At 49.1% G+C, this 283,098-nt stretch overlaps 9 protein-coding genes, 1 long non-coding RNA gene and 1 other non-coding gene across 29 annotated transcripts; 4 read left to right on the forward strand and 7 right to left on the reverse strand.

The window, feature by feature from the left end:
- The first annotated feature begins 3,270 nt into the window (after positions 1–3,270).
- Positions 3,271–5,808, forward strand: KLF2 (Kruppel like factor 2). Its single transcript, XM_045853144.1, has 3 exons — positions 3,271–3,453; positions 3,706–4,519; positions 5,138–5,808. Exons 1-3 carry the CDS (start codon positions 3,379–3,381, stop codon positions 5,311–5,313), a joined length of 1,065 nt encoding a protein of 354 aa, XP_045709100.1. The 5' UTR covers positions 3,271–3,378; the 3' UTR covers positions 5,314–5,808.
- Positions 5,809–25,890: 20,082 nt separating this feature from the next.
- Positions 25,891–119,205, reverse strand: EPS15L1 (epidermal growth factor receptor pathway substrate 15 like 1). Of its 10 annotated transcripts, none has more exons than XM_045853003.1 (26): positions 119,140–119,201; positions 114,001–114,136; positions 91,823–91,864; positions 91,537–91,626; positions 90,998–91,045; positions 89,239–89,334; positions 88,110–88,172; positions 85,360–85,485; positions 82,284–82,343; positions 78,553–78,786; positions 74,188–74,345; positions 72,097–72,253; positions 71,745–71,830; positions 68,726–68,798; positions 65,049–65,210; positions 64,316–64,513; positions 62,687–62,851; positions 57,788–57,911; positions 56,793–56,843; positions 55,556–55,692; positions 51,502–51,562; positions 50,627–50,709; positions 43,706–43,838; positions 41,325–41,372; positions 31,601–31,806; positions 25,891–26,524 (listed from the first exon to the last, which is right to left on the reverse strand). In XM_045853003.1, exons 2-26 carry the CDS (start codon positions 114,067–114,069, stop codon positions 26,378–26,380), a joined length of 2,817 nt encoding a protein of 938 aa, XP_045708959.1. In that variant the 5' UTR covers positions 114,070–114,136; positions 119,140–119,201; the 3' UTR covers positions 25,891–26,377. The 10 variants fall into 10 exon arrangements, with proteins under 10 accessions (XP_045708959.1, XP_045708965.1, XP_045708964.1 ...); XM_045853009.1 differs by lacking the exon at positions 114,001–114,136 and adding an exon at positions 108,466–108,500 and having other exon boundaries at positions 91,021–91,045; positions 119,140–119,173; XM_045853008.1 differs by lacking the exon at positions 114,001–114,136 and adding an exon at positions 108,466–108,500 and having other exon boundaries at positions 119,140–119,173.
- On the reverse strand, positions 84,738–84,887 carry LOC123828638. The gene has a single exon (XR_006787484.1). It is a non-coding gene; the product is annotated as a small nucleolar RNA SNORA62/SNORA6 family (small nucleolar RNA).
- A 4,741-nt stretch (positions 119,206–123,946) lies between the features above and the next one.
- Positions 123,947–143,648, reverse strand: CALR3 (calreticulin 3). The gene is made up of 9 exons (XM_045853335.1): positions 143,508–143,648; positions 143,267–143,368; positions 140,647–140,850; positions 133,094–133,188; positions 130,042–130,218; positions 127,119–127,226; positions 126,899–127,030; positions 125,656–125,748; positions 123,947–124,233 (listed from the first exon to the last, which is right to left on the reverse strand). The coding sequence occupies exons 1-9, from the start codon at positions 143,596–143,598 to the stop codon at positions 124,090–124,092; spliced, it is 1,146 nt and encodes a 381-aa protein (XP_045709291.1). The 5' UTR covers positions 143,599–143,648; the 3' UTR covers positions 123,947–124,089.
- Positions 143,649–143,847: 199 nt separating this feature from the next.
- Positions 143,848–161,310, forward strand: CUNH19orf44 (chromosome unknown C19orf44 homolog). 5 transcript variants are annotated; one of them, XM_045853042.1, is made up of 10 exons: positions 143,849–143,975; positions 144,232–144,296; positions 146,908–147,673; positions 149,481–149,817; positions 151,236–151,309; positions 152,000–152,393; positions 153,191–153,286; positions 154,500–154,666; positions 158,406–158,493; positions 161,179–161,310. In XM_045853042.1, exons 2-9 carry the CDS (start codon positions 144,292–144,294, stop codon positions 158,484–158,486), a joined length of 1,920 nt encoding a protein of 639 aa, XP_045708998.1. In that variant the 5' UTR covers positions 143,849–143,975; positions 144,232–144,291; the 3' UTR covers positions 158,487–158,493; positions 161,179–161,310. The 5 variants fall into 5 exon arrangements, with proteins under 5 accessions (XP_045708999.1, XP_045708998.1, XP_045709002.1 ...); XM_045853044.1 differs by lacking the exon at positions 143,849–143,975 and adding an exon at positions 146,114–146,205 and having other exon boundaries at positions 144,252–144,296; XM_045853043.1 differs by lacking the exon at positions 144,232–144,296 and having other exon boundaries at positions 143,848–143,975.
- Positions 159,012–178,356, reverse strand: LOC123828249 (calcium homeostasis endoplasmic reticulum protein). 3 transcript variants are annotated; one of them, XM_045853040.1, is made up of 17 exons: positions 178,213–178,356; positions 177,729–177,902; positions 173,690–173,874; positions 172,444–172,581; positions 172,025–172,176; positions 170,343–170,454; positions 170,167–170,256; positions 168,687–168,954; positions 167,719–167,894; positions 166,077–166,512; positions 164,393–164,631; positions 163,292–163,425; positions 162,070–162,156; positions 161,450–161,599; positions 161,241–161,357; positions 160,663–160,757; positions 159,012–160,416 (listed from the first exon to the last, which is right to left on the reverse strand). In XM_045853040.1, the coding sequence occupies exons 1-17, from the start codon at positions 178,235–178,237 to the stop codon at positions 160,223–160,225; spliced, it is 2,772 nt and encodes a 923-aa protein (XP_045708996.1). In that variant the 5' UTR covers positions 178,238–178,356; the 3' UTR covers positions 159,012–160,222. The 3 variants fall into 3 exon arrangements, with proteins under 3 accessions (XP_045708996.1, XP_045708997.1, XP_045708995.1); XM_045853041.1 differs by having other exon boundaries at positions 160,663–160,706; positions 170,343–170,487; XM_045853039.1 differs by having other exon boundaries at positions 170,343–170,487.
- Positions 178,357–178,371: 15 nt separating this feature from the next.
- Positions 178,372–191,456, forward strand: LOC123828253. Its single transcript, XR_006787453.1, has 3 exons — positions 178,372–179,184; positions 188,476–188,683; positions 190,969–191,456. It is a non-coding gene; the product is annotated as an uncharacterized LOC123828253 (long non-coding RNA).
- On the reverse strand, positions 183,943–196,191 carry SLC35E1 (solute carrier family 35 member E1). The gene is made up of 6 exons (XM_045853047.1): positions 195,737–196,191; positions 195,358–195,428; positions 193,080–193,217; positions 191,471–191,596; positions 187,320–187,565; positions 183,943–186,845 (listed from the first exon to the last, which is right to left on the reverse strand). The coding sequence occupies exons 1-6, from the start codon at positions 196,143–196,145 to the stop codon at positions 186,615–186,617; spliced, it is 1,221 nt and encodes a 406-aa protein (XP_045709003.1). The 5' UTR covers positions 196,146–196,191; the 3' UTR covers positions 183,943–186,614.
- Positions 196,192–197,962: 1,771 nt separating this feature from the next.
- On the reverse strand, positions 197,963–242,888 carry MED26 (mediator complex subunit 26). 3 transcript variants are annotated; one of them, XM_045853561.1, is made up of 4 exons: positions 242,550–242,888; positions 241,435–241,571; positions 201,252–201,326; positions 197,964–200,845 (listed from the first exon to the last, which is right to left on the reverse strand). In XM_045853561.1, the coding sequence occupies exons 3-4, from the start codon at positions 201,315–201,317 to the stop codon at positions 199,190–199,192; spliced, it is 1,722 nt and encodes a 573-aa protein (XP_045709517.1). In that variant the 5' UTR covers positions 201,318–201,326; positions 241,435–241,571; positions 242,550–242,888; the 3' UTR covers positions 197,964–199,189. The 3 variants fall into 3 exon arrangements, with proteins under 3 accessions (XP_045709515.1, XP_045709517.1, XP_045709516.1); XM_045853560.1 differs by having other exon boundaries at positions 241,435–241,609; positions 242,550–242,604; XM_045853559.1 differs by lacking the exon at positions 241,435–241,571 and having other exon boundaries at positions 197,963–200,845.
- Positions 242,889–253,945: 11,057 nt separating this feature from the next.
- On the reverse strand, positions 253,946–264,564 carry SMIM7 (small integral membrane protein 7). Of its 2 annotated transcripts, XR_006787451.1 has the most exons (6): positions 264,422–264,564; positions 264,299–264,340; positions 263,821–263,873; positions 261,811–261,901; positions 256,884–257,020; positions 253,946–254,707 (listed from the first exon to the last, which is right to left on the reverse strand). XR_006787451.1 is itself a non-coding variant. In XM_045853025.1 (5 exons), the coding sequence occupies exons 1-5, from the start codon at positions 264,445–264,447 to the stop codon at positions 257,005–257,007; spliced, it is 228 nt and encodes a 75-aa protein (XP_045708981.1). In that variant the 5' UTR covers positions 264,448–264,564; the 3' UTR covers positions 253,946–257,004. The 2 variants fall into 2 exon arrangements, 1 of the variants encoding a protein (XP_045708981.1); XM_045853025.1 differs by having other exon boundaries at positions 253,946–257,020.
- An 896-nt stretch (positions 264,565–265,460) lies between these two features.
- On the forward strand, positions 265,461–280,254 carry TMEM38A (transmembrane protein 38A). The gene is made up of 6 exons (XM_045853024.1): positions 265,461–265,658; positions 274,430–274,586; positions 274,838–275,022; positions 276,021–276,108; positions 277,782–277,899; positions 278,642–280,254. The coding sequence occupies exons 1-6, from the start codon at positions 265,535–265,537 to the stop codon at positions 278,879–278,881; spliced, it is 912 nt and encodes a 303-aa protein (XP_045708980.1). The 5' UTR covers positions 265,461–265,534; the 3' UTR covers positions 278,882–280,254.
- Positions 280,255–283,098: the final 2,844 nt, after the last annotated feature.

The following is a 283,098-nucleotide window of genomic DNA, read 5'->3' on the forward strand; positions in this document are numbered from 1 at the left end:
TAACATGAAAGACTTCTGCTCCGCCAAAGAAAAGCCACAGACTGGGAGGAAATCTTTGCAAAACACCTATCAGGCAAAGGACTGGCGTCCAGAGTATACAGAGAACTCTTCAAACTCTATAATAAAACAAACCCAATTAAAAACTAGGCCAAAGACCTGAACAGACATCTCACCAAAGATACGCAGATGGCAAATAAGCACGTGAAAGATGCTCCACATCACGTCACAGGAGGGCTGCCAATTCCAACAGCAACGAGAGACCAACACACGTCCACGAGAACGGGTCAAACACGACAACCTGACGTCGCTTGCTGCCGGGGCCCTGGCACAGCAGGAGCTCTCACTCACTCATCCTGGACAGGAATGCAAATGGTGCGGCTGCTTCGGAAGACTTTTTGGCGGTTTCTTAAAAAACCTAAACATAACCTTATCTTACGATCCAACCATTGCATTCTGAGGTATTTACCGAATAATTTGAAAACTTACGTCCTGGCAAAAATCACAAGCATTTGTAGCAGCCATATTCAATATATATTCAATACAGCAACTATTGCCCCAGACTGGAAGCAACCAAGATGTGCTTCGGTAGGTGAATGGGTAAACTGTTATATCCAGGCCACAGAGCCGTCCTCAGTGATAAAAAGAAATGAGCTATCAAGCCACAAGGAGACATGGAGAAACATTAAATGCACATTGCTAAGGGCACGACGCCAGTCTGAAAATGCTGCATCCTGTGTGAGTCAACTGTGGAGCCCGACCAGGGGAGAGGGAGGAGGGAGGGACGGAGAGGTGGAGCAGAAGACTTTGAGGACAGTGAAATGATTCTGTGTGAGGGTATAATAGTAGATACACAAACGCAGCGCATTCCTCAAAACCTGTAGAGAGTACAATGCAAAAAGCGAACCCTAAAGTCAACTGTGGACTTTAGTAAATAATAATTAACCAATAGTGGCTCTTCAGTTGTGACAAACGTGCAACATTAATGCAAGATGTTACCAATAGGGGGTACTGTGCATGTAAGGGGTATATGAGAACTCTCTGTACTATCTGCTCATTTTTTTTCTATAAACCTAACACTGCTCTTAAAAAAAATAAAGTTCATTAGTTAAGGGATGGGAGGAGGTGAGCCTTGTCTCCCATCCCTTAACCAGCGCCAAGCAGGTGGAAAGTGAGAGCAAGGAACACGTGATGGAAGGCACAGCAAGCACAAAGGCCTGGAGAGGGGCAGGTTCTCAGTGTGTCCCTGGTTCTGCAAGGACAGTGCAGGTGGGGACAGGGATGGGCTGGGCTGAGCTTGGGAGCTGTTGGAGGTGGAGGAGAAGACCAAGGCCTACAACTGTCTGAGAATCAAACTCTTGGGGACCAGATTCCATTCCCTAAATCTTTCCCTCATTAGCATGTGGGGAAACTGAGGCTTGGAAAAAGTCAATAAGAAAAGCACTTGAGAGCTGGTGGAATGTTGCCAGCACTTCCACAAACACAAAAAGAGCCTACACGACCCTCACATAGCCCTTTGGGGTGAGGTACTATTATTGCTTGCATTTCACAGACGAGAAAGCAAGGCCAGAGAGGCAAAGCCACTTGCTCCAGGTCACACAGCGAGGGGTCAGCAATCAAGCTGACTCTCAACCATCACCGTGGCAGCCGCAGAAGACGTGTCTGAGCTCAGCAGCTGTGCCTGGCACTGAAGCACATCTGGGTCCCTCCTGCCTGACAAATAGGGCCTATCAGCAAGTATTTGTCTAAGCTACAGTCAGGGAATCCCAGTGAGGTGGCACACCTCTGAGGCTCCTTCCAGCTGGGAGGGTCCAGCATTGTGGGCTCAAAAGGGGTTCCTTGGCACCTGTGTGGCACCGAGACCACCTCCCCCTCCCCGGTGGCCCTGGTCTGCGGCACTCCAGTTGCTCAGTGGCAAAGCCCTTCTGGCTCCCAAGGAGGGCTCCCAGGGCAGGAGCAGCCTGTGCTGCTCGCCACCTGGCCTTGGGACTACTGCTGGCCCTGGCTGCTGACCCAGGCCTGGATGTGGGTTCTGGAGTCAAAAGCTCATGAGATGCTATCCCTCCAATGCCCACATGGCTCCCCTTTTCTCAGGTCTTAACTCATACAACCCCTCCTGGGTGAGATTCAAAATTTCACCTCCCTCTCCATCACATACTCACTTCCTCTCTCCCTCCCCTGCTTTGTTTTTCCAAAACACACCTGTCTCCAATATCCTTGTTTATTTTACAGCCCCCTCCCCACTAGAGTGGAAGACTCCAAGGGCAGGGGGCTGTATCTGCCTGTTGGCTGCTGTGTTCCCAGGGCCCATACAGTGACAGAGGGGGTGACAGCCCCTTACTGGCAGGACCGTGGTGTGGGGGACCCAGGTGGTGTATTTAAGATGCCCACCTGGCAGGCTCGCTTCCTGTGCCCCCACCGACACTTCATCTGTGTCAGAGCAGAGATTGTCATCTTGTCCTGAGCCTCTCCACTCGCACAAGTCAGTGAAGCCACCAGACCTGCCTGCAACAGCAGGACCTGCAGCCTCTCCCAAGGCCCCCTGGGCCGCAGTTTCCCTGCTCTGAAGGGCTTCCTTGAGGGACAGTGTCTCCAAGACAACATTTCTTGATGTCATTATACAAGATTTTGCCGCGGGTTGATGGATGTTAACAGTGGGGCAGGCTAAATGGGCCCCCAGAAAATAAGGGACTCAATCTCTCCATCTGTCATGAATCCTGACAACCTCAATCTCCCCTTCCATCAGGGTTTCCGGGTAACCCCACCCTGAGGTAGTTGGGCCTAGTCACCTCACCCATCTAGAATTCTGGGGGCCCCCCTAAGGCTGTGGGGCCAAGTGTGCTACCCATCAGGAATTCTGGGGAGCCCTGTGAGACGTTGGGACCCATTCACCCCATCCATCAGGGATTCCAGGAGGCCACGGGGCCCAGCTCGGAGTCCCGGTCGCGGATGCCACCCCCGCTCCAGGTCCTCCCCATCCGCGCGCAGGCGGGAGCCCAAGGGGTGCCCCGGGGATCCCGTCCCGCCGCTGTTGTGCAGTGCGTGTTGACGCCGTTGCCCGGGAGACGCGGGGGCGGGCCCGGGCGGGAGGCGCGGCCTGCAGACTCGCGAGGTACCGGCCGAGCGCAAGGCCCTGGCGGCCGTAGTGGCCAGAGCTGCCGCCGCCCGCCGGCTTATATACTGCGGCTAAATTTAGGCTGCGCCCGGAGCTCGTCCCCATCCGGGACGCGTTTCCGCCGCCGCCGCCTTGGCCCGGCCCCCGCGCACCGCGGCTATAAGGCTTGGGCGGGACGGCTGCGGCCCGCAGAGCCGTCCCCGCCCGCCTGTGCCCCACTAGTTGCTCACCGGTGTCCGAAATCGCGTCAGCCCCGGGTCCCGGCCATGGCGCTGAGCGAGCCCATCCTGCCGTCCTTCTCCACTTTCGCCAGCCCGTGTCGCGAGCGCGGCCTGCAGGAGGTGAGGGCGGCAGGGACGGCGGGGGCGGTCAGCTCAGGGTAGTAGAACGCGGGCTGCGGGGTAGAACTCAGGCAGCGGGGATGGCGGGCTCAGGGTAGGAGAATCTAGTAGGCGAAAACGGCGAGCTCAGGGTAGTCCAGCTCTCCGGCGGTGGGGACAGCAGGCTCAGGTCCTAGAGAGAAGGAGGGGGGGCGGTGGCACCGGGCCCCACCGCGCGCTCACACTCGCGCTCCATCGCCCTGTCACCCGCAGCGCTGGCCGCGCGCAGAGCCCGAGACAGGCGGCACCGACGAGGACCTCAACAGTGTCCTGGACTTCATCCTGTCCATGGGGCTAGACGGCCTCGGCTCGGAGGCCACCCCGGAGCCCCCGCCTCCGCCCCCGCCCCCAGCGTTCTACTACCCTGAGCCTGGTGCACCTCCTCCTTACGGCGCCTCCGCGGGCGGCCTCGTGTCGGAGCTGCTGCCGCCAGAGCTAGATGTGCCGCCGGGGCCGGCGCTGCACGGCCGCTTCCTGCTGGCGCCACCTGGCCGCTTGGTGAAGGCCGAGCCCCCCGAGGCGGACGGCGGCGGCTACGGCTGCGCGCCCGGCCTGGCCCGCGGGCCTAGAGGCCTCAAGCGCGAGGGCGCCCAGGGCCAGGCTGTCGCGTGCCTGCGAGGCCCAGGAGGCCGCCCTCCGCCGCCGCCCGACACCCCGCCGCTCAGCCCCGACGGCCCGGCGCGCCTACCTGCTCCTGGCCCGCGCGCCCCCTTCCCGCCGCCCTTCGGCGGCCCGGGCTTCGGAGCTCCGGGCCAGGGTCTGCACTACGCACCGCCCGCGCCCGCCGCCTTCGGCCTCTTTGATGACGCGGCTGCCGCGGCCGCAGCTCTGGGGTTGGCGCCGCCCGCCGCCCGAGGTCTCCTCACGCCGCCCGCGTCTCCGCTCGAGCTGCTGGAGGCCAAGCCCAAGCGCGGCCGCCGCTCCTGGCCCCGCAAGCGCACCGCCACGCACACCTGCAGCTACGCGGGCTGCGGCAAGACCTACACCAAGAGCTCGCACCTCAAGGCGCACCTGCGCACGCACACAGGTGAGAGGCGAGAGTGGGCCGGGGCCGCGGCTCCGGGTGTGGGAGGAGGGGAGCGATCAGGGACCCGACCCCCCCCCCCCCCGCAGAAGGCGTGATCCAGGAGTCTGGGTAGGGGGCGCGCACATTTAGGACTCCCCTGGGGGCGTGGCTCAGGAGGTTGGGGAGGGGACGGCTTTTAGGAACCTTAGGGGAAACTCTGTCGCAGAATATTGGCGGGGGGGGCGCACGTTTAGAATCCTCCTGAGAGTGTGACTCAGGACTTTGAGAAGGGGTTGAGCACTTAGGGACCCTAGGGAGACTGTCTCAGAATGCTGGGGAGAACACGCAAACTTAGAATCTCTCTGGGGGGCGTGGCTCCAAACACTGGAGAGTGGACAGTGCGCGTTTCGGACCCCTGAGGGCAAGAATCAGGAGCGGGGAGACAAGTTCCTAGGATCCTTAAATGCTCAAAACGTAGGCGTGGCGGCGGGGGGGGTCGTCGCCTCAGGGACCTGGTTTGGGGTAAGTTGTATGCTCAGAAGTGGCCACTATATATGGTGACTGTGTGCACAGGGTCCACAGGTGGGCAGCCCGGTCACTGGGAGGGAAACTGAGGCTCGCTCTCGCCCCTCCCTGCAGGTGAAAAGCCCTACCACTGCAACTGGGACGGCTGCGGCTGGAAGTTCGCGCGCTCCGATGAACTCACGCGCCACTACCGCAAGCACACGGGCCACCGGCCTTTCCAGTGCCACCTTTGCGACCGCGCCTTCTCGCGCTCTGACCACCTGGCGCTGCATATGAAGCGGCACATGTAGCCTGGACGCCCTCACTCACTCGCGCGCGGCCGTGGCGGGTCCCACGCGCCGGGCACGGTCCCCTCCCAAACTGTGACTGGTATTTATTGGCCCTAAAGGACCCAGCCGGGCACTGTGTGGCCACCGAGGAGGCTCCGACGACGACGACGACGGTGCCGTCACCCTGGCCCCCGTCAGAGACTGAAGGCCCGGCTGGAGAAGACCACGATCCTCCTTGACGAGTTTTGTTTTCAAAATGGTGCAATAATTAAGTGTGGTCTTCCACCCACCGGGTCTACACTAGAGGATCGAGGCTTGATGCCTTGTGAAAAAAGTACAGCCGTAATTTGTACTGTCTGCAACATTTTTTATAATATTGTACATAGTGAGTGACTGTGACAGATATTGTATTATTGTAAATAAGGAGACAGGCGGGCATTCGCTGACTGGTTCATTTTTTTTTTATAAGACTTTGCTGTTTTTTTAATTAAAAAAGTTTTGCATCTTTTTAAAAAATCACAGCACTGGTCTGTCTGCTTGGAAGCTGGGGGTGTGGGGCACTCGGAAAAGGCTAGGGAAACAGGCAGCTTTGATGGGAGGGCAGTGCGGGGGGTGAAAGTGGGTTCTGCCCCCGCCAGCACTCAGCTTGCCAGCTGCAGCACCCAGCTGCCAGGAACCTGTGGGTTTTTCTATAAATTTAAACACTGCATTTTAGGACCGAGAGAGAGCTATTTTAAGGTTGTTCCCTGAGCCATAAATTGCCTCCTTTTCCCCAGAGCCGGGGAAAGTGCTGGTCCCAGTGACGTGGCCTCTCTGGGCTGAAAAAAGCCTTACCGGCTTCTGAAGCTTCTGAGGTTTCAGTCAAACTTCTAGCGTGTGCAGGCTTTTTTCCTCCTCCGGTGGTTGGTGGGGGGGTGGCGGTTGGCAAACGACAAAATGGTAAGTTTCTGACACGCTTTGCCTTTTACTAATCATGCCTTTATGCAGGATTGGGGGTTTTTTTGTTTTGTTTTTTTCTTTTGTTTTTAAGGAATGAGTTTCCCATCTTGTTAGGAAAAGATGAAATCCACACTGGGGGGCCAAGTGGGGTGGGCGCTCTTCTTCCACATGGGGAAACTGAGGTCCAGAGAGGTAGCTGTGGAGTGGTGGCATTCTGGTTCTTCCCGAGGGTCCCCAGACCCTCCTAGAGGGGTCTGGGGGCTTTCTGAAGTAACGCACCTGTTGCTGTCATTGGAGGGACACGAGCTGCCGCCCCCTTGCAGGTGCCTTTGTGTGAAGGAATCCCGTTCAGAGCCCCAGTGAACGGAGGTGGCCACTCCAGAAACCCACCTTCTGTGCAAGGGGTGACCCTGCCTTCCAGTCCTCATGCCTCAGTCAGCAAGGAGGTGCCCCTCCCTGACAGATCACCCTGACACCCCTCGTCTTCCCCCTTCTCAGGGCCCTGGGTGGGTTACCATGGCCACCAACAGTTGCACAAGTGTTTTCCAGAAAGTGAAAATAGCTCATAAGCAGTGCCCGTTTTAAAACACTCTCACCCATTGCGACAGAGGCTGGGATTTCCTCCCTCCCTCTATCCTTCCTCCCCCGGCCCCCAGGGCAGCCCTGGAAACAGCTGAAAGTGTTTGGTAATCCAAAAAAGCAGAAATGGGAGATGACAATCTGGTTCAGCCTTCTCGAGTAAATAACCCGGCCTCCCTTCCACTGGTGGCGGAGGGCGAGTGCGTGTTTGTGTGTGAGCCTCTTGTTCCCTCTTGCTCTGCAGCTTTTGCAAAAACTTCCGGAGCAGGATAATGGCCCCCTGACCTATAGAAATGCCCCTCTTTGCTCAGAGCTGGTTTTGGAAGAACTGGGGCAGAAGAAAGACAAGGAATTTTCTGTCATTTTCTGTAGGGTTCTCTAGTCTTTCCTGTTGAGTTGAAACTTACAAGGAGAGACATTTTTCTGCTTCAAAAACAGCTCCCAGGTGTCCCCAGCCCCCCTCCCCCAGGCTTCTAAGTCCAATGAGAGGCCAGTTGCAAGGGGACTGAGGCTGTCGAGTTTCTGTTTCCTGAGTGCCTCCCACTGATAGAATAAAGTGTCACTCTGGCACAGCTGTCTGTTTCAGCGAAACGCGTGCCGGCAGGCGAAGGGCCCGCTAACACTGACTGGGACAGAGACAGCCCTCCTCGTCTGGTCACCCCTTTTTCAGACCCGAGTGTCAACTTCCACCTAAGAGCTTCTTGATGGCTGGTTCTCAACCAGGGGCAACCCAGTCTGGAGAGATTTTTGGTTGTCACAACGAGGTGGGGGGCAGGCTGCTGGCATCTAGTGGGTGGGGGCCAAGATGCTGCCCAATGTTCTAGAAATCATCGGCAAGTCCCCAACCCAGAAAATGCCAGGGTCCCTATCAGCAAAAACACCAACAGTGCCAAGGCTGAGAAATCTGCTCTGGTTCCCGAAAGACCATCATCATTTATTGCTGCTGTGAGCAAGGAGACGGCCCTGTCCCAGAAGCGAGCTTCCATAGCAGATGCCACTCGGAGAAAAGGATGGATGAAGTCCCACTCCTGGGCCCAGTCCCAGGTCCCTGTGCAAGACACAGAACCCGAAGGCTTTTTCTCCCCATGAATGAAGTCCTGGAGTCCATTAGACAACATGTTAAGTATCAAAAAAGAAAAATATTCACCCTGCATTCTACAACCCAATTCCAATCTTTTTTTTGGGGGGGGGAGGGGGGGGGAGAGATTGCCAGTCAGGGATTGAATTGCTTTCACATGGCTGTGATTATTAACATTCCTTATTTTTTACAGGCAAGGTTATAACCATTTTTCCATGTTTTTCCCCTCCACAATATGTTTTTATTATCCTTTTAAATGGCTGCATAATATTCCATTTAGAGGTGCCAGGAATTGCTTGTGCAAACAAGCACTGAGCACACAGATACATACTTGGCCATATTTCAGATTGTCCTGGGGGAGGGGGAGGGGAGGGCTGGAAGGGATAAAGGCTGGGGCCTTTGGGCAGCACCAAAACAACGTCCCCGAGTGGCTCCAGTGACGGGGGTAGGACATGAGCTGTGTTTTCTGCTGGAGTTCACTGTACATCAGGGGCCCAGCATCCTGCAGGATGCTGTAGTGTGAAGTGCGGGAGGGAGAGCCGTTAGGGGTATGTTGAGCCCAGCACACGTCTGACTCAGCACCCTGCCCCATCAGCAAAGCTGAGTGAGCACCCAGGCCTGTTAGCACCCTGGGGAGTCAGAAGGCACCAGAGCCAGGCAGCTCCCTCTGATGGCTGGTGTGTGCCATTTGGGGGCAGATCATTCTCTGGGGCGGGGACTGTCCTGTGCATTGTAGGATGTTGAGCAGCAACTGTAGCCGCCTCCCGCTTGATGCTAGCCGCACCCATCCTCCAAGCTGTAACACCCAAAAACGTCTCCAGATATCACCAACTGTCCCCTGGAGGCAGAGTCACCCCAGATTGATAGTCACTGGGGGGAGGCTTCTGTGGACACCTAGGGATTTTGCATCTGTAAAATGCAAACCCACCGAGCTGACACACGGAGGGCCTAGCACGCTGCACACATGTAAATACATAGACTGAGTGAAAGGGAGAGGGTGATTCACAGACACTGGGGAATCTCCCTGGCCTGCACCATCCAGCCCCTCAAGAATTTATTCTGGTGTGTATTCTGAGCTGGGGACCTAAATCGAGTTTTTCCCCAAACAATTAGCACAGCGTTTTCCACCCTCAGCACCGTGGACACCTGGGGCCGGTCCGTCTCTGGGGCGGGGGCTGTTCTGGGTGTTCCAGGCCGTCGTGCAGCATCTCTGGTCTTGACCCACTGGATGCCAGTAGCTTCCCCTCGCCCTCTTGGTACAACCGGGATGTCTGCAGACATCGCCATATTCTCCGGAGAACGAGGGGGCAGAGCCGCCTGCAGCGGGGACCAGCGCTTAGGCAAAACCGTTCTCCCCACGGAAGCCCTCAGGGCTGCTCCGTGGAGCCTGTTCCGTTGCCCGAAGGGGAGGGTGCTGCAGACAGGATTCAGTGACAGGATGGGACCAGCGCCCAGCGGTGGGGTGTGGTCGGCCTTGTGGGTCTCCCCTGATGAGGTCGGCATGCTGGCATTCAAGTCTCCCTGCCCCCCACCATCAGTCTCTAGGTCTCTGCCTCTGCCTTTGTCTAGATAGATAGATAGATACACAGATAATCTCTCAGTCTTCTCTTTTCTCTCTTTTTCGTTTCTCAATCTCTTGGGTCCTCCCCTTCTTTCTCTGTCTGTCTCTATCTCTTCCCCCCTCCCTTTCTCTCCCCTCCCATCTCACTGTGTCACCATCTTTCCCTGCCCTCTTTCCTCTCTCTCTGCCCCCCACCCCTCCCTCCCTCCCATTCATTCACGACCTGCATGCCTTAGCCCCAAGTGGAGCAGAAGTGACTCAGAGGGGACTTAGCCTCAGCCCTTCACCCAGAGCCCGCTCACTGGTGTTTGTCGAGTGACTGGCCTGGTGCTGACTGGAACTGAGCTCCGGGGTTGGGCCGGCGCCTTTATCCCAGGCATTTGTACACCTCGTGGCTTCCGACCCTCCCAACAACAAGCTGGGTGAGTGGCAGGACAGCCGCGCCTGTTCTCCAGAGGCGGAGGAGAGTGGGGTCCACAGGGGGGAAGGCCACTCTGGCCCTGGAGTGGTGCAGGCGGTGGGGCCAGGGCTGGCACCCAGGTTGCCCGTCCTGACCTCGCAGCTGCTACCCAAGCCTGGAAATGTCGACGCCGAACCGCATCAAGCTGCCCTGTTTTTCCCTTGAACATGATTAGAGGGTTCTCGGAAGCCCAGTGAGTCCCCCTGAGTCCTTTGTCTGAACACACTAGAAAGCTCCTTTTCCAATGAAATGCGGGCAGGAGGAACAGCGTCAGGTATCACAGGCGTTTGGGGAGGCCTGGCTGGGCGAACAAAGTCCCCCGAGAGCTGCGATAGGAAGCCGAGGGAAGCCTGGGGTGGCGGTTCCCCAAAAAGCTAAATAGAGAGTTATCGTGTGACCCGGCCGTCCCCCTCCTTGGTGAAGAACCGAGCACACGGGCCCAACAGGTGCCTGTGCGCTGTGCTCTCAGCGGCCACGCTGGACACGACCCCAGTGTCCACCAGCAGACGAGCAGAGGACAGGATGTGGCCCGTCCACAGAGCGGAACCTCACTCAGCCACGAGAGGGACTGAGCACCGACACGCGGCAGCGTGGATGAACCGCAAAAACACGGTGCGGAGGGAGAGAAGCCAGACACAAAAGTCACGCAGTGTGTCGTCCCGGTGATACGACGTGTCCAGAACAGGCACGTCCACGGAGGCAGCACGTGGGTGGGGGGTGGGTGCCGGGTGGCGGGAAGGCGAAGGGCAGTCGGTGTTTGACGGAGACAGAGTTTCTGCTGGAGGCGAGGGCAGAGCTTTGGAAACAGGTGGTGGGGATGCTTGCCCAACGGCGTGAATGTAGTTAATAGAACTGAACTGAATACTTAAAAATGGTAAATTTTATGTTATGTCTGTCTCACCACAGTTTTTTGAAAAAGGCTTGGGAGTCTCCATAGGTGGAAACAGGGAGTGAGATTCCTGCGAGTCTGGCCCTGGGCTGAGTGCACTCCAGGTGTCTGTGCCGGGTTTCCAGGTGGGAAAATGGGGACGGTGTGGGGGCGAGGCCACCGTCCACATGACAGAGCTGAGCTTCGAACCTGAATCTGCCTGAAAGGAAGGTTTTCCCCAGAGAGGCAACTCAGCAATGGGCAGTCCCTGGGTCTCTCCAGGCCTCGGCTTCCCCTTCCGAAAAGAACAAGAACATTGGACCTGATAGCCCCTCCACACAGACCCCAGTAAGGACAAAATTAAGGACAATTTTGTCTTCCCAGTAAAATCAGATGGCGTCCCCACTGTTCTAGGATAAAGCTAAAGACCTCACTGCAGTGCCTCTCCTCTCGCCCTTCTGGGTTCACGCAGTGGCACCAGCCCCCTCGCTGCCCACCGAGCACTCGGCCCTGAGTCCTGCCTCAGGCAGGGCCGCTCCACTCGCTCTTCCCTGGGCCGGGAACGCGGTTCCCTGCGACTTTCCCACGGCCACTGGTCGCAGCCAACCCGCGCCGTACGGCACATCTCTGCGTCATGGAAGCCAGAAACCAGATCCCAGGTGAGAGCAGGAGGCTGCTGGACAGAGGGCCGAGGCCCCAGTGGCCCTTGTCAAGCAGGGGCTGGAAGAAGCTGGTCCTGGAGTCTCCGCTGCCTGGTCCGTGCCTGCGGGCAAGTGGCCCCTCGCTGGCCCACACCACACCATCCCCTCTGCAGGCTGCACCCTGGGGGAAGCCCCTCAGAGGTGCCATCTCCTGTCCTTGCAGAAGAAGACGCCGAGGCCCTGCAGGGTTTCCCAGAGCACTGGTGCACGGACTCCCGTGCTGAAGGCAGGGCCTCCACTAGCCGTCCGGCTGGAAGGCCAGCTTCTCTCCTACTCCCTGAGGGAGGCGGAAGCCAGAGGCCAAGGCCCCGGCTCCCAGCCCAAGTGCTGTCTTCGGCCTCTAGGTCCCCCATGAGCCTGTTTTCTTCCCTTCCGTTCTGTGTTTTCTTTCTTTTCCATTGTTGTAAAATACACATAACATAAAACTACCGGCAACCATTTTAGCTATTTTTAAGTGGACAGTTCAGTGGCATGAAGCACACTCATACTGTTGTGCAAACATCGCCACCATCCATCACCAGGACTTGTTCATCCTCCCAGACTGAACCTCTGTCCCACTGGGCACTGACTCCCTAGCCCCTGGCCCCCTCTATCTACTCCCCATCTCTGTGGACCTGACCCGCCAGGGACCTCTTGTGAGTGGGACTACACGCTGTCTGTGTTGTTGTGACCACCATATGCACCATGTCCTCAAGGTTCATGCATGCTGTAGCAGGTGTCAGAACGCCCTTCCTTTTCAAGGCTGAGTAATATTCCACTGTGTGGTTGGACCACATTTTGTTTATCCATTTGTCCTTTAATGGACACTCTGGGCTGCTCCCACCTTTTGGCCATAGTGACTAATGCTGCTACGAACAGGGTGTGCAAATATCTCTTCGGGTCCCTACATTCAGTCCTCTTGGGGGGCTACCCAGAAGTGGAATGGCTGGATCCTGTTTTTCTCTTTAAAGGACCACTTCCTGCCACCCAGAAGCTCAGAAGTGTTCTCCTTCCCCGAGCAGCTCACCCAGGAGCCTCTGGCCAAGACCAGACCCTACAACTGTCTCAGCACGTTTGGTTAACCGGCTCGCCTCTGTGTCAGCTCCAGTCAGCCACTTTGTGGGCCTCAGTTTCCTCCTCGGTGCAATGGGAGCAACGGCAGGAAGGGGGGTGAGTGCTGCCAGCGACCCGGCTCGGGGGGACCCGGAAACCTAGGTTTTGCAGCAGCCGGGGCTGTGCAGAGAAGTAGAGCATCAGCGGGAGCTGGACAGGCCTGCGGTCGAGGTGCCACTCACACCCGGCACACCCACTGCCTGCTCAGCCTGCAGGATGCTGTGTGAGCAGTGAGCCCCCCCGGGGCCCAGGCATCTCAGGACAGCCTCAGTAAGAGGGGACACGGATGCCTGACCCCAGGCGTGGAGACCCTCCACTAGGCAGGGCCTGAGCTGGGCCGAGGCCCAGAAATCCAGGTCCCTGCTCAAGCTGATGCCATCGTCCCTCATTCCAGAGGCCACCATGGAGGCAGACTGCCCGGCCTCTAGGTCCCTCAGCCTTCCTGAGCCACAGTGCTGGTCCTGCGGGACCTGGGCACCCCTGCTGAGCTCCTGCCAAGGACACGCTGCTTGCCAAGACTCAACTCCAATTTAGCCTCGAACAATGTGATCAGAATATTTTCTGTCCTTTTTTGTTCGGTTGCCTCTCACAAGCCCCCTCCTGGGGACCTGGCCTGCAACCCAGGCACATGCCCCGACTGGGAATCGACCCAGTGACCATTAGGTTCGCAGGCTGTCATTCAATCCTCTGAACCACACCAGCCAGGGCTGAACAGAATATCTATTGACAAGCCTTTCTCCACTCTCTCCTCTCTGCCATATTTTCTTTCTCTCTTTTTAAAAATTTTAATTTAATTATTTTTAAAATCCCCCCACCCCCCAGGATATATTGATTCCAGAAAGAGAAGAAGAGAGAGAGAGAAAACATCAGTCGGTTGCCCTGACTGGAGGTCTAACCCGCAACCTAGGTACGTGCCCCGACGGGACGCCGAGCCTGCGACCTTTCCGTCTATAGGACAACACTCCAATCGGCTGAGCCACACAGGCCAAGGCCCTTGCTCCCTTCCTTCCCAACACGGGGAGTCTACAAACCAACTAGATTTAACAGGCCAGCAGGAGACGCATGCCTCTCATGGGCAGGAGGAGCATCCCCTGGGCTAGGCCACAGCACCAACCTCAATCCATGGAAAAGGACTGAGATAATGCAAAGTATGTTCTCCCGACCACATGGAGCGGAGTTAGAAATCCACAACAGAGAAGTCTGGCCAACGAGGAAACCCGTGGAAATGAAATAACAACAGTGCAGGGGAACCTGCCCCGGGACGTGACCCGCACACCCTGGCACGCGGGGCCTGAGCTGCAGAGCTCGGTGTGGGGTGAAGGCAGGTCTGGCTTCAGACAGGGGTGGTGGTGGGGAGCAGGGGTGTGGGTGCACCCAGGGTTCATCTGTAGATTTGGGGTGCCTGTGAGGTCTCCGGCGTCCCCGGATATTCCCCAGGGACAAAAATCATATGATTTCACTCATATGTGGAATATAAAACAAACAAAAAAGAAGCAAACAAATGAAAACAAACTCATAGATACGACAACAGACTGGTGGTTACCAAGGGGGAGGGTGGGGCGGGGGGCGGAGGCTGACGCGGGTAAAGGAGGTCAGATACACGAGGACAGATGGAAACTGGATGTGTGAGGGTGAGCACGCCGCAGCACATACAGGTGCCTAGTTATGACGGTGGACACCTGGGACTCACATACTGTGATAACCAGTGTTGCCTCCTTTGAAAAGAAAAGTAAATCCAAGAGTCACATTTCAACACTGTGGGTGCTCATCCTCGGCTGCCTCCACCCCTCTGCCCTCCAGTGGAAGTAGAATCCCAGATGGGGCTCTCAGGGAGGACCCCAAAGCTGGCACACGTGCGGTGACCCAGGGACGTGGCTCAGCCCTCTGTGAGCCTCACTTAGGGATGCTTGGCTCTGAATCGTGGCAGTCATTCAGGAAACAGTTCTGCCCCCAGATCATCAGACACGGCTCTGGAGGCCGCCGTCCTGCCTTCTTTGGTACATCTTCATTCTTCTCCACCTCAGTCGCCCGTGATTTCAACCTTGACCCCAAGTTGGCCTTCTGGGGACTGTCCCAAGACCAAAAGACACACTCCTGGGCCAAATGCCTTGTCTGTGGTTTCGGGGTTCTGTGATGCTCTGAAACAGGAGAAAAGCAGGAATCGGGCATCCAGCCAGCCCCACCTTCCCGCTGGGCTTCAAAACCCACCAGAGGCGCCAGTCCTGATGCTCCAAGCAGGATTCTCCACATTCCCGGTGTGTTTCCGTTGAACCCCAAACCTCAGACACATCCTGACGTCTCACTTCCTCAGCGTGGCCGGGTGACTTAGGCCAGCACTCGGGGTTCATCTGCTCGTTTTGAGTCATAGGGAGGTTTGTTGAAGGAAGGGTTTCTCATCTCAGAAGTAGGTGGCTGTTTCATCTAGCACGGTCGGTTCCCACCAGCCCTCTGCCTGCTTCTGTGGGGCTTGCTGGCGGGAGTCCACGGCTGACTCTGTCCTGCCTACCAGGACCTGGTGACAGTGGGGCAGCCCTGGCGGCAAGGCAGGGGCTGGGGGCACTGACAGGTCTGGACTGAGCTCCTGAGTTCACCACGGTCAACCTGAGGTCTCAGCCCCCATTTCGTCCTCTGTGAAAAGGGGTTGCTAGCAGCTGCCTTGGTGGGGCACACCCCGATGGGCACGTGCACACTGAGCCTGGCACACAGTAGGTGCTCAGTGGACGGGCGGCAGCTGTTATTGAGAGAGATGGTGGAACGCTAAAGGAGTCAGCCCACTCATTCTACTTAATGCTACCGGTCACTAGGGGGTGGGGCTGGGGTGGGGGCACTGGAGTGGCAACCCCAATGTCACCAGCAACTGTCTGCCCCTGAGCTGACTTCTGTTTAGGGAAAGTGTCACTGTAGGACCTGACCTTGTACCGGGCCTTTCTCAAGTGTAAATGGGCATCTCTTGGGTGCCTTTTTAAGTGGGAGGGGCCCTGCAAGAGTTTGGCCTGGAGGAGAAGTTTTCAGTTTTTATCTTGTTGTTGCTGTTGTTGATCAGTTTGGTTAAGAAACAGTTGGGATGTTGGTTGCAGCACTATTCATAACAGTCAAAATGGAGAGAGAACCCAAGTGTCTATCAGAGAAAGAACAAGCAAACACAACGTGGTCCATCCCCACAAGGGAGCATCGCTCGGCCACAAGGACCGAAGCACTGGCGCAGGCTACAGTGCGGATGAGCCTGACAGCGTGATGCTGAGGGAGAGGAGCCAGACACAGAAGGACACATGTCGTCCGATCCCGTCTGTGTAGAAGGGGCAGAGCAGGCAAATCCAGAGACAGAAAGCAGGCTGGTGGTTGCCAGGGGCTGGGGGAGAGGAAGAGGGAGAGAGTGTGACTGCTCATGGGGATCTATTCTCTTTTGGGGTGATGGAATGTTCTAGAATTAGATAGAAGTGATGGTTGTGCAACATTGTGAATGCACTGAATGCCATGGAGTTGTACACTTTAAATGGTTTGTTTCATGGGCTGTGAACTTCACCTCAAACATCAAAATGGTTTTTGAAAAAGAAGCAATTGGGAATAGGAGTTTCAATCATAAAACTTTACTTTTTTATATGAAATTCTCTTTTGTGGATGTGATTATACAATAAAATTCATCGAGGGAGGCACAGGTAAGAAAATATGGTATAACACTGTGTACAACATACATACGCATGTAATGGAATATTATTCGGTCTTAAAAACGAAGGAGATTCTGACTCACGCGACGGCATGGGTGAGCCTTGAAGACCTGACAAGTGAAACCAGCCCGGCGCAAAAGGACAGACACCACGGGGCTCCACTGAGACGAGGCCCCCGCGGGAGTCACATTCATCGACAGAGGAGAGTGGCGGGCGTAGGGCTGGGGCGGGGAAACGGGGGCAGGGTTTCGGTTTTGCAAGATGAAAGCAGTTCTGGAGACGGATGGGGTTGGTGGCTGCACAAGCTGTCACTGTCCTTCATGCCACAGACCAGGACCCTCGGCAATGGCTACGGTGGTGAATTTTATCTTATGTGTATTTTACCACAATTTTGTAAGTTAAAAGAAAGAAAGGAAGGAAGAAAAGACAATTTGGAACATCAGACACAAAGACAAAGAGCTGACTGGCAGCCCCTCAGGCTCCCAGACAGCGACTGCACGCCTGCTGGACTGTGGGCAGCGCTCCCCCGTAGCGCTGGCACCAGGCGCCAGCTCAAACCCTTCTGTTCTCGTGGGGTGAGACTGCAGAGAGCGCTAGGAGCATGTACAACTGGATACATGAGCGATCTTCAGAAAAACAGTGGACTTCCCACTCTGTGGTTAAGTTTTTTTGTCAGCCTTGATTCAAGATGGGGAAGACAGGCCCTAATGCAAACAGTGGAGGATCAAAACAAAATAAAAGTGCCCTAGCTGGTGCAGCTCAGTGGACTGAGCACCAGCCTGCGAACCGAAGGGTCGCAGGTTCAGTTCCCAGTCAGCGCACATGCCTGGGTTGTGGGCCAATGTTTCTCTCCCTCTCTTTCTCCCTCACTTCCCTTCTCTCTAAAAGTAAATAAATAAAATCTTTTTAAAAATGCAATGGTGGTAGCATTGTCCTTAGATTCACAGAAGGAACTGCCCCTGTTTCACATCATTTCCTCTTAAACACACTGACTAAAATTCAGGGAAACAGGAAGGGAATCTCTGGTTTAATGTTATTGACAACTATGTAGTGAACAATTTTTATGCTTCCAAGTAATCTTACCTGCATCCTAGAGAAAGAGAGAAATCAAATTACATAGAAATCAGAAATGGTTCAGGAAAACAATCAGCTCAGCTAGAGCTCCCCAGGGACAGAGAGCATGTGGCTCAGCAGCACCCCAAGCACCCGGCTCAGGACCTTGACCTGGGGTGGCGAACTGTGGCCTGCGTCCCAAGCCTGGGCCCCCAAATGTGTTTGTAAATAAAGTTTTATTGGGCAAGCCTCGTGCATTCATTGACGTATCTTCTATTGCTGCTTTTGAGCTACAGAGGCAGACTTGAATACTTGCTACAGAGACTGTATGGCCCTGAAAGCCGATAACATCTACTCTCTGGCCCTGACACAAAGTTTGTTGTCCCTGGTCTAGAACAAAGTGAGTGTCACTAAAAGTTTGCTGAATTAACTCTGATACAAAGTGGATTGGCTGCTGGCAGCATCCCCTGTGTCTGGAAACACAGCTGCACTTGTGGGCCTCCGGTTCTTGAAGAAACACAGCGGACCCACCTTGCACGCTTCCCTGAGCTCCTGGGAGAAACAGCAGGGGCGAGTGCCCCGCGGCCCCGGCTTGGACAGCGCAACCCCAGCCTCTCGGGAAACTGGAGGGAGGAGACTTGGCAAGAATGGCTCTGCTGTTTGACCAACTGAGAGTGGGAAGAATTTTCTAGGTTAAGTTTCATGCCCACCACAGGCCCTTTCTGAAGGCCAAACAGGACAGCTTCCCCAGTCTCAGTGCCTGACATACACTCATAGATGCCTTGCCAAAAAGTCTCCCATCTGTCTGGGGTCCCCCAGGAAAGAGCACAGCAGCCCCAGGGGGACCCTCAGTCTGCTTCAGAGGGAGGTGCCCAGTGCATGACAGATGGACAACCCCTGCTCACCTGGTCAGCCACACTCCCAAAGAAATTTAGCTCGGGGGTACCTGCGGCACCGGCGCAGGAATGGGGTGAGCCGTCAGCAACACAACATGCAAAAGCAGGTTCGAAGAGGCTGGTGCCGATGTGAGGGAGGCCACCGAAGACTGAGATACAGAGTTGGAGAAATGTGGCCAGTGTCCTAAGGACAAAACATCCAAAAATGCCACACCCAGGGGTCCCCCGGCCCGAGCTGGGACACGGACTTGGGGGCAGGGTGATGTCCGCAGTGAGAGCGCTGAGCTCTGGGTCTGAAAGGAGCCCCACAGCTGAAGAGTAGGGTCCTGTCACCTCCTCCATCGACTGAACCTTCTTCCTGAGAGCAGTGGAGGCTGGAGAGAGAGAATGCAACTGGGAAGCTGATACCACTCAAGTGGAGCAGAAAACGGAAAAATGAGAGAATTCCTCCCACCCCACCCCTGGCCTTCCCTGGGAGGGCCAGACAGGGGTGGCAACCAGACTGGCCAGGGTGAGCCACGAGGGCCAGAGGACAGCACTACGAGAAAGAAGAGGGTGACTCTGGCCTCGAACAGCCGTCCTGAGAGAACAGGCCCTCAGGGGCCTGAGGGCCCCTGGGGTTTTCCTAGCTGGAAGGGCTCGGTCCGGCCCTTTCCCCAGGGTTCACACACTCCAGCCCCTCCAGTTTAAATGCAGGTCTCTCTGTGCATGAATGCCAAACCGTTTCCAACAAGTCTCATTGTCAACTACAAAAATAACCACAGTGGAAGCAGTGACAGGCCCGTGACACAGTCCAACCGTGTCACTGAAGGGCAATGGCATCTGCCCCCTCAAGTGGAAAGTCCCTGGCCAGACCTCTGAATTAGAGGTAACATCTTGGTTTTGGGCATGACCGCCATTTTCCAGTGGTGGCCAATCACACGGACTTGGTCCGCTGAGCCCCGCTCTCCCCAAGACCTGTACACGTGCACACGGAAAGTTAGCATCAGGGTGTGGCCTCCTGCCTCCCCTGGAGAAGGAAGTTCCCATAGTGAGGAATCACGTGGCCGCTTATGTAATACAGACAGAGCCACCGCTCAGCTCTCTCCCGGCAGCAGAACCAGAACGTGCCAGTCTTGCTGTCCAAGTGCAAGGTGCTCACTATCAGAGCAGCCTTCGCTGTGACAGCGACCGCCTGAATCAGTAACAACAAAAACCACTACTACTGGCTGGGGAAGGGAAATGAGGAGCTGTCAGGTATAGAGTTTCGGTTTTGCAAGGCAAAAAATTTAGAGAGTTATTGCACAACAATGTGAATACACTTAATATGACTGAACTGCACACATAATCATTCAGATCGTAAATTTTGTTTTGTTTTTTTAAACCAAAACTAGTTCGTTTACTAAACTAGTATTTCGTATAATATACAAGTTTTGAAAGTTTATAGAAATAGATAATCATATTGATGTTATATATGATTGATTTTGGTATAATTTATGTGAAAAGTACTGCTGTTCTTGGGACCTGACTGCCGTGTGCAGGAGATGCCCAGAACACTGCTGTGGCCCACGCTGCGGCCCCAGAGACGGTGCGACTGTCTCCACCTAGAGATGCGGGAGAAGGGCTCCGAGTGAGGAAGTGAGCTCCCCAAAGACACCCACCATCAAAGGGGCAGCTGCATTTACACCCAGTCAGTCTGCTTCCAGGGCTCTGTCCTTCCCCGTACCCCATAGCCTCCTCATTGCTCTGTGACTTCTCCGGGGAACCCTCAGGAGAGGAGTCTTATCCCAGGATGTAGAACCAGAGAGGAATCATAGGGTTCTGGTCTCCCACGTTATTCTCTCACACCCAGGATCCCCATTTCCTTTAAAACGTGTGTTTACACCCTGGCCAGGTGGCTCAGTTGTTTAGAGCATCGTCCCGCACACCAAAAGGTTGCCGGGCACATTCCTAGGTTGCGGGTTCAGTCCCCAGTCATGGTGCATACGGGAAGCAACAGATTGATGCTTCCTTCTCACATGGATGTTTCTCTCTCTCTCAAAGCCAGTAAATATACCCTCAGGTGAGGGTTTTTTGAAGAACTGTATTTATGGTTCAACAATTGCTGCACCTTCTCTTGGGCCTTTTTTTGACCCTTGGTGTGGAGACTCTGCCCTTTGTCTGGAGCACAAAGAAACACTATCCATTGCGGACCACTGAAGGCCTTCTGCTGCCGGTCCTCGGAGAGGGCGCTCTCTTTAGTTGAAGGTTAGTGCAGGAAAACACTGGGGAGTCACGTTTGGTTCTTTCACTAAACTAGTATTTGAATAATATACAAGTTTTTTAAGTTTATAGAAATATAAAGTTATATTGATGTATTACATATGGTTGACTTTGATATAATTTATATTATTGATATATTATTATATTATATATTCATTTAAACTAGCATTTCTCCCTTAACTATCCAATGGTTATCAAGAGTGACAAAACATGTTATAAATGAGATGTATTTGACATATAACACTGCATAAATGGAGGGTGCGCGTGTTAATTCAGGGCACGTGTTCAGTGGACACCTGTATATATAATCGCCACTGGAGCACCATCAGTGCCTCCACCGCGTCACAGGACTCTCCTTGTTCTCAGTGGTCAGCATCCTCAGGTTCCAGTCTCTGAGCGAGTCTAGTGATTGTCATTGTGTCGTCTGTCTGTGGACAAAAGAGGTGAGATAAAGATCCGGCTAGCAGCAGGACACCCATTCCATTTTCTTCTTTTATGTGACCTGAAATCCTAGAATATGTGCCTTTCTAGAAACTTGAATAACAACCTTAATTAAGTACTTTAAGAGCTTCACTGGTGGTCAGTCCAACCTCCTTGGCCAAAGGAGTAAACATGCCCCGAGGTGGTGTGCCCCAGGTCCTGAAGCAGAGCATGCACACAGCACAGCCACCAGGACGCAAATCAAAGAGATATTTAAAGACCCACTAAACATAAACAAAGCAGGAGCCAGGCAAGCCCACATCACGTAATTTCTTTGGAATAAGCTTGTGATAAGGATCGCATTTCCATTTCCCCTTACATTTTTCCAGCAACAGCTCATGATACAATTTGTACAGCTCCTGGTAACTTGGACTGGGGAAAATTTTAGGAAGAAAAAAAAGGACCATGTTTCAAAGGAACCAGATCTGATAAGAGGGCAGAAATATTTACTCCATTATTTCAAGAGGCAGGTTCTTTGTTTCTCAGACGCTTCCTGTTTTAAAAATAGCTTTCCACAACTGTTCCAGAACTTGAGTGCACTTTTAAGTGAGAATGACTTTGAAGATGTGATTTCATTTACTTGGAGCAGGGTGCAGATAATCAGTCATTGTTTCCAAAATGACGCTAAGAACAGGTATCCCGAGCCCTGGGGTTCTGGTCCGACCGCAGCCAGAGCTGCAGCATCACTGGGCCTCGGGGGAGACAGCTTCCACAGTGGGGGCCGGGTCTGTCCCTTCCTAAGGGGACACAGGCTTCTGACCACTGGAGCAGCAAGTCAGCGATATTACAAAATCAAAAACTGCCTGTGACTGACAGCAGGAGGGTGTTACTTTTCATTTTGTTAAGTGTGATCATGGCGTGGCAGTTGTGGGGGAAGGTGCCACATTTCTTAGTGACACGGACTTGAACTTGGAGGGGTCAATGATGTCACAACCAAATTGCTTTAAGGTGCTTCTGCCGAGAGGAGGAAAGGGAGAAAGGCGCTGGTGAAACGAAAGTGGCAAAATCAAAAGAAGAGTCGATGCTGGGCGATGAGTTTGGGGGTTTCTTGTGTGCATCTGGCTGCTGTTATGTTTGGATGGTTTCACAGCACAGCTTTCAGACTGGATGCTCTGCTTTTCCGGAAAGGGCGTGAGCGATCTTCGCCAAGGAAGGGGCAACACAGAGCCTGTGGGGTGGGGATGCACCGGTGGGCTTGGCGCCCTAGGTGCACAGCAGATGTGTGTGCGCACGTCTGTATGTGTGGCGGGGGAAGAAGGAAACAAGCTTTAAAACAGGCTCATAGCCTTTTGGGGGGTATCTGGGAATCTCTAAGTCAAATGAAAAATTCACAGACAAAAACAAATACAACAACACACAAGCACGCATTCCGGGGTTGGTGGGTTCCCTGAAGCCCATCCCACTTCCCTGGGTAAGACCTTTCAATTCACTGTGTAGTCTTCAATTTGCGGTACCGTCTCCCGTTTCTAAGATGTGAAGAGCCTCTTTCTGTGTCTCTTCTGGGTACATGGTAAACGCTGAGCCACTACCCCCGGCTGGCTTTGAGGCTCTGGGCAAATGACTGCCAGCCCCATGCCTTGGTTTCCCCATCAGGAAAATGGGCTAACACCCCATCCTCTTCACCTACAAGGCTGCTCTGCGGTTAGAACAAAATGATAGGAGTTGACTCGCTCTGAGAAGTGTAAGGTTGGCACCAAATAGACAGCGTGGGTCTCATGTTCAAGGAGGGAGCTACACCCGCCTGCAAGGGGGATGACGTGGTGCCTTCCCTAAAGGGCTGACTGCGGGGGCACGTGGCACACAGTGTTGTGATTTATTCTGGTGGCTGCACCACAGGAGGTGGAAGCCTTAAGAACCAGCTCCAAAACAGGCTAACAGTGACCAGAGGGAAGAGGAGAGGGAATTTCAGGGAAAAAAGGGAAGGGTTTACAGGAACAAGTATAAAGGACACATGGGCAAAGACAAGGGGGCGGGGTGGAAACAGGAGGGAGGTGGGGAGGGCTAGGAGAATGATCTGGGATGGGAGTAAAAGGCAGAAAACTGTACTTGAACAACAGTTAAAATTTTTAAAAAGAGAGAAATAACCATCTTACACTATCTGTCAAGAAAGAAAGAAAGAAAGAAAGAAAGAAAGAGAGAAAGAAAGAATCAGCTCCAGCTACGTTCTGGAAGCTGCTCACTCTTCCAGGAGGATCTGGGGCACCTCACAGGTTAGGAGGCCTGTGAGCCTCAAGAGGAGCCCCAGACCCTCGTCACTGCACTGGGCCTCAGGCCCCAGGGAGCCCCACCCCTTCCAGAACCTCGGGAGCCCCTCACCCATAACCGTAACCAGGAAACAGGATTACCCCGGGCTCGGGCTGCCCCACTGATCTCCACATCCTCCAGACCTGTCATAGACCTCCACTTATAGTTTCCTTTCTTTTCTTCTCTTTATAAAAATATATTTTATTGATTATGCTATTACAGTTGTCCCATTTCCCCCCTTCACTCCCCTCCACCCTGCACACCCCCTCCCACCTACATTCCCCCCCTTTAGTTCATGTCCATGTGTCATAAGTTCTTTAGTTTCTACATTTCCCATACTGTTCTTGCCTCCCCATCTGTTTTCTACCTACCATCTATGCTACTTATTCTCTACACCTTTCCCCCCTCTCCTCCTCCCACTCCCTTGTTGCTAACCCTCCATGTGATCTCCATTTCTGTGGTTCTGTTCCTGTTTTACTTGTTTGCTTAGTTTGTTTTTGTTTCAGGTGTGGTTGTTAATAATTGTGAGTTTGCTGTCCTTTTACTATACATGTTTTTTATCTTCTTTTTCTTAGATAAGTCCTTTAACATTTCATGCAATAAGGGCTTGGTGTTGATGAACTCTTTTAACTTGACCTTATCTGAGAAGCACTTTATCTGCCCTTCTATTCTAAATGAAATCTTTGCTGGATAGAATAATCTGGGATCTAGGTCCTTCTCTTTCATGACTTGGAATATTTCTTTCCAGCCCCTTCTTGCCTGCAAAGTCTCTTTTGAGAAATCAGCTGACAGTCTGATGGGAACTCCTTAGTAGGTAACTGTCTCCTAATCTCTTGTTGCTTCTAGGATTCTCTCCTTCGTTTTTACCTTGGCTAATGTAATTATGATGTGAACTTTCAATCTCCTGAGTCATCACCTGGAGACAATGCAGGTAACAAAACTCCTGGGGCAGAAAAGCTGTCTTTCAAAATCTCTCTCCAGGGGACAAAGGCCACATCAGCACTGACCCACCATGCTGAAGACATGGACCCTCGGATGATGGAGCGAGAAGAGACCTCCCCACAGCCAGCCCCAGAGTAACCACGAGAAAAACACCAGGCAGACTCCAGCTGGGACAAGCTACACGACATGTGGCCAGGGCTCCTCAGCACTGTCACGGCCATCAGGGCCAAGCAAGTCCCAGAAACTGTCTCAGCCCGAGGTGCCTAAGGAGACAGGGTGACTAAATGTAATGTGGGACTAGGGACAGGAAAAGGACATTAGGAAAAAACTGAAGAGTCTGAGTACCATGTGGACTTTGGTCAATAATAACATCTCAGTCCTGGTTCCCTAATTGTAACAAATGTAGCGCATAGAGCAGTATGTGAAAAACAGGAGGAACTGGAGGGCCCTATGGGAACTCTCTGCAGTACCTCTGTGATTTTTCTGCACATCTCAAACTGGGTCTGAACAGTAAAATTAAAATGCAAAAAGGAGCAAATAAATAAACAATCGTCCCTTGTTACCCACAGGGGGACTGGTTCCAGGCCCTCCACAGAAACCCAAACCCCTGGATGCTCGAGTTCCTCGAGTACACGGTGCAGGCAGCCTACGCACACCCTCCCACACGCTTTAAGTCAGCCCTAGGCTGTTTCTAACACCCTGCACGATGTGAATGGCATGTAAACAGTTGTCATACTATTGTTTACAGCATGACGAGAAAAGTCCGCACACGTTCAGCACGGCGTGAGGGCCGAGCTATGCAGTACACACACATCAGCAACAGCGTCACCCCCCCAGTATTTTCTATCCACTACTGATCGAACCCCAGGGTGCAGAATGCATGGTCATGGGGTGGGCGGGGGGGGGGGGGCGGCGGGCAATGGTGCCTCTCGGAATGACTTCCTGCTGGGATCGAGCCCTTGGAATCAGACAGCTGGGAGCCGGCACGCAGGGGCTCAGGGTCATCGCCAGCCCTGCCCCAGCTGGGGAAGGAAGGGGACGAGGCAGGGACTGGGCCCCAACACAGAGCACAGAGAAGGCACGTCACAAAAGGGCTTCTGGAGTCTACCTGGGCCAGATGGGGCTGCGTCTGTGTGCGCCCCCATTTCCAGTCAAGGCTGATTCTGGAACATTCTGGGCCAGTTTGGTCCTGGGTTGGCATGTTGCCCTCTTTTTGCACAGTTTTGGAGTCTCTGGATAAAGGCTATTCCAAGGCCGTGCTTGGGTCACTGAGATTCAAATCTTTATCGTCTTCACCTGAGAGAAGCCGGCTTGTCTGCCTGGGGACAGGGAAAAGCAGAGCAGGGACAAATCCGAAATGTCCACAGCATGTCCTCAGGTCATCCCAACAGTTCTGTCCAAGCTTCTGGAATGTTCTAGGAGAATGCTGCTGTGTCCTGGTGGGAACACACCAGGCTGGGACCTCTCCCAGTCTCCAGATTCCTGAGCGCAGGGCGTGAAGACTGCCCCACAGCCCCCACACCCCCACCCCCGCCCATGTCAATCAGGCCTCAGTGAACTAAGGGAACCTCTTCCAACAGCAGCAGGGTGACCAAGGGCTGCATCCTGGGGGGACAGGGCACCCATGAGAACGTCCCAAGTTGGCTTTCTCTGTGGTGTCAGAACCCACTCAAACGTGACTTAAAGAAACACCCAGCCTGGTTTTCCAAGTCACTGTGGGGCTGGCCTGCCTCTGTGACATCACGTGCGAACATTACTGCAAGGATAACACTTGAATAAAAAGGAAAGAGACTCTTCTGTTTTGTATTAAAATATTTTATATTAATCATTCAAACTTAATTTTTATACAATGAATGCATACATCGCAGGTGTCTGTCTCGGGTCGGGGAGGCGGCAGGGTGGGTGCGCCCTGGCACTGGTACCGAAGCAGCTGTGAGCAGAGGACGGAAGGCTGGGAGACGCCACACGCTCCCTCTGCTCCTTCCAGGTGGGGGCGCTGTCACCAGACAGGGATGTCACAGTGGAGAGGTGGAGGTGGCAGCGGCCTGTGCCTTTCCAGGCCTCTCTGCAAGGTGAGTCACATTTCCTCACCTGGGGTGAGCCACCCAGAGCCTGAGGCCCTCTGACCAGCGAGTCCTTGACCTCAGAGTGGCTGTGGCATGTCACAATGTGAAACGGGGACCACTGAGTGTGTATGTGTGTATATACAGACTTCGGTGTTTTCTCCTTTTGAAAACCCACCCCCACGGCGGTCCTGCCCCTGCACACGTGCTCGGCAGCCCTTGCCTAGGTGGCGGGCATGTCAGCCTTGCTGAGAGCAATGGCCAACTCCAGGTCCTCCTGCTCCTGCCGCCGCAGCCGCGCCAGCCTCTCCTGCTCCGCCTTCTCGCTTTCCCGCTTGGCCCATGCCAGCTGCTGCTCCTCATTGCCAAACTGCAAAAGGAAAAAGGAAGGTTGTGTTACACAGGCTGGGAGCTGCAGCCACCCACTGAGGGGGAGGTGCGTGGGTCAGGGGCAGGGGCCCAGACAAATCCTGTCAAAGTTGGGCAGGGTGCAGGGAACCGCACGTAATGCTGGGATGCATGGCAGCTGGGGTGAAAAACCAGAAATAGCCAGAAGCCTGTATCTTGGTTGGGGGTAGGGTGGGGACATGCATGCCCCAGCCCTGACACCCAGTCTGGGAGCGGTCACATGCATGGAAAAGCAGGGCTGAGTCTGACCTTAACCACCGCCTTGGACCTCAGAGAACCTAGCCACCTGTCCCCTGCAGGGAACTGAAGAAGGTGACGTGACACAACAGCGTGGGACACTGAGAGAACTCCAGTGACCCCTAGAACTGAGTCTATGTGGCAGCATGAGAGTGGCAGAGCCCCAGCTCGGCCTCCTCTCAGGATTGGCAGGGCATCTGAAAGCAGCTGGGGGGCAGAGGTCAGCTGAACCCTAAGGGGCTAGGATGGCACCCCCATAAGGCCTGGGCCTTGATGGTAGGCTGCTGACACTGGTGGGTGACAGGTGCTGGGACTGCAGAGCCAGGCTTGAACAGAGCTTCGATCCCAAATGTGTAAAGGGGTCTGAGGCCAAAACTGTGGAGACGAGTCTTAAGATGCAGCTTCTCCTCCCGCCCAGCCTCGCTGACTCGCCCTGGCATTTATGCTGCCATTCACTCCACTCAGTATTCATTGTCGGGGTTCTTCTCCAAAAGGTTCAATTTTTTAAAAAAATTATTTTTCCAAACAAGGGAGAAAATGGTTTTGATCCTCAGATAGGTGATTTCAAACCACCTTTGTGTGAGGTCCCTTTGCTTTAAAGAAGGAAGAGCCAGATCTCACACGCTCTTCTTTCGGTGTGGTTCCCCGCAGGGTCCTCAGTCACTCCGCAGCGCCTCCCGGTGGGCCAACTCTGGCCCTGTGGACCCAGACACCGAGCAAAGACGAGTCCTGTTCGGGGCCCTGGCCTCCCTCAGCCAGCACCCTCCGGTCTCGGCACCAAGCACTGGGTGACACCAGAGACAAAGAGGCAGGCTGGCCCTCTGACAGGTGCGTGCGGTGCAGAGACAATCCCAGTCCAACGCAGGCTCCTGTGGAGGCGCTTGCTGGTCCCGCCTGGGCACTAGGAGAAGGAAGTGTGACGGGAATTCACAGCTATTTCTTCTCACACGGAGTCTGCACAGTGAGTCCCAGTGACAGCCCAGGAGGTGGGGTCCTGAGACAGGTGGGAACACCAAGGCGTGTGAAGGCAGAGCCCAAGTCCTCAACATCCTGAACTCTCCCCGGTTCAAGGTGGAGCTGCTAGCTGTCACTGCAGGAAGATCTGGGGTATAGGATGGTGCCCAGGCCTCCAGGGTCTATCTGCGGCTCTGGGTATGGAGGGACCAAGCGCCCAACCTTGGTGCTGCCAGAACTGAGGGTGGGGTGGAAGGGGCTGGACTGAAATGAGCTTGTAGGCCCCAGAAAGGAGCTGAGAGTTCCCCTTGGAAGCTCCCTGAGCCGGCGAGTGGGGCGACTGAGTTGGCAGTTTTGAACATTTCATGGTTCTATGGCTGGTGTGGGAGTGAGACAGCACCAGATGCTGGGGCAGCCAGGCAGGGAATCGGGGTGGGTTGGGTGGGGGGAGCCTAGTCTGGAGCAGAGGTGGCCTGGAGGCAGAGGTGGGGCAGCCCAGGGGGCCTCTCCCCATCTGGCCTCAGGAGTCAGCATGAAGCACTGTTCTGGGAGGAAAGGCTGTCTTTGTTTCTTAGAGAAACTGCCGAGAAAAATGCTCAGAGGTTTAATGGGCCTCCCTGAAAACTGGTCCCCACCCCTTGTGTTCCCACCACTGGTGGCAGATAAGCCCCATCACCTCCTGCACTCTGGGGAATTTTCCAACACCTCCGCAGGAGAAAAACAAGGAAAAAACAACAAGCGCTGGTGGAAATGACTCCAGGGTGCTGCTGGCAGCTGAGAGAGGGCACCAGTTTGATGACAGGGCCCCTGGCCTCTGCCTGCCCAAAGCAGGGGTGGGCGGGGCCTGAAGAGCAATGACATGGGTTAGATAGGTCAAAGCCTGGAACCAGGGCCCAGGGGGGTCAAGTGATAGGCTGAGGGCACACCACGGTCCCTGCTCAGCCCAAGTCTCAGAACAGCCACCTGCTCAAGGGTCTACCTTTTCAAATGGAACATGCTGGTAGGAACATTCCAGAAGCCTTCAGAGTGAATGGGCTCGAGGCCAGTGTAGGCCCCCATGTGGAGACCTGCAGAAGAGTGTGGTTTACACACACTGGAGAAGCACCGGGGGCTGTGACATCTGACAGAAAGCTGGAGGAAGGGGGTGTCTGTCTCAAACCAGCTGACAACCCTTTCCGGGCCCTGCTGGAGACACCTGGACGAGGCCATCTGCTAGTCCTCTGACCTGGAGGGGTCTGTCGCATGAAGGGCCAGACTCTGGGAGGCCCATGGGCAGCTCTGATCTCTTCGTTGCTCCTGTGCCATCACGCGGCTGAGACGAGGCGGGGCACGATGGTGCTGCCCTGCCAAGATTCCTGCCCAAGGGTGCCCGCTCAGGGTGCTTATTAATTGGCGATTCAGAGGACGGACTCCTCACATGAAGCCTGGATGCCCTTCCTCACTGGGGACAGCACCTGCACCCTGAGACATCTGATGGCACTGCCACCACATCACCTGAGGGGACACTTCTGGCTTCCTCCCATCAACTCACTTATTCTGATGCTGAAAGTGCATCCACCTCACTCCACAACACAAAGCTTATCCCATCTGACATTTGCTCTGCTCTCAATGCAGACTTCCAGAAAAAAGGACCATTTTGCTAACCTATAAATACTACTTGCTAATAAACACATTTGCCTGAGACAGAAAGGGTGGTTTTTAAAGAAATCCCAGAGAGGTTTCCCATGAACAAGCACAAGTGACCCATTGAAGGAAACTTGGGGCTCGTAAATTAAGAGGGTTCCAAGGCAGCAGAGCCAGGGTGCCAAAGGGGGACTGTGTGCATGTGTGACACTGGCGTCTGAACTCCAACACACGCCAAGCTGCCTCTGCACGGGTGACCATGTCTTGGTGGCACTCAGAACACCCGACCTGAAAGTCACGCTGCCAGTCTGCTGGGCGGTTCGAGACCCCTCGGTATTACTGGCGGAGCTAAAATATACAAACCAGAGAAACCGACTTTGGCCTTTTTTGAGTTAGCACAAATCAAAGTCCAGTGAACCCTGAAACCACTGGCTGATGGGCTGAACCCCCAGATGCCATGAAAATGCAAGTGTTGACCATGTTTTTGGACTATGGTATGACAGAGGGGGACAAACCAAACCAGGGAGGTGTCCTGCCTCTCCTCCACCCCATCCCATCAGAAGGGGCCGAATCTCACTGATTTCCAGATTCCCTCTGGAAAAACTGGGGCACCTGAAGCAGGAAAGGTGATTTGAAACAGAAAACAGGGCTGCAAACTCAACTGGGCAGAACCAGAATCTCTGCCTGGAAATGAGGGTGATTAAATAAATACCCAGAGTGTTTTAAAATCAAAGTTACCAGCTATTCTAGAGTAATCAGGAGTGTTGAGCCAAATGACAGCTTGAAACATTGGGTGTGTGTGTTTTTCAAATGTTTTCCAAAAACCAGCCGCCAGGAGGGGAACAGAGGGGCCACAGGAAATAGATCTATGCATTTCAGAAAGAGAACAGTCATTTCTTCAAATTGCCGTTCAAATCCACTCACCTCTCTGCCCTGCCCCAAACAAAGTAACTGAGTCATGCGTGAATAGCTCCATTTTTTTCATCAGCATTTAATATTTTTTTCCACTGAAAAAACAAACGTGGTGCTATTCAAGAAACTATAGATAAAGCAGGTTTTGTTCCTGGCTTTCATTAACAATGTCTCCATTTGTACACACCCACAGCGTGCACAGCCTGTCAACAAAACCTAGCTAACTGCAGCTGTAAAATATTCACAGGTCACCAAGAGCCAGGGACAGAACAGCATCTTGGGCGGCTTCAATAAGCCACAGAATAGCTGGGTGCGAGGTGGGACTGAAATGAATCAAGTGTTCACGGGGCACGGATATGGACGGCAGAGCTTGTTTTAAGAAGGATATTCTAGGAGTCAGAGCATCTATAAATAATGCATGTCACACCTAACCAGGAAACAAGGTACTTGGCAAATGTGAACGAAGAAAACTTTTTTTTTTTTTTTTAAACACGGGTGCACAACAGACAGTGAAACCAATTCTGGGAAGACAAACTCTGAAACTCTGAGAACAAGATGCTGGGCACTGATGAGGGTGCTGAAAATACCCCAAAGTGACAGCATTTCAGAATCTGGGATTTTTTTCACACCAAGAAACAGAGTCAGACTTACAAAATACCAGGATGAGCTTCTGAAAAAGCACCTGAATTTGCTAAATGGCTTTTTGAGGATTTGGGTGTGTGTTTGTGTTTTTTTTGCAAAAGGACAGAGTTTCAGAGTGGTTGTATTTCTCTTTTTGTCAGAGCTGGCAACTAAAATAAAAGTTTGTAAAAAACCAAACTGCTCTTCTTTCTGCACCCCACCTGCGTCCTTCATTTTGCACTTGCTACACCACATGCACTAAGGCAGGACAGTTGGAACTCCTGTACAGAGACATTCTGGGGACAGCAAGACCCCAGTATAGTAACTTTAGCAATTTTGTTTTCATACTTTAGAAGTGTCTGACATCTCGGCTTCTGAAAATCAATGAACACAAGCACCTCTGGGCGAGATAATCCAGAACTGACCAGGAAAGGGAAAGACAGGGACAGACAGATGCAGCCACCAGATTTGGCCACCATACCAGAAGGACATGTGCCCTCGTCACAGAATATCCAAACCACAGCGCCTTTTTATTTGAGAAACACTTTTTTCTTACAGAAAGCAGCAGTACAGAATAAATAACATGAGCAATGGCATGAGGAACCAGGAGACATAAGCCAAAAAAAACAGCCCCAAAGAAACTGCAAGCGGAGGGGGAGGAGGTGGCATGGAGGTGGAGAACTCAACTTACAGAGGTGAAGTCTGCAAAGCCCAGGGAAGAGGCTTTAGAAGGCTTAGCTGAAGAGGAGGGAGCAAATGGATCTTTTCCACTAAATGGGTCCCCAAACCCCCTTTTGTTTTGGAACGGGTCGCTGTTGTCAGCCCCGAGTGGCTGGAATGGATCGGGGGAGTCGGGAAAGTCTGCAGAGCCGAGCTGGCTTACAGGTGTACTTTTACCTGGAAAGTTTAGGAGAAAGAAAACAAAGGAGAAAAAAAAAAAAAAAGAAATGCAAGTTACTGACCACAGACAGAACAGAGTCCTGACTGAAGAGGCTGGGGGGTAAGCGCCCACTGGGACATCTTTTCCCCTTTTTGGAAAGATCTAGAATGCCACTTGTGGGATGAGCCCAAGGGGTGGGGAAATGGCTGGTCTCTTGCTTTATCCAGGGTTAACAGTTTGTGGGTGATACCGGAAAACCACTTCAGATGACCCCCTCCCCTCCCCTCCCCACCCACAGCAGTTAAAATGTATAGTCGTCCTTGAAAAGTTTGCACAGGGGAATGTTCCAAAGTGATTCATTTCAGTGTGGCAACATTTACTATCATGCTGAGTGAAAACAAAAACAATCATGGCTGAGCACAAAAATATATGGCAGGCTTCCAACAACAAAAAGGTGGGGGTGTTTACAATGAAAGGGGGACTCACTCCACACTTTGGTGTAGCTGTGAGGGTCTGGAGGCAGCTCACCCTTACCAGGCAGACACTGCCCCCAGCCCCCCAGCTGTGTTGCCCTGGGGTGTAAATTCTTTTTCAGCTCCTGTCCCTTTGGTACTGGTGATACAAAGGACAGGGTTTGGACCTTTCTGGGATCTTGCCAAGAAAATGGTTCTAGGATACCTGGGTCCCAGCAAGGGTGAACCCAACAGGGCCGAGAGAGGTGTTTAACACTAGAGGGAAATGGGGTTGTGAGACAGTGGCTGGGGGTGTGTGGCTTAAGGACAGGTGGCTTCTGCCAATAAGCCCTGACATCCTACCAGAAAGTTCAATGAGGAATTGGATACCTCTCCAGGCCTGTTTGGCAACGGGAGACTCCAGGATCTGCCGGATCTGTGGGCCAGGTTATTGCAAATAGTGGGAACACAATGAACGAAGCTTCATTCAACAGCGGGGCACATGCACCCCGACTCTGCACCACGACAAAGGCCCCTACAGCTCACACTGGACTCTGCCCGATCTCACCCTGACAGCTCTCCAGGGCCCAGGCAGCACCTCCTTCTCCCTGAACCCGCCAATGTGCTGTGCCAATGTGCTCACGGTCCCCTGTGCTGCCGTCATCTACAACAGAGCTGGGCACTTGGGATGGAGAACGTAAGGCCTGAAAGGCTGAAAATATTATCTGGCCTTTTAAAAAAAAAAAACCGTGTATCCCCTCAGGCATGGAGAAGGTGGTTAGCTCTGATGCCTGACAGGCAGTAAGCAAGCCTCATGTGATCAGACTGTTCTGAGAGACTGAGGGATGCTCCAGGCCCCTGGGTTGTAGCCAGGCCAGTGCAGCTCTGCCACCCAGAAGCCAGACCTGCTGGGCACCCTGCTACCCGCCAAAGGAAACTAAGGACCCCAACAGCAGCTTTGCTCTGCCATAGGTGCTCAGGTACACGTAGGCATCCTCCCCTCAGGCCACTCCCCAGGACCCCCACCCAGCGTCTGCAGAGTTCCCTGTCCCCGCCCCCATCTAGGCTCCTTCCCACCCTCTGCACCCTTTCCTCACTGCAGAACAGTGCCACGTGTGAGGATGGCAGGTGTCACCCCTAGGAGAGGACACACAGCAGGTCCTCTTGTGGGGTGGCTGGCTCAGAGGTCCTGAAGCCCCGAAAAACTGCCTTGGGGAGAGTGCCAAACCCCAAGTGGTGGCACCATCCAAGGCTTGATGACGGCTAGACGAAAGCGTTCTCGTGCAAAGCACACCGGGAGGTTGTGTATGTGCGTGCATATGTGGCCTGGAGCACCTGCAGCCACTACTGGGCCCAGGGAGACCAGTGCTCAACTGTACACTGTGCCAGTGTGAGCAAGAACCCCCAAGCCCACAGGCAGGGGTGCCCTGGGAGACAGTGTACAGAAGGATGGGGATGCAGGCTTGGGTGCCAGAGGAGACAAATGCTGTTCTCATGGCCTGGCCACCCCCGATCTCCCTTCCATAACCATTTCTACTGTCCCGACTGCCCTGTGCTGCCCAGCCTCTCTCACACCTCTCCCTTCCCCAACACCTTCTCCATGGCTCAGTCCTCCCCTGCACACTCCCCCACTTCTCTGGCCACCTTCCATGACACTGACTTCTGTCCTGGTCCAGCCTCCAGCACACCCAAGGGTCCCAAAGGGTCGGTTCCATGTGGGTGGTGGAGCTCAGCAAACTGCAGGTCCCAGTAAATCCTGCTCCATCCCTGGGGCCAGCCAGCCAGCCTCCGGGGTATACATGGGCCAGACTCTGCCACACGGGCTCCATGGGACCCTCCAAGGAACTTAAGGGCCTTTGGGGCAACAGCTCTGAGGATCAAGGAGGATATAAAGGGGATCCGGCTTCCCTCCTTTGCAAGAAACAGCAACAGTCACTGCTGCACTCTCAGGCTAATTTTTTACCCAAAGCTAAAATGATCATGGGCCAAACAGTAGAATTCTAACAGAGGAAAAAGTAGGAGATTGCTGGAGAGCCCCAGGGCAGGGCACAGCCCCTGGTCCCAGCAGTAAGTCCCGGGGGGCAGCTGATCACAAAGGCCAGATATCTGCGTGGACTGAAGAGGTCAGCCGACTCAGCCAGGGGTCTGAGTGGCCAAGTCCATCACCCACTTCTGTGTTTTCCTTCTTTGCAATTAAGGACTTTCTCCCTGGTTTGGTTTTTGTTTTTGTTGTTTTTCTTTTTTCAAATTGCTTTGGCGGGGGGTGGGGGGGGTGGGCGGGGGGATGGCATTAAAGAATCCAGCCTGCTGGGATTTGAAGCTGAGGTTTCTGACAAGCAAAGAGATCATGGGGAGATGAGAAGCATCATTCACATCAAGAATTGCCCGGTTTTGCTGCTGCTGAAACCGTTGTTATTTAGAAATCATGACTGTGTTAACATGAAACCAGGGCACACCAACTGCTCTTGTTTTCAGAGGGGAAAAAAAAACAACGGTTTTTTTCTCAGTTGTGTTTTTGTGCTTCAGCATGAGGATGAATTATTATTGTGCAGGACTCGTGCAAAATTGCGGGTGTTTGCAGTTTGGTTGACACTCTGCTTGGGACCAGAGGCTTTCTGCGGCGCACGCACGGCAGGACAGCCCAGAGCCCAAACTTCCCTCTCTGCATCCCCACTATTTTTAGCCGCTGCACTTTTAAAAACAATTCTGGGTCTAGTTCCTGCTTTTATGTAACCACTTGTGCTAGCTCCTTAATGGTTTTTCCGATTTTCTGAGGTGTAGCTTATCTCAAACGTGAAAGAGTAACTTTAAGTTGCTTCCATGTCCCTGAGCAAACTCACTACATAGTTTTGATGCCTTTTTACGGTTCCAGGTATCATGAGGAAGGAAGGGTCATGACTGAGGCATGTTTCAGAGAACAAAAGTCTTTTGAAAATTGGTATAAAAGCTACCCAGGACGATGCCCGGCATGCATGGTTTGGTGTCACATTCCTAGATTTCTGCCCAGGGAACCACCGATCCCTCAGGGTAACAGAAGGTGGTGCCCAAAGTCAAACGGAAGAGAGACCCCCTGGGGGCTGCAAGCTGCTGACCTGGCACCCACTGGGGTTCTCCAACACTCACTGTAGTTTTCATGAACAAGAGGAGAGGGACGCAAGATTGAAGAGAAGGCAAAATAGGGCTTATTTCAAACCGCAGCAGTTTCAACAGTTACCCAAGCGGTGCACCGAAACCGCACATAGGACTGCCTTCAGCAAAAACAATACGAGCCCGATGGTTTACCACAGCGTGTGTGCTGTTAAAAAAAACTTGGTGGCCGGCTCCACCCTGATAGAAATGTCTTTAATTCTTCTATTTCTTAACTTCTCGAGGCCAGAGAGCCCCCAGAGCCAGGATCGGCCAAGTGGCCAGGATCAGCGCAGTGACTTCAGAATGAGCTATAGGCAGCGAAACTCGTGGTTCTGCTTTTCCCAACATGCTTTTCAGGAAACCCTGGCCAGGAAGAGTCCCTGAGAGCCGGTGCATGGAAAAACAACGGAACACAAATGCACACGCCCCCACCAAGCTTCAAAAAAATGTGAGCTCTGAGAACTCTGAAGGCAGACTCTCTTTTTCGAAATTTTTAACTGAGGAGCAGAGTGAGAGGTTTTGGATAATTCAGGGTCTCAACAAATCTGACTAATAAAAATATCACAAATATACACGTGAGAGTGAACGAGTATATTCATTCCAACCAGACACTTGCTGGGTTCTATGTATAAAATTCAGGACGGGAATTGAAATATGCAGTTCTGTAGATGAGAGATAAATACAAAAACAACAAAACGAAATAAAAAAATAAAAAACAAAGGTCTGTGGTCAGGACAGCTGCCCCACCTCAGCTATCACGCACACAACAAAGCACGTTCTCACCGCTGCCGTGTGCCCCTGCCTGAGGTGTCCACTCCACCACCACTCACCCTACACAACACGGGACACCACACCAACTGCCACGCATCCTACACAAGCCGGGAGTCCCACACAACTGTCACCCATCCTACAGGGGATCCTCACAGAACTGTCATGCATCCTATACAACAAGGGACGCCCACACAGCCACCAGGCTTCTTAGAGTCACCCTACACAGTGAGCTGTGACTGGGGAGGGGGCGCTCCTTATCCCCTCAGCCCCTCCCTGCCCACCCCCACTTCCCCAGCAAAACAGGTGAACTGGAGGGGGCGGGCAGAGAAAGAGAGGAGCGGGCTGTCCACAGCACCCTTTGAATTCATGGTCACTTAGAGAACTTTTCACTGGCAAAGACTGCTTTTCACCCACACGCAGGCATGTCCCCCCCATCGGTTCCCATGACGGGGGGCCGTGGAAGGCAAGGACACACAGGACCGTCCCACCGGGCTGAGGGTGGGGAGTCCTGCAGAAACAGCCCTGTGCTCACTGCTGCACATTCGAGGAGAAGGCGAGCGGCAGATCAAAGCCGTGCCAAGTAGCACAGCCCTGCAGATAAAATCTGAGGTCCCACCATCAGAGCATTGAGATTTTCCACTAAAAATATTTACCAAATTTTAAGAAAATCTGCTTAATGCATTGAAGGGAACAGGATGAGGTTTGGTTCTGAATTGTTGAGAAAAGCTGAATAAATATTTACTATTATCCACCAGGCTCCCCTACAACTGGTGTTTCCCATCCTCTGGGAGGCATCTGGGGTACTCAGAGGTCATGGAAATCTCACTGAGTGAGAAGCATGGTGGGTGTGGGAAGTGTCAGAGGAAAAAGGGAAAAATGGGGCAAAATAGCTACGCGGTCCTGGTCCTCCAAAGACAAATACCCTTTGGAGTGAGAAATACGATTTTCAAGGTTTCCAGGAAAGGCTATCATGACATTTATTTGTAAGAAACCTGGCACACGCTACATTAGTTCTGTAGCAACAACAGGGAGGGGGCTGCGTGACTCACAAATGAATTGACAAACCCCAACTCAGTCCTCACAACAAAAAGACGACGAACTGCAGGTGTCACAGTTCTGCTTTTTGAAATAGCATATTTGTTCTTTGATATGCACCTTCGACACACTCTACCAGCCTGCCTGCACCCTCTGGGGCCTCAGGTGCCTTGGGGACATGGGGAGACACTAGCTGCACCAGGTGGCAGGGCCCTAGGTCTGCACAAGGGCCACTGCCTTTGTTCCTGCCTACAGAGGCACGCTGATGCTGCCAGAACACCGCTTCTGCTTGGGCAGAGGCGCTGTGCCCCCATTTAAGAAAATCACCAGAGTGCCATGCAGCAGGTCTGGAAGTAATAAGAAGGCATGTGTGCATCACAGAGCAAAGTTAAGAGCCCGTCAGGAACTTCCTCCTGCTGTGGGGGAAGCTCAGGAGTCAGGATAGCCTGTAGCAGAACAGGGGACCCCCAACTGCCACTCTCTTTATGACAATCTCCCTCCCAATCAATCACACATGTGCTGTTTTTCAGTTGACAATGGTGGAAGGAGGAGGGGTTTACTCAGTGCTTCCAATGTAAAAAAAACAAGAAAAAATGAGCAATAATGCTCACTCCATCAATAAAAGTGGGAGCAGCACAGGGAGCAGCTTCCTGGCCCCTCACCTCACTGTAGCGGGAACCAAGGAACTGGGGGAAGGATGGCCGCAGGTACACAAGGTGCCACAATGTTTGGGGAGAGGCCCAGGGCAGGGCAGTGGCTCCTGTCTGTTCATCCCCTGGCTCAGATACAGGATGAGAGTTCAGGCTCTCTGCTCCCCACCCTAAGATTGCCCCCCAGGATCCTGGTGGGCTAAGCCAGCTGTACCCTAACTTCCATGCTCCAGGACCCCAAGCCTGGGCATTTGCACCACACTGAACAACAGGTGACTACTGTGTCACTCGACTCCCACTCAATTCGCCCTTCTGGGTGCAGGAGGGTGGGTGTGTGCTAAGATAGGCAAATGCTTCTATTTTCAAACTCAGCCGACTTTGCAGAACAGAAATTCACCCAAAGAACAGCCCATCTCCAGGCACTTTACTTGTAAGAGGCTGAGAGTAAAATGACATTTCTCCCTCTGCTGTAGGCAGGGTCCCGCCAGCTCTCCAGCACTCATTCTCAGGAGTCACGCCCAGCCTGACACAGACCCCGAAAGTGGGCGGGAAAGGCGGCTCCAGAGGCTGGCCAACAGTGCCGAAATCCTCCAGGCTCCTCGAGCTGGCAGTGAACCACTTGTCCCATTCTAGAACTTCATATGTACCCACTGATTATCTCTTTGAAATCATCGTGGGAACGGAATTAAAGTAGTTAACTTCAAGGCTGAGGTGCTAACCGCACGGCTCAACTGGAGAAGCCATTTTAAAAGTGGATCTTGTATGATAAACATGAGGTCGGGACCCATGTGGGTGAAGGACGACCACCCTGGTTTTGCCTCGTCCTGGCCTCTCAGAACACGGGGAGAGAGCCGAGCACACACCCGGCTGGCGACTCGGGGCTTCCTGCGTGACCACGTCCTGCCGTGGCAGCTCCCCTGGGATTGCTGAGGTGACCACTGAGCAGGCAGGCTGACCCAAGGGTGGGTGGCAACCAGAAAACTACCCCAAAAAACTCTCCCAGCCAGTCACCCTGTGTGGACTGATGTTCTCAGGAAAAAATGATTTCTTTCTTTTTTTTGAGAATTATCTGAATCACACAGGACGCAGGTTAAATAGTATCTTGTTTGCCTACGTTCATCACAAGGATTATGGGATGTGGGAAAGGAGCAAAAGGACCTCGTTAAGTGTGTGCATGGTTTTATTCTGGGGGTGAAAAGGCCATTAGCAGTAATAAAAGGACAATTAAATTGTGGAGAGGTTAAAGGTGACTGGCTGGTTAGCGGTGAAGGCGTGCTAGCTGGTGTCACCGGTGCTGCAGGAACCGCAAAGCAGGGCTGCACTTGCAGGAAGTGGCAAGGGTGGGGCCGGGCACAGGGTCCCACTATCTGTCGCTGTGCGGCAGGAGGCCCAATCACTGACACCCACACAGCCATTTCCTGCACTTGAAAAAAAATCTGTTTCTCCCTTTGCAAATCAACAACTTTTACCTAGAAACTCTTCAGCAGTGAGTTCTGACTGATCTCGATCGCTGCCCGTTGCAGAAAATACACACTGTTTACCTGGGGAGGTGTGTGCAGAGACTCCAACTGACAGGTTTCGGAGCTGTCTGATTTGCATCTGCCTGGAAGAAACCAATTCTCTCAACCCCAAACAGACACCTGCTGGTTACTCAATAGCTTGACAGACCTTTCTAGAAAAGACCTTCAGGCACAGCGAATTCGGTGCCAAAGCCCTGTGAGAGCCCCAAAGGGTGACACGACAGTCCCCAAGGGTGTACTTTCTGGCTGGGGTCAGGAGAGAACTGAGGATTTCAGGGTGACAGTACGACACCAGATCTCTCTCCTGGGAACTTCGGCAAGGCTCCCAGGGAGAGGGTCCCCCTGCTGTGACTGCACAGGCTGACACCTAAATATGTGTTTTTATCGCATGTCAAACTTCAATCAGGCTAAAAAGAACAAATTAAAAACAGTTGCCCCAGAATGTGAACACTGCAGCCTTTAGTGCATGCGAAACACCATGCATGACTCAGGCTCAAACATGAGTTTGGTCCTGTACAAGCGGCAACGCTTAGCTTTGCCAGAGGGGCCCCTGGAGCCCTCTTTGTAGTTCATACCACACTCTGCCTTTATTCAATGGCAAAAAGGTCTTGCTAACCTGCAGCCTGGTGGGGAGAAAGGATCCCCAATAACCCCTGTGCACACACAGCCTACTCCCGGTCTCTCTTGGTTAAAGAAGCCTACAGAAGGGGGTTCCCAGTCATGATCCTGTGCCCAGGGTGATGTGCATCACACACGTCACACTGTGGGTGATCACTGTGCTGGTACTCTATCCGCACAGGCACTTGCCCAGCCAGAGGTGGTCCTGTGCTCAGGCAGGAAAACTGAGGCTCAGCAAGGCTAAGACGCTTGCCCCAAACCCGAGGGAGATGAGCAGCAGGGCCAGAACTCGAACCCAGGGCTTCCCTCTAACACCTGTCCAGAAACACCTGCCTGGTCCAGCCGGCTCCCTGGGACCTAGCGACACAGGCAGCTCAGCAGCCAAGGGGAACAGCATCAGATTCGCCTGTCCTGGCTTCACACATGGCACCAACTTCAGGTGCAGAGACCCAGCAGGTGGTAGGGACCTGTGTGCCTCCTGGATGAGCCAGCCCTAGGTGGGAAAGCGGCGACCTCAGACCCGTGTCCTGTGCAGGGCAGCGAGGTTTTGGAAGAGCAGGCCCTGTCACCTTGGCTTCTGTGAGTGCAGGTATGAAGGTGTGTTTGGTTTGGAAGAAAAACCATCATCACTGGGCAGTCTGGACTATCCACTCTGCCTGCATCCACAGGGCCACAGAGCCCCTGGATCAGGGTGCCCACCCCACCTCCTCCCCACAGAGCCATGCTGGGATCACCCCCCTACCCCACCCCACGTAGGAAGGCCCTTGAGTGCAATCACACCCACATCGTATTCCCAGGTGAAGGTGGCCACCCCTCATGTTGGTCACGTGGCCTCGCAAAGCAAGAAAGGGTCCGGTCAGTGAGAAGGGCAGAAAAGCACATTCTCTTCTCTTACTTTCAGCCTGCTGGATTCTATCTACTTTTCTTTAAAAACAAAAACCAAAACCCCCCCCAACACTCGGACATACCCTTGGCTGCCTCCCATCCTAAGCAACTAAGAGAATAAGAGGGATGCCCCATGTTTCCATAATGAACACTTCAAGCAGGACTTCCCCCGCCACTTATCTGCTGACCTGTCCTGCAAAACCCAGGTAACCACCAGGCTGTGCCCGGTTTAAGCAGCCTTGCTCCATGCGGTGGGCAGTTGGGACTTAAGTCCCTCAACCAGAAAAGCAGCAAGGGGCAGACACCTTCCTCTGCATCTCCAAACTGTCTGACATTTGCCCTGAAATGCAGCTCATAAGAAAGTCAACTACTGGGCTGATGTCGAGTTCTGCAGCTAGTGTTAGAGGTTAGTATGCAATCACAGCAAAACGCCAGCGGAAGCACTCAAACACAACCACCACAGGAATGTACCTACCACCAAGTAGCGTATACAGTGCGGAGCTTTTCTGTTCTGCCATTGCTTCTAGGTAAAGGAATCAGACAAGGCATTTAGGCCTCTAAGCAGACACATCATGGCTGGTCACAGAGTAAACACTGCACGTGAGCTGACGGTTTTCCAGAGCACCTTGAACCTCACAGTGTGATTCTCATCACAGCTGTCTATGGGGGTGGGAGGCCTGGTGGGCAGTGGCGGGGGAGAGGAGGTAGGTCAGCAGGTCTGGGGCTGCCCTTGCTGCCACCTCGATGCATGATTTTGGGTGGTCCATGTGGTGTCTCTCACTTCCCTTTCCATTCATGGTAAGTAAAGGGCATCACAATGCCTGCCCTGACTTACTTCCAGGTCCTGGTAGGGTCCGGAGAGGTAACAGTAGAGTGAAAGCTCCCTACAGGTCTGTTGATGTGAACAGGCTATCTGGGGCACCTTACAGGCCAAGGCAGAGTGCGGGTGTGGCAGCCCAAAGCCACGAACAAAGGCAGCCTAAGACCTGGGGATACCGGCCCAGACGTCCCAAGGCATGGAGAGCTCTCTAAAAAGCCCACTCTGAAATCAGCTCCAGGGGGCTCACCATGCCCTGGTTTCTAAGTTCATGGCACACGGGGAAAAAAGCCAAGATGGGGGAGGGGGGCAGACTCGCAGATGGAGACCTGAGGGAAGGAACAGTGAGGGCAAGTTCAATGCAGAGCCAGCACTGATTCAGGGAAAGGCAGGAGGTGGGATGAGAGTCTCCAAGGAACCCTGAGAATGAAGCTCGCACTTGCCAGCAGGTAAGGGCAGCAGCTCCTCCCCAAGGTCCCATAACTGCTGCAATGCTCTGCAGGTGTGCACCTATGCAGTACACACACCAGGGTGGATGGATGTGAATATGCGCCCATGTGTACAAGCAGTATGTGAACACATGCACACATGTATAAGTGTGTGCCTGCATGTATGTGAGAACTTATGCATGTATGTGCACTGGCTCCTATCTTTGAGGCGAGTGAGGAGGCTCGAGGCCATTCCATCAGGTTGTCGTCGAGGGTCCCGAGAGCTGCTCCCTCTGTCTAAGGCACATGCAGCCTCTCAGAGATGGGAGGGAATTCCTCTGTTGTTTTTGCTTTTCTCCTCTGTGTTATGGTAAATGCCTTTGATGTGTGGCTGACGGAAGTGATCTCTTTATGCATCTGTTTCTGCTCACAGCTCACAGAAAATTGGTTATAAATCCACCAGGCCCATGGACAAACTTTCTCTGACACCTCATCCGCAAGCAGGGCAAACTGGGCTGTGCGAACAGGGTGCCCGTCCTTCTGAGAGAACGCCTTGGCCCCGATGACAGGGGAGTAAGGCAGTAAGTTATTAAGAATAACTTGTCCTCTGTTTGTCTCTACTGCCAAGTGCATTTCACGTAGGAAGTACAGGCAGCCTGGGAACGGGGACCACTCGTAACTACAGACTCAGGAAGCTGCAATGATGACACAAAGCGGAGCCCCGGGGCAGACTGAAGGGAAGGAGCAGGCTCAGGAGGGAAGGAGGAGGAGCAAGAGGCAGGACCAAGGGAGCGCCACAGTCTATAGTGTGGGTGAGGCTTTGCCTGAAGACCCGGGAATGAAAGACGCATGCTGGCCAGGGGGCTGAGGACCTTGGGGTGGGATGGGTAAAGGGGCTAGGCAACTGCAGTGAGTCCCTCCTCGGCTTTCCAGTTGGTGCCTGGTCTGTGGGCCTATGATTAGCACATAGAGGACTCGCACATGACTTAAAAGTATCCAGAATCATCAGAGGGAACCAGGGCCAAGGCTGAGTAAGACGGCAGAACCAGCCACAGTCAGGCAAGGTGGGGCCTGCAGGAAACCCCTTGCTGGGAGCCACCTGCTGAGATGCCGGGTGGGAGTGGAGGAGATCGGCCTCCTCTGTCAGGCACAGCCAAGGAAGACCCCCTCGCCCTGATGCCCCATCCTGAATCCTTAAGCAGTCTGGAGATAATAGATTGAGGGGGCAGGCTCAGCTGCTGTCTGTGCCTCTGGACCACCCTAAGCCAACTTGGGAAAAGCTCACTGAGGTGGGAGGCCAGAGGGACCACAGAGCCCCGACCACATGCTCAGCCAGGGGCTGTGTGGCATGTCTGCTGGCATCAAGGAGAGCCCTGAGCCCTGGGTCTTTGGGAGACCATCCTGAGCCCTGGACAGAACCTGGCCCACAGGATGCCGTGAGAGGCGTGCTCTAAGCACACACCACGAGCAGACCAAGGCAAATGGGCAGAGGGGAGACCCTCTTGTTCCGTGTGCAAACCTCACAGCAAAGCTCTACTCTGGGCCCTCAGTCCCCCACTGTCCTATGACGGTGGGTGGGTGGGTGGCGGCGAGAGAAGAAAGTGTACTGACCGCTGGGCGGTTTAGGCCGTGGAGGAGCAGGTTTCTTCGGAGGCAGAGCGGGAGTGTCCTGTTTACTTTTAAAGGGGTCCTCGGAGAATCCTGCCCCTCCAAAGGAGGAGGTGAAAGGACCAGAAGGTGGGGGCTGTAAGAAAGGACACGAAAGAGAGGCAAAAATAACTGTTAACATGGAGCAGCGGACGTTCACCGAGCCAGCACAAGTACCGAGCACCTGATGAGGCCCCCACCCTTGGGGTTGTGCAGCTCAGCCCCCACTAGGGCCTGGGGTCTCTTACAAGCCCTCACTTTGCTCCATCCTCAATAGCCGGGGTCCCCTGGCCTGTGAGGGGAATGCCAGCAAGAACACAGAGCAGGTGAGAGCAGCCTTGTCCCATGATGGGCTCGTTATGAGAAGGTGCTCCCTGCCACACACACCATTATGCCTGCACAGGGACATCTTTCCTGACTCCACGGTCCCCTGAGCCTCCTGCTCAAGCCTCAGAAATATGCCCCACTTTCACATCCTTCATTAACTGACAGGCAGCTCTGGGCAAGGGTCAGAAGCACACCAGACCCTCTCTGTGCCCCCCAGGGCCAGTGCCCACCTAGTGACTCAGGTCAGAGCCCACACTTAAACACCTGGCCCACCTCCACCCCCATCAGCAGGGACAAGACTGCCTCTATGGGGCTCTTATCACCTCTGGCCTGGACCCTCCCCAGCCTCTGCCAAGTCTGCTCTCACCAGCAAACTGTTCCACTGTCTCAAACCCAAATTAGACCTTGTCTCCTCAGCAAAAGACCTGTGCATGGAAGATGGGCAGGTGGGTGAATGGGAAGATGATAGGTAGAGATGACAGGTAGGTAGGTGTATTTAAATGAAGATGACAGGTAGACAGAAATGACAGGTAGGCAGGTAGATGGCAGTTAGGGTGACAGGTAATTGGGTAGGTAGGTAGGTGGGAGAAATGACCGGTAGGTGAGTAGGCAGGTAGATAAGCAGAGATAACAGGTACATGGGTAGGCAGGTAGCACTGCATTGCCCCAGCCCACAGGTAACCTCCAAGCACTCTTCATCCCATCCCCACTGCCTAATTCTCTGGTTTCATCTCTGCTGACTCCTTTTTTCCATTCCTCCTGAGACTCCCTGGTCCCTGGAACTCCTTGGGCCCCATCACTGGGCCCCTGTGCACACAGGGAGCTTAGCTCACCCAGTCTGACACCGGAACGCCTCTGCTTCATTGGAGACTGGCTGGACATCAGTGCCACCCCCAGAACTCCCCCGACACTCCTTCCTGCCAGCTGTGTCTGTAGACAGCCACCATGCTGAAAGGCTTCCAGCCCCATCCCACCTGACTGGGTGGCCTGGAGGGCAAGCTTGAGTTCCCCCTTTCTCTGAATCTGCTGTGAGTGAGTGCAGGTGATGGGGACAATGCCAGCTGGCCGAGCCCACCACAGCAGTGACCATTGAGTGCACCCCCACCTCTAGCACCAGCACAGCACACCTCCACCGATGGATGGGTGGGTGGCCGCTGACAGGCCGGCTTGTGTCTCGTGACGGGCCCCCCAAAGGAGAAGATCACTTTCTATGGGTGTGGGCACCACTTTCACTAAAATAGAAAATAACTAGAAAAAAGTAGAGCACGGAGATCTATAGCTATCGTTTCACTTTCCAGTTTGTTACCCATGGTCAACTGCAGCCTAAAAATATTAAATACAAAATTCCAGAAATAAGCCATGTTTAAGTTTTAAATCATACACCCTTCTGAGTAGTGTAAATCATCCCTCCGTCGGGCATCTCCACGCTCTAGATGCTCCCTGCAGGAAACCCTAGCTAGCCAACCCTAGTGGCTGCCAACCCTAGTGGCTGTCTCGGTGGCCAGACCGACTGTCACTGCATCATAGCACTTGTGCTCAGGTCAACTTTATTTTACTTGACAATGGCCACAAAGCACAAGAGTAGTGATACAGGCAATTTGGATGTGACCAGAGAAGCTGTAAAGTGCTCCCTTTATGTGAAAAGGTGTGTATTTATAGGAACAAACACACAATCTACAGGGTCCAGTGCTGTGACGGTTTCAGACATCCACCTGAAAGCATGCCCTGTGGTAAGGACGCATTACTGTAGTAGAAACAAAAGGAATTAGTGGAAACAGGGGAAGTCACTAACATGTTCCTCAAAGCAAATGCAAGGAGTGGTGGGGCAGAACAGGGTGGGCTACACACAGCAGGAGATGGAGGCAAAAAGGGCACTTTTAATTCTCTCCCCAGGAGGGCAGGCCCAGGGGCAGAAAACAAAGCACACTGGTGGAACTGTCTTGGATGAGCTGGACCCAGCAAACCAATGGAGGAGCAGAGAGAGGGCCTGCCTCCAGCCACCATGTGTTGTGCGGCTGCCCCTCCCCCGGGGCCATCACAGGGACAAGGGCTCAGCCTCCTCTCTCTCTGGTATCTAGTCACAGCCATTAGTCCCAGGCAGGGGAGAGGCTTCTGCACACTCAGCGGACCCCACTGGACACCCTGTTCCTACCCCCAACATTCTGATGCTGCCTGTGTAGGAGACGCTGATTCTATGTTGATCTTCTCACACCATCTTCCCAACGACCTGGGGAGGGAATCCTACTATCAACACTTCTGTTTTATACACAGGGAAACTGAGGCACAGAGAGAAGATGCAGACTGCCAGTCCACGGCACCTCACTGGTGGAGTCAGGGTGGGAACCCACGACATCTGCTTCCCAGGACTGGACTCCTGGGCCCTGCCCTAGGCTGCTGGCAGTCTGCCCCCCCCCCCCCCACCGCCCCCATGGTAGGTCTTGGACCACATTCTGGGCAGAGTGTCCCTGTCCTCAGGCTTGTGAAGGAGACACACGTGGATACAGGCAAGAGGTAGAGCAGGCCAAGCGGTCAGTGGGTAGAAGGCCCCAAGGAAGATGGGGATCTGCAACTCCCCCAGGTTCATTTCTCTCCCAAAACCACCCTAGTTCCAGGTGTGCGGGGCTGCCAGGGCTGAGGCAGGGCACACTCCCTCCTCCACAGCTGCTGCTCTCCTCTCTCAGGCTCTATGGTCACTTGTTCTTTTAGATAAGAAAGTCAGGGAGTTTGCTGCCAAAATCTGCTGCTCGAGTTTCTGGAACGTGTACTTGGACAGGCTACAAAACACAGTGTCGGGATGGAGTCTGGAAGCCCAGCCCTGCCACCTACTAACAGCCTCAGGGCCTCAGTCACCTCATCTGTGAAAATGACAATAATGACGGGCCTCAGCTCACAGGGCTGTGGCCAGAACACGACAAGGTCATGCATCTATCTCTTCAGCTGGCTCTCAGACAAAATCGGCATAAAGACAGCATGGCTATTAACATGCCAAAGATGGGGATGTGATTAGAATTCTTTCTCATGCCACAGAATCTGCAAACAGCCCATCAGCTCCTGACACTTGGCCGTTCCCTATTATCCACACGGTCTTTCCTGGAGGCGGCAGCATGAGAGAACTAGGGCGCAGTGGTGACCTGGAGCTTAGCTTTAGAACAGGTGGTTTAGGGTCTATTGTCTGGGAAAGAACACTGGGGTAGGGGCAGAGGAGACGGAGAGGGAACACTGGTGCTTCTGCCTGTCAGTCACAGAACACGCCCCAGCCTGTGGCTCCCACACTCCCACCGGACCTGAGACAGTCCGGGCAGGGATCGAGACTGTTTCCCGAGCAGAGAAGCAGCATGATGGGCCCTGAGGCCCCCAAGCAGACCCCACTTCTGGTCCCAAGTACTGGCAATGTCTCAGCTCTGGGGAAAGGGCGCAAAGGGACACCTGGAGCTCTCTGGACAGAAACCCCATCTCTGCGTGCAGAGCCCCCTGGTCCACTTGGCCCGTGTGCCGGGATGACTCTCACAGCTGGAGCTGCCACTGGCCAGACAGACTCTCCACCCCTCTGCTTCAGAGAGCCCGGCGGCCTGCTCCCACGTGAAAGGGTTCCAACCGTAAATGCCTGGGACGCCCACAGCAGCGAACTGTATCACTTCTGACACCGAAAAGCCTGTGTCATTTCCGAATCCCAATTTTCACAACTTCAAGTTTCCCAAGAAGCTTCTTCTGGAACCTGACCTTTCCATCTCAGGCTTCAACTTCAGGGAAAGTCACTATCTTTAGAAGGTTTCAGTAAGCCGGCAGGGGCTCTCGGAGCTGACCCACAGTGAAGTTGCTCAAAAAAAGACAGGAAAACTACTATGAGAAAAGCAGCTCTAAAAAAAATGTATTTGGAAAAGGGGTGAAAAAAAGCCCTACATAGAAATACCTAGTAAGAAAAGAAAGAAAAACTGGAAACAGGCTGACAACCAGCCAGGTATTTCACAGATGGCCTTTCTGCAGGAGAGCCGGGTGAAATAATTAACCTAGGGTTTGTTTTTATTCTCAGATGTTCCCTGAAATCTATTTGGGGAATTTGTTTTGAAAGCAAGGCAACATAAGCTTGGTACTGTCTAGAAAACTCTCCTTGGGTCTGGGGGCACTCAGCTAGGAAAGCAGCCCAGAGGGACCCCCACAGGGATCGCCTGGAGGCACACCCCCCGCTACCACCTTCCTGCAGCCACGCAGAGGGTGAGCAACCCTGCTCACATGGGGAAAAGTTGGCAATGTAAAAAAAACAAGAAGAAAAAAAAAAAAACCCACCACCTCTTGTCACTTTACTTTCGTTTCCCTCAGCATTTTATTTATATACATGATGTTCTTGAAAAACAGAAAGAGAACCAAAAGGGAAACACAGACCTACAAGGTTAGGGCTTGGTATTTGGAAGGACCAGTGGCACGAGATCAGGAGCGGACGGGACCGTGGAAACAAAACAATGGGGCACTGCAGACAGATTTTCCATGACCCCATCCAACTCCGTCCCACACAGCGCTGCCAACAGGAAGGGGCGCTGGCTGTGGAGTCGTCAGTGCACGTGTGTGTGCAGCCTGATAGGGACAAGGGAACAGGGAGCGGGGAACAGGGCTATTAAAAGGGAAAGTGCAACTGCAGGTAGAATGGGAAGAAAGACTGAAGGGCTCAGGCTCGGGACTGCCTGGCTCTCGGGTCTTTGCAGAGTCTGCCTGGAGGAGGGCAGGGTGGCAGTGCCTGCCATTGGGACCCCCAGGCTGGCCGTCCTGCCTTGGCCCTCAGAGTCCACATAGCCTCTACTCAGACACTTCTTGAAATAGCGGCGCCCCTTGTGCACTCATCCTTGCCCTAATCAGACCGCTGCTAGCTCTCACTCCCTCTGCCTCTGGGGCACGCCTCCTATAGGGAGATGACCCACCAGACAGCTAGAGAATCCAATGCAAACCCATCCTTGGGAATGGCTGCCACCATGTGGTAGGTTTTCTGATTTCAGGAGATGCTTTCCCATCCCCTAAGCCCGGACAGACGCTGAAGGCACTTAGCTCCGCTCAAGGAGTGCAGGCACATGTCACAGCTGCTAAGCAACAGGCAAATGTGAGGAATAAGCACCTGGTGCCTTTCGGCCAATCCCAGACAACACCCCAACTGTCAGGGTCACAGTGTTTCCATATGAGGAATGGAGGGACACTCCCTCCAGTCACTGGGAGAAAAAAGGCTACAACACCAGCACCTCTGGACTCCCTCCGGGAGTGGCCAATGGGCACATAGCTCTGCCTCTTCCAGAAGCTGGATTTGCTACGTTGACAGTTAGGCTTGCGCGCTTCTTTGAAAACCTAAACAGAATTTCAAATGCTTCTCGGAAGCTACATACCACAATCACACATCGCTAACCACAAGCGCTCAGTGCCCAGACAATGTGTGCCCCTAGGGCTGAATGAACATGGAGCAAGCAAGCAGGATGCCCCAAGGAGCTGGCGTGGTGGGGGTACCTGTGGGGATGAGTAGGGTGCTCCTTGCTGTGGCTGCATGGCTCCCACATCCCCCAGGGGCTCCCTCCCCAGCCCCTTTGCACCACCTAGCTGTGAGCCTTCCCCAACTACGAAGTAAGATCCACTGAGAACGTATTCTGCTTGTGGCCATCTCCCAACCCAGGGATCAATGGTACCTGGGAGGAGGAGGAGGAATGAATGCAGAAAGCAGGGTTCTACTGCTCTGTGGCCATAGTCTATATTGCATGAGGCTCTTTCTCTTTGAGAGACCCACTCCCCTACCTGCCTGGGGGACTGCCAAGGAGAATACACATGGGTGACTGAAACAGGGTATTCAAGGCCACATGCCCATAATTAAAACGAAGGGACTTTCCAAGTGTTATAAAAATAACAGAAGACCCTCAGCCTGTTGCCTTTCCCATTTGCCAAGGCCCATGTTTTTGACTTCCTAGAGGTTTCTTCTGGAATTTACTTCATTAATCATGGGCTTCTACTGCTAGTTCTGAATCTGTCCATTCTGAACATAATCTACTGATTGCTTGCTCTGGTAAAAGATGCCGCTCTAACCACACCTCTCCCCCATGCCCCTTTCAGCAGCACCCTGACGCTGTCTAGGTATGGCCATAGTCAGTTAACATACCCAGAACCGCACAGATACAACTGCCCAGCCTGACAATGGCACAAATGTCATCTTTCTTGAACAGTTTACTTTTTACACGTGGATTTATTCACTGAGCTCTCACTTCCCAAACCCTCTGGGGTTCTGTCCAAAAGCAACTCCAAACACTCAGCCCACTTTTTCCAGACACCTCCCGACTGCCAGCCTGAAGCCCCCGGTTGAGGGCTCGGGCAGTTTAGCTCCGAGGAAGGGAAATGGGTCTGACCACAGTCACAGGCACTTTCTAGACCCTGTCCGCTGACTCACAGCCTCGCGTGAGGGCACATTTCAGAGTTTGACAGGTACAAAGGAAATACACATGTGGCATCAACAACTCCGCCTGGCAGCCATGACAAGACCACAACAAGAGGCACAAGGACCTTGGCAGAGGCACGGGTACTCCACGAGAGGGGCTTTACCTTGGACATCTGGCTGAAGTCGGCAAAGCCCTCAGCACTATTGAAGGACCCACTTCCGAAGGGGTCTAAAGTTCCAAAGGGACCTGCAAGCATCACCAACATAGGCAGAGTTACCAGACATCCCAGAACACGCCTCCTGGGGTCAAGGGGAAGTGTTGACTCTCGCTACTCAACAGCTCAGGAAGCAGGAGATTCAGGAGGTCACATTTGTTTGCTGGGGTCATGCATCTGGACGGGATGGTGCCTGCGGTCCCACTGGTTCAGGAGGGGAGAAGGAGGGAGAAGAGGGCCACTCGACAGTAACCCACCACCCACAGGACTGATATGGGGCAGTCACCTGTGGGTAGAGCTTTTTGCTGAGCTTTCTCTTTGGTGGGGAGATTTGCCTGGAATAAACCCCATGTCCACCTATGATACCAAATTCTGCAACCAACAAGCAAGCTGCCAGGCCAGGCACCAGGACCAGGTGGGGCCTATTCCCAAAAGCAAGGTGGAGTCTGCAAATGCTCCCGTCCCTCAAGGTACAAGCCAGTACCCTTGATCAAACTTTGGATACTTTTACAAAAAAATTCCAAAGTACAAACCAAAGATTTATACAGAGGAATGAGTAAAGAGGAACTCATAATATTGGTGTTATTACTGAATTAATTCCTACTGCTAAGCTTCCTTTTCAGAGAGATGCCAGCACTTACTTGGGAAGATGAGCACCTGGGGGGATTCTGGTTGAACTACCTCAGGCAAGGGTCTGGGTATCACTGACTAATGACATAAACGCTGAGGACACACCAATTTTGGAAATGAAATAAGTAACAACTGGGTGGGCTCCTTCCACTGCCTGAGGAAGAGTCAGAAGGACAATAAGCCATCAGTCTCACCTGATCCTTTTGAGGAGACACTGGAGGATGAAAAGGGGTCACTGGATTCAAAGGGGTCGAGCTGAGTGAAAGGAGAAAGGAAAGAGTGAAAAGCAGTTTGTTTGTTGCACTGCCCATTCATTCAAATTTTCCTGATGTCTACACGCACTGTATCTGGTACTGGGTCTTGAGGAAGATAAAACCATTAAAACTAAACCCTGAACAAAATAAATGACAACCTGAAGGCTCAGGACGTGAACCAAAGCAGTAAGGCTTTGGAGGAAAATTCAAATGTGGCAGAAAAAAATAGTACAGCTGACCCTTGCACAACGTGTTAGGGGCAATGACCCCCCCCCACACACACACACAGTTGAAAATCAGCATATGAATACAGTCTACTTTCCACATATGCCAATCCCGACCATAGTTGACCCACAAACAATTTATAAATGAAATAGGTGGACCCACATACTGTACAAGGTTGAGTTTTGCATTTTGACAGCTATAGTGTGAAGGTATAGGAAGGCTAAGACTTCAATAAAAACAAAGTCATCTTTCTGGCCTGAAGACCAGGGGGATGAAGGCCTAGGGACAACCACACCCATGGAGAAGGGGCAGGGATCCAGGAAGGAAAGAAAGAGCACGGAAGCCCCAGATTCCACGATCAGCTCTGCCCAAGTCTCAGGCTTAACCCTGCAGTCAGAGCAATCTACAGCTAAGGCCAGAGGGAAGGAACCACCGGTAAGAGACGGGGAATTTGAAGCGTGAGTCTCACTGAGTTAATGGCCTAGTGAAACAAAACCACTCAGGCTCTTTGGAGGAATGTAACAGAACCCAGTGTCCACAACAAAGCACCCATGATGCACAGGGAAAAGTTTCCAAATGATTCAATATACAAGAACCAGAAAAATGTAGCCAGTTCTCAAGGGAAAAAACAATCAATAGAGCCAATCTCAGATGATCCAGAGGTTGGAATTCTCAGATGACGACAACTTTAAAGCAGTGATAACTGTGCTCAATGAGATAAAAATATGCTCAAATAAAAAGATAGGGAGATCTTGGCAGAGACACAGAAGCTCTACAAAAAGAAACAAATGAAAAATCTAAAACTGAAAAGTGTAACATCTGAAATAACTTCACTAGGTTGGCTGAACAACAAATAGCAGAAAAAAAAGTGAATGAAGTTGAAGACAGATCAGTAGAAATTCCCAATCTGAAAGAAAAAGAAAAAAATGACAAGAAAGCAGGGCTTCGAGACCTTGTGGGAACGTTAGCAAAAGGTCTTAATGTGTAACCATAAGCCTGCAAAGAAAGGAGAGAGAGACAACAAGTATAAAAAGAAAATATTCAAAGAAATAATGGCTGAAAACTTGCTAAATTTGGTGAAAGACATAATTTACAGACATAAAAACCTCAGCAAATCGCAGACAGCATACATACAAAGAAAACCACATCCAGAGACTTCATGGTCAAACTAACGAAAAGCAAAGATAAAGAGAGGCTCTTCAAAGCAGCCAGAGAAAACAACACATTGCATCAAGGGGGACAACTGCCAGAACACTGACAATGCAACGCCAGAGACAGTGAATGCCAGAAGGCCAAGAACAACGTCCAAAGAGTGCCAAAAGGAAAAACTACTACCAGGCCGGACACAGAGGCCCTTACAGAATGTCAACAAAGCAGACCAGTATTACCAGAAATGCCAAGGGAAGTTCTTCCAGCTAAAGGAAAATGAAAATGGAGGAAAAATCAGATTTTGAGAAAAGAATGAAGAGTGTTAAAGATGGTAAATCTATAGGTAAAAAAAAAAGCACTTTCCTTCTCTTTAATGAACTTTAAAGTTTCTTTAAAAAATACAATGGGTTACAAGAAAAATTGTAATACTGTCTTACAGAGTTTATAATACACATAGATGCTTTACACTCACAGGACAGCTATAACGTAAGAGGTGGTGCTTGTTGAGGGGAGCTGGATAAATGAACCTATGTGATTGAAAGTTTTCAACATTTTACATTAATTATAATATTAACTTCAAGTAGCCTATGAAAAAATTAAGAGCGTATATTGTTAATTCCTAAAAAATAATGAAAAGAGGTGTAATTAAAAGGCCAATAAGTATAAGAAAATTAAATTTTAGAAGATACTCAAATAATCCAAAAGAAGGTAGGAAAGGGAGAACAGAAGTACAAAACAAAGAGGATTCAAAGCAAGCAAATAATAAAATACTAAATTTAAATCCAACCATACCAATAATTACATCAAATGTTAAGGGATTACACATTCCATTTAGAAGGCGGAGATTTTCGGGCTGGAGAGAAAAGCAAGTCCCAACTACATATTGAACTCAAAAGGCACCCTTCATATATAAACAAACATCAAATAAGTTGAAGGTAAATGAGTGCAAAAACATACATGATGCAAAGAGTAAGCTAAAGGAGGACAAAGTGGCTACTTTAAATGTGTGACAAAATAGATTTCAAGACAAAGATATAACCAGAGGAAAAAAAGAAACCCTTTATAATGATAAAAAGATCACTGCATCAGACAACAATCATGCATGTATAGGCACTTGACAAAGTCTCAAAATATATGAAGAAAAAATACACACACACACACACACACACCCTGAACAACACTATCAACCGCTTTGACCTAACTGGCTTTTATACCATGACACCCAATACCTGTGGACATTCTCCCCAACTGCATGCAATATGTTCACCAAGACCAGAAAACAAGTCTCATTAAATTTAAAAGAACTGAAAACATTCAAGTATGTTCTCTAATAACAAACAGGTATTAATTAGAAATTAACGTTATAAGATACCTAATGAAAACAAGCCAAGTATCTGGAAACAAAACAATGTACTTAAAATAATCCATGGCTCAACAGAGAAATCACAAGGGAAACTAGAAAATATCTCAAACTGAAAAACAATGAAGATACAACCTATCATAATATGTGGAATGCAAGCTAAAGCAGTGCTGAGAGATGTGCAGCTTTAAATACATTAGAAAAGTTCTAAAATCAATGGCCTAAAGATGGATTAGAAATAGAAAAGCACAGTAGGAAGAGAGTAATAAAGAGCAAAAATCAGTGAAACAGAAAAACAGAACATTAACAAAGCCAAAAGTTAGTTTGTGGAAAAGGTAACAAACTGAGTAAAAAGGAGATGCCGTGAGAGGTCCTACAGATAGAAATGTTACAGATGAACCCGGCCTTCAGGGGACGAGGGGTCTGGCGCTGCAGACAGACAGGTCCATGAAGAAGACAGCCAGGGGATGTACGAGGTGGGCGCAGAGAGGCGGCCTAGCGGCCTAGAACACTAAGGGAGGCTACAAACCACCCTCACATAGTCACAAAAATTCTCTCCTCAATAACAAAATGTCACTTTTGCTTTTTAAGTCCAGGTTGCCATCAATTTAACACAGTCTGTTGGATCTAATGTTGTGCAACACATGGGTTATTAGATGCTAGGGGTGGGTACACGATGCCACACACATAAATGTAGTCAGGCCGCAGGTCTGGACGTTCCTCCTGCCGTGACTGGGACCCACTGGGGCAGACTGACCCCAGTGTCACTACCAGTGCTGTGCACTAGGAAGACAGCAGAGGTGGTCATGTACAGACTGGGGTGGTGTGTGGAAGTATGGCACTTCAGTCTGCTCTTTGGTGGGGGGCAGAGCAGCAGTGGGGGCAGGGGCAGAGCAGAGATCCCTGCAGGCACCTGAGCCCAAAGGGGCATGGAAAGGGACAAACAAATGCATGCTGTTGGAGACCCAGCTGCCTCCTGACTAGGACTCCCTCAACCAGTGGCTGTGACAGCCTGCTTCACAGGACGATCCTGGCAGGGACCCACAGGAACAGCCACTCGGCCTCCCAGTAATGAGAGCTGGCCCATGACAGAACTCCTAAAGAACCACCCAGCCTCACACAGCCCGCAGTCATCAGGCTGAGCAAGCACAGTTCAAATGATGGAGTCCTGACTCAACCCGAGGGAGGACAAGGATGGGCTGCCTTCACACATGCACAGGGCACACACAGGTTGCGCCTCTGCCTTCCTGCATCACTCACCTTTGAAGATAAGGAAGGGTTTTTCGTGAATGGGTCTGAGGTAAATGGGTCATTCTTTGTCTGTTTCTTAAAGAAGTCATCGGGGGCAGAGCCACTGAACGGGTCGCTTTCTTTGAAAGGATCTCCTCCAAATGGATCTAGAAAGTGTTTTTGGAAAGTGAGGAAAAGAATGTGCCGTGAATAAAATGTTTAGTGAAAGAAGCTAAACATGAAAGAACACATAACTGACTGATGCCATTCAGGTGAAATTCTAGAAAAGCTACAAACCACAGCGACAGAGAGCAGGTCAGTGGCTGACAGGGACCTGGGGGCTGGAGGAGGGCCCCAGCAGGGAGCCTTTCGGGGCGACAAAAACATCCGTCCTCCCACGTGACTGTGCTCTCTCGTCCAAACTCATCTCGTGACACGCTTACAACTGCTGAATTTTGTTGTGTATAAGTTACACCTCTCAATAAAGCCGACTTTTGAAGGAATAAAAATAAACCATGTGGGCAAATCCACAGAAACAGAAAAGGAGATCAGTGGTTGCCAGGGCCTAGTGGGGAGAACATGGGGAGTGGCTGCCAGTGGGGAAAAGGCCTTCACCCTTGTGGGGTGATCACAATATTCGGAAACTAGACAACTGTGGTAGTTGTAGAATGTTGGGAATGTACTAAATGCTAGTGAATTGTTCACTTCAAAACTGTTAATTTTGTGGTATGTGAATTTTACCTCAGTAAAAAAATAAAGAAAAAAATAGGCAGCATGATCCCAACAGCACAGCCACCATGTGTTCATTCCCCTCAAATGTGGGAAGTGGGCACAGTGACTGGAGGAGGAGGAAAGCCACCAGCACCAGGAGGGAACCGGACACGAGGCTTCCCAACACATGTTGCGGCCACTCCTGGGGTGTGTGGACAGAAGTCCCACCGTGTGCGGGTACTACACAGGACCCCTTGAAGCGGCCACAGGTGACACAAGCAGCAACAAGTGACCAAGTTGCTGTGTGTGTCACCTGGCTAGTGGGAGCTCCTTTCCTATTTCTGTTGGGAGACTGGCAACAGGGGCACCCAACTGCGAAAGAGAGGGACACAGTCACTGACAGTTTCCTTCAGAAAGGAAGCTCCCTGCTGTCATGTGGCGGGGGTCCTGGTGGAGGAGACTGGAAGGGGTCTTCTATTGCCCTCAACTTACACTAGGAACAGGACTATTCTGAGGACGGGTCCACGAAACATGTCCTTTGACGAAGGGCTTTTACCTGTGGAAGCTGTCTGCTGCTCTGCAAAAGGGTCGCTCTGGAAAGGGTCACCTATATTAGAGGAGAAAGGAACACTTAGCTCTATGGTAAAAATGACCCTGGGGTATCAAATTGGGAGAGCAGGGAAGGCCACTGGCTGAGGCAGTCTTCCGTAGCAAGGGTGTTTAGCATGGAAAGAAACGTATTGTTGGCTGCTCAAAATGGGCCCAAGTCAGAGAAAACGTACAAGGCAGGGTTCACTCTTCTCCTTCCATGCCTCATGTCACTCCTGTATCTCACGCCCCCTCCCCAAATCTTCCTGGCTACAGGAACAGGGGGCTGGGCTGCCCCAGCCCTCAACTAAGTGGTCTGCCCCGCAGCTGTGGTGAACTTGGTGCAGCTAAGCCTGAGGAGCTGCCTGGTTCACCCTGGGACCTAAGGTGCTCCCCTCCAAATCTGCAACTGGAAAGGCTCCTGTTGCCACTCCCTGCCTCGGCATTTTTCTCAGAAATGTACAGATAGCCTTCCTGGAAATACTGTTTTGCTCTAAGAAAAAAAAATAAAGGAAGAAACTCAGAAAATCTTGTTTCTAGAAATTCTTTGTTATTTTTTGACTCATATGTGGCCCTGGGTAAAGCCGCCAGTCAAGACTGTAGGTTCTGTGGCGATCTTTGTCATTCAGTAGGTCACCTCATAACCATTACTGCATCTGATGATCTCACCGGCCCTTCCTTCCAGCAGGCGAGGAAGAGTATGCCACCCACTGTTGGAGGGGCCTGAAGTGCAGAGGGAGGCCCTAGGGGCTGAGCAGGCAGAGCTCCTCTGGCCACACCCCAGTGCCTCAGCTCTTTGGTCAGCTGGGGGAGGGGCAAACTCAAAAGGCCCATGAGGCTCAGAAAATTCCTTTCCTCCTCCATTTCAGAGGGTGATACCTCCCAATTATTCTAGCCCCTGAACAACCCTAAATGGCACAAACTCAACAGCCTACCAGTGAGAGTGGGAGCCAAGTGAGATACCTTTGAAGGGATCAGCTCCTTTAAATGGGTCGGATTTGAAGGGGTCTTCTGCCTGGAAAGGATCCGGATGCAATTCTTGGGTGTTGTTGCTAAATAACAAGGCTTTATTTTTGAAAGGATCATCCTAAAATTTTGTGAAGAGATAGGACAGGGATTTTATTATTTCAGATTTAAAGTGAAGTACAGAACTCCATACTTAACTCATAATTTTTCTCTAAGTGCTATGACCCCAAAGAGAATTCCTTAAAAAATCATTGAAGAAGGACTTTAGTTAATAATATTGTGTTGACAGTGATTTATTCATTGTGACGGAGGTACCACGTAAGATGTTAACAGGGAAAGCTGAGGGTGGGGTATATGGGAACTCTCTGTATCACCTTGGCAATTATTCTGTAAGTCTAACACTCTTCTAAAATAAGTTTATTTAAAAATCATTGAGTGGAAGCAACCCAAGCATCCACGGATGGATGGATGAATGAATAAACAAAATGTGGTATATGCATGCAATGGAATATTATTCAACCATAAAAAGGAAAAAAATTCTGACACCTGCTACAACATGGATGAACCTTGAGTTTATTATGCTGAGTGAAATAAACCAGTCACAAAAGGACATACATTGTGTGATTCCACTTACATGAGGTCCCTACATTAGCCAGATACAGCGACAGAAAGGAGATGATGGGTGCCAGGGGCTGGGGAGGGGAGAATGGAGAGTGAGTGAGTGATGGGGACAGAGTTTCAGTGTGGGAAGATGAGGAAGCTCTGGAGACAGATGGTGGCGATGGCTGTGCAACACTGTGAATGTGCTGAATGCCCTGAACTGTGCGCTTAAAAATGGTTAAATGGTAAATTTTGTTATGTGAATTTTACCACAATTAGAATTTTTAAAAAAAACCACTGAGACATAAAAAAATCATATTTTTTGAAATCTCAAAAAGAAAATACAGTAGGCCACCCAACTGCAGCATGGGACTCTTCAAAGGTGTGACCTCCCTCAGTCATCTTGACCTCAGAAAGTGTGCGGGCATTTTAAAACATGCTATTTCCACACCAAGAAACATGCTGGCTATTTGCATGCTGGGAGGAAGTGAGTGCTTATGCAGTTAGAACTACTAGAGCATATACACCACTTTGCATTTTTTTTAAAGTGCTTATTTCTAGAAACAACAAGCATATTTAAATCAGAAGAAAAAATTTGCTTTTGAAGAGTACATGTTTATAGTGGAAATGGCCTGAAAGGGGGGGGGGGGTGTTTGCAATGTACATGGGAACAATGCACTTGGTTTAGAAACGCTGAGTGTATTTTGGCTAATAAAGCCACATTCGTGGTGAAAACACGAAGGTTTCATTGTGACATTAAAAAGTACATCCTCCTTGACTCCGGTGAATGTGTGGGCATCCATGGAGCTGGCACATGAATCCACTATTCCAACCAACCAAAACCAAATAAAGGAGCTGGAGCTTGGGTCAAAATACACACAGCAGTTACAGGGAAATGACATCAAAGCTACCAAAGAAAGATTCCTAACAAGGCTTCCCACCACGTGGGACAGTCCACCTGTGGCCAGAGGGCAGAGGGTGGGGTGTGTGATGCGTGGCCTCAGTGGGCGATGGGTCTCAGAGGCAGCGGGCTAACAGGAGAGGAAGTCATGGGCTTTGGAAAAACAAACCAACACCCCTGGCCTCTGAAGAATATGAAGCAATTTTTCTTACCTGGGAAAGATTATCTGGAGCATCCTGCCAGAAGTGGGGAAACCTTCCCAAGGTGGGGAAGCCACGCCAGATTCTTAGATAAATACAGAGGTCTGCAAGCACCGCGTCTGGTGGCAGAGCGCGATTCTGTGAGGCCATTGTGATGCCAATGACCACAAGGTGGGTGCCCAATGAGCACCCAGTGGAGCTCTCAGACACAGAAAACATGATGGAATCTCAATCTAAGGAAGCCAGGCACCCAGGAACAAAATAAGCCTCTTGAACTGCACTGTGGGGCAAAGTACCTGCTCCAGAAGGATCAAGAAGGACAACAACATGGAGGAAGTAGGGTGTTAAGAGTGACAGCTTAGCCTCAGAACAGAAGCATCTGTTTTTAATTGGCACTGGTTTACAAGTTGGTTGGATTTCTTTGTTTTGGTTTGGTTTTTTTAAATGTTCCCCCTCATCACTTAGAAGACTGCCAAATAGCAGTGGACAATAGCAGAGAAAAAACTGATTATAGGGGCGTGGGCCGTGAGCACCCTGAACTGAAAGTCCAGTCTGCACTCTCTGTCTTGGGAGCGATGATTTCCCTGAGGCAGCCACTGCTCTCTCCCCTTCAAAGGAGAAGCCTCAGAAGACACCAGCAGGATTTATGCGCTTAGGGTAACCACAGGGGTTTGGAGTCCATTTCACAGATTCACAGCAAAAAACTAGACTAGAAAACTAGACTGCTACAGAGATGCTATAACCTCCCCCATCCACAAGAACTGAGCCATCTGCCACCTCGCGAGATGTGAGTGCAGCAGAACAGCACAGGGTGAGTAACAGATCCCTTGGCGGAAGTAAAACACCTTCAGTCATAAGTTCAGTGACCAGTCTCAAGTTTTGTACTTTGTAGGAAACAGACATGACAACTGTGAACAGGCATAGAAGGGCTTTCTGTGACAGTACTTCCCTTTACAAGGGGCTGGGCAGCAGGGTGCTGTAGCGAATGAGCTCTCTGAAAAAAGTCCTTATGGGCAGCACCTGCCAAATTCCCATGGTGTAAATACTCACACTGTGGCCACTCACACAATTTCAAGTTACCAAAAGCTGAACAACTAGCTTACAAAGTTCCTACCTATAATCAGTTCTGGAATGTCAGTAACACTGGCTCCTGTGTGCTGCTGGGGCTAGATGTGACAGACAAACCAGTCTTTTGGGATTAATTCTCATCGGCAAGGCTGAAATCTAGGATGACATATAACCTACTCCCTACTTGATGGGTTAGTTGGGTATTGGCATCAAGGGCAAGAGACCAGTATACTCATCATCTGATGAGAGAAAAGACATAATTATGGCTTTAAGAATCCTGTGTCTCTTGGACAACGTAACATGGTGTGAACTTAACACTAAATTTAGTAATTTCAGTATAAGTGCCCAGGCTCAGAAAGTCATCGATGCAGCCCTGTGGTCACACTCATCCCAGGACTCAGCCCTCCCCTGCACCCTCCTGAAAGAGAATGAAGAGCCCTGTCTCCTCTGGAGCAGTCTTGAAATGTTCAGGAGTAAATAAAAAGCCTTCTTCAAAGTGTTTATTAAGAAATGGAAACAAACAAAAAAAATGCTTTAAAATCTGTATTTGTACAAGATAAATACAGTTTTTCTTTCAGACACCAGTTGCAAGTTTCTACGTAACATATCTGACCTCCACATGCCCAGATGAATTGACTACCACATAAACACTGCTCCGCTTAGTAGGACACCAATAAAGGAAAACAAAAAAACCTTGGGGAGGGGGGAGAAATCACTGGCCACTTGCAAAAACTGCCACTTCACTGCCAACTTTTATCCAAGGAAACCGATTTTATCAAAACCTGCCAGAGGGTTTAAGGGCAAGGTGTCCCCTGAACTAGGACAGACCAGACAAGCTGAAAGCCTTGAGGGGACCAGTGACAAGGGGGTAAGTTGGAGCAGGGCCTTGAAAGAGGGAGCCAGACACCACCCAGACAGCACCGGGAAATTCTGCCTCAGGCAGTTCATGAAGAAGGATGTTCGGAGTCCACGGAAAAGCTGACGTGGGCCCAAGAGCGAACAGGGAAGTGTCACCCATTTACAATTCCACAAGAATGAGGAATCTGAATGGCTGAGGGAGGAGTGATGGCAGGAGACAGATGAGAACACCACCAGCACATTCTAAGCAATGTGGGGAAGGAGGCTAAGCTTCCCCCAAAATTCTTGGGAATGAGTACTTAGCTACTGAGAAAAGAAACATGTCAAGGAATGAACATAAAAAGCGAGCCCTGAGAGAGAGAAAGGCTGTATTATTACAAGGAGGAAAGGAATCCAGGAAGCAAACAGGGCCGGAAGCAGAAGGAGGGCTCGGAGGGGGAACCCAGGAAGAGAGAGGTGCAGGGTGTAGGGCGAGCTGCTAAAGGCTTTGGGAGCAAAGCACACCAAATCCATCAAGACCAACCACATCCCACCGGCGCCCTCAAGAGCACAGAGACGCTTTCCTCAGCCAGACTACGTTGGAAACAACACACACCAGGGCTCAGGGCTACAAAGACAGATTCTGGGAACAGGGAGATGTGACAATCTGAAGAAAAAGTAACACCTGCTGGATGCCAGCAGCCTGAGAGCCCACAGCAACCTAAGAGGTCAACAGCCCCTCAGGCCTTGATCAGGGCCCCCAGGGTCATGAGGTTTGGACTCAAGTGCCAAGGTTTCAAACGTAACTAAAATTTCCAGACAAAGGCCAATTCCTAGGTGAGACGGTCATGTCCCAGGAGGGCTGTCATTTTCTTGATCTTTATCAATACACTTGATTTTCAAGGTGCTCCTTGGGGAAACACGCACACACAGATTCCCTCGGCCCCTCCATCAGTAGGATGTGGGTTTCACAATTGGGAGACTAGTCCAAGTTTGGTTAGGTTTGGGAAGCCTTCCACACTTGGGTGGTTGGCCCATGGAGATGGAAGTCTTTAAAAAGTGGTTTTACAAAGGATTCGGACCTATCCCAGGCTTTGTCCTGGATGGAGTAGGGCCACGAATGTTGGGCTCCAGGGCTGGTGGGGACTCTCAAAGCAGCAGTGAAAATGAGAAACACCCTGCACTTGGATAGAACGAGGCTGGCAAGTGCAGGACCGAGTGGGAGGGGCATTCTCAGAGCCCAGGATGGGACCTAATCCCAGGACTAGAATACATTTATTCAACCTTTACCATGGTTCCAAAACCGCCCCTCTCTGTCAAGGAGATGCCCTCACTCAGGTCAGCTAAGTTGGTCAGGCTGGCGCCGTGGGCCCCATCGAGTGCCTCTTCGTACTGCTCCAGGCTCCTGTGGGCTTCCTGCTGGCTCTCGTGCAGCTGGGCAAGCTTGCTTCTTGCCTGCACAACACACACATCACTCACATCAAACGGGGGTTAAGAAAAAGTCCCAAGCAAGACATTTTTTTCTCCCACCACCCAACCCTGGGCACTTGGGTAACCCACCTAAGTTACCCATCTAAGGAGCAGATGACCCATGTCATCATGTTGATGATACAAGTCCCTTCTCAGGACCCCAGGAGACCTCTCTGTGTCCCACAGCCCGAGAGAGGCATGAGTTCAAACAAACATTTGTTGACTCTGAACAAAATAAAACTGGACAAAACCCAGACTCACATATGTTCAGAGTAATATCTGACAGTCATTCTCTTTCACGGGGTTTTAATTACCCCGTTTGCTTTTCCTCGTCCTGGAGAAAGCATGTGAGGCCCAAGAAAGGAAGACAATCTATGAGGGCAGACAGACCCAGGCATGTACTTTAAATGTCTCATACACACGGAGTGACCTCAGGGTGGTGACCTAACCTCTCTGTTCCCTCTTCTCCAAAGTGGACAATTGGAAATGATGGGTAAGACAGAGTCCGATAGGGTGGGCATTACTGTTATCATCATCACCACCATCATTACTATTAACGACACACACTTAAGTCTTAGTTCCTACCTGGATTTACAAATTCTAAAAAGATTTAAGAAATCCTATAGATGTTAACAACAAAGCACAATTTGGATATTAAATCCCCCCAGTACCTGTTTATGATCAACTTTTGTCTGTAAACTAGCAAAGAGAACAAAGAGCTCTATTTAATCAAGAAAAAAAGCACTAATAGCTGTTTGGATATTGCCAAGGGCACGAGTTACCCCCACTCTGCAGGTGGGGCACCCAAGGACTAGCAGGGAGTCCTAAGGCTGTCACAAATAGGGGAGTAGGAAAAGAGTTCTCCTGCTGGTATGCTGTACGGCAGGTCAATGACCTTCGCACCAGTGCAGGATGGGGAGGGGCCGCCCAGGCAGCTTGAAGAACTGGACGAGGGCCCTGCATTTGGCAATGCTTATTACCAGGTGGGGCCTCCTTGATCAAACAGTCTTCCAATTGCATGGGGACAGAAAGGCTCTGGCCCTCACCCTTGCTTGTGTGAGGACCAGGTTGGCGAGATCATTTCCTGAACCCAAGGCTTTCTCCTGGTGAGACACTCATTTAACTTAATGCCCTGCACCCTGGCCCTGCCCACTCCCTGAAAATGAGGTACGCTCAGGCAGGGAAAAGAAAAAACAGTGAGGCCAAAAATCAGCATGACGCAGGAACACGTACTGGGGGGCCTCGGAGCTTAACTTCCAGGTCAGCAGGACAGTGTCCAAGAATACCTCGCTCAAGTGAGAAGAGTAAGAGCAAAGGGAACAAGAGGCCTCAGGACAGCTCCTTCACTCCGTCTGTCCCACATCAACAGGAGAGCTCGCAGCAGCTGCTCCCCTTGGCAGGAGACCCCAGGCCAGCCGGCAGTGGCTGGGCCCACTCCCGGGGAGATACCTGGTTAATTTCGTCTTGTGTGGCCTTCAGAGACTTGATAATGGTTTCCAGTTGAACCTTCCCAGCCTGTATGCTCTGCTCCAGCTGGGTCTCTTCCTGCTGCAGCCGGTTCAGCTCTGATTTGGCCCGGTTCAGGTCATCCTCCTGGGACTTCAGGTCCGATTCCTGCGACTGGATCTGGGTCTTCAAGGAGGAAATCTGAAACATGATGAACCATGGCTCCAAGGGAGAATTCTTAGTTCCTGGAATGCGCTAACCCAGGGAGGCCAGATGCCTGACTTTCTGATGGGCCCTCTTTCCACACCCAAAACAAAGGCAGAAACAACAAGGCAGACACACTCACCCCATGTGACAGAAAGTCACTGTGGGATCAAGACAAGCTCAAGGTCAAGCTGGAACACGCAAGGCAACCTGTCCATCCCTATGGGCTGAACTTCCCCACACAAGGCCTCAGAGGGTTTTACAATCTACTGAGGCAACAGCCTCCCTGGTTTGTAACAGGTAGTGAGGACAACAGAGGAGGGAGAGAGGCATGCTGGCCCCCCGTGCTGTCAGGTACAATTTGGCAGGTGAGACTGAGGTCAGGCCCCAAATGCATGACACTTTCCCAAATGACAGGTCCAACTACTCTATTAAACCAGCAAGATTCTCCATGTCGTGTTTCAAGGTCACCATGAGCTCTGTGAGGTCCTCAGGAAGCTCCCACCCAGTGCTGGGCACAGACATGACTCACCATCTGAGTCTCGTCCTGGCATTTCTGCCTGACGTCACTCAGCATGTCTCGAAGCTTGGCCTTCTGCTGGTCCATTTCGTCCAGGCGGTCCTGGGCATCTTGTTTCTGAGCTTCCAACTCTTGTAAACTGCTTGTTTCCCGGTCTAAGTCATTTTGTAACTCCTAGGGAAGGGTTGTGTGAATGTAGTTGAGACTGGGGAAAGTGGGCCGTGCTGATACAACAGGTCACAGCCTGAGCTGCAGCCCCTGCGCATCTGCATTTGAGGCAGCACCCTGCACACACCCTCTGCTAACATGTGCATCTCAGCTGGCGACCTGGCTCAATCTTTCATTAAGTCCCTCTGCAAATATTTACCAATGGCCTAAGAGAAGCCAGGTGCCAGGAGAGGGGCTGGGTCCCTGGACAGAAGAGCTCTCCAGTGACCTGTGGCTGGTGGTGGTCAGGGGGGGACGCATCACATGAGCATAGATGAACTGAGACGAATAAAAGGCACAAGAGACAGTGTGGGTACCATCAGAGTCATGGGGGGCATGGGGAGACCAGACTGATGCTACATGGGTGGAGAAGACCCCAGTGGAAGCACCACTTAGAATGGACCCAAAGAACAAGCAGGTGACAGCCAGAAAAAGCGGCAGGAATGTGACAGTGTTATCTCAGATGTGCCCCATGTTCACCAGTCTCAAGTAAATTCAAAGATCCACTAGAAAGACCTGGTGGAAGGGGCTCTGAGTGGGGCGGGGGTGCCCACTCCAGCTAGAGAAAAGGGAAACAGGTTAAGGGCAGCAGAGGCCACACTCGCTTCTGCAATGGGAAGTCCCTGCAGGTCGTTCGGCGTGGGAGGGGACCTGCTGATTCTCCATCGCTCAAGACCTTCCAAGTCAGTCGTATCTACACAGATGGTCAGTGCAGGGAGCCTTGGCCCCAACAACTATGCTCTTAGGAAAAAAATCCTAGAGGTATATGGGGCATGTGAAAACATCAACATCTGAAACAGCAAAATCACCAACAGTGCAAATTCAGCCAGGCAGGGCTAGTGATGACTCACGGGACCAGGGTATGGCCCACTCAAGGGACCAGGGACAGTGCACCTCAAGCTCCAAGTTACAGTAAGAAATGAACAAGAGTGCAACAAAGCACATGTGTGCTGCACGCTGGCATTCGTGCAAACAGGAAGGGGAGAATATGCATAGACGTCTCTTCTTAAACATGAACAAGGAAAGCCTCCTGGCAGCGAATCAACTGTATCTCTGGGGGCCAAGGGCAGGATGGGAGGCTCCTCATCTCTGGTTTTCAACCAGACAAATATAACACGGACTGTCTTCTTTATCTGAAATAGGATGACAAAAGAGAATGTAGCCTGAGGGGCAGACACAGGGAGCCAGGATGGTAGGGAGGGGATTCAGGCTGGGCCCAGGGAGAGGTGATGGTGGCCTGGGCAAGGTGGTAGCTGTGGAATCAAAGGCAAGTGTGAATTTGAGGAACCCTAGGAAGATGAGGGAGTACAGGTAGTAAGGCCAATCCCCAGGGCTGGCCTGAGCTGTGAGTGCTGGTGCCTTTCCAGGACAAAACCCTCAGAAGGCGCAGGGTTTCCCTCCCCCTGCTTTGGAGACAGGAACGTCATGGCTCTCTCTTCTCTCAATAGGCAAGCTGCATCTCTGAGTTATTTTGGGGAGCTGGGTTCTCTGCTCCCCAGTCTCCCTGCCCCTGACTTTCAAATCACAGAGTACATCTGCAGTCTGCCAAGTTTAGGAGATGACACAGAATGTCTGAAAGAGGGTGCGGGGTGGAGAGTAGGAGGCGTGGGTTTACCGCATCTGAGAAGAGGACAGGTGATGAGGGAGCAGTCGACGAAGTTGGGAAGAGGGTCTGGCCCAGTGTGGCAGCTTGGGACAGCAGGTGGCCAACCGCCTGGGCCTGTCAGGGAGTCTGGGACTTGTTCTGTAGTGGATAAGGAGCCACTGAAACGCACCGGGGACAAAGGCCCCCCAGCTCATGTTTAAGAAGGGCTCCGGGGTCAGAGCTGGAAAGGTGTCTGAGCGAAGGGAGGGCCGGAATGACCTACACAGCCACAGACTCAATGCAATACCCACCAGGACCCCAGGCAACTTCTGTGTACAGACTGACAAGCAGATTCCAAAATTCATAAGGAATTTCAAGGAATCCAGACTAACTAACACAATCTTCAAAAATAACAAAGTTGAGAGATTCATACTTTTTGATTTCAAAACTTGCCACAAAGCTACAGCCATCAGGACAGTGTGGCACTGGCACAGGACAGACATACAGATCAACGCAACTGACGCAGAGAGTGCAGAACCCGCAAAGAAGGGTCTGGGCCGCATGGCTTGAGCCGACCAGAGTCCCAACCACCTGTTCTGCAGACTGCAGCCATGACAGAGGACACTTCCCACAGGGCTGGCGGGCATGCACCAAGTGCCATTGACCCCATGTCCCATAAAGTCCTCCAGCCCCTTGTGGGTAAATGCAGGGAACAAGTACGAGGGTTTCCCAGCAACCCATGAGCCTAAATTGGCTTTCCCTAGCCCAGCTCAAACCAGCCACTCATGTGGCACACACTGTGATCAGACACTGCTCTTGGCTCTGTGCAGAGCAGCCCGCACTCGGATTCTCACTGCCACCCCAGAGAGAGATGAAGGCTGAGAAGCCACGCCACCCACCCCCAGTCACCCAGGCGAGGTGTGGTGGGCTGGCGTCCTAACCTCTCAGTTGTGCTCCTCTTCCCCCAGCTCCAAGTTCAGAGCACTCAGGGCCCCAAGCAGAGCCAGCCCCAGCTCAGTCTCACTCTCAGGGCCCCACAGCCGACCCCAGTCCTCTCCCAATCACAGCACCTTCTCTATCCACTCACACCTGAGACATTGCAGGATATTCTGTCTCTTCAAGAGTGTAGCTCCCAGGTGCTGACCATTTTGCTCCTGGTAGAGCCTTCCCTCTGCTCACTAACTAGCTGGTCTGACTCCAAGTGAGTGCTAAGCATGTGCCAGGCCACATGCTCCAGCCCCACAACGAAAAACTAGAACATTCATTACCAATGTCACATGAGGCTGGGGGCAGTTAAGTAATTTTCCCGAACTCACACAGCTACTCAGGAGAGTTTGAATCTCTGCCATCACCACCACCCACCAGGAAACACTCTGAGCAGGAATGTCCTGAAGACAGGTAAGAGGCCACTGTCTGAACCTCACAAACTCAGGCTGTGTGAGAGAAGCTAGACACATCAAACCACATGTTGTATGATCCAATTTATATAAAATGTCCAGAACAGACAAATCCAGAGAGACAGGAAGATCAGTGCCTCCTGCAGGAGGGGAATGGGGATGACTGCTAATGGTCATGATGTGTCTTTCTGGTGTGACAACCATGTCCTGGGATTAGAGACAATGGTTAGGCAACTTAACATGCTGAAAACCACTGATTATTGTATATTCCAACACAGTGAATTTTACACTATGTGAATTATATATCTCAAGAAAGAAAAAAAGCCCATGCTGATGATTATAGGGACTTAAGAGAATTCACTTGGAAGCCTCCACAGAGCTCCCGTTTCCAGTGAGGGCAAGAGCCACTCGCCCCTTGCCCCGTCCCGCCACCACTGAGGGGAGCTCCCTGCGCTGAGGGTGACACAGGTCACCCTGACCAGAAGGAGCACCGTGCTTACCTGCACCTCATTCGTTTTCTGTCTGATGGCCTCTTCTTTTTCCCTAATGTCTTGCTCCAGCGAGTATTTCTCCCTGCGTGTTTAAAGATAGTTCATGAAAGCACAGCGTCGACAGGGCAACCGTCACCACAGTGCAGACCTTCTGCCCGACTTCTTAAGACCCAGCTCTCTCCGTCCGATGGAAATGTGCCCTGACTGACCCTCTTAGTGGGAGCGGATGTCTAGAATGACCCCAGGGGCCATTTGCCCTATGCAATCCCCTTCCCTGAAAGCACACGTGACACTTGTGGGTGCAATGAGACATTACTCCTGCTGTGACCCCAAGAGCCTTTTAAAGCAAAGGATTTTCAAAGAAGGCATCATAGTAGTGCACATGGTGAGAAGGGCCTTAAATACTGAGGTTTCACGGGGGAAGAAGCAGAACAAGTGAGCCCCTTGCCATACCCGGTGGGAAAGGAAACTTCATGAACTGCATTCGGCTTTCTCCCACCCTCCTCCCATCCCTCTCGCTCCCCTCCCGTCTGTCTCCACCTCGTCCCCCGTACTCTTCTCTCCCTCTCTCTCTCCCTCAGATGACACCCTGACCTTGGCTCTACAAAACCCTGACTAGGGAGCCCTGTCAAGCCTGCTGGGACTTCTGGTCCACAGAGCTGTGCACTAATAAATGTATGATATTTCAAACTGTTACAGTTGTGGCAATTTGTTATATAACAAAAGAAAAGTAACACTCTCCAAATCTTACATTCGCTTGCCCACTCAGTAGTGAGCACCTACTGCTCAGACACACCAAGTGCTGAGGTCACAGGGACACACCACGAGTGGCCCCTACCCTCATGGAGCTCGCAGTCCAGTGAGACAGACAGGTGACAAGTCAGTGCACAAATGAATACAACCTAAGGACCACGAAGGGAAATCTAACAGGATAAGAAAAGGGGAGGATTCTCAGGAGGTGGCCTATGAATGGGAGACATAGTGGAAAAACATTCTAGAAAACAGGATAGGAAGGCAAAGCTTGGCTGGGAAAGCCACGATGAGAAGCTTGGAGATGCAAGTGGCGACGCAGGGGCAGTGTCCAGAGGGCTGGCAGCAAAGAGTAACAGTGAGGCTCTCTGGTCCCCCGGACTGCCCCCAACTAACCCCTCGCAGGAAGCTGAGGTTGGCCACTGTGCACACACCAGGTGCTCAGTGGGGCTGTGCCTGTCTCCTCAACTCCACACAGCTCCCCTGAGCCCTGGTGGCAGAAACCAGCTTTGCTCTCCTCCTTATGGATGAATGTGCCCCTCCCCCAAATTCAGATGCTGAAACCCTAAGTGATGGTATTAGGGGGTGGGGCCTTTGTGAGGCATCCTCGTCCATGAGGATGGACGAGCCGTCATAAATAGGGTTAGTGCCTCGTGAAAAAGACCCCAGAGAACTCCCTCACCTCATTGTCATGTGAGGGCACAGCACGAAGACAGCCATCTACGAACCAGGAGGTGGCCTCACCAGACAGACACTAGATCTGCTGCAACCTTGGACTGCCAGTCTCCAGAACCTCAAGAAGTAAATGCCTGTTGTTTAAGCCACCACCCTCTTGCCCGTCTAGGGCAGTATGCAAACCCAAACACTCTGAGACACTCCCTTGTGTCCAAAGAGGCTGCCTCAGTGGCAGGAACATCACTGGCCAATACACCCTGCCACCTCCACCAGAACCCAACACTTGCACAAGAAGACTTTCTTTAGGACATTTTGCCAGAGGTGAAACAACTGTGACCACCTAAATATTCATTTCCACAAGCCTGAGAACTACCTAACAATGTAGTTCTCTTTGTAGACCCAAGCCATTATGATTAGACCACACTGCGAAAGGAGACGCATGTGTTGCCACACCCCCACCAGCAACAGCTTGCTGAGTCCCTCTCAAAGCCGCCAGCTAGGGGGCTGCTCCAGGCCCAGCCTCCTGTAGATAGATGCTCTGTACGCACCGACCTCTCACCTTCACAGAGGAAACAACCCCAGCTCTTGGAGGCTGCACAGCTGTAGATGCTCCCCTGGCCAGATTCAGACATTGGTGCCCCTCTCAAGACCCCAACCCTTATATTATAGAGCCCCTACCCTCCTCTGCCTGCAGTCCTGATTAAGAGCCCACTGGGGCTCTAGGACACTGGCCTCTGTCTCCACAGACTCTCTTAGCCTTGCCAGGCTGCCCATGTTGATTTCTGGTTTGGAAGACACAGCCCTTGGAGATGGCAAAAGAACAGGAGCAGTCCTCTGGACTGAGCACGCAGGGGGCAGTCTGGCTTCTGCAGGCAGCCCAGGTTGAGGCTTTTAACTCACATAGCTGGTCCTACCTGATACCTGACCTGCCTTTGCTTCTCATGGCTCTGCTACACTGAGGGCCCCCAGCTGTGAGTGGGATCCAGCTCACTCTGGCAAAGTACTACCATTTTCATTTTGGGGCAAAGTGCTCTTTCCCATGGAGAGTGAAGTGCCCTTTCACAGAATTAACTAAAAAGAGGATGCAGTTCTGAAGAAGATCACAGGGGCATACAAGAAGTGGGCATATTTCTTTATGCCACATTCGGAGAGTACAAACATGCTGTCCAAAGCCCTTATTCACATGTGGGGAAACCAAGGCAGTGAGCACAGAGAAGGGAGCTGGAGACCTGGATGTGAGGCCCCTTTAACAGTTTAGCTGTTGATCCTAAGCCATGAATTTGCCACCTGAGACTCAGATGCTTTATGTGTCAGAGATAACAAGGCCTTTGGCGAAGGCGGAGGGAGGTGCTGGTACTGCCTGGTGACCACCTGCTTGAGACCCCAGAGCCCACACTGGCTCCAACTGAACACTTATCAATTCGAGCTTGTTCAGCCACTGCCAAAACTCAGGAAAATTTGTGTCCCTTTGCATTTGGTAAACAAACTAGTGATGGTCAACTTTCTAGGAGTCTCTGAAGCCTCTCTCTAATACTCCTGATAGCAATCGGGGTGGGGTGTGTGTGAGAATAGGATCTGAGAGGAAGGAGCCACAGTCACATACCTTTGTAGCTGGGCAATCTCTTGGCTGATATCATCGAGTTCCTTAACACCAGTGAACTCCCCCGATGCGAGAGAACTTGAGCTATCCTGGAACCAAATTCAGCGATGGGATTATGTATTACCACACTGACCTCACCACACAGCACGGACTAATAGGTCTTAGAACGAGGGATAAAATCATCACCCCCCCACCCACAGCCACCCCCACATGCGCCCCCACCCCCAGCCGCCTGGGAGCTATCTGGACATCTAGACACACCAGAGGACCCTGGGGAAGGCTCACACAGGCCGCCAGCGCCACCTGGTGGCAGGCTGTGGAAGAGATTCAAACAAGACAAGAGTGGGCTACTCACCGGGATAGGGGTGCCTCTCTCCGAAGGTGGAATCATGTCTGGTGAGAGGACCTGAGGGGGGTCGATGCCTTTACTGACCTTCTGCTGAATGAAATACATAGCTAATGCGAACTGGTCTTTGCTTAACTTCCCCGTTTGCCTCGTATCGGCCAGGGCCCTGGGAGAAATGTGGGGACGGCTAATTACACATCACAGACTTCAGATTGAGGATTCACCCAGAGCAATCAGTACGTCATGGAACCCATGCTTCTAAAAAGTGGGTAACAACGATAAAAACAGACCATAGAGCAACACCTTTTATACTAAACATCCCACTCTGGGGACTAGTCCTGGCATCCCACGCAAGGCAACACACAAGCTCTATGCCACGCTCAGGAACCATAGCGGGCTGCTATGGGAAGGGAGGCCTCACATGGTAAGGATACAGGTTCCACATCTTCCAGAAATGTCTTCCCTTCGCCTAGTCACTACTCACTCAACACACAGCCTCTTTCCTACCTCAGCCACTGCAGAAAGGAGACCATTTTCTAACACACAGCAAGGAGAGCTAGAAATGCTGAATGTAGTCAGGCCCAAACACTGTCAGTGAACAAGGCCACAGGGAGCAGGGAGACCTGCTGAAAGTCGCTAATCAGGGCTGGTTTTAAAGTCTTCATTCTTGTCACAGTCCAAGGGCACCACTTCACAATGCAATTACTTTTCAGTCTACCTGAGAGGGCCAGTCCTGCTGCACGCCCAGCCTACAGTGCAAGCGCTGGCTCAGCTTCTTCTCTCCAGCACCTCCCCTGCCTGCCATCCCTCCAGGATCATGCTCCAAGGACATGTGTGGGTGATCGGTCAGGGTCCATGCTGGTCCTGACAGGTGCTGCTGGGCGTTGTTTGGGGAAAGGCCTATTCCGTTTCCCCCCACAATTCGTCTTGTCCCGCTCTGTCCTTTTTAGTTGTGTCCCCTTCCCTGGGCCACCTTCAGGCTAGACTATCCTTTCTTTCACTTTCCTAGCAGTAACTAGAGCTCACACATTGTCTTTTCCCTCCATTCATTGTATGCAATCCTCTGCATTCCTTCTTTAATACAAGAGGATTTATGACTTCACTGCGTCATTTACATGTTGTTACACCACTTCCAGGTTGGGGGATAAATTTATTCTCTTGCACTGTCCCTTTTAGTAATGGTCAGGGCATGCTACCTCTGAATTCTGTGTACATCCTTTCCAAGTGATAAAGGGGACAATGGATCTGAAGGAGCTACAGCTGGCCCTCCCCAGATGTTTTGTGACTGACTTGAGACGGCATGTGTTCCTTAGGATGACAAGGCCCACTTCCTGGGGCAGGGCCCTCACTTTACAACATGGAATCATTGCTCCACTTAGTGGGCTCACCTCTCCTTGTCACTCCCAAGTGAAGCTGCCTGAGGCCCTGGGCTCTGAAGACAAAGCCAGAAGTGACTCACCACTGGCCAGTTACAAAAGGAGCTTCCCTCCCACCCCCAGTGGTATGAATATCACTCTGCCTGGCCCCAGAGGAAAGCTGGAGTGAGGAGTGCTCCTCAGCCCAGCCCTGAGGTGCAGAATGACAGCCTGCACCGGTCACTGACCTGCATAGGGCACAGCCGTGCTGGCACCTTCGAGGTCCTTAATGCACACTCCCCCAGAGGTGGCAGGGCCAAGCACCTCCACCCCAACTGGCTGTGACAAAGGCTGGACCTCCTGCTAAAACCAGCATAAAGACCACCAAGAACTGGTCGCAGCTGTTCAAGCAGATCATCCCAGAGCTCTCTAGGGGGATGAGAGGAGACTCTCCTGCTAGAGGAAAGTAAAATAGAGGGTATAGGCCTTTACAACTGAATCTCACTCAGCCCCCATCGGACCAGCGAGAATAAAGGGACAGACACAGAGGCCTGTGCAGGGCTGAGGAGGCACCCTGACCACCCAGGCCCCTGACTGCCACACCCTCCTGTCCCGCTCAGCCCTCTGGTCCTTCACACAGCATTAGTCTCATTCCCATGGGGCCCCTTTGAGCCACTCACAACCATTGCCCCCTCACAGAGAGGCTCAAATAGTGAAGAGCAGATGTTCATCTACCTGTCCTTACCATATGTGTGCTAGAAGGTTCTGGTTGAGGCCAGAATGCATGAAGATCTCCTTCACCTCCTGACCACTCACATAGCCATCCAGGTCCAGGTCGGTCTTCAGGAATATCTCATCAAAGCGCATCTTGTCTGCCACTGGCACCACCCAGTTCACTGCTGGCTGAAATGGTTTTTTAAAAATGGTTAATCCTCAAGCTTTTCATCACCTACAAATATACACTAGTAAAGTGCTTCCACAGCCCTAGCCAGGTAGCTCAGTTGGTTAGAGCACTGTCCCAATATGCCAAGGTTGCAGGTTCGATCCCCAGTCAGGGCACATACAAGCAGCAAGTAATGAATGCATAAACAAGTAGAACAACGAATTGATGTTTCCCTTTCTCTTGCTCTACTTTCCCTTCTTTCTCAAAAATAAATAAATAAATAAATAAATAAATAAATAAATAAAGTGCTTTCACATGCATTTTAGCAGAAAAACCTCCTGAGGACTCCATGAGCCTAGTGGGAAGACAGGATCTCTGTTCAATAAGAAGGGAAACTGAGGCTGAGAGAGGTTAATGTCAACTCAGTCAATCCCGCCCAGGGACCAGCCTGTACCTCTTTGCACTCCATCAGAGCACCCCACTCTCCTTGTGCTGAGTGGGAGGTAAAGACCCATCAGGTCTGTCCACCAGCAGCCCTTCCATCCTTACTGCCAGGGATATGCTGGGGATCTTCCAGGAGGGGCTTCAAGTGTGTCGGACAAGACCCTGCTGACTACCCATTTGGGGAGGCCTATCTCCTGAGAACCAGCCCAGCTCTCACATCAGCCTTCCTGCTCTGCAATATTCTGTCTGCAAACATTATCTGCAGCCAACAGTGGTGTCTGGATGCCCAAGGTGCCAGGATTCTGTACTCCATCCTTTGCCCCTGCCCTGACTGTGTGATGCAGTAGTCCCCTGGTGAGGCGTCAGCGCGTGCTTGGCACTGACGGGGACCTCTGATGAGCATGCCCAGCACTCTTGAAGAGGGATGCTGTTCTGGCAGACGGACGTAAGGCAACTTTGGTGTATGTGGAGCGTGGCCTCTCATACCACCTCTTGAAGTTTACTTAAGAAGGGCAAGTGCTACCAAGAGTCCACTGGGGCCTGTGACCTCCTGAGTCTGGGGCTTCAGGGCCCTTTGGACACTTGGAGATAGGCCCCTAGGACTGCTAATTCTGGATGTGTCACCTCTGAACTGGGGCACTCCCATGGCACCAAGTTCCACAGCACCTCTGCCCCTTTTTCTAGAGAAGTTTCTCCTTTATCTGTTTTCATAAACAAGTCTCCCTTGTTGTCCAAATCTAGCAGGATCCTGATGTGAGCACCAGGAATCCTGAAAGTGAGGCTGGGAAGCCAGGGCACTATATATGTCACCCAGATTTTTTCAGTTCGGGTTTTCGGATACGGAGCAGAGTAACTCAGTACACAAGGGAAGCATCAGAAAACTTATCAGAATATATGGACCAAAGGCAAAAAAGCAAGACTCCAGGCAGTGAGACAGACCTGCATTTTATTTGTCACATTATGTGACCTTTGCAAGCTGCTTCCCATCTGCTATGGAACAGGGTCAGATGAGATGCACATATAGGAGCTCTGACAAAAAAAAGACACTTGCTGTTTTAAGTCAAGTGGCTTGAGCTGGCTAAACCTCAGATACTGCAAAACCCAAGAAAGAAGGAAGAGCAGGTCAGACAGGCAGAGCTGAAGGGGAGAGTGGTCTCTGCCTGGGACAAGAGTCCTGATGTTTGCTGTACACACAGAATGACCTTGCTGCTTGATTACTGGGGTATCCAGGTTTGTCAACAGCAAAATCCCGATGCCTACAAACCCACACAGGACAGTCTTCCCCTAGTGCTGGGTTTAAGGTCAGCTCAGTAGCCACAGGCCCCCAGTGAATGGTAACAGACCCTGGTGGCTGGAAGAGGCTCCCCCCAACACCTGGCCATGAAGGCAGGATCAGCTGGCCCTTGGCGGAGCCACAGACAGGGCATCACTAACTTGGAGACGAGCGAAGTAAGGGAGAAAGAGTATGGTGACCGTGGGTCCCCAGAAATGCCCATTCTCATATCTGTAATTCTGCCAGTTGCCCCTATTCCTGAAAGGGACACACCCTGCCACACCCGCCCCTGACCCTAACAGCAGCCACTGGTAAAATCGGTCTAGTTGGTATGGGGTGGGGGTGGGGTTGGGAGCTCACAGGGTGGTGGTGGTACGTTGGCTGCATATTCCTGGGATCTAGGGAGAGCAACCAGATCCCCAAGGAGGGAGTTATGAGGTTGGCTGACCTTATGTCCGACAGCAAATTCAGTCCCACTTGTTTCCTTATCACGATAATACATAATCCACTAACCTGGCCTATAGCACTTAATAAGAACTCTCAGCAAGAACCCCGCAGACTCAAGGAGGTGCTGGGTTATCTTGGAAAATAATAGCCTGTACAGGCTTAAGTGACCAGCCTCACCCGCTCTGTTCCCAAGCTACTGTCCCCTTGCTCACCCTGCCCTGGCCTTCTTCCTGTTTCTAGAACACACCAAGTGCTCCCACTTCAGAGCCTTGGCACAGACCAGTCCTCTGACGGCTTCTTGTCGTGCAGATGTTAACCCAGACATCACTCCATCAGCAGCCGTCCAGCTGGCCCCATCTGCAGGAGCATGCCCCACTACTCGCCCAGAGACTTCGAGGCCAGGCCCTGTTCTGATTTATCATGGCCGCCAGACCTTCCTTAGTTTACTGATTTACTTGTCATCTGCCTGCCTTCCCATAAGGGCAGGGGCCTATCTCACAGTCACTGTGGCACCCCCCCACCCCCAGGACCTCCGAAACATGCTGGGCATAGGTGGAGAGCTGCTAAAGACACCTGGCTGGGCCGTGTAGACACTGGGCTTCTTAGAAGACAGTCATGTAAAGCTCACCAACCAGAGGTTAACAGCTGTGAGCCACAACCTCCGCCTGGCCAGGGCCCTTCCGGGAGCTGTGCCGGGAGCTGTGTTAGCCTTGTGTCCAAGCTGCCTGACCACCTCTGATCTCCTTTTTTTACTCTACGGTGTAATAGTGTGTTCTATCAGCTCATTGAAAATGAGCCTCCTGAGTCAGAGGTTTAACTTTACAAATATGTCATAAGCAAGAGAAATCACTGTCTAATTATGCACTTCTCATTTTCATCATATTCTGAAGTTGCATGGTGGTGTTGGCTGGCCTTCTTGTCACATTCATTGCTTTGCCTTTGAAGCCACAAATAAGGCAGAAAGCAAAACCTGATTACAGATGTAACTTGTTCATGTTCTTGTGTGTCTTAGACAACCTCAAAGGTATGCTTTTATAAAGATGCTGCACTGGCCAGAACAAAAAAGTCTTTTTTATATGAGATGTTACCATGTGTGTGGAGAGTCTGAACCCCATGTCCTCCCATGAAACCTCTCACTCACCCAACCATTCAACATACATTCACTGAGCATCAAAATACCGGAGACTGTTCTTGATAGTGAGGTTATAACAAAGATCTAACACTGCTCTCATAAATCTACAAGGTGTGTGTGTAAACAAACCACACATAATTCACTACAGAATATGCCAGGTGTGGGAATCTAGAAGAATGTGGGGAAGAGGGAGGCAAAGGACAGAGTGGTCAGGACCTGGGGATTGCTGGGTAACAGTGTGGTCACACCAGGTGCCTTGATGAGGGGCCCCCATGAGTGGAGGGCTCACTAAGCAAGGTGCCACAGTGCAGTCTGGGGACACCCCTCCCAGCAGAGGGACTGCCTGAAGCAGGAAGGGCAGAGACCTGAAGAGAGAGCCTGCCCCTAGGTGGGAACTTGCTGAGTGTGTGCGAGGAAGGGTGGTATTCATATGCAAGTGAGACAGTTAATTCTAAGCCCCTGCTGCTATGGTCTGAATGTTTGTGTCCCCTTAGATTCCTATGTTGAAATTCTAACCATCAATGTGATGGTGTTAGAAGGTGGGGACCTCGTGAATGTAATTAGTGCCCTTATAAAGTGCCCTTATAAAGGGACCTCACCCCTTCCACCATGTGAGGACACAGCAAGGAGATGGCTGCCTATGAACTGGCCCTCACTGGTTGCCCAAGTTGCCCATGTCTTGATCTAGAACTTCCATCCTCCAAAACGATGAGATGTAAATGTCTGTTGTTTACAAACCACCTAGTCTATAGTATTCTATTACAGCAGCCCAAATGGACTGAAATAGCTGCCACAAATATTTTTTAATTTAATCATAAGTATTGCCTTTTGGGGGTCACAGAGTACTTGCTCCTAAGAAACATCTTGCTGGAGCTCTGCACATGCAAGCAGCTGTGCTGAGGAAGTGGACACATACCAGAGGGCACCATACCTGTGTCTGCTTGATACTGTGCTTGGGAGACAAGCTTCCCGTGCTGTTCAGGCTGCTGACGCTGCCGTGGGAAGGTGTGGATCGGAGGCTGTCTTTGGGTGGGGGGCTGGCAGGCAGGACAGCCACAGCACCCGGGAACACTGTCTTCTTTCTCTTGGAGGGTGGGATGAGGGACGGGGGTAAAACAGAGGGTACAGGTTCCTTCTCAAGGGCTCGGTACACCAAGTGCATTGCCTGTAAGTGCAGAAGAAAATCACACTCAGGTGGCTAGGCCAAGGGTGGAGAGAGGACAGCTCTGTTAGGGCTGCAGTGACAAGAAAAGATGGTTGTTTTAGAAGTTGCTTCTAAGATAAACATAGTAAAAATTACCCTCTTCTAGTAAGCTGTACTTCCAAGGCAAATTTTTCCAAGACATTTGTTTAATCATGTGAGACTGAGTACAAAAGGAAGTCGATCGATATGCCAGACTCCACACTTGTCCCTTCACTACACAGCAGGGCCACCAGCTCCATAGCTAATGACTTCCCAAGTACTGGAATTTGGAAGTCTAAAGACACACCATGAGAGCTGTGTGTTCTTCAAGATATTCTGAAGACACGGAGAACTACAGGAAAAGACAGGTGGCTCTTCTGTTTGAGACAAGTAGTGAAAGGAAACTTTTGTCTAAAACAAGGATTAAAAGTTTAGTTTAACATGTAACAAAATCAAACCACAATTATAACACTCCTCACTTCAAAATACTCTTTAAGTTGCTATTTGGATAGAGAACAGATCCTCTACAAAATGGTACACCCAGCCAGTGAAGAAAAGAAACAAAATGACACAATTCTAAGACCCATTTGTAAAAGAACATAAATCTTGGCTGACTGATGAGAGATGACAGAAACGAAACAAAAAGTGGTTCACGGATGTGAGAGGAGAGAGGCACACCCCAGGTTCGCTCTGGCCGATCACCCCACCCCTAGAGCCCCACCAAGGGCATGTGAATGATATAAACTCTTTAAGTCAAGCACCGTTAGAAGAAATATTTAAAAAAAATAAATAACGAGGGGGCTAGGAGAGGAGGTTGGGGAGTTCACGTTTAACAGGGACAAGGTTTCAGTTTTTGCAAGAGGTGGAGAGTCCTGGAGACAGACGGTGGTGGAGGTGGCAGCACAACAGTGTGAGTGTGCTCAGTGCCCCTGACTGGATGGACACCTAGCAATGGTCAAGATGGTAAATGTTATGTTGTGTGTACTTCCTACACACACACACAAATAACAAAGGATAAGCAGTGAAAATAACAGGATGATGGAGAAACACCGAACATGCTCAAACTGAAAAGGCTGAACAGAGTTGACATGTGTGAGGAAAGCACAACTGAGTACTGGCCAGGTGTCAGGGACTATGCGGGGATGGAAGGGAAATCTGTAACTCCCTTGTGAAATGGTTTAGAGTTCATCTAGAAGTTTAAAATCTCAAAGGCTTAACATACATAGTAAAGATAATAAGAAGCTTCACTTCATGTGTATATTGTAAAAAAAAAATCACATTTTAAAGATGTTTACAATTCCTCAAACAGAAGATGTATCTTAAGGACATGGTTGGGTATTCCCAGATAATTCACAATTAAAAAAAAAAAAAACTTTGTTCTTGCCCTGGCTGGTGTGGCTCAGTGGATTGAGTGCCAGGCTGAGAACCAAATGGTCCTGGTTCAATTCCCAGTCGGGGCACATGCATGGGTTGCAGGCCAGGTCCCAGGTAGGGGGCATGTGAGAGGCAAACAAACGTTGATGTTTCTCTCCCTCTCTTTCTTCCTCCCTTCCCCCCTGTCTAAAAATACATAAATAAAAAATACTTTTAAAAATTGTTCTTTTCTTTGGTGGGGGTGATTGAACTTAATTACTGTTTATTGAAGCCTTGCCCTTAACTACAAGGGGCAATAACTACTTTATTCTTTGTTTAAGATATAATGGAAGGAGGTGAGTGAATAAATCCTGTGAATGGGAGAGAAAGGTCCAACATGGGAGTGAGGTGGAAGGAAGAGAGGAAGAAGAGGAGGGACAGAATGCCAGATGCACGGGATGAGGAGGTGAGCCCAGCCCACTGGGTAGATGAAGAGGCTGGGGGCTGCTGTAGGGGTGTGGAAGGCGGCCCACAGGACAAGGGAGACCTATGTACACACAGCTTTCCTGCTGTTACTAAAAAGGAGAAGAGGGTGGGAGTGCCTGGGCTTAGGCATGGGCAGAAGCTGGCATGGCGCAGGGTGGAATGCTGGAGCACCTGGTGGGCATGTCTATACGCATACCTACTTCCCAGCTATCTGCTGGGAGGACTAGGGAGCAGGGACACCCCAGGGGCACTGAGTATCCCAGTGCCCAGATCCTGGTTTTCAGCATCTTTCTCCATTACATGGCCTGGGGCTCCCTGGAAACAGGGCTGATACAGAGGAGCCAGGAGTCTTATCGTGTCATTCCCAGAGAATGATGGGATGTCACCAAAGGACAAAGAAGCCAGCTAGAAGGAGCTTCCAGTGGGCAAAAGAAGTCATGCCAGTAAACGATTATAAACTACAGAGCAAAGGACACATCTGTTAGTCCACTCTGATACAAATAAATACCTGACAGTAGGAGGCCAGCTAGAAAATGTGCCAGGAATGATGGAATTACGTGATTACCACCTGCAACCTCCGGCATCCTAACTAATACAGGAAAGACTCCTGGAAGAATGGGAAAACTGGTAGGTGAGACTCAGAGGGGTATCAGGGTGTTTAGTCTCCATGTGTCTCTCACAACAGACTGAGCACAAAGAAAAAGAGTAACTGCAGGGTGAAAAAGAGTAACCGCAGTAACTGCAGTAACTGCAGGGTAAAAAGAGTAACCCCAGCTTCCACCCTGACCTCAGTCAAGAATTGACACCGTTGTAATGACATGTAATAAGATGTCACATGTTGTATGGATGACACGATGTAATAAGACATCACATGTCCTACAGATACCCCAGGAGAACATACACCAATCACCTTGGTGTGGTCCTGCCCCGTGAAAGTGCACAGCCTAGGTCATCAGAGGGAACAGCAGACAAGCCCACAATGAGGGACACTATAAACCGCACTCTCCAAATGTCCACATGGCCGTGAGACACGAAAACAGACGCAGCTGCCCCAGACCAGAGGACACAACAGAGACAGGGCTACAGAACATAACATACCAGGCTGGCATCTCTTCCACTACGAAGGACATTTTGGGGATAAACGGCAAAATCTGAACAATATCCTTAGATTAGATAATATAACAGATAGTTACATATAAGATATAACCTATAATAATAGATACTATAATAAATTAAATAATGTCAAAGTTCATTTCCTGATTTTGAAATGGAAAGTGGTTATAAAAATGAATTCACTGGTTTTTGGAAACATACTCTGAAGTATTTTGGGTTTAAAATGTATCACGCCTGCAACATACTCCAAGATGGCTCCAAAGAAAAATCCATGGGTGTGTGCACATACACACATACATATATATATACTCATAGACAGAGGAAGGGAGGGAGAAATGTGATAAAATAGTAATACTGGGGAATCTGAGTGAAGGGTACTCAGTATTACTGCGACTTTTTAAAAAATCTTAATTATGTCAAAATAAACTTTCAAAAATTAAAAAAAGAAATGAATCTAGAAGCCTTCCCCACCCGGCCCCAAGAAAGGAACAACAGAACGGGGAAAGAGAGCCACAGCAGGGGCCCACCACAGCAAACTCGTCTCTGTCCAGGTGTCCATCCTTGTCAATGTCACTGAGGTCCCAGACCTGCAAGGAAAGAACAGCAAGGCTTACTGAGGGCAGGCACTAAGGCTTACTACTGGGGGGAGGTACCAAGCAAGACTTACTAGGGAGGAAGGGGCTGCTGTGCTGCGGGTGAGTCACCAGAACTCAAATTCTGAGTGCACGCTGGAGTTAAATGCAAACATCAAGAACCAGTCTGCAGGTTCTCTGAAAAACCATCATCCAACAAACCAATTACAAGTTCCAAGAACCATTCCATCATGTTATGTTGATTTCTCTCTTACAAATGATCATGAAATATAATCACATCCTCCCTGATTTTTTCCTCTATCACCTTGTAAAGAAATCTTAGATAGAAAAGAGAGTTTGGTTTTGGCACAGGTGTTGCTCTAAACATAAGACACCCCCACACATACTCTCACACACAATCAGCCCCCACTCGAATTCTCAATGCACAGGGTCATGAGCATGCAGTTGAGCAGGTCTGTGGTGCCTCATCTCCTCTCATCATCATCAGGGGACAGTGAGTCAGGTGCCATGGAATGTGCTAGGCCCACCTAGTACCTGAAGACCAGGCAGACAGGTACGGGTTCCTACAAAAAGGCTGCGTACCAGATTTTCTAAAGCACAATTGAGACACTATCTTCCTGACCCAAGTCAGCTGCTCCGGACCAGCAGGCCTGCCCAGCTTGGACAACACTAGACACAGCCCAGTTCCCTGAGCTAAGGGGACACCCAGGGGTCCATCTGGGATGCCTCACATGCTGGCACACCTTCCCACCCACATCAATCACTAGGGACTTCAGCCCACGGATGTGTCTCACATGTTCTCCTCTCTACCCTGCTGTGTCCTCGGATCTAGCCTCTCAGACATTCCAGAGGCCAGAGTCTCCAGCTGGCCTCCCTGCCTCTAGTTGTACCCCCAGGGTTACCACAGGGACTGCTCTAGAGTAAACTCGGACCCTGCCGTGCCCTGCCCTGCAGACAGCTCCTCAGCCTGGCACACAGACCCCCTGGTACCCTTAACAGGTCCTGCAATCCAGGCCAGCCTGCTGGGACTCCACCTTGATCTCTAGGGACCCCAAAGTATTAACAGTCCCTTCAAGCACGTGAATGCACTTTCAAAGGTGTTCAGGAAAGCGGGTGATAATAAAGCCATGTAACTAGCCTTGAAGACAATGAGGTCATTAAAGTCCATGAAAATAGCTATGTGAAACTTTAATAATGAAACTATTTTCATAAGACATGAGCTAATTTTAAAGCTTCACTACAACTAGTGCTGATGACTTGGTGGAATTTCTAAATGTCAATATAAACTAAAAACAATAAAAAATAAAGGTGTCCAGTATGGGGCTGAGTGCTTCATGCCTTTTCAATTCAGGAAGCAGAGGTACCAGAAGGCACGGTGTCTGTGCAGGGAAACTGGCACAGGAATGGGCCTTCCTGCCTCCGCAGTCCTCCCCACGCCCAGGGCTTCCCCTCTGACGTGGGGCCAGATCATTCTTCGTGGGGCACTCTAGGCACTGCAGGTGTTGTGCGGCATCTCTGGCCTCTACCACCTGATGCCAACAGCACCCAACTCAGGTAGGACAACCAAAACTGTCTCCCAACATTGCTCAATGTTCCCTGGGCAAGAACTGCCATACCCAGCATGCCAGGCTGCCTCTGATTATGCTGTCACGTGTCTGGCTGTCTCAATCTGTAGTCTGCACCCATAGCTTCACTCCAGTGGACACTACCCCTCTGTACCCCTCTGCTCAGGTTAAGTCAGGCACCTCCCTCTACTCCTGTCCTCACTGGACATGACTATAATTAGCAGGGAGGCAGTAGGGGTCGGGGGCACCAGTGAAGTGAAGCAGCTCTGGGGACCACCCAGGACCTCATTCCCTTCTCTGGGCAACCCTGAGCTATTTATCAGTCACTCTGAAGGCCCCCATTTTCTCATCTGGAAAACAGGGGTGACACCATCCAACATAGGTGGCTGCAAGGACTCAATGACTTCATTCGAGCAAAGTACTAGAATAGGGCCTGGCACGTACTGAGCCGTCGATACATAAATATGAGGCTCTTACCCATCATTTATTTTTTTGATCTCCTGGACTATATCTAAATTTCTTCCTCATCTCCAAGTGCCTGGCAAAGGCCTGATCTAGAGGCGACACCTGCATTGGTCCTCCTATTCTGGGCCTGTGCCTGCCAAGTCACAGCAATCCTGTCCAGAGAAACACAACTGTGTCAGGTCCCATGCGGGAAAATCAGCAGAGACAGCTAGGCAGAATGGGGCTTTGTGTGCAGAGCAAACACCAGGGCCAGGACACAAGCCTCAGGAGAGCGAATACACTCTGGGATAGAAAACTCTACCTAAAAAACTTGTGTTTTCACTTGGAACAAAATTGAAGCTTTTTCTTTTTTTTCTTCACTAGTAGCAAGGACTACTATCAAACTCCACTCATAGGGCAGAGACCCTTGTGGTGTTAGCAAAAACCTTGCCCCGTGTAGCACACTACCTACACTTGTGAGTCCATTGGCCACCAGCGGCCTCGATCCCAAGCTCTAACAATGTGTAGAAAATTGAGGCTTTTTTTAAAAAAAGGGAATGCATAATTTTTTTTTCTAAATTTGCAGAATTGAAATTACCTTTACCTTAAGGGGGAAAGAAGTAATTAAAAGCAGAAAAGAAATAAGATATGGATATACACTCCCACACTTCTCCCTTGAAGCACAACTGAGGGGGAAATTCCAGGTCTAGGTTTGAGCACCAGACCTGCCCATCCCTGGGCCCTGGACAGCAGGTCCATTTCTGAGGCTGCCTCGCCACAGGTGCAATGGGCCACACAACAGCATCTCCCACAGGCCACGAAGCACATGAGTCACAGCCGTGAGGCCCTGAGCCAGCCTAGCTGCAGCAAGTGCTTCATCCACACGGGCTCTTACAAAGGACCATGCTGGAAGCATGTGGAAAGCCTCCCAAGCACTCGTGGGGAGCAACATGGGCCCAGCAGAACTCAGTGGCCTTATACGAGGTGAGAGAACCACTTACCCTGCCCAGGACATCAAGAGGCAGCTTTGAGTTCATGAGGACTGGCTTGACTTTGTCTCCAGACAGCAAGCCATTTATGGGTAAGAGGCTTTCAAAAATTCCATCAAATTTTGCCTTTTCTTCCACCTAGTTGGAAAGAAATAGCCTGAGTGAATAAAAATGTGGGCCTGTGGAAGAGTCCAAAGCAAACTGGAAGCTGGAATGAAAATAGGCGAGGACACACCCCCTGGTCTCACCTAAATGCACAGGAGAGTCTTACAGCTGTTCCAGAATAAACTTATACCCCGAAGGAAACCTCTCTCTGGCACTCAAGGATCTAGTAGTCAAGATCAATGGGAGAGAGGATCAGACCACAGGGCCTGCCTGGGAGACAAACATTGCACCTATGTCCTGGGACAAGAGCGTGCATGGATTTTTAGTTCTTTAAGACAAAGAACTAAACCTGGATATCAATGTACAGAACTAACAGAACTAAAGACCCAAGTGTAAGAGTAAGCCAAAGACTTAACTAATTACCCAAATCAGCTTTAAGCTAGGAAGTTCCCCTGTGTCTAACAATAAAAAATTAAATGAGGGTTCCCCATTAACAGAGTGGAGGTCTGGGCCAGGCAGCAGCTACTGTTTTGAAATGTGACACGAGGACAGCGTATAAAGGGGGCTGTTGGCGAGGAAGGTCTGGGCAGGGGACTCCAATCTGCCTCCTGCAGAAAGAGAGCCTATAGCGACTGGAACCATGGGACAGCAGACCTCTCACCATCCACTGTGACAAGAAGCTGAAGCCACTGGGGCCCTAGGAAAACACCCTCAGCAAGTGTTCATTGAAAGAAGAACGGGGAAGCCAAATGTGGGGCACCATTCAGTATCACAGAGGGGGAAATTCTAACACTCTCGATGGCATGGGTGAGCCTGGAGGCCACTATCCTGAGTGAGGTAAACCAGGAGCCAAGGACAAATACTGTGTGACTCCACTTCTATGAGGCACCTAGATGGTCAGACTCACAGAGGCAGAAAGTAGAATGGTGGGTGCTGGGGACTGAGTGGGAATGGGGACTTAGTGTTTCATGGGGACAGAGTCTGAGAAGACGAACAAATGCTAAAGAGGGATGGAGGTAGTGGTTGCAGAACAACGTGAATGTACTTAACACTACTGAACTGCAGGCTTAAAAATCATTAAGATGGTGAACTTTATGCATATTTTACCACAATTTTTTAAAAAAGAAAGAAAAAGAACATAAACAAGATGATGACCAGGCACTGCACACGTGAGTCACTGTGAACAGCAGGAAGCCAAACGCCCCGTGTCTGCCTGCAGCATCTGGGCTCTCCTGCTGGTTCGTCAGGCCTGCTGACCTAGTGCTTCAAGAAGCCCAGAAACTTTCACGACAGAAGAGAACACCTTGTTGCTTCAGGTCTGTCTGTCTCTGTTTCTCTGAACGGCATCTCTGTTGAAAAGTCTACCCCACCCCAGCCCCACTCCACCCTCTGCAAGGCCTCGCAGGCTCCTCAGCTGCCATTCCTCCTCCTAAGGCCTCCATATGGCCCCGACCAGGAAGGTGCTGGAAAATGTTCAAGGAATAGGATCTCACGGGTGCTGTTTTTCATGACAAAACAGCCCTTTTTCAAAGTAGGGGCCATGAAACTGGATGACAAAGAAAAAGTCCTTTGCTACTGTGATCGCCACCAGCAAACTGATCGATGGCCCACAGAGGCACCTTCACAACTCCTCGGTCACGTGAGACCTCCTCCTGCCCTGTCCCTGCACAGACCTCCCTCCATCCAAACCCTTTCCAAGGAGAGAACAGACCACTCACATCAAAACAGGGAAGAGGCACTTGGGAGGGAGGGGACTGGTCTTTATCATATAGCAATCGTTGCAAATGTCAGTTTTGAAGCCAAATAAAAGTGAGGAAAGGTGACAACTTTCTCACAGCACGTGGGAGTAAAGTGGTCTCATTACCCAGGGGACCATCTCTGCACCTCATGTGCATTTCCTTTACAAGTAATTCTGTACCTACTAGAAGATGACACTTCGTTTTTTTCTTACTAGAAATGGTAAGACAGTTTTCCAGCCATAACATCTTTCTTTATGTTCCAAGAACAACTCTTCAAAAAGCAACAAGAGCACTGGCCAGGTGGCTCAGTTGGCTGGAGCAGTCCCGTACACCAAAAGGTTGCCAGTTCAATCCTGGATTGGGGCATGTACAGAAGGCAACCAACTGAGGTTTCTCTTTCACATCAATGTTTCTGTTTCTCTCTTTCTCTCTCCCCCGCCAAACAATAAATATATATTCAGGTGAGGATTTAAAAAAAAAAGCAACAAGACCATCAGAGAAGGAAGAACATTAATGCATAAGCTAGGTGGAGATGAGAGGAAGCGTTGCAAAGACATGCCAGAGGGCTTCGTGCTTATAAATTCTCACCATTTCCCTTCTATCCTGATTAACCAGCCTAAGCAGCAGAAACCACAGAACATGACCTAAAAATGCATGATTTAAACTCTAAAGTTTTCAGAATCCAATGCCTGAATCTGAGCTGACTGCCTTCATAGGTAGCACACAACTATAGTAAAAGGCTTCAGCTATTCCCAAAACTTTCATTTGAAAAAGTATTTCATCCAAATTCTGTAGCATTCTCATTTTGAAACAGAAAAGGTAGTACAACAGTCCTGTAAGATATTTGAATCAACATCATAAATGGCTAAAACAGCTGCATGTGAAGGACAGCCAAGGAGTGCCACCCCTACCACTTACCCTCACAGCCCAATGGGCTTCTACAGAAGGCGGTGTGACCATCAAAGGGCTGCTGGTATCATGCTGGGGAAAAAAACAAAAGAAACATTCTACTGTGGCTGGCACAGAATCAAGTTACAGGAGGGTATGTTTATACAAAGGATACACATTTCAAAGTGCCTTCGAAACAAGGAGGGGGAGGGGAACTGGTGGGCTCCCTCTTCCATGAGTGCACCCTTGCCTATTATACCTCTCAGGCGTACGTGTCCTAAACCCTGAGGGGCCCCACAAGACTTGTGACCAGGGGAGCCATGGGCAATGGCAGCTTATCCCGGCTAACCCCTTGAACCTATCCCCATGGTTCTTTTCCTTTGACTTTCTAGTGAGCTGACAGCAGCCTCGCCTTGGCTCACTTCTTTCCTGTAACGTTTCTAGATAGCCAAAGCAGTCCCGCCTATGCTCTCCCATTGCTTTGTCCATCCTAAGCCCTTCCTTGCTTCCCTGTCCTCAGCTTTAATAAACATATTCTCAAAATAAGAAAAATAATTTTTTAAATGGGTGAAGACCTCAAACAGTTAAGCACAATGACCACAGGACCCAGCAATTCCACTCTTAGGTATGCCCCCAAAGAAGTGCAAACAGATGTGCAAACAAATTCTTGTATATGAATTTTTATGTCCACCGGCAGATGAGCAGATTAAACAAATGGGTGGGCCATACAATGCAATCCTCTTCAGCCTCGAAGAGGAGTGAAGCACTGACACACGCTACGATGTGGATGAACCTTGACAACACTATGCTAAGTGACAGAAGTCAGATGTATGATTCCATAAAATGTCTAGAATGGGCAAATTCAGAAACAGAAGCAGGTTAGTGGCTGCTGGGGGAGAAAGAAATTGGGAGTGGTTCCTTATTGGGTAGAGGGTTTCCTCTTGGGGTGATGAAAGTGTCCTAGAACTACACAGAGGTAATGGTTGCACAACATTATTTATGCACTTAATGTCACAGAATTGTTCAAAATGATTAATTTTAGATTATATGAATTTCACCTCAATTAAAAAAAAAACAGCAGGGGGGAGAAAGCCTGGAGAGAGAGAGACAAATAGATGTGGGATATAACAAGGTGAACTGGAAGCATTTTGACACTTACGAATTTAGGCGGTGGCATGTTTAAATTCAGATTGCTCAAGGTAACTTCATGGCCACTCTGTGCACAGGCCACCAGTCTCAGTGCAACATAGAAACCCTGCAAAAATCCAAAAAAGGATGACGTGTAAATCCTACCCAGCTGGAAATGGCAGCAGAGGAAGAGCCTCCTGTGGCAGCAGGCTCTGGGGAAAGAGAGATTTCAGTTCCCTTTAAAAAGGAAGACTGTGCGTGCAAAAGTCAATTACAGTGTCGAATGGAAGAGGTCTCACTCTGGCAACAATGTCTAAATGCATATGCTAAAACAGACTTAGTCCATTTGCATTTTGAAATGCTGTAAAATTTCAAATAAATGTATTTTTAAAAATAATGAGCTCCCAAAACTTAGGAAATGCTAGATCATACAAGTGGCAAGCTTAACGTGTTTAAGACTATAAATTATGATTCACATATGTGACTTTTTAAAAATGGTTTGAAATAGACACAATGTTGGAGAATTTACATTCAGAATTCACTGTGATCCCTTTGGTGGGCCTCACTGAGTAGGGCATGCCCTGCCCACCCACTTCCACCTGCTGTGGCCCAAGGTGAACTTCACCTCCTACGCAGGGACAAAGGACCTAAACAAGGCCATCAGCAGCCTTGGCTTCTCCCTGTTCTCCTCCTAACCCTGAACCAGTCACACCACAGGTTAGTGGACTCACAAAGCATCACCTAATTTTTTTTGAAGTGATCAACTGGACCAAGACCATGCACTCTTTTAGAGCTACAATTATACTTTTAAAAATGTCTTCAAAGAGATAAGCAATAGATTAGACTTCCTCAGGCTGCTGTCCACAGAATGCCCATGTAGTGTGCAGAGTAAAGGGGACATAAGTTTAGGGGGCTACATTAAGCAAAGGTAACCGGCTTCTTCCCCATGAGGATCCTCAGAACCTTATACAGGCAGATATACAACATGAAACCCAAGAAAGGGAAGAATGGTGGATGGTACTTTCCTGATGGATCAGACTATGGACTGTGGGACACCAGAAACAGCATTCTTTAGAATGTACTTTAGGGCCAAGCTGAACTAAATTAAAATATGACCATTGAAAATCATTTGTAAGTACTACAAATTTCCACTTACAGAACATTCTCAAAGTGATGGAACCGTTATGGACTAGGAACCAGTGATTGCCAGAGGCTGGGGTGTGACTTCCCAGGGCAGCAGGAGGGGGTTGTCTAGGGTGCTGGGGCAGAGCTCTGGGTCCTAACTGTGGTGATGGCTATGCAAATCTACGTGAGTGATAAAATGACACAGAACTACATACACCAAAAAACCACGAAGAAGGGCATGTAAAACCGGTCAGCTCCGAGTAAGGCCTCTGGTGTGGTGCTGCCCTGGGCTGAACATGGTGCAACAGTGACATAAGCAGCTCTCACTGGGGAAGCTGAGGAAGGAGACATGGGAACTCTGGACTATTTCTGCAACTTCCACAAGAGTCTGAAGTTATTTCAAAATAAAATGTTTTGGAAACATTTTAATCGCTTGTAAGCACACAAAATATGAAAAGATACACTAACCATGAAAGATGGCTCCAAGTGTTCAACAAAAGACCTTTATTTAGAAAGAAAACCTTCCAGTTTAAAAAACTCGACAAGCGCACTTTTGTCTAGTGACACAAGTCAGTGGTGCCAACAGGAAGGAAGTGCAGAGGTGGCCGGCCTGGGGATCTGGCCAGGGCCCTCCGCTTGCTCTGAGCATACATGCATGTATATACCTGTTTGTCCAAGAACCCTTTACCTTCTGGGTCGGCCAAGTCCCATATCTGTGGAAACACAAAAATTCTCATGAGTGTGAACCACCAATCACTGCCCATTTATTCACAAAACAGAAGCAACTACCACTGTACGTAGGCCTTAAGGGTAGGCCAATCCCACTGCTGCCACCAGAAAAAGGGGAGGCGTAGGCCGGAACAATCCCCAGCTGTGAGCGGGTGAACGACCTTTGCCCTCCCTCTGCCAGTCCACAGCACAGCCCCAAGAACCCCAGGTCCACTTGGCTCCCAGGCTGACAAAAATCCATGAACTGTCAAGACTCCTAAAACACTCTGGCCTCGTCTGCTACCTAAGCAGCAGGTGGCAACTGCCACCAGAGTGTGTGGACCCACCAAGTACTTATATCCCTGAGAAGTTGGCAGTGGCCCACGCACTCCCCAGGAGGCCTGTCCCCAAGAAGAGGGGTCTGCAAAGGGCGGACTTTTACCTGCCAAGGGAGCCCCAAGGGCAGCCACAGAAATCACCCTCAGTCTTGACGTACCTTCCCAAGGATAATGTCTGAGAGCCCAGACTTCTTTAGAAAAAGTGCAGCTTCACTGGCTCCAACTCTCCCCGTGTATGCTGGGTCTACCTGCAATGGGGGAGCAACACAGATGCCACTTCAGGAAGCAGGGCAGCAGGTAAGGCAACACCCACCACACTAACTGGGGCTGATAATCCAGAGAAAGGAAGGAACCAGAGGTTGCACCAGGCTTCAATACAGGGCCTGTAGCTTTCTGGGTCACTCATTCTCTTGTTCCAGCCAAAAAGATACCAGTGAAACTCACCTGCTTGTAATAAGATTCATATAATGGATTTCCAGTGGGAATCTGTAAACAAAACCAGATATTGGTTAGAAGCTGCCCTGATGAGCATGGCTGAGTTGGTTGAGTGTCATCCCAAAAGTGAAAGGTTGCCAGTTCAACTCCCGGTCAGGGCGCACGCCTGGGCTGTGGGTCCGGTCCCTGGCTGGGGCATGTGTAAAAAGCAACCAACTTATGTTTCTCTTACACAGATTTTTCCCTTCCTCTCATTCTCTCTCCCTACCCCTCTCTGTAAATATAAATAAATAAAGTCTTAAAAAACACACAAAAAACAGATATTGGTTAAAAGTGGACATACCCCTCAACTGTGTCATTACCAAATATACAATAGTAAAAAATAAAACATATGCACTTTAAACATCCACTACACATAGACTACAGTTTATTTCAGACTAAGATACTATACTTCCTCGACTTAGAAAAATGAAATGCTAATGTTCTCTAGTAAGTCCCAATTTCTACGTCAACAACATGGTTGTTCAGGCAGGAGTGACAGCCCAGAGTCAACTTCCACGTGAAGAACAGTGGGAGTTAATGCATCTGGGAATTCAGAGAACCACACCCTTCACCTCTGAGACCATCCTCTGGCTCCAGAATCAGAACAGGAGTCTCTGTACATCATCATGAATCACCAGACACACAAGCTTCAGACCAGTTTCCCAGCCCCAGGTTTCGCCCACACCCGCCACCAAAGAACTACACAGAAGTGCACACTGACTAGCCCCCACTGGAAGAGTGCTGGCTAGTGACCACTCCCACAATGGTAGGCAGGCATTTCAAAGTCCTCAGCTCAGCACCAGACTCTCCACATTCTGTCCATCAGATCTCCAAGACATTGCTATTAACTGCCTTGTCCAGTGTCATGTGGCAAGTCAAGACCACACCTGGATCCAGCTTGGTTGGCAGCTGAGCCTCTGCGCTTCCCACCACATGCAGAACCTCTCTTCCAGTGAGCCATACACCAGTGGGGAGGAGATGGCAAGTGGAGGAGGTGGCAACTGGGAAGGAATTAAGCAACCACTGACATGTGGGCTATAAAGGCTGATATATGTTGGTGTTTTACTGCGTGCAGGGAGGAAAGCAGTATGTGAACCTTCTGTTGATTTAATGAGCAAAGAAACATGAAGACGACCCCATTACATACATGATCACCCAGAAGAAGAGGTGTGAACACAGCTAAAAAGAAGGAAGTAGAAAAGATGAGGACTGCATGAGGGGTGGGATTACAGTATTTATTAAAAAGTCTTTGAGTATTACTGTGTGACTTCTCATAATGAACAAGACTGGGGGAGGTGGGTTCCTTCCAGTTACAATCACTGGATTTGAACCAGCACAATACTTGTATATGTTGTGCCGTAAAGTCACTTCCGGTCAAAAATAATGCCCAGATTATGGTCAGATTCTTGGATGAGGGACAGGGTAAACACCTCTGCAGAAGGAAAACAGAAGGAAAAGAGCATAGAGATCTGAAAAGGGAACAAAGTTAAAACACAAAGAAAAAGGGAAGAGAAAGGGGGAAATCCTAAAAAGACAGAAAACAGTAAGCAAAAACAAGAAAAACTAAGCAAGAAAGGCTGGAAGGTGATGAGTAAGGGCTTGAGAAAGAAAAGGTGATGACTCCAGTGAGGACTAAGAAGTAAGTATGCTGCTGCATCAGCTGCCTGCCCGGAGCCCTTGCCTGACACAGTCTCTGGGGAGGGCTGTCGCCCTTAGTTCCTTATGATCTTAGGGAGCAATGTCCATCATCACACTGTGTGGCCTCCTAGGCTTCAAACTCCACATGCTTTCAGAACACTCCCATCTCCCCAGAGGAGTGAGGCTGACAGAGGAAGCGAAGTCAAGCAGGCAGTTTGTCCTCTCTCACTCAAGGTGACAGTGGTCAGACCAATACAGCACATCACTTGCCACTGACTCCCCCAAGTGGAATGCACAAACCCAGGGGGCCCCATTATGAAAACAAAGGTCTCCTTCCTGCCAAAAATCAGAAAGGCACAGGTCTGAAGTGTATTTCTCATGTTTTGTGGGGATTTTTTTTAAGATTTCATGGTAAGAAAGGTTTCCAAGCTACTGAGTCCAATGAAAGAAGTTACAGTATTTGGGGCAGACAGGGTTAACAGGTGTCTCAAACTTTGAAAATGCTTCTGACCTACATGATTCATGATCTATGAGAAATAAGACCCTGAATAGTTCAGAAAGTATCTGAAGCCACCAGACCCAAAACACCACCCACCTTTGCTGAGGGCTGACCCCATCAACAGTCTAGGGCCAGGTGTCAACTCCAAATCATCTCAACCGACGGAAACCAGAGAGTGTGCCTCTGCCACCCCTAACTATTCCCATAGTTAGGGAATGCCACCCCTAACTATGGGAATTAACTTGGGTAAGCTGGGGCAATGAAGCAAATAGAGGTTTGAATTTAATTACACATATTTCAGCGACTGCAAAAGCAGAAGAGGGGGAAAGAAGGGAAAACACCAGGTCTAACTGGCACTTCCTCTTAGCACACTACTTCCTCACAGGCACAGCGGTCACACCTGCAAGCTACCCAAAATACAGTGGGCTCTTTTGAGTAGAGCATTTAACCCATTTTCATTTAAAGTAATGCTGCTATATATGCAACAAAGCTGAAGACGCATGCTGCCAATGCCATGAACCTCTCAAATGATGGGCAGTCTGTGTGGCCAGTTTCTACAGAGACCTCGGTCACAACCAAGTGACCAATGGGACAGTAGTTCCCAGAGGGTACATAAAAGCTACTGGAAGAAAGCCCTCTGAACTGCCCATGTCTGACCCCAAAGCAAGCCCAGGGCCACCCCCAGGGCAAAGAGAACACATCAAGGGACAAGGCTTTCGGTGAGAGAGCCTACAGAGGGCTTGGTGATGGCTTCAAGAATGGAAGCAAGATGGAGCCAGCCAGGAATGGCATTCTCCTTCACCAGCCTGCTGTACTAAAATGCTGCCTTCAACTCAGCAATTTCTGAATTGCTGATGAGCTTCAATAGGTTTCAATTCAACCTGTTAGTTGCTCTTTTGTTTTTTTTTAATAATTTTTATTTTTAATTACAGTTGACATACAATATATTAGTTTCAGGTGTACACATGATCAGAAATTTGTAATTTATAAAATGATCACCTCAATAAATCCAGTACCCATCTGACACCAATATAGTTATTACAATATTACTGACTATATCCCCTCTTTATATCCCCATGACTATTCTGTAACTATCAATTTGTACTTCTAGATCCCTTCATCTTTTGCACCCATCCCCCTCAACCCCCTCCCATCTGGCAACTGTCAAAGTGTTCTCTGAATCTATGAGTCTGTTTCTGTTCTGCTTGCTCGTTTCTGTTTTTTCAGATACCACACACAAATGAAATCATCTGGCATTTGTTCTTTGACATATTTTGGTCAGTACAGTACCATCTAGAGCAATCCATGTTGTTCTAGATGGCAAGACTTCATTTTTTATGACTGAATCATATTCCATTGTATATATGTTCTACTTCTTTATCCATTCATCTGTTTGATATTTAGCTTGCTTCCATATCTTGGCATTTTAAGTAATGCTGCAATAAACATATGGATATATACGTCTTATTGACTTAGTGTTTTGGATTTCAGATAAATACCCAGAAGTGGAATTGCTTGGTCCTTCTCTGTCTCTTGTTATAGCCTTTGTTTTAAAGTCTATCTTGAGCCCTAGCTGGTGTGGCTCAGGGGATTGAGCACCAACCTGCAAACCAAGAGGTCACAGGTTTGATTCCTTATCAGGCCACGTGACTGACTGGGTTGCAGGCCAGGCCCCCAGTTGGGGGTGTGTGAGAGGCAAGCAACTGATGTTTTTTCCCCCTCCCTTCCCCTCTCTCTGAAAATAAATATTTTTAAAAATAAAATAGTCTATTTTGCCTGCTGTAAGTATTACAATCCCAGATTTTTTGTTTCCATTTCCATGAAATGTCTTTTTCCAACACTTTCAGTCTGTGTGTGTCCTTCAATCTGAAGTGTGTCTCTCACAGACAGCCTGTGTAAGGGTCTTATTTTGTCATTCATTCGGCCTCCATGTCTTTTGAGTGGAGCATTTAACTCATTTTTGTTTGAAGTAATTGTTGATATATATGTATTTATTGTCATTTTATTATTTTTATTTTTATTATTTTTTATTTTATTAAATTATCTATCTATCTATTTATTTATTTATTGCTGCTGCTTCTTCCTTGGTTCACAGGTCAGCACTCAATCCACTAAGCCACACCAACCAGGCTTGCTTATTCTTCTTAAAGAAGACCTTTTAACTTTTCTTATAATACTAATTTGGTGGTGATGAACTCCTCTACCTTTTTCTAGTCTGGTCAGCTCTTCATCTGTATTTCGATTCTAAATGATAGCTGTGCTTGGTAGAGTAATTTTGATTGTAGGTCCTTGCTTTTCATCACTTTGAATATTTCTTGCCAACTGCTTCTGGCCTACAAAGTTTCTGTTGAGAAATCAGCTGACAGTCTTATGGGAGGTCTCTTTGTAAGTAACTGCTTTTTTCTTGCTGCTTGTAAGATTCTTTGTCTCTGAACTTTGGCATTTTAATTATGATGTGTCTTGGTGTGGGTTTCTTTGGGTTCATCTTATTTTGGACTCTCCACACTTTCTGGACTTACATGTCTATTTTCTCACCAGGATAGGGAAGTTTTCCATCTTTTTTTTTTCAAATGTTTTCAATTTCTTGTTCTCGCTCTTTTTCTGGCAACCCCATCATGAAAATATTGGTACACTTCAAGTTGTCCCATTGGTTCCTTACATCACCCTCATTTTTCGGATTCTTTTTTCTTTCTGCTGTTCTCATTGGATGTTCTCTGCTTCCTTCTCTGCCAAATTGCTGATTCAATCCTCTATTTCATCTACTGTATTACTGATTCCCTGTAATATAGTCCTCATTTCAGTTAGTGTATTCTTCATTTCTCACTGGTTATTTTTGTTTTCTATCTCCATTTTTATGTTTCTTATCTCTTCACTGGTGTTCTAAGTTCCTCTACTCTTCCCCTAAGTTCATCAAGCATCCTTATAACCAGTGTTTTGAACTTTGTATCTGGTAGATTGCTTGTCTCCACTTTGTTTAGTTCCTTTTCTGGAGTTTTGTTCTGTTGTTTCATTGGGGGCACGTTTGTTTGTTTCCTCATCTGGCTGCCTCCTTGTGTTTATTTCTGTGTTTTAGGTAGAGCTGCTATGTCTCCTGGTCTTAGTATACCGGCCTTACGTAGTAGGTGTCCCACAGGGCCAGTAGTGCAGCCTCCCCAGTCACCTGAGCTGGGCATCCAGATGTGCCTCCCACTGCATGGTCTGTGTGCACCTTCCTGTTACAGTTGAGCCTTGATTGCTACTGGCACATCAATGGGAGGGATTTATCCCCAGGCCAATAGGCTGTGAGAACTGGCTGCAACCACTGTGGAGATCTGCTGTGCAGGGGCTGACCCCATGGAGCAGAACTCACTTCAGCAGGGCTCAGGTATTCACCAAGTCCACTCCTTAACTTTGTTGCTCATGGAGGCGGTTGGGTGGTGCTTCAGTGTGTCTAAAACTGTCCACCAGGTGCACTGGCTCTGGAGCCTCCTGGGAAGTACAGGCCAAGGTCAGCCATAGTCTGTGCCTTGTCCCAGGCCACCTGTCATGACCTACAAAGCAATCTACAGATGGCTGCTATTTGTGCTGGGCTTGAAGGTACCCAAGAGAGGCCAAGCTGTGAACTAAGGCTGGCTGCCACTAGTGCCAAGCCTCGGGCCACTGAGCATGAGGTACAGGGTTCAGAGTGGCCAGATGCTAACTGTCAAGAGATTTTAGGAAAGTTAGCAGCATAAGCCAAGACAGGCCACCTGGGCCCACAAGTTGGGTGGGGCCAGGTCTCAGGGAATCACCAGGGCTGGACAAACTGTATTAGCTAGGTTGATGGACACTCAGATATGGCGCCCACCTGCCAGCTCTATGTGGGGAGGGCTCAGGAAACGAACAATGGCTTCTGCCAACATCTTTGTCTGGGAGAAAGCTTCCCCTCCAGCTCTTGCCCTGATGCCAGACAATTTAGTTCCTCTCCATATGTCCCTGGTGCCTTTTGAGCTGCTGCCCCAGCACTGGAGCTCAGAGCAAGAGAGTCCAAATAAGTTTTGTGTAGGCCCTTTAACAGGAACTGCCTGGGGCTCCAGGAGCCCTCCATCTCACTCACATTCTCAGCTGATTTTTACGGCCAAAAGTTATGAGGAATTCTCCTCCTAGCACTGAAACCCTAGGCTGGGGGGCCTAGTGTGGGGCTGGGAACCCTGGCCCATCAGGAGGTCTCTGAGGCCGAGATATCCCTCCTGATTTTTAACCACCACATGTGAGTGTGAGACAAGCCCATTCCATATCTCTACTAGTCTTGATGTGGCTGCTTCTTTATATTCTTAGTTATAGCACATCTATGCAGCTAGATTTCAGGCGGTTCTGTATGATGATTGCTCTGTAGTTTAGTTATAATTTTGATGTGGTTGTGGGAGGTTCCAAGAACCACGTTTACTTACGTAATCATCTTGATTAGAAGCTGCCTTCATGTTTTAAAATAATAAGAGAACATGAAAAGTTCCTCTAGCCCAGATGCAATTTACAATTGGGGGGAAAGGAGAGGGCACATCAGAGAACAAGTTCACATCCTTCTGTTGGGAGGGCTTAAAATACCAGTTAGGTGAGTGTATGCAATTTTAATGCTGAAGATGCGGACACAGCAGAATCTTTTTGGAGGAAAAACACTCTCACAATTGGGGTTGTAGCCATTCCTAACCTCCCCAGGATTGAGTCCACCCAGCTCTGATCCTCATTTTCTTCCACAACAGGACTCCTAAATCTCTGTCTGGAACCAGGACAAATCCCAGTCTGCCAGAGGTATGCTATCTCATGCAAAACAAAGCAATGACTGCTGACCTTGCTCGATTCAAAATGACATTTTTAAAGCAAATGAGTTTTCACTGTAAAACTTTTAGAAAAGTATCTGTAATTCATTGTTCTGATAAACAGTGAATCATATTTATTGAGCACTCATGGTTTCCTAACCTGCATCTCATTTAGTCCTCCCAACAATGCTACAGGCAGGTAGCACTGTAGCCCCAAATAACAACTGGGTGGGGGATTGAGGGTCACACAGTCAATGAGTGCCAGAGCCAGAGGAGCACCCAGGCCATGTGGCCTTAAGCTACTGTGTCCCCTTCGAAAACAGCGCTGGCATGAGACAGCCAAGTGCTGGGCCACAGCATGGCCTACTGCACGTGCTCACCTGAGAAAATGCACACATGTAATCATGTGATGGTGCATTTTATTCAACAAATGAGGTCAAAATGCAAGACACAACTTGAGCACATACACAGACTTGAAAACCGACATAGTCTGCTATCTCCCTAGGAAAACTGACAGCCCATAATCAGTGCATTCAATGCTGTTGCCAAGTTTTGCAGGAAGTTAAGCATGAAACACCAAAGACTCTGAGTTCCTATGTGGAAACCCAGACACTGACGCAAAAACAAAGCCTGGAGAAGTGCTTTCTTGGTAATCCTTGCATTTTTGCCTTCCGCTTAGAAAGAGTTCCCCTTGCTGCACCTAGGCGGCATGCCCAGCTATATCCTGCAGGTGGGAAACTGGGACTTAACTCAATACTGTTCAAAAATCATCAGGAAACACTGGGGCATCCAAACCTTCCTGGAACTGACAGCGCTCTCTGATTGCCTGATCAGAGCTTCCCAAACCACAGCTAAGGTAAGCATTACCATGAGAAGGAAAAGAACTTGAATGTGAGAAAGAGCTTTTATAAAGCTCAAGGAATAAGGCAGACTTGCCACTTAAAAGATGAGCAAAGAATAAGAGAAAGGCAATTCAGAAAAAGAGATGCAGAAACTTAGGGGGAAATGCTGAATTTATAGATTGCAAAAATAAAATGAAGTAAAATGCCAGTGTTTGTCATTAGGTTGGCGAGGTTCTCCCCAGGGCTGGCCAAGGTGGAAACACGTCTTGTGTCCTGCTGGTGGGAAGATTAATCGGTCTTTCTGAAGGTCAACGCAACAAAGTGTGCAAAATGTGTACACCCTCATATTCAGGATTAATTCAATTTCCACCAAACTCCAGGAAGATTCTTTGTAGGCAGCAATAAAATTATTCTAAAATGTAAATAGAAAGGCAAAGAAACTAAGATGAATAAAACAATTTGAAAAAGAAAAATAAAGTAGGAGGAATCACTCTACTTGATTCCAAGGCTTGTTATAAAGCTACAGTATTCAAGACAGTGTGGCACTGATGGAGAGCCAGACACAGAGAGCCGTGGGACAGAATAGAGAGCCCCGAGACAGACCCACAAAAATGTGTCCAACTGAGTCCTGACAAAGATGTAAAAGCCGTTCAGGAGGAAAGAGGCCTGTTCAACAAATGGTGCTGGAGCAACCAGACATCTGGCCAAGGAAGAAAATGGGACTCAACAGAACTCTCACTTTACACAAAAATTACTAACTCCAAATGGATAACAGGCTTCAATATCAAACTAGGAAACTTTTAAGAAAAAATATAGGGGAAGATATTCAAGATCAGAAGCCAAGCAGAGAATTCTTATACTTGATACCAAAAGTCAAATTGATAAATTGAATCTCATCAAAATTAAAAATGTTTACTCTGAGAAAGACCCTGATAAGAGGATGAAAAGACAAGCTAAGGACAAGAAGAAAATGCTTTCAGCCCTGGCTGGTGCAGCTCAGTGGATTGAGTGTGGGATGAAAATCAAAGGGTTGCCGGTTCAATACTCAGTACATTAGAGGCAACCACACATTGATGTTTCCCTTTCTCCCTGCGTTCCCCTCTCTCTACAAATATATATTCTTTAAAAAGAAAATGCTTTTAAATCATATCTGACAAAGAACTAGTATCTGGAATACATAAACAACTTGCAAAATTCAAAAGCAAAAAAGCAAACAGTCCCCCCCTCTAAAAATAAATAAATAAAATATTTAAAAATTAAAAAAAAAATTTAAGTTCCAATGTGAGTACTCAAGAAATCTTTTTAAAAAGAGAGAGAAAAAAAGCCCTGGCTGGTGTGGCTCAGTGGGTTGAATGTCAGCCTGTGAACCAAAGGGTTGGATGAAGGTTTGATTTCCAGGTTTGATTTCCAACTGGGGCACTTGCCTGAGTTGCGGCCAGGTCCCCGGTGGGGGGTGGGGGAGGGGGGCATGTAAGATGCAGCAGCACATTGATGTTTCTCTCCCTCTCTTTCTCCTTCCCTTCCTCTCTCTCTCAAAATAAATAAATAAAATCTTTTTTTAAAAAAAGCAAACAGTTCAATAAGAATATGCGTAAAGGACATGAGAAAAAGTTCACCAAAGAGAATACAGAGATGGCAAATAAGCAAAGAAAAGATGGCCACCACATTGTCAGCAATCAGGGAAATGCAAAGTAAAACCACAGTGAGATGCCAGCACACACATATCAGAATGGCTAATAGAGCAACATCGGTGAGCAGGCAGAGAAACTGGGTGGCTCGTACATTGCTACAGAAAATGTAAAAAGGCACAGCTACTCTGGAAAACAACTTTGTAGTTTCTTAAAGCAAAACAAACAAACACTAAAACATGCAACTATCACAGGACCCAGCAACTGTTTTGGGTCTTCATCCAGAGACATGAAGACTTGGTCACCATAACATGCTTTACTCAAATGCTTAGTGCAGTTTTATTCATTATGGCCCCAAAGTGGAAACACCCCCGATGTCCTTCAGTGGGATTGGTTAAATGAACCGTGGTCCCATGGAATATACTGCATGGCATAAAAAGGAACAAACTCCTGTTACATGCAACAATCTCGAAAAAGCTCCAGAGGATTGTGCTGAATGAAAAGGCTAATCTCCCAAGGGCATATACTGTGTACTTACATTATATAACATTATTAAAATACTGAAATGATAGAAATGAACAGCCAGGAGTTAAGGAAGGGGTGGGGTGGGAGGGAAGTGGGAGTGGCTACGAAATGGCAACAGCGGCATTCCTATGGGGATAGAACTGTCCTGCACTTGACTGTGGCAATGTCCATGTTTTGGTTGTGACAGTATACATAGTGTTACCACCTGGCTGTAGTGATGTCCATGTTTTGGTTGTGACGGTGTACTAGAGATCTCCAAGATGTTACCACTGGAGGAAAGTGGGTAAAGAATACACAGATGTCTATGCATCTTGCAACTGTATGTAAATCTATTGTACAATCATCTCAAAATTTCAAAACTAAAAAAAATTACTTAGGAGACCTCACAACCAAATGCAAAATGACATTTTTAGACAGTCAGGGAAATCTGAATGTGGACTGGGTATCGGACAGTACTAAGGAACATTCATTGTGTGAGGTGTCATATAGCAATGTAGTTCGGTAAAGAAACAGTCTTAACTGTTAAGAGATATGTATTGCAATACGAGTTCTAAGACTTAAAAAATCTGGAAATAAAAATTAACATGGGGAGGTCAGGAGACACAGACACAGGTGCAGATTTGCAAAACTTTGGCCTCTTTGGTAAATGGGTGGGGGATACAAGGGAGCTCATTAAACTCTTCCTATAACTTTCATTGTGTTTAAACTTTTACATAATTAAAGACCAACATCTGATGTGTTTCTGCTCTGGCAAGGATCCTAAGGTACCAGCTGCTTCTCAGTCAAACATGATAAACAAAGAGCAGCTTTATCACCACCAAAACCACCTTCTGTCAAACAATAAAAATTAGCCTTTCTTTGAAGCACACTCACTTGTGCACGCACAGATACCTGTATGGACAGCCTCCCAGCACTATAAGGTCTCCTCCTGAAGAAGTGATCAGCTATGCAGGAGCAGGAAGGGCAAGAGGATTTCAGTTTGTCCAGCTTGAGGGTGTGACTGCAGTGACAGTGAATGACTGAAAACCTTTGAGGACTGGTGAAGCCAATAATGAACTGCTGTGTCTCCACTACATGGAAAACCAAACAGCAGTAAAAACAGTACAGGTAGAACGTTTATGAGTGGGGTATGACTGTTAGATATTTGCTAGTGAGCGAGAAGGCCTGAACCAGCTCCCACAGTTATGACCTGGATGGTAAGCATGAGGTGATCAAATCCATGTGGATCTAAATGTGACTGAAGAGACACCTCGTACTACCAGGGCTTCTGACTGGTAAGCTGCTAGCCTCCTCATGGCTTTCTGAGCTCTCCAGGGTTCTACATTAGCACACACTGCTCCTGTAAATAGGACAGAAAAGGAAAGGGGAGAAGCACAAGAAGGATCTGAAAGAAAATACACTATTCTCCCCAGGGACCCCTATGACCCCATGACCAGAGACCAGCTGAAAACATACACCCACCATTCAGCACAGGACTCTATCCAACCCAAGCAGAATTCAGGGCCTACAGTGGGGACTTGACATTGTGTGTGGTGGGGGAGACCTATAGTCCCCCAAGGAGAATCAAGGACTAAGAGAACCACTGATGAAAGTTTAGGTGAGCAATGAAATATTACAATAAACAAGACCACTGGAAGGAGTGGAGTTCAGGGCTAGAGGACATTAGGAGGGACCAGAAAGGCCAAGAAGGATTAGAACACAGAATCGAGGTGTGAAAGCTTCAGTGCTCTGGGGAAACTGACACTCTCAGCCTTGTCTACCAGGAACAGAAGTGAGGGAGAAACAGAGCTCATCCTAACACACTGCCCTGACACAGGATGCAGGATTAGAGGTCATCAGCACCACCAGACAAATGTGGACTCGAGTCCTACCCCACCACTCGAACGCTACAGAAAACAGCAGCCTCTCGGTGCCTTGGTTTCTTCTTGGAAAATGAGGGCGAGCATCTCCGTCACCGGAGACTGACACAGGTAAGCACTGGTCAAATGCTGGCTGTTTCGAGTCCTATTCTCTCCTCTGTCATTCTCCTCCCACAGCTCCATGTGAAAATGTGTGCTAGCACCAGAAATGCCCCCCCATCCCAGTTCCACCTCAGGCTACCGCCTCCCCCTACCCTGCACAGAAAACTTCCTGAAAGGGTAGTCTGCCTTTGGATTCATCAGTTCTCAACTTGTACACTTGTGAATTCATTCATTCTTTCACTCAACACACACTTTCACACTATGAGGAGGTGTGGAGGACACAAAAGTAGGTGAGGCGGTGCTGCGGGGCTCAGGAAAAGGAGACAGGTGGGTAGACTGAACCCAGAGTTACAGAGCACAGTGGGCTATAGCACAGGGTGCCAAGGGGTACAAGAGCGGGAGACACAGCTGGGGCCTCCAGAGCTGGGGCAGCGGGACAGGCAGGGACTCTGGGTCACTCAGCAGTTTCAGCCAGGCAGGAAGGGTAGACAAAGTAAGATGACAAGGTCTATGAATGCCTTGCTGAGAAGCCAGGAATGACATCCTGAAGGTAACCTGAGCAAATGTGCACAGGAGAAGGTGACCTGAACATGCCCTCAGCTGAACAGAAGCAGAGACAGGAAGACAGGGCAAGAAGGAGGAGATCAGGAAGAGATGGCTGCAGTCCTCCTGGTGGACGAGGCCCAAGGAATGCAGTGATTCACTGTGTGGAAACCCACAGAGAAAGGGAGAGGAATGACAGTTCACCTTTAAATGTGTTTCTCTCCAGTGCCCCTATGGGTCACTGAGGTGGAAATCTCATTGCCACTTGAGTGGCATTTACTGAGCCCCTGCCTAGTCCCAGGCACGGGCCTCAGCGAAGATGCAGCAGTGAATAAGGAGACTCCTCCCCCAGCCCTGCCAGGAGAGCATCACTGGCAATGACAATGCACACAGAGGGCTGCCAAGAGCTGTGCGGAAAAGACAGGACAAGGTCAGACACATAGCTGCGAGAGCAGGGAGGTGGCCACTGCCCCAGCTGAGCCTACCCAAGGGGACAGAAGACACCAAGGCTGAGGAGCACTGTGTTGAAGTGCTGGAGAGACACACAGTAGAGATAAAAGGAGATACCACTGGCAGGAAAACACAGGGGATGTGGGGGTCCCAGAGGGACTGGGACAGGTGTAGGGGGGAGTGGCATGGGGTCAAATGCAGTCACGCAGAAGGCCAGTGGATGGCACTGGAAGGGCTGGGTGATCAGGAGCTCCAGGGACCTTGCCCAGGCAACCCAGGCAGAGCAGAAAGCAGATTCCAGTCCTTTCTTCTGAAAGTGCTGCTTAAGATCAAAAGTGGCCATGTCCCACCCACAGCCCTATCTGGACAAGGCTACTCCACATATCTCAGAGAACAGCCTTGATCCATTCTGTCTTTCCTTACTCCACACGATGGACACACCCTGAGCAAAGCCCTGGAGAGACAGGGACAATGGCTCAGTAGTTAGGGCTGCTACACAGCAGTACACCCACTACCCACAGTGCTCCCAACCTTCCCCAAGTATGCTTTGAACCTTCCCAAAATTCCTTTCCTACATCAGCCATCCCAGGGTTCCAAAGTCTCTGTTCTCTTCTGATCCCTAGCCCAACATTATACCATTTCTTAAGAGAGTACACCACCAGGATTCTGGTGCTCCTGGCCACTAGGCAATGTTGTGCCGAAGACTCCCAGGTTCCCCCAGGCCAGGTCAGGTCAACTTGCTACCTCCCCCCACTTCCTTCTGTGGATGGCATCCTCAGCCTCCCAGCACCCAGTGCTCTTCCATAGAGCCTGGGGATCCTCTCCGTCCAGGCACCTAGCTAGGCTCCCAGATTCCCAGGTGAGCAAGCCAGTCCCTGCTGCCACAGAGTGGAGCATCATGGTCTGGTCAGGGAACAAACACACACACAGAAGAGCAACGGCACTGGTAGACAGGGAGAGTAGTGGAGCTTTGTCCTGCTGGGGAGGTGACGGAGGGATTAGACAGAGCAGCAAGGCCCCACCTTCCAACCCTCTCCTCACTCCAGGCACCTTGACCCAGCCCCAGCCTCCCACGTAGACCCCATCTTCCTCCCCCACGTCCCTCTCCGCTCTACTGGCACCCAGTCACTCCCTTGCTCTAAAAGACCCTTCACAATTGCTGAAGGAGCGAGAAATCCTGACCCTCAACCTAGCCCTCAATGTGCCCCACAGCTACCTCCTGCCCTGCCAAGCAAATTCCACTCCTCACACACGTTCACCCATACACTCACACACAGCTGTGGATCCCTACCTTCCTTCCCACTCTACTGAACACACTATGCACTTTTCAGCCCTTGTTTTGGCACAAATTATTCCCTTTGCCTGAGGGTAGGAGGGGTCCTGCCTGCTGAAAGCCAATCACCTTCCAGCCCCCGCCCCCCCAAGCTCTAAGAAGCCTCCTGAATTCCCCCCAGAGGAAACAAGTCTCTCTCCCCCTGAATCCCACAGCCTGGAACTTGCAAAAGGAACTGTAATGATTGCCTCTCCCTATACTTTCAATTCCTGGGGGTGGGGGTTTCACATTTTTTCCACCCTGTGCCCCGCAGGGCCCATACGCAGCCTTTGGTAGGTGTTTGTTCATGGAATGGGTGAGGTTTAGGTGACGCCTCAGGAGGGAGAGGGTGAGAGGAGCGCAGAGCGGTCAGGGCCAGGGGAGACACAACTCCACCACTCAGCAGTAGAGCGAAAACAGTTCACAAAGCCTCACTGGGCCTCAGTTTCTCCATTTGTAAAGTGGGGATACAGTAGTCCCTCTTATCTGCAGTTTCACTTTCCGTGGTTTCAGTTACCTGCCGTCAACCATGATCCAAAAATACTAGGTGGAAAATTCCAGAAATAAGCAATTCATATGTTTTAAATTTTGCGCCATTTTGAGTGTCATGATGGTGTCTCACACTGACCCTTCTCTGTCCCACCCCGGACGTGAATCACCCCTAACCCAGTGCCTCCAAGCTGTACCTGCTACCTCCTATTGGTCACTCAGCCGTCTTGGTTGTCAGACTGACGGTCACAGTACTGCAGTGCCTGAGGTCAAGTCACCCGCATTTTACTTAGTAATGGCCCCAAAGCGCAAGAGTAGTGGTGCCTGCAATTTGGATGTGCCAAAGAGAAGCCACAAAGTGCTTCAGGAGAAGTGCGGGGGCTCTCCCTCCCGGGAGCACACCCACACCTTTCTTCCCTCTCAGGCGTGCATCTCCTAAACTCTAAGGGACCCCACGAGACCTGCAACCAGGGGAGCAATGGGTGGCAGCAGCTCATCCCGTGCTCACCCCTGGAGCCTGTCTCCAAGGCCTCCTTTTCTCTGACTTTTCAGTGAGCTGACACTGCCCGCCCCCTGGCTCTCTCCTACTGCTTCTTCTATCCTAAGCCCTTCCTTGCTTCACTGTTCCCAACTTTAATAAATATACTCTCAAAATTTAAAAAAAAAAAAAAAAAAAAAGCTGCCCTGGCTGGTGTGGCTCAGTAGACTGAGTGCCAGCCTGTGAACCAAAGGGTTGCCAGATCAATTCCCAGTCTGGGCAGCACATACCCAGGTTGAGCCAGGTCCCATGCTGGGGGCATGTGAGAAGCAACCAATTGATTGATGTTTCTCTCAAACTCTGATGTTCCTCTCCCTCTCTTTTTTCCTCCCTCCCCCTCTCTCTAAAAATAAGCAAAATCGTTCAAAAATAAAAATAAAAAAGAAAGAGAGAGAAGAGATGTGTACGTACTGAAAAGAAATGTAGTGTACATAGGATTTGCTACTATGCAGTTTCAGAAATTCACTGAGGGTCTTGGAACGTATCCCTCAGGGATTTGGGGGAACTACTGTAACACTGTGCCACCCTGAGGATTACCGTAAACATCAAATTAGACTACTAAGCAAAGCACGCTCTACAATGGGAAGCCATTGTACATCTATTATTACAGTGCTATACATCTATTATTATAATATTACTACTGAGATAGAGGAGTGGGCTTTATTTACAAAGAACCAAGGGGGTGGAGAAGGAAGTTGGGCAAAGCTATTAATCAAGACTGCACTGCAGGTTTCAAATTATAGTCCTTTCACCTGCTACACAGATGATCTTTGCTGAACAATGAAATATTGCACCAAACAGTGAATACACTACAGTACATGTTGTACTCATTATTTTCTCTCAACTAGCTGGCTGAGCTGTGTTCAACACCCAGGACAGAACAGTCTGTTACCAGTTCTCAGTCGCCAATTTTTTAAAACACACAATTTCACATACAGTAGGTTCAGCACATACCTATAAAAACCCACTTACCAGTATTTTTCGGACCATACGACGCACCTAGGTTTTAGAGGAAAATAGGGAAAAAAATTTTGAAGCAAAAAAATGTGGTAAAATATTTAATAACATAAATAACATAATATTTCACCAATGTAAATGTCAACAGAACTCAACAGCAGCATTAACAACCATTATTCCCCCCAAATGCAGGGGGTGGGGGGGCGGGTGCATCTTATAGTCTGAAAAATATGGTAGGTAGTTGTGAATTAAAGGATATTTTCTAGTCCTGGCTGGGTAGCACAGTCAGAGCATCACCCCATATGCCAAGGTGGCAAGTTCAATTCCCAGTGAATTGAACAAAAAACCAATGAATGCATAAATAACAGAACAACAAATCATTCTCTCTCTCCCCCTTCCTCTGTCTCTCTTTAAAAAGTATCAATTAAAAAATTTCTTTAAGGATATTTTCACCTTGACTGGTGTGGCTCAGTTGGTTGGGCATCATCCTGTAAAGCAAAACGTTGCAGGTTCAAATACTGGTCAGGGCACACGCCTAGGTTGCGGGTTCAGTCTCTGGCTAACGTGTGTATGAAAGGCAGCTGATCGATATTTCTCTCACACATGGATGTCTCTCCCTGTCTTTCTCCTTCCTTCTCCTCTCTCTGAGAACAAATAAATGAAACTTATTTTCAAAAAATGCATATTTTCTAGTGGCTAAAAGTCAACCAAAAAAATTAAATCCACAAAGTCAAATGCCAACACTAAATATATGGCCTGAAAGGAAATACTGATTCCCCAGCCTGGTGTGTGAGGATGTCAGCTGAGCCCCTCTGGCATCTTCTCCGTGGAGAAAGTGTCCAAATAGCGGTAGAGGATGCCACAGCACTGAGGCAGTTCTCATCTTTACCCGGGAAAACACCAATGGGAGGAATGTTCACAGTAACACCTGCCTGGGTCTGTGGGGTTCTGGGACCCCCTCCACAAACTGCGCCCTTTCCAGGGTGGGGGGATGGAGGGGACCAGTCCACCCTCACAACTTTAGTCTTGTTAAGTTCTCAACATGAGGGCCTCATCGTCAACAGTTTTTGTCCTGCTTAATCTTTTCCCTTCACAAAAGCATTTCTTTTCCCACCAGAAAATGTAAAATTGAAAAGCACATCCTATGCAGATTAAGAAAAGCCAGTTTCCTATTGATCCATATAATAATCGACAGGCATGATCATTACTGTCACTAGTAAATCACTAGCAGAAAGAGAACCTCTTTTCTCACCCTCCCAGAGAAGAAGTGAAGAGACAAAGGGAGCCCTGGAGGGAGGAGTTGGGGCTTGGCCCCAGGACGCTGGGTGGTCCTGAGGGGAGTGGGCCTGGGCAAGCAGAACCCTACGCTGTGCCTGTTGCTTCACCAAATAAGTAAGACTTCCCCACAGATCAACTGCCATCAAAGACAGCCAGAGAGACAGACTGGCCCAGCCCAGCCCAGCCCAGCCCAGCCCAGCCCAGCCCAGCCCACCCCACCCCACCCCACACTACTATCACCTGCCTGCTTCAGGGGCTGAGGGACACAGCAGGAACAAAGCTGCCCCTGCCTTCCCCAGGAGCCCATGTGTGGCATCCACCTCCCCAGGAGGCCTGAAACCAGCCATTTCACCTCTCACTTTCTTAGCTGCCTTGTTCAGAAACAGGCACAGGGATGATGACAGCGACACCCAGAGAGGTCAATGATAAAAACACACAAACTGGGTATCCCACCACACTTCCTTACTTCTGTCCAAGACCTGTGCCCCAAATCTCTCCCAACACTGTTCTGGGGGACACTGGGTTACCAAAGTCAGAGAATGGGGTTCTGAATGGGCAGAGGAAGTTGTACAGATTGGTGGGGAGGTCTGAAAGGCTGTGCATGTCTGCCTCCACTGGTCCTGCTGGAACAGAGGAGGAAACAGAAAGGGAGATGCAGGACTCTCTCCCTCCTTTTCTTTATCTCCAGCCCAGAGGAGGGATTCATTCTACCTCTGTGAGCCAAGGGAGTATGCCACGCAGTGTCTGTGCCTAGCAGAGAGGAGCCCATCTGAAGGAAGGGACTCAGTTCTGTTCATCTAGGTTCGGTGGTAGATGCTCAGTAAACCAACTCCTGGGAGGAGGTGATGGCCTCCCCTCAGGAGTTGGGCTGCTTCTCAACTGCACCTGAATGGGGGGATCTCACCTAGCATGGAAGGCCTGCTGCAAGATGGTGGGTTTATTTTTTTTTAAGATTTTATTTAGTTATCTTTAGAAAGAGGGGAAGGGAAAGAGAAAGAAAGAGAAACACTGATGTGTGAGAGATACATTGATAGGTTGCCTCTCACACACCCCCAAGTGGGGACCTGGCCCGAAACCCAGGCTTATGCGCTGACTGTGACCTTTCGGTTCACAGGCCACCATTCAATCCACTGAGCCACACCAGCCAGGGCTTCAAGGTGGTGGGTCTTGTCTTAACTAACACAGTCACCCACCTGGCACCACCCACCTGGAGAGGCTTATCTTATGCTGGCTACACACACACATACACACACACATACATACACACACACACACACACACACACACACACACACCAGCTTCTTTTTCTTGTTTCTTCCCCCCACTTAGAGTACCCCTGGCCAAATAGCCATCCTACATATTTCTTCCATCTCCAGCCCCCACTGCTCCTCCAGAAACCACCTCAGGCCAGGTGGCTCTTTACCACTTCATGCCCATACCACAGCAAACTCCAGGCATTCCCTGCACAAGCTGTCAACTGCAACATGTCACTTCACCCCTCAAGAACCTGCCATAGTTCCTCCCATAATGTGGACCTGCCCTACCATTCAGCCATTCATTAAACAGATGAGTACTAAGTACCTGGGGTAGAAGTACGAATTTAAATAGGCACAGCTCCTGCCTTTGCGGACCCAATCTAGGTGGTGGGGGAGACAGACCATCAATCAAATAACTCCTAAATAAAATGACAAAGTGGTATTTATAAAAGCACAGGGCATCCGCACTGGTAGTGACAGAAAGGCTGGGCCAGTCTGTCAAGGAAGTCTTGACCTGAGGAACTGAAGTGCCAGCTGAGATATGAAGAGGAGTGGGGATTAACCCAGAGATGAAAGGGGAAAGAACACCCTAAAAAGAGGCAATAAATAACATATGCAGAGACCCTGAGGCAAGAGGGAGTGTCAACTATGCAAGCAACTGAAAGAAGGGCCAAGGGGCCACAGCAGAGTGAACAGGGAGGGCAGATCTCAGAGCTGCGAAATACAGGTGGGCCACACGCTGGCCGGGGCACAGGCCTGATCCAGCCCACAGACAGGGTCAGCCAGGTTTCCTGGCACCTCATCTCCTTGCTTTTGAGCAGTGTGTACAAGAGGAGAGTCGACTTTTTATCAACCAATCTGAAATATAATCAGTAAGTCAATTCTGCTAGCAAGACTACAAGAATCCCACCAGGAGGCAGAGCTGAAAGGAAATCAGGAGACAGCTGTTTGCGGTCATCTGTGCCTCTACTTCTCTCCAATGGCTTGTGGCACCAAGAGCTGGCACTACCATGGCAGGCACAGCACTGCCGTACACAGGAGTAGCCTTTGGCAGGTCTCCCTCCCCATGTCTGTCATCAGCCACTCTCTGGGAAAGCAGACACCATCAGTCCCTTTTGTCCCAGACCAATTTGTAGGCCAAGCACAGAGTCCTGTGTCTCATTTGCCAAACACTTTATTCTAAGTCATCCTAATTAAAAGAGGGACGTGGACCCCAGAGTCCCAGCCGTGGGCTTGCCATCTGGCCCTCAGAGCTGGAATTCTGACTTTCTGGCTTCTGCTAATTCTGCTTTGCCTCTGTCTGCCACTCCTCCCTCCCTCCTCAGCATCCCTACAGCTCAGTCTAAATGCTCATTCTCCCCGCAACATCTCCAATACACGCAAGTGGAAGCAAGTTATCCACCCCTCCCCCAGTTCAGACCACCCAGGGCCTGACCCTCCTTGTGCATCAGCCTTGAAGCACTGAGCACCCATTCTGGCAGGGAAACCTCCTGATCCTTCATAAAGTGAATGAAGAAATTTTCCCATTTCCCCCTCCACATTCCAATGAGATGAGATTAAAACAATAAAATAAAAATTTAAACAAGTGACCTTCTCTTCACCAGACTCCACAGTATCTAGCGAATAAGTAGAACAATCAGGGTTTCCATTTTTTCTCTTTTATTGATTCTAGAGAGAGGGGAAGGAAGGGGAAATAGAGGGGGAGAAACATTGATATGAGAAAAACATCAATCAGTTGCCTCTTACACTCACCCCGACTGGGAGCTGAACCCATAACCCAGCATGTGCCCTGACCAGGAATCAAACCGGCAACCCTTCGGTTTGCAGGACAGTGCCCAACCAACTGAGCCACACCAGTCAGAGCAGTATAACCAGTGTTTAAAAACAAATGAGATCTGCCCTGGCTGGTGTGGTTCAGTGGATTGCGTGCCAACTTGTGAACCAAAAGGTCACCAGTTCAATACCCAGTCAGAGCATATACTTGGGTTACAGGCCAGGTCCCCAGTTGAGGGCAGGCATGAGAAAAGCAACCGATTGATGTATCTCTCATATATCAACGTTTCTATCCCTCTCTTTCTCCCTCCTTTCCCTTCTCTCTAGAAATAAACAAACAAAATCTTTATAAAAATGAAAACAAATGAGAGCCTACTCTGTTGTAAGGCTTAGCAGCTGTAAAAAAAAATATTTTTCAAAAACAAGAAACTACAGCCCTGGCCTGGTGGCTAAGTTGGTTGGCGCATCACCCCGATATGCCAGGATTGCAGGTTCAGTCCCCGTCAGGGCACATACAGGAGACAGCCAGTGGATGCACAGATAAGTAGAGCAACAAATTGATACTTCTCTCTCTCTCCCCCCCCCTCTCTTTCACTCTCTCTCTCATCAGTAAATAAAAATTTAAAGCAACAAAACAAAACAGGAAACTACAGTGCAATGCAGAGCCCAGCCCTGGGTCAGAAGAGCCATGTGAGCAGAGCTTGCTGGATGGGACCTTTCGCAAGTGCCATAATGCCTACTGGCCTCAGTTTACCCTTTATAAAGTGAGGATAAGACCAACCAGAGTGACCGGGAAATGAACTGAGTAATCCAAAACACCTTTTCTGCTCAGTCCTTGGCACCTTCACAGTGAGGCCTTCCTGGACCTCACACATGGGGTCTCACTTCACAGTTCTCACAGCACAATCCCATTGCCATGGGACAGACTAGTACACACCTGCTCATCTCCTTTTGTCTGTTCCTTCCTCCTTAGAATCTCAGCTCCACTAGGCAGGGCTGTCTTCAGATTCACTGCTATCTCCCACTGCCCATAAAGCACCCAACAAAGGGGAGATGACCAGTAAATACTTGCTGAAAGAAGGGCATGATACACAAATAAACATATTGACAGCACATCCATCACCCTGCATGATCCTGACACTCTACAGCTGTGAGGCAGATATGTAAAACTGAGTTATTTCCAATTTGCAGGTAAGGAAACTGAGGTGCAGAAAATACTGCACCACTAAGGGCACTGAAAGAATATCTGGGGACCTTAACACTAAAATACAGGCACCCTGCTCTGGCTGGTGTGGCTCAGTGGATTGAGGGCCTACTTGTGAACTGAAAGGTCACTGGTTCCATTCCCAGTAAGGGTATATGCCTGGGTTGCAGACCAGGTCCCTGGTGGGGGCATGCAAAAGGCAGCCAACTCATGTTTCTCTCTCACATTGATGTTTCTCTCCCTCCCTTTCTCCCTCACTTCCCCTCTATCTGAAAATAAATAAATAAAATATTTAACAATAAATAAAATAAAATAAATAAAGTTCAGGCACCCTGAAGAGACCTCAGGTGATAATGGGGCTTAGAGCCTTCTTCAAGGAAGAATATGTACAGCATGGATGCTGGCTACTCAGGTCAGATCAAGGTGGGGAAAACCTAAGGGCACCTCCAGGGGTGGGGCTGATGAGGTGCCTCTCACCTGGGTGGTGGTGGTGGTGATGGTGGTGGTCTGCCTGTCAGCACAGTAATGTGGCACAGCTTGAGGCATTGGAGAGTGGACATTTGGCTCCAGGGCACTCTCTGATCCAAGACAGTCACTCCACTTCCCAGATCAGCTAATTGGGGTTAAGAAGGAGGCATGGGAAAGTTGCTTTAAAGTTCAAAATCGGGGCAGAGGGGGTGAAACTAACATGTTCTTGCTTGATCTTGAGCTACTCAGTTAATAAAAAAAACAAGTGAATGCAGGTCAATCAGACAGAGAAAGCCAAGGAATTCTGTATCTTAAAGGGCGGGGCCAAACTTTACTGTTGAACCTGGCTCTCTGCCCACCAATTTATGCCGTATCACCATTAGCATTCTAGTAAGATAGAAACTAGCAATTATTTTAGAGAAAAAAACAAGGGACAAAAGGACAGACAAGTGTCCCAAGCAATCAGCATTCATTCCAGACACAATGGCTGGGTGCTGTCTGGGCGGGATGCCCAGCAGGCTCCCTGGAAGAGTGGCAAGAACAGGATTCTTCAGGCAGATGGATGTGGGTCAACCCCAGCTCTGCATCCATCAGCTACGGGACTTCAGCAAGTTATTGCAATCTCTGTGGGTCTGTTTCCCATTTGCAAAATGGGAAAGGAAGCAGAGAGAGGGGAGGACCCCAGTGGCCTGGAGAGGGTGGGTAAGGGGAGTGGAACTCCTTGGGCACAGGAAAGATTCTCCTCACCAACGAGCCCAATGCTCCAATTACCATGTGCTTCTTAGTCCAGGGGCCACAGAAGGGACTCACAGAATGGACAGGTGTGAGAGTTCTCATTCAGGTGGGGCTAAAGGAAGACACCACCCAAGAGCCCTTTGAGAACAGCTGAGCAGGTAGGATGTAGCAGGAGGTCACAGCATGAGGTTCCAGTAACAGAGCCACGGAGTTGGGGGAAGCACTGAGAAGAACCAGGGGTTTGCATGGAGATGATGGAAGAGGGGGAGAGCAAGCCCACAGGGTGAGGTGGAGTAGGAGCAGGGAGCATGGGAATGCCAGGCCAGCAGCAATCAAGCTGGACATAACTGGGAGGAGGGGAATGAGAGCTGCTAGAAGTTTCTGAAGCAGGCAGGTGGTTGAGGATCCATTTTAGAAGATGAATCCTGCAGTGATGTGGGATGAACTAGGAAGGAGAGGCTCAGCAGGAAGCAAAAAGCCCCAGCTCATGAACTTGTGGGAGTGGTAAGGAGGTAGCCAGTTCCACAGTCCAGCAGGCTGGCAGGAACAAAGGAGAAATAAGAGGTTAGACCCCAGAAGATGGGGGAAGGCAGGTTTAGAGTGTGGTGCATGAACACACCCAAGACCACACCAAAGACAGAGCACAGAAAGGATGCAGGCAGAGAAGGCTGACATTTGGGGGCAGAAGAGTGTATGTGAAGGCCCACGGGTAGACTACAGTGACAAGTGTTTCAAGGAGGACCAGCCCCAACAACAGCCACTGGAGTTAAGGATGGCAAAGTCGCTGGTAACCTGTGACAACATATGGTACAAAGGGGTAACACAGGTGTGTTTCCAGTGTGGGTAAGGCGAAGGAAGCTGTGCAGAGACAAACACAAATCAATGAGATGCTGATGGAATGGGGGAAAGCCCGCTCCTAGAGAAGAACTACACTCTTCAAACTAACAAGATTAATATTCAGGGTACAGGGAAGGAGATGTCATAAAGATACCAGAAAGTAGGGAACAGACCAGGAAAGCTGCTGATGGGAAAAGCTGCTGATAGGCAATGCTGGGGCCAGTCGAAAACTACCCCTTCCTGCCCCTCTACAAAACCACTAGCTAAGCCACCTTACTCACCTTCAACTGGCCACCCATGGTCCAAGTGAGTCTTATACCTCAATCCAACCAGATCACAGCCTCCTATGTCAAGGGGCTCCCCACTGCCCCAACCAGAAATTATCCTGGAATCACATCCATCCTTCCCCTGTAATTATCTATTAACCACTTGATCCCCTCAGCCAGAATGGAAGTGCCTGAAAGGGCTGTGCCTCACACCTGGGTCAACAGGAACACCTGCCTGGTGCAGTGCTTCTCTTAAGTACAGGTATAGAGCAATGACAACATAATTACCCACAGGAAGAAAACCTAGTCATGTCTTCATTCAACAAACACATAGAGAAAGCAACAGGAAAAAGCACAGAAGTCAGTGACCCGAACTTGTAAGAGGTCAGAGAATCCAGGCTGTCAGTCTCTTACAAATCCTTGTTCAATTCTGCTCCCACCCCCAGCACCCATGCCACACACAGAGAAGAAAAACCATATGTGAATAGCGCTGGGCAGTGCAGGTAGCTGGTCCCAACTTCATGGCACCTGTCATAAGTAGACACCACCCCCCCAGCAGTGTGTCTTCCTCATACCACCCCTCAGCATTGATCACCATCCACGGGTGTCTGTGGGTCCATCTGCTCTCCGTCTCTGCAGTAGAATGGGAGCCCAATAATAGGCACAGGCTTCTTGATCCCATGCCCTTGAACCCATGCCCAGCACCCAGGATCAAGAGATAGGTGACCAGCAGAGACCTCTGGAAGAAATGACATTTGAACTGCCACCTGAAGGAGGGAAAGGAGCCAGGCACTGGAAGATCAAGGGAAAAAGCAGGGAAGAGCACTTCGGGGAGAAGGAACTATCTGTGGAGACATGCTGAGGAAAGAGGAACAGAAAAGCGGCAAGTATGAAGTAAGACTGCAGTGTGGGTGCCAGAGGCAGCAGGCAAGACAGACTAGCAGACACCAGCAGGGCTCCCTGGGGAGGAACTGGGATTTCATTCTAAAAGGTACTAAGCAGGTGAATCACATGATCTTATTGACCTGACTCAGGTTTTCATACCTTACCTCACAGCAGCAAGTCCCTGCCTTCCCCTAAAGCCAATCCTTCGTCAGTAAAATAAGAATCCCCTCTTTGTTGTGCTGATAACCGCCAATGTGTTAGAAAGCCCTTAATAAACTCTAAAGCACTCTGTCCTGACCGCATGGCTTAGTTGGAGCGCTGTCCTGTACACCAAAAAGTTGCCAGTTCGATTCCCGGTCAGAGCACACATGGGGCATGTACTTGAGGAAACCAATCAGTGTTTATCTCTCACATAGATCGATGTTTCTCTCTCTCTCTTTCCCCATTCTTTTCCAAAATCAATGGAAACATTCTCAAGTGAGGACTAAAAAATAAATAAAACACTCAATAAACAGCTATCATCATCAAAGTTCAAATTAAGGCTAGTGGTAAAATTTGATGAGAAATTTTAAAAGATTTCCCCTTAAAAAAATAGAAGTGCTTTTGCCCTGACCAGGGTGGTTCAGTGTGGCTGGTTGAGGGCTGTCCCGAAAAGTGACAGTTCTAGTGATTCCCAGTCAAGGCACATGCCTTGGTTACGGGTTCAGTCCCCTGTCAGGACACATTGCTAGAGGTGACCAACGGATGTTTCTCTCCCTCTCTTTAAAGGTAAATAAAACCTGCCCTGTGTGTCTCAGTGAATTGAGTGCTGGCCCGCAAACCAACGGGGTGCCGGTTAGATTCCCAGTCAGGGCACATGCCTGGGTTGCCAGGCCCCCAGTGGAGGCGTGCAACAAGCAACCACACATTGATGGAAACTCCCTCTCTGTCTCCCTCCCTTTCCTCTCTCTAAAAATAAATAAATTATTTTAAAAATAAATATCTTTTTTTAAAAAAAGAAGAAATGCCTTTTCATTTAATGAGCCTAAGTAAGTTTCAACCCTGACACCCTAAACTGTAGCAACTGGCTATTAATAATACCTAACATCTGTAGGCCACTTAGTTTGCAGAGCACTTTCGTATGTTACAAGAACTTGTTAATTAGCAACAGCTAATAGCCTTTAATGCTTTCAATTTAATGAGTTACAAATTGGCTAGTTCTTGCAAGATTTGGCAGGTATGCATGTCTCTCTCCTTAGTTCAACTGACCACTCCTGTCAACCTGCCTATCAGCTTTCCTGGGGTCTGGCATTCTTACTGCTGTGGTCTCTATTCCCCCATGTCCAAATCTGCCAGAGAATTAAATGTGATAACTATAGTATCCCTGAATGCTTCTGACGTGCCAGGCACTGTTCTAAGGGCTTTACATACTTAATCTTCACATTATCTCAATATATTCTTGCCTATTTTCCAAATGAGGTAACTGAAGCATGGAGAGGCTAAGAGCTTCATCTAAGGATACTCAGAGGAATAAGTGCTGGAGCCAAGATTTGAATACAAGATGATGTGACCCTGTGTCCTCACTCTTAATTCCTAGCTAATTCTTGCAAAATGCTTATAATACGGTGGTATTACAGCAAACAGAACACAGATGTTTAGTAAATAAAGACAGCTGTTATTAGCAGTATACAGGTAGCTTCTAGAGCGTCACCACCTCCGGGACAGCAGCGACCTTGTCTGTCTGGGTGACTGCTGCGCTCCCAGCACCTGGCCCAATGCACATCGGACGTAAGAATAAATGAATGAATGTCCCTCCCAGAAAGCACGGCTGCTTGCGCATGGCTTTTTTTCCACAGTTACTGCCCCTTAGTAAGAGCATCAGGCGGACATGAGGACACAGAAAGACGCCCGGAGACCTGCGATTCCCTTACACGGCTCTGGTGTGGCAGAAGCAGCTCCCAAGGGAGGAAGAAATGAGTCCAGGATCCCGCTACTGGCAAGTCCTGGCTCCAGCGCCGCTCTACCCTCTACCCCGCGGGGGACACTGTCCGCCCTGGAGCTGGGAGTGGGCAGGAGACAAAGACTTGCGGGGCCGCCGCACCGGCACAGATGCTCGTTTACCTCGCCCACCTCCCCGGAAGGGAGTCCAAAGTCACAGTGCCTCGCCTGGCCTGGGAGCTGTGGTGGAGGACTGACAGACCCGGGCGCCAAGCCCTGCAGATACACGCCGTGGCCCCGCCTGGTAGCCCCACGCCGAGGGTCGCTGGGGCGCGGGAGGCCCCGAGCCGGCCTGTCACCTTCACAACAGACCCCCTCGCGCGTTCTCCGCCAGGGTCCCTCAGCGCGTGCCGCCGCTTCTCAGCAAGATGTCCCCACCCCTCGGCCTCCCTGTAGTGTCCACCTCGCGCCCCGGCGCCGCGCCCCCGCCAGTCCGCCCGGCTAGTACCTGCTGAGAAAGCGGGAGGAGCGGCGCCGCCATCTTCCCACGGACTCGGGCTCCGAGCGCCGGGGGACGGGGGTGGGACCGCGCGTGCGTACTGGTGAGAGGGGAGGTGCGCGCGCAGTCAGGCCGGGAGTGGGCGGGGTCGAAGCAGGGCTGCGCACGCGTAGCCCTGCCTCCTGTGGGGCAGAGTCCAGGGCGGGGTCACGCGTTCCTTGCCCAGGTTGGGAGGGGGCGGGGCCTAGGAAGCGCGCAGGATTACCGAACCCAACTGGGTTTACACCCTGTCTCACCAGTCCCCAGATGTCTACCTGAGTTTGCTTGCTTCATTATTCCAGGTCTTTGCCGGTGCCGGGCCCTGTGCAAGGGATTACATTCGCCCCCTCCGTGCGCTTGACAAATGCATTATGGGGGTCCGTTGCCCACCCTGCAGAGGGTCGAGACCCTCGTCCTGCACCACATGTGCCGTGTCCTGAGAGACCTGTTTGTATTTGAATTTCGGTCTGCCGCCTTAGGGCTTTGGCTAAACTGGGTTGCGACACAATCTGTGCTGCAGCAGCACCCACGTCGCATAGCGTCAGTTCCCAGCCTCCACTTTCGAGCTCTGTGACTTTGGCAAGTCACTTAAGTAACCTCTCTGGCCTCCAGGCTCCTCTTCTGAGAGAGGGAATGGCGATACGTGTTTGGTGTCCTTCCATCTTTATGCCTTGCACTGTGCCCAGCACGGAAACAAGCATCTGATGTTTGCTGGAGGACCATTCCTGGAGGGGCATTTATTTATTTAGAAATTTTATTTCTGCGGTAATCTAAATTACAGCAGGATGGAAAAAGAAAAACAAACAAACAGGCTGTTACAGCTGGGGGCCAGCTAACAAGATTGCTTACACGTCTAAGCGTATGTTGGAACTTTGGGGTAGCTATTTCTGCAATTATCTAAAAGAACAGCCAAGGTGACTTCCTACCCCAGGAGCCTCTCCTTGTTCACACATGAACTTTCTCGGCTTGCCCACCACTACCTACCGACTTCACCTGTCCCAAAATGAGCTTGCCTCACCTTCTCCCATCTCCTTTATCTATAGCCAATGTAAATTTTTTCAAAACTTAGATTTTCTCCCACTACTTGATGTGTAAAAAACGCTTACCCAATCCAGGATGGTGGATATGTTGCCTTTTCCACCTGTCACTGCTGCTGGTGGTTTAGACTCCATGCCCTAGGACCTGTTTATTTTCTTGCTAGCGATGGCCCATTAAACCCTTACCCTTGACTTTCATCCTTGGAAATTAAAAGTGTTGTTTAACGACACTTTTTGCCTTCCATTGGCTATAGATATCCACTCATCTGTGGCAGGTTTCCACTAACAGGGTGAGAGGAAGGAAGGGCCAACCAGGCAGCTGACTAAAGTGGCCCAAGCGTTCTTCAGGACAGGTTGCCCTCACCCTCACCTGGTCCTGTGATGGTGCCTGGCCACTGTCTCTCAGGCAGGTAAGCTAGAAAGCCATGTGATCTCAAGGGTGGGGCCCAGCTTCCTGTCCACCTGCTCCATTCTGGAGTCTTAAGAACTGCTGCTCCAGTGTCTTCAGTGATTTGGTGTACCTCATGCCATTCAGATAAGTATAGTGTGCTTTGTGACTCATCCAACAACCATTTACCCATCAAATGCTCCCTACGCCCCTTGAGGACACCTAGGCCCAGGCAGGTGCTCCAATGTTGGACCAGGGAGATACAAGTCCTATCTACCTTAACAGCCTAGACTGGAGGTCTGGCCCAGGATCTGCATCAGAACCACTCAGAAGGCTTGTTAAACACAGACTGGATTTCTGATTCTGATTTACAGATTTGGGTAGAGACTGAGATTTTTTTGCATTTCCAACAAATCTCCAGGAGATGCTGAAGCAGCTGGTCTCACATAAGGAAACAGACCACTGTAAACAGTGATAGGGTAGGTTCCACAGAGCTCTCTAAGGGTGTGACACTTGAAAGTAGAGCATGCATTAAGTGACAGAGGTAGGAGTGGGTTCCATGGCAGGCAGAGGGAGCTGAGGGACTAAGAAGCACAGTGAAACTGAGGCTCTGGAGCTCAGCAAAATAGTCTCAAGACAAGGCCAGATCACATATGGCCTTATGGGACACCCCCGTTTGAAGAGCAATGAATTAAGGCCATATATAATCTGGCCTCCTCTTCAGACTGCCTTGCCCTCTGAACTCCAAGTTCTCTGTCTCACCATGCTCGTTTGTCCCTGTACAAAGAGCAATGGGAGCCTTCCAGAGGGTTTTAAACATGATCAGATCTGTATTCTAGAACAGTGAGTCTGGATGCAGTGGGCAAAGCGGACCGAGAGGAGAGGGATGGAAATGAGTGGGCCGTCTGGAAAGACGTAGCAGTGGTCCAGGTGGGGAAGATGGAGGTTTTTAGCTACCTTGAGTACTTTATTAGATTCATTTTCCATGAGATAAAGATAAGTCATTCTAGATATTTCAAGAGCACATTTCACATAGGAGATCGAGTGCAAAACTATTGGGAAAAAAAGAAGGGGTGTATGAGGTTATCTAAGGTTAGTAACTATAGGAAGCTGCAAGTCCCTTTAGGGCTAAAGGTCAAAAGGTGTTACCCAAAACCAGTAATCACTGGACTCTCACCATTCATGGCTGTTTCTGTCATTTTTGCTAAAGTCACTACTATTGTCACCACTGCCTAAGGTGTTGGTAGAAGCCGGAAAATAATGGCTTCTCTTCACCTGCCTTCTGACTTCCTTTTAACAGAACATGGGAAACTCGTGGGCAAGGGTGTCTGGGAAACGCGTGCGGCTTCCAGCCTGGGTGTCAGAGTTCACCAGGGCAATGACAACAGACTCTCCTGCACCTTCTTGGGTGAAAGTAGACACTTGGTTGTGTGAGTCCCACATGGCTAGCCCGAGTGGCCTGGGGTTCCGCCTACTGCTGTGTCCTCCATGCTTGGCAGTGATCATCCATTCTGAGGACTCCAAAGCTGAGCTGCCCAACATGGCAGCCACTCACCATGTGCAGCTGAGTTTAATTAATTATAATGAAATGAGATTAATAATTCATTTCTCCATAGAATGTACAACACAAGGAGTGAACCCAAATGTAAACTATCAACTCTGGGTGATAATGACATGTCAGTTCACCACCTGTGATGGGTGTACCACTGGGGGGGATGTCGTTGGTGGGGGAAGTTATACAGATTTGGGGACAGGGTATAGAGGAGCTCTCTCTAATTTTCACTCAGTTTTGCTGTGAACCTAAAACTTCCCTAAAAATCTTTATTAATTTTTAAAAAATTCATTCCTCAGTCCTACCGGCTGCATCTCAAGGGTTCTCATGCAGCCAGTGGCTACTGTATTGGCCACCACAGGTGGGATAATCTCCATCTTCACAGAAATTTCTCCAGGACAGTGCTGCTTCAAGAGATCCTCTGCAGGTCTGTGCTGGCCTAAGCCATCTTTGTACAATTGTTTCCAGCATATTCTGCATAGGCCTGGCTCCCCTTCTTCTCTTACTAACTTCTCAAAGATGAAAGAGGTAGGCAGTGTTTGAATTCCACCCCTGCACAGCCAGGGAGTTTTGAGTTTCAGAGACGGATAATCAACCCTTGATGAACCGAGAAGACTGATGCAGCATCCGCTAAAAAAGTCCAAGTTCAAAGGTCTGCAACTTTGGCCAAAGAGAGAACAAAACTCGCCAGAATTTCACTTTCTGAACGGACAGATCATCTACCGATATGCCATATATAATTTCCTACTTTATATAATTGAAATATCACTTATTGGTAATATCATGGATTCCAAATGTCTGCTGCCCTAAAGTTGATTATTTCTAACACAGATCTCTGCAATGAAAATAGCTCTCTTCAAAACAGAAGACTGTGACTTTTTTTTAAAAAAAGCAAATTATTTGTTTTGAAAGAAAAACATTAAACAGAGAAGTAATCACTATTTTCACTTAAGAAAATGAATTTCATTCATCTGCCTTAGAGAGAACAACGGGCACAGAAGTGGGTTGCAGAGCAGGAGGGAAAAGAACACCAGCCTCTTCAAGGCACTTCGAAAGTTTGTGCGTGAGGCTCAGGTTCTCCAAAACAGCCAGGGCACCAGCAGAGCGCACAGCACCTTTTCAGGCTGAGGGCGTTGTGTGAAGATTTCATATTGAAACCCTGGTGGGTAAGGCTCTGTTGGTTTGGCATTGTCCCACAAAGCGAAAGGTCCTGGGTTCAATTCTGGATCAGGGAACATGCCTAGGTTACGGTTCAGTCCCCCTTCAGGATGCCTGCAAGAGGCAGCCTATCTGTGCTTCTATCCCTCTTTCTGCCTTCCTCCCTCTCTCTAAAAAATAAATTTAAAAAATATTTTTTTTAAAAAGATTTCATATTGGAAAATTTTCTCGTGTTATTAGTAATTTACAAACTGAAGAAATAAGGCATCATTTCCCCTTTTTCAAAATAAGTTTTACCAACTTTTATTCATAAAACATTTTGGGGGTTAAGAAAAGAGCATTAGGCCCTGACCCGTGTGGGTCAGTGGGTTGAGTGTCATTCCACAAAGTGAAAGGTCGCCAGTTCCATTTCCAGTCAGGGCACATGCCTGGGTTACTGGTTCAGTCCTTGGACAGGGTGGATACCTACAATGCTTCTCTCCCTTTCTCCCTCCCTTTCCCTCTCTCTCTAAGTAAAAAATTAATAAAATCTTTTTGTAAAAAAAAAAGATAAGAGCATCAGGTTTTTAGACAGCCTCTCCCCTGCCTCTGGCTTCCAGCCCTCAGGTTTGTACAGAGGAAACCTCTTGTGCACAGGGGCAGGGCTTGAGAAAACCACCAAGAAGTGTAGGAATATTTTTCCAAGAAAATTGGACAAATCACCACATTTGTAGACAGTTGAGCTTTTAAATGTATATTAAAGTAGAAAGAAGGTTTACCAGTCACCTTCATCTGGAGGGGGGTGACTAAAGTTCATCCCTCCTGTGAAATCTTCTGAAGTTGTTTGCTTTTCCATCAAACTTGCCCATCAGCAGCTCCTCCTCATCCTCCTCACGGGCCTTCTTCATTTCCTCCTTGGCTTGGATGGCGTCCATCTCCTTTTCTGGGCCCTGCAGAAAGAAACAGAGACCCAGGGGCCCAGGGATTATGCTGCCTGGGGGATGGCCGGGCATCAGTGTGCCACCTGCACCTGCCCTCTGAAAGCCTCCACTCCAGGCCAGGCGGCTAAAGAAGAGCTCCCAGGCTACCAGGTCCTAACCCCTGGAACCTGCCGAAGTGACCTTATGTGGAGAAAAGGTCTTTGTAAATGGGGTTAAATTAATTATGTTGAGATTATCCTTGATTATCAGGTGGGCCCTAAATTCCATCATAACTGTCCTTGAAAGAGAGGTTTGAAACACACACAGAAGAGGAGAAGCCCGCTTCAAGACAGAGGCAGAAGTTAGAGTGATGTGGCCATAAACCAAGGAACACCAGAAGCCACCAGGAGCTGGGTGAGGCAAGGAAAGGAGCTTCCCCTAGATTCTCAAGAGGGAGTGCGGCCCTGCCAATACCTTCATTTCAGCCACTTGATACTGATTTTGGACTTCTGGCTTCCAGAACTGTGAGGGGATAAATTTCTATTGTTGGTGTGTGTGTTTTCCTTTAGATTTTTATTTATTTACTTTTAGAGAGGGGAAAAGAGGGAGAGAAATTACCAATGTGTGGTTGCCTGTTGCGCACCCCCTACTGGGGACCTGGCCCGCAACCCAGGCATGTGCCCTGACTGGGAATGGAACCAGCAACCCTTTGGTTCACAGGTCTGCACTCAATCCACTGAACTACACCAGCCAGGGCAAATTTACGTTGTTTGAAGCCAGCCAGTTTATGGTAATTTGTTATGGCAGTGCCAGGGAATGAATACACCCCCTTCTTTCTGTTCCCAGAGTACATGGGTCCTTGTCCTTTATCCAGCTGACCAGTGAATGGACAATAAAAGGAGGCCTTGGAGCCTAAATGAGAAAATCCAGGGAATGTAAAATTGGATGACACACTGAAAACTGTTTGGCTGGGAGGGATCTTGTTACCCAGCCTGTCCACTCCTGCGCTTGTGTTCACTGAAAGACACGTATGGGAATGACTGTAACAGCCTTATGCATGAGGCCACAAGCCGGGAGCCGCCCAAAGCTGCATTGACAGAGAATGGATACATACCTTCTGCAATATTCTTACTGGAAGAATGAGCTACTGCTGCATGTGATAATACAAATGCATCTCACAACACTGCCTAAATGAGTAAATATTATATAGCTCCATCTATATGACTTTCAAAAGGAGGTCAAATAGATCCATGGTGATAGAATAGTAGTTCCTCTGGGGAAGAGTGTCCACTGGGAGCGGGTGTGAGGAGACTCCCAAAACTCTGCTGGCATTGTGTCTTGATCTGGGTGGAGTGCTCACTAGTAAAAGTTTATCAAGCCCTTTCTTATGTATTAAACTTAAGTGCAGAAATAAAGAAATAACAAAAGAAAAGCTCATTGCATTCATCGTACCTTCGTTTCACCCCAGGTGGCCTTGCCAAATTTCTCAGCATACTCTTCATCATCTGTGATCAGGAAGTTATCAAAGATGGTTCCAGATCTCACCTGTGGATGAAAATAAGGCCTTCTTTACTGATGTGAGAAATGTAACAACTTTCCATCAAGAAACAATTGTATTTGCTCTGTACTGTGGTAGTGATTAGCTCTCCAAGGCAGCACATGCTTAAACCCATTTCTAGAAAGCCCATTCCCTTCCAGGGAACTGGTTCTCATGCCTGGCTGCCTATTGGGATCACCAAGAACATTTTTGAAACTCCTGATGCCTGATCTCAGCCTCAGGGCTACTGGTTTAAATGGTCCGGGAGCTGCCTGGGCATCAAGATTTGAAGAGTGCCCCAATGCCTTGAACACTCAGCGATGTTTGGGAACTAGAGCTTGAGAGCATCACTGTGCAGTGTGTGGGCCATGGACTGGCAGCATCAGCACCACCTGGGCACCTGGTGGGCATGCAGAATCTCAAGCTCCAACTGCTGCATCAGGATCTGCTGCATTGGGATCTGCTATCTTGTGCTAAAGCTGATGGACCCACAGATCAGCTCTGGACAGAGGAGTGACCAATTCCCAGGGGGCAGGGAGGCAGACAGGAAGTTCCCAGAAGATGGGAGGTCATCTGTTTTGACCATAGCTATACATCTCAGGTCCAGGTATGGGTGCCAGGCACACAACAGGAGCTATGGAATGCCAGCTATGTGAATTAAGAAGTTTAGATTGGCCCTGGCAGGTGTGGCTCAGTGGATTGAGTGCTGGCCTGAGAACCAAAGGGTCAACAGTTCATTTCCTAGGCAGGACACAGGCCTGGGTTGCGGGCCAGGTCCCCAGTAGGGGGCATGAGAGAGGCAACCACACACTGATGTTTCTCTCCCTCTCTTCCTCCCTCCCTTCCCCTCTCTCTAAAAATAAATAAATAAAATCTTAAAAAAGAAGAAGTGTAGGCTGAAGTTCAGAGTTATTAAACTAAAGCAAATTTAAAACCCAGTGACCTCCCCTGACCAGGCAGCTCAGTCACTCAGAGCATGGTCCCAGTGCGCCAAGGTTGTGGGTTGACCCCAGTCAGTGCACAAACAAGGATCGACTAGTGAACGCATAAATAAATGGAACAACAAATGGATGTTTCCAACTCTCTCTCTCCCTCTCTCTCTTTCTCCTCCCACCAAAAACAAACAAACAAACAAACAAACAAACAAAAAACAGTGACCTGCCAAAGCTCCAGCCCGATGGCACCAATGTTCTCAAATTCTGAGAGGTCGTATTCCAGCAAATACTTGGTGTTTTTCATCTTTTGGTGGAGCCAAATGTCCTTATCTATACCTTCCGGTTTCAGATCATCCTGCAACAACAAACCATACTCGGTGGTCCCCAGTGATGCAGCAGGGGAGGGGCAGTCTGAAAGCATCCCAGGAAAAAGATGCCCACACCTGGTATGGAGGCTTCTGCAGCATCGATGCCTGCCAGTCCCCATCCAGCTCGTGGTTCCAGTCGCTTGGCTTGCTGGCACTGGCATCCAGAAAACGCTTCTCCCAGTCCTTAAAATATGTGTAAGGAAAAAAAAAATAGATTCTCAGATTTGAGAAAGGCAGTTCTTAGCTACCAGGAGACAGCCAGGCCTGTGAGCTAGGTTGCTATTTTCTCATTTCCTTCTCAGTTCAGTGGTTGGAGGGCTGAGTGCTCGGTGTCCAGATTCCACCGAGGGTCTCAGGGCCAGGCACTGGCAGGGTGTTCTCTCCAAACCCCCAACCCCAGCCCATGGGACTGCAGCCCTCTCCCCATGCTGCTGAGTGAGCTGGCAATATGGAAAACCTGAAACAGCGGCTAAAGGTGAACCGATGGGCGACAAGCAGTGGTGGGAAAGGGGGCTGCACATTCACTGATGGTCAGGTTAAGTCTGTCCTACATCAGTCACACAGGGACTATCCCAGGGAGCAGCTGGACAACTAAGAAAGGTCCCAACATTTACCTGGGTAGCATGAAAAAAGAAATTATTACTGAGTCCTTTTCTAGACATACAAACACTCATGTAACACACATGTATACTACATATACACACATGCATATACACATTCATATGCATACATCTATGAATAATATATAAAAATACATATATACACATGTATGTACTTACGTATACATGCCTATATATACACATGTACATGGCATAGTAGGTATTGAAAGAACAGTTGTTAAATAAATGAATGGATGAGAAATAGTTGTTATGGATTAATATTCAAACATATATAAAAGCGTCAAAGTCATACACAATGGTGTTTTCTCTTTTAGAACTGAGAAATTGTAAATGTTTTTCACTTAACGGTGTTTTCATGATACTCCGTAATCCATACAGAGTGTTACCCACTTCTCAGCAATCCACACCTGGGGGTTAGTCACCTCTCCTGCTTTCCACCCAGACCCCGGATGGCGATGGTGAGCCTCTGCTGTGTTAGGATCCAGAAAATGGTTACAATCCATTCTGAGTAGCAGGCTGCCTGGTAGAATTTTGGGTTACCAGATCCTAATGCCACAATGAACTAATTTGTTCAGGAGCTCACAGGCAACTAAGCACAGGGATAAAACACAGCCAGATCAGAAAGGAGCTTCTGAAAAAATGATTGGTCTCCCGTGGGCACCTGTCTCCACCCAGACAGCTGGGGAAGGGACGAGACTGTAGCGCTTCTCTGCCATTCTGTGCCTTGTCTAGAGTAACTACTCTTTCCAGGTGAAAACTCCGTTTTTTGGTTTGTTTTTAAGGTAAGAAAGGGAGGGGAAAACTGCTTTTTTCCCCTTAAGAAATAATGGGAAGACCTTATGTGACTGGGGATTTACCCTAATCTGAAGTCATTCTTATTGATTGCACACCATGGATTCCAAATTCATGGAACTTAACTTTCAATTATCTGTGGATAAAATGGATTGCCAAATAACAGTCTAAACAGGATGCCATTTTGATTTAATAATTATGTTCAGTCTGCGATGAAGTATTTGATTATTAGATAGCAATGCAACTAATACATTGTAAGTTGTCAGAAACTGTAAACATCAGCCCAGTACTCTAGTTATGACACAGATAACTGTTTTCAGACAAACGGTGCATGTTTTGGTGCAGTGAGTGTATGATGTTCAAAACAAAATGTTACAGCAATAAAGAATCTTAGACTGAAAAAGAAAGGTAGCTATAGTTGGTAGTTCCCAAAAAGATTTGTCTGTGTCCTAAAGCTGGAGATCTGGGATTGCGCTCTGCTTGAAGCAGATCAACTGGATTAGTCAGGTGGACCCTGAATGTCTTTATGAGATAGAAGAGACACAAGAAGAGGAGAAGGCCATATAGAAATGAAGCCAGACACAGGAGTGATGTGTCTACCAGCTAAGGAATGCCTAAAGGCAACAGACAGCTGGAAGAACATAGAGGAAGGATCCTCCCCGAGAGCCTTCAGAGGGAGTGTGGTGGCCCTGCTGACACATTGCTTTCTAACTCTGGCTTCAAGAAGAACTGTAAGAGAATAGCCCTGGCTGGTGTTGCTCAGTGGATTGAGTGCCGACCTTTGAATCAAAGGATAGCTGGTTCGAATCCCAGTCAGGGCACATGCCTGGGTTGCAGGCCAGGTGCCCAGTACAGGGTACCCAAGAGGCAACTACACATTGGTGTTTCTCTCCCTCTATTTCTCCCTCCCTTCTCCTTTTTCTAAAAATAAATAAATATAATCTAAAAACAACAAAAGAGAGAATACATTTTCATCCTTTAAGACATCTACTTCGTGCTGCTTTGTTACAGCAGCCCCAGGACACTCGTACATAACTGCTGTGTTCACTGACGTTGGTCATCAGTCACAGTGTGCAGTTCCAAAAATACTTCATGTGCAAATGCAGAATAACATTTTAAAAGGTTGCTGATGAATTTAACTTTGTTTAAAAAGAATAAACACACCCTGGCTGGTGTGGTTCAGTGGATTGAGCTCTGGCCTGTGAGCCAAAGGGTCGCTGGTTCAATTCTCAGTCAGGGCACATGCCTGGGTTGTGGGCCAGGACCCCAGTAGGGGATGCTAGAGAGGCAACCACACCTTGATGTTTCCCTCTCTCTTTCTGCCTCCCTTCCCCTCTGTCTAAAAATAAGTAAAATCTTTAAATAAAAAATGTTACTTGCTCTGGTCGCAAATATTATAAACCTCCTTCACAACACCTTGAGGCAGGCAGATCCAGGGCTGGTCTCAGCACATGCACGCTGGAGAGAGCATTCTTATCATGAGAACATTGTCATCATGACTGCCAGCCACGCAGCAATTGTGCAGGACCGGGTACTCACAAAGTTCGCTTGCACACTTTCTAGAGTTGTCTGGGCAAAATCCACACCTGGGGTTTGTCCTCCTTCTCCTTGGACCCTGCTGGAGGCTTCTCCAACTTCTTTAGTGAAGTTAAGTTCCAGTCATACTCAACGCTGCCAGATTCAATTGTCTGGCCGTCAATTTTCACTTCGTAGGTGAGATCTGGTCTTAAGATCAGCGTGTAGAGGTGTGTAAAGCCATCAACCTGTATATTTTAGGGGAGAAAAAGGATGACAAAGAGATGTTTCAAGGCAGGTCTAAACATGCAGTTTGTTACCATCAGTCAAAAAGATTTGTTACCAACAGCAAAAAGAGAGGTTCTGGAAATGGGGGTTGCCTGGACTGTAACAGGTGTCCTACAGAAGACTCACCCCCTTGCAGAACACAGCTGCTGGCAGGCTTCTCTTGAGTGGCTGACTCCCTTCTATGCAAAGGTACTGGCTCCCACTATAACCCCACAGGCAGTTATGATGGGCGGTAGGTATTACCATGGGACAATGCAGCTATTTGTGAAAAGTTATGTGTAAAACAACTCCCTGCTCTATACTCTGAAAGGTTCCAAATGAAGTCCACTCTCTTTCTCACACAGGAGAGAACCTCCTGATGTTCTGAGCTGTCCAACACTCGAAGCTCCACGAGGGGCTGGCCCAGTGTCTCTCTGGGTCACAGTTAAAGCCCTGGGCTGGACACAAGGAAAGCATTTAACAAAGATGCAATTAAGGAGTGGTGGGAGGTGGGTGGTGGGGGCCTGGTGAGGCTGAGGGTGCCCAGGACATGACAGCAGCAGAGGGGGCTCCTGCAGCGTGTACGCCAGCAGGAGTTCTCAAACTTCGGCCCCACTGCATCAGCATCGCGTCCCCAGGTGACCCTGACCTGCTGCATCAGAACCTGGACGACCTCCAGTCACTTTCACAGGCCCTCCAGGGACACTGGCCCTGCTCAGGTTTAGGAGCCACTGCCCCAGCACCTCACAGGGTCTGTGTCAGGAGGGTTCTCTACCCGCCAAGAGCCAAAGCTAAAGGCCTCTTCAGTTCCTGTCTGCTCTTCCCTGCTGGGCAGGCCACTGCTGTCCACACAGAAACAAATGGCTCTGTCCAGGACCGACACTACGGTTCGCTTGGTGGGACAGCTGAGCACTCGCTTCACCCAATGTTCTCCCCCTTGCTCTCTGCTGGCCTTTCTCTCAGCTCCCTTTCCTAATTTAGACTTTAGGCTCCCTGGCCCCATTGCTGGGGACCCCCCAGGATTTGGCTACCAGAGCAGAGCCTCCTGGGGATCACATCCACTCCCACATATATGCAAATGGCGTGAAAAGGCATCTTTAATCCCAACCATCAGCCCGAGCTTCAGACCCCAGTGTCCAACAACTGATTGACACCTCTGCCTGGATGTCTGCCAGGATTTCATACCCAACTGTTCAAACACACCTCCCCAGTCTTCCCTGGTTCCCTGCTTGGCCTGTTTTTCATCCCGATTAATAGCAATGCTGCTGAGGGTCATCGTCCACATCCTCAGTATGCCCATTCTGAACATCACAAAGTCCTCTGGACCCCACTTCTGGATTATCTGTCAAAACCCACAACATCAGTAGGTGGGACTCCCATGGTCTTAATTCCACCAGAGCCTTGGGCTGACAATCTCACCCATCTCCCTGCCTGTTGATCACACTGTCCCTCCACCCACCCTCTCCAGAACATCTGGACTATTTTTCTAACATGCAGATCACACCCCTTGAGGGCTGTTCACGGCCTGCAGGAGAGGGGTCTCGCCCTTTCTTTCCAGGATCGCAGAATGAATCAGAACCCCCATGAAAGTAATGGTACTCCTCATCAGGAAGCCCAGAATGCTGACTAGCTGCTGCGAATCAGTGCTCCTTCAGCAGATGTGTCTCACTTTTTAACAGGTTGCAGAAACAGCAGCACACCCCGGAGGGAGTCATCAGCCTGCGGTGTCTCTCAGGGGCTGGAGGTTTGTGCCTCCCAGGCCTGATCTGGGCTGGACCTCACAGCCTCTATAGTGTCCGTGCCACAAACTGACATGCAAAACTGAACAACTTCTCGGGAAGCAATTGTAAAGACCCGCCCATTGGTTCAAACACTAAGTGGGGGGAGGAAGACTTGGATTGTGAGTTTCCCATTGCTCCATGGGAGGGCTGTCAGGCCAAGGTGCGCATGTGGAGAGAGAAGCTCACAATCCCAGTGACCCACAACAGCAGTGGGTGGGACCCCAAGAGGGGCTGTGCTGCCAATGGAGAAGCACGGGGTGGGGTGGTGGTTGTGAAGAGGTCTGTTGCCCCTGCTAGGGTTAGGACTGAACAAGGGGCAGTTACAGGGGCTTCCACTCCACGCTGTCAGTAATCTTGAAATGCACTGGGGCCTCCTGCCCAGATTCATCCAGATTCACAGAGGCCTCTGACGCCAGAGCTCTAGGCCCTGGACCTGCCTCAGGGGAGGGGTCTCTGCTGCCTGGTGCTCACAGTCAAATGAGGGGGGACATTGGGGAACATACCTCCCCTCCACAGGCCCATGTGCCAGGGACTTAACACAAGCTGCCTCTTTGGAGAAGCCCCAGGCCGGGCCATTGCACTATGGAGCAGTCCCCAAGACCTATAGACTCATTTTCACAGATATCCCTGGGTTAAAAGGTAAGAGGTTATGCTTTCATTTTAGAAATATTCCTATTTCTAAATGTTTTGGTATTCTGAAGATTAATTTCTTCAGGTTGGTTTTCAGGAAGAAAGGAATGAAATCAAGAATATTTCATTCCTAGTGATGATGGGAATAGCTAAAATGGACCATCCTGCTGTACCCTGATGGGGCAAATTATAAATGGACATCATGGCTCACAGTAAAAAGTGGGTGTGCCCTCCTGATGGAGAAAAACTCCGGAAACCAGACCACAGTAATGGGCAAGTGTCTCTAATGGGCCTGTTGAACTGGAGAGCGGGGACAGAGACATGTTCGCCAAGACCCATCCCTGGCTCACTTAAATATTTTAAGATCAAAACTATTTTCTCTAAACTTATGTTATGATCTGACAAGAGTTAACACAATCACTGATTTGCATACAGAACCATTTACCTTACACCTGATAGGTTTCTTGTTTGAGTGATACTGATTCTTGAATTGTAAAATAACATGAACTTTCTTGATATCAAATCCGCAAATATCAGGTCCTGTAAAAAAAGGAAACAAAAAACCATTAGCTGCTCTCCATTTCCTTGTGTCGCCACGGGATACCCCACCGGTTGTCCTGAAGTAATATCCAAGGCACAGGAAGCTCACATGTCCAGGAATAATCAGATCTGTGCATGGAGATACTAAATGGGCAGTGATACCGTCTCAGGTCAGGTTACTTCTCTGTTCGCCGCAGCCACTTTGGACTAAACCAACATTGAGTAAGAAAAGGAAGGTGTAAGAGCCTAATAAGCATCTCAGACATGCTGCCTGAGTCTGGGGCCCTTGCTCTGAAGCTCTGACCAGTGTACCTGTGCCCAGGTGAGGCCTTTGGAACTGGGCTGACCAGATCTGACCCCAGCTCTCATTCGCTGTGTTGAAACATAGTTGCAACTATGCAGCCTCCCCTGCCTCAGTGTTAAACTTGACTTCACAAATCTATTTTGCCAATTAAATGGGCCAATGTGTTTAAAATTCAATGCTTGTTGCTGTTAATGTTATGCCCCAAGGCAACACACACGTTTTTAATGATAACCCACCCCAAATTGTTAGCAAAAGAGAGACTGTGATCAGTAGATAGGTTTTAATGAACTGTGAAATCTAGAGAGTCCTATTGAAAAGTTATCGATTTTTCAGTTGGCACAGGGCTCAGTGCACTCCCCTTCCTGGGAGCACTCCTGTGCCTTTCCGTCCCCATCTTCTTCCCGCCACAGGCATGAACCCCCTAAACTGTAGGAACCCCATGAGAGACCTGCAACCAGGGGAGCAATGGGCGACGGCAGCTCGTCCCGGGCTAACCCCCAGAGCCTGTCTCCAAGGCCCCTTTCCTCTGGCTTTCCAGTGAGCTGACAGCAGCCCCACCTAGGATCTCTCCTGCTGCTGCTTCTGTCCTAAGTCCTTTCTTGTTTCCCTGTGACAAATTTTATTAAATGTGCTCTCAAAATCAAATTATAAAATAAAATAAAATAAAATTAAATTAAATTAAATTAAAAATCAAAAACAATTAGCACATGGTTTAGTTTCGCTCACCCAGGAACTGGAATGTTGTGGTACACTACATTCCCTGATGGAGACTAAGGACTTCTGAATCTATAAAACAAGGTTTGCAGAAGGACCCTAGAAAATTCATCAAAACTTTGTTGATTCCCTTACTATGGCTTTACTGACCTTCAGCCTTAGGAAGGTGCTAAAGCACCCAGCTGTCTGTCTCAGATTGCATTCTGCCACTGACCCCGGCCTGCGCCCGCCCTGGGGATTCTGTGAGGCAACCCTGTGTAAACAAGCCAATGTCTGCGATCTTCTCTAGAACTCGCAATATGAACCTCTGGAATAAATGAGAGATCCAGGCTGCATGTAATTAAAGAATGTTATCAGTTTGCCAGAGTAGATGAGACAATGAACTTGGAAGTGGCGTCCTGAGGGACTGACAAAGAACAACACGTCTGTCTCCCAGCTGAGTTCTCAGAGGACGTGTGTTTATGTAATTTCCTCTTTTGTTTTCCCTGGAAAACATTCCAGTTCAATTTTTAAAACAAAAGTGATGTGAATTATGTGCATGAAAGTCTATTGTCTCAGAATTGAAGCATGAAATTTATTTTTCCTTAGAAATTCCCATTCTATTCCTAAACACTTACATGCTTTTAATATTAAATTAAACTTAGGAACACACCCTGAAAATCTGGACATTTTCTGTTAACAGCAATCATAAAATATTTATATACATAATGGATTTGTTTTGAGGAAATAGGGTAGACAGACTTTGAAGACAGGCTGACCTGACTTTGGGCAAGTAGTGTAACGATTCCAAGTGTCAGTTTTCTCATTTGCAAAGTCGGGGCTGTGCTCCCTCATTCCTAGGGCTGCATGCACACTCTGAGGTCACTTGCAGAAGATCCCTGGCCAGGGCCCAGTCAAGTGTGGTTCTCGCCACCCTTCAACACCACAAGCTTCAGCAAGCGGCTCTCATAGCAAAGGCTACAGCTGAGCCACCACAGAGAAGTGTTCCAACAGTGACAGAAAGGGTTGGAGTAAGATGAAACTGATTTTAAGTTAAAAGCAAAAATAATACAGAATTTATTTTATTTTATTTTTATTATTTTTTATGTTTTTATTACACTTTTTCATAAAAATTTCATTTTCTTAACTCCCAAGTATGCTGCTTCACAACTCAGATAGAGCAGACATGCTATTTATATTTTAAAACAGTATTTTGGCAGATATTTCGTTTACCAAGTCTAACTAAATCAATTGTTTGTGAAATCAGCTCTAATTCAACAGGCCATATTTTTTGCCAGCTATGTCTGCCATCCATTTAAAGAGGATAACAAAACCGAAACCAAGACATTTCCATTTCTTTTGACAACAAAATGAAAACTTTTACCACTCCACATTTTAAATTCCAGAGTAAATGCAAGGCACTGCAGAGGAGACAGGACTCTGGGAGGGGCGCCAGGGACTGCAGTCTGCAGAAACAAGACCCATCCCACGCTGTGGCCTTGGAGAAGTCACCTTGCTCTCCCAAAGGACAGAGCAGAGTTCTATCTAAACCTAATAACTAATCTGGTATCTAAGAAAATATAAAGAATATGTAATATTCCTTCTATACCTACAATGACACGATGACCAGCTGTGCATATAAATAGAAGTCCAGAACACCCAGGCATCTACAGCCTTATGCTGACCATGGTAAGTCCCGAGATAAGTATGGTAAAACTAGGAGGAAGAAACATTCTGCAAGATGAATGTGTCAGATGAGGGAAAAGAATTTTAAAGAATGAGTCCCCAAATTTGGATTGTGGGTGGTTATTTAAAAAATTCATTTTCATGTATTTTTTCACTTCATTGTGGTAAAACACATTAGATTTACCATTGTGACCATTTTTAAGTATACAGTTCAGTGGTACCAAATACATTCACACTGTTGTGCAACCGTCACCACTATTCTATCTCCACCACTCTTTTCATTTTGTAAAATAGAAACTCTATACCCATTAAACACTAACTCTACATTTGCCCCTCTTTCTCACGCCCTGGCACCTACCACTCCACGTTTTGTCTCTATCACCTTGACTAATCTAAGTAACTTGTATAAATGGAATAATCAAATATGTGGTCTTTTAAAAAAGATTTTATTTATTTACTTTTAGAAGAGGGGAGGGGAAGGAGAAAGAGAGAAATATCAATGTGCAACAGATACATTGATAGGTTGCCTCTCACACGCCCCCAAATGGGGATCTGGCCTGCAACCCAGGCACATGCCCTGACTGGGAATCGAACTGGCAACTTCTCACTTTGCAGGCCAGCGCTCAATCCACTGGGCCACACCAGCCAGGGAAAAATAGGTGATCTTTTGTGACTTCTTTCTTTCACATAGACTAATGCCTTCAGGATTCACTCTTGTTGTAGCATGCATTAGAATTTCCTTCCTTTTTAAGGCTGAGTGATATTCCAATGTAAGAATGCACCACATTTTGTCTATCCATTCATCTGTCCATGGACATGGGCTGAGTCTTCCAGGTTTTCAAGATTGTTTTGGCTATTGAGTCTCTTGAGATTCCATATGAATTTTAGGATGAGTTTTTCTATTTCTGCAACAAAAAATGCCTGGAATTTTGATAGGGATTGGATTGAATCTGTAGATCATTTTGGGCAGTGTTGACATCTTAACAGTATTAAATCTTCCAATCCATAAACATGGAATGTGTTCCCATTTATTTAATTTCTTTCAGTAATATTCTGTAGTTTTCATTTTACAAGACTTTTGCTTCTGTACTTATACTAATTCTTAAGTATTTTACTCCTTTGGATGCTATGGTAAATGGAACTGTTTTTGTAATTTCTTTTTCAGATCGTTATTCATCATCTATAGAAATGCAACATTTTTTGTATGTTGCCTTTGTATCCTGCTACTTTGCTGAATTTATTCATTAGTTTTAATAGGTTTTTTGGTGCAATCTTTAGGGTTTTCTACATATAGAATTATATCATCTGAATTTTTCTCCTTCCTTCCTAGTTGGGATGCCTTTATTTATTTTTCTTGTCCAAATGCTCAGACCAGAACTTTCAGTACCGTGTTGAATACAAGTGGTGAAAGAGAACATCCTTGTCTTGTTCCTAATCTTAATAGGAAACACTTTCATTCTGTCACCATTGAGTATGATGTTTGCTGTGGGTTTTTCACATGACTTTTATTATGTTGAGGTACTTTCCTAGTTTGTTGAGGGTTTTTATCATAAGAGGGTGTTAAATTTTATCAAATGCTTTTTCTGCATCAGTTGTAAGGATCATGCTTTCCCCCTGCTTCATTCTGTTGATGTGGCAGTATTAACATTTGACCGATGTTAGTGTGTCACACTATCCTTGCAGCATTCATCCTGCCAGCATTCATCCCAAGAATGAATGCTGGCAGGTCATGGTCTACATATAACCCTTTTAATGTGCTGCTGAGTTCCCTTTACTAGTATTTGGTTGAGGATTTTTGCCTCAATATTTATAAAAGCTATTTTTCTTACAGTGTCTTTGTCTGATTTTCATATCAGGGCAATGTTGGCTTCATAGAATGAGTTAGAAAGTCTATCCTCCACTTGAATTTTTTGGAAAAGTTTGAGGATTGGTTACTGTCTGGTGTCCTTTCATTTCACCTTGTAGGACTCCCTTGAGCATTTCTTGCAAGGCAAGTCTAATGGTCGTGAACTCCCTCAGCTTTTGTGTACTTGGGAATGTCTTACTTTCTCTCCCACTTTTGAAGGACAGTTTCGGTAGATATAATTCTTGGCTGACAGTTTCTTTTAGCACTTTGGATATATCAGCCCACTGTTTTCTGGCCTCCAAAGTTCCTGTTCAGAAACCTGCCCATAATCTTATTCAGAATCCCTTGGATGTGATGATTCATGTCTTTATCTTTTGAAAATTTGACTATATTATGTGTCACAGTGTGGGTTTCTTCAGATTCACCTTACTTACAGTTCCTTAAGCTTCTTGGATGTTTACATTTATGTAATTCATCATATTTGGGAAGTTTTCAACCATTATTTTTTCCAAGTATTTTCTCTCTGCCCCCTTTCCTCTCTCTTCTCCTCCTGGGACTCCCACAATACATGTTGGTCTGTTTGATAGTGTCCAGTGGCCCCATAGACTCTGCTCACTTTTCTCCACTATTTTTCTTTCTGCTTCTCAGCCGTGGTCATGTCCATTGTCTCACCTTCAAGTTTGCTGATTCTTTCTTTTGTCAGTTCAATCTGCCTTTGACTCCCCTCTAGTGATTTTTTTTATTTCAGTTATACTTTTCAGCTCCAGAATTTCTTCTTAAGCTTTCTATATCCTTTTGTTATTTCCATTTGCTCACATATTATTTTCTTAACTTTATCCACACCTTTTAGTTTTCTTGTGTTTTTTTTTGTTTGTTTGTTTTTGCAATTTTCAGTTATTTAAGTCTTTGTCTAATAGATCTGCCATCGGGTCTTTTTCTGGAACAGTTGATGTTATTTTTTTCATTTCAATGAACGACATTTTCCTGTTGGTTTGTATGCCATGCGGGTATTTGTTGAGCACGGCACATTTGAATCTAATCATGTGGTAGCTCTGGAAATGATACTCTAATCCTTCCCCGGGGTTTGATGTTCTATTGTGTGTGTGTGTGTTTTTAATTATTATTGATGTTTGGCAGGCTGTCTCTGTGCCAAGGGTGTAAACTTAAGGTTTTCTCAGGTCATTTCTCAGTCTTTCCCTGTGTGATCACTTTGTATTTTTCCCTGCATATTGTTTTTTCTAAAGTAATTTTTAAAAAAAAATTATGCACTGATTTTTAGAGAGACAGGGGAGAGAGAGAGAGAGAGAGAGAGAGAGAGAGAGAGAGACAGACACTGATTTGTTGTTCCACTTATATATGCATCCACTGGTTGATTCTTGTATGTGGCCTGACTGGGGATCAAACCCATAACTTTGATGTATTGGGATGATAATCTAACCAACTGAGCTACCTGGCCATGGCTACAGTTTTGTTTTTGTTTTTAATATCTTAGTCTTTAATGTCTGGCTTCCTAAGGAAAAGAAAGGTAAAAAATGACAGCAGGGGAGAAGGGATCCCCAGTTGGCCCTTTATTTGGCTGGATGGTGAGAGGATTACCACAGTGAGGGGAGGTACAACAACTGCCCATCACTGTGTCTGCACCTTTGTGACCAGAAGCAGCAATCAGTGATCAGAGCTCAGAACCCTGGTATTTGGAGGACGGAGTCCTTTTTGCCCACCCTGGCTCCTGCACACTACGTGTAAGCTGCTCCTGGAACACTTACCCAGCTGTCTGTGGTTCGGGGTGGGAGATGGGTAGATGCTACTGTGCTGAAGGCTGAAGTGGACAGAAATGAATGCTCCCAGCCTCCCCCTGGAAGTTGCAATCCTTCCACAGATTCCATAGTTCCAAAATATTTAAATCTGGCAGACTCTGCCAGTACAATTGTTGTCTAAGTGGGGAGACAGATTCCTGGTGCTTCCTATTCTGCCATCTTCCCAGAATCCTCTTCACTCATAAAGCTTTTTGATCCACACGCTTAAATTCTGTCTAGTTCCCATAGCCCAATGTGGTCTCTTCCCATTCCAGCACAGATTTTATTTCTTTATAGATGTTTCAAATGTTTTATTTACTTGCTTTTAGAGAGAGGGAAAGGGAGGGAGAGAGGGAGAGAAACACGGATGTGTAAGAAATACATCAATCGGTTTACCTGTCATCTGGGGACCTGGCCCACAACCCAGGCACATGCCCTGACTGGGAACAGAACTGGTGACCTTTTGGTTTGCAGGCTGGCACTCAATCCACTGAGCCACACCAGCCAGGGCCCAGCACAAATTTTAATCAAGTTCCCCTGGTGTCAAGAGACATTTAATGGATTCCAAAGTCGGCAAGCTTTTTCTGTAAGGAGCAAGACAGTAAATATCTTTGCCTTTGGGCACCACATGGTCTCTATTACAATGACTCAACTCTGCTGTTGCTGCTTGAAAGCAGCTCTAGACAAATGCAAATCAACTGAGTGAGGCTGCATCCCAATAAAACTTCACTCGGACACTGAAATTTGAGTTTTGCATCATTTTCATGGGTCCAAAATATAATCAATCCTTCTTAAGATTTTTTTCAATAATTCAAAAATGTTAAAACCCACTCTCAGCCCACAGGCCATAGCAGACACAGGCTGTGGGCTGATCTGGTCCCTGGGCAAGGCTTTCTGACTCTTGGTATATTCAGAATACTTTTGTCTATATTAATGTTAAATAAATAACTTTCTCAAAAGCATAACAGAATGGTATGGTTCCCTTTTTATAATATTAAATAGATTTAACTGTACTAAAAGCCTTTGGTCAGGTACACTCAATACTACTATTTTAGCAATCTTAGTCTAAGGATCCTACAAGGTGGAAGGGTTTGCAAAGTCACCAGAAATGGCTGCACTGGACTCCCTGAACTCACCGAACATAATATAGTACGGGGACTTTCCACTCAGGTTCTTCTGATCCACATCCGCAGGGAAGATCTTAATGTAGCCCCCTCCACAGTCCATCTTCTGCTCGTGTTTCACTGTGTACTGAATGACCAGTGTCTTCCCTTTATTGCTAAATGGTTTGAACCGTGCAGAGATGGCATAGAATCGGCTGTTTTGAGTGGTTTGCAGACCTTCAAACAAAAAAACACTCATGAAAGATTAGGAACGACAGTGATGCAGGGAATTAAATGACTGTCTCTCCCCTTCTCCCAATAATAAACCTTCTAACCATTCACATCCATCCAGTGCCCGTAGCTCATTTGTGCGGTAACATACCACGCACACACCACCAACGGGTTCTCTGATGCCACAGAGCTTCTGTTTGATGTACTCAGAGGCTTCTGTACCTGATATACCACTGTTATGTCTTACCTTGTAAAAGCACTTCAGTTCTGAATGACTAACATGCATTCTAATGATAAATAAAAGGTTAATTTTGTTTCCATTCATCTCCCAAGGGGTGGGAATATACAAGGAAGATTGTGCAGCAACTGAATTAAAAAACAAAGCATTCTACTTCTTTTCCTTAATTCTTGTCTTAAAACAGGGACTGAAGAGACACAACAGCAGGTGAAGGACAGAGTGCTGAGGTGGAAAGAAGTGCCTCGTTGCCCTCGGTGAATGGCTTGTGGGTGTCATCTTTTCATGAAGAGACCATCCTTTGTCATGTGAATCATCTCATAATTGTTTTATAAGTTTAGGTATTCACTTTGACACTATAACCCCCTTCTCCGTAGCCACTAGGCTCTGTACCAAATCTGTATCTTACACTGGAATTCATCAAACACACCTGAAAACAGAGCCGGTCTTGTTATAACCTCCCCTCCCTTGCTTCATACGCTGGCCCCGGAGCTGCATATGCTGAGTCATCACAAATGAACTGGGCATTTGTATCATACATCCTAAACTTATGGATGAACTCCCTACGTCCACACCTCTGTTGGTCTTTCATCTTTCCTCACCTTTCCCTTTCTCAGGGGACTTGCAGCCCTTCCTTCTCCCTTGGCCCCTTCCACTGAGGCCATTGCTAAGACCACATGCTTCACCATCTCCCTCCATATCTTAACACCCTCCTCTGCCATCCCTGAGGTCTCTCACCACCTCCCATCTCTGTCTGACTAAATCCTGTTCATTTTTCCAACAGTGGCTTCTACATCATGGGCCCAGGAGACTGCAACAGAAGGGGCCAAATTAACCTGTATCCTCATGCCTTGCCTGTGTCTGCACTGAGTGGATGTGTGCTGGAGTGAACAAAATGCACAGATCTCAGGATTCCAGGTTAAAGGAAAGAAAAACATGGCGGAAAAACCCAGGTGACTCTAAGTGGAAACCCCTATCCTTGCATGAGCTTCACAGAATCACCTGTTTGCTTTCACTGCATTTCTTGTCATATAGCCTGAATTTTGACCAACTCTTTGGGTCCACATGTGACCTATAAAGCAATGCATATACAAAAGAAGACCAGACAGGGAGGGTGACATTGGAGTAACAGGGCCAAGATAAAGGTGGAATGCAAGGTGGGGAAGAGGGAAATTTTTCATCTAAATTAGGAGTCAGCACACTTTCTGTAAGGCCAGAGAGTAAGTATTTCACACTGTGTCAGCCATTTGGTCTCTGTCCCAACTACTCAATTCTGCCTTTGCAGTACGAAAGCAGCTATGAACCGTGTGCAAACAAATGATCATGGCTGTGTCCCATTAAAACTTTATTAGCACTGGCCGGGTAGCTCAGTTGGTTAGAGCGTCCTCCGATATGCCAAGGTTGTAGGTCCATCCACAGCTAGGGCACACAGGAGCATCAACCAATGAATGAATAAATAAGTGGAACAACAAATCAATGTCTGCCTCTCTAAAATAAATTTTAAAAATTTAAAAAACTTTATGGATATTGAAATTTTGTACATTTCATTGACTTTTATATAATTTTTAAGTGTCACAAGATACTATTCCCCTTTTGATTTCCCCCCAGCGATTAAAAAGTGTAAAAACCATTCTCAGGTTGCTGGACGTACAAATAAGCAAACAAAACCACCAGCAGGAGATGAGCTGTATTTTGTCCACCATTGATCATCAGGAACGAGAAGCAGCCAGAATTGAGCTTGTCCTTGGAACCAGGACGCTACTGACTTGGAGGGTGGGGGTATAAGGGGGGCCTCTCGGTGGGGCTGAAAATTTTTCCTAGCTTGACCTGAGTGTACAGATGTAAACATTCATCCTGTGGTACCCCCTAAAATCTGTACGCTTGACAGCATTTAACTTTTACCTCTGTTCTTTCCCTTCTTAAAATGAAAATTAAAGTAAGAAATATCCTTTTTTTTCCTCCTTGGGGCAAGGCCCTGGAGTCTCAGCAGTGCGCACAAAACGGGGTGCTCTGGGCAAGTGAAAAAGGAGAGAGAAAACAAGAAATAATGCCAAACCCTACACAAGCCTTAGTTTCCTAACCCGTGAATGTGAATAGGAGCTGTTAGGGGTGAGTCACACCTACCTTGAATGGTTGCTATGGGGGATTTAACAGTTAGCTTAATTTTCTCAGGTACCCTAAACTAACCTTTGTCTTTCTCTTTATGGCCGTAAAATTTCCCCGAAGAGAGTCTAAAATACCCAATTTGGGTGTCATTAGTGGATTGCACCCATCGGTTCCTCCAGCGTTCTGTTGGGGGGAAACAAAACCGGTTAGGGCTGAAAATTTAATCTGGGTGGTGGGCCAAATGCGACTCGGACCACCCGTTGGGCATCAGAGAATTGGGGAATTTACGTCCCCCCCGCTACCATGGGCGTCGACCCTTCACCTCCGTCTAGAAACTCCTCCTGGAAGTAGATGGTTGCCTGCGCCACACGCAGCAGGCAGATCGCGCAGAGGAGGACCCGAGCCGGGGCCATGGAAAGTGTGCGGAACTTCTGTTAACAGCCCCTTTGCACCCAGCGGTAACTGCGGCGCGCTGGACCTGGCCCTGAACTACGACACCCGTCACACCTCGCGATTGTGATCTGAGGCACCACTGGTCTCGGCTCACATTTTGCCGCTCCCAAGGCACCCCGCGATTGTGACCTGAGGTGCCATTGGTCCTCTGGGCGCGGGGTACGCCGGGAGATGTAGTCTCTTCGGTCCAAGCGCGGTTGCCGGGGGTAACGGTCCTCTCTGGTCTGATTGTCCGGCGGAGAGAAGCGTCGGCCTGGGCGGATGGACATCGTGAAAGGAGGTTGCGGGGCTGGAGGAGCGGCGCCGGGGCTCGGGAGAAGAGTCGTAGGGAAAGGAGGCACGCTCTGGGGCTGAGCTGGCAGGGCTGGGGGAGGGCAACCCCTCTCCGCGCGTCGTGCCCTAGTTTACCTGGCTGGATCCATTTGGGAGCGTGGTCCGACGTGGGTCGCTCCAGCCTTGGGGAAAGACCCTGGTGGTCCGAGGGGCGGCAGTGTTTTCAAAGTTTGATTGCTTATTTTTAACAATTTTATTGAGGATTCACTTACATACCATATAGTTCATGTCTTTTAAGTGTACAACTCCATTATTTTTAGTAAACTTAGGAAGTGTTGCAGCCATCACCACGATCTACTGTGGAACTTCGCACCACTCCAATGAGGTAGATCCCTCTTGTCCCTTTGCAGTCCATCCCCGCACCCACTCCCAGCCCCTGGCTACCACTGGCGCGCTTTCTGAATCTACAGATTTGCCTTTTCTGGCCATTCCATTTAAATGGAATCATACAGTGTTGAGTATTTTGCATTTGGCTACTTGCACTTAGTGTAACGTGTTTGAGGTGTATGCTATTATGTGTATTGGTACTTGCTCTTTCTTACTGCTGAATTGTATTTCATTGTTTGGACTTCAGTACTCATCGATTCTCTAATTAATGGACATCAAGATTGTTTTCATTTTTTGTCCATTATGGATAATAACTTATGAATATGTGCATGCAGCTCATGTATCTTGGGCCAAGTGGAGTGGAATTGCTAGATAATTTGGCAACCGTGGCTAATCTTTTGAGGAACTACCAGATTGCATTGTAATTTAGTGACTGTACCCTCTTGCCTTCCCAACAATGCATAAGGTTTTCAGTTTCTTCACATCTTCACTAACGCTTGTTATTATCTGTATTTTTTGGTTATTAGCCGCCCTAGTGGGTGTGAAGTAGGATCTCATGATTGTTTTGATTTACATTCCCCTAATGGCTAGTGATGTTGAACATTTTTTCTTGGGCTTTTTTTTTTTTTAAGATTTGTGTATACTGTTTGGAGAAATGTCTGTTCATGGCCTTTGCCTATTGATTTATTTTTAACTGTGTGTATTTTATAATTATTTTTTAAAAATTAATTGATTTTTTTAGAGAGAGAGAGGGAAACATCGATTTGTTGTTCCACACATCCATGCATTCACTGATAGATTGATTCTACACCCACCCCAACTGGAGATGGAACCCACATCCTCGGCACATCCAGAGGATGCTCTAACCAACCAAGCCACCCAGCCAGTCCTAATTGTGTGTATTTTAAATATGTCTATTTTAGTTGTGGTAACATATATGTAACATAAGATTTTCGGTTTTAACTATTTTTCCATTGGTTTATTTTTAAACCCAGGGAAAAGAAAACCTGGCCTGGAGGTAGGGCATCCCCTCTGACCAGAGTGGTCTGGGCTGAGCCATGTCCTGAACCCCAGCTACAAAAATATTAATAAAGATAGCTGTTGAGCCCTGGCCAGGTGGCTCGGTTGGTTGGAGCATTGTCCCGTACACCAAAAGGTCGAGGGCTTGATTCCTGGTCAGGGCACATACCTCATTTGCAGGTAGGATCCCCCATTGGGGGTTAGGGTGTGTATGGGAGGCAACTGATTGGTATTTCTCTCTCTGTCTCTCTTTTCCTCTCTCTCTCTAAAAATCAATAAACATATCCTGGGGTGAGGATTAAGAAAAAATGTTGAAAAAAATAACTATTGACGTTGTTTCAGTGCCATATGGAGACAGCGCGCAGTTCTGTGTCGTGTCTCTTCTGCCTCAGGTGTTGTTATGCTGGAGATGTTACTGTGCACAGAGATACGCCTCGTTCCTCTTGGTAGCTGTATAACATCCCCCCATCGGAATGCCATCTTCTGGGCTCCTCCAGGGCTCCATAGATGGGTTTGGGTTTTTGATGAGTACAAACAATGCTGCCGTAACGTTCCTCGGTACGTCTCTGTGCGCATTTGAGTCATAATTACAGGTAGATCCCCAGATGTGGGGATCTACCAGATGCTGGCTCACGAGATCTGTGAAGTTCACATTTTCATTACTGGTGCCGAGTTTCTCACTCAAGAGCTGTAGCAAATACACACCCACCCACGCTATATTTCCCTATCTTTTTACATCTCTAAACTCTTTTGAAGCCTTTGTAAATCATTCAGTGGGTTGTACCTGTTCTTCAGGGATGCACAGGAACTCAGAATATGATGAGAGCCCTGGCCCCTCCTCCCAGAAAAATGTGCACTAGTGCGTGCTCAGCACACGGCTGACCTTGGTGAGCGGTGCTATCTCTGTCCATAGCTTTCCGCTCCTTCCAGGGCAGCGGTTCTCAACCTTTAAGTGAAATAAATTCTTCTGGGAAGCCCAGATACATAGACTGTGTTTTAACAGCTCTTCATTAGAGAGCTGAGGACACTTGAATAAAAGAGGAGCCCCAACTTCAGGGTACCTGGGGATCGGTACTCGCTCAGAGTAGAGGAGAGCAACTTGCGAGGCAGTAGAGCCCAGTTAGGAAGAGTGGGTTTTTTAGAATCGGACCTGAGCTTTGAATTTGCCTCAGGTGCTCACCGGCTAGGTGACCTTGGCTGGTGACCTAACCTGTGGGGGCTTTTATTTCCTCCACTTCCTGTATGAAAAGGGGGCAACAATAATTGACTCACAGGGTTGCCTGAGACTTAACTGAGATGATGCAGCTCTGAGCAGAGGGCCAGGCACACTGTTGGAGTCTGGGAAATGCTGGCTTTTGGGTTTCGTATGTAACGTCTCACGACCTGACATTGGGCAGAAATTCATTAAGTGGTACCAAGTGTCTGACCCTTTTCCTTGTCATCATCAGGCTTGAAGGGAAGGCTCTGTCTGGCCAGACTGCAAAGCGGGGTTTGGTCTCTCCTGGGGTGGTGGGGGACACTGAGAGATTTGAATGAAGTATATGAACACCAGGTATTCTTATTAAAAGTTTTCTTTCTCCCCTTCCTAGGATGACTTCAACAAGAAAATTCAGCCATTCCATGCATGATATCTTTGGTGATTTCAGTGACATTCCCTTAGAAGATTCAAAGATGGAAAAAATCAGAAACTTGAAAGTTGATAGGAATCTTACCAAAAGAGCTCCTGGTCATAGTAGATTTCTAAAAAGAAGCCAGACTGTCGGTGAAAAACACTTATTCCTGAAAGAGGATGCTGGCCTGGCGAGCGGGCTCTCGAGTTCCCCTGGTAGACCCCCGAGCACTGCCTCCAAGCTCAGGACCAGCGCTGCACTCAGGAAGCTGGCCCAGATCGAGTCCAAGATCATGAATCGGAAGGTGCAGATGGACTTGTCTGATGTGGAATCTGACCCAAAGACCTCCGACGACAGCCTTCCCTGGAGAGCAGACAAAATCCCCCCTGGGAGTGCAGCTGAACTGTGTTCGAAGGCCACACACAAAACCTCCCAGGAGCAGGCCTGTGAAGTTCCTGTCACTGAGGGCAGCACGCCAAGTGGGAAGGTCAGTAGGTTTCTAAAGAAGAGAGAGCCACCTGTTGAAAAGCTGTCCCCTGAAGCCCATTTTGGGAAGGAGAGGAGCTTTTCAATACCCAAAGAGAAAGAACCTACGAGAAAATTGGATTCTCCAGACAGTGACGAAGAGGAAATGAAGGAGTTACTGGGAAGCTTGATGGAATCTTTTAGAGAAAAAGGAACACGCACGAATCAGAATTTCGCCCGCACCAGAGATGGTGAAAAAGAACAAACAGAACTATTCTCGGTAAGGGTTGCGTGTGTTTATTTTCAACAAAGCCTTTGCATTTGTACCTTTATGTCATAGTGCTAATGACTTTTTTTTAAGGTGGTTTTTTTTTTGGGTGGTGTTGTTTATTTATTTTTAGACAGAGGGGAAAGGAGGGAACTCAATCCACTGAGCCACACCAGCCCAGCCAGGGCAAGACTTTTTTTGGTAAAGATTTTATTATTTATTTTTAGACGGGGGTGGGGGAGGGAGAAAGGAAGAGAAACATCCATGTGTGGTTGCCTCTCATGCCCCCCCGATCGGGGACCTGGCCCTCAACCCAGGCATGTGCCCTGATGGGGAATCAAACCAGTGACCCCTTGATTCGCAGGCCGGCACTCAATCCACTGAGCCACACCAGCCAGAGCCTTTTGATAGTGGCCATCACCCAGAAGCTACCTTAAAAAACAGTTTGACGAGGAGAGGCTGGGTTTCAGACAGCCACAGCCACATATTGCAGGCCTGCTCTGTAGAGAACGGAATTTGGGACACTTCATGCAGTTTTGCACTATTGTGACTATGTACACCACAGTTATACCACAGGACAGCACTTTGTACAACTGATGGAACACGAGCAGTGATTAATGCCACAAGCGAGCCACACCTCCTTGTCATTTGTACAGGAATGACATCACCGCACAGGAATCATTCATTGGGAAGGCTGTATTTCTATTTTTTTAATGAGGTGTAAAAATTCACCTAATTTAGGTGAATTTAGTAAATTCACCTAAAATTAACTATTTTCAAATGAAGTGCTCATGGGCATTTACTGGTAGTACTTTTAGGATGTTTTGTAACCACCACCTCTGTCTAGTTGCAGAGCATTTTTATCACCCCAAAGCAGTCTCTGTAGCCATTAATCACTCCTCCAGCCTCAGGCCTCCACTAATCTGTTTCTTGTCGATATGGAGTTGCCTGTTCTGGGCATTTTATATAAATGACATCAGACAACATGTAGCCTTTTGTGTTTGGCTTCTCACTCAACATGTTGTTTTCCAGGGTCCTCTACATTGTATCATGTGTTGGTGCTTTGCTCCTTTTCATGGCAGATTAACATTTAACATTCCACCGTGTGGTGGGCCACATTTTACTTATCCATTAGTCCACTGATGGGCATTTTGGTTGTCTCTGCCTTTTGGGCATTGCGAATGCTGCTGCTATGAGCATTTTTGTATACATGTCTAAGTCTCTGTTTTCAGTTCTTTTGGATATATTCCTCAGAGTAGAATTAGTGGGTCCTGTGGTAATTTTATGTGTAACTTACTGAGGACCAAACTGTCTTCCCCAGTGGCTGTACTATTTTGCCTCCCACCAGCAGTATGTGAGGGTTCCAGTCTCTCCACATTCACACCAGCACAGAAAAAAACCAGCACTTGTTTTCTGTGTTTTGATAATAGCCTCCCTAGTGGATGCTGAGTGTTGGGAAGGCTGGGTTTTGCAGGGAAACCCTCTGCACGTTCGTCTTGGTTCTGTCGAAGGTCTAGGCTGTCATAGATCGTGTACTCAGGGGCCTTCATTTAGAAATGTGTAATTAACAACATGTATGTGAAAGTAAAGTGACATTTCTGATTATTTGTGGAGTATTTCTAATCCCAGCATTACCTTGTCTAAGTGTTGTACCTGGACTTCCAGAAATGAGGGGAAAGGAGAGAAAGCGCTGCTGAGGGATGAATATCTGACCCAGGAAGCTGTGGTCTCTTGCGCTCTACTAGACGCTTTGTTGAACGATAAGGACTCATTTATCACACGCTTGCTAATTCTGTTTCTTTAATTTCTGCCAAAGTAGGATCAGATCCCAACTCAACCAAAACTCCTTTCACTACCCAGTGAGGAACTTTCCAGCCCCAAGCCACTCGGGACATCACATCCGCCAACCTTCCACTCCGCAGACAGGACCCTTCGCACTGCGCGCTCCAGAGCTCGCTCCAGAGCTCGCTCCCCACAGACTGCCATTCCAGGGGACGTGGCACTCAGCATGGTGTCATCACTTTCCATCACCAGCGCTGTGTCCAAGGCAGTGTCCCCGAGGACGGCACGTGGCAGGATCTCATCCTCTCGTGTAAGGAGCGAGGCTGAGCCTGGGCAGGAGCCGCTCTCGGAAGCTTCCGACAGCAGCCTAAACGGTAACCCACAGCTGTGCAAGGGTGCCGCCGCAGTGGGGGTGGGGGGAGGAGGGCTGCCAGCAAAGGTCCACCGCTGCCACCTGTCCAGGTTAGAGTCGGAGAGCACAGCGGGACAGGGTTTGGGCTGAGGATGTGAGAACACCTCCTCGTGAAGGAGGTGAGGTGAGTCAAGTCCTACTGCTGGCCTAGAGGGGCCTGTCCTGGTGGCCAGACGCTGCCCTCCCCCACCGAGATGCAACCTCCAGGGCAGGAGGCAGCGAGTGGTGAGTGCAAGTCTGAGTTTGGGGCCTGATATACCTGGGGTGGACATCCTGGCCCTGCTGGTTATTGGCCGTGCAGTCTTGGCCTTTCTGTGCCTCAGTTTCCTCATTTGTAAAATGGGGCTGAGCCAGGTCAGTGAGATGATGCATGTGAAGTGCCGCAGCTGGCCCCACTGTACAGTAAGCACGTGCATTTGAGGGGGAGCTGCTGTGACAGGAATGTTACCCTCAGCCAGTGCCAACACTTCCACGTGCTTGGGTCCATGGCCCAAGGGGGCCGGTTTGGGCCATGAGCACATGTTTGGACCTCCTTGCCGTGTGAATTAAGATGACAGTCAGTGTTGGAGGGGCTTGGAGGAAGGGCAAGCCCTCGGGCTGGAATCTCAGGCTGGAGTGGGTCTGGTCTTGCGCTGGGTGGGTGGCAAAGGGCATAGGGTGCAGCCCCTCAGCTGTCCCTTCCAGAGAGAATGGGAAGGGACATTCCAGAGAAGATTGATCTTCTCTCTCCCACCTCCAGCTCTTGCTTCCTGCCCAGGGTGCCCTGCTGATACTCCTTAGCACCTGCATCATCGGCTGTGGGGATAGGCCAGCTGGCATGCCAAAGTGCTCATTCAGCACCAGCTCCCATATCCTTACCTTGCTTTAAATGAGAATGTGGGATGCTTCAGGCCCAGAGTCACATCTTCCTGAGGGGCCGCTCCCCTCGGCCCTGCAGCCTTCCTCCCATCTCCGCCAGAGGCTGGCGTGTCCTTCTCACCAGTCCTGCTTCGAGCTCACTTATCACTGTGCATCCCTCACCGCACCGCGTTTGTCTGCTCATCAGTCTGAACCAGGGCCCAGGAGGCCCAGCATTTGTTTTTGTAAGTAACTTTGATCAACGCAGCCACAGTCATTTGTTTATGCCCGGTCCACGGTGGCTTTCACACCATAAGGAGAGACCCGACTAGTTGGGACAGAAGCAGTGCAGCCTACAAAGACCAAAATATTTACTTTCTAACTCTGCAGGGAGAAAGCACGCAGGCCCTAGACTCCTTACTGCACCTGGGGCAGCGTGTTTCCCCTGCTCCCCATCCCTAGTGCTTAGCTTGCAGCAGGGCGGCAAACACCTATAAACTAAATGTGCCAGTAAACACTGTCATGTTGCATTCTTAATTACAGATTTTAGAATAAACGTCTTATCCCTGGATGACCTGACTCCAGCTGCCAGTGAGAACTTGGACCTGCAACAGACAGTAAGTGCAGCGATCTGGTTTTTCACCGAGGGCCACTGCATAGCATAGAGAGGCCTGCAACTGTCACACTTCATTCAGGTCGGAAGCTCTTAACCGGGGGTGATGGCGGCCCCAGGGGGCTCTCAGAGACGTTTTGGTCGTCGTGGCTGGGGTGGGGTGTGCTGCTGGCATTGAGTCGGTGGTGGCTAGGCTGGAGGCTGCCCAGTGCCCTGTGAAGAACGTTCAGGTCTCAGATGCCGAGTGCCACCGGGGAGCCCTGCTGCGGTGAGAGCAGGGTGAAGGCACCTCATACAGCAGACCGTTAAAGGGGTCCCACTTAACGTCCCCGCAGCAACAGCTGCCTGGCATGTTCCAGTGTCCCTCCGTGATTCTTGCCGTGTTAGTGACCACACCTCCCCATAAGAGGCAGGCATGTTTTAAAAATCGCAGAAATGACACTTGAACAGATTTTACTTGTGTGCTCACCTCACACACTTAGGCCATCCGTGTTATGTGCAGCAGCCCCTGCTGAAGCATTTCAGGCGCTCTGCATGAACACTCCACCTGCCCCAATCCAGAGAAGGATCTGCATGGGCCTCCGCCTGCTGGGCCCCCCGGGGCACCCTGCACCTCATTCTAAGGCAGTGGTATTTGGAGCATATTCGTCATTCAGAAACACTTCCCAGCCATCTCTGCTGTCTTTTGTTTCAGAAAGGAGGTCAGAGGCAAAAGGCATCCCGCAAAAGCTCCTGGACCTGGGGTCCCCTGACTGGCAGCGAGGTCTCAGAGCACCTGAGTGAGCCATCGGCCTCCTCTGCTGGGTCAACACCTGAGGAGCCTACAGCCAGCATGGGGAGCCTGGCTTATTCAGAAGATTTCGAGGAATCCCCAAGTCTGACAGCATCAGAGCCAATGAGCCATTCTGGGGAATCTTGGGATAGGACGTTGGCTTCTTTGTCTGAACACTCTGTAAGCCTGAGGACAGACCATACCCCACCAACATTAGTGTCTCAGAAAAAGTGGGCCCCGGATGTTACAAGAGTCATGGTGAAGGAGAAGGCTGTGCAGACCCCCGACCCCGCCTTCACCTACCAGTGGACGACAGGTGAGCATGTGTCCTGAGAGCCCAAGGAAGGTGATGCAGGCCATGGCGGCAGTGACGGGCACTCAGGGTGTGCGCTGCAGGTGTCCTTGGAAGTGTGACAAGGAGCTCTAGGGTCTGGAGGCCTGGTTGTTGTCATTAGTGAGCTGGGGGGACCTCGGTGCCTTGGCAGCCACCCTGGGTGTTTCCTTCTGAGCCCTCACACATTATGGAAGAACCCAGAATTGAAGAATAAGGCAGTGGTTCTCAGTGAGTGATTCTGGACCCAGGGGACACTGGCAAGGCCTGGAGCCATTTTTGGCTGACAGCTAGGTGACAGTCCAGTGGGTGGAGGCCAGGAATGCTGCTCTACATAACACAGTGCCCAGGACGGCCCCACCAAATGTCATTGAGCCTAGGGACAGCACTGGGACAGAAGCTACTTCTGGGACAGAGCATCTGCAAGCAGCTCTTGGGGCCCAGTGCAGGGTCCCTGAGGGCTGCCGCGTTGCCAGTCTTGCAGTTGTCTCCGTTAGTGTGTTGGGTGGATTCTCTTCCTCGGTGCAGGGCGCCCACCAGTGTGACTTTCCAGACATTTATCTTGACTCCAGTGTCAGCTCTGGCCCTTCTGAGCAGAAAGTTTCTTTTTCTTTAAACATTGTCTAGCTGCCTTGTCTCATCTAGATGACACCCTGGACTGTGCAAGGGGCTGTAATTCTCCCCATTTGGTTCATTTAGATTGGCAGGGGGGAAGGGCTTCACTCAATAGTCATTGCCCCAGATCCTGCCATTCACCCCCTCTCCATTTGTCCTTGGGACAGTGGCAGGCATGGCGACCACCGGGCCAGCCCTGGGAGGTGCCTACGTGGACCCTGCACCCATCGCCAGTCATGTGGTCAGCGCGGATGCAATAGAAGGTAACAGCCCAACTTGGGGTGCCTTGCAGTGAAGTGGATGCATTTTACCTACAAAGTCACACCCACCCTTGGATGTGCGGCGCCGCCTTTAGCACTGGGTTTGGGGAACATGTTGGCAGGGATTGTCACAGCCACAGGTAGCTGCCAGTTTCTAGGATCCCAGATGGTAGACTGAGTGTCCAAGAACCTTTGGTCTGTCTCGCCAAAGGACACCAATGTTGGACAGAGGAGAAAGGTTATAAGTAACACACCCCTAAGCCCCTCCATACAACAAGGCTATTTTTATTTTGTGTGTTCCCCTTTGAGATTTTTTATCTGGAAGCCGTATCTGTTTATCTTCTGAAGACACTCAACCAGTACTTCGAGGCTGCCAGCCAGGTGGACAGGGAGGGCCACTGATGGCTCTCATGGCACCAGCAAGTACCTGCTGCTTTTTCCCATTTTAGTTTTCGTAACATTTTTAAAAGATGAAGATACTAAAATATACTGATTATAACAAATGAAAAGTTTGTTTCAAAGATTTTTAAAAACTTAACATTACCCTTGAAGATTTTCCCATGTTACTATATAGTTTTAATAATAATTTAAAAAAAGATTTTAACTATTTATTTTTGAAGATAGGGGAAGGGAGGAAGAGAGGGAGAGAAACATTGATTGGTTGCCTCTCACACACCCCCAACTGGCAACCCAGGCACGCGCCCTGACTGGGAATCAAACCAGCAACCTTTCGGAGGCCCACTGAGCCACACCAGTCAGGGCAATAATGATAATTTTTAACACTTGTAGTTTTTATTTCTAATCGTATTTTTATTTAGTTAAATTTTTAATTTTTACTTTAATTATGTGTTTAAAGATGCATGTCAAATTTACCCTCTTTTTCATTTTTAAGTGGATAGTTCAATAGTCTTAGATTCACATTGTACAGTTGCACTTTTTGGGTGTCAATTCACCTTTCTCTGTGTTGAATGTGGAAATGAAAACTTCCATTTCTGCCGAGAGCTGAGCAGTCCAGACATATCAGTAGAAGGTAGTTCATTTAGTAGAGACAGACGTTGAATAAGCGAGGCCTTCACTACTTCCCAAGGTAGCATCACTTCTGGAAAGTATCCAGACACAGTGAAGGGGTGGGGCCCAAAGCAGCTGCTCCCGATGGGATGAAGGCACTGGTGGAGCTCAGGCCCTGGGGCTGCTCAGTGACTCAGTGCCGGGGCAGCCCTGACAGCTTACAGTCCAGCGGTGTTCGCACTCAATGACATGCTGAAGCAGCAGCTGAGCCTGACGCAGCAGTTCCTCGAGGCCAGCCGGCACCTGCATGGGTCCCTTCTGCAGTCCCTGGACCAAGACTCATTCCACTATCACACTCTGGAGGAGACCAAAGAGGTGACTGCAGCACAGCTACCCCTTCCAGGGACAGGGAGGGCAGGCAAGGCTCTGACCATGGGGACAGCACTCAGCCCAGGGCTGCTTGGGACCCGTCACCTTCTGTCCTACCAAAGGGAATCTGTTCTTTCTTTTTCCGAAACAAGAGCCAGTGTGGAGTGGGAGCACTGACAGCCAGCCCACCAAGTGTTGAAGCTGGCGCAGCTCCGAGTGACCTCGGACCAAAAATGACCTTGGTGAAGGGTGCTGTCACTCCTCAGATTCTGCCCCAGCACCACCCAGTCAGGGGCAGTCTTCTCAGGCCCAAGGGGTGAAGCTCAAGGGATGTCACACTCGCCTCTTTTTCCCTCTGAAAACTTAATTTTTGTCTGATTACACAAAATATGTCATTTTATTTTTTAAATACTTTGTTTTTTTAGAGAGGGGAAGGGAGGGAGGGGGGGAGAGAGAGAGAGAGAAACATCAGTGTGTGGTTGCCACTTGTGCACCCCCTACTCGGGACCAGGCCCGCAACCCAGGCGTGTGCCCCGACTGGGAACCAAACCAGTGACCCTTTGATTCACAGGCCAGCATTCAATCCACTGACCCACACCAGCCAGGGCTGGCTGTTATTATTTTTTAAATATATTTTATTGATTATGCTATTACAGTTGTCCCATTACCCCCCCTTCATTCTCCTCCACCCTGCACACCCTCTCCCATCCACATTACCCACCTTTACTTCATGTCCATGTGTCATAAGTTCTTGAGCTTCTACATTTCCCATACTGTTCTTGCCCTCCTCCTATTTTCTACCTACTGTCTATGCCACTTATTCTCTGTACCTTTTCCGCCTCTCCCCTCCTCCTACTCCCCTGTTGCTAACCCTCCATGTGATCTCCATTTCTGTGGTTCTGTTCCCGTTCTAGTTGTTTGCTTAGTTTGTTTTTGGTTTTGTTTTAGGAGTGGTTGTTAATAATTGTGAGTCTGCTATCATTTTACTGTACATGTTTTTTATTTTCTTTTTCTTAGATAAGCCCCTTTAACATTTCATAAAATAAGGGCTTGGTGATGATGAACTCCTTTAACTTGACCTTATCTGAGAAGCACTTTATCTGCCCTTCCATTCTAAATGAAATCTTTGCTGGATAGAGCAATCTGGGATGTAGGTCCTTGCCTTTCATGACTTGGAATACTTCTTTCCAGCCACTTCTTGCCTGTAAGGTCTCTTTTGAAAAATCAGCTGCCAGTATGATGGGAACTCCTTTATAGATTACTGTCTGCTTATCTCTTGCTGCTTCTAGGATTCTCTCCTTCATTTTTACCTTGGCTAATGTAATTATGATGTGCCTTGGTGTGTTCCTTCTTGGGTTCAACTTCTTTGGGAGTCTCTGAGCTTCCTGGACTTCCTGGAAGTCTATTTCCTTTGCCAGATTGGGGAAATTCTCCTTTATTATTTGTTCAAATAAGTTTTCAGTTTCTTGCTCTTCCTCTTCTCCTTCTGGTACCCCTATAATTCAGATGTTGGAACGTTTAAAGATGTCCTGGAGATTCCTAAGTCTCTCATTTTTTTTGAATTCTTATCTCTTCATTCTTTCTGATTGTATGTTTTTTTCTTCCTTCTGGTCCACTCCATTGATATAAGACCCAGCTTTCATTCCATCACTATTGGTTCCCTGTGCATTTTCCTTCATTTCACTTATTGTAGCCTTAATTTTTTTCATCTAATTTGTGACCAAAATCAGTCAGTTCTGTGAGCATCCTGATCACCAGTGCTTTGAACTGTGCATTTGATAGGTTGGCTATCTCTCGGTCGCTTAAAAGTATTGGTTGTGAGGCTTTCAATTCTGTTTGAGCCATCTTTTTCCCCCCTTTGGTCTGGTCACACCTGTTACATATGAGGGGTGGAGCCTTAGGTGTTCACCAGGGTGGGGCACCCCAGTCACTGGGTTGAGACGCTGTATGTGGGGGTGGGGTCCAAGAAGTAACAATGGCATTTGCTCCGCTCTCCGTCGGACCTCAGTCCCTTCCACCGCTTCCTCCAAGCAAACTGGGCCCCTCTGGTGCCAATTCCCGTGTGGGTGGGCTTGTGCATCCCGTGGGACTTCCCAAGGACCTCTCCTGTGAGGCTGGGAGTCTCTCCCTGTGCCTCAACTCCCACAGGTGTTTTCAGTCAGTGCCCCGGGGCTCTATTTTCCAGTGCTGTGATCCTGGGTTGTGCACAGTGCCTTGCTTCACAATCACCACCTCGCTGGGTCTGCCAGTTGCCACCCCTTGGCTGGGGTCTGCCAGCTGCGGTCTTGCGTGCCCTGCATGCCTTACGCACCCGGTCCCCATGCTTTCTGCTCTCCACACTGCACCTGAGCCCGGCTGCCCAATTTCGCCCCTCCTACAGGTCTGGATGAACGGGTCTATTTTAACTTCTTGGTTGTCCGAATTCCATACAGTTCAATTTTCTGTCAATTCTGGTTATTACTCTGTTTCTAAATTGTTGTCCTTATCTTGGTTGTGCGAGGAGGCACAGTGTCTCTCTGCATGCCTCCATGTTGTGCGGAAGTCCAGGGCTGTTATTTTTTAAAAACAGTTTTATTTGCTTTTAGAGAAGGGGAAAGGGAGGGAGATATCAGTTGTCTCTTGCACACCCCCAACTGGGGACCTGGCCCACAACCCACACATGTGCCCTGACTGGGAACCGAACCTGCAACCTTTCGGTTTGCAGGTCGGCGCTCAACTCACTGAGCCATACCAACCGAGGCAAAATATTTTATTTTATAAAAAATGCTGTTACAGGGATATGTTAACTTATAAAATCCTCTGTAATTTCAGAGATAACTATTACCAGCTCAATACATTCTTCATGTTTTTCTTATGTAAAATGTGAACTATATTATGGATAATATATATTACATACTATATCATACAGTATATAAACTATTACAATGTAATAGGTATCTATTTCTTTATAGAAATGGCATCATACTATATGAACTCTTCTGTATTCTTATCAATTACCAGTATTTCAGTACGTTTCTAAAAAATAAGGACTTTTTAAAAAGTCGTAATACCATTATCATACCATACCCAATGAACTTTTTAAAATATGGTTGGACATGCAGGGTTCAGATTTCCTCTTGTCTCATCAGACTTGGACACTGTGTTCCTATTTTTCCATCAGGGCCCAGACACAATCCCTACATCGACTGTCTTCTGTCTTTCCAGCCTCCTAACCCTAGTGGTGGTCTCAGCCCTGAGCAGCATCTGACCCCCAGGGCAGTGACCACTCAGGTGTTGGCAGCAGGGTGGCCCACTGGGGACCCACTCTAAGAACCACTGCTCTACAGGTCTCCCCCTCCCATCTTTTTTGTGTTCTTGCAGCTTATTTGTTGAAGAAAACAGGTTCTCTGACAGTTTCCCACATTCTGGACCTTGCCGATGCACCCCTGTGGGGTCCTGTTTGTGCCTCTGCTGGAACGGGCTGAAGCCCTCTGACCACGTTGCCTGCCTGCAGCCCAGCACGACTCCTCGCTGCCTGCCCTGGGCCCACGTCCCGGCAGTGGCACCAGGCTCTTCCTCCCGAGCGCAGTCGCTCGGCCAGTAAGCCAGGCTCTTCTCTCGTTTCCATGGCATTACTTGGCGTCTTGTCATTTCTCCTTTGCTGGCCTGACCAGGAACTGCTGGGACAGGCACTGTCTTCTGCACCCAAAGCCCCAGGAGGCGGAGGCCCTCGCAGTGACACACCTGTCTGTCCTCTGCCCCACAGTACATCAGGCACCACAGGCCTGCCCGGCTGACCATGCAGGATGCTCTGAAGGAGCTGAAGAAGGAGCTGATGGAGCTGTGAGCACCAGGTGAGGCTAGACTTGGGGGTCTGATCTAATGAGCTGGTCCAGTACGCCAGCTATGACACAGTGGTGTCCAGGGGACATTCAATGTTGGAGGGGGCAGGTGGTACCCAGGATTCAACTGAGTGGAAGGAATCCTAGCTGCAGCCTTTTCTAGCTGAGTAGTTGACAACCCCTAGACCCTACCTCCTTGCTGTGACTGGCACCAAAGGGGATGGATCAGACTGGCAGGAACGGAACCCAGGTGCTCACGGTAACACAGGATGCCAGCCTGTGCAGGGTCGCATGGAAGGGCTCCACCTGGCTAGGTGCTGGCTTCCTAATGAGCTGAGGAAGGTTGGGGGAGGGAATGATAAGTACCATTCGCTGACAAGAACACAGGGCCAGGGGTCCATGCTGGGGACCCTGGTGTGAGGCACCAGACAGAGCTTTTGACCCAAGCCCACAGCGCAGAGTCACACTCTGACACACCACCTCCCTACTGAGCCTGAGCATACTTTGGAAGTCGACACACAGAGAAAAAGGTCTTTATGAAAAAGTCTTTATTTGAAGGCAAAACAGTAAAACCCACAAGAAATTGTTAACAGCAAGTGTTTATGCTTTATCCTGGATCAGATGCGTTTAAACAATACACAGCTACAGGAAACCTAGAACAAAATCAAGTATTTTTATCACATCAGGTTGAAAAGTTGGAGAGGATTTTGCATCTTATTGAAAAGAATTTTTCAAAAATGTTTCTGTACAAATAAACGGCACTGCGCCCCGCTGCCTAAGACGCCACATACAGCCCATCCCGGCGCAGGCACCCCGTGGCTCCCTCCAGGCCTCACCTCCTTGGGGTTGGAGGGGTGGGTAGGAAAAGGAAGTGACAGAGCAGGTGTGTCGGTCTGAGTGGGCTATCGCACAGAAGTGCTGGTGTTGGGGTTCCTTTAAGTGAAAAACACAAGCAGACACTAAGGTCACAGGTCCCCCATGGGTGTTATTCTGTCACCTGAAGATGCCTCAGATCCGTCTCCTTAGATCCTTCTGTTTCTGGAGATAACAGCAAATGGCTAACTTTCAAAAAAAAAAAAAAATCAACTAAACTAAGGGCCAGTATGTTTTGGAGGAATCAAGTTTCAAATTATTTCACTGGGGATCATCTTAGATCAATATTTCTTTTTTAAAAACTAAACCATTTGGAGTAAAAATGAAAACCCTGTTTAACTTTGCAAATCAAGGTTTTGTTTTTCCATTTTTTAAGAGTAGTACTAGCGCCTGGCCTGAGCTTTGTCACGACACATGGGAGGTACGAGCTGTGGAGCTGGCCCACCATGCCCCTCGTCTAGGGGGCTGCTGTGTTCATCCAGGGCGGCCACCACACGTGCCTGCTGAGTTGAGACTCACATCTGATGGTAGAGATGTGAGACATCCATTCCTTCAGGCGTTAAGGATTCTTGTCCGGGGAAGAAGGGCTCATGTATCTCGCTTCACTGTCCAGGGAATGAGTTCGGGGTGTCTTCTCATGTGACTCTTACTTCTACATTAGAGCTGGTTGGCAGGTGGGGCCTGTGCCTCCACGCGGTTGAGCACGGCACTGATCACTAGGCATGCTGTGGTTGTCTTTCTCTTCTGTCGCTCTCCAAAGATGGAGGCTGTGTGAGAATTGAGCTGTCCCTACCATCTTCCATAGCTAATAAGCCAGGAAGGTCCCAATGGCTAAGCTGCCAGCGGCTGGTGTGGCTCCTCACCACTCCTACTTGCACTCGTCCCTGGCTTTCATGCGGGCGATGAAGGAGTAGCTCTTGTTCCTGCGGTAGTTCTCGTAGGGGTCGTCCAGGGCCACGCCCACACCCTTGTACTGGTCCCACTTATCCCGCACGTCCCCCCCCTTGATGGGGTCCTGGATCCCTTGCTCTTTCACGCCGAGGCCGCCAGATCCACTCCAGCCTTAGGAAGAAAGAGGGGCGAGTGGTTACAACCCACAAAAACTGTAATCTAGTGTCTTTCCCTGACACAAAGTTAAACAGGAATGCATTTGGGGAGGTGAGCAACATGCAGTTTGTAAATGCACAGCTGATAAAAGTACAAAAGAACGCCCAGCAGAACCCTGCGGGCTTGCCCTTTTTCAAAGACACAGCAGTGAGTCGGAACTGCCTGACTCCATCATCCCCAACCCTGAGCCCAGAACCTTACCCATTTTCACCAGCATCTGATGTCCTTTGTTCTCTTCCCCAAGCCTGGAGTCGGGTATAGGAGGTGCTGAATTAGAACCCAGACCAGCTGAAGAACTAAAATTAAGACAGGTTACGTCTTTTAAAAAAGAGCTGGTACATTTATTGGAATGAAAACTCTTAAGAGTGTTACAGGGTGTGGCCTGTATGAGCGGCCACAGCGTAGGACAGACACACACACTTGTGTCTCCACCACTCTTCTTCATCCTCTTCGCCAGCCAAGTAAGGGGGCTCCCTAAGATGATGGCTCTTGCCCCATACTGTGCAGCAAGGGTGGGGCACACCAAACCCTAAAACAGTTAGAAACACAGCCCAGCCACTGCCTCAGGCTTTACAGCATGACCACAAAAAGGTAAGACCACAGTGTGAGATGAGGAGGCACCAATGTCACCGCATTAGTGCTTGGGTGTCCCTGAGGTGCTGTCCCAGCACAGGCCACTGCCAGCATGTCTTCTAATGACACGTTTCACATTCACAGCAAAGCCTCAGAGGTTCCAGTGCTACCAGCGGGTCACTGGACAGTTAAGACAGAAATCTTACGGCGGAGTAGGGCTCCTTGACCTCGACCGACGTCTCCTCCCTGGGGAGTATGACTTGGACCGGGAGCGGGAGCGGGACCTCGAGCGGCTTCTTGAGGAGCGGGATCGGCTACGGCTCCTGTTGGGGAAGAGAAGGGAGAGCCCTGCGGGTCAGCCCTGCAGCAACCTGGAAGCCTCAGGCCCAATCCCAGACAGGTGAAACCTGCCTACCTGGAGCGGGAACGGGAGTAGGAGCGGGAACGGGAGCAGGAGCGTGACCGCGACCTCGAGTATGAGCCAGATGACTTGGAGGACCTCGAGTTGGAGCGAGAGGAGGAACGCCCTCGGCTTTTGGATCGGCTCCGAGACCGTGAGGGTCCGCTGCAGGGAGAGGCTGCTGAGCTGGAGCCGGCACCTCCTGGCTCCCACACAAGCTGAGCCTGCCACCTCCATCCGATTTTGGGAGGAACCTACGGGTGCCTGTCAGTGTGAGGCCACATCATTCACACCAGGGTGCTGCGTTCCTAAGCAGCTTAGTGAATACAGACCATAACAACCTTTTTTTGTGCCGGTGTTTTCAGTCTAACCCAGGCCTGTGGGAAGAGCTCCCACTCAGTGCCTCTGTCACAGGGGCCAGACCCCAGACCCAGGCAGGGGTCAGATCTGACCTCTTCTGCCTGTGTTTGGGGGTGTGTGTGACATCACATAACTGGGCAGGATGCGAGGTGTTAGGGCATGCTATGACACATCAGGATGCGACAGAACAGTGTGTCTGGTTCACTCTAAGGCAATTCACAACAAGATCCAGCCAGGGAGGCCATGACTCCACAGGTTAGCAGGCACGCCCTTACCTGTTCCTCTTCTCCTGGCCTTTCCGCCGTCGGGCCCGCATCTTTGCTCGGAAGAACTCATAGAGGCCATTCTGCTCCCAGCCTTCGCTGTAAGACAGGGGTAACCCCCATGTGACCACAACACCTCTCACCTCCCCAACACAGGGCACTGGGGAAAGCTCATCAGGAGTAAGCCTCCTCACACCTGCCACAGGCCTTCAGAGGTGTACAGCCCCCCCCCCCTTCACTCAGGATGTTAAGCACGGGCCCCCCAGACAGCACTCGGGCGGCTGTTTCCGTGGCACCCTTTCTCAAATACAGAAGCAGGCCGAGGCAAGACATCTGCTGGCAAGTGGAGAGACTGGGCTGTAAGCTGGCTCCACCCAGATCCTGGCCTTTCCGAACTGCTGTTTCAAGAAAAAGCCGAGGGGGGTTAGGGTCTGTGGTCATACTTAAGCTGGGGGCCAGGGCCTCTGACTCCTAGGTGGACACACGTGCACCTGGCACAGGATGGGAAGCCATTTCAGCCGGGCTGGCAAACAGGCTGTGGGGGAAGGGTATCCTGAAAGGGACAAAACTTGGATATGCAGCAGTGAGCCACTTCTGAAATGTGCCACGTCTGAGTTCTTGTTGTAATGGATAGATCTTAAGTAGAAAAACCTTTCAATTATTTATTGATTTGAAAGAAACATCTTGTTCTACTTATTTATGCATTTGTTGGTTAATTCTTGTAAGTGCTATAACTGGGGACCAAACCCATAACCTTGGTGTACCAGTATGATGCTCTAACCAAGTGCATTACCCAGCCAGAGCTGTAAAAGCATTTCATCAAGGGTCCCTATGGCCACTATGTAGCCCTGACTGGTGTGACTCGGTTGAGTGTCATTCGACAAAGCAAAAAGGCCGCTGATCCAATCCCTGGTCGGGGTGCACATAAGAGGCAGCTGATCAATGTCTCTCTCACGGATTTTTCCCTCCTTTCTCCCTCCCTTCCCCTCTCTCTAGAAATAAATGGAGTCTTAAAAAAAAAAAAAGGGCCAGAGGAGACAGACGCTCTAACTCAAACCAGTGATTTCTCTTCAAGACATCACACTTCTCACCTGGGCCTCACACCATGCTGGGCAGAAGGCATGGCTGGTACGAGTCTTTCTTACGAGGCTAAATTAGGGAAGACAGGCTAGGAGAAGGGACAGATTCCCCTCCTATCACCCACCCCACTGCTGGGTGTCCCTAAGCCGCGTACCTGTTCCTGGGCCTGTCATGGGAAGGAGGACTGTAAAAGGCCTCCACGGCCGCCAGCAGCCTCTCGCTCGGTGGCATGGGGGGTGGAAGGCGAATGTCTTTAGGGTCCAAAGGCTTGTACTCGTGATCTTCTAGCTGCAGGTGGAAAACACAGTGGTCAATGCTTCTTGCTGGAGCCATCAGGCCCACCCAGAAGGGTGCAGGCACGGGGGCAGGAGACAGGCCCTAGTTTGGTGTACAGGTTGCCCTGGGCACCAGAGTGCTCATCCTGCCCTTCTTGGAAGGCCCACCCTCTTGTAGGGCTTCAGCCACATTCCAAATAGGGTGGCTGAGGGCTCCCCCTTGAGGCTGATAAAAGCCACAGAATTCTTTCTCCAGCCAACGTACACAGATGATGTGGCCTCATGCTAAAGAGACAGAAAAAGCCCCGGGTTCATTCCGACAGGCTGTGAGTCCTGGATGCCCTGTCTGCAGATGCTACCCCGTGCCCCAACTTCCTACCCCACACCCCGTCCTCTCCCTTGCAGGCCCTCCCACAGCCACCACAGCTTCAGCAGGACCCCGGAGCCCCTTCTCAGTAACAGCTCCCCATTCATTTGCCCTTTTGCCTCTACCTCTCCCTGCACCCTGATGGACTCTTCCCTACTTGTATATAGTCTGTGGTGGCTCAGAGGGCATGGGAAGGGGCAGTGACCAGCAGGGCCCCTGGAGCCCCAACCCCTTGCTCAGTTCACCCTTCACATGCCCTACCCCACCTCTGCAGATTCCCGAGTTCCCCGAGGGCACACCTCAGAGGCCACCCCTTTCTTGAAAAACCCTTGTACCATCATGTGCAACCCAGCCGGCTCCAAGTGGCACCAAACTTTCAGCACCAGGAGGGAGGTGCAGAGGGAGCAAAGCAGCATGGGCCTTGCTGGCACAGGTGCATTCTCACCGGCTTGGTCAAAAGTTCACCAGGAAGCGGAAAATGAGAAGGGAAGTAGTCTGGGAAGCACTGTTTTGCAACCTATGGGAAATGGGTTCCACCTGTGGACTTTTCACATGGAGACAGGCACCGGCTTGAGCATGTGCTGCTAAACTTGGCACTTACCACAGACCTTACCTTCACAAGAGGGGCCATCAGCCCGGCGGGGAGGTCAAAGTAGGGAACGTTGGGGACCAGACTGGGGTCATCATGGTTGATGTGGGGAGGGCCCTGTCGCCTCATGTGGGGGGGTTGTCCATTGAAGCCATGGGGAGGAGGGCCAAAGTCGGGGTGCTGGGGGCCCCCCCAAGGTGGGTGCTCATTGATCCCAGGATGTGGCATGCGGTGGCCAGGGTGGTGGTGAGGGGGTCCCATCTCTGCAAAACAAAAACGTCTCAGGCTTACAGAGAAGTTATGAGCTGGGCAGTGCCAAGGGCTCAGGCATAGTCCCCTAGGTGACAAATGTCAGCAGAAAGGGGCTCAGAAAGAGGCAAAGATGCCAATACCTTTCTGGGCAGCCCTGCCTGGCACCTTTTCTACCACTGCTTCACTCACTCCTTAGGCAATACAGCACGGGAGGGAGGAGGCGAGACTCAGCTTGGAGGGGCCTGTCCTGTACCTGCAGCAGCACCTGATGGACCTCACAGGTTAAGGAACCACAGGGAAATCACAGAGCCTTCAAACAGCAAGGTTACAGGCTGAACTGTACCCCCCACCCCCCAATTCACCAGTCCTAACTCTCAGTACCTCAGAATGTGACTGCATTTGGAGACAGAACCTTTAAAGAGGTAATTACCTTAAAGTAAATTCATATGGATGGGTCCTGATCCAGTGTGACTTAAGATTTTGGCAGACAGGCAGATGGGGCAACCACGTGAGGACACGGAGAAGATGGCTATCTACAAACGCAGGAGCAAGGCTCCAGAACTAACCCTATCTCCACCAGGAATCAGTCAGTGCCCGCTGTTGGAGCCACCCAGTCTGTGGGCCTCTGCCATGCCATCCCGGGGTGTTAACCCAACAATGAAAGTGCTAAGTGATCTCTGAGCTTAACTGGTATAACCAAGGATGGATGTAAAAATAAAGGTAGAGGCACCCTGGCCTGTTAACTCAGTTGGTTAGAGCACTGTCCCAATACACCAAGGTTGTGGGTTTGATCCTTGGTCAGGGCACATACAAGAACCAACCAATGAATGCATAAAGTGGGACAACAAATTGATGTCTCTCTCCCTTCCATTCTCTAAAATCAATAAATTAAAAAAATTTAAATAAAAGTAGAAGCAGTAATACATTAGGAATGAAATTATTTTAAAAAGAAAAAATGAACAAAAGTAAAGTTCTTAAAAAAAAAAACAAAAAAAAACCAGTAAGCAGAGAAACTGATAAAAACTCAGACAAGGAACCGGGAAGCAACCCCATGACAGCAGCATGGGCCCGGATTCGGTGCCTGCCGACCGCCTGCTGCTTTGGGCCCTCAGGGGTTATTTTTCCTTCTGGAGTCTGTGCTCCCTTCTCTGCAGGACAGACAGATGGAGTGCTGTTCCGGGAGTGTGGGGAGAGGGACCAGGAGGTTACACCTCCACAGCCCGGTGTGTGGTTGTTGCCGACACCTGAGTTGCCAGGCTGTTCGCCTGTCATCACATGACTCGGATGTGACCTAGACTCATCAGGTACACACCCAGGACAGAGAGCAGTGCCATCAGCATGCTCAGGAGGCAGATCTGTTAAGCACCTCCTTCAGGCAGGCAACTTGGACTTCTCCAGGAACCAGGGGCAAGAGAGGGCTGTGTGCACTGGGCCTCTGAACTGGCAGAGCACTCACCAGCAGGGAAGTCCCCCTGGGGATAGTCAAAGCGGTGAGGATAGGGTGGCCGCTCGAAGGGGTGCCTCGGGGGGAAGTCATCCTGCATGAAGCGGGGTGGGAAGCGGTTGAAGTTGTGGGGGTGTGGCGGCTGGTTGAATTGTGGGTGCTGCTGATGGGGTGGGAAGGGCCCACGGAAGTGTGGCGGCCGCTGCATGCGGAAGGGTGGCTCTCGCTGGCCGCTACCCCAGGGTGGCTGCTCGTGCTGGTTGTTCCAGGGGCCCTCAAACTGGCTATTCCAGTTGGGGTCGGGCTGGCTGTTCCAGGGTGCGTCACGCTGGCCGTTCCAGCCTGGGTCCCCGCGCTGCTCACCCCACATGCCCTCGTGGCTGTTGTTCCAAGGCGGGCAGTGGGGTGGCCCGCCCTGGTGGTGTGGGTAGGGGGGCTGCTCAGGAGGCTGCAAGACAAAGAGCAGAGATAAGCCACTCATGAGGCTCATCCAGCACCCTACAGACATCTGGCCTCCGCACTGCCTGGTGCTGCATGCTGATGGTCCACTGGGCGCTGCCCTGGGCAGACCATGGTGCCTCGCTGACTGACATCTGCAGTGGGTGCTGTGGTACCTGCCCCACCATTGGCCCCTCATGTCCATGCAGATAACCTGACTCCCAAATGCTGCACCCAGATCTTGGCTGAGAACTTCTTTTGGGTCAGTACGTAAGCCCCACGAACAGGGGCTCTGGACCCCGCCTACCCCTCAGCGCACTGTGCAGAGGTGCCTCCTCCACCATACCCAGAGCATGTGGAATGACTGAACTCCAAGGGCCCATGGTGGCCTCCTACCCTGAAGACACCCCCTTTTATAACTTCCCTCTACCCTGTGCTGCCTCCTCTCCTGGGTTATCTCCCACATCAACTGTCACCCTCAAATCCTGCCTCAGGGTGTGCTCTGGAGCACACCCCAGGACACGTTTCTGTAGAATGAAGACAATATAGCTCCAGTCTCACCCAGCTGCTGCTCTGAAGACTTAGAGCTGGACTGCAACCCAAACTCAGAGCCAGGGAAGGATGTGTCCAGATGAGGCTGACCGGAAGGCCCACCTCTAGGGTCATGGTTGGTTAGCTCCACTGACCACCAACATGGAGAGGCCAGCCCAGGCTACCACACCCGCAGGAAGCCAGGAAAACAGATTTTAAATATGGCAACTATCTAAAAATGTGTAAGACACCACACGGGCAGGCTGGCCAAGTGCATTGCTAGGCCATAGCTGACAGTGGACTGCCAAACCAGGGCAGAACCTCGGTGAGGGGACCCTGTTCTTGGGGGCCTCCCAGTCATGCTATGCTGGATAAGATGACCCCTGCCCTGACCTAGAAGTTTCTGACCCCAAGGAAACAGAAGGAAGTGACCAGTATCTCAGCCCCGGAAAATGCTGCCAGCCTGATACTTGTGGTGACCTTCCCTTTCCTTATAAAACCAGAATGTTCTTTCCAGTGTGACAAAATGTGGACACTCTGCTAGTTGAACCAGTCAAAAAAAGGGAAGGAAAGGGAACACCATCTTGTACTTAACTCTGTGGACTTTCCCAGCACTCACAGGAAAACGGGGACCTGTTACTGAGAACCCCAAATGATCAAAGCACCAGAGAAGGAGAAGAAATACCTGCTGTTGACCCCAAGGAGCAACAGGGTGAGGCTGGTCAAACCAGGGGGGTTTGTTGGGCGGGATCTGGTCGTGGGGCCCAGGGCCCCGGGGGCCAGTGGCTGCAGGGTCTTGGACCCCTCCCGAGGCGTCGTAATCAGAGGAGCCGGGCATTTGGATGGGAGGCTTGTTGTCATCTGGAGCGAGGCAAGAAGGCAGTTAGCAGAGGCCCCGGCAGCAAAAGGCCCCACCCCAAACACTCTTCAGCAAACACCCAGGCAGCCCAGGCTGGGTGTTTACTTCCCGATAAATCCAGGCTTCGTGACCCCACTGAGCACTAGTCACCACTGGAAAGGCAGCAGCAGAAGGGAGACTGCCCCACATAGGACACACGTTCCCTTCTGAGAGTTCTACAAGGGCCTCAGGCCTGCTGCGTCAATTTTAGTTTGTTGAGGAATTTTATCGTCGATGAGTTTTACTGACATTTTTGAATTGGGCTGAAAGATCACTTCCTCTCATCTGATCTGTTATTTCATTAGATTTTTAGTGTTAAACCATCCTTGTGCATTCCTGGGGCATGTTCTTTTTGATCATAATATATTTTAAAAATACTTGACTGGATTTTACTCGTTAAGTTTTTGTTTAGTATTTTCACATCTTCATTTAGAGGGGACACTGTATTTTCAAGGGGATTGTATTTCAACTCCTGCCCTGGCCCTGCCCATCCAATGAGAAGTCACCCTGGTCCTGGAGAACGATTTGGGCCCCTTCCCCCTGCTTGTACTCTGGGACAGCTCAGACAGGAGAACTGTCTGAGTTGTAAAAGTTCTGTTACACTTAAATGTGAAGTCCCCCAGCCTGGCACTCTAAACTGATTAGAATCTGGCCTGCGACTATATAATCAGAGCCCTTCTCTTGGGGTGGGGCGGGTGTGGGAGGCTGCTTTCTGGGGCTGGTCCCCAAGGGTGGGTGCAGAGGGGGCCACATACCGGGCTGGGTAGTTGGTGGGATGGCTGGGGTAGGCGTGGGGGCCGGCGGCGGGGCAGGTGGTGGTGGCGTGGCCTTGACTTCGGCTTCCATTTGTGGCATCTGGATCTGCTGCTGTTGTTGCTGTTGCTGCTGCTGCTGCTGCTGCTGCTGCTGCTGGGCCAAGCTGTTGACAAACTCCTCATGCTGCGTCTTGAGGGTCTGTATCTGCTGCTGGAAGGCCAGCTGCACTGGCTGGACGACTGAGGAGTACTCGTTGATGAGCGTGGCCTGGCAGAGAGAAGGGCAGCTAGTACTCAGGGCTCAGGCCCCGGGGCCCACCCCTTCGGCAGCACAATGGGGACAAATGCTGGGAAAGCACTGGGAAGCTGGGGTGCTGCCGTGGGCAGCAAGGCAGGCAGGTGACTTTCATGTAAAACAATCAACTTGGTCTTGACAACCAGAGCATCTGAACCTAGCTAAACCCTTGGTGATACGCAGTGCAGTTTAGAATTCCTTGATAATGGAACCCGGCAGTGACAGCTGTGCTCTGGGTGGCCACACAGACTTTAAACACATGTTGCTGACAAACATTCTGGGACACGCTCATTCGCTGTCTGGCTTTGAACGAGTCACCAAGTCTCTGAGCCACAATTTTTCTCATCTGCAAAATGGTACAACATTGAGATGAACTTTCAAGGACTTCAGGGAGGAGTTGGTGACTAACACATGGAAAGGGACTAATAAGGAGGAGCTCAGTAATCGTGAGCTGCTATTGTAAACTTGGGAGGAAAAAAGGCAGTCGGCATAATTGTTGGGTGGTGGTAACAGTCCATTTTTAGTAGAGAAAGTATGAAGTGCACTTTCCTCGTTTGTTTCTGAGCAAGAGCCTGTGCCCTGTTGGAGGGATGGTGTTCAGGACCACTGCCGAGGAAAGCAGCCTGCACACAGCACCCGATGTTCAACCAGGCCTTCCGGCCCAAGAGAAGTGCTTTTTATTCCAGCAGCTGTGTATGGGGCAGTGATGCTGGCACCATGGCAGAAGGGACCAGGAAGTCCCTCCTCACCCTGCGCCTGTGTTCTGGGCAAAGGCAGACATGTGAACAAGGAGCACCAACTGCACACGGTGATGGCTGCAGCAGCCTAGACTACACTGGGATCTGCTCACGTCCCCGTCAGGTGAGTAGACACCTGGAGGACCGGCACAAATAGGCTAGTGACACCCTGAGAGCAGGGCTGAAACTGGGAACTGGGTCACAAGCACACCCGCAAGTCTCACCTGGGAGGGTCTGCCCCTCACTGCACGTGGGACAGGGGCCCCCAAGGCTGTTGCTCAGACCTCAGCCCCCAATGTTCACCAGAGGCACACGTGGGATCCGAAGCCACCATTCCATCAGCTGCTTCCAGCCCAGGTTGGAGAGATGAGCCCCCTGACTTCTAAAAACTGTTGGGGTGGCGTCTGGCTTGGCCCAGGAGTGTGGTTTGAGAGGTAGCAACACTCACCTGGTACTGGCTGAGCCCCAGGGCTGGGCTCTGCAACTGCTGGATGATGGAGTCGTCAAAGTAGCCGTTCTTCTCCCACAGCTGCAGGAGCTGGATGTGGGGAGGACGAGGGGTCACATTGGGGAAACAACATGACCAGCCCCTGCCCACCTCACCCTCCAGGCTATACCACATACCCGGGCAATCTTTTGCTGCTTGTCTTCCTCCACGGCCAAGAAGCTGGTGCAGTAGATGGGCACCACAACCTTCTGCAGGGCGGCCAGCAGCTCCCTGGCCTGCTTGCGCTGGCTGTGAGGGAGAGACCTTCCGCGCATCAGGGCCCTGGGGCGGGACCCGGCCACGCGCCCGTTACCATCGCGGCTCCAGCCATAGCACCCTCTGCCTTCTCAGGGAACGGGCCCCCAACCCAGCTGGGACAAGGGCTGGGCTTCCCACAAGACCTGTGCTGGCAGTTGGGCCCAACTGACAGATAGAAAGCAGTAGGAAAAGGAAAAAAAATCACAGGCTGGGGACATTCAGAGCAAAGCCTGTCACCCTGGTCTGCTTATCAGTAAGATAATCCTTCCTTCCTGGGGTGGCATGACCATGGATAGATACAGGGTCTATAAGAGCCCCCACTGTCCACAAAGGACCAGCCAGGGCTGCTGTGGGCTCAGGGACTTGTCTATGTGGCCTTGCTGAGCACTGCTATCCCCTGTGCACAAAAGCCCCCCAACCCGGCCCCCACATTTCAGGAAGCAGGAGTGTGCCCTGCGTTGGGGACTCGATGCTGGCCGGGCAAGGCAGCCTACTCCCACATTCTTCCACACTCTGTGCATAAATGGGTGTAGAAGCCCTGGCAGCTATACACTGAGGTGGCACAGGGCCCCCAGTGTGGCGGTGACAGAACCCAGGTGGCATATCTGCTGCTTCCCAGGGAGGACACGAGGCAGATGGCGAGTAGCTGAAACCCCTCCCAACACCGAGCTCACCAGAGGGAGCTCACAGACAGGATGGAGTGCCTGGGGTCAGGGGAGGGAGGGCGGTCCAGGTGGGAGGACAGGCAGGACAGGGCTATCTCTGCAGAGTTTCCCTGAAGTCAGAAGAGCAGTGGGTAAAGCAGGAAGGTGGGGAAGGTTCTGGGCAGCTGCCTATTTCCCCACACCAGAGAACTAAGGGAACAACAAGGTAGGCAGTGACTGAGTGGGGGGTGGGGAGGGAAAGCACCCAGGATGCACATGCAGTGGCAGACAGGACAAGGCAAAGGACCAAGGCAGGCAGGTCGGTTTCTGCTGCCCTCACTGGCACCAAACCCTTCAGCTGACCAAGCTCAAAGCCAAACATGGCAGCCACACACCAGCCTCACTAGCACTGTCTCCTTCTGCCTGTCTCCTCCCGTGGCCTGTGATGGCTCAGGCATCTGGTTCCTTAAGTTAACCTTTGTTGTAAGGCCCCAAGGAGGCGCAGATGTAAACACTGGTCTGGCCTGGGGAGGGCTCTGGGGATGGGAGGCTGGTCTCGGTGGTGTGCGATAGTCAGCAAGGGGAACCTGGCATCAAGAGCCCTGAAGCAGGGCAGTTAGGTGACTGGAGGTGTGTATGCGTATCACTGAGGGGCAGCTGACAGCCAACAGAGAAATGATAAGAGACTGTAGAAGCTGCCGCAAGAGAGCAAGGAGACAAGAAACGGTGGCCCTAGGTAAGGTGAGGGGTCTGGGAATGGGCCGAGGTGTGTGTGGGTGGGTGTGGGGGAGGTGCTTATGACCTGGATTGACCCTCCCCCAGGGTCTCCTGTCCTGGAACAGGCCAAGCTACCAAGTGAAAAACAGTGGCCATGACAGGGCTGGAGGGCGAGGTGAGCTGGACCTGGGGGCCCTTACCAGTGGTGCAGCACATCATTGATCAGGTAGATGAGGTGCAGCCGCAGCTCAAAGTGCGCCCCATCAGCTGTGATGCGGTTCCGGAGGTGGCCCGCCATCAGCTCACAGTGTGGAGGGGACTTAGCATTGCTGAACATCCAGTTCTTCCCGGCCTGCAATGGCCAGAGCGATGGGTGAGCAGGGCTGGGCTCCCCCAGCCAGAGCGTGGGCAAGGTACCCAGGGAGGTCAGAGCACAGCTGAGGTGTGGTACCCAAGGGCTTGGCTGCATGCTATAGCCTCTGCCTGCCTGCCTTCTCCCTCTTGGAGGTACTTAGGAGGGAAGGGCAGTAGCAGACAAGGCACCCCTACAGGAGTCCCAGCCCAGACAGACTTCGGTGGGCTCCCACCTGTCAGCAGCACTGAGCCCACCAGCCCTCACCGAGATGGCGTCTTTGGTGCACGTGTCAATGATGGGCTGCAGCAGGTTATCAAACTCATTCATGTCCAACTGGGTCTCCTCCAGGAGCTTCTGCATCTGCTGCTCCACTGCATGGGCCACCGCCGCTGTCACCTGCTCCTGAGAGGGTCAGGTGGGACCAAGACTGCCCATCAGTGCCCCACCACAGCACTAGGAGGCTCTGTCCCTCACGTCTGCAGTGTCAGACCCGCACCTGGGGCAGCCATGGCCATGGCCAGCAGAGCGGGCAGAGCACAGAATGAGGTAAGACACGGAAAGACAATGTCTGCCCCCCACCCTCCAGGTGACAGATGGAGTGGTTAAAACACAGCAGAACAAGGAATCTCTGCAGCCAATTCAACACAAAAGGAAAGAAAAGTGAGCAACAATGTGGACAGACAGGATGTATAAATGGTCCCTAGTGAGGAGAAAGGAGAACAACCTCACTAGCAACCAGGAAATTGGAAATTAAAACAAGATGCCAGAGTTCCACCCATTAGATCAGGAAACGAAGGGACCACTGGGACCCAGCACCGCTGTGGGGACAGGCAGTCTGCTCAGGACTGGTGGAGGACAGACCCTCCAGCCTATGAGGTGCTCCATCCAGAAACAGGGTATGTGATCTGGCATGTTTTCTAGTCAGCAGTACGACAGTAATCTTAAATCTAATTAATAAAATTGGGGCTGGTGTTTCAGTTGTCTTAGTTTTTATTTATCTCACTTTCCTGGTGATTTATCCTATTGTACTTGGCCAAAGTATCAGAACTGATGGATTGGGACAGAAGGGTCCTTCCCACAACAGCTTGGAATGATCTGGCTAGGAAGAACTGTTGCCAATGGTACTAGAGACCAACCGGCACTCACAATTTCTAATGTGCAGTCCCACTCACAGGTGTCCACCCCAGCAAACAGCTTGAGCAGTCATTTTACTGGAGTGAGAGGCAACCTCTGTCCAGAGTCAGTGGTTGGGCTAAACACACCAGGGGTGGTGGCAGCACTGGAGCATCTCTGAGCACTGGGCAGCACTGTCCTCAGCGTTGATGCTTGATAATGAGTCCTCTTGAGAGCAACTGTGAATCCCAGGGTGCAGATACAAAAACTGAGGCACAGGAGTAAGCCCCAGACACCCAGATGAGGACTAAAGAGAAGGGGAGGGCCCTAGGCTTACTCAGAGCATTGGTCTCAGGGGTGGTGGAGTGGGAGGGAAGAGGAGAAGCAGGCCCCGTACCTGTCTGAGGGCCAGCAGGTGCTGCTCCTGCTGCTGCAGGTTCCACTGGCTCTGCTGGATGAGCTCATCCATGGACGGGGCTCCCTGGGCAGGTGGGATGGGTGCAGCAGGGGCTAGTGGGGGCTGCGTGAGGGGTGGCAGGGCTGTGGCTGGCTCCAGCTCTGGGGCCTGCTGCTTGCAGATGACTGGCAGGAAAGGAGGAAAGGTGGCCTCATGAGAAAGCAGCTGGGGTCTAGCTGATCCCTTGGCTGCCATCTGGGCAGCTCTAGGCCAGAGGGGCTCCCCTCCTTACACTTACCACCCACGAAAGACTTCTGTGCTGTGCTACCACCACAGTCCGCCTCAGCCACCCCTACCAAAGTCTGCCAGGCTCCCCTCACTTGCAGCTGGGCCCTCCCGACCTGCCCCCATTTCCCCAGAGCCCAGACCCAGCCTCCTTCCATGGTCCCATCTACCACCTCTGAACCGGTCCTCTCCCAGGAGACCTCAGAACTATAACCTTGCCACTCCGGCCAACACCATCTATCTTGCCCAGTGTTCTTTGACATAGACCAAGCCCAAGCTCATCCCCCTCCACCCTCTTCACCTCACCTAGGCCTGAACTGATACTAAATCTAGGCCACAGCCGTGCCCCGAAGGGTGTCTCCCCTAGTCCCCCAGCCTCCTCTGCTACTATCCCCTAATCTACTCTTCAATTTCAGGACATCAAAGCCACGTGACCTCTGGCTAGCAAGTCTAAAAACCTGAGGTCCCACAGCAGGAGCAGCCCACTACCCCCAAGCACAGGCTGTGGCCCACCACCCCAGCCCCTAGTTTCTTGATCCTGACTCGGGGGGAACAGACTCCTTGGCAAGAGACTTCCGGAGTCAATCCAGGTTCAGCCAGTGTGGGATACCCATCCTGCTGACAGGAGCCTGAGTCAGGTGGGTATGTGCCCCAAATCTGGCCAGATGAGAAGGGATAGAAATCTGGACGGCAGGGTTTCCGATGTGGAGGGTCGCTGGACAAAATAGTCTCCCCATTGGAACCACTGTCTAGTCTGAACATGACCATGAGCCCTCCTGAGTCCCACCCCAAGGGGGCCTGGCCTCTGGACAAAGACAGGCAAATGGGGTGGAAGGTGTGGGCCGGGCCAATCATGGGGCTCCCAGTCACTTCTTATGCCTGATGAGCCTTCTAGTGTTCGCACCCAAGGACACCCTCTGGGACGACTTCCTCGACTTGCCTCTGGACACCCTCTTCTGTCCTCCCAAAGACACTTCTTTAGCAAACCTGTTCTCGCAGTCTCTCCATTTCCTCCCTCTTTACTGACTACTCCCAGCAGCACCTAAACCTGTCTTATGTCTTAACACCCCCTTAATCCCCTGCTTCCCTTTCAACAATTTTACAGCCAAGATTCTACCTCAATTCATCTATCTCAGCCCAGGGCAAGTCCGGTTGTGCCCCCCCACACCCCCACTATCCCCACAACTCTGGTCTCACTTGGCCTATGTGGCTGCCCCCTTGGCCCCTTTCTCTTCAACCCTTAAATGCTGGGATGCCAGAGCTGTCTTCCCTCTAGAGCCCCCAGGGCAATCGGCTATGTTCCTGTGGCTGCAATTACCATCTGCACACCGTGATTCCGAAATCTATGGTGTCCTTCCTGGATTCCTGAGCTTTGGACCTTACAGCTCAAACAGCCTATGTCTTCCCATGGGCACCTCACACGGGCCCACATTTCCTCTTCCTCCACCCCTACCAGGCCTACTCCTGACCTCTGTGGCTGGTACTGCTATGTCCACATACCCAAGCCAGAAGACTACAAGGCACATACCCTCCTCTTTCCCTTGCACCTCACACTAACAAGTCAACCTGTGCTGTCAAGTCAGCTCCCTAGATCACATGCTGGTCTCTCTGTGTCCCTGCTGTCACTAGCAAACTTTGCTGTCACTCACATTGCCCTTTAAAGTGCGCCCCCTGCATCCAGTCCTGCCCCCCTGCCTCTCCTCCACATGGCAACTACAGCGCTGCTGCTCAAAGTGTGGTCTGAGGACTGGTCAGGCACTACCAAGGCTAAGCCAACACAGAAAGAGTAAGGGAGGATTTGGAGTCTTTACAGTAACTTGACATTTTATAGCTCACGTTTTTACTGTATTTTGCAAAAGTGTAGTTTCTACAATGGGGTGTAGATTTAAAAAAACAAAAACTGGTCTTTCACCAAAGTTTGTAAAATGCCATTCTAGAACAGTCCTGGGCCTCAGTCTGTACAGTGGCTAATGCTGCTCCAGAACACAGACCTGAAACCAACCCTCCAAGAGACTTCCACGGATCCCAGGAAAATCCTGGCAAGCCAGCTCTCCTTACTCTGCATCCCCACTTTGGGACACTCTAAGAAGCCCTCCTTCTCGGAGCGTCAGTTTTTGTCCCCTCCATTCCCCAGCCCCTCCTAAGGCACTTTCCTCTGCTGAACACCCTTCTCCCGTCAGTTCCCATCTGGTTAACTGATACCTTCTTTAATTCCAGCTAGGTATTGTTACCTGCAGAAAGCACTTCATGAGTCCCAACCTTCCCCTGTTAGAAGCACGCTATCCCTCCTGGGTTAATGCACCAAGTCCCAAGCCGTTCTGGATATCTGACCCTGCAGGGTGAAGTGAGTGGGCTCCCCTGGCAAAGGAAGCAGCACTCACCCCCTGGTCACACCAGCCAAAGCACTGTCTCCCCACTGCCTGGTTATGCCAACAAGATCCACCTGGTGCCCCAGTTCACAAATTCAACCCCTTAACCCCACCTGCCCCCCAGTCCCAGTCCCTTAGACTCAACCCACTGACCTAATCCAGTTCTTACCATCAAATGCCCTGTTCACTCCCCTTCTAGCCTCAGTGGTCCTAGCCTCCACTTCTGCTCCCTCCAGCCTTGCCACACTGGCCACAAGAACCTGACTCAGGTCTCCTTTGTTTCAAACTCCCTTGTGGCTTCACTGCCTGTGGAAGGGGTTTTAAATTTGGTGGGCCAAAGCTAAGGAGTGATTGCTCCAGAAACACATAAGCACATACAACATTTGTCTACAATTTCAGGGAGCTGCTCTCCCTCACCACCACCTCAAACATAACTAGGCAGAAGAACCCCTGAAATGAGGGAAAAAACCCAAACATTGTCCTGGCATTTCCACTCCAGACCAAATGCTTACCCCCTCCACACATGTTCTACACTCCAGCCATGCTGGGACTCTTGTGGTTTTTCCCACGGATACTTGAACCAGGCCTGTTCAAATCACTGCACCTTTGCAGTTTCTTACAAGTTCTTTATTGAACCAAATAAAGTACTACATACTACATATTAGGGAACAGCAATGATCCAAAACAAAAGCTGGTGCTTGTAGTACAGGCTACATTTAGCTTTCAATGGCTATTAACTAGACAATCCCCTACTTACTTAAACAACATATTTAGAAGCTAAGGATTCACTACCGTACAAAACAAATGTGGTACCTTACTATCCGGTGGCTATTTATCATCCAAGTGACAGCTGTGATTCCTAACTCCACCTTAAACTCTTTGAGGGCAGGACCAGAGCCCTGATGCCCAACTCAGTGAACACCAATAAACATCAATCAGCCAAGAACCAAAACCTAGAGGGACGGTTCCTTTTGATTTGGACTGCAAGCAACTGAAACGCACAAAAACCTAGCTGTACCCAGGAAGAACCCACAAAGGGGGCTGGGCAGTGCCTGAAAAGAGTCCTCGGCAAGCCTCTATCATGTCCTTCCTGGAAAACACTGAAGCACTCACTCCACTTCTGCTGACCTCAGTCATCACATCTGCACAACAGAAAAATCCCTGATCCTAAGCCCAGAGGAAGATCGATAACCTCGTTCTGTATTACACTCCGACTCAGCAACCGCTCGCTGCAAGCCTAAGAACAGCAGATGGGATCACGAAGGCCGAGAGGCCCCGTTTTCAAAGAGCATGCGACCAAAAGAAGGCGGTTTGTAGCAGAGCCGCACTGGAATCAGAGAAGGGAATCGCTCGAGGGTGCGGCCAGAGAGCTGGAGAGGACTCACGCTGCTGCTGTTCGAGGGCCAGCTTGCACTTGTAGTAACTGTAGAACTCGCCTCCGAACAGAAACGAGAATTTCGGGTTGTCCTTCTGCTTCTCCATCGTCATCTTCTCAAACTCGGGCCCGTTGCGAGCAACAAACTGGGCCAGCTTATCGATGACATTTCGAAGCTCCTGGTCTAGAGAACGGAGAAAAAGGCCACGCGGGGCGTCAGCGAGGACCGCCCAAATCCGGGAGCCCTGCCGTACTAGCCGCTGTCCGCCAGGTCGGGGTCCCTAGGGGTGGGCCCCACAGAGGCCGCCCTTGTACGGATCCTGATAGGGACCACAAGCGCGCCGGGAATGCGAGGACCAGCGGGAGAGGCCGCAGGCAAACCCGAGAGGCCGAGCCCCGCCCCCTCCAAGGCCCGCGGGCCCCGGGAGGCGGGGTACGCAAACAGGGTATTCGGGGGACAGAGAAACGGTCTCTAAACCCCGGCTGGGCCTCACCATCGGGTGGCAGAGGCATCTCCATGGCTCCTGCCGCCAAGAACGACCTCCGGCGCCTCTCGTTCCCCTACCAGCGCCGTCTGCAGAAGCCGGCCGGAAGTGGCGCGAGGGAGCCGTTTACGGCGGGCCTCGTGAGCTGCTTCCTCCCGCCACTTACGGCCGCTGCCGGGAAACCCCGGAAGTGAGGGCAGGAGGCGGGCGGGAAGAAGCCGCGCGTAGCCTGCACGCGGGAGGGGCTGGCGATGCGCAGGCGCAGAGGCCTTCTTGCACATGCGCGGAATGGTCTTCTGTCGCCCACCGCCCCGGAACACCTGGAACTGCCTGGGCGGCCGTTATTTCTTGCCGGGGCTCCTCCCCTCCTCACGTTTGCAGCCCTGGTGGGCCGCGTTCCCCGCGGTGCTTCGTGAGTGCAGAATTGTTGCCTGGGTTAGGACCTGCATTTCTTTCTCAGGGGGAGCTGCAGTGAAGAGACTGTGAGGTGAGGTGAGTCCGGGAGGCTCCGAGGCCAGTCTCGTTGCAGAAGCAGTATCCGGAGGCGCCGGGCTTGGCGAGGATCGAACTGGACTTAGTGAGGTTTCGAAGATCCTCGCGCTCAGTTTCTTTCGCAGGACCCAACCGTGATAGGGGCCACAAGCACTGGAAGACTTTGGGGTGGGGACTTCCCACTCCCGCCGGCCTGAGACGCTCCTGTAGGGCTCTGGTGGCTTCCGGGCAGTCGTTCGAGGTTACCTGGAAGGAGTACCCACGACTCTCGGTGCCTGCGCTGCAAGACTGTCCACCTTCCTGAAAGGAACAATGATATTCCTTCTAAAGCGAGTGTGGACGTAAGAAACGTCCAGAGTTGTAGAGAATTTTTATGAATTTGGACAAAATGGACAGTTGCCGGAAACAAAATCTCAAAAAATTTGAGAAAAATATTCTGGAGAATGGCAGCTTGGCAGCTTATTTTATACGTTGAAAAATGGAGGAGAGGTAAGGAGGGTTACATGTAAACCACTGGTGGTAGATTAAGGGGGCGGGAGAAAGCAAAGTGGAGTCGGAGTAGATATCTGGGATTGGATAAAAAGGCAAACTAGAGAAACACATACTTTTACATTGATAGATACAGGACATTTAACGTTTATAGCACAGCGAGATGGTATGCGGGAACAAGATAACAGGAGTTCTGTGGGCTCATGGTGGTGTAGTCTTGTCCTGTGGGATCTGTAAAAGGTTATTCTGACATTTCAAATGTTTGTTATCTTAGATGCAAAAAGGTAATAGGCTCCCTTAAGCTAAACATTGACCTTTGACAAGGAAGCGACAGGTCTGGGGCATAATTACCTGCCATGACCTGCCTTTACTTAGAAATTTTTACGTTCAGATCATCGTATGAGGTTACTTTTCAGTCTCTTGAGTTTGTAAGGCTGCCATGCTGGCCTCCCCTGAACTTGTCAGCTTTAGTATGTGGCTCGTTTTTCGTCCTCGGAGGATGAAGTCAACCCGTGCTGATTGTGGGGGAAGATAAAGAGCAGCAAACTAAGGCAGACTGTGGATATCCCCTGTCACCTGACCCTCATACAAAATGTCTCCCTTTGACTCTTAGGGATTGCCTCCTGTGTGGCAGATAATGCTTTAGGCCAGGGGTCAACAGACTTCTATAAAGGGCCAGATAGCAAATATTTTAGGCTTTGTGGGCAAGAGGCAAAATAGAGGATACTATGTAGGTACTTTCATAACCCAAGAGAAAAATGTCTATAACTTTTTTACTAAGGGAATTCAAAATGTTATCAAGTATGGCTTTTAAAACACAGGTCTATTAATGAAAAGAATGAAATGTTTTTTTGGATTCCAAGTTAGTCTTTCCTGTCATCAGTTGATTACAAATCTTCACTTGTAAAGCCTGGTTTTGGTTCACAGAAATGGGGGCTGGACATGGCTTGTGGATGAACAAATCAAATCTAAGCTCTGCTCTTAGGAGTCCACAGTCTATGGGGCAGGAAGGGAGGCATCAGAGACCCTTAAATCAGTAAACATACAACAAAAGCGTTGTTAAAGAAAACAACAGAGTGCTGAGACCTTGATAAGGGAGGAGGGCAGGGCCTCACTGGTAAGGTTATCACGTAGTCTGGAGGCATCCAAACGAACACAAACACTCCAGTTGTGATGCTCAGTAATTTGGATAGTGTGGGCATTTTTTCATGCTAGTAAAGGTCTGCATCAAGAAGTTTTAACTTGTGATCAGCCACAGATGAACTTCAGAAACAGCACAGTATCATACATACTTGCATTTTTGTGAATTGAAGATACACAGCATTTTTCAGATTAACAGGTGAACTAAAACAAGTTAATGCATTTGTATTGTCACTTTTTAATGACTGCATGTGACTCTGTGGTGTGGATGTATGGTAACTTATTGAAGCCAGACTATGGAGTCTCTTGGGTTGGCTCCATTTTAAACAACTTTTAAAAATGTTGTAGTATGTAGTAGTATGTATAGCAGTATATAGCATAACATAACTTAGTATACAGCAGAAGCAATGCCTGTTTGTGGTTGGTAGGGCACATGAATGTCTCGTACAAGATGGACAGTGATTTGAACATTTCACCTAAAATATCATATGGTATGCTTGAGCCTAATATTTTTATGTTACAGAATGACATGCTTATGATTTTGTAATAAAAGAGTTTGTAATAAAAAGGGGGTTATTTGTGCCGGACCTGACAAATATTGTGGTTAATGTAAGGGTGTGCACATTTAATACTGGTAATTCCTCAGTTGCTTCCCAGAAAGATTGTACACTCATGACCACTCCATTCATGATTCATTTAGCAGTGTTTAAAATGCATTTATCTGAGACTGAAAATTTAAGCATCACAGGGCCTAACGCAGGCTCATTTCAGTGAGCCAGTCAGAATCCCCTAGTCAAAAGAAAGCAGTAGAGGCTGCTTCAGTGGTGGTCTTCAAGGACTTGGAAACAAGACTTAAACAAGTTACCTGCATACCCCTGGGCCAGATGAACTTGCTGAAGAGACCTACCTAAGGAGCAAAATGGAAAGAAGTTTAAAACCACATGCATGCCTGCTTGGCCCTGCAAATGTGCTGTGAAGAATGAATCCCAGATCAGAAGTGTGTGTTACACTGTGCACTGTGAACTTATCCCAGGGCTTAATGGTAGTGCTTCCTTATAACAGAACACTGCACCACCATGTGCGTGGACGCACAAAATCAAGGAAGAATGTTTAATAACATGGGGAAATGTTTCTGGCATATTTTGTTAAAGCATATTACAAAATAACATGCAGCCCTTTCTGGGTGGGTCAGTTGGTTGAATCATGGTCTCATACACCAAAGGCTGTGGGTTCTATCCCCCGTTAGGGCACATGCCTAGGTCGTAGGTTTGATTCCTGGTCAGGGTGTAGATGAGAGGCAACTGATGGATGTTTCTTTCTCAAACTGATGTGTTTCTCTCCCCCTTCCTTCCTTTCCCTCTCAAATCAAACATGTTCTCAGGTGAGGTTTTAAAATAATATATCTGCTGTAATTCAAGTTTTTTTAAAAAAATGTATATATATCCTGCTCCCTCCCCAGATGCAACTGCTGTGTTGTTTCTTCTGTAACTTCAGAGATAAACTGTATTCACAAACACATTTATGTATCTCAGTGATATATTTTGAAAATTGTTCTCTCTACAGATCTTATTATTTTGACATTGTAGCTTTAATGTTTTTTTCAAACTTAAATGTATATAGACAATAAAAGTTATTTAAAAAGTAGGGAGTTGCTGAAGAAATCCAGGTCCAATGTCCAGGTCTGTAGTCTCAACAAAGCCAGAGCTTGGTGTGGCTATCACCTCATCCTCTGCGGTAACTGAACCCCATGTGGTCAACTAGTCTCAAGCCACAGCAGGAGCAATGATAGGGGAACAAAGGTCCTGTCCTATGCCAGAGCACAGAGCATTCCTTGGACCTGATCACGTCACCAAACAAACCAGAGTTGCCCCGAGACCAGTAGGTATTCCAGTGTCTTGAGTAGTTCACATTCTTGATGTCTGAAAAATAAGGCCATCACTACAGCTGGTCCTTACTCGTATGGCAGTGACCATATCCCACATCAGAGTTGCTTGAGGTCCCACTAGAATTGCAGTGGTAGACCACAAAGCCTCTTGGGTCAGCCAGACAAGGGTTCCCTAAGGATCTCACTGTAGTAATGTGGTCCAGGTAAGTGGACTGACAGGATACACCCTTGATCACACCAGCTCCTCTTCGGGGTGTATGACAAAGGTGAAGAAAAAAGCTCACTATTGAGGCTTCTCTGCTGGGCAGAGGGTCCTGGGCTTGGAGTCAGAACTCCTGGGTTCCAGGCCTGCTCCATGGGCTAAGCTGTTCTATTTCCCTCTATAAAATAAGGCTAATATATCTCACTTGGGTTCTGATGGTTAAATGAGGCATGTATAATACAAAATGTACAAGAATTACCTTGTGATTTATAAATTTAAGTCAAAATATTCCCATATGCCTCTCAAATAACTACCTGGTCCTCTCCTTCACATTTTTTTTCATGCACCTCCAACATAGCAACTGTGTGCCACTCAGTGTGATGCATCTATAAATCAGACCGAGGATTCTGAGGGTCAGCTTGTGTGTCTGTTTCCTGAACGTGGCACAAATTAAATGCTCAGTAAATCACTGAACAGGACAGAAGGTGTATGAATTAAAAAGATGTGGGTAGTTGTTTTAGCAGAAACATACCCTTTGAAGAGTGAAGAAATGAGTCAGTATAGCCAAGCTGCTAAATTACTCAAGTAGGCTGAGGCATGAGGAAACAGTTCTATTCTTGCTTTAAGTAGTTGAGAACTTACACTTTTAGACTTTTCAGTTCTGCATCAATGCCTGGAGATGAATAAATTCCTGCAGATAACCCTTTGAAAGACACAGGAAAGAATGAAGCACATGGGAAAACTTATCCATTGTCCAAACCACATGACTTCTGGAATGTTACCATCACACACCAGACCAGAGGCTTAGAATGCAGGACCAATTCTTTTCAAGAATACTTTTTACTGTAAGAACTTCTTTCTTTGGAACACTCTGGGTAGTGCCTAGTTGTATTTCCCATTTGCAAATCCTAAGACCCTAACAGATTTTAGTCATTTATTTCTAGCCAAAACCTCCTGAGTCTCTTGTGCTCAGTTGACAACCTTAACTGCAACTGAAGGGAACAGTTTCTAAGTCATGTGGAGGAAATGGGCTTTGGAGGCAGACAAGCAGCTGTGTGATCCCAGACAGGTGACTTCACCCCAGCACACAGCTCCTCTGACTTACAGGTCAAAGAGCCAGCCTCTAAGAATTCACCCTCTTGGGCCTCATTTTCATTTATAATAAAACAACACAAAAAGGATAAGAACTGTGTGAAAACCTGCCACATCTGGCATGTAGAAGGCATTACTCCTCAGAAATACATTCTATAAGCACAAGCTGCCACAACATTCTTGGGTTTTCCATGTTATACTGTTCAGTAAAGGCATGTCATTAACTGTTATGTTGTGACTTCTGTAGTTTTATTCTACTGTCTTATGAATTCACAAATCACACAGGTCCTAAATTTGACTTAGGAAAACAGGGTGCAATACTCTGGATAGGAGAACCAAGTCAGCTGCTCTTTCTACCTCTCGTTCGCCTTGTTGCTGGGCACACTGAAGACAGGGTCACTCAGAAAGAGACTCAGTGACAAATTGGGACCAGTCTTAATTCCCTGGACACCATCATTTATTTTTGGTAAATGCCATCAATGAACATACAGTGTCATTCCCACAGAACAGTCTATAGCATTTAAGTTTAAAAAATAGGTGACAATTAAAAAAAGAATTCACAATTTTCAGATCCTTTAATAATTTAACGTTCTCTGCTCTTCAGGCTGTTAGACCCTTAACAATCAGGTATGGATGGTTACGTCCCAGCAGTAATAAAGGGCCTGTTGCATAATGTATGCCAAATACATAGCAAAATTCAGAGATTCTAAGTGCTTCTTCACTGGAACATATTCTGGCTTCTCTCCTTTGTAATAGGGATTTTACTGTCCCTATGATGAATGACTTAAAATATGGTGCTTAAAAATTTGACACCAAGTCAACACAGTGATCAAAACACCATTCAAAAATGCCCTCTGAGCCTCAGGTTCCCCTTCCGTAAAATGAAGGAGTTGGGTTAGAGTTGCAGGCCGGACCACACCACAAATGGGTAAAGGGAACTTGCTGCCACAAAGCCCAGTGGTGAGGAGTGTGAGAACAGCTGTGAATGTGAATGTGGGAGTGCAGGGTGGGGGTGGCAGACCAGGCCATTAGGTGGTCGGAAAACCAGCCTTCATGGTGTCGTTCTCAGCTCTGAACTGTCAATTCTCAAAAGTATGTCTTTTGTCTTTTGATTTGATGATTTGGTCTAATATGATTGTCTCATTTATTCCAGTGTATGTACTTACTGTACATTTATGTACAGAATTAAATATCCCATTTATCAATTTATAAACCATAATAAAACCAGTCATTTCCCCTCACCAGTAGATCTTGTACTGGGAAAAGAAAACAAACTAATATACAAATTTCAACAATATCGGCAACTTCATTAAACCCAAATGGAGGCATAATTCATTTTGGAGTTCAATTATATGTTCAAGGAGTTAGTTACTCTAATCATAAAGACAACCACTGTAATATCGTTGCAGTGCAAAATTATCCCCATTTGTTATTCAACAGAAAAATTCAGCTGTAGACCTGACTGCCTCTGGTGAAGGCACTCAGTGAACTCATCCATCACCAGCGACACCCTTCAGGATTGCCATTTGGATTTCACATAGCAACCATCTTGAAACTTGGGGCCAAAGTAATTAGAAAGCAAGTGAACAGCAGACAATAAACAGGGACTCCTGAGGCTGGTGGTTCGTAAACTCAGGTGAGAATGCATCTGAGACTCCAGGAGTAGCGCAATGTGAGCTGGCAAAATGGAACCTCTTAAATACAAAATTCCAGTGATCGAAAACAAACCAAGAGTCAAGCATAAGCTATGTTACTTCCTCTCTGAGCAGAATGTCTCTCATGAGGAGGTAAAGAATGACCCCTGTCCCATCTGTTGGGGACAGTGCTAAAAGAAGAAAGCAGCCATCACCAAGGACCCCACCAGCCTAGCCAGTGATCCCTGCTGGAAGGGAGGACTCAGTCTTTCACAATGCCAGGAAAGACAGAGACCCCCACCCAACTACGGCACACAGGTCATCTTGACACGAACCTGCCAAAAGCAACTTTTTCTTGACCAAAGCATCTGATCTCACAAACCAGGTCCTAGCTTGGTGCTTGCTTCTTTCCCCTTCACCAGGACATGATTCAGACCCAGTGTAACCATCACAAGAACAGGCCATGGACTCGAAGCACTGTGCTCTTGTCTGTCACACAAACCATCGAGATGATATTCTTGATTCATTCTGTCTTCAGTGATTGTGGTCATCTGAGAGGGGCTTCTCAACACCTCATTGTTTTCTACCAAATGTTGGTATGTGTCAAGATAGGCATCAGCAGTGGGAACTTTTCTTGCTTTTAAACATTTAAAAACAAAAGGGTTTTCAATCTATAAGCCAGTCCCTATGCATCCCCTCCTGGGGACCAAGGCATAAATACACACAACTATAAAACATTCCCTAAAAAATGAGAGATCCTCCTGAAATCAACATCTCCCCAACATCCTGTGAAGTCATCACAGCAGTGAAGACCGACCAGAAAAGACAAAAAAGACAGAAATAGAGCTCGAAACACTGAACATGATTTCCTAACGATCCCTCTCCCAGCCCTGCAGTCTCTTCCTCCTCCCTGCTCCGAGAAGAACAGTGCCCTGCTCTGCTCTTCCCTCTGAATCCCGGCACACAGCTCCTCTGACTTACGGATCAGAGTCAGCCTCTAAGAATTCAGTGCTAACTGCAATAGCTGTTCGCGTAGGAGTGCCTGCCGGTAACTGCAAACAGCCATGGGGCTGACAGGGAAACAATCCACCATGTCCACTCCAGGGTCTGCATCCACAACGATTCTGCCTTCCCAGAGGGTCATCTGGAAATGCTATCTGGGAAGCAGAACAAGAATTCTGAAATACACGACCTGGGGAATAAGTCAACACAGAAAAATAAAACATGGCCAAGACCTACGTAGTGCTGACGCCCTCAGATGACAGACTCCAGGAAGGAAGAGCATGAAGCATGAGTGGTGGTCCTCACTGCAGGGAGGGCATCCTGACGCTCCAGGGGGCCGAGAACCCCAGGGTCCTCTGAGGGTTGTGCACTGTCCCCTCGGCTGGGCTTACATTCACTGGTTGTCAGAAGTTTCTGGTACTGCTTGGGACTGGGATGGGGGGAGTTGCAGAACGGCCCCCCCATCCTCTAGGCTCTACACATCATAACGGTTCAAACTGTATGAGTTTGGGTAGCTCTGTCGGCTGTACTGGAAGTGGTCTGTTAAAATGTTGTTGCGGCCATATTGATAGTCTCCATGCTGGGGGAAGAGGGCGCCATTGTGGGGCTTCTTCAGCGGGCTTCGGTGGTGCTCCTTACTGCTCAGGTCCCCCGTCGTGATGGGGAGGAGGTGCTTCTGCGCTTGCTGATTCGCATCGTACTTGGTCTGTGGGGTCAAGAGAGCAGTGGGACACTTGGCTCTTTCCCCAGGACATGCACACAAGACAAAGGGGAGCTCAAGATTCACAGCCAAGCAGCCCTTCAAGGCCAATGTTAAGTGTTGACCCAAGCAGGGCTAGACATGGCCAGTGAACAGTTAATGGACTGGCCCTCCTTGTTGGCCATTCTCTGTCCTACAGGGGCCTAAAAAGGGCCTACTCAGGAGATAAAGAAATCCCAACAAAACCTCAGTAGACCCAAGAGCCATGGCTGGAACGAGGCAAATGCCAGAGTCATCCATGTAGGAAAAGGCCAGGATGGGAGAGGCTGTGCCAAGACCATAAACCAGTCTGACAAAAGTGGGAGCTAGAACCTGGGCATCTTAGTTTCTGGTGAGGCCCCTTCTTTTCCTACCTCCACCATCTTTTGGTGCCTCCCTGGGTATTGAGGGGGCAGACAGCCTCTTCCACCCCCGACTCACCTTGTTGTACAGGAAGACCCCCAGGATGGCTGTCATCATGCCCAGGACATTGGTGCTGGTGACTGGGTTCCGCAGCATGATCAGGGACACCGTGATGACCATGATTCTCTTGGTGGCATTGGCAACTGAGTAGCTCAAAGGGCTTATGAGGTTGAGGATGCTGAAGGCAATGACATTCTGGGCAAAGTTACAGAAGCCACTGACAGCCAGAAGCAGGAGCGTCCAGGGCCACTGGGACACGTAGGTCTACAGATGGGAGCAAGACAGCACCGTGGTCACATGCCTGTCCTGGCAGAGGTTGGGGGTGCAGAGTGGTGTATCGGGGTCATTCAGTGGGGAGCAGACCCTAGTGGATTCTAGTGTGATACAGTGCTCCTAACCCTCATGACACTGCATGAAACAACAGTTGTCACCATCATCATCACCATCACTGTCTTAAATGTCACCATCATCCTCACAATTACCACCATCCTCATTACTGTCATCAACACTACCATCACCACCTCCCGTCTGCCGAGAAAGCGGAGGCTTGAAGAGAAGTCAGGTGTCCAAAGGACACAGAGCATGGTGTGAACCAAAGCCTTCATCATCCCTGTACAGTGAGGGCCGGGGCTCTGGGGTATGCAGAAGAAGGTCTGCCTACTGGACATGGTCTCAGTCCAATCGGGCTCCTATAACAGACACCACAGGCTGGGGGCTTATAAACAACAGATATTTAATTCTGGAGGCTGGAAGTCTAAGATCAAGGACATTCCATGTCTGGCATGGGCTTCTGGGCTCACAAGTGGTATTTCCTCGAGGTGTTCTCAAGTGGTAGAAGAGGAAAGGGTGCTCTCTGGGGCCCCTTTAGGGCACTGATCCCACTGATAAGGGCTCCACTGTCCCCAAGATCTAGTCACCTCCCAAAGGCCCCACTCCCTAATACCATCCCACTGGAGGTCAGGTTTCAACATGTGGATTCTAGGGGGACACCAACATTCAGACCATAGCAATGACGATACATTCTACAAATGCACCCTGGTCCTGGGAAGGCTGCCTGAGTGTAAAAAGAACCTGGCGGGTGAGGGAAGGCCAGAGGACCTGGGCCTGCCCCATTACTGGAAGCCCCGGGCAGCTGCTTGACCTCTCTGGTTGAGGTTTCTTGTCTCTGCAACAGGGGATGATGCCCGCTGAGCCTGCACAATGCCACCGCTGTGGGGATCAAATGCGGTCACGGCTCCCAAAGTGGTATGAAGCGATTCCAAGCCACATAAACATGAGAAGAAGGTGATGCATTATCAGAACTGCAGTTACTGTCTGACCTTCACTTGAATGACACGCGCAGATTAGGGAGGCCCAGAAGTCAATTAACCCACAACTAACAGGTATGTGTATCACAGAACCCTCTAAAGATCCCAGGCTGACCATCAGACAGAAGAGAGAGGAGAACTAGGTAGGCCCTAGGTAGGCCAGGTGGCGGGAGACATCCAGCACCAAATATTTATGGGTTTGTATCTATTCAGGGCTGGATACCAAAAAGCACACAGCACGGCCTCCACACTTCCCCACCCTCTACAGTCCCTCTTTAGCATCAGTCCTCTGGGTCGAGGAACCACGAGGCTATACAGGCAGTGCTGCCAGGCCAGTGAATGATCTCTGGAGATGGCACGCCGGCCATGGACAGCCCAGGCTGTGGCCCAGACAGTAGTGCTAGGACAGCGCTGTGTCCCAGTGCTCCAAGGACAGAGCAGTTTCCAGACCCAGTGAGACTCCACCAGGTAGCAAAGCCACAGCTGCTTGGTGGCAGCTACTCTTTGCAGGCCAATTCCCCGGCCACACTGTCCTTGGCTGTGGGAGGACACAGCTGGCTCCCCTAGGACAGTGGACCTGCCAGGACAGGAGCTGAAGCAATCTTAGGATGGCTGCTTGATTCCATCTCTACTATCTTCTTGAGAGGGAGGGATCACGTGGTCCTCTCAAAGGTGAGCAAAACACACTCAGGTGACTTGTACAAGGCCACGCAGACATTTGCTCCTAGTTGGGGTGATGCTCCTGTAAGGCCCCATGTGTTCCTAGGGCTGCTGTTAGAACGTACAGGGTGATCACGAGAAGAAAACTGAAAAATGCCCTCAATACAAGAAAAAGCAAGAAAAGAGATCAGAGCAAAGCCTATACATACATGTTTGTGCGTATATATAGAGACAGCAAAGAGCTGTAACACAGGACAGTGTAAGAGAACGGACACTCAACCTGTTGACATGATACAGCCAATGAAAGGAATGAGAGAGGCCTAAATATGTCAAAATGGAGTGGTCTCCGGGACATGCTACTTTTCTAAATATCTAAAAAGTCACTTTTTGTGCAAAGAGGGGGGAAGTTATGAGTATATCTTTGAATAAAGCTTGTCACATCATTTGGCTTTAGAAATACAAAGATTTGACATATTCAGTGGGGGTGGAAGAAAGCAATGCCTAAAAATTGAAAAGAAACACAAGTAAAGGAACCCAATTACATAAGTTACTGACACAGACACATTACAAAGACAGCCCTTAGAACACAGTATCTCAACTGTATAGCAAGGACCGATGTCATCAACAGGTCCAGAGACTTTAAGTGAAAAGACGTATTAACGAGAATTAAGCTGTAACAGCAGCAACGCTGTAACAAAACGACATCATCCAAGGACCTGCTGTACATTTTTCATGGAACACGTTCTAAGGAGAAGCAGAGCTGCACAGAAATCTTAAAACTTTTTTCGTTGCCCCTGGGGATTCTCACTCTGAGATGATTGTATGCGTACAGTAGAATCACATACATGAATAACTGGAGTAGGGTGAGCCAGTAGAAAGTGGTGCAAGGAACCAAGCATTTTAGAAAAGACACAAATAAAAAAGTTCAAAGCAGTAATAAATTCTGTGATATTAAATGAGAATTGGAAAGTTGGTATGAACTCTCCCTTCTGCCCCCAAATGCTTTTTTCCTGAGTGTTCGCTGCAAAGGCTTAAAAGCAATGACAGCCCAACAGCAGGGAGCACACACGGCGCCCAGGTGGTGTTTCTAAGCACCAATCTCCATTAAAAGCAGCCTGGGTCCCCAAGGGATGGCCAATGGCAGGCCTGGGGCAAGGGTGCACAGACAGAGGAGGAAGTTCTGGCGGACCAAAAGCCACAGACTGACGTGTGCTGTCAGGAGGGCAGGGAGCCAACAGGATGGGCTCCATCGGCCAAGACAGGCTAGTTAGAATATGAAAACAATACTACATACAACTAACATGACTTCATAATGACACTAAAACACATAAAAGAACTCTCCGTCACTCCCCACCCAAAAAGGGAAGAAACCCTTAACTTACTGGTTAATATTTGCAGTCAACACGAACTCTTTACTCTGAAAATGGTAACTGAAAGGAAAGGGAAGCATTGAACTGCCTCTCACACACTGAACTTCAAGGTAACAGGCTGGTCCTGGTTAATGATGAAAAGTTACAGAGAAATCACAGCCAATCAATGTGGAAGGGAAGTTAGAACATAGAGCCCCAGTTTCTTATCTGGTAATGGGAGATAAGCTCCACTGCACCCACAGGTGGTGCTAAGGTTTAAAGACCAATGTCAGGAATCCAGTCAGACATCATTAAGCCCTAATAAACAATTACTCCTTCTCCCTAACTCAGGCCTGAAAGAACCATATACACCTCCTCTTCTCACTGTCACCTGCATTAGTTTCTACGGTACTCTCTGGAGGCTGGCCTGGCACAGGTGGTGGGAAGGTGCTATTTCCTGTGCTCAGAGAGCTACAGCTACAACTGGAGTACATGGAAATATGTACAGAAACAACACCAAAAAGAAAATGAGCACAGTTTAAAAAGTCAAAGTGACATCTGAACCAAGTTATCAGGCCCCATCCTGGCAGTTTTTGTCTTTCATGCCACTGATGCAAATGTGACTGCTATCAGCAGCGGGAATCTAGCATGCTAGAGAAGGAAATGCAGAGGAAGCCGACTTGACTTCCTCGACTGCACACAGCCTGAGTCATGACAGAGCTGCGTATTCAAAGATCTGGCCGTTGGAGGCCCTAAGTGCCCCAAAGTCAACACAGAGGTGTAATTCCCTGACAAAGCACCTACTTTGGAACCAGTCAAGAAAAGGGTGTGTTCTTGGTGCTGGCCAACTCACCAGGTCACTGCTGACCAGGAAAGCTGAGAGGTCCACCAGGACCCACGTGGGGATCATAAAGAAGATGGCATGGCAACCCAAGATGTTCAGCAGCCGGAGATGGTGGATCCGTGAGTCTCTCAATACCTGAAAAGAGAAAATCTCTTTTAAGGGCCAATTGACACCGTTAGTGGCAAGAAGGACTCCAGTTACCCAGTTCCAAACACAGTAACTGGACATTAACACCAACGTCCAACCTTGACCGCTAAACCTACAAGTGTGCATATGATGCGATACGCAGCTCATTCCTGAAACAAAGTGTTTTACATACAAAAGACCTAGTAAAGAAAACAGACAAAAACCCAGCAACACTCGATGCTGGTGAAGCTGCAGTGGAATAGGCACTCTGACATCCACTAAATTAGTATATCACTGTTTCTGCATACAACCAGGTAAAGTATAGTAGGAGCCATAAATATCTCCTATCTTCTGACTCAAGAACTATAAGCCAATCATATGGAAGTAACCTGAGAGAAAAACATTGTGAATTATTACATTACTTACAATGAATAGTTGGAAATAACCTGCATTTGCATTAATTGTGGTACCTGACAAGAGTGTGATTGTTACAGAAGAGCCATGATTTTTAATGATGTGGGAGCATGAGATGTTACAACAGTAAATGAACAAAGCAAAATTCTAAAATGTGTGTATAATATCACAACTCGAAAAACTATGCAGAGAATATCCCTAGCATTAATAGTTCTCTTTAGGGGACAGTACTGGGACTTCACTCAACAGGTGGAAACCCCTGGGCAGGTAGGTAGGTCTCTTTCTTCTTCATCTCTAGCACCTACTATAGTACCTGGCACAGAGTAGGTGCTCAATTCTGATTTTTTTCCATTGAGCTTTTCTTTGTTTTTTTCACAATGAGCATTCAATAACTGTATAATAAAAAAAACAACAACAACAATCTCTTATAGTGCTCTTTCTCACACCTGTACCTTTCCCAGGGGCTCTTGCACACACATGTGCTCTCTCTCCCCCCTGCTCTCTCTCTGGGGCACACCCATGACTTTCCCCTCTTCTTCCCTCATGCTCTCTCCCTCTCCCCTAAGCTCCAAGGGCCCTGCTTTTGCCTCTGTAACTTGTTTCCTGAGCCCATGCAGTCCAGCTGGTTCACTTTTCTTAGCTCTGTGACTTCCTAAATAAATTTCACTTGTATTTGAAAATTAATTAATTACTTAAAAAAAAACCCGCCCTAGCTAGTGTGGCTTAGTTGGTTGGGCATTGTCCCTGCAAAACAAAAGGTTGAAGGTTTGGTTCCCAGTCAAGGCACATGTCCGGGTTGTAGATTTAGTCCCCGGTCCAGGCATGTATGAGAGGTCACTCATCGACGTTTCTCTCTCTTTCCTTCTCCCTCCCTTCCCCTCTCGCTAAAAACAAATAAGTAAATTACAAAAAAAACCGTAATCTCTTTTAAAAAATTAAACAACAAATAAAAAACCAGCAGAATGACAATACAATTTTTTTTGCTCCAACGCCAAAGAAATCCCTAATTGGCCACATTTTCAAATGCCACCCACACGCCCCTAAAATATCAAGCATACCATAAACGATGCCAAAATACCTTTTTGGAGAAAATATTCTGGAGTGAGAAGCACAGTGTGGCAGCAAGAGCACTGATGAGCCCCCACATGTCGAACGACAACTCGGTGACAGTGGCCAGCAGAACACCGCTGATGATGGGGATGAGTGACAAGTACACCTGTGGAAGGAGAGCGGGAAGGGCTGATGGTGGGCTAGAGTGGGGCTGGGCAGCCCAAAAAACACGAGGGGAAAGCCCCAGCTGCTCTCTCCTCTCTCACCAAAGAGATATGACCTGTCCCTTCGGACAAGTGTTAGTTGTGACAGCAACACTCTGAGAGTTGGGGGAAGGCAGATGGTTATCAGAGTACCTGGGGTAGGGCTTTGTCACTGTGGGCAGCCCTACTCCTTACACTATCACTCCCATTAACAGCCCCTGCTCAGGGCCGCAAACTGGGGCTGCTCCTCACAGACCTATTCAGCTGCTGCCACCAACACACCAGGGTTTGAAATTCTGATTTTCCACAAGGCTGACAGGGTCCCTTTTCCAACATGCATTTACCACTGGCTGTACCCTCCTCCCTTCCCAGCCCAAATGCCTTCTCTATCTGGAGAACTCCTTCCCCTTCAGGCCTCAGTTCACACACCATTCAAGAGGAGAACTTTCCACACTCACCTTCCTATACCCCTCTACCCTGTCAGGTTCCTCTGAATACCCTTGCTGGGTATTGCTGGGCACAGAGATCTCTGCTATTATAAGTCTATGTTACATTGTCTGTGTCCTGCACTGCTTTAGGGCAGGTTCTTGTTCATTGCTCTACCCTGGTGCCCAGCATACACCAGGCACCTAGTAACTGCTGCCTGAATGGATAGGAGGCCTTCCACAAGGTCCAAGCTTTCCAGGGCCTGGTACATGGAATGGCTCCTGAGTTCTGCTGACTCAATGGCTTCCAATTTCCGGAGAAATGAAATCCATCCCTGATGTTTAGTTCTTCTGACTCCCAGCTCATCTCTCTCCTACAAAGAACACACTTAAAGTACCGTGGAGATTTTAGGACTGGGTGGTGAGGTCCTCCCACCCCTCCCCCTGAGGCAGAGCAAGGCTCTGAATTCCACCTTTCACACTACTGGCTATGGCCCTCAGTCATGCAACTCCCCCTTACAGTCCAATTTCCTCCCCTGAGATCTGGAATGACCTGCTTTATCTTCATCACAGGGTGGATCCATACTTATTCCATCATTATTAGATTCCTGCCCCAGTCATTCCCTAGTGTTTCCTCACTGGGTGAAGTTTCCGGCTCCTTGCCCAAGGTGGGTCCAATGTCCTGTACAGCGGGGAAACCTGATAAGCATGCTGTGATATCGAGTGATGTAGCTGCACACCTCCCGGGCAACTCCAACTCAGGAGACAAGTCACACCTGACATAATTCTGGAAGCAGACAGCAGAGCACACCCAGGTTTTACAGGGGAAAAGGCTGAAATAAAAAAATCAGCCAGAGGTGGCCCAGTTTCTATAAGCTGATCCAGGGCACTGCTGCTCTGAGTTACATAAAATACAGGATGCCAGAAACCAACCACGAAGAAAAGAGGAGCTCTGTCCAGCATGAAATGGATTCCAGCTGGAAAACAGGAGTCCTACTTTCCCTTAAAGACATGGGCAAGGCTGTCTCTGGCTAAAGCCACAGCTTCTCTTGCCCCAAGTCAGGAAATGCCCTGGCTTGGCATATGGAACAGACCCTGGATTGTGCCCAAAGCATCTTCCTTATGCAGTCTTGGATTCTGTGTGTTATTTTAACTTCCATTCTCAATTCTTAGCCGCTCTTATTTCGAAGACATTGATGAATTTTGCCAAAATTAGACTCCTTTGACTAGCATCTCACTTCTGACCCCAGAAACCTCCAAACTAACCACGCTGTTTCTTGCAAAGAAATGAAACGCCATTCCAGCACAAAGTCAGATATTCTATCCTGGGCCCCACTGGAGGAGAATGAATGCCTGGCTAAGATGGGACCAGGTCATCATAAAGCAGATACTCTGGGTAGGGAATCAAAACAAGAAGGAAAATGGGACCAGAGAGAGAGGGCAGCGTCTATGAGACCACACAGGAGAGACAACTCAGGAACACACATCCCATTCACCACTGCCCCCAGTGATTTGAGAAATTTAGCAGCAAAAGGACCACCAGAGGCTTCTAAGCTAATTTCCTTATTTGACAGAAAGCCAGGCAGCCTGCAGGCCAGGAGTGTGGACCACGTCACCAGCCGGGCAACTTCCAGGAAACCCTTGGGGTCCCCACCTGCCCAGAGCCCTCCTGGGTTACCTTTGTGCTCTGCTTCTCTTTCATGATGATCCGGGACAGGAGGACCACCCAGATGGGCATGGTGGCCTTGACTGCAAAGAGAAGCAGGGGGCGCTAAGGTGGCCGCCCTAGGCCCGGGATCCACCCTGGGAGCCTGTACCCACTCCTCCGAGGGTTGGGACAACTTATCAGCCCCTCAAACCTCTTCAGCCCTTTTCTTTCTATAGGGCTCCCCCCTAACCCAACAGTTGTGGTCCGGCCTGCTAGGCTCTCAGTTCCCTTCTCAGCCCCAACCCTCCCTGAGCCACCAGTGCTTGTCTCTTCCCTACTAACAGCCTTGGCGACTCCCAGCCCAGCGTTCCAGGTGGGACACCACCCCAGGCCCGGTCGCGGCACCCACCGGTGTGCGCGTAGGACACTGGCACCTTCCAGATGCTGACGTGAGCCGACACAGACGCGAAGTACTTGCCGAAGGCGAGCGGCAGCACGTAGCGTGGGTAGAAGCGCGGCGGCAGCAGCGGGCCGGGCGACGGCTGTGGGCCGGGCCCGGAGCCCGAGACCGGTGGTGCGGGGGGTACGCGCCAAGCGCGCAGCAGCGGTGGAAGTCCCGCGCACAGCGCCAGGATGTGGCATAGCGACACGGTCACGGGGAACGGAAAGGCGCTCAGGATCACCTTGTTGACTACGTTGCCGCCAGCGCTCAGCGCGTACCACAGCAGGCACAGCGCCGCCACCCGTGCGCCCTCGCGCGCCCCGCCGCCGCCGCCACTCGCCGCGCCGGGACCCCCCGTACCCGGCGCCGCCGCCATCCTACCCCAGTGGCCGCCCCTTCCCGCCCGTCCGACAGCCCGACGCGGAGCTGGGGCGGGGACAAGAGGGGTGGGCACACCAGCCAATGCCGCTCCCCATTGGCCGTCGCCTCGCGTCACCGCCTCTCCACGAGTGGACTTCCGGAGGAGGGCGGGGCCTATCCCGGAAGCGGAAGGAGGAGACAGGGGCCTGGAACACAGCGGGACTGCAGAGCGGTGAGCTGGCCCTAGAATCGAGTGGAATAGGTGGGCGCGCGAAAATCTCGCCACGCCGGAGTGTGTAAGCCGACCATTTAGCTCGGGGGCCGCTCCTCGACATCCGCGCTATACAGGCGTCCTCAACCAGATTCCTGATGGGGGCAAGCGGTGGATAACGAGGGTGAAAGACCAAATTGTGAAAAGCTAAATCCTTTCTGCAAACTAGGGGTGGACTCCCATGGCCGGTCCTCGGGAGCACGTCCTGGGAACTGCCGCGACGTGCTCTGTGCAGTACGTATGACCCTTTCCTTTTCACAGATAGACAAACCGAAGCCCAGATATGGCAGCCTCCTGGGGCACTGTTTCCAGGGCTATGGGAGAGAAGTGCCGTGCCCCGGCTGCTGATTCCCCAGCAGTGGAGGACAAGACAGTGTTTTCAGCAAGATGACCATGCATTACTTAAAGGACTGTCTCATTTGCCCCAAAAGTCATGTACTAACAACTTTGCCGGGGGGGTTGTTAAAATTCTTTTATAATGTCCTTGGCAAACTAGATAGTGGCAATCCATGCATCTCCAAAATGTTGAAGGGAAACCTTAGCTTAAACTTGGGTTCTCAAGTGTAGTCGGTATCTACCCTGGTATTTACTGGATACTCAGACAGGAGAGGTGGTCCCTGCCCAAAACCCAGGTCTAAGGAGAGGAGATACTCATTGGACACCAACCTGAATCTTAACGTCTCCCAGCTGTGCAGACCATCTTTTGTCACAGAGTAATGCCACTTCCTCAGACACCAGCACATCAGGGCTGGCCACATTAAGGGTGAAAAAAGTCACAATGGAACTAAGGAAGTACTTATTCCACAGCACAAATGGTTCCACTGAGATGCTTTAAAAAAACCTGTCTTCACTACTCTGGAATAAGCACTTACGTTTCCCAAATGGGCACATGCACATGGGACTAAAGTGAGCCACACAGCTGGTAGATGGCAGGGCTGGAGTTCAATCTGACTGTCCTCAAAGCCACTTTACCCACTGTCCTTTCTGGGGTGGGTGTGTACTGCATGAAGGCTATGTCAGGTGTCACCGCTGGCTCTGAAACTATTGTTCTGGATGGACTGAATGTGCCTGGACCTCTTGGTTTGTCTTGTGGGGTTGCCCCTCTTAAAGAGTAGCTGCTTCCTTATCTGTGAAATTTAAGTAGCTATGTCCAAGATGACCTATTCTGGAGTGAAAAAAACTAGAAAACAAAGCTTATGGTTCCAGGGACAAGGGCGGAAACTTTATAGTCAAGGTAGAAAGGATTTTTATTAAAGAAGAAAAGGGCAGTACCAGCCAGGTCTAAGCTCCTGGCCTGTGTAAGAAGTTGGCAGCCTGGGGCCAAGGAGGAGAGGAAAGCTGCTAAGGCAGGGCTCTGTGCCGTGCCATGTGAAACTGCAAATATTTTAGGGGATAAAACAGGTTACACAGCCTTCTTGGGAGGGCTTCTCTCTTGGGCAGGTGAGCCTGGATGGGTAGGTTAACATTCCTTGATGTGGACCCTTGGTCTCTGTCACCCAGTTAGTAGGTGACCTGAGTTGGGAGGCAACATGTGGCCTAACATGAATGAAAAGTAGGTAGGTGGTCAGTGTTCATGAGGAATGCTGACAGGCTGGCTCAGCTACTTTGCCTGCCTACCCGCCTACTGTAGAGCCCAAATCGTGGACACAGGGTCCAGATTTCCTTGGCTCAATCTAGAATCCACAAAAAGCTGATCTGGCGGTAAAGGACCAAATTATAGAAATGATTCTCAGACTTGTTTGTGCAAATGTTTTTTTTATTTCCACATTTATATCACAAGGTGTCCACTTACTGGACCATATAGGAAAGTTGCTCCCTTCTGCATCCTGAGAACACAGAAGTCTAGGTACTGTACATTCACTAAGGCTCCTTGTTTTTGCAAATCGCGTTATGACAATAACCATAAGGCAAACGAATCTAAAGGAATGGTCATGAGTGTTTCCAGCGCACAGACAGGTCTCCTTGCCAACAGTACAGCTTTACACACCAGTAGCACCTGTGGGAACTTTGTGTTTTGAGGATGGGACCCTAGAAAGGTGAAGTTTTCTAGATTTGTGCAGGAAAGGGGAAATGAAAAGGAAGAAAGGAAAACTATTATGGCTGGTGGTAAGATGGAAGAGGAAGATAAAATAAACTCTAGAAAACTCAAACTTTTGCAGCATTTCTTTAAAAACTGGGTTTGAACTGAAAACAGGTACTAATGTGTGGATGCCCGTGGAGTGTGGGTCAAACTGACCAGCCAGGAGGTCCACCTGATGCCAGCAGCTCACCACATCTGAGAAGCTTCTGACACCAGGACAGAAACACTGGCTGGGTGAGGTGCAGAGGCCATGGGACTGCCCACTGCCTCAAACACTCAGGGCCAAGTCAGAGAACAAAAAAATGCAGATAGATGAGATGTGTGCCTCTGTTGCTGTTTTAAAGGTAATGTCTCCCACAGGTTTTCTGTGCCTGCCTACAACTGAGGTCCCAGCTAATGGGTGCTGGGACGTGTCCACACCTCTTCTGGGGTGGGGGACTGACGCTTTTTATAGCTGGTTTGCTATAGAGTTCTGAACTCACTTTGCCGGCCTTCCTTCCACGCGGTCCTTCCTTTGTAATATTGTTAGTAAACTGGTAGCAGCATTTCACAAAAGAAGGAAAATTTTGAGGGAAGAGCTCGGAGAAACCTCTAGACCCCTGCCCCTCCCTTCTGCCTCAGCTGGGCTCCAAACCAGTGGAGGCTTCCAGGCCAGGCCACCCTCCTGCTAACTGCAAGGTGGGAATGCACTTAGAGGCTGTGGGGCCAGTCAGTCTAAGCAGACATAAGGCAGAATGTTCAACCGCCCGTCGTCGCCGTGCGGATCAAGCGATATGCACTGCGTCCAGTCATACCAGTTACCCTGTGTGTCCTGACACCCGTTCACCCCTGGCCACTGGTGGGCCTGGATTCTGTCCAGATCGTCCTGTGTGACCTGGCGGCTCAGCCCTGGGAGGTCAGTGGGCGAGCCCGGAGGCAGTAGCACATGTGGCGTCCTGGCCCCACGCCGGGTGCTCTCCTCCTGCTTCAGGTACTCAGACATGAAGTGGTGGGCCCCGGGGGTCTGCGCGCCTGATGAAGAGAGCAGGCTGCTCTGTCGGCTTAGGTAGGACTGAATGATCTCATTGCGTGACAGCTCCTTCCAGTTCGTCTGCTCAAAGGGGCTTTGGAGGCTGGCCTTGGCCTCGGATTTGTCCAGCTCTGTCCTCGGCTGCTCCGTGTGCACAGGGCTGTCAGCTCGCACTGGCTCTTTCTGGGTCAGAGGTCTGATCTGTCTTGTCATGGGATCAAAGGTGAGCTTCCGCTCTTTTAACCGGACAGGCTTGACGCCCGCCTCAGCCACCTGGCCGTCCAAGTTCACGGTATAATCACGAGGCCGGTACCTCTTCTTCTTTTTGCTGTCCGAGCCACCAGGGGAGGCCGCATCACTGTCTGCCCTGGAGGAGTCCGGGGAAAAGCCAGCCCGGGACAGGATGGGCTCAGCTGGCGGCAGCCCTGCCTTACAGCCTGGCCCAGACAGCCGCTGGTGTCCCTCAGGTTGCTCTAGCCAGTGCACCGGGCTCTCAGCAGCACTGGGCAACAGCTCAAGCCGCCGCACAGGGGGTGTGGATGGCTGGGCCAGTGGCAGCGGTGACGGCATCTGCGTGACATCTAGTGACTGGGGCCGAGGCAAGGGGCTGGGCACAGAGCCCTTGGGTGTGTATGGGCTCCGCTGGCGGGCAAAGGAGCCCTCATGCCGTGAGTTCCGGGGACTGAAGGAGCAACGAGGCGGTCCCTTGGGGTGGTGGGGTCCAGGGGTTTCGTCTGCCCTGTCCAGCTGCTGCAGCACTGCAGCCTTGCTCTGTAAGCAGGGCCCAGGGGGTTTGCCCAGTCCTGGGGAGCTGGTATGCGGCCTCACAGCATTGATGGGGATCTTGCCACTGTGCTTGTCATTCTCGCCCTGCTCCAGGCGGCTACTCTCAGGGCCCATGTGCCTGCCGCTGTCCAGGACGCCCAGGAAGCTCTCAGGGCTTCCACCTATCCCATTGGTGGGGAGAGGAGATGAGTTGGGGACCAGGGAGTCATGGCTTGCTTTGGAGACCTTGGGAGGTGGCCCAGGGTGGCCAAGGTCACGCTGATCCCCCCGGCGCTTACGACTGCCCAGCCTGTCCAGCCGCTGCCCAGGTAGTCTCTGGATGTCGTTGCGGTTCTTCAGGTCATGGATGCTCTTGGGTGCGCCAGCCACCCCCACCTCTGGCCGGCAGTTGTGGGCACCCCCATTAGCGGAGCCAGGGGCACCTGCCAGCCCCCGCAGTGCCGCCTCATTCTGGTGCACAGGCTCGATGAGCTTCTGCCAGCTCCGCAGCAGCTTCTTGGCCCGCTTGGCGAGCTCCTCATCCTTGGTCTTTTTGCGGACGTCGTTGATGAGCTTTCCAAGTCGCGTCTCCTACAACCAGAGAGAGACCATGACACCCTGTGATCCCTAAACCACTAGCTTCTCAGACACAAAACCCACGGGAAAAATGGGTCCTTTGTGACATCTAAATTCTCAAATATAGTCCTCAGACGCACCATCCTGTAGGTTGATGGCTCCAAAGCCACTACAAGGCCACTTTGTTATGGAAGTTTTCAGGGTGAGAGCACACTGTGGCAAAGGCAACAGCAAACAAAGAGCCCATGGCCTGTGTTACCCACTGCAGCCTCCCCCCAGAAACCCCTCTCACCTCTGAGAGTGCAGGTCATCCTGCGAGGATGGAGCCCCAGCTCTGGGACTGACTACCCGCCCCAGGTTCTTATAGTGCCCGTGGAAAGATGGTATTCTTGAGCTTGTACTGCAGGTTGGGGACACTCACCTCTAGTGCCTCTTTGGTAATCGGGTATTTCTCCAGGCTGGAGATGACTTCCAGCACCGCCACCATGTTCCGGATCTGTAAAACAAGAGCCATTCATCACATCCCTGCCCTTCTAGCCCGCTCCACCTCTCCCACACCAGGAGCCAGTGGAGCTGGCATCTCTGAAGCCCTGTCCCCACACCTGCTCCCTGGCCAACATGGCACACTCTCTCCCATCCACATACATGCCCACACGCCTGAGTGGCTATTACACAACTGAAACTCATTTATGAAACAAGATCTGCCCTTGACCCAGGAGATGCACTCTACTCTGCCGTCTGATGGGGTGGAAGGATAAAGTGTTTATTAAATAAAATGAACCAAGCTTAAAAGATCTATACATAACAGATTTGGCTAAATTACCAAGATCTTTAGAGTTCATCCAGAGACACCATAAAGAGAGCAGAAAGTCACAAGGTGGGCGAAGACATGCCACAGAGCCCCAGGGATCCAACTCTGGACTGTACAGAGACCCTGGGCAAATGCAGGAGGCTGCAGCACCAGGCCTCAAGTCTCCTAGTGATCAGGAAGTGCAGACCGAACCCTTAAGTGGACACACTGCACATGCCCACCTGGCAGAAACAGTACCCAACTATACCAGGGAATTCTTGGGACACCCAACTGGGGAGCAATGGGCTTTGTCCGGTACAAATATGTGTATATATCTTATGACCAAGCAATTAAGTCCCTTTAAGATGTCTGCTGCAAGCAAGACCCTGCCCTACTAATACATGTTGTCACCTTGTTTAGTGGTCACATCAATCCCAGGGTAAGTACTAGTATTATTCCATTTTACAGATAAGAGATGACACAAAGTTCAAACATTATGTTCAAATGCTGATGATGACACCATTGTCCTTTAGGAAGTGAAGGAACAGAGCGAGAAATTCAAGAGTCATAGAAATAAGCAAACCATAGCCTTTGGGCACCAACAAGATGGAGCTCAAACCACAGGGAGGGAAGCATGACATGAAATGTATATGGCCCATTCCACTCACACCAAGCACTGCAGCATGTTCAAAATGAACCACAGACCTGAATGAAAGAGAAAACTCTTATACTTCTAGAAGAAACGTTGCTACCTTCAGGTAAACAAAGGTTTCTTAGGAGCCCCAAAGCACTAACTAGCCAAGAAGAAACATGGACAAACTGGAAACTGGCTTCATCAAAATTAAGAACTCTGGCTTAATAAAAGACACTGCTGATGAAGAGGTGAGCCTTGGCCTGGGAGTATAGGTTGACAAAATATTCCTTCTGAAGGATTTAGATACAGGATAAGTAAAGAACTCCCCTCCACACTGGTGTGGCTCAGTAGGTTAGGCGTCAGCCCATAAACTGAAAAGGTGCCAGTTCAATTCCTGTTCAGGACACATGTCTGGGTTGCAGGCTAGGTCCTGGTTGGGGGATACGAGAAGCAACCAATCAATGTTTCTCTCTCACAGAGATATTTCTCTCCCTCTCTTTCCCCCTCCCTTCCCCTCACTCTAAAAATAGATAAATAAAACCTCCTGTAGTCCCACAAATCCAGCACCTACAGATTTCCAGTAGGTGGGTTTCCAGTGGGCAGGCTGGCCGGAAGGGGGAGCCCACACCCAGAATAAGTCCCCTACTCCCTCTAAAATCACACAGTGAGCGTATCACCCCCTTGCAAACACACACTATAGAACAGAGTTATGTAGGCACGATACAGTACGGAAACATACGCCTACCACCCAGCCACTGCAGCATCTCCTTGTAGCTTTCCCAGAAATATTCCTCACATCCACAAGTCTTAGCACATATTTTAAAAAACAACACATGGTTTTATGCCTTGTTTTTTTCTAACATTTGAAATGTGCAGCAGGAGAGACCTCACCTTTTGCTCAGCCTTCTAGTGACAGAAAGCCCCACTGAGCAGGGCCTGTTTGGGGGACACTTCGGTGTTTCCACTGGCTGTTACAGACAAAACCACAATCACCACTCTGACCAGACATGATTGTGGGCTAACAAATAAGCAGCCAGTGGGGCTGTGGACTCCAAGGCCATGAACTACTGTAATTGACCCCCAGGAAACCTTGCCAGCACCATGGCATACCAGTTTCCTCTTGCTGCCAAAGTGTTCATACATGATCACAAACTGAGCAGCTTAAACAAAATGCATGGATCATCCTGGGTTCCAGAGGTTAGGAGTGTGCTAGGGTCTCCCTGGGCTGTGACCCAGGTGTTAGTAGGCTGTGCTCCATTTGGTGGGCTCTCAAGGACCTGTTACCTGCTCAAGGTGCTGGCAGAATTCAGTTCCTCAGGGCTGCAGTCCTGAAGTCCCCACTGTCTTTGTGACTGTTATCTGAAGGCCATTCCAGCTTCCTGAAGGCACGGCATTCCCTGGATCACTGTCCCCATCCCACCCACACTCAAAGTCAGCAATGTGTGGAGCCCTCACATCACACCTCCGACCAGTCGGGAAATGGTCTCTGTTTGCAAAGATTCCATCAGGCTGGGTCCGCCAGAACAATCCAGATCTACATCCTTAGTTACAAAAGTCCCTTCTGCCATATAAGGTGCCATGTGCCCAAGTTCTGAGGACTAGGACATGGATGTCCGTGGAGACTGTTACTCTGCTGGCCTTGTGTATTCCCAGGTAAGAAAACTGTATTTTCTTACCTGCCCCATTTCCAGCTGAAGGTAGCACAGTGACCACAGAGCAATGACAGTGGCCCTTACTGTGCCTGAGGAACTCTTGCAACGCTGCCCCTCTGCGAGGGGCCAATTTGTACCCTGGTAACAATGGCATCATCTCATGATGTTTTTGTTTGGGGATGTGGCCGTGAACACATTCAGCTGGCTCTAAAAAGCTACTCCAAGCTGCACTGAGGGAGGGAGTATGAGAGGAGACACAATTGACACCCTACACACCTCTAATGTGCTGTGAGTGGGATGCAGTGCCAGAAGAGACTGCAGTGAGGAGGCTGGTCCCACAGGGAGAGCAAGGCCACCAGCTCCGTTTCTGGCCCTGGGATTCAGCCCCAACAGGGTCCCGGGCTTGCCACATGCCCTGTCTCTACCCTGGTGACCTCACCCTGGTATATTTAGAGCTCTGGGTCCCCACACATTCCTGAACCAACAGTCCCCACAGAGCAGGCCCAGCAGCACAGAGTGTCCTTGTCCTTGGGCAGACGCTGTCCCACTGCCAGGCAGGAGGGGGAGGCAGAACACCTGAGCAGGCCAGGGCTAGCAGTCAGCTGGTGCCACAGACACCCCACAGCCGGGACCCTTTTTGGATGCTGCACAGGAGTTGAGAAGGGACAGGTCTGTGGGCCCTGCCATAACTCAGGTGGTATGCAGGGAGGCCTTCAGCCCTGTGAAAAATGCTGCCCTCTGTCTCCCACCTTCTGCTCCTACTGCATGGAAGTTCAGAAGTCTGGTTCCAAGCCCTGGCCCTTACCACACCAGACAGACAGGAAATCTTCGGGGTCTATATAGTGCCAGACCAGGCTTCTGGCCTCAGAACCAGTAGGCAGCATCTCACCCTGGCCAGCCTGTTGGCAGGCAGTGCCCTTACCCCAGACACAAGTCTCCTCAACCTGTCTTACCAATTTACACACCCATCCACTCAGGAGTGGCAGGCCTCCCACTCTGGATGGAAGAGCCCGTGGGCAGTATAGATGCCAAGGTGACATGGCCAAGGGGAGGCTCCCATCCAGGCTCCATGACTATAAAGCCCAGCACGGGTCCTCACAGCAAGGAGATGAGTATCAGCTACAAGGCAGGCCAGGCATGCCTGCAGCGAGGGCATCACCTGAGTGGGGTCTCCTAGCATGGACAGAAGTCCCAAGGCCCTGGGAGATGGTGAGATGGCAAGAAAGCCTTAGAAAGGGGAGAGGAGACCAGAATGAAGACAGTGGCATGAACGAGGATGCCAGGAGAACACAACCTGCCTTCTACCAAGTCTGGCCCCAATGGGAGCTGACGGCTGCCACCACCCCAATGGACCAACAGACCTGTCTGCATGAAAACACATGTTCCCATCACCACAGCGCACATACTGCTCCATCCTGCAGGCCGGGGTGAGGGCCCCATGCAGCCTCCTGCTGTCAGAAACAGCCGAGCACATCTGTGACCCCCCAGCCCTCTGGCTGTCTCCCTTGGGATTCTTCCCAGTAAAAAACACCTCAAAACCACCTGCCAACCAGCTTTCCCAAAAGAGGCAGAATCCACACACCAGGGAACCTGAGCACCAGCAGCCTTTCATTTCCTCATTAGGGCTCCCTTAACAGATGCAGATTAATTTGTATTTCTTGAACAATTAGTGAGCCTAGTATCACCTGCCCTTACTACCAATGATGACTTCCTGTGTGAACTGCTTACCACTCCAGCCCACTCATCCAACCCATTTGTTTTCAGTATTTGGCTGGCCTCATTATTGGAAATAAATATTGCCCAGCCATGGAGCCCACAGAGTAGCGGCATTTGCCCCACATACATGTATACCTAAATGTCCTCAGGGGAGGTACAAGATGGGGACAGAGCTACTCTGCAATGGTAACAGGCAATGGAGAACACTCAGAGAGGATCCTAAGGTGTCCACTGCAAAGGCAGGGCAAGAAGTCACCTCAGGTGTGATGCAGGTGTCTATGAAGTCGGCCATGACTACTGGTGGGACTGACTCCATAACCACCTTGCTGATGGTTCTTATTCTGAAGGCTCAGGGGGCACAATCAGGTACACTCAGTCAGACAGCTGAAACATGGGAGTTTATTTCGGGCAGCCAGCGTCTCCAACATCACAACTGCAGGCACCCCCTGACACCCCCTGGCAAAAAGGAGAGAAAGAACCCTCACTAAGCACATCCTCATTAGGGGCAGGAAACAGGATGTTCACTTCTGATCCAGTTCCCAGTGCTCTTAAGGGGTCTTCTCACCACGTGAAAACCAAGAGTAGGCATAAAGGAAGTAAAACAGCTCTCGTTCTCAGAAAGCCCATAGTCCCCAAGTCACTAACCCAGCCAGCCTAACTGGGGACAGCTGCTGCGTGACTCTCAGGGAGCAGGAAGAATGGGGTTGGACATACACAGGCAACAGCCCCAGGGAAGGGACGGCACCCCTCAGAAGCAGTCTGGGAAAGAGTATGGACCACAGCAGTGCAGGCTGTCTGTCACCATTCCTGCTCAGGTAATGTCCCTATCCTGTCACATGGGAGCAATGACAGAGCCTGTGCACACTGCCACAGCACAGTACGCTCCGAATGAACGCTCAAGGTGCACTGCTCATTCTAATCTTTAATGGCACATTTTAGGCTCTTCACTGAAGAAATGATGCCGCCTGAAACTTGGTAAAAAAGAACTGGCCCGGGTGCCAGTGGGGGGGGCGGGGTTCAGGATACAGGAAACAATGTTGATCTGGTAAGTAGGATTTTGAGCTGGTATCTACTGATGCCAAGATGGTTACATTATTCTAATTTTGTATAAAATTTACCAGGATCTTAAAAAAACAACAACAAACAAACCCACAGGTTATTAAATACACATATTTCCTGACATTTGGATGGGACACTTCACTAGACCTGGAATGACAGGGCAGCTGTGTGGAGGCGAAGTGAGCGGATATCCATTTTTCCAACTCCTCACGATGGTTCTACACCGCACACTTGGTGCGTGTGTGGGGAGAAGGGCAAGGGCTGGGTGGTTCCACAGTGAGCCTGTCGCCAGTCCCTTTACCCTCCGCACATGGTGCCAAAACAGCCTGCACTCCTGGAATAGAAAAGGCCTTGGGGTCTGGGTCTCCCTGCTGAAGACCACAGAAGGCCAGAAGCTGGCTGTGCAGGAACTTCATGCAAGAGAGGCCCTCCTGCCCACAGCCATCACAGGGAGGGTGTGTTCCAGGGTCCACAAGGGGCTTTTGATGTTACGGCAGAACACAAGACACACCGGAGCTCTTATCCACCTGTGGATGCCATCGCTCTATTTCAAGGGATATGTAGGTAAAGCCTAAGCTCTGAATAATTACCGCCTGGGGGTAATTCCACCCTGATGTGAAATAAGGAACCGAGACACCAAGCTTCAGAGTCTGCGAGCCCCTGGTTCATGGCTCTTTTCTCCACGCATCAAAGAGTCTCACTCCACCAGAAATACCCAACCTCTCAGTAAAGAAGCCAGACATGTGTGACCATGGTGAAAATGGGGAAACCCTGCACTTCCTGAGGTGTGAGCACTGGTGGGTCTGCCTGGACAGACTCTCACAGGACTGCCACTTGGCTTTCTCAGGGGCCAAACTCGAGCTTTTCATCCTTAAAACCCCACTTTACAGGTAAGGAAACTGAGGGTCCAGGGCTCACCATGCAGCTAGAAGGTGGTGGACTATGGCTTTCCATCAGCATCCCACCCACATCCCCTCCTGCCAACCTGCCACAGCAGGAAAACAGATAGGTTACAACGAGCTCCTGGAAGCCACACGGGGGCGGCAGCTTCATGCCCAGCAGCATTTTCAGATGGTCTTCAGGCTGCCTTTGCCTTCCTCTTTTACAACCAGGGAAACCCACACCCTCCCACCAAAGCAGAGGCTTTAGCCCAACCCCCAAGCTTACCCTGAGCCGCAAGCCACTTTAAGTAAACGATGGTGGCCCTGGAGTCTGCTCCCCTCCTGGCTGTAGATGGTGCACACTGAGGGCGGACTCACCCCGCCTCACTGTCTGGCCAGTGCCCTGACCACCCTGTGGGCCTGCATCTGTGCAGGCCAGCCCACACCAACTTGTTCAGAAGGCTCAAGGATGGCTGGTCAGCAGTAAAAACCACTTCAGTTTAAAAATCAACAATGTGGAAGTCATCTTTTTTCTTCTTTTAAAACGCAGAATGGCCTAGACAACAATGACAAAAACCACTTAGCTCAAAAGACTTTGGATGTGTTCATCAGCAAGCAAGCTGTCCTTCCAAACCAAAACATGCCACAGATGGCACCCAGAAGCAACCAGACTTTGAGCTTTTCAATGTGCTGAGCATTCTAATGCCTTCCTCAGCTAAGTCACCATTCCCTGCCAGCCCCACAGCAGGTGCCAGTCGTGTCTGCCGAGGGTGAATGAAATAGGGCTTTGCTAGGTGAGTGTGTCTGTGATTTCTGTCCCAGCAGCAACCATTTTCAGCCATGGCAAGTCTTCCTGCTTCTGAAAACTCTACACATGTTCCCTGGCGGATGCTGTCCTGTGACCCGAACTGCCTCAGTCACAATTTGGTGCAACAGCCCAGCCCATGTCTCATCATGCAGTCTCCCTGAGTGAGGAAAAGAAGTCAGTGCAGCTTGATCCTCCTTCTCGATCCAGGAAGGTACAGCCTCCTTGGCCCTGCTCTGTCTTGCCTGGTCCCACAGCCAGACAGAAAGAGCAAGGGGAACCTCCCTTGGTCAAATGCCATGCCAGTGTTCTGTCTGGCAAAGGCACCATCTTCCACCAGGATTCTGTGGAAGCCTCACAGCTACAGGAACAGAGTCTCTGGCAGAGGAAGAATGACACTGAGGTGCAGGGTAGGGGGTTTTTCTCAGGCGCAGCAGCCAAGCTCACTGCTTGCAAAAGCACAGGAGCACTTCCTCCTCAATGGCACCCATCTGCTCCCTAGGAGCACCCACAGCTGGAGCATGCCCACCACCTGCATGGCCTGCCTGTCTGCAGAGGACAGAGGACCCACAGCCAGAGCATGAAATTGCAGCTGTAACTGGGCCCAGGGGATGGAAACACCCGCCTCGCCCAGGCAGCAGACTGAGCACGGAGGAGTGAGCAGGGAAGGCACTACTCCTCTCTGCAGCCCCAGTCCCCAAGCTGTCCCCCTCTCTCCTTTATATCCCAGCAGCTCTTTCCAACAAAACTGCGAACTTAAACTCTTCTGACCTCTGAATTAGGTCAACAGAAAGTACAACTGACGTAATTCAGCTGTTTTTAAGAGCTCTCAACATGTCATCTGTGAACTGGTTCATTCCTACACTGACACAACTGAAAAGTCTGAAAGCCAAGCAGAGCATTTATGTCTGCCAGATGAGCTCAGAGAGGGGCCCGGCTGGCAGTGTACCCAATGACAGCACACCGGGATGCCAGCTGTGCAAGACAGAATGACGAGGCGCTGATGGAAAGGGCATACAAGTGCTCAGCCCACAAACATATGAAAATGGACTATCCAAAACGAGAATGAGCCAGCCTTTTAGGAACTGATGCGGGCTAACCTCCAAGAGACTGTTAAGTAAAGCAGCAAGGTGAAAACAGTACACTCCAGTGCTCCTAAGTGAAAATGCATGGCCGTGGGGCTAAACTCTCATGTAAGCAAAAGGAGCCACCAACCCAAGCTCCTTCTCCATGTTCTGGGAAGCCCAGGCAGAAAGTTGGGAAAAGCTCAGATCATGTCTGTAGGCTCTGAATGGTGCACTGACTGCTGCCCTTGGCGACTCTGTAACCTCAGAGACCAGGCCAGGCATGCCTGGCACACTCACCATCAAGCTGTTCCATGGCCCTAGGGCAGTGCCAGGAGGCCACCCCTCCCGCCTACCTGCTACCCCACAGTCCTGGCTATGTGTGGGGTTGGAGTAATGGCAGTGGCAGAAGGGCTTTCTCAGTGGTCATTCCTGCAACAGAGGCCACACTAGAGCGAATCAAGGACACCATCACCCATGGAACAGGAGGGTGAGCCTGGGCATTCTATGTCAGACATCACCTAAAGATGGACACACACCCTACAACCCAACAGTTCCACTCCAGGGCATGCACTAACAGAAAAGAGAGTATTAAGAATGGTGGGGCCAGCCATATTCAGAACAGCCCCAAGTGAAAAACACCTGCATGGCCAAAGTGTAGGTGGTAACTTAATCACGGTTTAGCCATTCAACACAGAGTGAAGGAACCACTGCTCAACACTAAGATAAATTTCAAAACTGTCAGACAATGAAAAGCCATAGACCCAAGAATACATTCTATACTGGAGTGCAAGACCTCTCGATGGTGACAAAGTCAGGGAAGTGGGGGGTGGGGAATGACCAGGAGACAGAACAAGAGTGCCTTCTAGAGAAATCCTCTATTTCTTGACCTGACCGGGGTGGGACTTCTTGGGTGTGCTCACTTCATAAACATTCACTGAAATGTGTAACTTATGACTCTAACACTTTTCTGGATGTATACTATACTTTAAGAAACTGATCTTATACAGAGGTCATCCTGTTCTGGAAACAAATGCCAGAGTTGCTGAGGTTGAGAGGAGGAAGAAGCCCTAGCGAACCAGCCCTTAACTCCCCTCCCCCACAGAGGCACAGACCCTCTGAGTCCCATAGAATAAAGCCTGAGACCTGTGGCACTGTAAGCCTAGGCTATCCCTGAGACACAGGGTATGCACTACACTTCACAGCTCACACAGACACATGTCCACATGTTCCTCCTGTGTAGGGGTCAGTCTGGGGAGGACAAGAGCATTCTAAAGGTTCCAAAAAAGAAGCACTCAGTAAGTAGTAGTTACTTACTGCTACTTGCAAGACCAAGTCTACTAAGGTTATGAGAGCAAGGTAGGCCACTGCCTGGGCATCACCTACCAGCACTGTGCTGGGCGTCTGTCGCCTACCACATGGTGGTCTCCTCTGAGACCACAGACCTCCACAGTAAGTATTATGCTGTTCTCCCAACAAGGAAGCCAAGAAACCTGTTACATACCTGGCCACATGTTCATTTCTGACCTAACCTGCTAACCTAACCTGTGCAGTCAGCCCAGGCCTGCCTCTATGCAACAGGCCATTAGCAAGCCATACTGGTGACCTGGGCAGAAATGGGCAGCTGGCTCAAGGGAAAGCAATGGGACAATTAGGATAAGGAGTCTGTCTGCATGCCTACACAGGAAAAAGACAGCAAAGAAAGGGAGACCAGAAATTAAATTGGGGAGGCAGATAACACTTAAAAATTGATGCAATTTGTCAAAATAAAAAGCCTTATGATCATTCCAATCAATACAGAAAAACATTTGACAAAATTGTAAATCTATTCCTAATAAAAACTTCCAGCAAACTAGGAATAGAAGAAAACCTCCTTGGCTGATAAAGTGCTTCTACAATGCCCACAGCTAATGCTATACCTGATGATAAGAAGCTGAATGTTTTGCCCCTAAGAAAAGATACAAGATGCCCTGGGTGGTGTGGCTCAGTGATTGAGCGCCTGAATGCAAACCAAAGGGCGAGTTCTATTCCCAATCAGGGCACATGTCTGCGTTGCATGCCAGGTGCCTAGTAAGGGGCGCTCACGTGGCACCCACACACTGATGTTTCTCTTCCCCTCTCCCTCCCTCCTTCCCCTCTTTAAAAATAAATAAAGTCTTAAAAAAAGAAAAGATACAAGACAAGGATGCGAGCTTACCACTCCTATTCAGTCTTGTCAGGAGTTTCCAGCCAGTACAATAAAGCAAGAAAAAAAAAATGTCATTCAGCTGGGAAAAGAGGAAGTAAAACTGTCTTTACTTACAAATACCAAAATAGTATATATGAAAACTCTTTTGAAATCTACAAGTTCAAAACACGGCTCAGAGAAATTAAAAGAGGCCTCAATTAATGGAGAGATACAGCAAGTTAATGGACTGGAAGAGTCAAAATCTTTAAGATGTCAAGTCTCCCCCAAACTAATCTATAGATTCAATGCAATCCCAACCAAAATTTTATCAGGGTCTTTAGGAGAAATTGACAAGGCGATTCTTAAATTCATATGGAAACACAAAGGCCAACAAACTTTGAAAGAAAGAAAATGGAACACTCATATTATCTGACTTTAAGACTTACATAATCAAGACAGTGTGGTATTATTTGTGCCAAACAGATCAATGAAACAGAATAGAGTCCAGTAGCAGACCCACACATACATAGGCAACTGATTTTTTTAAAAATTTTATTTATTTAATTTTTAAAGAGGGAAGGGAGGGAGAAAGAGAGAGAGAGAAACATCAATATGCGGTTACTGGGGGCTGCGGCCTGCAACCCAGGCAGGTGCCCTGACTGGGAATTGAACCTGAGCAACTGATTTTTAACAAAGGTGTTAAGGCAATTCAACAGGGAACAAATAGTTTTCAACGAATAGTTCTGGAATAACTGGATAGCCACATGCAAAAACCAACAGCAAAATAGCTCTTGACCTCTACCTTGCCAGATAAACACTAATGCAAAATGGATCATAAACCTAAATATAAGAACTGAAACTACAGAACGTCTACAGCAGGAGTGTCAAACTCATTTTTCACCGCGGGCCACATCAACCTTGCAGTTGCCTCCAAAGGGCTGAATGTAATTTTAGGACTGTATAAATGTAACCACTCCTTAACAGTTAAGTGACAGTCTGGCACTGCCGCTGGATAGAAACCAGGTGCCAGGCCGGATGAAACAAGGTGGAGGGCTGGATTCGGCCCGCAGGCCTTGTGTTTGCCCCCTGTGATCTAGAGGAAAACATAGGAGAAAAACCTTAGTGATCTTGGGTTTGGCAAAGACTTGTAAAATATGACAAAAAGCACAAACTATAGAGAAAACATAAATTGGATTTTAACAAAATCTTTGCTCTTCAAAAGATGACATTGTTATGAAAATGAAAAAGCAAGCCAAAGACTGGGAAAAATATATATAAATCGTGTATCTAAGAGAGGACTTGTATCTAAAACATATAAAAATTCTCTCAACTCAATAATAACTAGGCAACGAACTCAAGGTGAGGGGCAGGGCAGGGCGGGGGGTAATGGGCAAATGATCTAAATAGGTATTCAAATCTTTCTCCAAGGCAGAAACATACATGGCAAACACTTGATGAAATGCTCAACCACATTATTAGACACCAGGGATACACAAATTATTGGGTTGGTCAAAAAGTCTGTTTAGTTTAGTTTTTCTGTAAAATAAAAGACACATTTTTAATTTTCACCAATAACCTTATTGATTTGGATACTGAGTGTGTCACTTATCTCCCGCTATTGGGAGATAACTTTGCAAACCAAGAAACTTCACAAACCACTTTTGACATGCTCTATCAGCCATAGCACCTTCTCCATATACTGCACAAGTCTTTTTTTTGCATTTCAGTTGTGTTTTTACCTTTCTTGAAATAATAAAGTATAATATGCTGAAAATGTTACTTATTTTCCTCCACCTTCAATATTAAAATGGCTGCAAAAAAATTCACCAATTTTTAAGTTGTTTTTTTTACAATGCATGCTATAACAGCTGTCACAATACAATCTAACAAAATTGTTTTGAATAAGTTAAAGACTACTAAGAGCTGCTAGAGCCATCATATGGAAAAAACAAACAAACTTTTTGGCCAACCCAATAAAAAAGACTGATGATACCCAGTGATGGCCAAGACATGGAGCAACTAGAATCCTCATGCACTGCTGGGTGGGAGTTTAAGTGGTATAATCACCTCAGAAGATATTTTGGCAGATTCTTAAAGCCCATCAAATTGTGAATAGATGAATTGTAGTATACCCATAAAATAAAACACTACTCAGCAACAAAAACAAAAGTAATGAACTACTGATACATACAAGATGCATAAATCTCAAAACAGATATGCTGAATGAAAGAAAAGCCGAGACCAAAATAAAATTTTAAAAAGAACATATTTTATGATTTCACAGAATTCTAGACTAATCAACAGTGACAGAAAGATCAACAGTTCTCTGGGGACAAGGGTGGGCTGGAAGGAAGAGTACATAGGGCATGACATATATTTATAGGTCAAACCGTAGCAATTTGTACGCTTTAAAAGTACACAGTTTATGTCAATTACACCTCAATAAAGCTGTAAAACTTCTGTGGAGTCAGATGATAGGCGCAAAAAGGTCCTAGAAAAAGTAGGAAGGTGGTTGGCAAAGAGAAGGACAATCTTTCCTGGAGGTAAGGCATCTGACCCTCAAGGAGACTCAGCCCTTCCTGGGGGTGAAGGGTGGGGCAGGAATTTCCTTCTCCCCTCAGCAAAATGAAGACGACTGGCATGGCTGGGCATCCCAAAGACATCATAAGGGTGAACGCCAACTGTAAAGTATGTGTAACGCACTCCTCATAGCAGACGGAGCTCCAGCAGGCAGCAGTAAACATCAGCTTTTCCCTCTGGGACATTCTGCATGCCCCCAAACACGGCTGGAGCTGGGAAACAGTGTCTCATTGGTTGTGAAATATTTATAGAAGGCTCACCAATCATCAAAGGCTGAATTTAAGGACATGAGTTCTTCTGCAGGATTTCATCACATTTCAACTGGAGACTCAGGAGGGAGTGTCAACTTCCCATGCTCACAAAAGAAAGGCCAGCGCCCACGAACATCTGCACAAAGTCTGAGGCAAACGGCCGTCTGAGTGATGGCTACCCATCCTCCTGACACGTAAATAGCTGCAGTGCTTCTTTCCCCTCTGACCTCTGCATGGTTTTCTTCAATGGAAATTAAGCTCCTGTGACTGAATTTGTCTCAAGTCCCAACTTTCCCTTCAGACAGCTGAGCAAGACCATTACTACTCTCAAGTGTGACCTAGGGTTCAGCACACCAGTGTGTCCTCAGGAGCCACTTGGATTCACACAATCTCAGCTCCAGCCCAGACCTCCTGAATCAGAAGCTGTATTTGAACAAGCCCATGAGGAAATTCACACAGAGAGATAGGGGGCAGAACCACTCTTCCCAAAGCCGTGGGTTCTGCTTGGCACTTCGTGCCCAGACAATTCAGATCCTCCCCAGGAGTAATGCCCTGAGCACCACCTTCAGCCTGCTATCCAGAGCACAGGGCTCTTCACAGGTTGATCTCATCCAATCCCAACAACAATCCTAAATCCAGGTGTGTGATGTGCCCAAGCCTGCATGTATGTAGGCCTGATAGGTCACCATACTGCCCTGGTGGAGGTGGGCTGCGGAGCCTACCCCCACTAGCTGTGAGACCCTGCCCATCCTTTGCCATACCAGAAGAGGGCCTCACCCAAAGATGGTGGTGTGACAGGCCTAGATGAACCACCACAGAATGTAAAAAGGACAGTTAATGGCTAGGCTGGTGGATATTGAACAATGGCACCTGGTAAACATAGGCTCCAGGGCTCTTGGCCCTGCACACTTGGCAGTCCCTCCCAGCAGATGTCATTAGCAACCTGTGCCACACGCATCCCTTACAAACAGGGGTCCCACCGCAGCAAGCCTCACTCGCCTGACACTTGGAGCCTGTCAGCACCCCCAACAGCAGCTCTACAACCTAGGCTGCCAGGACCCCGGCCCCATTCTCTCCCAGAGCTACTGCCCAAAAGGTACCTCACCTCTCCTCTTCCAAACCCCAAAGCCAGGGTTTCTAAGGTAATTCTACTTCAGTTCCAACAAGGACCAAACTGATGACTGTTACAACACTGGTGACGTTTTTCTAAGGGGAAACCATGCTTTCTCATTTTCCAGTCAACTACCTATACAAACCACTACCTTGGAACACAACTGTTCAAATGACGGCAGTGGTTGGGACATCACTAAACCCTGTTTTGAAAAAACAAGTCAACTGAAATAAAAACTCACACATACACCCTACACTCACTGCAGAGTGCTCCACAGGACTTGACCAAAGTTGGCCTTGCCTGGGCTGGTGCTGCCTCTGCCAGATTCCTACCCAGCCAGACTCCACCTTGGGGCTCCTGTAAGGCCACCAGCACAGTGCCTGCAACGAGAATGGCACAAGTCCCCAAACAGAAGATTTCAACAGCCCTCAGCAACCCTCACAGATCAAGAACCCAGGGCCAAGCAACCCACCTGGAAGTCATAGCAAATCTCACAGGGACCCCTCCTCTGCTGTGCAGAATGACCAGCCTGCTCCCTTACATTGGCCAAGAGCTACGGAAAGCGAGCCTTTGCACCAGCCCTGCCTTTCCTTGCCTTTCCCACCTCTGACACTCCACTCAGCTCTCTCACTGTTAAATGTCCCACCACCTGCAGGTATGCATCACAAGAGCAGGGACCTTGGTCTTGTTCTCTTTCACCTCACAGGTGCCTGGGACACAGAGCAGGGACTCGATAAATGCCAACTGATGAAAGAATGAACAAATGAATGAACAGACAGATGAATAGATGAATGAGGTCCCACCTTACTGTGCTAGGTTCCACCATGTTTACTCCAAGTCAGAGTCTGCAGCTGCCAAATTAGCATCTGGAGAGCAAACATGTCTTGACTGGTTTGTTACCTGCACTGTTTGCCCCCTCAGGGTCATGGGAACAGCGAGTTGATTCTCAGTGGTCCTAACACAGCCCCACAAAGGACAAGGCAAAGGGTGCCACTTTTGAGTAGCTAGGCAGAGGGAAAGTCGTGGCCAGGATGGCACAGCCTCTGTTATTCATCCAGGCAAGCATGTTTGCTCAGCAGGGCCCAATGGCTTTGGGGAAAGTCTTCCATTTTCAATGCAGTGGTCTTGAAAGTCGCCACAAATACCTTCTCCAACTTACCATCTTGTCAACCCTGAAATTATTCAGGGGGTTCAAGGGAAGAACCACAGGAGGTTTTTGCAAAGCCAGACAGAAAATCAATGTGGAAAAAGCAAACCGCACAATCCACATGGTAACTCGGTGACAAGATTATCTGCAAGGTGACAAGCTGAGCATAGCAGATGAGTGGCAGAATGCTCGATGAATGGAGGATGAGGGCAGAGCAGAGAGTCCCCACAGCTTGAGGCTACTCATCACCAAGAACCAACTTGACCACCTCCTTCCAACTTTCCCTGCTGGGAGCCTACTGTAGGAGAGCTTGCCCAGCTAATGGATTACTCCCTTAGCCCGGATTCCCCAAAATCTGGGTTCTGGGGACACAATGGTGATAGTCTGGCCTGCCTTCCACACATGCCTTATTGTCCTCATTAACCCAGCAGCACCTGTTGGAAGCATGCCCTGTCAAAGGGTCCAGACCTCAAATTTCTTTCTCCCCAACTGAGCAAATAAAATCCACAAAACTTGTTACTGTTAAAAAGTCACATCAAACCCTCACTAGTGTGGTTCAGTGGATTGAGTGCCAGCAAACTAAAAGGTCACTGGTTCAATTCCCAGTCAGGGCACATGCCTTGGGTTGAGGGCCAGGTTCCCAGCTAGGGGAGTGCAAGAGTCAACTGATTGATGGATCTCTCACACATTGATGTTTCTGCCCCTGCCTCCCTCCTTTGCCCTCTCTTTAAAAATAAATAATTTTTTTTAAAGTCGCATGGGCAATTATCCCCCACATACCCTCTAATGGCTGCTAAACTATGCAAACTGCACAGCACTGGCCAATAACCCTGGTCTCCTAGGCTGCGCCAGAGCTGGGCACTTTGCTTGCTGCCTTGCTGCCCTGCCACCCCACAGGTCCACAGCCCCTGGGGCATCCGCAACACTAATGAAGATAACCTCACTTCTGACACTGCTGCATCAGGCCTGCTGAGCCATACCCATCTCTATAGTAAGTGTTAGGACTAACGGGAAGGGAGAAAATGTGCCAAGATGAGAAGTAAATATAAGTTCACCAGTAGATGAAAACTGGAATGATATTACTGAGTATAAATCCAACAGCTACAGTAAGTAAAACAAAAGTAATAAAAAAATACAGCACAATGAGGGGACTTCCAGCCAAGATGGAAGCATAGGTAGACACACTGTTCTTCCTCGCACAACCAAAATAAGGACAACAACAATTTAAAAACAAAAAACAACCAGAACTGACAGAAAATTGAACTGTATAGAAGTTCGACAACCAAGGAGCAAGGAGTTAAAGAAGACAGTCTTCCAGACCAGTAAGAGGGACGGAGTCAGGCAGCTCGCAGCAAAGTGGCTGGCGGACCCAGTGAGGCGGCAGATTGTGGAGCTGGGTGTGGGTGCAAGTCTGCAGCTGGCGGACAAGGCAGCGGCTAATGGACTGGGAAGTCCCACATTCTTGCTCACAGATAAACCAGGCAAAACTGGAGAGCAGGACAGACCTCACAACCCAGGGCCCCAGCGTGGGGAAATAAAGCCTCAAACCACCAACTGAAAACACCTGTGGGGGTTGAGGGGGCAGCGGGAGAAACTCCCGGTCCCATAGGAGAGTTTGTTGGAGAGTCCCACAGGGTCCTAGAACGTACACAAACCCACCCACATGGGAATCAGCACCAGAAGAGCCCAGTTTGCTTGGGGGAAGTGGGGGAAGTGACTGAAATCTGGCAGAGTGAGGAGCAAGTGCCACTGTTCCCTCTTGAACCCCTCCCCACATAGTGTCACAACACTGCCCTGCCCTGGTGAACACCTAAGGCTCCGCCCCTCACTACGTAACAGGCATGTCAAAACAAAAAAAGTGGCCCAAATGAAAGAACAGATCAAAGCTCCAGAAAAAATACAACTAAGTGACAAAGAGGTAGCCAGCCTATCAGATGCACAGTTCAAAGCACTGGTGATCAGGATGCTCACAGAACTGATTGATTTTGGTCACAAATTAGATGAAAAAATGAAGGCTACACTAAGTGAAATAAAGGAAAATGTACAGGGAACCAATAGTGATGGGAAATAAACAGGGACTCGAATCAACGGTGTGGACCAGAAGGAAGAAACATCCAATCAGAAAAGAATGAAGAAACAAATATTCCAAAAAAATGAAGAGAGGCTTAGGAACCTCCAGGACATCTTTAAACGTTCCAACATCCGAATTGTATGGGTACCAGAAGGGGAAGAGGAAGAGTAACAAGTGTAAAACTTATTTGAACAATAAAGGAGAACTTCCCCAATCTGGCAAAGGAAATAGACTTCCAGGAAGACCAGGAAGCTCAGAGAGTCCCAAAGAAGTTGGACTCAAAGAGGAACACACCAAGGAACATCATAATTACATTAGCCAAGATTAAAGATAAGGAGAGAATCCTAGAAGCAGCAAGACAAAAGGAGGCAGTTACCTACAAAGGAATTCCCATCAGACTGGCAGCTGATTTCTCAAAAGAGACCTTATAGGCAAGAAGGGGCTGGAGAGAAGTATTCCAAGTCATGAAAAGCAAGGACCAACACCCAAGACTACTCTATCCAGCAAAGCTATCATTTAGAATGGAAGGGCAGATACAGTGCTTCCCAGATAAGGTCAAGTTAAAGGAGTCCATCATCAGGAAGCCCTTATTATATGAAATGTTAAAGGGATTTATCTAAGAAAAGAAGATTAAAAATATGTATAGTAAAATGACAGCAAACTCACAATTATTAACAACCATACCTAAAACAAAAACAAAAACAAAAACAAAAACAAACTAAGCAAACAACTAGAACAGGAACAGAATCACACGGAGGGTTAGCAACAGGAGAGTGGGAGGAGGAGAGAGGGGGAAAAGGTACAGAGAGTAAGTAGCATAGATGGTAGATAGAAAGTAGACAGGGGTAGGGCAAGAATAGTTATGGGAAATGTAGAAGCCAAAGAACTTACATGTATGACACACGGACATAAACTAAAGGGGGGGAATGTAGGTGGGAGGGGGTGTGCAGGGTGGAGGGGAGTAAAGGGTGGAAAATGGGACAACTGTAATAGCATAATCAATAAAATATTATTTTTAAAAAAGAAAAAATATAGCACAACGACTGGGAGAACAACTGATACCTAATCCTGGGACCCACTCAAACCTTTTGATTTTGCCTCACGCCCAATGAAGAATACACATCCCCAGATTTTTCACTTTACGCTTGTCTTAAGCAATAGTACCTGGGCTTTGGTATAGGTTATATATTTTTTAGTGCCATTAAAATAAATGCATAGCTATCAAAATAAAATGGGATCCCTTCCAAGCTAGTAAAAATCCTTTTGCATGGCAGACAACACTGAGCCTCCAGCCCATGGCCTTCGTGTGATGTGCTGGCGGCCTCTTCAACTCACCGATGAGCTTGAGTCTCTGCCCCTCCAAACAGATGCCACTCTCATCTCACAAAAAGATCAGAAATAGACGCAAGGTGTCTCCAGGCCTCCAGGAAGCAGATGTGTGGGCCGCAGCTGGAGAGGAGAGCAAAACCATGCTTTCCTAAATACTATTTTTCCTGACCCCAAACCCCACATTGGGGGGAGGGGGAGGGCAGAAAAGTACCCCTCAGAGACTGCTGCGTTTCTGCCTCTGCCAAGCTCCTCCCTGACCAGAGAATCTTCTCAGTCTTCCCCAAGTCCTATAGGACTTGGGTTGGGGCCTTCTTGGGGGGTGGCAGGGGGTTTATCCAATCATGTTCAGCACCTACTAGCTCTGATTCTGTGAAAGCCCAGGAGGACAGTGCCATCCAGCCCACAGGTGCTCTCAGGACTAAAGACAGACTAACCAGTGCTTGTCACAGGGGCACTGGCTCTGCTTCTGCCCTCTCCTGGCATAATCCTGAACTCCCACTAGGTTGAGTGGAGGGAGAGCAGGTATCACCCTGTTCTGCACCAGCGTTCCTCCCAGTGATAAGCCTACAGGCACTGCCTTCTGTAGGAGCTTAGCTGAAAGATGCACTAGGAAGAAAGAGTTGGATTTTTTATAGCTTCAAAAAGGCCAACCAGGCATGACTTTATTTGTTAAGAAATTCTTAAAGTGAGCTCTACAAATTATCGGCTCGACATTCCATGCTCTATCACCTCCTTTTACAGGGAGGAAGGTATGGCAGAGCGAAGTCACATAATCTGCCAGGTTATACACTTCTGAGTCTGGGGCCCAGGCAGCCTTGCTCCCAAACACTGGCTCTTCACTACATGCGCAGCTGCCTCACACAAAAATACAGATAAGGCACAGCTGTAACCTTGAAGATGCTCCCAGCTTGGCTGGGTGGGTAGACTGTGATTAAGAAATTTCAAACAGTGTGGGCTAAGGAGGCCATGAGATATTCAGTGTTATGGGGTCTCCAAAGAGGAGGACAGAAGGTGTCTCTGAGGAGGCCTAAAAAGATCAGTCTGCAAGCCAGACTAGGATGGCAAGGGCAAGCCAGGCTTGGAGCACAGCAGGAGATAAGGGCCAGGGGCACACAGCAAGTGCTGAGAATACCAGATGAGAGTGGAAGAGGGCCATGGGCAGGCCATGTAATGAATCCCAGGCCATGATCAGAGTAGGGAGTGACATGACAGATTTCGGTTTTAAATAGCTGGCCCCGGCTGCCTGGTGGAGAACTCACTGCTGAGGTAAGGAGACAATTCTGCAGGTGACGGCCAACTCCAGGGAGCAAGACAGTGAGGAGCAGGATGGGGTGGGTGTGAGATGAAGGGGAACAATGATGCAGGGAGAACCCAGGGGCTCAGGCTGTGGAGCCTGCTATGTGGGGCTGAGAGGTCCTCATCAACAGGACGGAGGGCAGGGTGGTCACACAAGCCTGGGAGAGGTGAGGTCTGCCTGAGGAGAGGAGGCAAGGCAGGAAGCGAGAGCCTGCAACTAGATACCAGAGAGATGTTGTGACATTGTGTTACTGATGTGTGTCCCCTAGCTCATTTACTTTGCAAGGTTCTGAGCAAGGGCTTACCATGGTTCACCATGTCTCACCTGCTCTGAGATGCACCAGCTATCACTGACCACTAAGACAGACAAATGTGCCAACTGGAAGACCAAGCCTGACCCAGAGCTATTGAAGCATGACTGAAAGAGATACCTTGCTCCTCCTCACAGTGACCCTGAGTGCTCAGAGTCACATGGGCTCCCTTACACTCAACACACCATCTGGGAACAGATGTCACCCCTAACTGTCCTCTCCCCTCAACCATGACTGAATGGGCCTCAAGACTGGCAGACCCAGCTTTTCCCCTCCCATCAAGACTGGGGCAGTAGGAGTCACATCTGAATGCCATACCTCCCTGCACAGCCCATCCCCAGCTCCACTGGCAACCTTTCCAAGCTCAATTGAAAGTAGCTCTGGGGTCCTGGTGGAAGAAGCCTCTCTGCACACTAGGGGGTCTGTTTGTGGCCCTACCTCAAGTGGCCCTCAGGTGACCCCCCACTTTTGCCGCTCCACCCAACTCACCCACCAGCACTGCTCTACTCCTTTTCAGAGCCAGTGTACTCTGCCAACCTGTCACCATGCTCGTGCCCACCCAGCACTGTGGCTGGCAGGACTGCATGTGCAAATGGACAGGGCAAAGGAATAAGGGGCTGGACTTGGAACCCGTAACTTCCTGCTATAAGGTCATGAACAAGTCACCGCCCTGCATCCCTTCCATGTCTCCAAGAGAAGGACAGCATTGGTTCCCCTGCGGGACTGTGTGAGAATGTGCCCAGTATGTAGTCAAGTGCTGGCCAGATGGGGTCCCAATCTGTCAGTGGGAATCGCTGGGCTCATCACATCAACTTAGGGCTCCTGCTAAAGCAGATGTGATCCTGTGGGCTCCAGGGTTTTTCTGAATGCTAAGGTGACACTGATGGAAGTTACAGAAGATCCAGCACAATGGACTTTAGCAGTCTCTCCACTCTAAGCAGCAGGGCCCTAACACTGGCTGCCTCTGTATCTGGGAAAGACATCCTCTGGTGTCCCAAAGCTCTGCCCCAGTGCTCAGCCCAACAGGCCCCCTGGAACCAAGACCAGCTCCACTTGCCCTTTCCCTCACACACCTAACCTCAGCCTTCGAGAAAGGGGGTGGGGGTGGCAGTGCTGAGGCTTCAAGGAAAGTCTCAGGCCCAGTGAGGCTCCAGGTAGTACTGACAGAACCCCACAGTAAGCATGTGATGCTGCCTCCCCCTGATCCCCAACCTCCGAGCACCAGCGCTGAGCAGAGCTGTGGAGAAGCAGGAGGCACGCATGGAAGTACCCCTCCATATCTGCCACTGTGGAAATTACCACTCCACAGTGACAGACCTATTCAAAAAGCATCATTTTATTATCAAAATTCTGGAAGCTGGCCGCATGATAACAGAACAGCTCCTATCGCGGAATATGGAGTTGCAGTTAAAGGACTCGGTCTGACGCATATGTAACAAGGACAGAGAGATGCTGAGGGAAATGAACTGGCTGCAGAATAAGACACGTGTGCCAGAATTTATTTAAAATGATGCACAGTGTTCTGCTATGTATCTACATGCACAGGAGATGGACTCCAGACCTATGGTTCCACCTATAGTGGTTCTCTCCAGAAGGACAGAACTGCATCAGTGACAGAGGCCAAAGGGGTCTTAGCTGTAAGTCAAACATGTAAATTTTTAAAGGAGGACGGTGTATTTATTGCTTGTGAGAACAAAAAGAAGGAAGATGTAACATTTTAGGCAGAGAACAAAGCAAAGCGAAGCCCCAGAGTGCGCTATAAATTAAGACACCCACCTAGACGTGCAGACTGGCATGGGCTGCAGGTCTGAGGGAGGTGGGAGACCAGGAGCCGCTGGAGTCAGCTCTGCAGAGAGGACTAAAGATCTAACGGGACCACACACTGGGACGCTGGAGTGTGGAAGGTGACCCTAGGCCTAGTGGGCAGGATCACACATTTCCACCTGTTGTTGGTATAATTTTTAATAGTGTTTGGTTCACTCTAAGTGTCCTGGTCTCTATGATAAGACACATAGTTGCCCTGGCGGCATGGACAGGGAAAGAATCACAGTTACACCTCCAGGCATACCCAATATACTACTCCCATGTGCACTGCACATTGCACACTGTGCCACTGCCATAAGGTCCCACAGAGTCCTAGCACTGCACTGGGGCAGGGTACTTTACAGATTCAGAAGCTGAGACTCAAAAATTAGATTCTGCCCAAGGTGACGCAGCTCACACAGAGTCTGAGACACCAATTTGGGCAGGACTTCGGTGGGGCCTTGAGGTCCTCAGAATGAAGGTCAGAACACCCAGATGAATAAAAAATAGAAAAGGGTATAACACAGAGAGATGTCACGTGGATGTTAACACCTCCATGGTGGGGGGAGTGAGGTGCAGGAAACTCCACTGGCCTTTGCTGCACCCATCTGCTGTTGTCCTCACATATCCCCCGCATGCCAAGAGAAACAGAGAAGGGACTGGCACGAAGGCACCCTGCCAAGAGGTGGCACCTCTACACTGCCAAGGCCAGGAGTAGAGTCTCTAGGCTAATGTTGGTTGGCACAGCGGGAGAAGATGAGAGGCTCAGATGAATGGTGGGCAGAAGACACAGGCATGACAAAGGCAGATGGGAGGAAGGAACAGTGGAAGATGCCCAGAGAGTAAGGCACTGGCACCTGACACACAGTGTGAGGAGGGAAGGCAGCAAGGGCTCATCCTGCAAACGGGAGCCCCTTGGAAAGGAAGGTGTAAAGGCTGCATGGAGCCCTTAAAGGCACAAAGTGCCTTTTCACATCTGTCTTCTTATCCTCTCAGACTCTTGGTGAATCTGTCAGTTAGGCCAGCTTTCCTCCTTGCTTCCTCACCTAACTTGCTCACACACTTCCTCTCTTCTGTCTGCTGCAAAGGGATAGGTGTCAGGTCACTAGCCTACCAGGCAGCTCAGAGCAAAACTGGGGCTCCACCGGTCCTTTATTGGATCACCTGCCACCACGTACCTGATCTGTCTGTCATGAGGCTGCAATATCTGGACTCTCCTGGGCTGCTATTTCCCTGCTGCCTTTGATGGCTTTTGGTCTAGGTCCCCAAAAGTACGAATCCCGTTATCCATTCAGGAATGAAACAAGTCTGCACGCTTAGCTGGTCCTTCCATGTCACTGACTAGCACTGTGACTCTCAGTAATGTGGGAGTTCTGGACACCATCACAAGCAGGGGAGAGGCTAGTGAGACTCTGGACTCTTCAAAGACTGCTAGGCCCCATAAACGAGGCCCATATGGTCAGTACAAAGCAACCTCAAGATGCAAAGGGTATGGATTTCATTCAATTTGAGGAGAAAGTGGCAGAAACAAAAATGGCACTAGCCATGCTGAGATCTAGAACAATTTTATGGCCCAATGGTGAGGTTAGCAACTAGTGACTCCTCAATATGGAAGGAGAATGCAGTCAGAATATGGAGCTGCTCAAGTTTCAGGGAGTGGTGGGAGGCAAGTGAGCACACGATGTGAGCATGTGTATATGTTCACATGCACACACACAAGGGAATGCTGGTCTCTAAACCTTGGACATGGAGTCCAAAGCTATCCGGACTGTACAGTGCAACTACTGCAGCCAGCAGAGAACAGACACAAGAGTTCATTTAGCAGCTATTAACTCACCAGGAAAATAAAAAAGTATTACACATGTACTGAGGAAGAAGACAAGGAGAGAGGCAAAGAGAACAGGCGACTGTCCTGAAAGCTTTGTAGAAAATATTCAGTGTGGCATGTGAGAGAGAGGCTTCCTCTTAACCACTGGCCTAGGAAAAGTGGTCGCCTCTACCCCAGAGAACGGGCAGCAAAGGATCTGTAGCACAGTGGCCTCACCCCACTCTCAGAACAGCTAGCTCATCATGTACTCACAGGGGCTTTGAGCATGCCCCCCAAAATACTCAAACTAAGCGAAAATTTTAGCAGCCAGCTGCAAAGGCACTGATGGCATCTTGGACAAGATGCCTGTCGCCTACAGCCCAATCTCCAACACCAATACTTCTGCTCTCCTGCAGCTGCTGCACCCTACACACTAGGGCCCCTACTTGCCAGAGGTAGGGACTTCACCAAGGACTGCTGGAGCCAGTTCACACCAGCCCATGGGAGCTCAGGGTTAAACTTGAGAAATCTTTCTGTGACATCATGTTAGTGGCTTGAAATTAGCCTCAGTGGAAGCATTTAGACAATGGAAATTGACGAACACTACAAATCAGGGTTTGATTTATTGTCAGATTATTAGGCTTTATATAACCCAATACTTGTTTTTGTAAATAAAGGTCCCCTCTCCATTTTATATGTATTTTTATTGAGGTGAAATTCACATACTATAAAATTAATTATGTACTGGTAAATATATTATTGTTGTAACACAACCACCTCCATTCATATTGTCTCTGTATGCTTCTGTGCTATAAATTTAAGACAGAGTTGTGGCAGACACTGTATGGCTAAAAAATATTTACTATCTAACCCTTTACAGAAATAGTTTGCCAATCACTGGGGCTTAGATTTTAAGAAGGTGATGGAGAAAATGTTAATGCAGATGAAACTAACAGTGTGTCATGCCTGTAGCTGTTACATTAGGAATAGCATAATTGAGGAAATATTCTGTCAGTGTTTGAAAACTATTACCTGATTCAGCAAAGACTTCACTTAATTCACTAACACAAACAAAAGTATCAACTGATCTTCAAGTCAGACCTGCACTTGTAAATTGACTATAGACACAAAAGTTCAGCAACAATCAAGGGAAGCAGTCTGTGAGAAGCAACTGGCTACATGGAATTGACAACAGTGTCGTGTATATCATCTTTCATAAACCATATGCTATCCATCCTTTGTATCAGTAAAATTTATAAATGTATGTGTGTACGTATATGCACAATTTTTTCCTGGAAACATTTACTGAACGTGCACTGCACAAGAAATTAGAGTTCTTCATTATTTCAAAGTACTTAAAATAACATTTGAACGAAACTAGAATCCATTTGCCTTATTGTATTTCAGCATCACATAAAAATAGAAAGAGGGAAGAACCTGGATTGTAAATTAGTAAATGTTTACTAAAAAATGGTTCCAAGTTTTATCATCTCCACATGCAAACAGAATTTCTCCACAGTGATTACCAAAGCCAAGCAAAATCTAATCTAACATATAAAAGTTATGTTCATGGACACAGCACCCCTTTTACAAAGAATAAACAATATTTGGAAAGTCCACTTTATACTTCATTTTTCTTATAACTATACTGAAACATAACACTCCTGTCTTTCCCTCCAGTCCCACTCTACTTTCCCAGGGCACTGTCTAGATGCCATAATCTCCTATATGTGCCAGGACATGAAACAATCTGGAGTTAGGGTGACAGCAGGGAGTGGATGGGGCTCTTTACCATGGGTGGCCAGCAGAAGCCTGAAGGAGTCTGACAATCACAAATGTGAGGAGGGGGTCTGGACAGTCATGAGTGAGGGAAAGTATAAACTGAGATATGAAAGGGAAGAAAAGAAGGGCCCCAGCCACAGAGCATCTGTGGATCGTGACATAAGAAGTGGGGATGTCTACTCTAAGTACATACGGTCTTAAGTAACAGAGAAGTCTGATACTGGCTTGGAAGGGACAAGAGGAAAGTGTTCCAAGAGGAGATGACCAGGCTTAGACTGGAGCTAGAGGAAAGAGGATGAATAGAGAACTTACTTTTTGGCAGCAAACTACTATGACTTATAGAGCTGGTGGGCTGGACCCCAGTCCCCTGAGAGCATGAAGAATACGAGTCCACAACTGGTGGACTTGTCCTGGAGGAAAGCACTGTGCATCCCTGCTCTGAACCTCCCGGAAACACACAAAAGGAAATACTTCTCTCTTCTCCACTGGCTGTAGCACCGACGCCCCCTATCTGATTGCTCTCAATGGTTCTCAAGAGCTCTCAGGCTAAAGCAGCCTTCTTTCTTTCTTTCTTTCTTTCTTTCTTTCTTTCTTTCTTTCTTTCTTTCTTTCTTTTTTTAACTATTTAATTGAAAAGACAATGGACCACAGGAAAAATAAAACCCAAAACTGTTCTTACTGACCCAATATAACTGCTTTCCATTTTACCCATAGTTTTAGTTTTTGTGCCTTCCTAGTATGCTTGGCTGACAATAATGTTCCTTTTCTTTATCACAGCAAGGCTTGTCCATTTCTCTGCAGAGCCTCCAGATCGTTCTTCAAGGCTCTGTGCTGCCCCACTCTGCGGATGCACTGTGCTTCCTAGGTTTCTCTCATGCCTTTTAATTAATTACATTAGCAATGATCATCACATAAATATATCCATTAACATTGTTATTAATTTCTAAGAGTAAAATGAATAGATCAAAGGACATAAACGCGGCTATGCCTCTTTTTACATAAGTAGTTTCCAAAAGTGTTAAGTATGAAGTAGCTCCTGGGTCCTGCAGCAGGGTGGGATGGTGTGGGTTCAGGGGGTGGGGTGGGAGATAGGCCCAACCTTCATTACCTGTCAATGCCATTCTTCCCACGTGTTTAAGTACAAGGTGTATGTTCTGATTATTAATAACACCAACATTTCTCTGTCTGGGGATGTCTAAGATCCTGCAATTGTTAGTTCTGAGCATGTTCTGCATTCAGAAAGGATACTGCTTCCTAACGGCCACTTTGCACAGATTTATTTTGATCACCCTCATCTGCAACTGCAGTACAGAAAGGACTTGGAATAGTGCAGGGGAGTTCCAACCCAAGCCCCTCTCCCAAAGAAATGTGCCTCAATTTTGTTCCACAACTAATTTCTTCCTATTTCCCCCCTAGGGAGCTTTTAGAAATGTGTCAAGTTATGCAATGCTGTCTGGTAACTGCTCATTGTTCACACTCTCTCCAAGACAGGGAAGACTTATCTTTGAGAAAGAATGACATCTGTGAAAACCAAAGTTCAATTATCTATAAACTCCATGGATAAGGCCTTCCTACCCCCACGCCCAAAGAAGTGGGGAGACTGATATGTATTCAGTGCCTACTATGCACCCACAAATTTCCCTTCAGCATTATTTACCCTTTGTTAGGGTGGGGCTTGTCCTCATTTTATGGAAGAAGGCAAATTTGACAGATTGACAGTCAGTAATTGATGTGATCTGTTTAAGAACAAATACTTGAGCTATTTGAACAAATACTTGAGTGATCTGAACCCAGGTCTGAGTCAAACACTTGCATTTTAAATATTTTTCTTTTTTTACTTCCTTTCTGTCTGTCCATCAGTCTGTCTTTAACTGTATTCATCAACCAACAGTGGAGAAATGAGAAGGCTTTCTGCCTTGTAAGACCAGAATTGTGAATGGAGCTGACATGGCTTAGAGGCTCCCATGTCCAGAGACATAGGAGAAAGGGCTTTCTGGTCAGGGAAGAGTTGGGACCAGAGGGAGCTGGGAAGGGACAGGACCCCCATCCAGCATTCCCATGCCAACCCAGGTACAACCTCCTCCCCTACTTCCCATGTGGAAAAGACAACACAATCCAGAGCTCTCACCCAAACAAAGCACAAGTGATCTGAAGCCCTACAAGTGCACTGTCCAACTCAGGTGGACATTACAGTTAAATAGAAATTCAGAAGTCAGTTTCTTGAGTCTTACCAGCCACATGTTAGGTGCTCACTATCCACATGCAGCTCATGGATACCATACAGGACAGCACACACAGAGACCAGCTCCACTAGCATGTGGGGCTCTGGGAGGGAAAGAGCTCTGCAGAATTCTTGCATACCCCTCTCCTGTCTGCAGTGGGTATCATGTTGCCTCATGATAAAAACAAAGGATCTAAAGTCAGCTAACAAGCTATTTAACCTTGCTAGGCCCCAGACTTACTTTTCTATAAAAGGGGTAATACCTAACACAGAGTGAGCACAGTAAGAGTTGATGCCGTGGTCCCTGTTTGTTATAGCCCAAAGATAAAGTCCCTGCAGAAAGACAGCCCTCAAGGAGATGAAACCAGAAGACACTGAGCAGCTGATTTAAGTACAGCTGGTCAGTAGACTGAATGAGATCCAGGCTGAACTCCACCTACAGGACTATTAGCAATTGATAGCATTAAAATCCCCTTTCTGCTCCCCCCAGCTGCATGGCCTCGGGCAAGGACAATCTCCCCCACTTTTTCCCTTATCTGTAACAGAGGCAGAACCAGCTCTTTTATGGTCATCTTCATTGACTAAATAGAAGCTGGGTACTCTATCAGTCACCCAACATGCCCAGCCCCTCAGGAGGACACCACTAGATGATGGCACCAACGGCCCCTAATCACAGATAAAGAGAATGAGGCTCAGAGACAGATTCATCCCGAGGTGACTGCGTATCTGGGGTTCAGGATTCAGATCTCCCTCCTGGTGGGGTCCTGGCCCAGGCCTAGCCCAAGGGAGGGAGGAGGCTTGTGTGCTCCTGTGGGGCTGGCCCTGTGGGGTTCCCCCTGCAACTAAGAGTGGCTACGCAAGTGCTGCAACACCTATAGCTGCCCACCCTCCTTCCCTGGGTCCTGTCACCAGCGTTCGGAATCTCCAGACTTCCCAGAACTGAGCAACACACGACAGGTGTGGTGCCCAAGTGCTGACCATGCCACTATGGCTCTAAGAGAACCCACAAACCAGAGGAGGACCCCCAAGGGCTGAGGTCTGGAGAAAGCCAAGCAGCCATCACAGGAGGTGGCAGGCATCCTCCAGGGGAACCAGCCACCTCAATACTCATGAGCTGAGCAGCTGCCCTGCCCAAGCCCACCAAACCTGAACTCTTATCCAAACCCACTTCAGTGCTCATGTGTAGCTTGAAATCAGAGAAGAACTACGTCGGTTTGTAAACTGGTTTCTGGCTCTAATAGAATGAAGAGGCTCTCTAAGCACCAGCAGGAAAAGACCAAGTGGAGCAGGGAACACAGGCATGTCAGACAGGTTAAAGGTACTGTGGGAAAGGTAGAACCAAGATGCCAGAACAGCCAAAAGACAGTGCTCCTGGGGCAGCTGACAGAGGCTTTGCTGGGGGAGGCACCCTTGGCCTGGAACCTGGAGGCAAGGAGGGAGGGTGGGCCATCCTGACAGGAAGTGTACCAGTGGGTCAGAACTGACTGATGAGCAGCTGAGCACAGCTAGGGGGAGAGGGTGAAGGGGACAGCGGAGCCAAAGGCTGTGTCATAATGTGCTCTGCTAATTCTCTCTACACTTTCTTGGTTGCAAGTGACAGGAAAGCCAGCTCAAATGGGCTTCACCAAGAAAAGAAGCTGCTGGCTCACCTAGTTCTTTGGGCAATTTAGTACTCTGTACCCATCTGGGCTGGTCTCACTACTGAGCAAACTGTCTCCAAGCAGCAGAACCCAACAGTGACCTACTCACATCCTCTCCCATTTGAGTCTCCCCAACTATCCCAGCAGAGTGCTAAAATTTTCATGGGCTCTGATTGGTCATGGGCTCATCCCTAGTAACTAATCATCCACTGGACATAGACCAGAGAGAGGGCAGGTCAGGAAGGAAATGTAAGCTGGGTGCACCAAGCCTGTGAACTGTTACCTGCTGCACAGATCAGCACCCAGGACAAGTCAGGCCCAGGGCCACAGCCTCCCTAAGGATGATATGTAACCCTCCTGAGAACACTAAGGCCACAAACCTAGTCTCATCCAAAGCTGCATGGTGAACAGCAGAGTCAAGCCCGAAGCTCAGTTCTACCCAATGACTAAACCCATGTTGTTGTTGTTTTTTTAATCCTCACCTGAGGATATGTTAAGAATATTTTTTTAGAGAGAGGGAGTGGGGTCAAGGAGGAGACAAGGAGAGGGAGAGGAATAGATAAATAGGTATTGATGTGAAAGAGAAACATCGATCAGCTGCCTTCCTTTGTGCAACACAATCAGGGATTGAACCAGCAACCTAGGTATATTCCCCGACCAGGAATTGAACCCTCAACCTTTTGGTGTACAAGATGGCAAAGCCCAAGTTTTCCACCCAGAGAAAGGAGGACTGTCTTCTCCACTGTATAATACCCAAAGAACTCAAACTTTATCTAGTCAACCACATGGTCCCAACAGAGGGAACAAAACACACCAGTCTGTATGTTTAGGCGACATGGAGGGGAGAGCAGGAGACAGGACTGGCTGGTAAGTGGCTGCATTAGACCTCCCTGGAAGCCCCATTTGCAGGAAGAGACTCACCATGCAAGGGGAACTCCAGAGTGGCTCTGAGGTAGTCAGAAGAGCCATGGCATGAACAACTGACGGAGTGCAGCATGCCAAGGGCAGGAGGGAAGAAGATGCATCAACTTTGGAACAGACTGCTTACACGTCCAGGACAGCAGTCAGCTGGGAGCAAGGGTCTAGGTGCTGCTGGCAGCCATGGCTCTGAGAGCACCAGGAGGAAGTCTTAAGAGCCATATAGGGGACAAGCAGTGGGGACCAGGGTGAAGCCAAAATGCTCAAGGGTGAAGAGGTACTGTGGGCAAGGGATTTGGAGAGACCAAAAAGGCCAAACATGGCAAGTTGCAGGGGTGCCATGGGATGGCAGGCACTCCTCAGTGTTAGGCCTCAGGCCTCATTCATTTCATCAAAGCACCTTCAGCAGAGACTGTGCAGCGAGCAATAAGGATGACACAGTGACCCAGGAAGACAGCCTGGAGTGACAAACACAGCACATTCATGTGCCCAAGACTGGCTCATCTTATAAAGCAAATGCCACTTGCTATTTCCCAATTTGTAGGAGCCCATCGCTGACCAGATAAAAAACCATGTCTACTTTATTCCTAACAGGAGTGTCATTTCCAGGGCACAAGCAGGTGCCCACTCCCGTAACTGTGAGCAGGGCTGACAAGTTCACCAGAAACCCTAAGACAGCCTGACCCCCAACCCCAGACTAGTGTCCTCAACGTTTCTGTCCTGCCACATGGGGAGGGCTACAGCAGATGGGGGCACCTATTGTTTTTGTCTGCACAACAGACCCTGCTTCTGTTTGTAAGCTCCTCCCTGACTTCCTGTGAGCACTACTGCCACTTTCATACAAGGCTCTGTTCACCCTACCCCTCAGGTCACCCACATCAATTCTTCAGTTTTCAAACTGGAAGCAAGTAAGTGAGTGACTCCCTTCTTCTTCAGTGGCCTAGCCTTCAAGAGATCAAACAGAGGAGCATTTCCCACATCACAAACAGACAGGCACAGAAGGACAAAAACCAGAAATATAGTTTCCCTCTCAGCTCTCCTACCCCAATTTCAATGCCAATGGCACTTTGACCCAACTATGAGAGGAGGGGAAAGGTTACAAGCAAAGGTACAATGAGCTCACATAACACATTAGTGAGGTATGTGTGTGTGTGGGGGGGGGGGGGGATGATGCTTCTTTAGTAAGAAGTTAGGCTCCTAAACTCAAAGGCAGCACTGGCTATTGACCAACCTTCAAAGTCAGATACACTCCTCTAAAATAGAAGTGAAAGTGAAATATTCACTCATGAACCCTTTTCCCCAATCTTGCCTGAAACTTAACAAGTGGTCCACTTCTACCACCACCAGGCTGTCAGCAGCAGCGAAGCCCGAGCAGACATCACCAGCTTCAGGGTGCTTTCGGACAGCCAGGTGGGAAAAATGGAGAAGACCATGAAAATCACCTGACCTTACCCCTCTTAGTTACCTAAGAGGAAGAAGCCAGGCCAGGATATGGTTACCCAGGTTAACCGGGGGAGGGGACAGACAAGAGGAAATGGGTAGGACATTCAGAACAGAGCAGACCTATCAGACCCCAGCCAAGGCCTGTCAATGTCTCTGAGCCCAGAGGACCTAAGTCTCTAGAGCACAGCTCTTGCCTGGGTCGCAGGCACTGCCTTCTCATGGCTATGGGAGGCCTGGGTGGTCTAGACCACCGGGAACATACCACCTCCTTTGGACAGGACTGGGCCAGGCAGTTACTGCAGCACCAGGACAGTCCATGGGGACAGGAGAACAAGCAGCACTGTGGCAGACTCTCCTGGATTCCTGAGTGCTACTCAGCCCATGATGAGAATCAGAAGCTGCAACCCAAACCTGTGCAAACACAAGGTAACAAATAGCAAGGTGCCCAAGTGTGAGTGACTACAGGCAAGTCAGAGTGTATGTGTTCAACCAGAAGTAACAGGTTACTCAAAACCCAGTGCTGTAACCTCACACCACCCATACCACCCCATCGATTACTCTGGACCTCACATTTCAGTTATGCCCATTTTACCATCTGGACCCAAGTCTCCCAGCCCCAACACTTCACCCAACTAATTTGATGGTGCTTTCACACTGAAGAGATGATTAAACAAGCATGCATCCAGTGGACGTTGCCAGCTTGCTCCCTGCGCCCTACTACCCCATTCATCTACAAAGGCCCCTATGTCTCCTGAGGCAACCCCACCAACATAGCCTGCAAATTCCAGCAAAGCCTGAAGGCAGCAGGAAATGTCTGCTGTGGTTTCTGAGAACGAATCACTTGCTCTTTCTCCCCTTGGATGATGTTCCACAAAGGTGAATCCTGAGCTGCAAAGGCTGGAGGGAAGACACCACACTGTGTGAAGATACCACACTGAGTGACACGAGCCAATCAGCTCCTCTACTTTCAAGGTCTTGTCACGAGCACAGGGCTACCCTCTGTCTGTGGGAGATCTGCCAACAAAATTAGTAAAGGAAGTAGAGGACAGGTGCTCTACCAGCAACTATCTAACCAAATGCTGGAGGCAAACAGTGTCAAACAATCAGCAGAAAGGGTGAACTGTTCCTGTAGCACATACCTACATATCAGTGTCACTCACTCCCACAGACAGTGTGAAAAAGCCAGCTTGCCAACTGCATGCCCAGCACAGATGCAAGATGAACTGGGGAGGTAAAGTTCGAAGTGGCTTCTAGGAGGGCTGGCCTTAAGAGGCAGGCAGTTAGCTAGCTACCTGGGGATCACCCAGGGAGGGAGAGGATGTGGCCACAACCCCACCTCCCAACCTGGGTTAGGCCAGAGACCTGATGGCAAAAGGGGTCAAGAGAGCTAAGTTGGGATGGAGGAGGGAGTACCAAAATAAACCACTAAAGGGACGAGAAGAACCCAGCCCCCAGTGTATGCAGGCAGAGCTGTGGTCAGCTTGGTAGGTCAGGCTGCTGCCCAGAGAGTCAAGTGTGACCAGGGGTGTGGGTCAGGGATAGAGCTGAAGATGCCAGCAGGACAGTGGGGCCACCTACTGGGCCCTCAGTGCGAGCCACAGTCACACACACCTGAGTCCACCACTAACTCACCTGACTGCTGATAACCGCACCACAAAATCAAGGCCAGCCCCTATAACACCACTCTGTTCACACAGATGAGTGACCAGGGTCTCCGCAGTAGTAATGAGGCTAACCCATCACAGTTGTGTCCTGGAGAAAGCATCATCTATTTTCTGACCCTGATGAATGAAACCCAGTGGACAGGAATGTCCAGTAAGGGTCCAGTTTGTCACATGACCAAAAAAGGCCAAAATGTCCCGAGGTGGCATTTGAACAGTATCTCCTGGAAATCTTGCAGGCAGGGAGATCTAAAATCATGAGCCATCTTTTCTGTCAGGAGTAAAAATGCCAGCCAAGAAACAAAAAGGAAAAAATCACCTCATACCTTTTCTTCAACCTGTTCAAGGGAAGCACAAAGCATTTCCTCCCAGCCCAAATAAAAATGTCCACGGAAGACTCCTGCATAAGGACCCAAATCCTGCCTGGTACCCACTGCGCTGTCACAGACGTGGGAGGCCACGGCAGGTGGGTTCCAATCCAGCGCAATCCCTTCTAGCAGTGTGCCTGGCGGGCGTCAGTTTCCACACTGGCACGGGGCCTGCCTCACTGGGTTGCTGTATTGATTAAGTTTTGAACATGCAAGAAATGCTGACAGTATAGCACCTAATACTGGCTCAGCGTTGATGGGCAATTCCCAAGATCAGTCCTTTCCACAGAAAAATCAACAAGCATATGAGCACCCAGTTGCTACAGAAGTTCTAGATACACAGGGAGGAACACACGGCCCACTACTACCAGGGAGTTTGCAGTTCAAGGACAACTCCATCAACAACAAGACCTGTTATCAGCAGGAATGCGGTGCCTGAGGGAATGCCTTAGATTACAGAAGGAAAGCTTTCTGGAAAAGGGATGGCAGTGTTGTGTGTGTGTAGGGGGAGGGGGGCACAGCAGAGACAAACAGGTGGTACAGGGTTCCGACCCTAAGTGTCATACACAGACAAGTAAGGTCAGCTTGCAGATTTAAGTAGATGCTGTTTGGATGACAAGATATAACTTCATAATTCAAAGCATGACTAGATTAGCTTCTGTCCTTGAATTTTCTCAAAGTACACCTGTCATTATGTGGGAGTTCCTGAATGTTTCTGATCATAAAAATGGATCCTGATAGACAAAAGGTTAGGAGCAGCTAGGCTAGAAGATTTTAAAGGGGAAAAGGCTGTAGGAACTGGGCAAGGAATAGAAATATAAAACTTCACACTTAAAAACACTTGGTGTTTGTGAGGTTAAACCTCAGAAGATGTACTGCAGTCCAACTTTCTTGCTGGGCACTGCTTGTGTGGGGTGGGAGACTGCTGTCGTCAAGCCTGCTGGCTTCTGAACCAATCAGCACCGGGTTTAGGCCTCGAGCTTCCAACAGCCTCCTCTGCAACAATGGACAAATCCCCTCTAAAGTGAAGTTCAGAGAAGCAACTAGGATGTGAAGCTCTCCACAATGTCCTGAGCCACAGTAAGTGCTCAGTAAACGGCAGCTGTTCACTTTCTAGCCTCCAATGGATGAAGACAGGAAACTTGACTACAATGTTAGGAACATTCCAAAGCTCTGAACCCCATCTGCCTGGTAGTAGCACTCCACCTGACATGACCCATCTCCTTCTTAGTGGGCACCACATGCAGGCACAGAACCTCACAGATTAGGAGTCTGAGTCCCGACAAAGAGCCTGGGTGTGCCTGCACCCCAACCTGGCACAGTGATCCCAGACTGTCTCCAGTCAGCTGCAGCAATACTCAAGAGCTTCCCAAAATGCAGCAAGGCCTCCCTCCCAGCAACTCCTGCCACCCCCTACTGGAAAACCACACACAACAAACCTAACACTTGTGTATGACAGCACTTCACATACCTGAAACCAGCCCCCAGGCCCTTCCTAGAACCTGATCCCTGCCCCATTCCCATCCCACTGCTGAGGGGGCCAACTACTCAAACCTTGCCAGCTATTACTCCAAACTTTCTGATCCCCTGGGATCAGGGACAAACCAAGACCTGACTTCCTGCACCTGTAAAACTTTTTATTACGAAAAGTCAAATGATGAAGTACTCTAGAAAGCCATTTCTCGTGCTCTTAAGAATTCTGAACAATCTCTGAATAAGATGCATGAAGAACTGTTCCGCTTGCACCTAAGAGCTACATAGCCTTGTAAGGCTGCCTTGACCCCAGACCCCCACCCCCCCGCCCAAACAGTCCATGTGCACAGTCTATGCCTGCCCTCCTCCCTACAAGGGAAGCTCTGGGTCCCTGGAAGGTAAGGGGCAAGCATGTCCAGGTCTGCACCCTTCACATCCAGAACATAAGCACTGAGCTGGAAATGTTTATTCAACTGCTGAACCACCATGTCCAGTTTTACCATATTTGTCCTTAAACAGTGTGTATCAATTGGTGATTGAGATGTAAGTATATTGCCTCCCAAGACCTGGAACTTGTTTAGAGAGTAATTTTAAATGTGGCATGCAGAATACTGATAGGCCTTCTTTATGCAGGAAAAGCTCCCCAGTTCATGAAACTCCTATGTCAATTCTTGCTACATTCTACACGTGTGCCTCCAGAGTGAAAAGGAGCTGTTTCAGAAGGAGGTTCTGAGTGCAGGAAATCTGAGGCTGGACTGAAAATGCAATGTCTACACTGCCACCCACTGAACCACAATCGCAGTCACCCATTATGACAACTAGCTGCCCCAAGAGGCCCACGTGGACTCAGGACAGCCCACCACCAAGAATAAAGAGAAAAGGCACAACTTCTATTGACAGAGACAAAGCCCCAGCTCCCAGAAAACAATTTACAGCTGGGGGTTGAACGGGAGCCGGGAGACCCACCCACTGAACTTCAGTCACCTAGAGATAGGCTGGGGCCTGGTTCTGGTTAATCTGGAACTCCATCTCAAAAGATGCCCACACAGACACCAAAATCAAGCCACACAGGCGAGCCTGCTCCCCTCCTACACCTGAATCCGAGTTTGGAATCCTTAAGGTATATATTTTGTCACACACAGCTGCATCTTGAGCCCAAGAGCCCAGGTGACCGTGAGGCCTTTTAAAATTGTACCAGGACAAAAACCCCTTCCCACAGGCTGATCCCGGACTGTCCTCCAGTCAGGAAAATCCACTCTGAGGAAAGCCACCTCTAAAGACCAACCAGGGACCTCCATGAAGATGGAATATAAAGTCCACCTTCTTCTGAGGGAGGGAGAGTCACAAAGGCACACACCTGCTTCACGACAGACACTTGTTACGTGCCTCTTTCTCACAGTCATAAATGCCATACTGCTCTCCTCATTGGCCTGACTACAGTATGAAGAGCAAAGACAGGAAAGTCACTGAATTTGGGAAGTTTAGGTTAACATAAAAACTGCTGTAATCTGGAAGCAGAAAACAAAGCTAGAACAAGACTCACGAAAATTCCATGACAGCTGGCAGTTGCCACACCACAGTGTGGTCTAGCCCAGGATTCTGTCCCTGATAGAAACCTTAAGATGCTGCCAGGGCAGGCCACCTAATATCACCCTGTTTGTTGGATCTGTCACAGGCAAATCTAACCCAGCTGGGAGTCACATATAAACCTGTGTGGGAGAGAAGAGGCTCCCACATCTTCTCTTACTAGTTCAAGGATGCTGTCTTCTTGGGCCTCTTCAGAAGCCATCTCACCAACTTTGAGAGCAGTGCAGTGGCATTTAGAGTTGGAAGCATGTCACTTAATAACTTGGGGCAAGGTCCTAATATTGGGGCGGTCACCTCACATGAAGTCAGGAAGAAACGAAAGCATCTTGTCCTCTCCTGGACACAGGACACACTAAGCAGCACATACGGTCACTGCAGAAAGGGGAGACTCCTCGCTCCGACTGCCTCCCTCACAGGGCTTGTGAAGGGAAGCAAGAGACACTATTAAAGTGCTATGCAAAGTCATGTGAAGTGTGCAAATCTTTGTTATTTTAGTAAGATATCACACATGCACATTGCATCAAAAGAAAAAACTTCTAAAACAATTCACGTCAGCCTCAGTTGCCCTGTCCATACCCTGAACCATGGATTGAGAAGGAGCTTTATGGGGCTTGTACTCCAGAGTCCCCAGTTCTACTTTGCAGGTAAGGAACCTGAAGCCCGGGGAACCTAAGTAGCACTTTAACTTTCAAATTCCTAGGTGGGAAAATTATTCTTCTTACATGTCTCTCTGCAGAGGCCCCTTGGTCATCTCTTCTTGGCACCTGATGTCTGCAGAATTGTAAGGAAGAAAGTCATGCCTGAACTTTCCTGCTGGAAAGCCTGACCTCTGGGAGGCATTTACAGTGGTGTCCAGGGCGAGTTCAAGTCCCTCTTCCCCACAGTGTCTTCTCTGGCCTCTCCCTGCTCTGAATACAGGAATGCTCACCTGCTTTGGTCAAGGCCTGCCTTGTGCTGTTATTCAGCTTATCACAGAGCTGCAGTACACACTCCACCATCTCAGTCAGACCTTTTCTCAGATGCCAGATGAACATTCATGTTCCTTATGGTTCTACAGAGGTCCACATCAGACTATTCCATGACTGAATCCCCAGGCTGTAACAGTCACAAGGGCTTTTTTGTAAAAGACGACTCCAACGTAAGTCCTCAGTCATAGGTCCAAGTAGGATTCTAGGGGTCAGTCAGTTTACCCCGTGCTTACAAGGTACACCTAATGCTTCTGCTCTAGAGAGAAAAGATAAATGAACCGTGCTCACGAAGCCTGCCTTCTGATCAGAAAGACAAAGCTTGAACTTTCAAGAAACAATGAGCATCCCATACAATCGGAACCTAATCACCTGCTGAGGAGACTGTGCTGGGGTAGACTGACTCTGATTTCTGAGTGGGAGAAGACACCGCCCTCAATTTTATCCATAATGAAGATTAAGCTGGGACAAATGTCCACACTGTACATCAGAGAGACTGTCAACACTCTGGACTGACACACCATGAGAAGAGTACAGCCTCGACTGTTCTAGAAAACTGTTAGTAGCTTTCTGAAAAGGAGTGTAGAGGATTTACTTCAGTATTGAGTTGGTAGAAATTATTAACTCAGAGACTGCTGCTATAGAAATTCAAATACCCCAGAGGCTAGAATTTAGAGCAAAGTAGTAAATTTCCTCATAAGAACTCCTTTGTCAGTAAATGTTACATCCCCAACTTTTCAGATCCTTGTGGATATTAGGTCGGCTCCCTGACATTGATTTTTTTAAGCAAAAGCTGTTTGTTATCCATAACTGCATGCCTATAAAGATAAGCATTACATGACACAATTCTGTGTGGCTTCTCTCAGAAGAGGTTTAATTTTAGTGTTGGCTCTTCAACTCTGTCCCCATTTTTTTTCCAAGAGTATTTTAAATATGTGTCAACTAACTATCCAGAAGTGGAATTCATACCTGAGCAAGGCAGAGAAGAGCAGCCGTGTGGCAGCAGTGCCTTGTTGAAGCCACCTCATTCTCACCTGGGCCCCTGTCAACAGAGAACAACTACAACCCAACCGTATTGTTGCACGTTTCTCCATCGGCAACCTATTCTGCCATGGCTGAGTTTCTTTACGTGGTTTGCTCCAAGCCCTGCTCCAGTCAAATGGTTACTAACGATGTTCATGAACACTAACAATGGTAGTAGCATTTAAAGAAGGCATTTTTCTCATCGCTCATATTCAAAGAGACAACTTCCCAATTCCATTCATAACTTATGTTACTAGGGCTGTTTGCACTCCTATCACTAGAGTCCCCCAAACTAAGCCACGTGAAATATGAATTGTATGTCACATAACACAGCCATTGCCTCATATGGATGTTATGTTCCTGCATGCACCAAGATACATGAAGCTGAGATTTGTTCCTTTCTCCAGCTTCTGGCTAGCCCCTCTTCCTCCCCTACTCCTACGAACCCATCTCGATTAGACCTGTACACACACTAGAACCCCTGAGGTCACTGTCCCACCTAATCTAAAAAATTATGACCACCCACCAAAGCACCTTCTGATCCCAAAACTCGCCTGAGTGGCATTATGGATCAATGCTAACCTCTCAGCCACTCTCGGATTCTCCTGAAGGCAAACACGCACATGGCATTCAAGAAACTGCACTCAGACCTCACAAAAGATGCCAAAGTCATCAAGACTCACATTTTTCGTGTCACTCGCTTTATTCTCTAACATTTCAGGCTTGAAAATTGTGGCAGCACCAGTTACTGCAAAAATTCTGGAAGGTTTTATATAGCTTGTGCCTACTCCACCCCCAAAATCCTAACAAAAATGTATACAACATTTGTTAAAGGAAATTTATACCAAGTCAATCTTAATGGGGCCTGAGGACCAGGAATAAGAGAATTACCTATGATGAAGATCAAAGCACATCATAGCTCCTCAATTTCTACCAAAACTGTACAATCCAACATGAATTTTCTTTTAAAAGGCTAAATCTCACTAAGAGTAGTCAAGCTCACATAAAGGAAAAGCAAAAGTCCCAACAGTGACAGAAACCCGAGTTACCTGGCCAAGCCCAAGTTGGTATTTTCTTCTATCCCCATCATGTTAAAAAGTGATCGCAATGGCCACTTCCTGGTCTCTCAGCAAATGCAGGGCTCACTTCATACCTGGATACCATCTTCCCATTGCTCAACCTGCTCCTGCCACAGGGGAAAATGACCCCTATCGCCAACAACCCCTTGGAGAACATGTGAAAACAGGATGAGTCTTCCCCTAGACACACGGAGGGGGCAGGGAAAATCCCTAGGCAAACAGTAGCCTCGGTGGAGGAACATCTGAGAAAGCAACACCCGGGGGTTAACCCTGACCTTCTAGGTCACAAACCACCAGGCTGGGACCCCCAGGTACGGAAAAAGTGCAGCGGAAACAGGGTTCTTGGGGGAAAGAGATAAAAAAGAATCATCTCTAATTCCCTACCAAAAACCAGGACTCTGGCCTGGTCAGAGACGCAATGGGCAGCTGAGCCCAGAAAGGAAACATGAAGGATCCCACCTTTCCCAATATCATTTTCCGTCGGCAGTGACCCCAAAAGGGATCCGGCGAAGGCATGTCCACTCGCAAAACCCAGGGGCCTCTCCAGGCGCCCTGGGTTCCCGTCTAGGGTCAAAGAGGGCCGGGGGTTTCCTTCCGAAGCCAAGGTGCTTCCAGCCAGGAGAAGGAAGGAGGACTTCCCTGATCACCCAGAAGGCTGAGACACGGGTGACACACGGGCTCCCCGAATTCTACCCCGGACACCAGTTGCTCTCAGCCTTTTTTCGTCCCCTCCCTCCGGCCCCCGCCGGGAGGGCTTCCCGGGGGTCTCCGGTCTCTGGGGAAGGGAAAGGCGGGTAAGCTCCGTCAGAAACAGTGAGGGTCGTAGAGCTAGAGCGGGAGGGGAGGCAAAGCTCTGTCCTCAGATCCGTCTGCTCCCTCCGACCAGGCCGCACGGAAGCCTCGGCCTCACGTACCAAGCGCCCCCGGCCCGGGCCAGGGGAGCGAGAGGCTGAGATGGCAGCGGCCCTCGTGGGAAGGTGGGCCTCGGACGGGTCCCCTGGAGCCCGTAGGTTGAGGGATACTGGGGAGGGGGAGGGTCACGGGCCCACGAGGCCTCGGTCCTGGCCTGCGCGGCGAGTACTTACGTTGCTCTGGGGGTCGATGGCCTGCAGCAGCCGGTCCCTGATCTGCTGCGGAGACGCCGGAGCCGCTGTCATTGCCTGGGCGAGGCGGGGGGGAGCGGCCGGGCCAGCGGGCGGGCGGGCTGAGGCTGGGGACGGGGGTCACTCACTCGCCGGCCTCCGAGAGCGGAGCCTCATGTTCCCTGCGGCGCCGGGAGAGGTGGGGGCGCGCGGGGCGGCGGAGAGGGGAGCCGGAGCCGGGGCTCAGGCCCGGGCCGCCGCCGCCACCGCAGGAGGAGGAGGAGCTGCCGGAGCGCTGCCGCCGCTGCCGCCGCCTCGAGAACCAAACTCCAGTGAGCTGCCCCCGCGCGGAGCACTCTGGGTAACCCGCGCCGCACGCAGCGTCGGCGCCACGCTGAGGAGGTTGGGAGATGGGGCGGGCAGAGACGCCAGACCTGGGCGGGGCCACTCGAGGGCCCGCCCCGCCCCTGAACGCCTGCGCACGCAGGCGCACCGCCACCGCCGGCCCAGCCCCACCCCCCCGGCCTGGAGAGCCGTTGGGAGGCGGTTGGGCGGGGTAACGGCTGCCTCCTAGAGGCACTGCCCCCGCCCGTGTCTAAGGTGGAGGTTCCCGACGGAAACGCGGGGTAAGCGCGGAGTCCTTGAACACAACGCTGCGGGCACTGCCTTAGAGCTGTGGTGCAAGGAGGGTGGCGGCAGGACCTCTTTCCAGGGAGGGAAGCCTTCCCCGCACTGACGGAGGTGACGGGGGTTGCGGGCGGGAAAAACTGCCAAGTTTTCCGAGCCCAGGGGTCGGCTTTTTCCTCGTCCCTGGATCAGCATTCCTCGGGGCGAGGGAGACGGAAGTTCACGTTGTGTTGCGCACGGAGTCTGCTAGGGGGCCCCATCTGAGTCCCTGTCCTGTCCGGAAAATCGTGAGAAGCCTCTCTCCGAGGATCCGCCTCCCCAGCTTCAAAAGCTTGAAAGCCAGCCTCCGGAGCCGATCCCACAGAAGCAAACGTGTGCCCCAGTAACAGTTAAGACTGGATCATTGTAATGTAGGGTCTTTCTGTTCATTGTAGGTTGTCGAAGAGCATCCCTGGTCTCTACCCACTAGATACTAGTAGCACGCTCTCCAGTGACGACAACCAAAAATGTCTCGTCATTGCAAGCTGTTCCCCACCCCCTTTCCCCTCAGGCCGACAGAATCTCCCCCTGTTGAGAACCACTGGTTTAAAAAGACCCTTCCACCCTGCTTGGCGTGGAGGCTGGAAACCTGGAACCCACATTTTCTGAACCAAACACTTCCCAAGGGTGGAAACTGAGGCCCGAGGTCACCCAAAGTTATAGGTCAAACCCAGAATTGCTAATGTCAAGTCTAAGGGCTCCCAATCCCTTGCCGCCCCCGCCCCCCTTACTGCCTTCTTTCATTGCTGACTTCCTCCCTCTCTGGAAGCTCTGTTAGAAATACTGTTCTGAGAAAAGGGGTGGAAAGGCAGACTGAGTGGATTATTAGCCGCAGCCTCCGGAGAAAATAACATTTTTGGTTGTTACAGGAAGACCTAGATTTAAAACAGGAGAGAGGCAGCTGATGAGAACCACATGTGCGCCTTGGATCTGTGCTACACCTGTTAGTCTTGCATTTGTCATGCTTCTGGGAAGCATTTTTATTTGCAAAAACGGCTGTTCCAGCACGTGGTTGTGGCTGCTTCTGCAGATGTGAAAAGTTTTACATCACACTTGTAGGAGAAAATAAACACAGGCAAAATAGTTCTCTTTCAGTTATTCTTCCAATGAGGTGCTTTGTGTACATGGTCCAAGGTGGAAACCCACCCACTTTGAAATATTCTTTATCTCACTTGAGATAAGCAAAATAAACAAGCTCTCCCCAAAGTATAATCTAGTCCTGCCTCTCTTAATTTCTAACTAGATGTACAGTATCTTATTTTTAATCAAGGATTATACTGGGGAACACTGGAGATCTTCCTTGCTGACAATGTCGTCAGTCTGGCTCAAATAAACTCATAAAAATTCTCTACAAAAAAAAAGGATTATACCAAAATAAGCAACATTTTGCATGGGTCAGGTTATTTAAGAAAACTGGAAAGCATTCAACTTACCTACTCTTTTTAAAACTAAAAAGAAACACTAAGATGACAACTCCATGTCTCCAGTAAATAGAAAAGTGCTATTAAATATTTGTGAAATAAGTGAATGAACAGTTCATCAGATATACCATAGCTGTATACAGGTAGACACCCCCAGACACATTTATGCAATTCAGCTCCACAGACCTGGCACACAGAGGGGCTCAATAAATACTTAACGAATGAAAAAACATTTTATTAAATGTACACATGAGGATGCATGTGTGTAACAAAAATGTTTTCATTATAACAACGAGATGCCACATGAACTTGTCATCAGCCAATGGTAGGATTGGTTTTGTTATACATCATTTCATTTAAAGTTGCAGAACCTATCAACAACATTGAAAACTTACTGATACACACAGTATGCTTATCATGGTAAAGATCACCATTGAACAGTCTTGAAAATGTTAGGGCACAGCTTCTCTTAAGTCCATAATAGATAACTGTAGTTCACCTAGCCAACTTTCTGCTTTGGAGAAGAGATACTTGAAAGGTGATGCAAAGGTGGGGCTCAAGGTAAATCCTCTTGCTGTAATATCCCGGGTGATATGTCCCTGAAATTACTACATAGAGCACTGCTCTACCATCCTATGAGAACAAGATCTTTTGTACTTTCAATGTCCTTGGTAAAGCTGCCTCATCTTTTAGCAAGGTGGGCCCCAAACATTAGGGAGAGGAAGGTAGTTTCAGGAGCCTGAGCGCCTGCCCGTGCAGTCTTGGCAAAGGCAGTGGACTCCTCTCTTGCCAGACAAGGGGATCATAGCTACCACAACTTCACAGGACCCGTCTTCAACAGCAACACCACGTGGTGGCAAGGAGCAATAGCAGGGAGATGGCTGACTTCTGAAGTGAAAGCAGCTGTAGCTTTTGACACAAAACCCTGGGCGGTGGGCAATTTAAAGGAGAGGAAATTACTGGACTTACCTCAATAATGTATGTGAGTGTTCGAGTGATTGATAGGAAGACAAATGTGAGCAAATCTACCACTCCACTTTGACCCATGTGTTAGCGCTGAGTTTAACAGTCTGGTGGAAATTTTTTAAAAACACCTTATATATTAACTCATTCAACCATATCAATGATCTCAGAAGTACCTGGAGATGGGTTTCAGGGTGCTGCTTGGTTTCACAGCAAGTCCTGTTTACTCTAAAAGTGAAAGCAATTTCAACTGATTTTGAAAAGCCCTTTGGTGTCACTGCTTTTATGAAGGGCTTCAAAGATAGACAGGAGAACTCAATTTTTACCGTGCGTCCAAGCAGGGGGATACAAAGATGAACAAAGCCTGCTCCTGAGGATCTACTTCTGAAGCCAAGCACTGGAATGGAGTTGCAGAGTTGGGGGGGGGTGTTGCGGGTGGGCATTAATACCATACTCTAATTGTACTCTCCAAGAAAAGCACAGCAGGAACCCCAAGGTGGAGAAAAGACATTCTGGACAGGAGGACCCGGAAAGATGTTTGACAAGAAGGCATTCAGAGTGTTTCCAGATGTTCATACCCTCTGACCCAGTGTTTCACAACTCCCAGAAGTGTATCCAAAGGAAGCAATCAGATGCAGACACACATGCATGTAAAAGGCAGTTCACAGCAGCATCATAAGAAAAAAAAAGGGTGGAAGCAACCTAAGTGTTTAGAGTATGTAAATAAATGGGATCAATTTGTGGAAATGGCAAGGTTATGGACTCAGAGAGACCACAGAATTATGTAACTCCAACTGGGGCAGTGGTTTTATTGGGTGTATGTACATGTAGAAATTCACCAAGCTGTACATTACTGTAGATTAAACTTTGAAAATAAATAGAAATAAAAGGACATGTAGACATAGATGGATAGTAGCTAGATAAGCTAGCCATATGAAACCAGAAAAACCTAAAAATGTCCCCAATACTGATAAATGCAACACATAAACTATATACATTATCTTAATTTTAGTTTTATTAACTATATATACATATATACATGTTGCATAGAAAAAATACTGGAAGGGAAGAAACAAAAATGTTTACATAAATTGTCAGTGACAGGGAGAAACACAGGTGATTTTTCTTCTGACACTTCTGCCTGCAGGTCCACATTTCCTAGAACAAACATGCGGTGCCTCCTGGTTCCAGTGTAGGATTTTACTCCCTTGTGCCCCTTAGATCAGGTGGGGAGAGACTTCCATCCCTGTGTAGGCAGGGCCCATGGACCTTGTAAGCAGCAAGCAGTTACTAAAAACCTACCATCCTCCCTCATCACCCCTAAAAGATTTCAGAGATAGAAGTAGCAGCCAGGGAGCAGGAGTGGAGGTTGGGAATGAGGCAGGCTAGTAAGCCAGGGCAAGTGGAATAAGGAAACTGACAGTTAAAGGGCCAAGGAGTTTATAGCCATCTAGTAAATTGCAAAATCCTATCTTCCCTAACCAAGGACACTTTAGAGTAAATGGTTTACACTTTTCCTCTCCAACCAGAGGGTAAATAACTTAAATCTAATTGGTGCCATTTGTGCCAACTATAGCCAAGGATGGATGAAATCAGAGGAATAAATCTCATTTTGGTGCATGAACATAAAGCTGATGAATATTCTGTTGAGATCTTCCCTTAAGACCTCCCCTAAACTCCCACCTTTTAAAACCCTGAAGAAGCAGGACCTAATGCTTATTCGTTTGTTCATTCTCTCTCTCCTTTCCCTTACCCCTTACTCCCCCCAAGGCCTTTACATTTTCCTTTGTCTCTCCTAAGCTCCAAATGCCTTTCTTCTGCTTCTGTAACTTGTTTCCTGAGCCCATGCAACCACCTCTGTAACTTTCTAAATACACTTTCTCTTATAATTAAAAAAAGAAGTGGCAGCCTGGCAGCACCTGTATCGCAGTCCTGGGAGCACTGAGCCACCATGTCAGAATCTGGTGGCCATGCTGGAGGGCATGAGGGGGAGGTCCGGAGCCTCCACAGGAGAATGAGGAACTGGAAGACAGAGAATACTGAACCCCAATTGTCTAATCCTAGACAGCTGGACCATCCTGGCTGAGTTGCCAAGCATGTGCCTTGTCCAATTTCCTGCCCACAAAAATATAACTAAATAATGTATTTTAAGACACTTTGTATTCAGGTCATTTGTTATGCAAAACTAGCCAAGACACTGCTATTCAATCCTCAGATGACACATAAGGAGAAGCCTGAGGCTGCAGGGTGAGGAGATTCACCCAGGGCTACTTATCCCCCAAAGATACCCTGGGATTCCAGGCCGGATCTATTCTGAACTGCTCTTTCTGCCTCCATGGCTACTTGACTCCTGAGCCCCTCTTGCCTCCTGTTTGTTTTTGGCCATGTGTCTCCTGCATTCCTATCCTCTCTTGAACCCATGCCCTGCTCCAATCCTCTCGCCTGCTGACTGCTCTCTCTTCCAATTTGCTATACATATATATATACAGGCAGTTCTTTTTCATGTTTTATTTTTTTATTTTTAAAAATATTTAAATTTTTTATTCATTTGTTCTTAGAGGAGAAGGAAGGGAGAAAGAGACAGAGAAACATAAATGTGGGAGACATACATTGATTGGCTGCCTCTCACATGCCCCCACGTAGGGACCTGGTCTGCAACCCAGGCATGTGTCCTTACTGGGAATCGAACTGGCGACCTTTCCGTTCGCAAGCCAGCACTCCACTCCATCCACTGAGCCACACCAGCCAGGGCTCTTTTTATTTTTGACTTTGATTATCTTCTCTGTTACAGTGACCTTCATTCAGTTAAGTACAGGATAAAGAATAACCATATATAAAAACAACATAGCACCCACAATCACACACACAGAGGAAATAAAAGATCAATCCCTCTTTCGACTCCACTTTTCCACTGCTATCCTGGCTTTTTCTAGGAGCTATAGGGACATTTGTATCCATCCCCTTTTAACTTATATACAATTCTTCAGAAAACAAACCAAGTAATATATTTTGGAAATTATAAAACTGATTTGCCTGTCTTGGGTCTGTAGCCACAAAATTATTATTCTTTTTCTTTTTTTTAAAGACCTCAAAAAACTTGCTAAAATATTGTGAAATCTATTTGCTCAAATAATCCAATCACTTTATTGGATTATTCCTGTGATTAGATTATTTCCCTGTGATGGTCTGCTTGTTAGATTAGAGGCTTTTATCTTGCTTAGTGCAGTTTTATAGTCTCTCAATTACTCTCATGAAGCAAAGAAATCAGTAACTTCTAATTCTCTAGAGAATGCTTTTGATAAACATTTTAAGTGTCTACAGAAATAAAATAAGATCACTTTTTTCTCAGTAAAGAAACTGTAGGATAAACCATGAATTTGTTGTGGCTTTCACCAGGACTGGCCTCCTCTGCTCCAGACAGCCCTCTCTAACACATGGTCTGAATCTTCTTGACCCCTGCTCCAAAAACTCAGTGGTCTCCCACTTCATCTCACCTAAGCCCTTGGACTTTCCAGGCCTTTTCACATACCACCCATCACGTGCATTTCCTATGCTGCCCATGTTCCTGGCCAGCCTTATTTCTTACCATCCCTAAGTAAGTTTTCTCCTCTTTTCACACTGGTTACCTAACTACCCCACACTAGGTGACCCGGTTCTTCCTCCTAGGAGTGATCTCCCCAAATTCACATGGCTGGATTTTTGGCACATGAAGACTCTGGGCCAGAACCCAGGGTTCCCAGATTTGCAGGGAAGCACATGAACCAAATCAGGTATTTCCTGATCAAAGCCATTTCCCTGAGGAGCAAAGGTTAAGGGACAGATGTCAAAAAAATCAACAGGGAGGCTGTAAGGACGGCGGGAACACAGATGCAAGACAGAAGCCAGGATAAAAGACCCCAAACCGACCAATGGAACTTCTAAAAAAAAAAAAAAAAAAAAATCAGGGACCAAACTGAGCCCCAAAACAAGAAGCAAGATTATGAGAGGGAACATGCTCCTCAGGCATTTCCTACAAACACAACATAGGCTTCAGAGAGAGAAGGGGGTCAAATCCTAGGCAGTCTGGGATTTGGGCCTAAGCCATCCTGGGCCTAAGCCATCCTGGTCACAGAGACACTGATGCTCGGGGGGGCGGGGGGGCGACTCCCCATGGAAAGTCAGGACAAGGACTGATAGCACAGACCCAGGGTCCCTCCCCACCATTCATTCCAGAATCTCAAAGCTCTGAAGGCTACATCTTCCCTTGAGTTTACAACAAAGCCATTTGGTGGCAAAGCTTGTCAAGCCATTTACAATTTTTGCTTGTTCAACTTTGAATGAATTTTGGATGTTTTGCAACAGAAATATCACTCTGATGAACGTGCACTAGCCCAGATGCCTTGGGGTGTCCTGTCACATGCAGGACATGTGGCTGGAAAGTGGGAGTTCTGAATCTGGAACTGGCTCTGGTGTCTGGGCTTCGGGGCAAGCCACAGCAGTGAGGACCTCCTGTGTGCTGGGGACATGCCACCTGGCTTGGATCAAGAAGGAAGGGGCCATAAACTAAGGAGGTGGGTGGCCTCTAAATGCTGGAAAAGGCAAGGAAACAGATTTTCCCCCACAGCCTCCAGAAGGAACCAGCTCTGCCAACACCTTGACCATAGCCAAGTGACACCCATTTTCCATTTCTGGCCTCCAGATCGGTAAGATAACAAGTTCACACTGTCTTAAGTTGTGAAGTTGGTGGCCACTCGTTATAGCTGCCCCAGTGAGACTGAGCAGGCCCTTAACTAAAAAAGGCTTACATCCTCTCCTCTACATGTAGCACTGCCCAGTTAGAGCTTTCTGCAATGAAATGAAGTTGACATGTAGCTACTGTGACTGAGGGGTTGGGGTTTTAGTTTTAGTTAATTCAGATGGAAACTGAAAAAATCACATGTGATTAGTGGATACTTAACGAACAGCATAGGCTGTCACTACTCGAAGTGTGGCCCGGGAACCAGCAGCATGAGCAATCCCTGGGAGCTGGTTAGACATGGACAATTGCAGCCTGCACCCGCAGCCTGCTAAATCCAACCTATACTTCACCAAGACCCCCAGGGAACTCATGGGCCACCAAAGTCTGAGATGCCAGGGTAGAAGCCACCATCCACTTCCACACAAATACTTTACAATGGAACATCAGGAGGCAAATCCCTTTGTAGCAGTTCTCAGGGTCAGCTTCAAAAAAAAAAAAAAAGTAATGCCTCGAAGCATACTATTAGCCAAGGAGATAACTAACAGCTGCTGAATAGGTCAGACCCTTGACCATCTGTTATATGTAGACTGACTTGTGTGCTCTCATAATTCATGTTGGAGTTCTAACCCCCCGGTGTGACTACATTTGAAGACAGAGCCTTTAAAGAGATAATTAAGGTTAAATGAGATCACAAGGGCAGGCCTCTGAACCAATGTCAGAGGTACCCTTACCAGAAGAGAAACACCAGAAATGCACAAAGAGAAAAGGACACAGCCAGAAGGTGGCCGTCTAGAAGCCAAGGAGAGAGGCCTCACCTTCACCCTGCCAGATCCTTGACCTTGTACTTTCAGCCTCCAGAACCGTAAGAAAATAAATGTCTGTTGTTTAAGCCACCCAGTCTGTGACATTTCATTATGGCAGCTCAAGCTGCCTACACCATCTCATTTAAGCCTCATAAAACCCTGTCAGGGATGTCTTTTAATAAAAGTAATAACCTCTATGAAAACAATGCCATTTACTGAGGGCTTGCCCTGTGTCAGGCAGGTTAGAGGCAGATGTCAAAGTTTTCTCCTTCACTGTCACATACCACAGAAGAGGACGTGGAAGCGCAGAGAGGCCACGATGTTGCCCGCCCGCAGCTCTCTGTGACAGAGCCCAGGTCTGGGCCAGACCTCCATCTTCCTTTTTGCCACAACCCTCTTTTCTGCTTTTCCTCAATTTGGACACTAAACTCTAATTAGATGCAATGAAGCTTTATTCCCCCTAAAATAACTTCTACAACTTCCCCAGCATAGTCTATAGTCTAAACTCTATACTCTGAAAACCCATATTTAGCCTGACAAGCTCAGGGCAGGTCTGCATGGTGGGCCTTAGTCTCAGAGACCTAAAGCAACCATATAGGATGTTCTGAAATTAAAACACTCCAGCCAAAATTGAGTCTTGGCAGATAGTTCTGTCCTAGGCCAGAATCTTTCTTGACAAAGGTCAATCTTTACCCTAACTAAGCCTGTCTATTGTCTTTTTGCATCTACAATAACAGACCTTTGGAATGTCAGGGTAATTTCCTTTCATCAGACCCCTGGGGCACAATCTCCCACCAGAGCAGGATACCCCAGAGGCCCTCATTGTCATTGTTAACCCACCTATGTAAGAGAAGTGTCTATTCGTTTTTACTTTTTATGCAATTCCAGAGATACCCACCCAGTTCACTTTCTCCAGTCTTCCTAATCTATCACCAATAGACTTCATGTGATCCCTTTATGTCTTCTTTGACTCTGATGTATAAAATAAAGTGATAACTGCCATTCTCTGGAGCATTTTCTCAATCAGAGATTTTGCTTTCTGGCAACTGTCATCAGTTTGGCTCAAATAAACTCATTAAAAATTCATACAGGTTTGGACATTTCTTATGTTGATTTAGTTCTGTTCTTGTAGCTCAAGAGCAGCCACTGATGATACAAAGATGATTGGGCATGGCAGCATTCCAATAAAACTTTATTTATGAACAAAAAACCCATGAATTTCCTTTCATTTCCCCCTAACCATTTACAAAGGTAAAAACCATTTTCCCTCCTGTGCTGTGAAAAGGTAGGTGGTTGGCTAGACATGGGCAGCAGTGTGCCGCCTTGTAAGTCAATACAAAAAGAAAGCCACGGAGCCCTATGCTGAACTCTTGCCATTTTTTGTTGTTGTTGAAAAACGTGGACTTTGAATTTCTGATTTGCTACAGACCCTTTGCCCGACGTCTCATCCAGGAACACTTGCTAGCACCAAACTCTTAGTTCCAGGAATGCTCAGGGGCCAGAGCAGGGCCTGAAGCTAGTAAGTGCTTTCCTCTGCATAGTAATGAAAGTCAAGGGAAGGGTGGAAACAAAACAAGTCAAATTTACATTAAAAAAAAAAAAGCTTGCCTTTTCCTTTAAGCACAAAGAGCTTACATCTTTCATCAACACTGGAAAACATCAGGAGGTTTGTCAATATTTTCTAACTTAAATTTGGTTAAAAAGAAAATAATGAAAGAGTTGAAATGAAAATAAAATGCTTCACTAATGCATCTTGCTGGCTTTTCAGATCTAAGCACTTCAGAGGACAACCAATCTCATCATCACTTGGAGCTGCTGCTCAGAAGACTAGCAGGGAGTTCAGGAGGGACCTTGCCCCTAACCACTGAGACATAAAACTGGGTTTTGGTCTATTAACCGTATCACCTGAAAGTGGCTGGCTCGATGTTCAGCAATTCTGAAAAACATGTTTGCAAATGTCTTTATTAAAATCCAGACCACCAGGCACACAAATTATTCCACCTGAGTGGTTTTGGAGAGATGGAGCACCTTGAGATTCTCCATCATTCCCTTGGCTAAGGGGCTGGCAAACTTGTCTTATAAATGGGTCAGATAGGCCATACTTCCAGCTCTGCAGGCTGGATGGTCTCCAGTAGCAACTCTCCCCTTATAGCAGAAAAACAGCCAAAGTAGGCACAGATAACACATTCCCAAAGAGGCGTGGATGGCTGCGTGCCAATAAAACTTTATTTACAAAACAGGCTGCCTCAATGGTTTCCAGTTTCTAATCTAGAGCAGTTGGAACTGAAGTGCTTTGAGAAACCCACACAAACGAGGGATGTGTTCCATTCTCAAGATGGCAAAGGTGAAAGAAGCAAAAAGTTTCCAATGTGAAACCCCAAGGGGGGTGTTCAATGTGGACCCTAAAGTCTGCAGCCAGGGTGGGCGCTGCAAACTGAGGCCTTCTCTTTGTTGTCCACATATAGCTTCTCACCTCAGCAGCACCTTCAGGTAACACTCCAGAGCAAGAAGTAGTGGGTGCTTATTATTTAGATGGTGGTTAAGATCCTTCTGAGCCAAGGTGGAAAGCCAGCTAGTGTGATGTCAACTGCTGTCACTTGCACAAAGAAACAGTTATCTGGGCGGAGCTGAAAAACCTCCTTATTCAGAGCTTAAACGGAAGCAGCGTAATACCCACCTTAAACTGAAGCTGCCTAATACCCACCCTGGATGAGCTGATAGGAATCTAGAACCAAGTCCTTTGGTACGCATGGACGTATGCACGTAGGTGTGGAGGAATAAATGATTGAACGAATGAAAAATAAAGACAAGGACACAGACTGTCCAAGATACATTTTTCTTTGGCATTTTTACTTGAAGTTGTCAAGGTGGATCTCTTATTAACAGTGACCTCAAAAAGCCACTAGGAATGATACACTGAGATGTTCACTGCAGTGTTATTTACAACAGACCAAAACTGGAGACAACTCAAATCTCCGTCAGTTAGGTGGTTAAATTAATTAATATATCCTTACAATGGCTTATCTGCAGTTATTAAGAATGTTACTTTAGGAAAAAATACAGAAACAAGCTGTATTACATAATAATTTTTCCAAAATAAACATACATTGATAGTTAAGAAACTAAAACAAAATAAAATAAATGAAAGCCACTGAAGCCATAATGGTGGTACATACTAATGTCACCTTCTGGAGCGCTCCTGGAAGTACCAGTGAGGGAAGCCAGTGAAGGTCCTAACACTGGTGACAGCTGTGATATTTATAACAGTGGACAAAGTACAACTGAATCAAGTGAGAAGGCCTAGCTTAAAAAGAAATTTATTGACCCTGCACAGTAATTAAAAATGAGGACCATGAAGCCTTTCTGGCAGCCCAGAAAATATGAAGGAAGTGACACTGCAATGAAAACAGCAGAGCCGGAACTGCCTCTCCCACCACTGGAACTGTGTGGTATATACCAACCGGCATAAGAAAAACACTGTATAGGAAATGGGAAGATGGGGAAAGATTTTCCATGCTGGAAAGTGTTTCCAATTTTTTAAATTGTTGTGATCGCCCCTTCATGGCGCAGGTGTGGACTGAACGAATGAATCTAGGTGAGAAGAGAGAAAACATGGCAGTGAGGAAACCCACAGGTATCGAGTGCTTACCCAGTGCTGGGCATCTGCTCAAGGGCCCAGCCCAAGTTCAAATTCACCAAACCTTATAACAAACCCAAGTGAGTGTGACTTTCAAGCCCGTTTTAGAGATATGGAAACTGAGGCTTAGAGAGGGGAAGCAGTTAGCCAAGGTCCCTCCAACAAGGAACAGAGGTGAAATCCAACCTCTTATCTAACTGACCCTGAACATGAGCAGTTAAATGTTGTGGGATCCTATGCACCCAAAATTCAACCTCTGATAAGCTTTGGTACCAGTAAGCATTCATGAAAAGCTTTCTAAGGATTCATGATATGCGGTTTTAAAATGTACTGCAGGCTCCAACATGCATCCCCCAAAGTCACCCTGCTTATGAGAACTTAACAATGAGATAATAGTTCTCTGGAAAAAAAAAATACAATTATTGAAACAAAATCTCAATGACACCATTGTCTTCTCTGAGAATAATTCATTCCCATAACACACAAATGCCTTGCCTCATTGAAATGTCAGTGTGAATCTGAATGAGGCAGAGGTTTCCTCACACCATTCATGCAGTCTGAAGAATGACCAGCCAAGATTTTGGCACGTACATTCTTGCTCCAAGAACTCAGGCCTGGGCAAAACTCAACTCAGAAGCTATGCACCCTGATACTTACAAACCACGGGGAGATGCCTGGCCAGATTTGACAAGGGAATAAACTACAGAAGCAATGAAGTAGAATGACGTTAGCTGAGCAGGAGTACAAGTGGACTTGACCCTGGTCTAGTGAAATCTACCGTTACCAATGGCCCTTTCTATTCTAGGTGCAGTCAGGTCAGAATCTTACTCGTCCATCCTTGTCCAACATTCATTGAGCAGAATCCAAAAGGGAACATTGTTCCTTTTTGATAGCCTCCAAAATGACTCCTAGGTGTTTCACACAGCCTAATCAAAATGACTCAAGTTAGTGTCAACTTCTTGGTCAAAAATGTAAAACAAAAGGTCTTTTGGGAAAATGAGCTTCATTTTCAACGCTCAATGCTCACTTGGTTCTAAAAGCCTGCGTGTTGGCTTCTTCCTCCCACCAGGTTTACCTACAAGTCAGGATTTCAAAAACCACAACAGACAAATCAAGGGCCTCTGGGATCCAGGTGCTGACCACCAGCATTTCACTTTGGCAATTAAACCAGACTCTCTTTCAAAGCTTCTGTCAAAAATGCTCAGGTGAGGCTCGTTATTTTTTAAACCTTGAAACCCCCCACTTAAAAAACAGACCCAAAAACCTCAAGCTTCAGAACTAGGTCCCAACATTACCACATAAATCATTCTCACTCTACAAATTGTACAGCCCTGGCTGGTATGGCTCACTGAATTGCGCACTGGCCTGTAAAATGGAGGGTCGCTGGTTCGATTCCTGGTCAGGGAACATGCCTGGGTTGCAGGCTAAGTCCCTGGTTTGGGGCATGCAAGGCAACCAACTGATGGATGTTTCTCTTGCACATTACTTCCCATCTCTCTAAAAATAAATTTTAAAATCTTAAAAGAATTTTTTTAATTGTACAATTAATGGTTCCTTAACAGAGTGCTTTCAAAACCAAGCAAAATTTCTCATAAAACACCCGTCTGCCCCTGTCAGCTGTTTTATACCTCTTTTCCATGGGAACCAGTAATATTTCATTCTTAAAGTCCTGGGGGTAACAGCTACACTGAATAGCCAAGCAGAACCTACTGTGACAGAGAAGGAACTTGGATTCAGACCTAGCAACAATGAACTTTGTTATTCACAAACAGAGTCCAATAAAGAGGCTTCATCAAACTTAAAAGCCAACTTTTCTGCTTCAGATCCTCAGAAATAAACGATTTCTAAAAATCTGTTTAATTCAAACCAAAGCAACAGTTATTAGAAATACAGAGAGAAATAGCCAGGAACATGTTTCCAGTGAAAGCCTGGTGGAAGTAGGATTTCACTCTGATAAAAACTACCTTTTCTATGGGGAATGCAATGTTATCACAACCCCTCACTCCCTCCTGAAACTCCTTAAGTAGGCAATGTTTCAATGCAGAGACCAATGGGAAAATGTCTTTAAAAACAAAACGGTGATGTGGCCGGGAAACCAAGTGCATCTTGGCGAACATTTTTTTCACCCACCACAAGCTTGGGCTTTCTGGGAAGGTCACCGGTTTTCCAGTCAGAAACATTCTTGAAGTTATCAGGAATGAAGAAAAACTCAGCATCTAGGAAGGCGTGTTCTTAGTTCCGTATCTGGAGCTCAGGAGCCAAATAGCCTGGAAAATTCAGAGGGCAGAAATGTCTGTGAGAATGGAAAGATATCACTCTGAAAACACTTTTTAATTTAAAATAGATTTTATTTATTTATTTTTAGAGAGAAGGGAAGGGGAGGGAGAAAGAGAGAGAGATAAACAATGATCTGTGGTTGCCTCTAGCACGCCCCCCATTGGGAACCTGGCCTGCAACCCAGGCACCTGCCCTGACTGGGAATCAAATTGCTGACCTTTGGTTATCAGGCCAGCACTCAATCCTCTGAGCCACACCAGCCAAGGCTGAAAACACTTTTAGAAAATATTTTGGCCCTAGCTGGGTAGCTCAGTTGGTTAGAGCATTGTCCTGATACGATCTCATCCCACACTCCCAATCAGGGCAGATGCAAGAATCAATGCGTAAGTATGAGCTCACAAGCTGAATAACAAATCAATGTTTCTCTCTTCCCCCACCTTGTTGAAATAAAAAAATCAAAAGTTTTTAAAGATAATATTTTATTTTGCTTTTAAGATTATTGTATATCATTTTCTCATTTTATAAGTAACTCTTCTGTTATACAATACTATGAATATATTTAATGCTACTGAGCTATACACTTGAAAAAATAAACAAAATCTTTAAAGAAAAAAAGACCTCTGATTAACAAGTGATTACAGTTAACTATGTTCACTGAAGAAAATATGGAAGAAGAAAGGTCTGGAAACTACAGTAAATGTCCCTGAAGTTTGGAAATGGGCATGTAGGTTATGACACAGGCCTCCTGGGGAAACCCACAGAGCTGTTAATAAGATGCATATGGGAATTCTCTGTATTATCTTTGAATCATTTCTATAAATCTAAATTTTCCAAAATAAGAAGGTTATTAAAAAGACAGTGAAGGAACAATTGGATCACCACGTGCCAAAGATGGATCTCCATCCATACCATACAGAAAAGTTAGGTCAAAATGAACGACAGACCTAGTTATTAAAATTAAAACTATGAAATTCTTAGTGACAAAAAGAGAAAAAAATAGGACTTCATCAAAATAAAAAAATTTTTGTGCTCCAAATGATACCCTCAAGAAAGTGAAATGACAACCCATAAAGAATGGGAGAAAATCCTTGCAAATCATGTATCTTCTGATAAGGGACTGGTACACACAGTACAAAAAGAACTCTTACAACTCAGTAATAACCCAATTAAAAAATGGGCAAGGGCTTTGAGAATGCAGAGGGAACACCATGAAGGCCTTGGGCACACTGCGAGAGTACAAAGTGGTGGGGCGCTGCCTGCCCACCCCCAAGTGCCACACACCACCCCTCTACTGCATGTGCATCTTTGCACCTAATCATGTCGTTGCCAAGTCCCACTTCTGGTACTTTTGTGTCTCAGCTGAAGAAGAAGAAGAAATCTTAGGGGAAATCGCTACTGTGCGCAGGTGTTCAAAAAGTGAGGACTGCAGGCAAGAGCCTCTGGATCTGGCTGCACTACAACTCCCAAAGCAGCATCCATGCCCCGTACCTGGGCCCAGCCAGCGCAGGTGCTATCACCCAGTGCTGCTGAGACATGGGTACCCAGCACCACACCTGCAACCACTCAAGCCAGATCCTGAAGGCAGAGGAAGTGCTCAGTCAGTTCTCCAACTCCAAGATCAACTTCTCTTGTCGCACTGGGTCTTTTCTTGCCAGCACAGCCACACTTCACCACCAAGAGGACCAACCATTTCTTTTTAGATCAGCTACTTTGTAAAACAGTCTAGAGCTTACTCAAGAGAATAAATACAGAAGTTACCATATGACCCAGCAATTCCACTCCTGGGTATACACCAGGGAGAAATTAAAACGATCTGTACAAAAACTTGGACACAAATGTTCCTATCAGCATTATTCATAATAGTCAAAAAAGGAAGCATCCCAAATATCCATCAACTAATGGGTGGATGAACAAATTGTGGCATATCCATATAATGGACTACTATTCAGCCATAGAAAGAAATGAAATCCTGATTCACACTACAACACTGAAGACACTAGAAGACATTGTGCTAGTGGAAGAAGCCAGGCACAAAGGCTACATGTTCTATGATTCCATATATGAAATATCCAAAGCAGACATAAAGTACATCAGTGGTTGCCATAGGCTGGGGAGAAGGAGGAACAGGAGTGACTGCTTAGTGGGAATGGGGCTTCCCTTTAGAGATGATGAACATATTCCAGTATTAGATTGTGGTGATGGTTGCAGAACCCTGCGAATATACTACAAAATCTTGAATTGTGAAAACCAGCTTCCATTTTTTCCTTATTTACTCTTCTCTGTGATTTGCCACCCTCATTTTCTCCCTATCTTCCTTTCAATATTTTGCTATGAGGATTTCAACAAATAGAAGAGTTAAAAGAACAGTTCAGTGAACACCCACATACGCATCACCTACATCCTGCAATTAACACTTTGCTTTACTGCGCATCTATCCATTCACCTGACTACCTTATTTTTGATGTCGTTGAAAGTTAAGTTGCAGACATCAGTACTCTCAGTTCCTAAACATTCAGGTACGTTTCTCCATATTTAAAGTTTTTCATGACTTTTAAATATCTCCAAGGTAGTCCAGCTCAAACAATACAGAAGTTGGCGTGGGGAACAGCAAACCATTCCTCAGGCCCTGCTACAAGTCACCTCCATGGACAGTCTAGAGTAGATCCTTCCAAATCCCTCACTGGAAGTGTTTCCATCTCAGACTGCAGCACCCAACCAGCATCTATTCAATGTTTACTGTGTGCTAGTCACAACTGAAGCCACAGTATGCATACAGGTAACATCAGCTTTTTTTATTCTCAAAACATTCCCCAGTGTAGACATAACCTTCTGGCACACCATCACTCACAGCTGACAATTGGTCATATGGATGTTGTTTAAGTGACCTGATTCTTCTCCTGTTCTTGGACATGTATATGATTTCAGTGTTTTAATATCCTGGAAAAACCAGTCACTGCCTGACATCTCTCTCTAGAGAAGATCTTCCTTCACTCATGACCACTGCAGGAAGAGCTGGCCTAGGTCAGGGGTCAGCACACTGTACAAGGCCACACAGTAAGCAGTTCAGGCTCTGTGAGCCCAGGCAATCTCTGCCACAATGCCCCAACTGCTACAGGGCAGAAGCAGTCACAGATGTGAGCATGGCTGTGTGACAGTAAAACTTCATTCGTGACAAGAAGCAGGGAGTAGCCGTGGCCCATTGGCCACAGTTTGCTGAGCCCCGACCTCAGTGGTTAGGCTGGAATGAGGAACCTTCAATCCAACTAGAACTGGGTGACAGCTAAGTCAATCAGACTTTGCTCATAGAAAATGACATCAGGACACTGGGCTACTGATCAAGTTTGCCTTGTGCGGAGCTGGGAGATCACAGAGCCTGAGGCTACCATCCTGGTCACAGGCCAGAAGACGAGCAGTGAAGGAAGAAAGGGCAATAAAGCCAATAGACAGAAAATAAAAACAATAAAAACACACAAAGGTCTTCCCTGGTACAACAACTTTGCACACACTGCTTCTGGTACTACCTTGCTTCCCTCAGCTCTGTAAATTGGGCTTCCTGTCACTCTGGATTTAAAAGGCATGTTATCAAGGTGCCTCTTTCTAACTACCTCCTCAACTGGGAGACTCCCTCACTGCTGCCACCTCACAACTGACTTTTTCCTATTTGTTATCTCTCTGTGCTTCACCCGTTACATCATACATTCACTAAAGGCAGGGACTATGACTGTCTTGGTCTCAGCTGTGACCCCAGAGCACAGCCCACAGTGGATAGCTGTGAATGAATAAGTTAATGGATGGGGGGTAACCTAGACAGACAAAGGACAGAGGAGCCACCCCCATAGTGTTCTACTTTCAATGAGTCCTTGTTACACTTCCCATACTCGTCTGCAAATTCCTCGATCTCTTTACCAGCCCTCTTTGCACCTGAGCAGGCCTCATCTGAGCTCCCAAAAGGGGCCTCTCTGGGCATCCATCACAGTCCTCATTCTGGACCCCAAAATGCTCCCCAGTGGCGCAGGGAACCGCTCTCATCTTCTCATCTCCTAAGTCCTAGAAACAGCTCCTCAAACAGCCAGCTGGCACGAGGACCACCTAGCAACTCCAAATTTAACATCTCAACTCCTCATTCTCTTCCTCTTTGGGAGAATACGAGATGAGCCTGGCATGGCCCAGAACTCTAGATTCTTCTGCTGTTTTAACCCTGAGTCTGTTTACTTTGAGTCACACAATTTATTAATGGCAGTATTGGAAATATGGCCCGAGGCTGGAAGGAAAACCAACCCAATTGGATTTTTTTAGACTAGTAAGAAAATTAAAAAAGGGGATAAAAACAAAAAGAAAATGTTAAGGCATAAAAAGAGAAACAGTCTGAATATACTTCTGCAGGATTCCAGCAAGGCAGAAGCAGGACCCATAAACACAATGGCCGTCCAACCATTTTTCACCTTGACATATACCAAGTATACACTAAGGACAGCAAAACTGGCAAGAGATGACCAGGCCACAGGCTTGGGGAAGGCATCTCTTGGCAGCCCCTGGTGACATACTAGACACAGCCAGGACTTGGAGAACACCATGTTCCAATCTAAGCTCCAGCATGGACCGCAGAGATGTAGCTTAAACCCTGTAAACCCATTTCCTCTCTAGCTCAGAGAGTTCTTATTCTGAAGGTAGAAGGTGTGACACCAAAGTACAGCTCAGAAGACAGAGACTGACCATCAGGTGGGTCATTCTGGAGAACAACGCAGAACTACAGTAAAGGAGACGGGCAGGCCTGCCTTACACGATCATGCAGAACATCATGAAAACATTCCACAGGGCGATGAAGATTCGGAAGTATCTGAGGCTCAGTAAGAACTCCCGGATGTTGTCACCTGGAAAGTCAGAAAGGATGTTTATAAGCACTGATAAGTAATGCTAACTGCATTACTGTTGTCACAGCTGCAGGTGCTTCTGTGGTCTCTGCCCACCCCACACCCATTGCTCCCATGTTCCAGTGCCAGCTCCCCTTTTCCTTTGGGTCTCTTCTGCTCTCCCACCTTCAGTACTCAGGCTGTGGCTGCCACTGGCCAATCCTGGGAGAGCACCAGGATCCCAGCCTCTGATTGGCTCAGGGAGGAGCACATGACTCAAGTAGGCCCAACGAGAGTCAGCCCTGGGACTTTTGCTCCAACTACTGTTTTCTGCCAGGCTTTGTTGGCTAGGTTGCAAAAATATAAGCAGAGTCCTCTAAGGCAGGGGTTGGCAAACTATGGCTCAAGAACCAAAACCAGTCCCTGCCACCTGTTTCTGTGTGGCCGCAGAGCTAAGAATGTTTTTCATATTTCTTAATGATTAAAAAAATCAAGAGTATTCAGTGAGATTGAAAATTTAAATGAAATTCAAATTTCAGTATCCACAAATAAAGTTTTATTGGAACACAGACATATTGTGTTCCAATAAAACATGTTGCCCATGTCTGCTTTCTAGTTCCAATGGTAGAGTTGAATTGCTGTACCAGAGACAGCACAGTCTGCAATTCAAAACTATTTATAATCTGGCCCTTCACAGAAAAATGTGCTGAGCCCTGCTCTAGGGTCGTCTTTGCCAACACAAGCCAGCCTGACAGTTAAACCAACCTAGAAGAATAAAGAGAGCTGGAGATAGTCACGTGCTGGGGGGCTGCTTTGAGCCTTGACTCTAGGTGTGCCTGAAGACAATTCTACCCTTGGATGTTTTAATTTGCTTTAACCACTTTGAGCTGGGATTTAAGTATTTGCAACTAAAAGTATATTAATTTAGGCATGTAAAGCAGGAGTTCTGCTTTGGTAACAACTTACTCCAGTCCCCTCTGCTGCCAAGGAACAGAAACCACTCCAAGAGGCGGCAATTTGGTACATTAAAACTCCAGAGACCTGTGTTTCAGAACCTTTCTCTCAGGTTCTGAGTCAATTCACACCAATGCCCCACCCAGGCCTCTGGAATAAAATGAACTGGTCCAGATTAGGTGACCTTCACGGATGTTACCCAAAGTGTCATCTATAGAGCACAGCTGTGAAGTATATACAAAATACCAGGCAAGAGCTCAGCAACTGTCACACAAACCCATCATGACAGCCACCTGGTACTGCTGCACATAGTGTTTCATCAGCACACGGTCTTGTTGAACACACTTTAGACGAGTCCAGTAGTATCCACCCCACGGAGTAAGCTGTATGTGGCACAACCTATGTAAGTGTTGGCCCATCATGGACTTCAAATGACAGAGACAGGTCTGTCCCTAGGATGTCCAAGAGGCACTGCTTGGCAAGGCCCTTCTCTGAGCTGAGGATCATGTAAATGGGCTCTCCTGTCATAAACAGATTCTGATTAAGGCCACCCATTTGTTCCAGGCAGGAGTTAAGTGTGGCGGACACAGGGAGGACAGAGACAGGGGTCCCTGCCCTAAGGAGCTCTCCAGGAGGACAAGTACTAAACAAGCAATCACACAGCACAAATGAGCCAAAACAAGCTGGAGTCTCGTTTCTGGAGTTTCAGGTCAAGTGTGAGGGGGAGATGTTAGTCAGATGACAACATACTTAAAGAAAAATAACTGTAGGAAGTGATGTGAGTACTGATCTATGCACCAAGTTCTAGCAGTAGAACGAAGTGGGTGGCAGAGGTAGGCGGAAGTAACACTACATCTTCATGTGCCCCTCCTCTCAAATACACACACACACACACACACACCCCTAAAAAGAAAACTGGAGTAGGACTTGAGAAAGAACTGTCCTCTAAAATGGACCAATTCCAGAATCCAGAAAGGAGGCTTTACCTGTGCCGGGTTCCCTGGATTCCTCCCCAAAGCCTTGTGTGTCCTTCTTTTTCCTACAAAGAGAAGCAGTGTCTATTTTCGAAGGGACACAAGGACCGCCCAGTCCCCTGGCCTCAAAGGGCCACAGCCAGCCAGCCCTACCGCTGACTTGCTGTGTGACCTACGGAGATTCGATGACCCTCTCCGGGCGCCCACCTGCCCCACCAATTACAGCCACCAACAAGATGAAGCAGCTAGTCCCTGAATACAGGTTAGGAATGAGTTTATAGGGCCTGAAGCTCTTCAGGGTGCGAGAAGAGGAATCCCCGGGAAACGGACAGTCACGATTTCAAGTTGCGGTGGAGCAGAGACCAGGCTGCAAGCCGGGCCGGAGGGCGGAGACTTGGGAGCGGGACCGCCGACGTGGGGCTGGCCCACGCTCGCAGGGGCGGGGCTACGGGTCCCCGGGTGGGGCCGCGGGTTTACGCGGCCTACTCACAGCTTAAAATTAAGCACCGCTCCGGCGTTCATCAGTAGCGTCCTGCGGAGGGAGAATACGGTTACCTAAACCGCCCCCAACCCCGTCGGGCTCTATTGTCCAACCTCTAGTCCCCTTAATTACCCGAAGAGCAGGATGTCTCCGATCATCGTTACAGCCGAAACGTCCGATAGAGCCGGAAGCGGAAGTCCCGAGATGGAAGGGGAGACGAATTTGAGCCGACCAATCGCAAGTCAGCGCTGGTGATGACTGAGCCAATCGAAAGCCAAGGCAGGCAAGATCCTGTTCAGGCAGGCCCGGCCCTCTTAGGGAAGAGGTAGCGCCGGTACTCGCGGGAGAGGCTTAGAGCGTAGTGGAGTAAGACAGGGCGGGCGTGTGACGTCTCCGACGGGAGGGACCATCTAGAGACGGGATTAGGTCACTCACTGGAGGCGTGTCGCACTGCCAGAGTGACCCACCTGCTGTAGAAGTAGTGCTGTAGCTTTTTCTTCTGGAGTGTCATCTGGGTCTTCTAAAGAAACGGGGCCCCTGACTAGTGAGCTGCACAAGGGAATGGGTCTTGATGCAGTGGGTCCTCCCCGGCATGGACGCCCCGACTGACTGGGGAGGGTCCTTCGGGGCTCCCTAAGAGGCGGGAATCCCCGTTACCGGTGGCGGGGCATCCCTACCGAGCGGTCTCTTTGGAAGACGGAAGTCCCCGTGGGGGACAGAGGTCATGACTTACTGAGCCTCACAGACTAGGGTAATGAGAGCTGCACAGAGAATGAGTGAAGGGACCACCTTCAGGGTACGGGAGGATGGAGTTCTCCACTAATCAGGCTCCACAGGGGATGGAGGTCCTGATCCGAGGGCTCCGCAGATGACGTGGGTCCTCATCGAGCCCCATCTGGACGCGGTCCTGACTAATTCGTCCCACCTGGGTGGGCTGCGTGCCTGAGGGACCTCTTCCCAAATGGATGGTTCACTGGCCCAACTCCACAAGGGTGAGCACCCCGCCTCTCCAGGTTGAGTGGGGTCTGATGGCCCAGAGGAGGGACAAAGTAAGGGACACTTGATTGGCCGGGCTCCTTGGGACAGGACTGCCTCACGACAGCTGTCGCCCCTCCTCCCGCTCCGGGCCGGGATGGGGGCGGTGCCTGGAGGGTAGGGGCGGGCCGGGCGGTGGGGGCGCAGTCGCGGAGCCGCGGGCGGCGGGACGCTCCGGGCTGGGGGCTGGGGTGGGACCGGGCGCACGCCATGGAGCTGCTGTCCGCTCTGAGCCTGGGAGAGCTGGCGCTCAGCTTCTCTCGAGTGCCGTTGTTCCCCGTCTTCGACCTCAGCTACTTCATAGTCTCCATCCTCTACCTCAAGTATGAGCCAGGTGAGCCAGAGCAGGGGTTTGGAGGGGGCTGGCATCGCGGGCGAGGATGGGGAGGGGGGGGCGAGGAGCAGGAAGCCCTGGATTATTGGGGAGATAGCCCCCAGGACGGGTTCAGGAGAGCAGACAGGCAGGTGCTGGGATCATGGGGTTCTCCAGTACCGGGATTTGCAGGAGGGAGAAACGTGAGGGAGGGCAAGACGTGAAGAAGACCCCCGAGATGTTAGGGCTGGGGAAAGGGAAGTAGATGAGGGCTGGAAGGAAGGAGAGGAACGTGATAGTTCAGAGGAGGGGGAACAGGTGTTGGAGAGGGGGCAGGGAGAGAAGGTCAGGGGTCCTAGTAGTGGAGGGTCGTATGAAGTTCGGGGAGGGCCTAAGTCGTGGTGAAGATGCAGGCGGGGGTGAGCGATGCGGGCTCCGCAGATGTCTCGGCCGCCCGCAGCAGTGACCTCCCTCCTTGCCCTTGGCTAGGGAGCAGGAGCGGCAGCTGAGTGTCTATATAAGGGCCGGTTGTGCTGGGGTCAGGTTCAGAGAAAGTGACACCAGTGCCCCCTCCCCGCTGCGGCCAAGGGGCTACCTTCCCCTCAGCGAGGCTGTACTGGATCTCCTCTCCGTGCGGGAATTCCTCTAGCCCTGGTCCCCATCCTTTCCATTTACTTAGCAGAATGGGCCCTGAGACTGGGGGTGATTTGAGGTCAGCCTTCTCCCACCAGCTCCAGACCCCCATGGAGAATCGCAGAGGGGAAGACCCAGCTTCTAGGATATAAACACACATACATTTTTAAAATGAGGGTAAATGGCCTCCACAAAATGAGTTCTATTTTTATACAAGGTTCACTGAATATTCCTCATACTCCTAGTATTCTAATTATTCTAGTACACCAGCAAACTAAATGAAATGGGCAGTAGAATTAAGCTTTAGAAAAAAGGTCACCGAAAACTTTGTGACCGTTTCTCCCACTTAGATGTAAATCACCCCTATATTCTCTTCTCATAATAGAAATAGCTTTTTTTAATTATAAAAATAGGTGGTCCTGTATATTTTAAAATCAAGCTGAAAAGCACAAAGGAAAAAAGAGAGGATTACAGCTGACGTGGTGGCCCTCTCAAGACCTCTCTTCTCTGCATTGATACCCCCAGAGTTATGAATGTATGCAAATAAGATCATATGCTGCTTGCCAAGTGTTTTGTTCAGTTTTATTTTTGCCAACCTGCAAGCCAGAGCCTATTTTTTTTTAAAAGCTTTTCTGTACAGCAGTTACTTTGCAAAGCAAAATAATCTTTGTATTGCCGTAAGATGAACACGGGGCTGTATTTTCTGGGCTGTGTTTTCTGCCTGGTGACTCAGGCCATTCCCAAGACAAGTACAGAACCCAGAACACCTTGGGAAATCTCAAACGGTGCAGCAGGAGCCTCCTAGGAATGTAGGACACAGGTGTCTGGAGGAAAGGGGTCTTCAGGCTGGCTGGGAGTATGCAGGAGGGGTCAGGACATTCCTACTGAGTAAGTCCTCTGAACTGGAAGTGCAGGAACTGGAAGTTCCTGAATGTTGAGAGAGTTCAACGGTTCTCACCCCTAGCTGCACGTTAGAGCCTCCCAGGGGCTCTTAAACCCTCCGATTGATTCAGAATATCTGATAATGGGCTCTAGTATCCTTATGTTTGAAGTTCCCCTCCCCCAGTGATTGCTGTCTGCTATCAAGGTTGAGAACCTCTGCCCAGTTCAACCTCCTCCTTTTGTAACTGGGGAAATTAGGAAACGGAGGCTAAGCTAATTTACATAAGCAATGAGCCTCTAGTCCTGTGGCTGGTGGATGCTGGCCTTGGGATTCCAACCCAGGCCTGCTTGACCCCAGGAATTACTAGGATTACTCTGGGATACTTGCTTCTCCCTTAGAAAAGGGAGGTGTTGGACTTAGCTGTTAGCCCCCCAGTTTGGTGGTCCTGCTAACCCACCAAGGTGGTCTCTGTAAAGGTTTCCTCGAAGAATCCATGTGCTGATTGCAGGAGCAGCTTCAGAATCTGCAGAGTCCCTTATTCAGAAATTAAGAATTTCTAGACAGTGACGGCAGAACAGCAAACCGAATGTGGGGCCCTCTGAGCACTGGGTCCGGGGCCCTGCACAGGTAGTACTCTCAAAGAAGAGAACCGAGTTGCCTTTAAGGGAAAATCTTTAAATTGGGAGTGATTCTGCCTGTAGCATAGGCTAGTTATGGAGTCTCCATGAGCTTCAGTTTGCTCATCTGTGAAATGGGCTCATTGGTAAAATAACCCAGGGTTCCCTTTCCTGGCTGTTGTGAAGATCTACTGAGATCCACTGAGAACTGCTAGGGTCTAACGCACTTGGGAAAGGTACTTACAATTATTTTTAAGGCAGCAAGGGAATGCTGTGTTTCCTGGGATGCAGGCATTTTCTGGGGTAGGCTTTCCTGAGAATGAGGACAAAGCTTGGAGTGGGGTCCTCAAAGTGGACCCCAGCATCTATGTCCCCTGGGAGCTGGTTAAGACATGCAGAATGCCAGTCCCACCCCCACCCAGACCTGCATTTGAATAAGGCCCCCATCAGCACACTGACATTTGAGAAGTGATGAACTATAAGAGGCTGGAGCTCCTTGTTAAACCAGGAGCTGATTCATGGGGCTGGGGTCTTGAGTCTGGTTCACTTCCAGGACCCCCAGCTCTATGCAAGAAGTCAGGAGGAAGCAGTGGGTGCTTGGCTGCATGATTGAAGGAATGAAGGAATAAGTGAATTACAATCCTAGTTACCTTAAGCCTGATCCATCCAAAGAACTTTTCAGACTAGTGGTCCTCAAATTAGACCCACCTGTGGAGCTTTTAGAACTCCTCTTGTCCAGGCAGCGCCCCTCTGTCATTTAAATCAGAACCACCGGGGGTAGCAGTAGCATCAGTGGTTTATTTTTTTGGACTGGGAAAATTGAAATATGTCTATTCCTATACTTTTGCCAATAAAATGTGTTTTATAAAATGGTTTTTTATATTTACTTTTTAAAAAAGATTTTATTTATTTATTTTTAGAGAGAGAGGAAGAGAGGGAGAAAGAGAGGGAGAGCAACATCATTGTCCAAGAGATACATCAATCAGTTGCCTCTCACAAATCTGGGGACCTGGCTCACAGACCAGGCACATGCCCTGATTGGTAATCGAACCTGAGACCCTTCGGTTTGCAGGCTGGCGCTCAACCCAGTGAGGGCTAAAATGCTTTTATCTTACCACACCACTTAAACATTTTCTAAAATGTACCTTTCAATTATAGTTGGCATATTGGGTTAGCTAAAAAGTCCATTTAGTTTTTTTCCATAAAATAAAAGACACATTTTTCATTTTCACCAATAACTTTGTTGGTTTGGATATTTTGAGTATGTCGGCTATCTCCCACCATTGGCTTCTAGTGGGTAGAGGCCAGGGGTGCTGCTATACATCTTCCAGTGCATAAGACAGCCCCATAGCAAAGAATTATTTGGCCAAAATGTCAATAGTACCAAGAAACTTTGCTAACCACTTTTAACACTTTTGATGTGTTCCATCAGACACAGCACCTTCTCCATACACTGCACAAATCTTTTTTTTTTTGCATTTTTACCTTTCTTGAAATAATAAAGCATAATACACTGAAAATGTTGCATATTTTCTTCCATCTCCAATATTAAAATGGCTGCATAAAAATTCACCAATTTTGATGTTTTTTTAAGTGCACGTTGATATGACAGCTGTCACAATACACAATGTAACACAATTGTTTTGAATGAAGTTAAAGACAACTAAGCACAGCTAGAGCCATCATATGGAAAAAACTAAATGAACTTGGCCAACCCAATGCAATATCATATTAGTTTCAAGTGGTTTAAAGTTCCCCAGATGAGAGCTGGCTCTCTGCCCCAGGGTTTCCCAACCGCAGCACTAGTGATGGTTAGGGCCAGACCATGCTCTGCAGTAGTGGCAGTCCTGTGCATTTTGGGATGTTTTGCAGCATTCTTGATCTCCACCCACTGGATGCTGGTATCACAGCCCATTGTGACAACCAAAAATATCCCCATACATTGCCATTGTCCCAGATTTTTGCTTTGAATTGAGAACCATTGATCTCTAGGGGTGTCCAACCGTTTAGTGTCCCTGGGCCACACTGGAAGAAGAAGAGTTGTCTCGGGCTGCACATTAAATACACAAACACTAAGGAAAACTGATAAGCAAAAAAAAAAAGTTTTAAGGAAATTTACAATTTTGTGTTGAACCAAATTCATAGCCACCCTGTGCGGCCCGCAGGCCTTGGGTTGGATGCCCCTGAAGGTGCTTCTGAGGGCCAGGCCGATGATATACAGGAAGCAATAAACCAGCCAGGTGGGGACCGTGCCCAGGTGAGATCCAGGCAGGCTCATCTGCACCTGGTTGGGCCTGGAACCACCAGAACTGGTTTTTCAAGGGAAGCTGGAAATGTGATTTGGCTGTTAGAACACTTTCTCTTTTCTCTCTCTCTTTTTTTAATTTAATAGACTATTTTTAGAGCCATTTTACATCCAGATCAAAATTAAGCTGAAACTACAGTTTCCATTGCTCACTGACCACCACCGCCACACACACGTAGCCTTCCCCCATTTGTTATAGTCAGTGAACCAACAGTACTACCGACGTTGTTATTATCAGGTTACCATTATCATAGATTGTCAACGTCACTATCAACCAGTCTTTAGTTTACATTAGAAATCTTTGGTGTTGTACATTTATGAGTTTCAACAAATGTATTCACTATATGGTATCATACAGAATAGTTTCACTGCCCCCCAAATCCCCTGTGCTCCACCTCTTCATCACTCCCCCTCACCCCCCACCCTGAACCCCCACCAGCCCCAGATCTCTTTACTGTCTTCATGGTTCCACCTTTTCTGGAATGTCATAGAGTTGGACTCATACAGTCCGTATTCTTTTCAAACTGTCTTCTTTCACTAATATGCATTTAAGTTTCTTCTGTTTTTGTGTGTGTGTGTGTGGCTTGATAGCTCATTTCTTTTTAGTGTTAAGTGATATTCCATGGTATGGCTATACCACAGTTTAATTATCACCTACCGAAGGATATCTTAGTTGCAGTTTAAACATTTTAAAAATTCCGTGTGCACTAAGAACAATCTCTTGATCTCTGGTTTGAACTGAAAGCTTTTTCGAGGTTGGTGCTGCTCATCCTACAACCTTGCAAGGCAGGAACTACCAATTCCTTCTACAGGGAAGGAAACTGAGGCAGAGAGCTGTGCTCAAAGACTTGGGGAAAGTATTTAGAGCGGCAGAGAGACTGTCAGTTCACCTCATCTGCAGGCCTCAGACTAAACAGCACGGAAAGAGGGGCAGCGCTGAAAGTGCCCCGGGAGCCTCCTGGTTGGCCCCTGCCATCACCATCACAGACTGCACGCCAAGAGGGAAGGCCGTGGAGCCCACCAAGGCTAGAACTCAGCGCCTGACTGGGGTTCCTCCTCCCTCCTGAGGCAGAGCTGATTTTTATAAATTCATCCACTAGAATTTACACCCACAGGTACTTTCCATTTCAGTTCAGTTCCAGGAATAACTCTTGCACAACTGCTAGGCGCTCAGCAATTTCTTTTCATCCTCATGGGTGCAATGAGGTGACCAAGTCACCCAAATTTGCCCAAGACAAGAACCCAAGGTCCTTTGTCCCAGGAACTCCCAGGTTCCAGGCAAACTGGGATGGTCAGTCACTCTAGACAGCAGCCCTGTTATACACATGAGTAAACTGAAGCCGGCGGGAGAGGAGGGGGGGACTTTGGTGGCTAACCAGGGCCTGAAACCTATATTCTGCTGCTTCTGCGTGCTGCTCCCAAACCAAGGAGTGTGGCAAAAGGAAGGAGCTAGGGGGACAATGTCCCAGCCACTGCCTTGCTGTGGGTCTTCAGGGCAGGTTGTCTCCAAAAGCCTCAGTCTTCCCATTGGCAATGGGGAGACTCTTCCTGTCCTTCCAGGACTGCCAGGAGCGTATTGACAATGATGAGAAGCGTAATGATTATCAGGTACCTTGCCTTGAGTCATCAGTACAACTCGGTAAAGAGGGCTCATTCTCTTTTGACAGCAGAGGAAGCTGAGGTTGGGAAGGGAGCAGTGTTTGCCCAAGGCCACGCCCGAGTGAGGAGCAGAGCCGACAACCCAGGCATGTGACATTTTTAAAAATTAGGACTCATCCCTGGTATAAAAACAGAGCCTGCTTTAGTCCTGCAAAACCCAGGCTCCCTGCCCCTCCCCAGTCTCAGCCTCTGGGGTAGCCTCAGAGGGCACAAGAAAAGCCCTGGAAAGAATTCAGCCCCTGAGGGTTATTTTTAAATGCAGAGGTATCTGTTTCTGCAAAGCATGGGTGCCTCACCTGACCCGCTCTCTGCAGAACCCACCAGCTGCTCTGAAGGATTATCGCTCTGCGGGTAGCACCCTGAGAAGAGAACACTCTGCTTTCTTCAGCCCCTAGTCCCTCCCTCGGTAAATGCTTTGACTTGGGATGACCCGAGGGCAGGGACACGATGCACATGGTGCTGGTAACTCCAAGGTGAAGTTGAGGAGGGAAAATTCAGTCCCAGCCGTTGTTACAGGAGTTGGGCAAAGAAGGGGCTAAGGGCTTGCACCTGACAGAAGGAAAGAGAAGCAGAGGGGAAAACAGCTTGTCCAAGATCACAGGGTTAGTTGGGGGGATGGCCAAGAGAAAGGGGAGTGTGGTGATGACCTCCTCTAAAACAGCTTTTATTAGGCATGCTTTCCAATTGTTAAATGTGTAGCAAGAGAATGAGTGAATAACCCATGGCCTATTTCTATGACGGAATATTATACAACAGTAAAAATGAGTATTACTCTTAAAAATACTATGCTCAGTGAAAGAGACAAACACAAAATGCCACGCTATACAGTTCCACCTACATGTGATACAGAAGGTCTAGGGCATTTTCATCACACCAAAAGGAGACCCTGTCCCCACCAGCAGTCCCTCCCCATTACCCTCCTCCGGTCCCTGGCCACCTCTGACCTGCTTTCTGTCTGCACAGATTCTCCTGTTCAGGACATTTCATATAAATAGAATCATACAATGTATGGCCTTTTCTGTCTGGCTTCTTTCACTCAGCATGTTTTTCAAGATTCATCCATGTTGTAGTATCTATCAAGATTTCATTCCTTTTTTAAAAAATCTATTTTCCATATAGTTGCCATACAACATGATATCAGTTTCAGGCGTACAATATAGTGATGAGACATTTGTATACCTTACGAAGTGAGCACCCCAATAAAGACTTCATTCCTTTTTTGGCTGACTGATGTCCACTCTGTGGGTGTGTCACGGCTTGTGGCTCTTTGTCATTTGACGGACACTGGAGTTGTTTCCACCTTTCCGTGATTGTGAATCATGAACGTGGACTTTTAAGAGTTTTCTGGAAATTTATGGTGGGTCCTTATGGATGGAACAGTATGGAACACCCCACTGCCTGCCCAAGGCAGTGAGACCTCCTGTTCCTGAACCCTCGTCCACAGCCGTCAGGGAGGGGCAGGCGGTAAGGACCCCAGAGGGGGCTCCGTGCAGGCTGCAGGGCCCTCATGCAGAGAGGCAGGGGAGCAACCCATGTCCTTTCTGCTTACCCCCTTTCGGGGGGTGGGGATGCTCTTGTTTTTTCTGGGTTTGACGACTAAATATTTCAAATGCAATAAATACTACAGTCACCTCTGTCCCCTCCACTCAGACTTAACAGATGTGAACATAGATTTGCCTCAGATATGCTTGTTTTTAAATACAGTGACAGACACAGCCAACCCTGCCCCTTGCCCTCTCTCCCTCTCTAGATGTGACCACCATCCCAGAATCAGCCTGCAGCGTTCCCGCCGCTGTGTTCATACCTTCACCACTGCCCATGTATCTGTAACTACAGTAGTTCCTCCCCCCACCCTCCATTTTCGGTTTTTCTTTTTTGTACTTTCAGTTATTTGTGGTCAAACAGGAATTTATTCTCTTACAATTCTGGAGGCCAGAAGTCCAAAGTCAAGGTGTCAGGAGATTGGTTCCTTCTGGAGGCTGTAGGGGAGGATCCTTCCAAGCCTCTCCCCTGACTTCTGGTGTTGCTAGCAATTGTTGGGATTCCTTGGCTCGCAGACACGCGGCGTCAGTCTCTGCCTCCATCTTCACGTGGCCTTCTATATGAATTTCTTGAGGTTCACGTAACAAAGTACCACAAACTGGGTGGCTTAAAATAACAAATGTGTCATCTCACAGGTCTAGAGGCCAGAAGTCCAAAGTCAAGGTGGCAGTGGGGCCATGCTCTCTCCCCAGTTTCCCTCCACAGTGCTTCTAGAGAGGAATTTTCCCAGGCCTCTTCCTGGTTTCGGGAGGCAGCTAGCATCCTCGCTGTCTGGGGGCTCACAGCTGCAGCTCGCAGTCTCTGCCCCATGTTCACGGCGCCCTCCCGAGTCTCTGCTCTGTATAAGGACAGGAGGCATTGCATTAGAGCCCACCCTAATGACCTCATCTTAATATTTCCAAAAGAGGTCACATTCACAGGCACCAGGGGTTAGGACATCAGTGTGTTGTTTTGAACACGACAGTTCAACTCACAACACCTTCTCTGTGTCTGTCTGGAATATTATTCAGCCTTAAAAAGGAAGGAAATTCTGACATATGCTACAACATGGATGAAAATTGAGGACAGTATGCTGACTGAAATAAACCAGTCACAAAAAGACAAGTGTGGTGCTTTAGGATGCCGCCCCTTCCTCCACTCCCCCACCCCCCAGGAGCAGTGGAGCTGTCCCGCCGCCACCCCACGGCATCCTGGCTGTGCGCCATGCTGCACTGCTTCGGGAGTTACATCCTGGCTGATCTGCTCCTCGGGGAGCCCCTGATCGACTACTTCAGCAACAACTCCAGCGTCCTGCTGGCCTCGGCCGTCTGGTGAGCATCTCAGGCTGGCAGAGCGTGGAGGAGCAGAGCTGGCAGGCAGGGGTGCCCTGTCCACAAGGGAGGTGGGAGGTACTGGGACCCAGCAGCAGGACCTCCACAGTGGCCCTGAAAGCACCGCCCTCTGTGGCCCAGCGCTGTTGTGATAATAGGCATATGGGGAAGAGGGGTCTGGATACAACCCTGCTTCCCAGGGGCCCCCAGAATCTGTCTCCCCCCTGATGCTTAGCATTCTGTCCCTGAAGGTACCTGATTTTCTTCTGCCCCATGGACCTCTTTTACAAGTGTGTCTGCTTCCTGCCTGTGAAACTCATCTTTGTGGCCATGAAGGAGGTGGTGAGAGTGCGCAAGATCGCTGTGGGCATCCACCACGCACATCACCACTACCACCACGGGTGGTTTGTCATGATCGCCACTGGCTGGGTCAAAGGTAAATAATGAGACTGTGACAATGGCAATGGGAAATTGCCCAGTTGCAAACCCCTGTTCAATGGCACATATCAGGCACCCTGGCTGGCACAGCCATTGCTCTGGGCTAAGGTGTGTCAGGGCTGCTGCTGGAGTCCAGGCTCCCCTTAGCCGACACCTTAGAGCAGATGAGAAGGTTCTTCCAGGAACTTAACTGTCCAAGGTAAATGACAGCTGATACCTCAAGCAGGGTTTCTCAGCTGTGGCACCGCTGACATTCAGGGCTGGGTCACTCTCTGTGGTGTCCTCTGCATGGTCAGGTGTTGGGCAGCAGCCCTGGCCTCCACCCACCGGCAGCACAGCCCCTCTCAAGTCGTGACAGCCAAAAATGTCTCCAGACATGGCCAACTGCCTCTTTGGGAGGCGAAGTCACCTCAGTTGTGAACCCCAGGTGCAGTGGTTCGGGAACCCCAGTTATACAGCTGACCCTGGAGAGGGCATCCCAGCACCCTTAGCGAGTGCGTGTGGGATAAATGGGAAGGGTCTGCCTTGAAATTTAACCATTATGTCTCCACGTGGGTCTCCTTACTCTCTCCGGCAAGGCTGTGCTAATTCCCCAGGGGTATAGCATGCCACCCGAAGGGTAGGAGGCTTGAGAAAGATTGAGCGCCCCCAGCACTAAGGAGAGAGGCTGTGGGTGGGAGCACTCTGCAAGCCTCGTGCACAGCTCAGGGTCCTGGATTGGGAGCATCAGGGTAGACAGCCCAGAGCGTCCAAGACTTTTGGGGGGATAGCAGCTCAATTCCTTCATGCTTGGTTTGCTCCCAATGTGCTGTGTGACCTTCGGCAAGACTCTCCCCGCTCTGAGTGTGTTTCCTCACCTGTATCTGATCATCATATACCCTGGGCTCGTCATCCCTGTGGAGAGGGTTCCAGGGGCAGCGAGTCTGCTGCTGTGGGAATTCAGCCAAGAAGGAAGCTGGGGGTGACAGGCTCGTTCACAAGCACCCTGTTCCATAGGCTCTGGAGTCGCCCTCATGTCCAACTTCGAGCAGCTGTTCCGAGGGGTCTGGAAGCCAGAGACCAATGAGATCTTGCACATGTCCTTGTGAGTACCCCATCCCCCTCATCTGGTCCTCCTGTGCCCCTGGGCCTGACCCTGGGTTGGATACTTCTGGTGACATGGAGGTCTCAGCTCTTGATTCTGCCTCCAGAAGCTTCCAGAGGACATGTCTGGGGAAACCCAGAGAGGAAACTGCAACTCTGCCTAGGGGGGAAGGGCAGGCAGAGATATAAGGAGATCAGATCATTCATTTGGGTTTTGAAGAGTGAACAGGAGTTTTCTGGCAAAGAAGGAGCCTCTGGACAGAGGCCATCACCTCTGCTGACTGTCAAGTTAGGAAAAAAGAACAATTCTGCCTGGCTCTGCAGGGCAGGAGCAAGCGGTGAGTGGAAATGTGGCTGGAGCTAAAAGTAGAGAGTGGTGGGCAGAGCCAAACTGCAACATCCAGGACCCGACCCAGAACCCCACACTGCATTTGGCCTAATACATTTTTAAAAGACTTCACAGATTGGGCTAGTAAAATTTTCTCCCAATCTACAATAAGTAAAACTATAGCCATGAAAATATGACAAAGGCCTACCCATAGACCAATGAAAATTACCTCTTGTTTTACACTTTGGAAAATGTGGTTTTATCTCATTTCATCCCACCCCCAATTTACTGGCTGAGAGGTGGGCCCCAGACAGCTGCGCCACCTGCTGCTAAGCGGGCGGATGGCTCCTACTCTCAGATTCTGCTCCCACCTCATGAGCTGAGGGTGAGGGTTCCATGGACTGACAGACATACCCCCACCCTGGTGCCTGGTGAGTGCTCGGGAAATATCAGTTAGAACCATCATGTTCAAGTACGTGCACTGAGTGGGAGATACCAGGAACAGAAGTCATGGGTCTGTCTCTTGCAACAAGGTAAAATCCTAGAAGCCTACTCTGCAACGAAGAAAAGGAAAGTCAAGAAAAACCATGTGTTGTAATCCCACCTCCTAGGGGAGTGTGCTCTTTGGGGGTCCCTAAGATCACCCTCAGGTTTGACGATTTGCTGGAAGGACTCACAGAACTCGGCACAGCCCTTTCACTCAGGGTTCCAGTTTATTACAGGAACAGGACACAGATTCAAATGAGTAAAAGTAAGATGCATGTGGGGCAACGTCCAGGAGAGACGAGGCTTGAGCTCCTGGTCCCCTCTCAGTGGAGCTGTGTGGACAGCGGCTGTGTCTCCCAGTATCCATGTGCGACTATATGCATTGAATGTGGCCAGCCACCACACTTCTCTGGGCTCTGGTGTCCAGGGTTTGTACTGGCACTCAGTGACACAGACAGCTGTCCACCCATGTGACCCATGTCAGCCTCCAATTCCTCCAGCAGCTGAGCTGAGACCACATGGCCCAAGACACCTGCCCTAAATCACACTGCTACTGTCTGGTGTGACCCCAAGTCCCCAAGTAAACAGAAACTCCTGTATATAGGACATTCCCAGAGCTTAGAGGGTACCTCCCAGAATCCAGAGGCAAAGGCCAGATCCCTCTTTGAATCAAGTTAACCCTTTACTGCACAGAGAGACCCCACCTCCTCCTCCGTGCCATGTGGGCATCTTCCATTTCACACTCAGAAGCCAGAGGGAGCTGGGGCTGGCTGGGCGGAGGCAGAGAACGGGGTCTGGGATAGAGGTGCACAGGCCTGAGCCCTGCCGTGCTTCTTAGTAACCATGGCTGTCCCCCTCAGCCCCACCAAGGCCAGCCTGTACGGAGCTATACTCTTTACCCTCCAGCAGACCCGCTGGCTTCCGGTGTCCAAAGCCAGTCTCATCTTTATCTTCACCATGTTCATGGTGTCCTGTAAGGTAAGGCTTCCTATCCTGACCCATGCCCACACACACCTCCCTGGGGGTGGGAGGGGCTGGGACTCACAACCTCTGGAAAGGTGAGCCCTAAGTGTGTGGAGGCTAGGAGCTTGCCAGTAGGAGCTGGCCAGTAGGTCCGTGCATGGAAGAGGGTCTAAGAGAGCAATGCCCCACAGGTGGAGATGGGAGTGACGAATCAAGTCCTTCCCCCGCAAATGGCCCAGCCTAGGCAAAGGCAAGATGGGGGCAGGAGTGTGCAGGGTCTTTCTGGGGCAGCATGCCTTGGGTGTGGAGAGCAGAGAGACAGGGTGCGGGGAAGGCGCCCTCAGGATGCTGGGGACTTGGGCTAGACCAACAGGGGTGCAGGTCTGATCCTCAGGCCTTGACTTGGAGTCACCCCACCCTCCAGGGGGGTTTTGAACGGCCGTGTTCTCACTCCCCAGCTCCGTGGGGGAGAGAGATCCCCCACGGAGCTGGGGAGCCCAGTTGCTAGCTCCCTGGAATGGGACAAGGACCATCAAAAGGGAGCAAGTGATTCCAGGCACCAAAAGTCCCACATCCTGGGACACTTGCTCATCCTCCTGGGGGTGGGAGTGTGTGCAGCCAGAAGGCTGAGTCTGGGCTACCTCTGACTTTGACCTGGCTGACCTTCTCTCCCCTCTCGCCCCCCTCCTTTGCTTTCTCTCTCTGTCTTCCTCTGGCTCTCTCACTGTCTCCCTGTCCCCCTTTCACTCCTCCTCAGGTGTTCCTGACAGCCACTCACTCCCACAGTTCCCCTTTTGATGTTCTGGAAGGTTACATCTGTCCTGTGCTGTTTGGGACAGCCTTGGGGGGTGACCATCACCATGACAACCATGGTGGGGCCCATGGAGGGTCCCACGGTAGCAGTGGGCCCGGATCCCCGCACTCAGCCATAGCCACCAAGTCCAAGGAGGAGCTGAGTGAGGGCTCCAGGAAGAAGAAGACCAAGAAGGCAGATTAGGGGGTGGCCCAGAGGGCCTGTCGGGTGCTGGGGAGAAGACCCGGACCCAAAACCCTCAGAGTCAGGAGTAGGGAGGTGTCCTGGGCTCAGCTGTCCCCTCCTGACGCCTCAACTTCCCCATCTGCAAACTGGGGCCATTAGCCTACCCTCCACGCCTGATGTGAGGGGTTAGATGAGATATGGGGGTAAAGGGTGTTTGTAGGAATGGGGGTCCCTCTCTGCAGAACCCCTATAGAGTCACAGATTTTTTGGGGGGTGCACAGAATCCTGGCAGTGTCTCTAGCCAAATACACTGGCAGTTATATTCTTGGCTCTATTATTTTCTCTCTAAAATTATGTTTTGACTCCAAATTTCAAGCAGCATTGAGACTCATTCATTTGATAGATGATTCCTAAGTACCTCCTAAAAGGCGGCTGCTGAGAGTTTCATGTCTCCTTGCCAACTCCTCCTGGGTGTGCAAGGGACAAGGTGCCTCCTTCTTGGAGCTTTGCATTCCCCACCTATGTGATGGGGTCCCTTGGCCCTCCTCTGTACATAAGGGCTGACGTGAGGCTGGAGGTAAACCCATCTCACAAGCACAGAAGCACCATGCAGTCAGGAGGAGATCCCGTGACGGGTGTTCACTGTGCTTGAGAACAGCTTTGCGTTTTAGATCATTTGTGTTTGTGGAGTGGAGACCCTCATGTTACCTGGCGTGAAGGAGGCCTTCCGTAGACACATCTAGGCCAGACTTGAGAGTTTGGGGGGTGGGAAAGGCTTGTTCTGATCCTTGGCTTCAGGCTACTCATAATCCAAAGAAGTGCAGCTGGGTGGGTGGGGGTTCCAAGGTCCAGCTTTGCCTGGGGCTCCAAGCGCTTGCTGTTGGACCCTGGAAGCATCAGGCCTTCCTCATGCCAGTGTTCTTCATTGCCACTCATTCAGTCATTCAACAACCATGTTGCTGCCTACTCTGCCAGGCCTTGCGCTGCTGCTGGGCAGGATGGGAACTTGCTTTTGGGTGAGCAAGGGGGATGGCAGCTGAAGGCCCCTCCCAGCTACCTTCATCTCATCCTAGGTCACTAGGATGTCTGGGAGGGGTGGATGGGTTGAGTATGGCCCATTCCAGGTGGGGCTTGGCCCAGACCAGGCCTGCTGGAGGCTGCCCTCTGCACATCAGTGCTCAGGGGGTGCTCAGGGCAGTGGTCTGAAGCTGCTTTAAGATTGGCTTGGGGTTATTGGGGTCCCAGGTGTTGCCCAGCTGTTAGGAAAGTGCCTTGATCTGGTGATACCTGGGAGCTGGGGGGATCCTGAAGCTGTAAGGCCCTGAATTCGTCCTCTTGCATGTCCACCAAGGCGGCATGAAGGGTCAGCAAATATATCTGTTGTGAGAGAACCTTGTTGGCTTGTCCAGTTCATTCCTGCTCTTCTCTTGGAGATGCTCAGAGTTTCCAGGGGAATGAGGCTCGTGACGGCCCTGATGACTAGTGGGAGATAGTGGCTGCAGGCGAAGGCTGTGGGATTCGGGGTTAAACAAACTGGGTTCAAGTTCTTTCTCTGCCACCAGCAGGTCGTGAGACCTCTGCTCTTCCAAGACTGCTTGCTTCTTGGGAAGGCAGGGGGTTGTTGTCCCTTTCCTTCAGAGACAGGGGTGATAATGGAGTGGTTGGGGTTTGTGGCTAAGAGTCTAGGAAAGATTCTGTTAATAGAAAAAGATAGCCACAGACTGGGAGAAAATCTTTGGAAGTCACATATCTGGTAAAGAATTGTATCCAGCCCTGACCAGTGTGGTTCAGTTGGCTGGGCATCCTCCTGCAAAGCAGAAAAGTCAGGGCACATGCTTGGGTTACAGGTTCAGTTCCCAGTTGGGGCACATACAAGAGGCAACCAATCGATGTTTCTCTTCCTCTCTTTCTCCCTCCCTTCCCCTCTCTTAAAAATAAATAAAATCTTTTTTAAAAAGAATTGTATCCAAAATATATAAAGAATTCTCAAAACTCAATAAATATAAGAAAACAAACAGCCCAATTTTAAAAAGAGCAAAGGATTTGAGTGGGCATTTTGCCATAGAGAATATATAGGTAGCATAGAAATAAGCACACAAAGGAACCCCCAACCTCCTTGGCCATCAGGGAAATGGGTGGGAGGGTATCGCTTCACACTCATGAGGATGGCTAAAATTATGAAGACTGATCATACCAAGTGCTTGCAAGGAGGAGGAGCAACTGGAACTCTCATGCTCTGTGGGCGGTACAGCCCCTGTGGGAGACAGTTTGAAAGTTTCCTAAAAAGTTAAACGTGCACCTGCCATGACTCAGCATTCCACCCTTGGGCACTTGCCCAGAAGAAATGAAAGTATGTGTCCCCACAAAGACATGCCTGCAAAAGTTCATAGCAGCTTTGCTTGTAATAGGCTCAAACTGGAAACAAATGCCCCTAAACGGTGAGTGGATGAATATCTGCCCAGTCCAATGGAATCCTGCTCGATAATAAAAAGGAAGCAAATGCAATAGCATCAATGAGCTTCAAATGTACTGTGATGGGTGAAAAAAAAAGCCATCCAAAAATAATGCGTATTGTTGAATCCCATTATATAAAATTCTAGAAACAGAAAGCTGATAGATGGGTGCTTGGGAAGAAGTGGAGGAGGTGGGTAGGAGGGATGGCAAAAAAGCACAAGGGAGTCCTGGCCAGGTAGCTCAGTTGGCTAGAATGTTGTCCTGATACACCGAGGTTGCGGGTTCGATCCCTGGTCAGGGCACATACAAGAATCAACCGGTGAATGCATAAATAAGTGGAACAATAAATTGATATTTCTCTCTCTCCAATAAATAACATTTTTTAAAAAGCACCAGGGATCGGTGCTTTAAAAAGCACCAGGGAAGATGGATGTTTTCACCATCCTGATTATGGTAATGGCATTGCACGTCTATGTATATCACAATTTATCAAATTACACACTTATTAATATGAACAATTTACTGTAGGGCTATGGCACCTCAGTCAAATTGGAAAAAAATCTTCAGTAAGAAAAAAGTTAAGCAAAAGATTTGAACAGACAGTTCTCCAAAGAAAATATATGGACAGCAACTAATCACTAGAAATACACACTAAAACCATGATGAAATGTCACTTTACATCTGTCATGGGCTGAATTGTGTCACCCTCAAAGTTTATATGTTGAAATCCCAAGCTCTGGTACCTCAGAATGTCACAATATGTGGGATAGGGTCTTCAAAGAAATGATTAGGTGCCAATGAGGCCTTTAGCATGGACCCCAATTCAATACAATTAGTGCATAAGAAGAGGAGATGAGGCCACAGAAACACAAAGCAAGAAGATTGGGGGAGGACACCAGCCCTGCCAGCACCTTGGTCTTGGACTTCTAGGTGCCAGAACAGTAAGAAAGTAAATTTCTGTTGTTCAAGCCACCCTGTGTTTTGTGATGGCAGCCCCAGCACAGTAATGCAACACAGCTCAGGACAGATCATGTAAACATAACCACCCTAACTGGTATGGCTATGTGGGCTGGGCATTGTCCCACAAACTGAAAAGTCACCGGTTCAATTCCCAGTGCCTGGGTTGTGGGCCAGGTCCCAAGTTGAGAGCATAAGAGGAGCAACTGATTGATGTTTCTCTCTCTCCCTCCCTCCCCCTCTCTCTAAAACATAAATAAATAAATAAATAACCGTAAAAACCACTGGCAGTGCCAGGTGTGCTGAAGATGTGGAGCAAATGGAACACGCACAGAGTGCCGGTGAGAAACAGGCAGTTTCTTATGAAGTTAAACCTTACCATATAACACACCAATCCCATTCCTAAGTGAAACACAAGCTCATGGTCACATTAAAAATGTGCAAAATAAGCTAATTATGGTAATCACCAAAAGGCGGAAACATCCCAGATGTTCATCAGCTGGCGAGTGAATGAACATCATGGACGTTGGTCCCATCATGCAGTGGAGTACTACTCAGTGATGAAAAAGAACACACTTCTGATACCACAAAGTGGATGAATCTCAAATGCATTTGCTAAGTGAGAGGAGCCAGACACACTTCATCCTGTGGGCTCCCACCCAAGGACAGTTTAGGAAAGGTAAAGTTGTAGGCACAGAGGACAAGTCAGTGGGAGCCAGGGCTGGAGGAGGGAGGAGAGATGGTGTGAGGAGGGGCCCGGGGGATTTGAGAAGGGTGACAGAACAGTTCTTTGTTTTGATTGTGGTGGGGCATCCACACCTGTG

The sequence above is a fragment of the Phyllostomus hastatus genome, unplaced genomic scaffold, assembly GCF_019186645.2.
Source record: "Phyllostomus hastatus isolate PE091 unplaced genomic scaffold, TTU_PhHast_1.1 phas_contig_98, whole genome shotgun sequence".
NCBI lineage: Eukaryota > Metazoa > Chordata > Mammalia > Chiroptera > Phyllostomidae > Phyllostomus > Phyllostomus hastatus.

Coding starts and splice junctions, on each gene's coding strand:
- KLF2 (XM_045853144.1), top strand. CDS start 3,379: ATGGCGCTGAGCGAGCCCATCCTGCCGTCCTTCTCCACTTTCGCCAGC. Junction 3,454..3,705: donor GCGAGCGCGGCCTGCAGGAG/GTGAGGGCGGCA, acceptor TGTCACCCGCAG/CGCTGGCCGCGCGCAGAGCC. Junction 4,520..5,137: donor GCACCTGCGCACGCACACAG/GTGAGAGGCGAG, acceptor CCCTCCCTGCAG/GTGAAAAGCCCTACCACTGC.
- EPS15L1 (XM_045853003.1), bottom strand. CDS start 114,069: ATGCCTCAAGCTGTGCCACATTACTGTGCTGACAGGCAGACCACCACC. Junction 72,254..74,187: donor AACCTTCTAGCACACATATG/GTAAGGACAGGT, acceptor CATTTCTCCCAG/GGCCCTGGCCGATACGAGGC. Junction 56,844..57,787: donor AGGAGCTGATCCCTTCAAAG/GTATCTCACTTG, acceptor CCTCTAATATAG/GTGACCCTTTCCAGAGCGAC.
- CALR3 (XM_045853335.1), bottom strand. CDS start 143,598: ATGGCCCCGGCTCGGGTCCTCCTCTGCGCGATCTGCCTGCTGCGTGTG. Junction 127,227..130,041: donor AGAAGGAGGACAAACCCCAG/GTGTGGATTTTG, acceptor ACATATTTTAAG/GACTGGGAGAAGCGTTTTCT. Junction 125,749..126,898: donor TCGGGCTGGAGCTTTGGCAG/GTCACTGTTTTT, acceptor TTTCATCCACAG/GTGAGATCTGGAACCATCTT.
- CUNH19orf44 (XM_045853042.1), top strand. Junction 149,818..151,235: donor TTCCGACAGCAGCCTAAACG/GTAACCCACAGC, acceptor TCTTAATTACAG/ATTTTAGAATAAACGTCTTA. Junction 151,310..151,999: donor ACTTGGACCTGCAACAGACA/GTAAGTGCAGCG, acceptor CTTTTGTTTCAG/AAAGGAGGTCAGAGGCAAAA.
- LOC123828249 (XM_045853039.1), bottom strand. CDS start 178,237: ATGGAGATGCCTCTGCCACCCGATG. Junction 170,257..170,342: donor AGCAGCAAAAGATTGCCCGG/GTATGTGGTATA, acceptor CCCCACATCCAG/CTCCTGCAGCTGTGGGAGAA. Junction 162,157..163,291: donor CATGACAGGCCCAGGAACAG/GTACGCGGCTTA, acceptor CCTGTCTTACAG/CGAAGGCTGGGAGCAGAATG.
- SLC35E1 (XM_045853047.1), bottom strand. CDS start 196,145: ATGGCGGCGGCGCCGGGTACGGGGGGTCCCGGCGCGGCGAGTGGCGGC. Junction 191,597..193,079: donor AGAATATTTTCTCCAAAAAG/GTATTTTGGCAT, acceptor TTCTCTTTTCAG/GTATTGAGAGACTCACGGAT. Junction 186,846..187,319: donor GGGTCTTCCTGTACAACAAG/GTGAGTCGGGGG, acceptor TTGACCCCACAG/ACCAAGTACGATGCGAATCA.
- MED26 (XM_045853559.1), bottom strand. CDS start 242,621: ATGACAGCGGCTCCGGCGTCTCCGCAGCAGATCAGGGACCGGCTGCTG. Junction 201,327..242,549: donor CCATCGACCCCCAGAGCAAC/GTAAGTACTCGC, acceptor CTTGTTTTACAG/ATCCGGAACATGGTGGCGGT. Junction 200,846..201,251: donor TTACCAAAGAGGCACTAGAG/GTGAGTGTCCCC, acceptor CTCTGGTTGTAG/GAGACGCGACTTGGAAAGCT.
- SMIM7 (XM_045853025.1), bottom strand. CDS start 264,447: ATGATCGGAGACATCCTGCTCTTCGG. Junction 264,341..264,421: donor GGAGACATCCTGCTCTTCGG/GTAATTAAGGGG, acceptor CTCCCTCCGCAG/GACGCTACTGATGAACGCCG. Junction 261,902..263,820: donor ATCCAGGGAACCCGGCACAG/GTAAAGCCTCCT, acceptor CTGACTTTCCAG/GTGACAACATCCGGGAGTTC.
- TMEM38A (XM_045853024.1), top strand. CDS start 265,535: ATGGAGCTGCTGTCCGCTCTGAGCCTGGGAGAGCTGGCGCTCAGCTTC. Junction 265,659..274,429: donor CTACCTCAAGTATGAGCCAG/GTGAGCCAGAGC, acceptor CCCACCCCCCAG/GAGCAGTGGAGCTGTCCCGC. Junction 277,900..278,641: donor TGTTCATGGTGTCCTGTAAG/GTAAGGCTTCCT, acceptor ACTCCTCCTCAG/GTGTTCCTGACAGCCACTCA.